Here is a 288,358-nt window from a genome sequence, read left to right on the forward strand (position 1 = left end):
CTCAGATTGGGTCGGGCTCGGGGCGAAATTGGAGGGACTCTGGCCGGGTCGGGCTCAGGTCCACTGTGGATCCGTCGAGTTCGGGTCGGGTTCTTTTTCCCGACCTAAGCAGGCCTTTAATAGGAAGTATGATCAGTAAGTTCGCAGATGACACAAAAATTGGTGGTGTCATAAATAGGGAGGAGGAAAACCTTAGATGACAGGCCAATAGAGATGGGCTGGTAAATTGTGCAGAGCAGCGGCAAATGGAATTTAATCCTGAGAAGTGTGAGCTGATGCATTTTGGGAGGACTAACAAGGCAAGGGAATTTACAATGGGTGGTAGGACCCTAGGAAGTACAGAGGGTCAGAGGGACCTTTGTGTACTTGTCCATAGATCACTGAAGGCAGCAGCACAGGTAGATAAGGTGGTTAGGAAAGCATATGGGATACTTGCCTTTATTAGCCGAGGCATAGAATATAAGAGCAGGGAGGTTATGATAGAGCTGTATAAAATGCTAGTTAGGCCACAGCTGGAGTACGGTTTTGGTCGCCACACTATAGGAAGGATGTGATTGCACTGGAGAGGGTGCAGAGGAGATTCACCTCCAGCCTGGGCTGGAGCATTTCAGCTATGAAGAGAGACTGGATAGGCTAGGGTTGTTTTCCTTAGAGCAGAGAAGGCTGAGGGGAGACCTGATTGAGGTATTAAAAATTATGAGGGGCATAGATAGGGTAGATAGGAAGAAACTTTTTCCCTTAGCGGAGGTGTCAATAAACAGGGGGCATAGATTTAAGGTAAGGGGCAGGAGGTTTAGAGAGGATTTGAGGGAAAAAAAATTTCACCCAGAGAGTGGTTCGAATCTGGAACACTCTGCCTGAAGGGGTGGTAGAGGCAGAAACCCTCAACATTTAAGATATATGTAGATGAGCACTTGAAACGCCATAGCATATAAGGCCAAGGGCCAAGTGCTGGAAAATGGGATTAGAATAGATAGATGCTTGTGGCCAGCATGGACACAAGGACCTATTTCTGTGCTGTCTAACTCTATGACTCTAACAAATGCTGGCCGTGCCAGCGACACTCACATAAAATCATAGAAAGTTTAAGGCACAGAAAGAGACCACGGCCCAACGTGTCTGTGCCGGCTGATAAACGATCCACCTGTTCTAATCCCACCTTCCAGCATTTGGTCCGTAGCCCTGCAGTGGACAGCACTTGAGGTGCATATCCAGACTCCTTTTGAATGAGTTGAGGGTCTCTGCCTCAACTACCCTTTCAGGCAGTGAGTTCCAGACCATCATCTTCTGGGTGAAAAAGTTTTTCCTCATCTCCCCTCTAACTTTTCTACCAATCACTTTAAATCTATGCCCCCTAGTCACTGACCTCTCTGCTGAGGTGAATAGACCCTTCACCTCCACTCTATCCAGGCCCCTCAAAATTTTGTACATTTCAATCAGATCTCCCTTCAGTCTTCTCTGTTCCAAGAAGAACAACCCCAGCCGATCCAATCTTTCCTGATAACTACATTTTTCCTGTCCTGGCAACATCCTCATAAATCTCCTCTGTACCCTCTCTAGTGCAATTACATCCTTTCTGTAATGAGGTGACCAGAACTGCACACAGATCTCAAGTTGTGGCCCAACCAATGAGGTGTACAATTCCAGCATAACTTCCCTGCTGTTGTATTCTATACCTCGGCTAATAAAGGAAAGGATTCCATATGCCGCCTTAAGCACCTTATCGACCTGTCCTGCTACCTTCAGGGATCTGTGGACATTCACTCCAAGGTCCCTTACTTCCTCTACACTTCTCAGTATTTTCCCATTAATCGTGTATTCTTTTGCCTTGTTTGACCTCCCCAAATGCATCACATCACACTTCTCCAGGTTGAATTCCATTTGCCACTTTTCTGCCCATCTGACCAGACCACCAATACATCCAAATCGTTAATATAAACCACAAAAAGTAGGTGACCCAGTACTGAACCCTGCAGAACGCCACTGGAAACAGCCCTCCAGTCGCTAAAATAGCCGTCAACAATTATCCTTTGTTTCCTGCCACTGAGCCAATTTTGTATCCATCTTGCTGCATTTCCCTGGATCCCATGGGATTTTATTTTTTTAACCAGTCTGCCATGTGGGACTTTGTCAAAAGCCTTGCTAAAATCCATGTAGACCACATCAGCTGCACTACCCTCATCTATCTTCCTTGTTACTTCTTCAAAAAATTCGATCACGTTAGTCAAACAATTTACCTTAACAAATCCATGCTGACTATCCTTAATTAACCTTTGCCTTTTTAAGTGACAATTTATCCTATCTCTCAGAATAGATTCCAATAATTTACCCACTACTGAGGTTAAACTGACTGCCCTGTAATTATTCGGTCTATCCTTTGCTCCCTTTTTAAACCGAGGTACAACATCAGCACTTCTCCAATCCTCCGGCATCACACCTGTATCCGGTGAGGACTGGAAAATGATAGTCAGACCCTCGGCTATTTTCTCTCTTGCTTCTTTTAACAGCCTAGGATACATTTCATCTGGCCCTGGTGATTTATTAACTTTCAAGGATGCTAATCCGATTAACACTTCCTCTCTCCCTATGTTTATCACATCCAATACTTCACACTCCTCCTCCTTCACTACAATATCTGCATCATCCCCTCTTTTGTGAAGACAGACACAAAGTATTCATTAAGAACCAACCAATATCTTCCACTGCTACACATAGATTACCTTTTTGGTCTTTTGATGTTGAGAATATGTTTCCACTGGTCGGGGAATCTCGAACTAGGGGACAGAGTTACAGAATAAGGGGTCACACATTTAAAACTGAGATGCGAAGGAATTTCTTCTCTCAGAGGGTGGTGAATCTCTGGAATTCTCTGCCTCAGAGAGTTGTGGAGGCTAGGTCACTAAATGTATTTAAGGAGGAGGTAGATAGATTTTTGAAATCTCGGGGAGTCGAGGGTTAGCGGAGCAGACCCGAAAGAGGAATTGAGGCCTTGGACAGATCAGCCATGATCTTACTGAATGGCGGAGCAGGCTTGAGGGGCTTAATGGCCTACTCCTGCTCCTATTCCTTATGTTCTTATGTTCTTTTCTGGACCCTACTCTCTCCTTAGTTATCCTCTTACTCTTCATGTATTGTTAAAACATTTTTGGGTTCACCTTGATTTTGCTTGGAAATATTCTTTCATGCCCTCTCTTTGCTTTCCTAATTTCCTCTTTGATTTCACCCCTCCACTTCCTCTTTTCCGTAGTATTGAGTTCTCGTCACATCCCATAAAAGAATGAAATAAAGAACAACTAGGAATGGGCAATAGTTGCTGGCCTTGCTAGCGACATCCATATTCTGAAAACAAATTAAAAGGAGGCAGGGAGGTGAGGAGTTCCACAATTTTCATGTCCTAATAAAGGATGAATTAGGACAGGAGAGTGGGGTAAATTCTGATAACAAAGTTAGGAGGCAGGGAATTACCCTTTTATATATTGGGAGGAACTTGTAAAGAAAGACAGCAGGATGGCCAAATCACACGTTTAATGATGTCATCACACAACATAGGAATACATTACATTGCTTCCCCCTTTTAAAAAGCATTAATAAACTACAGGTACATTAACTATCAAAGCAAACAAATTTTTGAGAATATGCACACTTGGCAAAAAAACAACTGGCACTTCTTCTTTAAACAATATCTATAAATCAAGTCTAACAACTGGTTTACAAAGTCTTTCAGATCTTTTCACAGGTTTTGTTGTAGCATCAGGTTTTGGACTGTCTGGTGTCAGTTCAGCACTTTCTGAAACTGGTACTTCAGACACCGAAGACTGAACTGGTTCACGCTCTGGCAAAAGCTCCCTATCAAGTAGGTCAAGCTCAGGTTTTGGGTCACCCCTCACTGGGATCATGTGACCTACATGACCACTTCTTACTTTTTCACCAATTTCAAACTTCTACCACATTTCCCATGTCCCACTTGTGTGAGGTGTGAGGAGGCTCAGAACGCGAACATGTTCATTCCTCCTGAACCACACTCTCTTTTGTTTGTGTCGTACTGACATTTCTGGCTTAACTGCTTTCGTTCAACTTTAGCAGTCAAATTTGGTAGAAGTAAATTCAAAATGTATTCTTAATCTTCACTTCATTAAGAGCTCAGCAGGTGTATGCCCTGTAGTTGAGTGTAGAGTTGTTCTGCACTTCAGCAGAAAATTAGCTAATCTCTGTTTCATGCTGAAAGTTGAACATCCATGAAGCACTTGCTTCTTGAGTGCTTCCTTTACTATTCTCACTGATCTTTCTGCTGCTCTATGTTATGCTGGATGATCAGGAGGAATGAAGATATGTTTGAAACATTTTGCTTTATGAAATTCTGAAACAAAGCAGAACAAAACTGAGGGTTGTTATTGGAGACAAGCTGCTCCAGTAAACCATGACAAGCAAAAATGGACCGTAACTTGTCTATTGTCCTTTCAGCATTGGTGTTTTGACCCATATGCTTCACTTTGATACACATAGAGTGACTGTCAGTAAGCACCAAGAAATTGTCACTTTCCTTTTTGCAAACGTCGACATGGACAAGTCGCCTGTGACCATGGTTGTAGAGGAGTTTTTGGCAGCTTATTCCTGCAGTTTTGACAAATGGTACATTTGCTAACCAATGATTCTAGATCACCATCTAGTCCAGGTCAATAAACAAAATTTATGGCTGTGGATTTCATGCTAACTATACCAGTGTGTTCAGTATGAAATTCTGCCAGAATCTGGTTTCTTAAAGAACTCGGTACTATTATTCTGTGCCCCAACTTAATGCATCCCAGTTCACATGACAACTTGTTGCGTCGATTGTGAAACAGTTTCAGTTCCTCATCTGTACACAGGTCAAACTCTGTCCAACCATTCAGTCTGTTTATAGACTCTTTTTAAAACTAGGTCTTTCTGAGTTTCAGCTGCAATTTCAGTCACAATGGTTGGAAAGTTCTCATCCACAACTCCTATTCACAGCCTACGTTTGAGTCTTCATGCAGCAAACATGACAGTGCATTAGCTACAGAATTCTCCTTTGAACTAGGATATTCAATGTTGTAGTCGTACTGTGAGAGGACTGCAGTCCACCACTGCATCCTTGACACTGCCATTGTCGGTATTGCAGACCCAGAATAGCTACTATGATCTGTAACTAACGTAAAGTTTCTACCCAGTGAAAACTGGTGGAACGTTTTGATTCCAAAGATGATTCCAAGTGCTTCCTTTTCTATCTGTGTGTAGTTACGCTAACTCTTGGTCAGGGTACATGACGCAAGTGCTATGGGCTTCTCTTGACCATCATCCGTGACATGACTGATCACTGCTCCAACTCCATAGTTTGAAATACCACACGCTAGCTTCAGGTCACAATTTCTGACGTAATGAACGAGTAGTGCATCACTGATCAAGCTTCTCTTACATGCATCTTGTCTTCCTTTAGCCCATTCCCATTTCACATCTTTCATCGACAACTCATGTAGTGGAGCTAACACCATTGCAAGCTCAGGCAGAAATTGCAAGTAGTATTGGACCATGCTCAGACAAAAGACCTAAGCTCAGACACATCTTTTGGCTTTGGGGCATTGACTATTGCCTCTACTCTTTCACTGCCTGTTGTCCTTTCCCATTGAATTTCAAGCCAAGATACACATACTCCTTTTCAACTTTATGTTGTGAACATTGCGGCTTTTTAATATTTCATCCAACACTTGAAGATTCTCTTCCTCTGTTGCGGTTGTTATCAACACATCATTCTGATTACACATGCAATGCAGCACTCCCTGCAAAACCTTATCCATTGTAGCTTGGAAGAGGGCAGGAGTAGTAGGAGTATAACCTCATGTATGTGTTTGTCATGAGATACTGTTGACTCGATCTACATTAAGCTGTGCATAAGCATGGGACAAATGTAACTTCATGAATAGCTTGGATCCCGCTATCTCCACATACAAATCGTGAGAAGTCGGTAGTGGATACAGATCATCAACCACTGCCTGGTTGATTGGACTTTGTAGTCTCCACATAGTTTCATGGGTTTGTCTGACTTGGGCACTACTACAATTGGGGTTTCCCAATCAATGTGATCAGTTTTCACTAGCACACATGGGCGGCGCAGTGGTTAGCACCGCAGCCTCACAGCTCCAGGGACCCGGGTTCAATTCTGGGTACTGCCTGTGCAGAGTTTGCAAGTTCTCCCTGTGTGCGTTTCCTCCGGGTGCTCCGATTTCCTCCCACAGCCACAGACTTACAGGTTGATAGGTAAATTGGCCATTGTAAATTGCCCCTAGTGTAGATAGGTGATAGGGAATATGGGATTACTGCAGGGTTAGTATAAATGGGTGGTTGTTGGTCGGCACAGACTCGGTGGGCCGAAGGGCCTGTTTCAGTGCTGTATCTCTAAATAAAATAAAAATAAAAAACACTGTTCCTTTTTAGCTTTTTTATTTCCTCTTCACCCTGGGTTTTGAGAGCATAAGGAATCAGCCTAGCCTTACAAAATACTGGTTTTGCATCAGGCCTAATTCAGATGTGTGCTTTCACACTAATTATACCTTCATGGCTATCCTTAAAAATGTTCCTGTAACTATTCAATAGCTGATCAAGATCCGTGATCGTCTCAACTTGGAAAACATGCTTCCAGCCTAACTTCAGCTTACGAAGCCAGTCTTTGTCCATTAACATTGGTTTGTTGACATATCTCGTGACAAAAATGGGTAACTTGAGGAACTTACGTTATATTGGACATTGCACTCCTTTTGTCCACATTTCTAACACCTCACCAGAGTAGGTTTTCAATTGAACTGTACTCTCAGTTAGAGGCACATCACTGAATTTGCGCTCATACATTTCTATACTCATAATTGAGCAATCTGCAGCCATGTCGATGTGTATTTGATGCACTGTTGATTTACCAACACCTTTGTACAAAAGTCTCTGTCATTTGAGTGATTGCTAGTGGCAAAAATGCTGTACAACCCTGTCTCTTCTTTGTTTAAGCACTCTGAATTCACTTCAAGATTGTGAACTCCACCCTTGCGATGCCTCTGCTTTCCATTACGACTAAAAAGAGTTCACTTTCCTGCTTTAGCCTTCGCTCTGCAAGCAGTTGCAATATGGCCTTTGTTTTGGCAATTACAACATTTGTCATTTCAGTACTGACATGCCTGTACCATGTAGTTGCCATTACAGTAATAACAAGTCACTAAAATGTTATCAACCACAGTCTTCTGATCAGGTCTCCCCACTTTAGACTTGGCAGAAGCCTTCTGACAGTGGGCAAAAGCTGTACTAGTCACATGCATAGGATGAAATTCCCAAGCATTCTTTGAGTCTTAGAGTTATACAGCACAGAAACAGGCCCTTCGGCCTATCGTGCCCGTACCGGCCATCCAGCACCCAGCTATTCTAATCCCATTTTCCTGCACTTGGCCCGTAGCCTTGTATGCTATGGTGTTTCAAGTGTTCATCTAAATACTTCTTAAATGTTGTGAGGGTTCCTGCATCTACCACTCCTTCAGGCAGTGCATTCCAGATTCCAACCACCCTCTGGGTGAAAAATGTTTTCCTCAAATCCCCGCTAAACCTCCTGCCCCTTAGCTTAAATCTATGCCCCCTGGTTATTGGCCTCTCTGCTAAGGGAAAAGGTTTCTTCCTATCTAACCTATCTATGCCCCTCATAATTTTGTATACCTCAATCATGTCCCCCTCAGCCTTCTCTGCTCCAAGGAAAACAACCCTAGCCTTTTCAGTCTCTCTTCATAGCTGAAATGCTCCAGCCCAGGCAACATCCTGGTGAATCTCCTCTGCACCCTCTCCTGTGCAATCACATCCTTCCTATAGTGTGGCGACCAGAACTGTACACAGTACTCCCGCTGTGGCCTAACTAGTGTTTTATACAGCTCCATCATAACCTCCCTGCTCTTACATTCTATACCTCGGCTAATAAAGGCAAGGATCCCTTATGCCTTTCTAACGACCTTATCTACCTGTACTGCTGCCTTCAGTGATCTATGGCCAAGTACACCAAGGTCCTTCTGTACTTCCTAGGGTCCTACCATCCATTGTATATTCCCTTGCCTTGTTAGTCCTCCCAAAATGCATTACCTCACACTTTTCAGGATTAAATTCCATTTGCCACTGCTCCGCCCATCTTTCCAGCCCATCTATATCTCCCTGTAATCTAAGGATTTCCTCCTCGCTATTTACAGCACCACCAATTTTCATGTCATCTGCAAACTTACTGATCATACCTCCTATATTCACGTCTAAATCATTAATGTACAGTACAAACAGCAAGGGTCCCAGCACCGATCCCTGTGGTACACCACTGGTCACAGCCTTCCAATCGCAAAAACTGCCCTTGACCATCACCCTCTGCCTCCTGCCACTAAGCCAATTTTGGATCCAATTTGCCAAATTGCCCTGAATCCCATGGGCTCTTACCTTCTTAACCAATCTCCCATGTGGGACCTTATCCAAAGCCTTATTGAAGTCCATGTATACTACATCAACTGCTTTACCCTCATCTACACATCTAGTACCTCCTCGGAAAATTCAAACAAGTTAGACACGATCTCCCCCTGACAAAGCTATGCTGACTATCCCTGATTAATCCCTGCCTCTCCAAGTGGAGATTAATTCTGTCCCTCAGAATTTTTTCCAATATTTTCCCAACCACTGATGTTAGACTCACTCGCCTGTAATTACCTGGTTTATCCCTACTATCCTTCTTGAATAATGGTACCACATTCGCTGTCCCCCAGTCCTCTGGTACCTCTCCTGTGGCCAGAGAGGATTTGAAAATTTGTGTCAAAGCCCCTCCTATCTCCTCCTTTGCCTCACACAACATCCTGGGATACATCTCATCTGGGCCTGAGGATTTATCCACTTTTAAGCCCGCTAAAACAGCTAATATGTTCAAGTATATCACAATCCCCTTCCCTGATCTCTACACCTACATCGTCCTTCTCCATAGTGAACACCGATGAAAAGTAATCATTGAAAACCTCACCTATGTCCTCCGGCTCCACGCGAAGATTGCCACGTTGGTCCCTAATGGGCCCTAGTCTTTCCCTGGTTTTCCTTTTACCCTTAATATACTTATAAAACGCCTTGAGATTTTCCTTTATCTTGCCCGCCAGTGTTTTTTCATTCCCCTCTTCGCTCTCCTATCTACATTTTTAAGTGCCACCCTACACTTTCTATACTCCTCTAGTGCCTTCACTGTTTTCAGCGCTTGGGATCTGCCGTAAGCCTCCTTTTTTTTCCTGATCCAATCCTCTATAATCCCTTGATTTCCAGGGTTCCCTGGGCCTGTTAGTCCTACCCTTCACCTTAATGGGTACATGTTGGCTCTGAACTTTCACAATTTCCTCTTGAGTGACTCTCACTGATGTGATGTAGACTTTCCTGCAAGTAGCTGCTCCCAGTCCGCTTTGGCCAGATTCTATTTTATCATATCGGCCTTCCCCCAATTCAGTACTTTTATTTCTGGTCCATCTTTGTCCTTTTCCATAACTACCTTAAATCTTAAAGAGTTATGGTCACTATCCCTGAAATGCTCTCCTGCTGACACTTCTACCACTTGACCGGCTTCCTTCCCTAGGATTAGGTTCAGTACTGCCCGTTCTCTTGTAGGGCTTTCTACATACTGGCTCAAAAAGCTTTGCTGCCATCTCCATGATAGAAGCAATCTTACACGTTAGCTCAAACGCATTATTTTATGTATTTAGTAACTTAGACTGGATTCTTTTACCCACCAATCCACACACGAACCTGTCTCGATGCACAGTCTAAGAAAGTTGCAATGTAGTAATAAATTCTTCAGTGCCGCAATGTACTCACCAACTGTTTCACTACTTCTCTGGTTTCTAGTTCCAAATTTGTAACTTTCCACTATCTCGTGGCTTAGGATTAAAATGTTGTTCCAACTGAGTGATAGTTATTTTGAATCGCACATCTTTTGCCTTGTGGGGAGCAAGAAGGTTTGTTAGCGTGCCATACACATTCAGGCCAAACTCCTTGTGCTCAATTATTGCCTTATTTAGAGTCTGGGCTGCCTCACTTTCATCTTTGCGTTCTAATATATTATTAGCTCTGAAGAACATGTCCATTCTTTCAATGTATGAACTGAATGGTTTTCAAGATCTGTCATACATTTCTAGCCTTCTGATACATCCCCTGGGCGCAGCCATTTTCAAATGTAACAGTGACTCAGTAAACACTTTACTGTGGCTCTCTAACTGTGATACAGAAGCTATGTCAGCCTAATCAGAATAAACTCATCAAAGCCAGTGTAGTCAGTCATTGAATCAGATGGACACTAGGACCCTGTAGAATCCATTCAACTGAGTGCCGCCACACATTTTCAGAACAAAGTAATTCATGACAACGCTACGTAATCGCCGACGTCATCAGGATGCGCCGTGGTGCGCACATGCGCACACGGTCTCCTGATCTCTGCGCATGTGCTGCGGTCCGGCTTGCCAGGACCGTTTTGCGCGTGCGCAGATAACGTCATCGCGTTACGTCGTCTTCCTCGGGCAACGCGCCAGGTTGGCCTCAGCGCATGCGTCAAAGCTTCGGCACGGCTTTTTGAAAGTGGAAGGAAGAGAGATTTCGTCGGGCATTTTCTCGCATTTTATCTGAATTATTTATTCGTTTTGGAGACTTGCTTCATTTTTATTTGACACAGGAGATTGTTCCAAGCTAAGTTGCTCTGCCTTTGTAAGTCGCTTTGAAAACAATTCCATTGTCTTGGCCACCGCATGTTCTCCAGTCCCTGTTGTGAGTTGCTGTGTGCAGGCAGTACATGTGCTGCAACCTACCGTCTTAACGGTCACTTTCGTTTTTGTAACGTTTTAATGGAGTGCATTCTGTATTTCTTACCTCATCTCATGTTTCCCGTGAGGAGACTGGACTGGCTGCGGCAACAGACTCTCCGCCCGCAGCAAGGACTGGCTGATGAGATGGAGCCATTTACTATGCCCAACAATTGCCCGGAAGCACCTTCGGATGGAGGTGGCCACGCGCTGGACATCAGTCACGTGTCACAAACCCTGGATCCTGAGCGTCTCACACCCTGGCCTAATGATCTGATGGACCATACATATGCCTGCCTGTTCAAAGCTCCACTTCCCCTACCTGCGGTACCCTCTCCTTGCTGCTCAGTTACACAGTCACCTGTTCCTGCACCCATCAGGGCAGTGCACATGGACACACAGTTACCTGCTCCTACACCCATCAGAGCAGTGCACATGGGCACACAGTTACCTGCTTCTACACCCATCAGAGCAGTGCACATGGGCACACAGCCACCTGTTCCTACACCCATCAGAGCAGTGCACATGGACACACAGCCACCTGTTTCCCCATCCGCCTTTGAAACAACCATGCAGAGCCTTGTGAGACTCCACAATTGCCAGCTGCTGCCTGTCAAGCAGAGAGGGCCTCCAAAGGGGTCAAGCACTTGGGGAACATTCAGCAAGAAGAGACTGAGCACTAAAAGAAACAAGCATGCCGTGTCCAGTGGTAGCAGAAATGTGAATGCTCTTGCTGTGAGCACAACTGGTGATAGTAGTAGGCAGGATTAAATGGGAATGGATGGGAAGACGCACGAGTAACATAACCACGAGCAGGGAACTGCTGGGCTAAATGGCCAGCTTTAAGTTCATAGCCCAAAAGAAATGTGCTTCTTTTCCAGCACCCTCACATCATTCATGTTTTCCCTGAGAGCAGCATTGAACCATCATGAGATAGGGGCAGTATCATCCTGCCTCCTACAGCTGAGGTGGGTACTAAGTGATTCATTGGCGGTGTTATTAGTACATGCCTTTACCGCAGAACACAAAGCATGCTCAACAGTAATTTCATTGGAGGGAGGGAAGCTCTGACACTGATGTTCTTTCCTTATTTCCTTTCATGTAAAACGTGCCCTTGAGAAAACAATCCTTGACACTTAAGGACGGCATTCCAGCAAAGGAGGCAGTGCAGGAGAGGACGCAAGGATGTGCTGATTCCTGCATCTGAGGTGGGTAATAAGTGCTTCATTGGCGACGTTATCAATTGGTGCCTTCACTGCAGAACTTAAAAAGGTGTGCACAACAGTAATTTCAGTGGATGGAGGGAGGCAAGCTCTGACTCTGATTTGCTTTATTTCTTTTCATGTAAAACATGCCGTCGAGAAAACAATCCTTGAGACTTAAGGTCAGCATTCAAGCAACGAAGGCAACTGGATCATGCTGCGGAGCTGGTCACGATGTGGAAAGGAACATTGCATTTATGGATGAATTGGGAATGCACATTGGGATGCGTTTGGGGAACATTCAACAAGAATAGACTGAGCTCAGACTCTTGTGACTTTGCCTTCTTCACATGGACAATACAGTAGTGGAATACAGAGCCACGCGTTCATTCACCACAAGGCTCTCCAGGAACAATCTCTTTAGCTGTGCATAGCAGAGACTCGGCCTGTCTGTCTAACGGGAATGCTGGAAACACAACACTCATGTATCCATGCACAGCAGTTCCTCGGATGCTTAATGAACTTAATAAAACTTCTCAATAATTAAACCCAGAATTGTTGAGGCTTTGTTTTGCATGCTATTTCCCCGACTTTGCAACTGCACTTCAGATATTCAACTGTGGTGGAGGGGTGGAGGTAGTGGGGTAGAGGGAGGGGTGGAGGTAGGGGGGTAGAGGGAGGGGTGGAGGTAGGGGGGTAGAGGGAGGGGTGGAGGTAGGGGGTAGAGGGAGAGGGGGGAGGAGGGGGGGGGGGGGGACAGCAGGGAGGGGTGGGGAGAGGGAGTATGCAAAATGCAGGGACCAGACAGTTGCAATGCCTGAGGTACTGTGGAGAAGTAGGGGAGAAGCAACTGGATTGGGCATCCGCAGCTGGAGGGAACGGCTGAATGGAGAGGGCCGGATGCGAGAGGCCGTAGAGAGCTGCGGGGAGCGAGTGTGCGAAGACCTCGGTGTTGCCGGATCCAGGGACTGGCCGGTAAGTCTTTTGCTGTTGTGTTTCTGGCGCATGCACAGAAAAAGGCACTCCTCTTCCGCTCCGCTGCTCCCCCCCCACTCCCGCCCTTCACCCCCACCCCTCCCTCTCTCCCCCCCCTCCCTCCTCTTTTCCCCCCTCCCTCCTCTCTTTCCCCCCTCCTCTCTTTCCACCCCTCCTCTCTTCCCCCTCCTCTCTTTCCCCCCTCCTCTCTTTTCCCCCCCCCTCTTGTCTTTTCCCCCCCCCCTCTCTTTCCCACCCCCCCTCCCTCCTCTCTTTCCCCCACTCCTCTCTTTTCCCTCCTCTCTTTCCCCCCCTCCCTCCTCTCTTTCCCCCTCCCTCCTCTCTTTCCCCCTCCCTCCTCTCTTTCCCCCCTCCCTCCTCTCTTTCCCCCCTCCCTCCTCTCTTTCCCCCTCCCTCCTCTCTTTCCCCCCTCCTCTCTTTTCCCCCCTCCTCTCTTTTCCCCCCCTCCCTCCTCTCTTCCCCCCTCCTCTCTTTTCCCTCCCCCCTCCCTCCTCTCTTTTCCCCCTCCCTCCTCCCTCCTCTCTTTTCCCCCTCCCTCCTCCCTCCTCTCTTTTCCCCCTCCCTCCTCCCTCCTCTCTTTTCCCCCTCCCTCCTCCCTCCTCTCTTTTCCCCCTCCCTCCTCTTTTCCCCCCTCCCTCCTCTCTTTCCCCCCCTCCCTCCTCTCTTTCCCCCCTCCCTCCTCTCTTTTCCCCCCCTCCCTCCTCTCTTTCCCCCCCCTCCCTCCTCTCTTTTCCCCCCCTCCCTCCTCTCTTTTTCCTCCCTCCCTCCTCTCTTTTCACCCCCCCCCCCCTCCCCCGCGCTGCTCTCCCCGGCCCCCGCGCTGCTCTCTCACTCCGGCCATTGTATACTGCCACGTGTTCGTTAGGTTGCCTCTGTGTGATTCTTTGAGCAGCGCCATCTTTAGTCCTGGCAGCTGCTACAGTCACAATCTGTGACGTTTTCGTGGCACATGCTGTATTTGCGCATGTGCCAAAACAGCGCCACCTACCGTTCGCGTTGTCAACAAATGCGGTCTTTTCAGAAAGAATGAGGCTCAACACAATACAGTTGAAAATCTTTACCATCCTAGCAGGTAGGTCACTGGGAGCTAGCTTATTTTGTTCATCGCCATCTCTACTGCCAGTTGCTGCAAAAACTTTTGCACTTTAATCTGATTTTGTTGCCAAAATCTGTTATATATTGGGAGGAACTTGTAAAGAAAGACAGACACTAAGATGGCCAGATCACATGTTTAATGATGTCATCACACACTGGGCATGCTCAAAACATAGCAATGTATTGCACCTTTCAGCAAGAATGTGAGTGACATCACCTTCAGACTGACCAATCAAATTCCTGTATAGTTTCAAACCCCAGTTTTTAAGTGGACTTCAATCAACCCAACGAGAACACAGGGAAGCAATGTAAACTAAAGTCTGTTATGTTATCAAAGAATCATACCGTGCTGAAAGAGGCTATTCAGCCCATTGTGGCTACATTGGCTCTTTGAAAGAGCTATCCAATTAGTCCCAATCCCCTTGCTCTTTCCCCATAGCCCTGCAAATTTTCTCCCCTTCCAGTACTTATCCAATTCCCTTTGGAATGTTATCGAACCTGCTTCCACCACACTTTCAGGCAATGCATTATGCATTCCAGATCACAACAACTCACTGCACAGATCATCTTATATAGTTTCATTGGTTCATGTTGTAGTATAAGGACGTAAAGGGTTAATACTGAAGACACTGAGAGCGACCCCTCCCACTGTAAGAGTGATGATGTAACAGCTACATGGTATGGGCTTGAGGAGAAGAAGAGATAGCAGCACAGAGGATGCTAGCTTAGGAGGCTTGGGGAAAGTGTATATAGCAAATGTAAATAATAAAGAATTGTTTGTTGGCTTTATCAGGAGACTAACAAGTTCTCCAGAACGCCTTAGCAATGCTACAAATACAACAACACACATTTCCATGTGTACTCAAAAGTTGAAATGATTTAATGTAGACACTTCATTCTTTTATTTAACAACTTTTAAATAACATTTACATGGTGTAGACTTTTCTACATCTGATCCAGTGTTTTTTGTTTGCCAGAAATGAGCACATGAACAGGACAAAGGATGAATCGATTTGGTTTATTCTTCACTTGCTCTACAAGCAGCACCTGCCTCATGACCTCATTTTACACATTAATGTAAACATGATTGTAAGCAAAATATCAGCTCTGTCAAGCAGCACAATTTTAAATAGGAAATGGAGTTGGTGATAAAGGTGAATAAAGAGGCAGGGGTAAAAAAAGGGCTACACTACAAAGGAGGGAAATCTGAAATAAAAACTGCAGATTCTGTAAATACACAGCAAGCCAAGCAATGTCTGTACATATTAATTACAGGTTATCAAGACTGACTGGTTGTAAAGTATTTTAGGACGTCCTGAATTGACGAAAGATGCTATACAAATGCAAATTAGTTCAGGTAGAGATGCTTCAAAAGAACGGGCCTCTTCAAGGAAGGGTACACACCTAAAAAGGCCGCCCATGTTTTCTCTCCTCAGGTGCCAACAGGCCCACTGTGTTTCCAGAAGGTTCTGTATTGATACGGACAGGTGGCAAATTTGGGTCTGCTCTCCAGAGCGGCACCAATTCTCAGTTTGAAGTCTGCTTACAGGCATTATGACCACGAGATGTAGAATCCCTTATCGAGGGCAAGATGGAGATTATCGACAGTCAGAACCTGCAAGGAGACAGAGGCAACAATATATTTGTTCAAAACAGGGGATTTATACACACATCATTCAAATGATAACCTTTTCAGAAAAGACAGCTAGGTGTGATGAATACATGATCCGTGAATGCACAGGGCCTGGTATGTGGGCATCAGTGAACATACAGTGCCTGGTATATGAGTAAAATGTCCAAAAGTGCTTCATAGGACAAAAATTGACACTGAGCCAAAGGAGACCACATTAAGACAGGGGACCAAAAGCTTGGTCAAATAGGTAGGTTTTAAAAGGAGCACCTTAAAGGGGGACAAAAAGGGATAAAGAGGCAGAGAGGTTCAGGGAGGGAATTCCAGAGCTTGGGGCCTGGAGACTAAAGGCACGGTCACCAATGGTGGGGTGAAGAGAAGGGGACAGACACAAGAGGCTAGAGTTGAAGGAATGCAGAATTGTTGAAGGGTTGTAGGGCTGGAAAAAGTTAGACAGGGGGAGGCGTCAGAGAAGCAGAGGCGACAGACCTTTGAAAAATGAGGAGAGTTAAAAGAATGATTGGTGGTGAAATCCTGGCATATCCAGCCTCACCTGGTTTGAAGAGTAGGAAAAGGGAACAGCCCTCTGATTAACGATAACCTTTGACGGTTGGAACTTGATCCCGAATATGCTTAAGGTGTCCACCTTGATGTAGGTAGCTTCTATGTTGACATGTACCACCTTGGAAATCAATTGGTTCTACAGAGTGGACACACAACACAGCAAGAGGAAGAATTTAATCTGAGGCACAGCATTCAAGAGATGACCGGGGCAATGGCAAGACCGTGCGATCCTCGGCAGTCAGGGGTCATCTTGATGATCCAGTAAAAGGGACACCTGCACAATTGTACTGTTCTCTAGTAAAATGCAGGGGACCCAAACTGAACCCACAAGACAACATTGAGTGAGCGACTCTCATTTCACTTGTGTGTCTTTAAAAACTCCCTCCTGAAGGTGTTCCTGCTTGCTGGGTTAGCTTAGGATTGCCCTATTGCAGGTATTGAAGACGAATCTCCAGGACATTGCAGTGAGCAAAAACCCAAGAGAAAAAGCACAGGGGCATTAAAAAAAATGTTTTATTCTCATTGAAAACTTCTGTTTATTAGTTATAAAAATATCAGAGATGGAGAAAGAAGGCTGTTGACTGACAGCCATGAATCATCCAATTGGGTCATGGAAGAGTCTATTTGCTTTCCATTTGACCGTGGGAAGGCCGGGCGCCATGGGGATTGACGTGTCAGGTGGCCAATTGCAGGGGAGCAGGAGATGAGGGTGGGAAAAGTTGGAGGTCATGTGATGACATCTCATGGAATATGTCCAACCAGAGTTGACAACTTTAGTACACAGGCAAACATGATGTAGATCTCACCCACAGCATAGACATGTAATGAGGTTTTTGAATGGTGCTCAGGAGCGGGGAGTCTGCCTGGGCCAGGCTCAAATCCTGGGACTTTCCTGAACTGTTTGGTTTGGCTACTCACACATCCGACTGCTATTCATCGTGGACAGATGAGTGGATTGGACGCTGATGCGAAGCCAGGTGACCAACTCACCGCTACTCGCGGTCTTGAATCACAGGTGAAGAAACACCACTCGGTGCTGGGGGTACAGGTTGGGGGTGGGAAACAGTCACTAGTAGAACTGGCCCTCAGCACCAGAGGGGGCACAAGTCTAAAATTAGAGCCGGGCCATTGAGGAGGGAAATCAGGAAGCACTTTTCACACAAAGGGTAGTGGAAATCTGTAATTCTTTCTCCTGAAAGACTGGATGTTGGCGGTCAATTGGAACTTCAAGACTGAGTTCAATAGATTTTTTTGTTGCGTAAGGGTATCAAGGGATATGGTGCAAAAACGGATAATTACATAGAATCTACAGCACAGATATAGGCCAATTGACCCATCTGATGTTTGTTGGTGTTTATGCTTCACATGGACCTTACTTTATCTAATCCTATAAGCATATTCTTCGATTTCTTTCTCCCTCATTTTTATGTAGCTTCTCCTTAAATGCATATATGCAGGTAAATGGAGATGAGGTGTTAATCAGCCATGATCCAATTGAATGGTGGAGGAGATTTGAGGGGGCTGAATGGCCTCCTCCATTCCCTTTGTTGCAACACCTTCAACACAGAAAGGAAAACAATTTGCACAAGTGGCAATTGGGGAGGGGGAAGCAAAGAAACCTGACTTAAATAGGTATGAAATATCAACAGTTAACATTCTACCAGTAGTTGCCTGGAACCTGAATGAAAGGCTGTCCTGGGTTAGGGAGTTTTGAGTTCAGGATTGTACCTTGTCCACAGAAAATTCAACGTAAGTGTAGTCGTTCCTCTCGTAAGTATCCAGGCTCTCCCCATCATCCCAAAAGAGGCAGCCCTTCGCCGATACGTTCTGGGACAGAGCCACAAGCAGGTGAAGAGGGTTCCCACTACTCACCCAGATGGTTGTGGCAGGTTCCTGTTCAGAAAGAGAGGCAAATCATCATCCTGGAGATGGAGAGAATGTTGTTGGGTGAGGATATCCAGGGATATGGAGCTATGGCAGGTAAATGGAGTTGAGGTGCAAATCAAGCATGACCTAATGGAATAGTGGAGCAGGCTCAAGGGGCTGAATGGCCCCCTCGTGTTCTTAGGTGGAGAACTATAAGACTTCCAGCGCTATGAATTCACATCTTTGGGAAAGGAAAGGAAATAAAGAAAGAAAGAAAGATCTTGCATTTCTATAGCACCTTTCACAACCACAGGACATCTCTAAGCACTTTGCAGACAGTGGAGTACTTTTTGAAGTGCAGTCACTGTTGTGATATAGAAATTGTGTGCGGCAGCCAGTACGCGCACAGCAAAGTCTCACAAACAGCAATGTGATAATGACTGGATAATCTGTTGTTTTCAGTGATGTTGGCTGAGGAATTGGTCGGAACACCAGGGAGAACTCCACTGCTCTTCTTCAAAATAGTGTCATGGGATCTTGTACGTGCACTTGAGAGGGCAGGTGAGCCCCAGTTTGACATTACTTCCGAACGATGGCACCTCTGACAGTGCAGCGCTTCCTCAGTACCACACTAGATTGTCGGCTTCGATTTTAGGATAAAACTGATAGAAACCTTCTGAAAGATGAAAAAATAAAGAAATCTATGTATGAAAGAGAAAGTGCTGTGGTGTGTTGCTGTGAGGTACCTGTGTGGGGATGATCGCTCCCTCTCGAAGGTGCAGATTGATGGTGTCCAGAGGAGCGGGCAGTTTGATGTATTCTCCCGTGCTACTGAGAGCTGAGCCCTGTTGGTAAAAAACAAGTAATTGGGAAGGTGATTGAGCCAGAGATTAACCCAGGGCCCACCCAGACAACATCTGTACAATTTTGTACACAGGCACAAGACGGCAGTGCCCATAATTCAGAGGGGTTTGAATGGCAAGTGGGAAAATGAAGATTTCTGGCTGGTGCAGTTGAGAAGACAGTGCCTGGAATGAGAATCAGCCGCCTATTGTGTCAGCCATGGTTCAGTGGGTAGAGCTCTCACCTCTACGACAGTAGGTCATGGGTTCAAGTTCCACTCCAGAGACTTGAGCACAAAATCCATGCTGACTCTGCTGACGGAGTGTTGCACTGTCGGAGATGCTGTCTTTTAGATGAGATGTTTAACTGAGGTCCTGTCTGCCCTTCAGGTAAATGTAATAGATTCCATGGCTGCTATTTCAAAAAAGAGCACAGCAGTTCTCACCAGTGCCCTGTCCAACACTTATCCCTTAACCAACTTGTAAAAACAGATCATCACATTGCTGTATGTTGGAGCCTGCTGTGTGCCATTTGGCTGCTGTTTCCTATATTGCAAGAGTGACTATTCATGACCTCAATAATGTCCCAAAGCACTTTACAGCCAATGAAGTTCTTTTGATGGATAGTCACTGTTGTAAGGTAGGAAACACGGAAGTCAATTTGCATACAGCAAGGCCCCACACACAGCAATTTGATAATGGCCAGATAATCTGTTTTAGTAGTAATGTTGGTTGAGGGACAAATATTGGTCCCAACCCAGTGGGGAGAACTCCCCTGCTCTTCTTTGAATAGCACCGTGTGAACTTTTACATCCACCTGAGAGGGCAGACAAGGGGCCGGTAAAGAATCCCTAGTTAAATTGAGTCAACTGAGCTCAGTCACATTTGCCATTGAGTGACAAAACTGGTCTTAGCATTACCCAGGATCCCTGATCACGATCATCAGCCAGTGACCCTGATGGAAAGTTCATGCAGGTGGCTATGGTGTAGAGTTACCAACCCTCCAGGATTGTCCTGGAGTCTCCAGGAATTACACAGAATATACAGCACAGCAATAGGCCATTCAGCCCAACTAGTTTGTGCTGGTGTTTATACTCCACATGAGCCTCCTCCCATTCTATCAACCTCATCTCAGCCTTTCAGCATATCTTACTATTCTTCTTTTCTCTCATGTACTCATCTAGTTTCCTTTTGAAAGCAGCTAAGTTGTTTGCCTCAACCACTTCCTGTGGAGTGAGTTCCATATTTTAGCTACTCACTTAGTGAAGACATTTCTCATTTCCTTATTGGATTTAACTGTTTTGCATTTACAGCCCTTAGTTTTGGATTCCCCCACAAGTGAAAACATTCCCTCCACATTTACCCTGTCCAACCTATTCATAATTTTAAAGACCTCTAACAGGTCACCTCTGAAGTCTGAATCTCCAGAACACTGCTGTGAGCAATGCCCAAAAGTAATAAAATCATGGAACGTTTAAAAAAATCCACTCTCCATAGATACAGCACTGAAACAGGCCCTTCGGCCCACCAGGTCTGTGCCGACCATCAACCACCTACTTATACTAATCCTACACTAATCCCATACTCCTACCACATCCTCACCTTCCCTATATTCCCCTACCACCTACCTATACTAGGGGCAATTTATAATGGCCAATTTACCTATCAACCTGCAAGTCTTTGGCTGTGGGAGGAAACTGGAGCACCCGGCGAAAACCTACGCAGTCACAGGGAGAACTTGCAAACTCCACACAGGCAGTACCCAGAATTGAACCCGGATCGCTGGAGTTGTGAGGCTGCGGTGCTAACGACTGCACCACTGTGCTGTCGTGTGATAAAGCCTCCAGGAATAGGTCCAAGCAGAGTTAGGGACAAGGACAGGACAAGGGTCTGCAATTATACCACAATCCACTCCATGGCCAGTGATCAAAAGGTGTTTCTTTGCCAGCAGACTGTCCCTTCCAATATACTCGCTGATTGACTGGGAACCCATACTCACTGTGTAAAAGTCGTACCAAATCCCTTTGGGGAAGTATGCGGTCACAGAGACTGCTCCTGGCTCTAACACTGGGGTAATGAGAAGGCTGCGTCCCCACAGAAACTGTCTGTCTATGGAGTAAGTGTTTGCATCTTCAGGAAATCTGAATTGAAAAAAAAAACAGCTTCAGAAAAGCACCTGCCAAAAAAAAGAGAGTTCTCCACAAGCAAATTCCACCTCAGCCATCTGACCTGGGAAGCACTGCCTCACTCTGGGAACCAATTAAAGCCAAATCCTGCAGCTATTGGATACAACCAGTGAGGCGCAGTGTTCAGGGATGATTAGACAGGGAATTTTATCCACTATCACTGGACAAACAAGTAGAAACACACTTAACGCCTCTTGAACTGGGAGGCTAAGATCCTGGTTTGTGATTCCAGTCCCATTAACTACCCAGTCTAGGAGTAACAAGCCCACCTCCTGCCCAGTCCAAACCTGCAGAGGGCAGTGGAATAGACTAAATGGGGGAAGGATCGAGGCAAAGCAAACCAAAACTCAAGCCAATAATGGGAATTCCTTGAGAAGCATAATAACTTTAATAAATGTTGTCATACTTTAGGTAGAAAATGTGGACTGTTATTGGACTAACCAGACGGAGTCTGTGGAAGCCACTGAAAACTGGAATGTCTGATTCAATAGCATCAGGTGAGATCCCCATCTGGGAATGAGCTGATGCTGCCTTACGTCTGATGATTCTGGGAATGGGATAATGGGACTAATTTCAGGGAACGAAAAGTAGCAACTTACTCAAAGAGAATGGCTCTGGCAACCGTTTCTCCGAGGACATGCGATCGATGGAAGAGCGTGTAGAGGTATGGGAACAGAGAGTAGCGGGTAAGGAGAGCGCGCCTCATTGCCGCCTGAGCAGATTCACTGAAAGCCATTGGGTCCTGAGCCTTGAGAAGCAGAGATAGCATTTCAGAAAAAAAATTAACTTAGGAAACGTGAGACTAGATTAATTAAAGTTTCAAACGCTAAGTCATCTCTAATCCAAAAAATGACAGGTGGCAGGGCAGCCAGGTAGAGTACCATCGAGTTCAAGGTCATGGGGTTACTGCCTCCTTTCATGAGGTCCTGACCTCCGACCAATTGCTTAGGTAAGCTGGACATCATCCTGCAGAAGGGAGTTAGAATTGGAGAGCAAAATGTCACCTGGAACTCTTCTCCTGCCCATGCTCCCTGTTGGATGGTACCTCCAATAAACACTCAAGTTGTTGTGGTGATGGAAGGGCTGCTTTTACTCTAGTCTCTCCGGAATATTCCCTCTGCCTATTACTTTCAATAGAAGAGGAAATCCTGGATTATGATCGCTAATGGATGCCAATTCCCATCAGAAGGGGCCCCTCCAGTGTTTAAAGTGAGTGGGGAAAGCTCCTGCCCAGACTGTAACAGTATGAGGAAGTGCCTGGCCTTCAGAGGGCAAAATGCCTATAGTGGCTCCATTGAATCAAGAGCACACTGCATGGGTAAATCCCATCATTCCACATTTGAGGAAGCCCAGAAGTGGTCCCCTCAACAAAGACATCAGTTGAGTTCTTGACCCTTGGAGCAAATGCTGGGACAGAGTAACCAGTATGATACTCCCAATGCAGTACTGAGGGAGCACCGCACCATCAGCAGTGCCATTTTTCAGATGAAACATTAAACTGAGGTCCCATCTGCAATCTCAGCTGGATGTGAAAAAAAAGAGTTCTCCCCTGTATTCTGGCCAATATTTTTCCCTCAACCAACCTCACTAAAAACAAATTATCTGGTAATTTAGCTCATTGCTGTGTGTGGGTTCTGGCAGCGCACAAATTTCTGGTATGTTTCTGACATTACAGTGGGGAGGTCAGTTACCAGGGGATACAGATTTAAGATGTCACGCAGCAAGTGGTTAGGATCTTAAATGCACTGCCTGAGAGTGTGATGGAGGCAGGTTCAATCGAGGCATTCAAGAGGTGTTACGACCAGGTGAGGAAAGGGGTCTGGGGGTTCCCTCTGAGCCTTTGCCTGATTTAACCGTAACAGGGTTTAGTTTTAACACTGTATTTTTAGCTTCCCCACCCCCCCCAGTGAATCCTTGTTCACTGCTTGCCAATTGTTAGGCAAAGAAATCAATCCGACAGGTTTTCTTAGATTTAAACAAGAAAGGTGGAAGTTTATTAATCTTAAACTCTAATTCGGTTAACGGCTATGAATACGTGACGCGACCACACTAGCATGCATACGCGATAAACACACACGCAGATAGAGACAGAAAAAGTTTGAGGCAATAGCTGGGTGTATTTACAGTCCTTTGTGTTCAATGTGGAGCCTTTGGTTGCCAGTAAGTCTTGCTGTTTGTTGGGGCCCAGTGCACACTTTAACTTGTTTCGATGTAGGAGTCTTCTCTCTCTTGAGGTTTAAGCAACTTCAGTGGATCCGGAGGTTTGTGAGAAAGCAAGAGAGAGCCAGCCAGGAGAGAGGCTCGCTTGTTCCAGGTTCAGTTGCAATCTGCAGCCTGTCTTCAAACTGTCCTGTGAGCACAATTCAAAACTCCAAGTTGGCCAGCAGGTTAGTCATGTGACTAACCCCTTATTTGAGAACAACTGCTCCTGCGGTTTGTGGATTTTCCACCTTGGCAGACATCCTGGAATGCTGTACTCTTACACATTCAATGTCTGGTGATCAAAATCCATTCGGGTTAATTGGACCAGGGAGTTGTTGCTTTGTCTCCACAAGCATCATCTCTAAGTATGCAAATGTCCTCCAGCCAAATGTCTGGTGATCTCTTTAAACAAGTCATTTCTTCACTCCAGTGACAGTTTCACATTAATGTTCATATGACAAAATTAATATACCTCATTCTTGGCACATGGGGGTCTTCATGACAGAGGGAATTGGATTGTTATCTGAAAAGGAAGAATGTGCAGGGCTACAGGGAGAAGGCGGGAGAGTGGCACTCATATATATACACACACATTCGATTTTTCTAAACCACGCAAACTCCTCATTACCTTCTCCTTCTCAGTGTTGTGGTTTCGGGAGAATGGATAGAAGGCACCAAGCTGCATCCATCGGATACACAATTCCTCTGTGGTACTCCCACTAAATCCACATATATCTGCTCCCACAAGAGGAATTCCAAACATATTGAAGTTCAGGATGCCTGCAGAATACAAAGTGGTAGAGGTTCAGGGGTGATAATATTGTGGCGCATAGCAACCTGTCTCACATGCAGAAATTTCCCACTACACTGCTTAATTACTCTCAGCTGCTTAAAAGGTCCTTTAATTTAGGTGTCATCCATGGCTCAATGGGTAGCTGTCTTATCTCTGTGTCAGAAGGTTGTGGGTTTGAGTCCCATTCCAGAGACTTGAGCACACAATCCAAGCTGACACTCCCTGTGCCAGTGCTGAGGGAGTGTTGTACTGTCAGAATGGCCAGCTTTCAAATCAGATGTTAAAATGAGGCCTGTCTGTCCTCACAGATGGAAATAAAAGATTCCATGGCACTATTTTCAAGAAGAGCAGAGGAGGCCTTCTCCAGTGTCAATTTATCCTTCAACTAACATCACTAAAACAGATTATTTGGTCATTACCACATTATTGTTCATGGGACCTTGCTGCGCGCAAATTGGCTGCACTGTTTCCTATAATACAACATTGACTACACTTTAAAAAGTATTTCATTGGCTGTGAAGCGCTTTGAGATGTCTGGAGGCCATGAAGGCACTATATAAATGCCAACTCTGTCTTTGCTTATTGATTTGGTGCAAGTGTGTTCAAGCTTTTTGTCTTTGTGGGTTGCTTCATTGTGATACATACAAAGTTAAAACCCTGGTTTCCAGGTTAAATCGTTACTTGAAAAAAATAGATCCATTAAATGGATACAGAGTGGTCAGGAGACTGGGATTAGGCTCATCGGCTCTTGTGGAGAAAACAACTGAAAGCACTTTTAACAAACTCAGGAGGTCCCTAAGCACAGTGGTGATGGCGAAGGGCCTGCTCCTGTGCAATATTACTCTACAGCTTACTGAACTTTAATGCAGTAACATGACATCTCCAAATCCCACAGAGGCCATTCTTGCATCTTCACCATTAGGGACAGTTTTGCAACCCGGCTTCAGATTCATGTAAGACACTTGCAACTGACAGAACAGGAGCTTTTCCCCTGGTGCTGTATTATGGCCAGACTGGTCCAAAGATTAAATTACATTATTTTAGCCAATGCACCATTCAGCCCCTAACACCCAGTTAAACTTGTAGAAAATGATATTAATATAAAAGCCAAGTATTGCGGATGCTAGAAATCTGAAATGAAAACAGAAAATGCTGGAAATCCTCATCAGGTCAGGCAGCATCTGTGGAGAAACAGAGTTCACGTTTCAGGTCTGTGACCTTTCATCAGAACCCTGAAACTCTGATGAAAGGTCACAGACCTGAAACGTTAACTCTGCTTTTCTCTCCACAGATGCTGCCTGACCTGCTGAAAATGATGATATTGTTTTGACTAAGTTCCTGGAAAAATAGTAGAAGCATCTTTTAGAAAGTTAAATATATCATGCATTCAGAGACTTAATTCTTTCTGTGTTAGCATTAATCTCCTGTGTTTTATTGTGTTACAACCAGGTGAGATACGGGTCTAGGCCTCTCAGCCCTTGACTGGTCTAACCGTAACAAGGTTTAATTTTAAAAACACCGTGTTTTTAGCTCCCCCTCAGTGAATCCTCGTTCACTGCTTTCCAATTGTAAGGCAAATAAATCAGACAGGTTTTCTTAGATTTAAACAAGAAAGGTGAAAGTTTATTAATGTTAAACTCTTATTTGGGTAACGGCCATGAATATGCTACGCGACCATGCTGGAATGCACACACGATAAAACTCACACGCAGACGGGGACAGAAAAAGTAGAAGGAATAAAAAGGAAAGGTTTCAGGCAATATCCAATAGTTATTTACGGTCCTTTGAGTTCAATGTGGAGTCCTTGGTTTCCAGTAAGTCTCGCTGTTCGTTGGGGCCCAGTGCATGCTTTAACTTGTTTCGATGTAGGAGTCTTTTCTCTCTCGAGGTTTAAGCAAGTTCAGTGGGTCTGAAGGTTTGTGAGAAAGCGAGAGAGAGCCAGCCAGGAGAAAGGCTCTCTTGTTCCAGGTTCAGTTACACTCTGCAGTCTGCGTTCAAAACTGTCCTGTGAGCACAATTCAAACCTCCAAGTTGGCCAGCAGGTTAGTCATGTGACTAAGTTTTTTCAACAAAATCTTGCGTTTGTGGATTCCAAAGCTCTCGGTGGGGGTGGGGTGGGGGGGGTGTAGAGCTGTCTCTTACGCCGTCTAGATGTGGATCACCATTGCCCAGACCAATCTCTGTTAAATGAATCAGTGAGCAATTCTTTTGTCTCTCCAATCACTGTCTCTTTGTGTGCAAATGTCCTCCAGCCAAGTGTCTGGTGATCTCTTGTAAGACCAGTCATTTCTTCACTCCAGCAACAGTTTAAAATTAATGTTCATATGATGAAATTAATATGCTCATTCTTGGTAGGTGGGGGGTCTTCATGACAATTGTTTTATCAAACCATTTCAACTTAACCAGTGTACTCAGAGACTGGAAGTTAATACAAATGGGATAAAGAGAGGATACAGAGAGGACTGAATCCCATTGTGTCACAATCATTTACAAACAGCAACAGCTTTCATTTAAATGCCTTTACTGTAGTCAAGGCGCATCAAAGGAGCAATCAAACAAACTGACACCAAGCCACCTAAGGAGATATTAGGACTGATTGGTCAAAGTGATAGGTTTTTAAAGGAGCATCTTAAAAGGATGAAAGAGAGGTGGAGAGGTTTATGGAAAGAATTCCAGAGCTTAGAGGCCAGGCACCCGCGGGCACGGTCAGCAATCGTGGTGCGATTAAAATCGGGAATGCTCAATAGGCCAGAATTGGAGGAGTGCAGAGGGGGGTTACAGAGGTGGGGAGGGAGGTCATGGAGGGATTTGAAAACAAGGATGAAAATTTTAAAATTACGGCGTTGACAGTCTGGGAGCCAATAATCAGTGAGTACAGGAGTGATGGGTGAATGGGACTTGGTGACATGAACACTAATGTAATAACACTCATCGACAGACACAAAATATGTGGACACACACACACAAACACTTACATACAATACCCACACATATGCACACTCAAACATGCACACATGTGTATGTGCATAATCAATCTTTTTTTTATTCATTCATGGGTGAGGGTCGCTGGCAAGAGAAGGTGGTGGTGAACCGCTTTCTTGAACTGCTGCAGTCCATGTGGTGTAGGTACACCCGCAGTACTGTTAGAGAGGGAGGCCTATTCATATATGCACAACATATATGCACTGTATACACGCATGCTCATACACAGGAGCTACTCTGTACCTGGAATAGAAAAGTACATGTCCTTCCATTGACTCTTGTTGTCTCCCAGCCAGTGTCCAGAGTACTTTCCTTGACTCGGGAATGTCGATCGGGAAATTACAAATGGACGCTTCTTACGGATTTTAACCAAAGCACTAGGGCAAAGAGAAAGTAACATTTCAGCCAATCAACAAATTAGAGGCAGCATTTGGTTATCCTTTTACAAGCACCAGGGGTCAGCTCTGACCCAGGCCCCACACAGACCACAGGCCCGCACTGAATGGCGGCCCCATACGACTGCAGGCCTCACACTGACCGCAGGATCCATACAGACCACAGGTGCCACACTGGTTGCAGGCCCCATATAGACCGCAGGCCCCGCACTGGCCACAGGCCCATCAGTCTCAAATTGATTCAACACTGGATCCCAGAGGTGAAAAAACCCTGTCCACCCAACTGCACGATCCTTGCCCCTATTAGTTTCACTTTACTTCATAGATTTCTGATGGATTAATACTGATCTCTGTCAGTTGTGTGAAAGTTTACGACAGACTAACCTTGCAGAGGCCTTAGCCTCCATAAGCCCGTACAGACTGTGCACATTATAGTGTATCGCTGCGCTCTGCTTTGCTGAGGCACAAATGGTTCGACTGCGTAAAATGCCACCCAGCACACCTGACAGAGAAAGACCCAACACAAGGGACAGGTTACAAAGCACAGACAAGAAACACCCCTCATGATGACACTCCCCCTCACTATTGACCTACCCTCTCATCACAGATCCTCCCCCTCATGACTGACAATTCCCACCATTCACATGGATCAAATGTGGAAATACAAATTATTGGCATTAATCCACATTAAAGTTAAGAAATTGAATCAGAAATAGGTGTTATCCCACTTGCTGGTTTAGTGTGAACGGTGTGATATCCCGCTTTCCGGTTTAGTGTGAACGGTGTGATATCCCGCTTTCCGGTTTAGAGTGAACGGAGTGATATCCGGCTTTCCGGTTTAGTGTGAACGGAGTGATATCCGGCTTTCCGGTTTAGTGTGAACGGTGTGATATCCCGCTTTCCGGTTTAGTGTGAACGATGTGATATTTGGCTTTCCGGTTTAGTGTGAATGGTGTGATATCCCGCTTTCCGGTTTATTGTGAACGATGTGATATTTGGCTTTCTGGTTTTTGTGAATGGTGTGATATTCTGCTCCCATTGCTCTCTCTATACCCACCAGTAAATCTCAAAGATGTGATTCAGTTTTCACCTGGGACAAATGGTGGGTTTTCAAGTTCATTCGAAGGGCAACCACTCTGTGATCCATCCACAAAGTTCGAGGGCTCATTCATGTCCTAGAATATTCCGGAGAGATGGATTTAGAAAATAATTCAAATGAGGTTCACTTCTAAATTGAATAAAATTGAAAAGCTCAGAAGTTATGCTAAACTTGGTGAGACCACACTTGGATTAGTGTGCACAGTTCAAGTCTCCATATCGTAAAAAGAACATACAGGCACTGGAGATGTTGCAAAAAAGATTTACAAGAACGATACCAGAACTGAGAGGTTATACCTATTCAGAAGGATTGAGCGGTCTGGGACTTTTTACTCCAGAAGAGAGAAGGCTGAGAGGTGGCCTGAGAGAGGTCTTTAAAATTATGACTAGGTTCAATGGGGTAGACTTGGAGAAGACATAGAGCTGGATTCTATGTTGCCGCCACTGAGTGCGGTGGCGGCTGTAAAAGATGGCGGCCTGCATGCACAGGTTTCCCTCCGCGGAGCCGCCACGATCTTATATGCGGAGGCTCATTAACATGGCTGGGGCGGACTGCCTGCGCCCCCCTAAAAACAACCCTGGCGCCATTTTTAAAAGGCTTACTGACAGTTTAGATTATTAAAGGCACAATGCATGTGAACTTATTAAAAATAATTGTATAAATATTCCCAGCCCCTCTCCCACCACCCTCAATGGCATTACATGTCATTCCTGCCTTTTCCCCCCCCACCGAAATACTTACCTTGATTATATGACCTCCCCCCCACCCCAGCAAAGTTCAGAACCTTTTACCTTTATCCCTTCCCATCACCCCCGAGACCAATCAAGTAAGTTTGACTCCGCTCCCCCCGTCCCGCACTGATAAACATCCCCCCACCCCACAGGTAGTGCACCTTGTTTCTCTGGACGGGGATCCAAAGGCGCATCAGTGCCGGCCGCCAGGATGAAGATCGTGGTGGCACATCAGGAAGAGACGGGGAATTCATTAATGCAGGTAAGTTAATTATTTTACATATTTAAAATTGAGGTCCCGTTGTCGAGCGGCGGGGGCTGCCATGAGGCCTCACACCGCTGGCAAGATCGGGACGGGCCCTGCCGGCGTCGAGGTCCGTGGCGGGCCTTATCTGGGGCAATCTTCATGCCCCCCCTCCCCCTGCCATGGATCCCAACGTCAAGACCCCTATAAAATCCAGCCCACAGTTTCTACTTGTGCCCGAGTCCAAATCTAGGGGCCTTAATTATAAGATAGTCACTTCTAAAGCCAGTAGAAACTCCTTTACCCACAGAGTGGTTAGAATGAATGGCAGCTGTTTATCAGTCTGCCATTCACACCTCCTCTATGTACATCTTTTGTTTCTTTACTTTTCTCCATTACCACTCCCTTTGGCCTTGTACCATGAAACCTTTTCTCATTTAATCTCTCTTACTCTCCGCCCTGTCACAGACCTTCCCTTTTGTTCTCTTTCCACCCTCCCCCCTTTCACTTGCTCAAATCTAATACATTTCTTACTTTTCCCAGTTCTCATGAAAGGCCACAAACCTGAAACGTTAACTCTGTTTCTCTCTCCACAGATTCTGCCACATGTGTTGAGTATTTCCAGTATTTTGTTTTTATCTCTACCATATGGAGTGGTTGAGGTGAATAGCACAATGTGTTTAAGGGGAAGCTGGATAAATAAATGAGTGAGAAAGGGATAGAAGGATATGCTGATTGGGTGAGATGAAGTAGGGTCGGAGGAGGCTCATGTGGAGCTCAAACACTGCGTAGACCAGATGGGTCAAATGACCTTATTCTGTGCTGCAAGTTCTATGTAAAAATTGATGATTATATGTTGCGGTTAGAGGATAAGAAATGCTGAGAGGGTGATATTGGGGTCATTACGTGACAGCGATGAACTGCCTTATATTTGACCCTAAGTAAATGCCTCACAAAGCAATTAAGACACACAGAGAAGAGTATGGCAAAAGACTAAATAGCTGTGACCCATGTCCTGTTTAAATTAGAAAAGATAGCAGGGTCCCAGTCTGGGTTTGGGATCTTTTTCAGTTTTGTTTGCTATCTGACTCCTGGTGATGCCCTGCAATCCTCCAGGATCTCTACACTTCTCCAATTTTGGCCTCTTGCAGATCTGATTTTCACTGCCCCACCATTGGCGGCCATGACTTCAAACTATCCAGACCCTAAGCTCTGGAATTCCTTTCCTTAACTTCTCCGCCTCTCTTTCCTCCTCTAAAGCACTCCTTAAAATCTACCTCTTTGACCAAACTTTCAGTCACCTGCCCTAATATCTCCTTCTGTGCCTCAGTGTCAATATTTTGTTTGCTAACACTTCCATGAAGCACCTTGAGATGTTTTACCATACTAAAGGCACGATATAAATGCAAGTTATTATTGTCCTTCACATGTGAGAAACAGTTGTATGTCAGCAGACCATTCGCTTTTTGGGCCTATCAGAGTCATGGCCCATCACCCAAAGCTCACATGCAACTTGATTTTCTATCAATGAATATCACTCGGGAGTAGGAACCCCTGCTTCCTGAAACTCCAGTGACAGAGTGTAAATTCTGCACAGCTCATTATCACTGAGTCAGTCCTGGTGCAAAAAGAAAAGAAAGACTTGCATTGATGTAACGTCTTGCATAACCTCAGTCACTACTTAAATGACCACGAAAGCTGCTGGATTGTGGTTAAAAACCCCAACTGGTTCACGAATATCCTTCAGGGAAGGGAACCTTCCACCCCGTCACTCAGTCCCACACTACATGAATGGCTCTTCATGCACTTGGGAGCTAATAGAGATGGGCAATAAACGCAACCTTGTCAGAAGTATCTCCTCTGGTAATGGCATCAAGAAATAAAGGGACAATCTTAAACTGAGAGCTAAGCCATTGAGCAGCAAAGTCAGGAAGCAATTTTTCACAAAAAGAGTGGCCTCCGGTGGTTGATTGGAGTGTCCAAGACTGAGGTTGATCAATTTTTGTTGAGTAAGGTTATCAAGGGATACGTAGCGAAGACAGGTAAACAGTGGCTAAGACACAGATCAGCCATGACCTAATTGAATGGAAGAACAGGCCCAAGGGGCTGAATGGTCTGCACTTGTTCCTATAAATAGCACTTACTATCCAGAGTCCATCAAAGGGCACGACTTTGTGGAACTGCAGCAAGTTCTCGAACCACCATTGGTGCGTGTCGGGATTTGTGAAATCAGGGAATACCGTCAATCCAGGCCAAACCTGCATCCCATAATATAACAGAGAAAATCTTATTAAATCTGAGCAGGAATATGGCAGGAAAAGATGCATTCACTACAACTCCAAGATCTTCATTCCTCCTCTTCCTCCTTCCCCTCCCTCCAAGAGGAAGGAACCTAATGAGCATTTACCTCATTGAAATACTGGCCTCAACATTACCTTCAACCAGTGGGGGAAATCAGGGACCAGTCATCACCCCTGCACCCCACCCCCACCCCCACCCCACCTAATCGTTTTGAGGTCAGCCAATGGGGCGTTGGAAGAACACCTTCATTCTGATCCCAGGAACCTCTATCATCTGCCTTGGGACTCCAAGTGCAGCCAGAGGGTTTGACTCCCCCTCACCAACACTGCACGCTGCACACCGCCCCCCACCCCCCAACCCCCCACACCACCCTGTCGGGTCTGCCAAACCTACCTCTGGCAGTGTGAAGTGAACAGATAGGCCACCATCATTCCTGGCTGCTGACCTGCCCCTCCTTCCCCTCTCTCATACTACCTACCGAGATCAACTAACTCTGCATTGAATACAGATCGAATCTGGGACCCACCCTTTGTCTGAACCACAACCTAAGATGCATTTACACATGAGGTATTAGGGGAGCTCTTAACCTCAGCAACTTGTTGCCATCCTTGGCACATCTTTGGCACCATCCTTGACCCCACCCTCCTGCCTCCAAGTACTTTGGTAAACATCAAACCCAAGAACAGACCCAATACACTGACTGTGGTGTCAGCACTACTTTGATAGTAATATAAACAGAAAATGCTGGAAATACTCAGCAGGTCTGGCAGCATCTGTGGAGAGGGAGACAGTTAACGTTTCAGGTCGATGACTGTTCATCAGAACTGTTCTGATGATAGGTCACAGATGATGAAAGGTCATCGACCAGCAACGTTAACTTTGTTTCTCTCTCCACTGATGCTGCCAGACCTACTGAGTATTTCCAGCATTTTTATTTCAGATTTCCAGAACATGCAGTATTTTGCTTTTGTTTTATACTTTGACTGTATCTGTATGGAAATAAGTCTAAGGCAGCTGCTGAATAAAACTTTCAGAGTAGTTTGCCTAGATAACCACTGCCTTACAATGCAACAACTATTCCAATATTTAGTAACCAGCACAGCCTCTTTGAGTCTGCTATGAGGGCCCATACCTCCCCGATCAGAGGACTTCCAGACATATTGGTAATGAAAACTCCACGTTTCAGGCCTTCGTCATACGGCCAGTAGGAGCCTGGTGGTTGAACACTGCTGATCCCTGGGTCCTGCAAACAGTACAGATATTTTCAACTTTTTTTGCACCTTTTGCCCCTCTTCCTGCCTCTCCACACCGTGCATGACTTCAGCAAAGGAGATCTACTTTCAGACCCCACTGATGTAGGAAGGTTTACGAAAGAAAAAGCTTGCATTTACATAGCATCCTACACGGCTTCAGGACATCCAAAGCCAGTGAAGTACTTTTTGAAGCGTAGCCACTGTCATAATGTAGGAAATGCGGGAGTCAATTTGTGCACAAGATCCCACAAACAGCAATGTGATAGTGACCAGATCATCAGTATTCTTAATGTCAGCTGAGGGATAAATATTGGCAGGACGCCAGGGAAAACTCCCCTACTCATGCAAAATGTGGCAAGGGATTTTTTTTAATGTCAACTGAGAGGGCAGACAGAGCCTTGATTTAATGTCTCATCCGAAACACAGCACCTCTGACAGTGCTGCACTCCCTCAGTCCCTGGTGTGTCAGCCTGGATTCTGTGCTCAAACCCCTGAAGTTGGACCTCCCTGCTCTGGACTGCTTTATAAAGGCAAGATAGGTTTGTAACCACACACATTAGCAGTGCAGCCAAGATCAATAACCCGACTGGATCATCTTCATAGCAACAGTCAGCATTCAATCCCTTACAAACCTAGGGGTGTGACTGGCCTTTAAAATGCTTGGTGCAATGGATAGTTTCTTGTTTCCCAGTGCACAGAACAGCTCTATCAAATTATTTCTTGGGACATGGGCGTTGCTGGCAAGGTGGGAAATTATTGCCCATCCCTAGTTACCTCGAGAGCCGCCTTCATGAACCACTGCATTCTGTGTGGTGTAAGCACACCCTCAGTGCTCTCAGGTCAGGTGCTCCAGCATTTTAGCCCTGTGTTGATGAAGGAATGATGATATATGTCCAAGGTGGAATGGTGTGTGACTTGGAGGGAACTTGCAGGTGGTGGTGTTCCCATGCACCGCCTGCCCTTGTTGACCTGCTCATGAACCATAAGCCCCATTGTGCTGCAGCAATATCATCTGGGTCATGTTGGCTGCCAGTAATTACCATAATCATGACGTATTGCTGTCCGTGAGAGTGCAGGTCTGTCACCAGCTGTGGAAGGCTGGCAAAGTTATGGGGATCAAAGGTGAAATCCCGATAGTCGATCATGTAATCAATATCGTTCCATTGAGCATCCTGGGAGAAGAAGGGGAAAGTTTTTTTTTAAAAAGTCATTGTCAACCAGTTCAGACCGAGAGCAGCCTAAACCTCCCCGCGACTGTTTACTCCAGTGAGACTCCAACCGCACACTCTGACTACAGCCAATCATCCTCAGCTCAGTACTCAGGTCCAAAGACAGACATGCCTCCCGCCATTCCTCCTGCCCCTCCTGTCATGTGGCCAGCCCATTTCTGACATGTGAAAACTAAAGAAATTCATTTCACAAACCTGGGGCATGCCAGCTTTTCTCATCTGCTGAACGACCTCCCAGGTGGCGTTACTTGTTCCGTATCCCCAGCGGCAGAGATGGAATCCGAGGCCCCAAGCGGGCACCATCGCAGGCAAACCTGGCGCATACAAAACACTGAATGTCTCATAGCAGCAGTAAGGTAACCAAGGAAAACAAGGAGAGGACAATACAAATGCTTGTAAAGAATAAACTGCAGCATTGCCTTGGGTTAAACCATGACGATAGGACATAGTTACAAGCCAGAGGATCAGGGCTGATGTCAGGAAACAGTTCACCCAATGGATCACCAATACTTGGGATGGTCTCAAGGGAAGATAATGGAAGCAAAACCTCTGGAATCATTTACAAGGCAGGTCGACACAGATGGGCAGAAGAGAAAGAAAGAACTTGTAATTCTTTACTGCCTCCAGGACATCCTAAAGCACTTTACAGATAAAGAAGTACTTTTGAAGTATAGTCACTGTTGTTATGTAGGGAATGGAAAGAGGAAGGGCATAATCATTGGTTTTTATAAAAGGATGATTTAGGTCCAAATTGCTGTCTTCATCTGTACTTAGCTTTATGATCTTTTGTGTGGAGTTCAGCTGAAAATGTGACAACATGAGCACAAAATATCTGCTAACATGTTAGCAGTCTGCTTACAGCATGCGCTGTTATACGCTTCCTGTAAACTTAGTATAACGCTTTTCTGCAACACTTCTCAATCATACTTAATTATAGTCCAATTTATTGTAACCTCAGCAAATTTATTGTTGATTAAATGATTCTTAACACATGATTCACCGCCAGCCCTATCTTCCCCTGTCTCAGGAGCTGTAGGAGACCATGGTCACATAAGAATATAAGAAATAGGAATGGGAGTAGGCCATTTGGACTTTTCAGCCTACTCCACCATTGAACAAGATAATGGCTGATCTACTACCTCAACTCCAACTCCTTTATCCCTTCAGTCCATTCATTCCCAAAAATCTATCAACCTCTGTCTTGAATGTTCTCAATGACTGAGCATCCACAGCTCTCTGGGTAGAGAATTCCCAAAATTCACATCCGTTTGAGTGAAGAAATTTCTCCTCATCTCAGTCCTAAATGGCTGACCCTTTATTTTAAGACTGTGACCCCGTGTTCTAGAGTCTCCAGCCAAGGGAAATATTTCCTCAGTGTCTACCCTGTCAAGCCCCTTAAGAATTTTATATATTTCAATTAGATCACCTCTTAATCGCTTAAACTCCAGGGAATATAGACCTAGTCTACGCAGTTCCTCTTCACAGGATAATCCTCTCATTCTGGGAACCAATCCAGTGAACCTTTGTTGCACTCCCTCCAGTGCAAGTATGTCCTTCCTAAGATAAAGAAACCAAAACTGCACACAATATTCTAGGTGTGGCCCTGTATAACTGTAATAAGACTTCTTTACTCTTGCATTTCAATCCCTTTGTAACAAACGTTAACATACCATTTCCCTTCCTAATTGTTTGCTGTACCTGCATGTTAACTTTTTGTGATTCATGTATGACACCCAGGTCCCTCCGAATACAAACCTTTCCCAGTCTCCCACCATTCAAAAAAAATTCTGTTTTTTTATTTTTCCTACCAAAGTGGATAATTTCACACTTTGCCATATTGTATTCCATCTGCTATGTTCTTGTCCACTCACCCAGCCTCTTTGTGTCCTCCTCACCGCTTAGGTTCACACCTAACTTTATATTGTCAGCAATCTTGGATATGCTACACTCATTTAAGTCATTAATATGGATTGTTAATAGCTTCGGCCCAAGTACTGATCCTTGCGATACCCTGCTAGTTACAGCCTGCTAACCCAAAAATGTCCTGTTTTTTCTGACTCTCTATTTTCTGTCCATTAAGCAATCCTCAACCCATGCTGATATATTATCCCCAATCCCATGAGTCCTAACTTTGTGCAATAACCTCTTATGGCACCTTATCAAATGCATTTTTGAAAATCCTATATCTACTGGTTTCCCCTTTATCCATCTTACTAGTTACATCCTCAAAAAACTTGTAACAGATTTGTCAAACACAGTTTCTCATTCATAAATCCGTGTTGACTCTATTTAATCATATTACATATGTTAAAAACAAGTCAACAGCTCCAAGCTAGGTGTAAGAGTGGGAACATTTAAACTTTTTAAACAGTGATGCTTATAATTAGGACCATTTACCCTTCCTACCTCCAGAATTTGTGCCTCTTTCTTAACAGCACATTCTTAAAAGGTTGTGTCTTTCAGCTCCAAGAACATAATGAAATCCAACAACTTTAACCCCATCAATCAAACAAATCCAGGGTTATAGAATCATAGAATTTCACCGAAGGAGGCCATTTTGCCCATCGTGCTTGTGCAATCCCTTTGAACTAGCTATCCAATTAGTCCCATGCATATAATTACATTTTATGTGGGATAATGTTCTTGTCCATTAATTGGAGCATCCTCTGGCTTACAATCAGCAGCACCAATAAAAGTTGACTATAGCAGTCAATTCATTCTGGGTTCCTCTGACCTGGAGCGGGATATTTACGAACAGTTGCCTTTCTGCAAACTTCCCTTGCCGACAGCAATTAACCTCAGACTATTCGATAACAATTGGGCTTTGTCATCTTCAAGGGATAGGGCAGGTTAGCACAGCTGAACTTGAGCAGTGGTATAATACATTGTGTTACAAGGTATAAAGCCCCTGTCATTATATAACATATCTTAACTATTCGGCAATGGTACAGGTCTGCTACTGTAATAAAAGATAGACATCTGACCATTAGCTCATTATTCCTCTAACCTTCTCTAACTTACCAATGACCTCTAGGTACTGTTGGATGACTGAGTTGGGGTCAGGGCCCATGAATATGTAGAAGTCAAGAATCCCTCCAATAGTTCTCCAGGTCAGGGCAGGAGCAGGCTGGAGAACCACATCTGCATCAGGAAGAAAGATTTTTAATGACCTTCTTGTTAATTAATTGCTTTTGAAGCTTGCTTCTTGTCTCCTTCATTTCTCAGTCCAGTCGCTTGTTTAACATCCTAAAGCCATGTAGGAACGGCACTCTGCCTCCTTTTTTATGACAGTTAGGTTTTCCATTTCCTGATCTAGGCACACATTAATCATAGTCCAGTTTTTCCCATGTCTCTCTGAACTGACCAAAGTGGGTATAAGAGAGCTGCCTGAGGTAATGGTCCCTCTAATCATTCCCTTCTCTCTCCCTATGAGTGAATACTGGCTTCTGCTCTTCTCTATAGTGAAGTGCTTAGGACCTTCAGGCACTTCAGCTTCACAATCAAACCCTGAAGCCCACTGAAATTGGTCTATTTGTAAACCCTAGCCATGAGGCACCCATAATGCAAACCAAGTACAAAACACCTCAACACCAAAACCCAAACCATTACCCAACACCTCAACACCAAAACATTACCCAAAGGTTGTGGGTTCAATTCCAACTCCAGGGATAAAATTTAGGCTGATGCTCCAGCACAGTACTGAGAGAATGTGATGCAACACAAAAAAAGGCTGTGAAGGTAAGAGTTTGCCTATTGTAAACAATAATAACCTGCAGTATCTGGTAAAAGGTGTGAAAAGTAATAAGATGATGAACTGTAGATTCTCATCAAACACCTCATCATAAACATCTCACTCAACTGGATGAGAAATCGGCCTGGTTATAGATGGAGTCAATTGGCTTTCCCAGGATGCTTTGCTTCTTCCCAGGAGCCTTTCTGCTTACCCATTGCATTGCTGTTGAGGAGGAAAACACCATGTGATGTCCCATCTGGCTCCAGCGACAGGTAAAATGGGTGGACTCCATAGAGGTTAACAAACTCCTACAGCACAAGAAGCAGTATTCAGAACAAAGATTCACATCAAACACCAGAAGCAGTTCTGGCTCATGGGGCTCATGTTTTTATGTCGTGGAGTTGGTCAACGTAGGCCAGGGTGTTCATTAGGGGTAACTCAGTATCTATATAACAACAACTTGCATTTATATAGCACTTTTAACCTAGTCCCAAGCCAGATTGCAGAAGTGATCATCAAACAAAATTAAACAGCGAGCCACATAAAGATTTAACAAGGCAGAACAACATAAGCTTGGTCAAATATGTAGGTTTTAAGGAGAATCCTAAAGAAGGAGTGAGAGGCAGAGAAGTTTAGGGAGGGAATACCAGAACCTCAGTGTATTCACACCTAATCTGTACTAATGCTTTGTCTTTCAACACACCATTAACATATTGTTTGCCTTTTCTCCGTGACCTTTTGGTCAGCTATGTGGCCTGGTCCAATCTGCACCTTCTCCTTTGTTATCTCTTGCCCCACCCCCACCTCACTTGTTTATAATCTGTGACTTTTCTAATATTTGTCAGTTCCGAAGAAGGGTCACTGACCCGAAACGTTAACTCTGCTTCTCTTTCCACAGATGCTGCCAGACCTACTGAGTGATTCCAGCATTTCTTGTTTTTGTACCAGAACCTATGACCTTGGCAGCTGAAGGCCAGAGATCGCAGAGGGTTGTACGGCCTGGAAGAGGTTACAGTGGCATTCTGTGTCAATCATTATTTGGGCTCCCCCACCAACTCAGTGAAGCTTCTGCCCTGGGCACTCATGGGACATCCAGTCCTCGAAGGTCCCACCTTTGATCTCTGGCCAGGTTTGAACTAGCTGATCTCAACCAGGATATTAGGGAGGACACCAGGATTAGTCTCAGTTCCATTGACCCAAGTACAAAAAGAAGCCCATCAGGTTTCCTGCTCGTAATCATTGTCTTACAAAACCTGGCTAAAAGTGAACATGTGCAGACATTCAGGGGAAGAAACAAGATGAAGCTTTGCTGTGAAACCTTCCAGAGTGGACTAGCCTCCCAGCATTTGCTGTCTAAACTCACACACGAAGAGTGACCACTTGGATGAAGTACCAAGTGCCTGTGGAACTGTATCCTGGGAATCCAGTTGGAATGTTCATGTGTGTGGACAGAGTCAGAACAGAACTCAGCTCAGCAGCAATGTCCCCATTGTCAAATAGCAGCGGAAACTCACTGATAGCGTGCCCAGCCGGAGTCAGGAGAACGTTACAGATGAGACTTTCCAACTGGGATCAGTGGGCAACAGGAGGAACCCGAGCCAATTACCCTCCTCCTTAACTCACTAGCACTGAAGCCGATTTTGGACCCCCTCCCCCAGCCCCTGCATATCAGGAAACTCACCACAGGCCTGAGATAAAGCCTGAGAAATACCAGCTACTCACTGAGTAACCTCACAGAGCCACACCAGACCGTGCTGAGCCATCTGATCTCAGCTGGGGTGACGGGGGTGACAATCAGAACATTACAATAAGGCTCAGCTGAAAATTTCAACACATAGGGCGGCACAGTGGCGCAGTGGTTAGCACCGCAGCCTCACAGCTCCAGGGACCCGGGTTCGATTCTGGGTGCTGCCTGTGCGGAGTTTGCAAGTTCTCCCTGTGTCTGCGTGGGTTTCCTCCGGGTGCTCCGGTTTCCTCCCACATGCCAAAGACTTGCAGGTTGATAGGTTAATTGGCCATTATAAATCGCCCCTAGTATAGGTAGGTGGTAGGGAAATATATAGGGACAGGTGGGGATGCGGTAGGAATGTAGGATTAGTATAAATGGGTGGTTGATGGTCGGCACAGACTCGGTGGGCCGAAGGGCCTGTTTCAGTGCTGTATCTCTAAAACAAAAAACAAAACAAAACATAAATTGATAGATCTTTGTTCGGGTACAGAACCAAGACGGGGAGATAGAGTTGAGGTACAGATCAGCCATGATCTAATTGAATAGCAGATCAGGCTCGAAGGGGCTGAATACTGAATAGCCTCCTCCTGTTCCTATGTTCCCAGCAGCGATGCTGCCACTGTTGAATAACCAACTGACACTCATACCTCAGCGATGAAGAATGGCACTTGGCTGGAGTATGGGAGAAAGCTGGCACCTACGGAACTGTATCGCAGCACGAGTCTTCAGGGGAAATAAAATGTGTTATAGTGTGGCTTATACAGTCGTTTTAACACATCCCATTAATTATCCAGTAATGGTGCAGAAATCCAGTTAATGCTTCAACATCCATAAGCAGAGTAACTTACTTGGGAGGGTTAATTGATATCTTCAAAGTGATTAGATCTCAGATGGTCTAAATTAATGTTTATTTTTAAGTTAACACTAATTAACAGCAACTGGCTGAGAGCCATGTGAATGAAAGGCTCTGGTGATAGTGCAGATCTGCCTTTACTTAATAAAACTGCAAGTGTTACCAAACTGAAACCCGAACAAAAATGCTCCTTTGTTAGAGAGACACAGCTAAGAGAACTGTGCTCACACAAGATTGATGGTGTGCAGCCCTTCAAAGATTAGGTAGGTCTCTGACTGCGGAGCTTCCTCCACCCTGAACCCCTCCCTCATGTCACGTGGAATGTTCTGTACAAATGTATAGGGTTGCCAACTCTAGTTGAATTATTCCTGGAGATTTCAGCTCACGACTTCCTGCCTCAAACCACACTGTCCCCACACTCCAACCATTGGTTCCCCGACATGTCCATCCTCAAATCCCACCCCCCCACCCCCCCTTCCTACGCCTATTGGAAAGTGAACAGTCTTTATCTCATTCGATGATTATAAACTGTCAGTCAAACAAGCTATTTCACATCATCTCCAATATCTTTTGAAACAATATGAAAATAAACACAATGGCATTTCTCCTGAATGTTGCTTGCAGTAGGGTTCAGAGGATTAACTGTTAATTCCTGGAGACTTCCTAGGTTTCAATAATACTCCAGGGTAATGCTGGAGCGTTGGCAACCCAATCCCCACCTGTGTAGTCTGGCTGAGCTGTAGCTGAGGGGAAAAAAATGGCTGCCTGTGTTGCCAATGGCAACCAGGACAGAGTCACCAGGAGAAAAATATGGTGGAGCGTGTTGCCAATGGCAACTAGGACAGAATTCTCCCTCAACTAACACTAACACAAAATTGTTTCTGGATACCGTACCCTAGGTATGCTGTCACGAGCCCAGAAGGTCAGAGTGTTCCACTGGACACTGTGCAGGAAACCGGCCCGGTGTTCCCCAAGGCCATAGAGATGGGCTGAAGGCAGTAAGGTTGACACCTGCAGGAACTGGTCTGCAAAGAAGAGAGGAGCCACAGTCGTGTTCAACCTGTTAAAAAACAGAGGTGAGAGGGTTCAGCAGCCCCTGCAGTTCATAATTAACGTATATTGGAACCTACCGCCTCCAATCGATGGAGGTGGCACAATGCAGCAGGCATGTAACGGCTCCACATGCTGAGACAGTGCACGTCCAGGAGCACTGGGCCACAGTAACTGCTCACGTGCCGCATTTCTCGTCCTACGTTGGGGGTGAAAACAGAGAGGCAGACGGGACAAGTGGGGGCAACGGGTACATGGAATTAAGATGCAGAATAACGGTGGTCTGATTGAATAGTAGAGCAGGCTCGAGGGGCTGAATAACCTCCTCCTGTTCCTACATTCCAATATTGCTGAAACGCAAGGGGTCACTGTTGGGGGTACCTGATCATCAAATCACTTAGCAGTAGAGGGCTGCCAATCCGTAACCAGCATTCCCTCCCTGGCCTGCAGGAACCTAAAGTGACAAAATAAACTTAAATTGGAGGAGAAGTTATGCTAAAACTTTTAAATCACATGTTGGGCAACAGCTGGAGTATTGTGTCGAATTCTGGGCAACACACTTCAGGAAGAATGTCAAGGCCTTGGAGAGGTTACAGATATTTACTAGAATGGTCCCAGGGATGAGACACATCAGTTATGTGGAGAGACTGGAAAAGCTGGGACTGTTCTCCTTAGAGCAGAGAAGGTTAAGGGGAGATGTTCAAAAATATGAGTGTTTTTGATAAGAGTCGATAGGGAGAAACTGTTTCCACTGGCAGGACAGAGGCAATTGGCAAAAGAACTGTGGGGGGGGGGTGGGGGGGGGCGAGATTGGGAGGAATTTTTTTTGCGCAGTGAGTTGTGGTGATCTGGAATGTACTTTCTGAAAGGGCAGTGGAAGCAGATTTAATATTAACTTTCAAGGGGAATTCGATAAATATCTGAAGAGGTAAAAATGGCAGGGCTGTGGGGAAAAAGCTGTAGTGAGTGGGACTATTTGGATAGTTCTTTCAAAGAGCCAGCACAGACACGATGGACTGAATGGCCTCCTTCTGTTCTCTATGATTCTATGAATTTCCAGAATATTCCAGAAGCCATTTCCAATTCAAAGTAATTTAAGGTATTTACGCTCCCCCTTGGTTCCTCTCCAATCTCAAACACCACTTATATGACTGCCTCACCAAGGGTTCTCTGTCAATGTTGCAGTGATTGGAGCTACTGGACATTCGCCTCACACACACAGCGAGATCGAAAAACAAAGAAAAGATTTCTTTATATGTCCTCCCATCCCCAAGCCCATTTAGAAAGATCTGGGGGATAGAAATCTTTGAAAAACATACAACACTGTCCCTGTGGATCTCCTCTTCACAATCATGCCGAATGGATCCTCGGAATATTCCACGGTGTACAAGGGACTCTTGGCTTTCTGCGTTGCCTTGGGAACCTCAATCGGGACCTCATACCGCAGATTTGAGGAATCGTTTATCTAAATCATGTCACAGAAAGAGAAGAGTCGATATAAAGTATCTGACTGCGTTACGCTAGTTTTGAGAGACCAGCGATGTAACAAAAAGTGTGCCAAAGCTCTCCATGAGAGACTGGCTGAGAACATTCACCCGATTTCTGTGCAGTGCAATGAAGTCATTACTCATTCTCTGTTTCAGTCCGTGCATTTTATTAGCCAGCTATCACACTATTGGCACCAGGCAAACTACACACAACTTGATATGTTTATTAGTGGGTCAAAATTGGAGATAATAGGAGGAGCTACTCGACAAAACCCACCCCAAAAAACTTATTTTTCAGAGTCAACATGTAAATTTAAATTTGAAGAAAGGTTGGTCTGGTCGTTATTGCTGTTTGTGGGAGCTTGCTGTGCATAAATTGGCTGCCACGTTTCCTGCAACAATGACAAGACTTCAAAAAGTAGTGCATTAGACGTAAAGCTTCGGTATGTCCTGAAGCCATGAAGGGCGCTATATAAATGCAAGTCTTTTTTTTTTACTACACTAATAATCCAGAGAACGTGGGTTCAAATCCTGCCATGGTAGTTTAAGAATTTGCATTCAATTTTTAAAAATCTGGAACTAATAAAGCTAGTGTCAGTAGTAGTGACCATGAAGCTGTTGAATTGTTGTAAAAACCCAACTGGTTCATTAATGTCCTTTAAGGAAAGGAAACCTGCTGTCCTTACCCAGTCTGGGCCTATCTGTGACTCCAGTCTCACACCAACGTGGCTGACTCTTAACTGCCCTCTGAACTGGCCCAGCAATGGCACTCAGTCGTATCAAACCCTTGCAAAAAGAAAGAATGAACTTGCATTTCTATAGCACCTTTCCCGAGCTCAGGATGTCCCAAACGGCTTTACAGCCAATGAGGTACTTTTGAAGTGTAGTCACTGTTGCAATGAGTAACAAATGTGGTGTAACAGTTTAAGAGGAAGGTTCACTACCACCTTCTTCCACCACCAGGAGGGGTAATAAATGTTGGCCTTGCCAGGTCACGAGAATTAAAATTTAAACCTAGACAAAAGGAACCCTTTTCAGCTTAGATGGAAATTCCTTACCTTGACGTGAAGTCTGTGGTCAGCCTCAAACATTACATTCAGTTGGAGCTTCCAAACATCCCACGGGTAGTAGGTTTTATTCTTTCGTATCAGCTCTCCCACCTCGCCCAGCTCTGTAGGTGTCCGGTTTCTCAAGATGTAACTTGGAAAGGTTGGTGGGTAGAAGCACCATGGCACCCCAGCCGGATCCGGGGATAACTGGATAAAACAGCAGGCGCGCTGTTCGCACAACTCCCGGGTGACCACTCGGTCCCTTTCAGGGTAACAGTCAAACCTGTGCCATTCCAGGATTGAGGAGCAGATGTCTGGACCTGTTAGTCCATCCCCTTGGCCATTCTGTGATAGCGCATTGCGCAACCCCATCTCTGGAACCTCTGCCCGCCTGCTGGCCAATTGCTGGACTGTCTGCCCTCTGTGCCAGGAGCCTGTTAGGCCGAGAAGAATCATGGTGGGTATCAGCATCCACAGGTACCAGCAAGGACGGGTGCTGCACTGGTTAATCCTCATATTTCCTTTGGCCAATTGCCGAGATTCCACCCGCTCTTCATCCTCTGAGGGATCCAGCAGGAATTCCTTCCAGCAAGGCATCTCAATGACACTGAAATAATTAGAAAGAATATAACTTACTTTGTTTTCTTTGCAATTTCTCCCCCAACTCACTGACTCCTGCCTGAGGGAGAGGTCTGTGAGCATGAACTCTCCAATACTGTGCCCATGTGTCCATTCACCACAGAGATGTTAACGTAGGTCAAAACCCAGGTCAGCCAATGACTACACGCGTGCATGCACACGTGAATACACACAAACACACGCACACACAAAATGCATGCACACATGTACACATATATACACACCCATACATGTGAATACATGTGCACACATATGCACGTGCTCACACACAAACACACACACCAATGAACTCATATGTGCATACACATTTTACGCGCATGCATACATTCACACCTTGCAGCAGGAGTTACTACAGAGGGGTCAGGAGCAGGAACCCTGGCTGATTTCCCTCTCACCCTGCTCTAGTGACCCATCCACCGACCTGCCGAAGATCTGATTGCTCAAAGAGGGCGGATCCTAGGACCCTGTAGACACTGCCATACCCCGCCCCTGCTGCCTGAGGGGAGGGCAGGTACTGGTGAGTGCATCTGACTGAGCCGAGCAAACACTCAAAGACTCTAATGTGACTCAACGATCACCAATCCAGCACTTCCTTTGTAACCACTGTCTCTTCACAACAAGGGGCTTAGGAGGAAACCATGCCTTTTGTGAGAATGATTCCTCTGATGAGTAACTCTGAGTTGTTCATTATCAGTTTTGCCCATGAGATTGGGTAACACTGTTGCCTCTGAGTCAGAACATCATGGGGTCAAGTCCCACTCTAGAGACTTCAGCACAAAATCTAGGTTGACATTCTTAACTAGGCAGTTTCAGGTATTGTCTCTCAGATGAGGTGTTAAACCAAGGCCCCATCTGCCCTCAGGTGGATGTCAAAGTTCCCATGGCCCTATTTCAAAGGAGAGCAGGGTTGTTTTCTCTGGTGGCCTGGTTAATATTTATCTCATATTTAATATTTATCCGAACTGGAAAACTGTATCAACTTTGCTTCCAATTTCCACCCTTCTCTCACCTTTACATGGTCCATCTCTGACACTTCCCTTCCCTTCCTCGACTTCTCTGTCTCCATCTCTGGGGATAGGTTGTCTACTAATATCCATTATAAGCCCACCGACTCCCACAGCTACCTCGACTACACTTCTTCACACCCTACCTCCTGTAAGGACTCCATTCCATTCTCCCAGTTTCTCCGTCTTCGACACATCTGCTCTGATGATGCTACCTTCCATGACGGTGCTTCTGGTATGATCTCCTTTTTCCTCAACCGAGGATTCCCTCCCAGTGTTGTTGACAGGGCCCTCAACCGTGTCCGGCCCATTTCCCGTACCTCTGCCCTCAACCCTTCCCCTCCCTCCCAGAACCGTGACAGGGTTCCCCTTGTCCTCACTTTCCACCCCATCAGCCTCCATATCCAAAGGATCATCCTCCGCCATTTCCGCCACCTCCAGCGTGATGCCACTACCAAATGCATCTTCCCCACCCTTCCCCTGTCAGCATTCCGAAGGGATCGTTCCCTCCGCGACACCCTGGTCCACTCCTCCATTACCCCCACTACCTCGTCCCCATCCCAGGGCACCTTCCCCTGCAATCGCAGGAGGTGTAATACCTGCCCATTTACCTCCTCTCTCCTCACTATCCCAGGCCCCAAACACTCCTTTCAGGTAAAGCAGCGATTTACTTGTACTTCTTTCAATGTAGTGTACTGTATTCGCTGCTCACAGTGTGGTCTCCTCTACATTGGAGAGACCAAGCGCAGACTGGGTGACCGCTTTGCGGAACATCTCCGCTCAGTCCGCAAGCAGGACCCTGAGCTTCCGGTTGCTTCCCATTTCAACACTCCCCCCTGCTCTCATGCTCACATCTCTGTCCTGGGATTGCTGCAGTGTTCCAGTGAACATCAACGCAAGCTCGAGGAACAGCATCTCATCTACCGATTAGGCACACTACAGCCTGCCGGACTGAACATTGAGTTCAATAATTTCAGAGCATGACAGCCCCCCATTTTACTTTCATTTTTGTTGTTTTTTCTCTTTTCTTCTTTTTTTCTTTTTTACATATTTTACAACCTTTTTTTTGCATTTATTTCATTTCATCTTAGTTTGTTCAGTTTGCTTACCCACTGTTTTTTTTTCATGTTTGCACTTGCTGCTGTTCAATATTCAGTCCGTTAACACCTATTCTGTACTAATGCTTTGTCTTTCAACACACCATTAACATATTGTTTGCCTTTGCTCCATGACCTTTTGGTCAGCTATGTGGCCTTGTCCAATCTGCACCTTCTCCTTTGTTATCTCTTGCCCCACCCCCATCTCACTTGCTTATAACCTGTGACATTTTTAATATTTGTCAGTTCCGAAGAAGGGTCCCTGACCCGAAACGTTAACTCTGCTTCTCTTTCCACAGGTGCTGCCAGACCTGCTGAGTGATTCCAGCATTTCTTGTTTTTATTTCAGATTTCCAGCATCCGCAGTATTTTGCTTTTATTTTAATATTTATCTCATTGCTGTTTGTGGGATCTTGCTGTTTGCAAATTGGCTGCTGTGTTTCTTACAACAATGGCAACACTTTAATAAAAAGTATTTCATTGGCTGTAAAACACTTTGGATTCCTGAAGTTGTGAAAGGTACTATATTAATGCAAGTTCTTCCTGTCTGAGATGTCATATTTCTGCTCTTATTGCCACAATGATCAAACTGTCTGGTCTCCCTCATGGTGCAGTGTCTGGTTTGTTTGTTTGTTTGTTCCGCTGGGTGTGTGATTAAAGTAAATCAGTCATAAGTAAATAAAGTAAATTGTCAGGAGGTGTTTCTTGTCCTGGACAAAAGCGGACCTCTGGAACAGGCTTCCAGCTCATGTGGCAGATGCTAATTCACTGAATTCCTTCAAGTGAGAGTAGGACCTGTTTCTGGTTGTAGTGGAGACCACCAGATAGGTTGCTGGTAACATTAATCGGGGCCAGAGTGATCTTGTGGACTAGTTTCCATCACCTAAGGGTATCGGAGAGGAATCTGCCTGATTTTACTTCACCTGCACCGCCCCCCCCCCACCCCCCACACAATTGCCCTGGATTTCTCACCTTGTCCAGGAGATTGCATGGCTTTGGGTGGGTAATGTGTTTATGTATCATGATGCATCACAAAATGTATGGGTCAGTTTATACGTACAAATATCCTGTATCAATGTCAGAATGACAGAGACACAAACCAGTAATAACGGAACAAGACCTTACGCTATTTTAATGATGCTCAATCCTCCTCTGAAATTTCCCCTCTCAACCAGAGCTGCATTAAGTGGGGCCCTGGGCACCAAGAATATTCTGGACCCTCCTCTCCCACGCGCAACATCTCCCCTCCTCCCTTCCCCCATTAATTCTTTAAAGCACAAACATGTAGTTAAACGCATGAAAGAAAGACAGACTTGCATTTATATGGCGCCTTTCTCGACCTCAGGGCATCCCAAAATACTTTACAGCCAATGAAATACTTTCGAAGTGTAGGCATTGTTGGAATGTATGAAATGTGGCAGGCAATTTGCACACAGCAATCTCCCATAAGCAGCAATGCGATGATGAGCAGAGAGTCTGTTTTATGGTGATGCTGACTGAGGGATATAAACATTGTCCCAGGACACCAGGGAGAACGTCCCTGCTCTTCCTCCAAATACTGCAGTGGGATCTTCCACATCACCAACCAATGAATTCAAGAGGAAGTTGGATGACTACCTGAGAGAAATAGACTTGTAGGGCTATGGGGATTGAGCCAGGGAGTGGGACTGACTGCACAGCTCTGTGGAGAGCTAGCGTCGACTCGATGGGCCAAACGGCCTCCTTCTGTGCTGTAAATGACTTTAGAACCTGGGAGGGCAGACAGGGCCTTGGTTTAACTTCTCATTTGAAAATCAGGCATGTTGAAAGAATCAGGTAGGTTTTTTACATTAATAAGGAGAATTATGTAGCAATGTATGAGGCTTAAATGAAAATGTTTAAGTTGCACAGAGCCCTTCACGATATTTGATGGGGATGCCTAGGATGAAGGCCAACAGACCTGTGTATTAATCCACCCTTTCCTCTTAAACTTGTGCCCTACCTTCTTCCCACTGCGTAGGAATCATATCTCGTCTCTCCATCTTCTTCTCTAGTTTGTTTTCCCCCAACACTGAGGAACTCTTCACTGCCCTCGGTCATTCTACAATCTGGAGATTTTTCAAAGACCCAAATTTGCTGTCTCCCCCACCTCAATCATCCAGTTCCATCAACTCCTTCCTCTCTGACAGTTTTTCCCCTCAAAACATAGTGTTGTCAAATTTTAAAAAAATTAGTCGATGAGTCAGAGATGAGTCACATGTTCGACAGAATGAACAGGTCATTAACAGCTGCTCACAGACTTGGCTGATTGGAGAGAAAGTGGGAAGTGACCTGAAACTGAAGATAGGCATGGGACAGTGATACTCTCACAAACGAGAACTGAAACGATGTCATTAATGTGCAGTGAACTGGAAAATGGGAGAACATCTCACAAAGGTTATATACAAAGCGTACAGTATGTCAAGGATATGGAGACAGACTCCGATACTGGGTGTCGCCGGATCATAGAATAGCATAGGTATGCAGTCAGTAGACCCTAGCTGTCACCCTCACAGACCCCAGCTATACTGCAGCCTGATCGTCCTCACACAGACCCCAGCTATACTGCAGCCTGATCACTGTCAGACAGACCCCAGCTATACTGCAGCATGATCACTGTCAGACAGACCCCAGCTATACTGCAGCATGATCACTGTCAGACAGACCCCAGCTATACTGCAGCCTGAATTGGAAGCTCAGGAGTTTACAATTAATTTTGAAATGGAAAGTTACACCTCACCAATTGATTTTGATATGCAGGAGAGTTTTTCACACATTAGGGGTCATACTATTGGACATATAGGTTTGTGTTATCAAGGGTTATGAAGCTAAGGCAGGTAAATGGAATTGAGGTGCAGATCAACCATCATCTAGCTGAATGGCAGAGCAGGCTTGAGAGGCTGAATGGCCTGCTCCTGCTTCTATACTGATCAGCCGTCTCACAGATTTGACTCTAGTAGTTGTGTCAAACAAAGAAAGTAGGGGAGATATTGAAGGAGTTAATAGTTTAGATAGAGAGAAATTATTTCCTCTGGTGACAGAGTCCAGAACAAAGGGGCAGAACCTTCAAATTAGAGCTCGGCCATTCAGGAGTGATGTTGGGAAACACTTGTTCACACAAAGGGCAGCGTAAAAAAAAACTTTTGTTTCATGGGATGTGGGTGTCCCAAATTGCCCTTGAGAAAGGTGGTGGTGAGCTGCCTTCTTGAACCTCTACAGTCCATTGGGTGCAGGTACACCCACAGTGCTGTTAGGAAGGGAGTTCCAGGATTTTGACCCAGTGACAGTGAAGGAATGGCGATATATTTCCAAGACAGGATGGTGTGTGGCTTGGAGGGGAACTTGCAGGTTGCTGTGTTCCCATGCATCTGCTGCCCTTGTCCTTCTAGGTTTTAGAGGTCACGGGTTTGGAAAGTGTGAAGGAGCCTTGGTGATTTGCTGCAATGCATCTTGTGTATGGTACACATTACTGTCACTGTGCATCTGTGGTGGAGGGAGTGAATGTTTAAGGTGGGGTGCCAATCAAGTGGGCTGCTTTGTCCTGGATGCTGTTGAGCTTCTTGAGTGTTGTTGGAGCTGCACCTATCCAGGTAAGTGAAGAGTATTCCATCACACTCCTGACTTGTGCCTTGTAGATGGTGGACAGGCTTTGGGGGGACAGGAGGTGAGTTACTTGCTGCAGAATTCCCAACCTCTGACCTGCTCTTGTAGCCAGTATTTATGTGGCTGGTCCAGTTCAGTTCTGGTCAATGGTAACCCCCAGGATGTTGATAGTGGGGAATTCAGCGATGGTAATGCCATTGAATGTCAAGGGGAGATGGTTAGATTCTCTCTGGAAGGAGATGGTTATTGTGTGGCGCGGACGTTACTTGCCATTTATCAGCCCAAGCCTTGCTGCATATGGACACGGACTAGAAGTCTCTACCCAGAAAAGCTGTTGGAGGCTGGGGTCAATTGAAAATTTCAAAATTGTGATTGATAGATTTTTATCAGGTAAGGTTGTTAAGAGGAATCAAGGCAGATACTATAGTTAAGATACTGATCAACTATGATCTAACTGAATGGCAGAACAAGCTCGAGGGGTTGAATGACCCACTCCTGTGAAACATTTTGGTGGGTATTGATAATACTTTGGCAAGGAAGCTTTGGTTCATTTCTACTTGTGTTGTCTGACCTTGGACAGTCTGCTCAGCCTACCTCAGTCAGAGGAAAGAGACATCAGTTCAGATTCTGCAAAAGAAAAAAAGAAACAAAAAATCTTCATTAGTTTGGATTTTCTCTCCTCAAAGTTCCAGCTTCTTCTGGGAATTGACTATCCTCCGGCACTTCCACTGACTCTTCCCAGACTCTGAGCACGACTAGAGCGAATCATCCAGGTTCATCTCCTTCTACAATTCTGGTACTTGTGTGATCAACAAAGGAGTTGTTGACAATTCATAGCAAGCAATCTCTATCACTTAGTCTAAAACAGACCCAGACATGAGGCGAGGAAAACCCCAGCGATGGAGAGCTTCAGAAACCATCTTTCCAAAGTCACCTGTTCTCCTTACGTCTGTAACCTCCTCCAGCCCTACAACTCTCAAAGATATCTCCAATCCACCAATTATGGCATCTTGCCCATCCTCTGTTTTAATCGCTGCATTTGCAGCTATGCCTTCAGCTGTCTAAACCCTAAACTCTGGAACTCCCTCCCTAAAGCTCTCCACCTCTCTCTCCTCCTTTAAAATGCTGCTTAAAACTGACCTCTTTATCCAAACTTTTGGTCACAAGTCCTAATATCTCCTTATGTGGTTCGGTGACAATTTTTGATTGATAAAGATTCTGTGAGCCTTGGAACATTTTACTACGTTAAAGGCACTATCGTGGCACTTAACCCATGTTGACGGTGGGAGGGCAATGCAGAGTTCCAAGCAGGAATCACTGCCTGATGAGGAGGAGCAGGGTCCCTGCTGATTTTCCCTGCCTAGCCTATAGTCCGGTGCCGAGTTACAGCAGCTTCATTATCAGCTGTGACTCAGTGGTTTGTACTCTTGCTGTTGAGTCAGAGGATTATGGGTTCAAGACCCACTCCAGCGACCTGAGCACATAATCTAGGTTCAGACTCCAGTGCCTGACTCCCAGTCTTTGCTTTACCGTGTTCTGATCAAAGGCCAGGGATATAACTAGATTCTCATCACACTGGATGCCAGCAAATCCCAAATGTTTGAACTAATAAAGTTAATGGTATTTTATTGTAGAAATGTTAAGCTCCTCTGATGACTCAGTTGCTTACTACACTGCCTCGTGTGGTACTGACCCTCTCCCCACCCTCCAATACAGTCACTGTCAGCTGTAGCTCAGAGGGTAGCATTTATACTTCTGAATCAGGAAAGTCATGAGTTCAAGTCTCGCTGCAGGCACTTGAGTATGTAATCTAGACTGCTATTGCAATGTAGTAATGAGGGAGTGCTGCATTGTTGGAGGTGCTGCCTTTCAGGTGACACAATAAACCAAGGCCCTGTCTGCCTTCTCAGGTGGATATAAAAGAGCTTATGGCACTATTTTGAGGAAGAACAAGGGTGTTCTCCCTGATATCCTGGCCAATATTTATCTCTCACTAAAAAACAGATTAGTTTATTATCTCATTTCTGTTGGTTGGACCTTGTTGTGAACAAATTGGCTGCCAACATAGGAGCTGTAGTTGGCCATTCGGCCCCTTGAGCGTGTTCCGCCATTCAATGAGATCATGGCTGATCTGTGACCCAACTCCATATGACCGCCTTTGCCCCATATTCCTTAATACCAGGGGCGGCACAGTGGCGCAGTGGTTAGCACCGTAGCCTCACAGCTCCAGCGACCAGAGTTCGGTTCTGGGTACTGCCTGTGTGGAGTTTGCAAGTTCTCCATGTGACCGTGTGGGTTTCCTCCCACAGCCAAAGACTTGCAGGTTGATAGGTAAATTGGCCATTGTAAATTGCCCCTCGTGTAGGTAGGTGGTAGGAGATTTGAGGGAAGGTGGGAATATGGGATTAATGTAGGATTAGTATAAATGGGTGGTTGATGGTCGGCACAGACTCAGTGGGCCGAAGGGCCTGTTTCAGTGCTGTATCTCTCTATGGCGCTATGACCTTTGGTTAACAAAAAATCTAATTTAAAATTGGCAATCGATCTAGCATCAATTGTTTTTTGCGGAAGAGTTTTCCAAACTTCTACCATCCTTTCCATGAAGAAGTGCTGCCTAATTTCACTCCTGATAGGTCTGGCTTGGATGTTTAGACTCTGCCTCCTAGAACGAGACTCCCCAACTAGCAGAAATCGTTTCTCCCAATCTACCCTACCTATTCCCCTTAATTTCTTTAAAACTTTGATCAAATCACCCTTTAACCATCTACATTCCAGGCAATACAACCCTTGTTGGTGTAATCTCTCCTCATAACTTAACCCTTTATCATTCTGGTAAATCTATGCTGCTACACTCCCTCCAAGGCCAATTATAGCCTAAGGTGGGGTGCCGGAATGCTCACAGTACTCAGGTGCTTTGTATAGCTGTCGCATAACTTCTCACCCCTTGCATTTCCTACATTACAACAGGGCCTACACTTTAAAACTAGTTAATTGGATTTAAAGCACTTCGGGAAGTCCTGGGTTTGTGCAGAAATGCAGGTTCTTTCTTTTGACTGAGTCATTCTGGACTGGTTATTTGGACTGCGGGCAAAGGGTTTGACCAAGCAATGCACTTACTTCCTTAACACACCAGGCAAAAATAAACCAACTGTTTTGACAGAGGAACACTGTGGCAAGCCGAACTTTAACAATAAATACATTTAAAGAGCAACATGGGCATAGCCTGTCATACCTGCATTGATTTATATGAACAGCAGTGCTGACATGCTGTTAGCAGTAGATAGCTTATCCTACCCGGTCACAGGGCCCCTTGTAGGTTATCCTCATACAGATTGCCCAATGCATGTCATTTCCATAACCCTGCACAGCCCTCTTTTATAAACCTGAAGTACTGTACTGACGTTCTTACTTTGCTCTTTGTTGCTGTGTGAACAGTTCCTTTGGATCTTGCAGACAGATAACTAGCAGTTGGTGTGTCTTCGGCACTGCCTCTTGCTGTGTTTCACCCTTCACCCTCACCAAGGTTTTTGATTGCTGCATTGAGGTCCTTTGTCATGTACATGTCACACTGCTGCCCTCTGCTGGAACTATTGCAAGGTACAGCCTCAGATCTTCCTGCAAAGGAAACCAATACAGGCGTCTGGACACAAATATAGTCAGTGGGGTTTAATTCTTAGTGGAGTTTAATTACTTCCTGTTAACTCATTGCTTCCCACTAAGTGTGCTATCTTAACGCAGTTGGTCACCATATCAAATAAACATGTGAAAAATTTTTAATAAAAGGAATTTATATAAAGGCATCAAGCAGTGCACTACCAGAGTGGGGAAATCCAGGGAGCATATTCTTAAAATTAGAGCTAGGCCATTTAGGAGTAAATTTAGAAAGCATTTTTTCATGCAAAAGGTAGTGGAAATCTGGAACTATCTCCCCAAATAAAGGCTGTGAATGCTGGTTCAATTACATAGAATTAACAGCACAGAAACAGGCCATTCGGCCCAACTATTCTATGCTGGTGTTTATGATCCACAGGAGCCTCCTCCCACCCCTCTTCATCTCACCCTATCAGCATTATCCTTCTATTCTTTCCTCCTTCATGAGCTTATCTGGCTTCCCCTTAAATGCATCTGTTATTTGCCTCAACTACTCAAGTTCAACATTCTTGCCACTCTCTGGGGAAGGAAGTTTCTCCTTAACTCCTTATTGAGTTTATTAGTGACTATCGTATAACACCCTAGTTTTGGATTTGGAAAAATCTCTATTAGGTCACTCCTCAGCCTTCTATTTTCCAGAAAAATAATGCCCCCCCCCCCCAACCAATTTGTTCAATCTTTCCTTGTCATTATAACTGCTCAGTTCTGGCATCAACTTTATAAATCAGTTACATCTTCTCCAGTGCATCCGTATCATTTTTGTAATACAGAGACCAGAAACTGTTGAAACTTTCAAGAGTGAGATCAATAGATTTTTGTTGAGTGAGAGGATCAAGGGATATGGAGCAAATATAGGTAAATGGTGTTGAGGTGCAGATCAGCCATAATCTGATTGAATGTCAGAGCAGGCTCAAGGGGCTGAATGGCCTCCTCCTGAACGAAGTTGAGGAGGGATAATGCACCACAGCCACAGCAGATGCCATTTCTGACTTTGGTTAGGGCTGTTTCAGTGCTGTGGCATGGGCAGAAATCTGACTTTAGAGACTCAAACAGGAATTAACAGGAAAGATGGGCACAGATTTGTGAAGCTACAACATAAGGACCTTGGAAAGAAAGGGGAGGTTGGAGATGAGGTGGGTAGTAACTTGCAAAGACAAAGTGGGTAGGTGGTGGGGGGAGGGGGGGGGGTGTTGAGGAGTAGTCTAAGGATGTTGGTTTTGAAAAGGCAGCCAGTAACTGAGGAGAGGGAACCATTTACAATGTCAACTAACCTGGGGGCCAGGAAGGGGCGTTGAGTGGCCAGACATTTAGCGGGAATAGGGTTGACGGAGCAGGAAGTGTGTCTCATTGATGAAATGAGCTTGGAGAGGGTATGGGGGAGATGGGAGTGAAAGTAGAGGGGGATGTGTCCGCTTAAGTTATCTGCTAACTCAGAGGCATGAGTGATTATTATCCTGTAGGGGGGGGTTATTCAACCCCTGGTGCAGTGTGCAAAAACACTGCCCAGGGTCTCGCTCACAGGTGCTGCCCATTCATTAACCTGATGTAATAATAATAAATTGAGACCCATACAATCTGGTGGATTTTAATTAGTGACTTTATTCTCTGGCTGCTGTAAAAATCCAATACAGTACCGTCAGCAGTAATAGAAGTCTTCACCTGCATTTAGGACATTCAAACTTGTAAGAAATCCATTTGTCCTAGTTCACAAGGCTTTACTGCCAACTGAAAGTGCAGCTTTTAGCAATGCATCCGTCTCCTGTTGTAGCATCTGGATTTTTATTTGCTATTTTTGCTTGTTCAGACAAGGCGGCTCCTCGACATCTGTCTGCTGATTGGAACGCTAATGATTTCAAAATATTCTGCAAGCAGCTTTCTCACGAGAAGGCAGTGAATCTAAGCTAAAAGCAAAATACTGCGGATGCTGGAAATCTGAAACAAAAACAAGAAATGCTGGAATCACTCAGCAGGTCTGGCAGCATCTGTGGAAAGAGAAGCAGAGTTAACGTTTCGGGTCAGTGACCCGAAGAAGGGTCACTGACCCGAAACGTTAACTCTGCTTCTCTTTCCACAGATGCTGCCAGACCTGCTGAGTGATTCCAGTGAATCTAAGCTTGTGAAATGCTTTGGGTTGTCACTTTACTCCCTCTCTCGGGTGCTGTAGGATTGACAAATGTCACACAATTCAATGTTATTCGTTATCCCCCATTGTGCTCATTGACCTATGTGCCTCCCATTCCATTTTAAAATTTACATCCTTTTTTTCAAATCACTCCATGGCCTCGCCCATCTCTGTAACCTCCTCCAGCTCTGCAACCCTCTGAGCTCTCTGCACTCCTCCAATTCTGGCCTCTTGTGCATGCCTGATTTTCATCGCTACATTGGGAAGCATGCCTTCAGCTGCGTAGGCCCAAAGATCTGGAATTTGCTCTTTAAATCTCTCTACCGCTCTCTCCCCCTTTAAGACGCTGCTAAAAACCCACCCCTTTGATCAAGGATTTGGTTACCTGTCCTACTATCTCCTTCTGTGGCTGGTGTCAAATTTTGTTTGATACCACTCAGTTCTGCTCTCATCTCCCCTTTACACACAAAAAAACCCCACCTAAAGTATCCATGTGATATTATTTCATAGTTCCCCCCTCCCTCTGCCCTGAACCCAACCTCCACCTTTTAAACTGGAAATGTCCCAGTTTAGCAAATCAGAACCCAGGTGGATTTAACTTAATAGGGTGTGAGGATTCTGAAATTAAAATGGACTTAGTTATTAGGAAATATGAATTTTCTTCTCCCCACGTCCCAGTTTGCTGGGGAGAGGAAATAGAGCCATTTTTGGGCCATGGTGTGCTTTAAATGTTCCATACTCTTTGGAAAAAGGACTAGGCTTTATATGCAGTCAGTATTTCAGTGTGATTCTGTAAGCTATTTCTCAACCCTGGTGGCTACACCACTGTGTGGTGCTGTAGAGTAGCTTAGTGTGCTGGTTTTAGTCCCTAATTTTGGTGGAACAAGAGACATTCACGATGGAATTACAGTAAAACTAAGGTACTTCTGTCAATTTACCTCATAAAAAATGTCAGCATTAATGTAATAACATTGATCTGTGAGGTTTATGTAAATCACTGCTGTATTTTATATATAAGTTCCACTATGGGCCTCAAAATGTCTCCCCAGCCTCAATTTGAACACTGCTCCAGTCCTAGTGTATGGTGATGGGGTAGTATTCAACTTGAGGCTGGTGGGAAATTTCAGGCCTAAGATTATAATTTTCAAACAACATGCTGGGTAAAAACTCTCACTTGTGTTATGATTCCTGGAGACAGACACAGAACAGGAGATACAGTGGCATCTGCTGAAAATTTGTGTGTTGACATTAAGTAAGATCAAGGAGAACATATTAAAGGCGGTCTCGGGTCTGCAAACGAAACCCGACCCGAGCCCCACAGAACCACATCCAATCCCGAGCCTGACCCGGCCTGAGTCCTTCCATTTTTCCCGTGCCCGACCCAACCTTCAGTTAATCTACCTTCTGTTTTTCACTTTGTTGCTGATCTGCACAAGCTTAAAATAACTAACAAAATCACCTTTCTAGTCCAAAAATTAAATTATCAGTGGAGCCACTTACCTGAGGTTGATAGAGGGTGTCCGACCCGACCCGAGCCTGAATGCCAGACCCGGAAGTGCGACCCGACCTGAACCAGACACATGTCGTCAGGTTCGGGTCGGGTAGTCGGCCTTTAGAACATATTCAACTAAAGATCCAAAACAACAGAGGTTAAATGGAACTGTACTGTGCTCTACTCAGTCCACACCATACTATTTCCAGTCCTACATGACAAGATACAAGGGGCCGTGTGAAGAAGAGCCAATCCTTCGTCTAAAGGGTTTGATTTATGAGAAAGACCTGCACTTATATAGCTCCTTTCACCACCTCGGGATGCGCCAAAGTGCTTTACAGCCAATGAAATGCTTTTGACAGGTAGTCACTGTTGTAATGTAGGAAAAGCATCAGTCAATTTGTGTACAGCAAGCTCCCACAAAGATAATGAATAGATCATTTTTTTAGCAATGTAAATTGAAATGAAATATTGACCAGGGCGCCGCGGGCAGAACTCCCTTTCTCTACTTCCAAATAGAGTTGAGGGATCTTTTATATCCACTAAGAGGCAGACAGGGCCTTGGTTTTAACATTTCATCTGAAAGACGGCACCTCTGAGTGTACTACTCCCTCACTATTGCAATGGCATTATCAACCTAGATTATGAACTCAATGTCTCAACAGTGGGTCTTAAACACGTGCCCTTCTGACTCAGGTGACAAGAGTGGAGACACATAAAATGGAGAAACTTGGACTTTTTAACCGGAAAAGGTGACCAAGAGATAAGATAGAAATTAATCTCTAAGCCTCGGTTTTGGGAAAGGAATGGAACAAATCAGTGGCACATTCTTGCGAAGATGCTTTATTTGTAATGTATAAAACTGAGCAGATGTATTTACAGCAATAAATTACCACAGAAACGGACTTCAGAATGTAATATACACAAGGGAGGATCTGTAATGACGTTAATCAGTTACTGAAAAAAATTAAATTATTTACTTCCTTTTAAAGCAAAAATTAAAATAAATATTTGAATGAGACTTGAATCATCAGAACAGGAAAGGCATTCTGAATCATGAAAAGCAAATGAGATGCTCACTGACTATTCACCCATCATCCCCAGTGCTCACTGACCATTCACTCATTATCCCTCCTGTGCCTATTGACCGTTCAACGATCACCCCCCCCCCCCCCCCCCCCCAATGCTCACTGACCATTCACCCATCAACCCTCAGTGCTCAGTGACCATTCACCCATCACCTCCCCCATGCTCACTGACTCCTGAAAGGTCTGGCTCTAATTTTTAGACTACGCCCCCCTTTGTCCTAGTCTCCCCAACCAGCAGAAATATTTTCTCTCTATCTAAACTATCTGATCCCCTTAATATCTTGAAATCTTAATATTCAGGAAAAGAAGTTCAATAATTACCATCTTCGCTGTCTATGGTGCATTATGGGTATATCTTGGTAGGACAAAATCACAAATGTGGTAATCCTCTCAAAGGCAGAGCTCCCAAGTGTGTTGGCACTAATCAAACAGAGGCGGCGTCAGTGGATTGGACACATCCGCAGGATGGAAGATGGTCGCATACCCAAGGACCTTCTGTATGGCGAGCTAGTTGGGGCCTCTGCATCAAGGATGCTTACAAGCGTGACATGCAGGCCCTAAAACGTCGACTATTGCACTTGAGAGTCATGAGCTGGCGAAAGAGGGAAATGGCGACACATCCTGTGGACTAGTGTGCACTACCGCAACGACCAGTTGCTACAGCAGCTTGGCAACAGGCGCCAACGTCAAAAACAACTCACAGCATCACTTGGCAGCTTCACGTACAGCACTTATGGCAGAACCTGCCTCTCAAGGGCTGGCCTTCACAGCCATCAGCAAAGGGGCGCCATGAGAAGACACCCCATATAAATGGATTGTTTGCTGCGTGCCCATCATCTTTCGTAGATGGAAGGATACCAACCAATCTTGAAAACTTAGATCAAATCACCAATTAACCTTCTAAATTCCAGGGAATCCAACCCTAGTTTGTGTAATCTCTCCTTGTGATTTAACTCTTGGAGTCCAGGTATCATTCTGGTAAATTTACACCGCATTCCCTCTCAGGCCAATATATCCTTCCTGAGGTATGGTGCCAAGAACTGCTCACAGTTCCCCAGGTGTGGGCAAACCAAGGATTTGTATGGCTGAAGCATGACTTCTTGTCCTTTGGATATAAAGGCCAGTATTCCATTAGCCTTTATGATTATTTTCTGTACCTGGTCGTGACATTTTAGTATCAATGTACCTGGATATCCAAGTGTCTTTGGCCCTTCACTGTTTCTAGCTTTTCACTATTTAGAAAGTACCCTGTTCTGCCCTTTTTAGGTCCAAAGTGGATGACCTCACATTTCTCTACATTGAAATCCATTTGCCAGTTTTGCCCATTCACTTAATCCAGCAATATCTCTTTGTAATTTTATGCTTCCATTACACTGCTTACCATGCTACCTTTGTGTCATCAGCAAATTTGGACATGTGGCTTTATATCCCATCACCAGATTGTTAATAAATTTGGTGAATTGTTGAGGCTTCAAGGCAGATCCTTGCAGAACACCACTAGTCACCTCCTGCTAATTACAGTACCTGTCCATTATCCCGACTCTATGTCTCCTGCCATTCAGCCAATTTCCTGTCCAGGTCAATAATTTGCCTTTAATTCCATGAGCTTCACCTTTAGCTAACAGTCTCTTATGAAAGACTTTATCACATGCCTTCTGGAAGTCCATGTAAATAACATGCCTAGACATTGCCCTGTTCACTAGTTTAGTTACCTCTGAAAAATTCAACCAATTCATCAGGTTTGTTCTACCTTTTACAAATCCATAACAAAAACAGAAAATGCTGGAAATATTCAGTAGGTCAGGCAGCATCTGTGGACCAAAAAACAATCAACATTTGTCAGGTCTGTCAGACAGACCTGAAACGTTAACTCTGTTTTTCTCTCCACAGATGCTGCCTGAACTGCTGAGTATTTCCAGCATTTTCTGTTTTTGTGTCAAATTTCCAACATTCGCAGTATTTTTGTTTTTGCTTTACAAATCCATGCCATCTCTCTCTGATCAGCTGAAAATTTTCAAGGTGTTCAGTAACCCTATCCTCAATTATAGATTCTAGCAATTTCCTGACAACAGATGTAAGGCTTCTTCTTCTTTGGCTTCCTCGTCTCGAGAGACAATGGGTAAGCGCCTGGAGGTGGTCAGTGGTTTGTGAAGCAGCGCCTGGAGTGGCTAAAAAGGCCAATTCTAGAGTGACTCTTCCACAAGTGCTGCAGATAAAATTGGTTGTCGGGGCTGTTACACAGTTGGCTCTCTCCTTGCGCTTCTGTCTTTTTTCCTGTCAACTATGTCTCTTCGACTCGCCACGTTTTAGCCCCGCCTTTATGCTTGCCCGCCAGCTCTGGCGACCACTGGCAACTGACTCCCATGACTTGTGATCAATGTCACAGGACTTCATGTCACGTTTGCAGACATCTTTAAAGCGGAGACATGGACGGCCGGTGGGTCTGGTACCAGTGACGAGCTCGCTGTACAATGTGTCCTTGGGGATCCTGCCACCTTCCATGCGGCTCACATGGCCAAGCCATCTCAGGCGCCGTTGGCTTAGTAGGGTGTATATGCTGGGGATGTTGGCCGCCTCGAGGACTTCTGTGTTGGAGATACAGTCCTGCCACCTGATGGCAAGGATTCTCTGGAGGCAGCGAAGCTGGAATGAATTGAGACATCGCTCTTGGCTGACGTACGTTGTCCAGGCCTCGATGCCGTAGAGCAAGGTACGGAGGACACAGGCTTGATACACTTGGACTTTTGTGTTCTGTGTCAGTGCGCCATTTTCCCACACTCTCTTGGCCAGTCTGGACATAGCAGAGGAAGCCTTTCCCATGCGCTTGTTTAATTCTGCATCGAGAGACAGGTTACTGGTGATAGTTGAGCCTAGGTAGGTGAACTCTTGAACCACTTCCAGAGTGTGGTCGCCGATATTGATGGATGGGGCATTTCTGACGTCCTGTCCCATGATGTTCATTTTCTTGAGACTGATGGTTAGGCCAAATTCATTGCAGGCAGCCGCAAACCTGTCGATGAGTCTCTGCAGACACTCTACAGTGTGAGATGTTAATGCAGCATCATCAGCAAAGAGGAGTTCCCTGATGAGGACTTTCCGTACTTTGGTCTTCGCTTTTAGACGGGCAAGGTTGAACAACCTGCCACCTGATCTTGTAGAGGAAAATTCCTTCTTCTGAAGACTTGAACGCATGTGAGAGCAGCAGGGAGAAGAAGATCCCAAACAGTGTAGGTGCTAGAACACAGCCCTGTTTCACGCCACTCAGGATTGGAAAGGGGTCTGATGAGGTGCCGCTATGCTGAATTATGCCTTTCATATTGTCATGGAATGAGGTGATGATACTTAGTAGCTTTGGTGGGCATCCAATCTTTTCTAGTAGTCTGAAGAGACCACATCTGCTGACGAGGTCAAAGCTAACTGGTCTATAATTCCACAATTTCCCTCTCACACCTTTCTTAAATAGCGGAGTAACATGCGCAATTTTACAATCTAAAGGAACGGTTCCCAAGTCGAGAGAAGTTTGGAAGATTATGGTTCGGGCATCTACAATGTTCTCACCTACTGCTTTTAAAACCCTGGGATAAAAACCATCTGGTCTGGGGATTTGTTACTCTTTGGTGCCATTATTTTCTTCATTATCGTTATTTTGTTTACGTTAATTTTGCTGAGTCTCTGACCCTGATTCAGTATTAGTTTTCTTGGGATTTCTAGCATGCTGACCCCTTCCTCGACTGGAAATACCCATCTGATTATTCAGCATATCCACCATTTCCTTATTTTCATTGACAATATCACTGATTTCAGTTTACAAGGGGACCCGCATTGCTTTTGACCAACCTCTTTTCCCTAATATAATGCTAAAAAGTTTTTTTTGTTGATTTTGATATCCTTTGCAAGTTTCTTTTCATATTTCCCTTTTGTAGCTCTTAGCTGTTTTATCACCCTTTGCTGTCCTTTGTACCTTTCCCATTTGCCAGGATCTGTGCTATTTTTTGCATTTTTGTATGCTTTTACTTCTCGTGTGATGTTCTCAGTTGCCTCTTTAGTCATCCATGGCTGTCTTTTTTGGCAAGTAGAGCTCATTTACTTCCCCCCCCCCCCCCCCCCCCCCCCCAAGTCATATTGCTCAGTTCTCATGGAAGTTAACAAAAAAAATGGGAGGCTCATGTGAGTAACTGAAGAGGAAACTGCAGGACTGGGGAGCATTGAGAAATAAGCAGAGGGCCTGCCTTGGGGAGACTGCCACTACTAAAGCTCTTGCCCCTTAGGGTATAAACTGGTTCTGTAACACAGTAGTTCTTTTTTGAACACCTCCTACTGATCTTGGGGATTTTCCCAGTTTACTGTGGACAGTCTCCGTTACATCAGCCTTACTTAAATCTAGAATCTAGCCAAGACCCCAAGCTCTGGGATTCCCTCCCTAAATGTTCCCGCCTCTCTACCTATCGCTCCTCCTTTAAGGTGCTCCTTAAAACCGACCTCCTTGATTAAATTTTTGGTTACTTGTCCTAGTAGCTCATATGGCTCAGTTTCCGTTTGAGAGCCCTCCTGGAATGTCTTGGAATATTGTACGACATTAGAGGTACTATATAAATGCAAGTTGATGTTGAAATATGTAAGTGCCTCAGTTTGTCCTAGGGATGACCAGTGGAACTGAATGTTGGGGCATAGGCAACGCGAGGCAGAGCCAGCAATGCTCAAACCTCAGCCAATTGTCTAAAGGCAACGCAACTATCCAGAGATGGTTACATCAGCAGTACCCTCTCCAATTGGAAGGGGTACAAAGTTAAGAACTGGCTGGACCTAGGATTTTTAAAAAGTTTATTCTCACTGACAAGGCTGGCATTTATTGCCCATTCCCAGACATCTTGAAAAGGTATTGGTGGGCCTTCCATTTGAACTACTGCAGTCCACGTGCTATTTGTTTCCTACAACAGTGACTACACTTCAAAAGTATGTCATTGGTTGCAAAGCACTTTGGGAGGTCTGACGGTCATGAAAGGTGCTATAGAAATGCAACTTCTTTCTTTCTTTGTAGCAGTTTTGAAGTTGGCCCACTTCAGGAGGCAGGTGGTGTGGGACTGGAGTCACATGTAGGCCAGACCACATAAAGATGGCAGGTTTCCATCCCTAAAGGACATTAGTGAACCAGTTGGGGTTTTTATGACAATCTAACAGTCTTACTGACACCAGCTTTAAATGTAGATTTTTTAAACTCCAATTCTGAAACTGCCATGTTGAAATTTGAACTGATGTTCTGTGAATTATTAGTCCAGTCCATTAGCGTACTCTGTCAGATGACTAATAGGCACTTGCATGAGGTGCTCAAGGTCAATGGCTTCAGGACAGGAGGGGAGAAAACACACAACCTAAGTCAATAGCCACTTAACGCCAGAATGACTGTTCTCTCTCTCTCCCCCCTCTCACTCCAGTATTTCTTCTTACAATTCATCCAACCATATGACACACAGTGAAACTCAGGTCCAGAGGAGGGGGGATACAAATGGTCTCCCCATGCAACCCCTCCCCTCCTACAGTATGTAAAGTGGAGGCAGTGGGGTTGGGAGGAGCCATATCACTCCTCCATGTATCTAGCACGGCACTGCACCGCTCCCCCAGTGATTGAAGTGGTTTCCAGTGACAGGTTTGTTGCTCTGTGTAGAACGTCACTCTAAAGGCCTGCTACCCGACCCGAACCTGATGGGACCCGACGACATGTGTCGGGTGCGGGTTGGGGTCAGACACACACTGGAAGTCTTGCATTTTGCTCTGCTGGAGTAGAGAGTGTAAAACTTAAGAACTTACTTGAGCTGGAGGGAATGTCAAGGAGGGAAACTCTTGAGTCTGCGCAGTGAGCATCTCAATGACATCATCACACTCATGCTGCAGCTTCCTTAATCCAAAAGTGGTACAGCGAGTGAGTGCACTACGGAATCAAGGTAGATAACCATTCCGGTGGTCGGGTCAGGTCAGGCGCGGGAAAAAGTGGAGGGACTTGGGCTCAAGTCCGATGTGGTTCTATCGGATTTTTATTTCCTGACCTGAGCAGGCCTTTCCATCTCTCAGGAGATGCTTCAACAAGTGGTAGCTTCAGGGTCTGGAAAAGGCCACTGTTCACAAGAGTTAAGTGGAAACCATTTGCTGCATAGAAGGCCTTCCATAAATCGAACCAGAAGTTTACAGATACAAAAAGTGGCACATGGGAGTCAGTTACAGGCTGGAATCTAATTGAGGGGTTCAGGGGATTTATATATAGCATAATAGATACCCGAGAATGAGTTACAGGCTGGAATCTAATCGGAGCAGCAAAGCTGGGAGTGCAATTGGTGCGTACTTCACATGCTCTCCTTGGAGTCCCTGAGATGTAATTGTTCCTGTGTCTCTTATAGATGAACGGTTTCTGTGTCATGGAATTCTGTACAGAACAGTGACAATTGCTGCAAACTATTGTTGCACTGAGGCTTACACCTCTCACCCGAGGTGTGGTTACAGCCTCACAATCTGTAGTGGTTATTTTGTTGAAGTGTGTAGAATTTCATTACAGAAACAGGCCATTCAGACCAAATGGTCTATGCCAGTGCTTATGTTGCACATGAGCCTCCTCCCACCTTATCAGAATATCCTTCCTTTCTCTCTCATCTGCTGTTCTCGCTTTCCCATAAAGGCATCAACTTCCCCTTAAATACTGTGCGGTTGGAAATTTTTCGTGACAGCTGGTATGAGGAAAGGTGATTTACATGCTGAAGCACTAACTACTGCAGTCACTGAAAACTCACCCAGTCACAATCCCTCAACACAATATCCTTAAACAGCTAGGCCACTGGGTGTCACACCTGAGTGCATCGTGTGAGTCACAGTAACCAAGCCAAGCCCATGGGTTCTGTTCTAAAAACGGAACAGCAGACATTCCCCCTTCACCGAGGCTGCTGTATATAGAGAACAAATCACTTCTATCAACCTACACACCCAGTTTCTGTTCCATTAATGGAATAAGAACCCTTTGCAAGTTGCCCCCACATCTTTCAGGCTGATCTTTAGACATACACACAAGGTGGCCATCTTTATGCCTAATTTACAAGCACCCCTACCTTCCCCCAACCCAGCCCAAAAAAGCCCGAAGTGTCACCTGTGGCTCACTAGGTAGCTCTCTCATCTCTGAGTGAAAAAGTTGTGAGTTCAGGTCCCACTCTGGAGAATGAGCACACAATCTAGGCTGACACTCCAGTCCTGCACTGTCAGAGACAATGTTTCCTCCAACTTTTGTTTGCTGTGTGCAGCCGGATAGTTGTGCTATGCATTCTCTTTAAGATTAAGATGTACACATGTGCAACCGTGTCTCAAAGGGACCATTACTTGTGCACGGCCTGTTTGTTACCTGTGCGGCACATTCTCTATTGCTGCATGACCAAGTACCAGAGCAGCTTAAAGGGAACATTGGTCAGAGATGCTGTCTTTCAGATGAGATGTTAAAACCAAGGCCCCATCTGCCCTCACAGATAGGCACTATTTCAAAGAACAGCATGGGAGTTCTCCCAGTGCCTCAGCCCAATATTTATCTCTCAACCAACATCACTCCAAAAGAATTATCTGGTGACTATAACATTGCTGTTTGTGGAAGCTTGCTGGGCACAAATTTGCTGCTGCCTTTCCTACATTACAACAGTGACTACACTGGAAAATAGTACTTCATTGGTTAAGTGCCTTGGGTCGTTCTGATTTTGTGAAAGGCACTACAGGAATGCAAGTTTCACATGGGATATATTCACCCTGAGCGTAACCGAACCATCCCGTGCCAGAGAAAAAAAAAATTGGCATTAAAAATAAACTCTAAGCCCTCCCACTAGTCTAGTGATAATGGCTGCGTCCAAGTTAGTGTGAGACCAAATGATGTGTCGATAGTACACATACATTGCAGACCATACTTTCCGAGACTTGAGGGTTTAGATTGCCATTTTGATGAAGTGTGCTGATTGGCTAAAATCAGCACCACTCAGTTTCTGTTCATCTTACACTTTTGGGGGGAGGGAGTGTCAGAAGAAAGATTAATTTTGCACAACCATCCCGAGTTTGCAGATCGTTTGCAACTCACACAGGCTGCAGCAAACAGAAGGACTTTAAATGGAATTCTTTCCTCATAAAACTCGTTCAAAACGAGTCTGTTGTCAACTCAAATGGCCACACCAGCAGCGCTAAATAATTTGGCTGATTTCCCAAATGTCCCTATGTTCCCCTTCCCTCCCTCCAATACTTCCAAAGCCACTGGATATATTAAACCTGTCATCCAGACCAATCAGAGTCAGGAAAAGCCTTCCATGGCCTGCAATTCTCTCACAGCCTTTGGCCTCAATTCTGGGGGGGCAACATTCATAAGGCGCACTCATTCAAAATGGCTACTCCATCTCCAAATTTAATCTGCATGGAAATTTGCAAAGGATTGTACAAACTGATTACTGAAGGAGAACTTCAAGACTAAATAAAAATATATATCTTTTGTTTTGTACAGCTTGCAAGGGACATAGTATTTTACAATTTTATGCACTGCTCTGTTTGGACGTTTTGTTTGAGAGTCACAGGATGGAAACCACAGATGCTTGAAAACCATAAGCGTTCAGTGCTCAAAAGGTTTTAATAAGCTGCTAGTCTTTGTTGGGTGTGGATTACCTTCCAGGACATTCCAAACAGGTATTTGGACGGTAACTTGAACAGTTGGCGAGACCGTGAGAATCAGCTATGATGAGTTACGGCAGCATGAGAGAAGGGAGCCTGTCCATTGTACGTCCAGGCTCTTAAGAATGCTCGGATTCCAGATATGGAGATCTTTCTCTCCAGTCAACTCCAAAACAGTGCTTCTTATAATGTGGATCTTTGAATAAGGCTTCAGGCTTTAACTCCGGGAATTTTGACACCCACTGCATGACAGCGAGTTCTTTTAAATTGCAACTGCAGTTCTTCATGAACTTGATGGCTTCATCTTGCAGTCTCAACTTCATCATGTTCAGGGAAGGCTCCTGTTGAGCAAAGAGCATCTTGCTGGTTGATATATTTCAAGAAGGTGTGCCGAAACAAGAAAGGAGCAGATCATTCAGCCCCTCAAGCCTGTTCTGCCATTCAATTAGCTCAAGCCTGTTGTCTATCTTAGCTTCATCTACCTGTCTTGGTTCCATAATCCTGCAATACTTCTACCGACAGTTCCCATGCAACCCCAGGAAGAGGAAACTGAGAAGGGCCTAGGAGTCAGACGACTTGACGATGGTGATGACACTGGTGGCTGGCAGAGTGGGGCCCTTAGACATGGCGCGGGCATAGCTCTGGAGGGCCTCATACTTGGAGCGGAGACCATCTAGTTCAACTCTCATGTTGGCATTCTCTCTGGCCAGTTTGGCTACCTCCTGTTGGAGGTCGGTCCTCTGTCGCTGCAACTCCTCCTTTTGTGTCACACGCTTGACCCGGCAGCTAGCCGCATAACCCCGATTCTTCAGCGTTCGCCGACGCTGCTTCAGCTGAACGATCTCCTCTTTGCTCAGGCCTCGCAGGTGCTGGTTCAGCTCTCGGACTGTCATGGAGACTAATTCCTGGTCGCTGAGCGTCAGGGCATTCTCACCGGCCTCTTTCTTGACCTGTAATCAGAAAATACTTTCAAGTTATTGTCTTTCTTTCCCTCGGCCTCTCTGCCAACTTCACACACAAGCACTCCAACAGTTTTCCATTTAAGTCTCGGCACTGTATCCTTTAAGAAGCTCAACACCATCCAGGATAAAGTAGTCTGCTTGATCAGCAGCCCATCCACCACCTTAAATATCCCCATCAACACCAGTGGTGCATGTAGCTGCAGAGTGTACTATCCACAAAGTACACTGCAGCAACTCATCGAGGCTTCTTCGACAGCATCTCCCAAACCTGTGGCCTCCATCACCTAGAGGGACAAGGGCAGCAGATGCATAAGAACACCATCACCTCCAAGTTTCCCTCCAAGTTCCACACCATCCTAATTTGTAAATATATTGGCCGTTCCTTCATTGTCCTAGGTCGAAGTCCTGGAACTCTCTCACTAACAGCACTGTGGGTGTACCTTCACCATACGGACTGCAGCAATGCAAATTGTTAAAGCTTTCCATTTTACTGCTCTTCTAGACAGTAATCTTGAGATGGGACAAAAACTATTGGGGTAAACCATTAAAGAACAGCAAAATGAGACAAATATAAAAAGAATCCTCACCTTTATTGCTTTGCTTCCTTTGAGATTAGTCGTCATTACCCCGTCAACATCAGAGAGCACAGAGACAGAAAATACACTGCAAACACAATAAAGCACAAACCATTAACTATTATTTAAACAGTTTATTAAAAAATCAGGTTCTTCCTTTATAGAGAAATGAAGCAATAAATCTTTGATCACTGCGATAGTCCATAGAGTACAACCATCTCAGTATCATGTGATTAGAAATATTTAGAATTTTCTTTCAATAAACAGCCAAGGGTTCCCACTGCAATTGCTATTCAGTGATTGCACAAGATTCCCCACTGTGGAACTATGGCACATAAACAGAGCAGGGAAGTCCCAGGTTCAATGTCCTATTCAGGTAGCTGATCAAAGTTGGGTCACCAGTACTTCAATTGGCTTTGATCCCTTGGGCCAAGTCACCATCCAGGACAAAGCAGTTCCCTAAATTGGCACCCCGTCCACCACCTTAAACATTCACTCCCTCCAACACTGGTGCACAGTAGCTGGAGTATGTACCATCAACAAGATGCACTACAACTCATTAAGGCTTCTGCAACAACAACTCCCAAACCCGTGACCTCCAGCACCTAAAAGAACAAGAGCAGCAGGGGCATGGAAACACCATTACCTCCAAGTTCCCCCCCAAGTCACACAGCACCCTACTTAAATATATAATCGACCATTCCTTTATTGCCAGAGTCAAAATCCTGTAACTCCTTACTTAATAGCACTGTGGGAACATCTTCACCATAAGGACTACAGTGGTTCAAGAAACAGGCTCACCACCATCTTCTCAATGACAACTAGGGATTGCCAGAGATGCCCACATCCTGAAAATGAATTATTTTGAAATTGAGGGTTGATGCTCCTTATCACTACCCATTGAAGCTTGGCATTTAGGGTGGCTGTTGGGTGAGGAGAGGTTTGGGGTTGGCTGGGACAATTATCAGAGGACAGTAAGCCCCTGTGTAACTATACCCTGGCTGAGTCAACGACCCTGGGGAGTTGTGAGGGAGGAGGGGTGGGGGGGGGGGGGGGGGGGAAAACACCCTCCACCTCAAGAGGAACATCTCTCCAACTCCCCACTACATCCTGATTCACAAATTCACAGACTATATCACAGTCGTAAGAAAGCGAGAATTTGCATTTATATAGTACCTTTCACGACATCAGGACGTGCCAAAGCGCTTTACACACAGTGAAGTGCTTTTGAAGTGTGGTCACTGTTGTAGGAAACATGGCAGCTATTTGCATACAGCAAACTCCCACAGATAAACGACAAGATAATCTGTTTTAGTGATATTGTTTGAAGGGTAAATATTGCATAGGAGACTGGAGAGAACTCTGTTCTTTTTTTGAAATAGTGCCATGAGATCTATTACACCCACCTGAGTGGGCACACAGGGCCTCAGTTTAACATCTCATCTGAAAGACAGCACCTTCGACAGTGCAGCACTTCCTCAGTACTGCATTGGGAGTGTTAGCCTAAATTTTTTGTTCAAGTCTCTGATTGGGACTTGAATAAAGGCTCTCTCTTATTTATTTTTCCCTCTTCCTTGGGTGAAGTGCATGACCTTCACTGTACAATATCTGGAGGCATATACACATCCGGATCCAATCTCTCCTTGTCAAGACCCAGCACTCCCACCCAAGTCCCATCACTCCCAACCGAGTGCCAACCAAGTCCCGTCACCTCCCGACTGAGTGCCATCACCCTGATGCTGCCTTTCGGGGATTGGTCCTCCAGTTGGACATTAGCTAGGTTGGTAACCCTTTGCAAGAGGTTAATGCTGAACTCAGCCATGCCACCATAACCCTAACTCCTAATGCTTGACAGCCCAAAATAGTGAAATGGTTTTCACTCCTCAACACAGAGCCAGAAAATTTATACCTCCCCCAAAAAATGTAACAATTATTAAAAAAACATTGCTCAGATCTAGCACCTACCTGCTGGTAGTCAGGAAGGGGGTGTTTATGCTCTGTTTTTCTGTCATATTCTACTTAAACTCAAACCATGAAAACCTTGTCTGGGAGACGGTTAGATTAAAGAATCAGTACCAACAAAAGCGAGAGAGACTTAAGAAGAGACTCCCACCCCACACCCCCACCCTCTGACAAAGAGTGGAAAGAATGAAGCAGCAAATAATGAGAAATCCATCTGAAATGGAGGCAGTGGGGGATGGGTGGGTGGCATTTTAAGCCCCCAACTCACTTACGTACAAACTTTGCAGCAAACGACCACATCCTGGATATCTGTGATTGGTGGGTTGTGTTGGGTGTGCACAAACATTTCCACACAGACTGCAATGTGCCTTCCATCCTACAACCACGTCAGTCTTTGCTGCTTCACACCTCTTGGCTGTGGAGATGTCACTCAGGCAGACCGTAAGCTCCCTTCCCTCCCTGCACCGCCCAACCCGCACGTACCATCATGCACTGAGAATTTTGCAAACACCGAGTGCATCCTGAGGTCTCAGTCAATTCAGACCCAGCGCATAGTCAAAATCAAACACTCCCTCTCTGCTTGACTCCAAAATGTCGGGAGGTAAGTTCACGACCTCAAGTGCAGACAAGCTGATCAGGAAGATCCAGCTTCAATTCCCAAAGCGAACAATAACAGCTTGCATTTATCTAGCACCTATAATGTAGTAAAACATCCAAAAGTGCTTCACAGGAGCATTATCAAACAGGGAAGGGCACGGTCGAAATGTGGAACTTTTTCAAGGAGCAGATAGTAGGGGCCATTGATAAGTATGTCCCTGTCAGACAGGGAAGGGATGGTCATGTGAGGGAACCGTGGTTGACAAGAGAGGTTGAGAGTCTTGTTAGGAAGAAGAAGGATGCGTATATAAGGTTGAGGAAAAAGGGCACAGGCATAGCTCTGGAGGGATACAAGATGGCCAGGAAGGATCTGAAGAAAGGGATTAGGAGAGCTAAGAGAGGGCATGAAAAATGCTTGGCGGGTAGGATAAAAGAAAACCCCAAGGCCTTTTACGCGTATGTCAGAAATATGAGGATGACTAGGGGGACCGTAGGTCCGGTCAAGGACAATAGCGGGAGACTGTGTGTTGAGCCGGAAGAGATAAGTGAGGTTTTGAATGAGTACTTCTCTTCGGTATTTACGAATGAGAAGGGGTGTATTACTGAAGAGGACGGTGTGAAACAGACTGGTAAGCTCGAGGAAGTGCTCGTTAGGAGGGAAGATGTGTTGGGGTTTTTGAATAACTTGAAGATAGACAAGTCTCCCGGGCCTGACGGGGTATATCCAAGGATGTTATGGGAAGCAAGGGATGAAATTGCAGAGCCGCTGGCAATGATCTTTTCATCTTCTCTGTTGACGGGGGTGGTACCAGGTGATTGGAGGGTGGCAAATGTTGTGCCCCTGTTCAAGAAAGGGAATAGGAACAACCCTGGGAATTACAGGCCAGTTAGTCTTACTTCGGTGGTAGGCAAGTTGATGGAAAAGGTGCTGAGGGATAGGATTTCTGAGCATCTGGAAAGACACTGCTTGATTCGGGACAGTCAGCACGGTTTTGTGAGGGGTAGGTCTTGCCTCACAAGCCTGATTGAATTCTTTGAGCAGGTGACCAAGCAAGTGGATGAGGGTAAACCAGTGGATGTGGTGTACATGGATTTTAGTAAGGCATTTGATAAGGTCCCCCATGGTAGACTTATGGAGAAAGTCAGGAGGCATGGGATAGTGGGGAATGTGGCCAGTTGGATTAAGAATTGGCTAACTGATAGAAGGCAGAGAGTGGTCTTAGATGGTAAATACTCAGCCTGGAGCCCAGTTACCAGTGGCGTGCCACAGGGATCAGTTCTGGGTCCTCTCCTGTTTGTGATTTTTATTAACGACTTGGATGAGGAAGTCGAAGGGTGGGTCAGTAAATTTGCAGATGATACAAAGATTGGTGGAGTTGTGGATACCGAGGAGGGCTATTGTCGTCTGCAAAGGGACTTGGATAGGTTGCAGTGCTGGGCTGAAAAGTGGCAGATGGAGTTTAACCCTGAAAAGTGTGAGGTCGTCCATTTTGGAAGGACAAACACGAATGCAAAATACTGGGTTAACGGTAGGGTTCTTGGGCATGTGGAGGAGCAGAGAGACCTTGGGGTCTATGTGCATAGATCGTTGAAAGTTGCAACTCAAGTGGATAGGGCTGTGAAGAAGGCATATGGGGTGTTAGCGTTCATTGGCAGAGGGATTGAATTTAAGAGCCGTGAGGTGATGATGCAGCTGTACAGGACCTTGGTAAGGCCTCATTTGGAGTACTGTGTGCAGTTCTGGTCGCCTCATTTTAGGAAGGATGTGGAAGCCTTGGAGAGGGTGCAGAGGAGATTTACCAGGATGTTGCCTGGAATGGAGAATAAGTCTTACGAGGAAAGGCTGAACATTCTAGGCCTCTTCTCGTTAGAACGGAGAAGGATGAGGGGTGACATGATAGAGGTTTATAAGATGATCAGGGGAATAGATAGGGTAGACAGTCAGAAACTTTTTCCCCGGGTGGAGCAAAGCGTTACAAGGGGTCATAAATTTAAGGTGAAGGGTGGGAGATATAGGGGGGATGTCAGGGGAAGGTTCTTTACCCAGAGAGTGGTCGGGGCATGGAATGCCTTGCCTGGGGAAGTTGTTGAGTCAGAAACTTTAGGGACTTTCAAACGGCTTTTAGATAGGTATATGGATAAAGGAGAATGATGGGGTATAGATTAAATTGTCCTTGACAGAGGACAAAGGATCGGCACAACATCGTGGGCCGAAGGGCCTGTTCTGTGCTGTATTTTCTATGTTCTATGTTCTAAAATTTGACACTGAACCACAATTTAGGGCAGCTAACCAAATGCTTGGTCAAAAACCCTCTACTTTTTTTTATCATATTTCCCATGCCGAAGTCCAAGTCATCTTACCTATAGTTGACCTATCACTAACCCTTGAAGTACACCAGTGTCAACAATGGTACACCGGGTAGCATGCTTGCCTCTGATTGTGGGTTCAAACCTCACTCGAAACTTCAGCCTAAAATCTAGGCTGATGCTCCAGTGCAGTAATGAGGGACTGCTGCACTGTCAGAGGTGCTGCTTTTCAGCTGAAACTTTAAACCAAGGCCCTGTCTGCCCCCTCTGGTGGATGTAAAAGATCCCATTGGCTGTCATGTTTACTACATTACAACAGTAATTACACAACTGGAAAGTGCTTTGGGACACTGTGAAGTTGTGAAAGTTGTTTTATAAATGCAAGTTTTTCTTTCAATTCCAACCGTTGAAATTCCACACCTATTTTACCAGAACCAATAAACTTCCAATCTGTCCTTCTGTCTGTGTTGCTGCATTTGCTCTTTTACTATGCGCCTAAATTTCTCCAACAGGCCTCTTGTGAGACACCTTCTGAAGATCCATGTACACTTGCCTCTAATGCAATCCCCTTACCTGAACAACTAATCACTTCTTCAAAAAACAATTCTATTAATTTCGTCAAATACAATTTCACAGAACTGTTACAGCACAAAAGGAGGCCATTCAGCCCATCGCATCTGCACTGGCTCTCCTAACGAGCAATTCACCTCATGCCATTTCCCCCTGCCTTCTCACCGTAACCCTGCACATTCTTCCTTTTCAGTCTAATTCCCTTTTGAATGCCTTGATTGAACCTGCCTCCACCACACTCTCAGGCACTGCATTCCAGACCTTAACCATTCGCTGCGTGAAAAAGTTGACCTCATGTTGCTATTGTTTCTTTTACCAATCACTTTAAATCTGTGCCCTCTCATTCTTGATCCTTTCACAAGTGGGAACAGTTTCTCCCTATCCACTCTGTCCAGACCCCTCATGATTTTAAATATCTCTATCAAATCTCCTCTCAGCCTTCTCTTCTCCAAGAAAAACAGTCCCAACTTCTCCAATCTATCTTCATAACTGAAGTTCCTCTGGCCATTGAATTGTCTCTTATCTCTCCAAATGCCAGTTTGATCTTGAATTATGGATTCTAAGAGTTTGCCCACGGTGAAGATTAGACTAACTAGCTCTTACCTTCCGGGAGTGGAGCGGAGAGGAGTCGAACCTCTTCCAGCGCGCCGCAGTTTTGAAAAAAAAAGCCAACAGTGACGTCAAAGGAGAGCTGCAAGATGATTGCTCGAGTGAGTAGCAGCTGTTAGTGCATTTAAAGTTCTTTAAAAAAATAACCTCTGGTGATAAGGTGAGTACTACTAAAGTGTTTTTTTTTTTAAGGACTTTAGATTGGAGTGGGTGGAACAAGGCCCCTAGTGTAATTAGTATTTTTTAATTCAGGGAGTAACTAATTAATCTAAGGGTAAATTATGGCAGGAGAGCTCAGCCCCGTGATATGCCCCTCCTGTGCTGTGTGGGAAATCAGGGATGCTTCCAGTGTCCCTGATGACCACGTGTGCAGGAAGTGTATCCATCTGCAGCTACTGGCTACCCACATTACGGAGCTGGAGCTGCAGGTGGATTCACTGTGGAGCATCCGCGATGCTGAGGACGCCGTGGATAGCAAGTTTAGTGAGGTGGTCACACCGCAGGTAATGGCTGCACAGGCAGAAAAGGGATGGGTGACCAGCAGATGGAGTAGTAGGCATAGGCAGGTAGTGTAGGAGTCCCCTGTGGCCATCCCCCTCTCAAACAGATATACCACTTTGGATACTGTTGGGGGGGGATGACCTCCCAGGGAAAGCAGCAACAGTCAAGTTCGTGGCACCACGGAGGGCTCTGCTGCACAGCAGGGGAGGAAAAAGGGTGGAAGAGCTATAGTGATAGGGGATTCTATCATAAGGGGTGCAGATAGGCATTTCTGTGGCCGCAAATGAGACTCCAGGATGGTATGTTGCCTCCCTGGTGCTAGGGTCAAGGATGTCTCGGAGCGGCTGCAGGATATTCTGAAAAGGGAGGGTGAGCAGCCAGAGGTCGTGGTCCATATTGGTACTCACGACATAGGCAGGAAGAGAGGAGGTCCTGCAAAGTGAATATAGGGAGTCAGGCAGAAGGTTAAAAAGCTGGACCTCTAGGGTTGTAATCTCAGGATTACTCCCTGTGCCACATGCCAGTGAGGGTAGGAATAGGAGGATAAGGCAAATGAATGCATGGCTGAAGAGCTGGTGTAGGCGGGAGGGCTTCAGCTACTTGGATCATTGGGTTCTCTTCTGGTGCAAAGGTGACCTGTACAAGAAGGACGAGTTGCATCTAAACTGGAGGGGGACCAATATCCTTGCGGGGAGGTTTGCTGGTACTACTCGGGAGGGTTTAAACTAGTCTTGCGGGGGGAAGTAGGACGCAAAGTAGTAGTCTCTCCGATGAGATAGTTGAGGCACATGTAAAGGTTAAAGCAAGCAAGTCCAGTAGGCAGGCCGGGCAGGGGCAGGACAGGGAGCGTGAAAGGTCTGGTAGGCTAAACTGCATTTACTTTAATGCAAGAAGCCTTACAGGTAAGGCAGATGAACTCAGAGCATGGATCGGTACATGGGATTGTGATATTATAGCTATTAAGGAAACGTGGTTGAAGGATGGACAGGACTGGCAGCTCAATGTTCTGGGGCACCGATGCTTCTGGCGTGATGGAGGTGAAGGTAAGCGAGGAGGGGGAGTTGCACTATTGATTAGGGAGGACATCACGGCAGTACTTAGAGCGAATATCCCAGGGGGGGGAACGTCCAGCGAGGCCATATGGTTAGAACTTAGGAATAAAAAAGGGGTGATCACTTTGATGTGATTATACTATAGGCCCCCAAATAGTCAGAGGGAATTGGAGGAGCATATATGTAGGGAAATCACAGATAGGTGTAGGAATTATAGGGTTGTAATAGTAGGTGTTTTTAACTTCCCTAATATTGACTGGGACTGCCTTAGTGCTAAGGGATCAGATGGGGAAGAATTTGTTAAGTATGTCCAGGATAGTTTTCTGAAGCAGTATGTGGATGGCCCTACTAGAGAAGGGGCTACACTCGACCTCCTCTTAGGAAATGAGGATGGACAGGTGGTTGATGTGTCAGTGGGGGAGCACTTTGGGACCAGTGACCATAACTCTATTAGCTTCAAGACAGTTATGGAAAAGGATAGGACTGGTCCTCAGGTTGAAGTCCTAAATTGGGGGAAGGCTAATTTCGATGGCATCAGACAGGAACTCTCAAACGTTGAATGGGAGAGGATGTTTACAGGTCAAGGGACGTCTGGCAAGTGAGAGGCTTTTAAAAGTGAGATAGGAAGAGTTCAGGGCCGGCATGTTCCTGTTAGGTGGAAGGGCAAGGCTGGCAAGTTTAGGGAATCTTGGTTGACGAGGGATATTGAGGGTCTGGTCAGGACAAAGAAGGAGGCATATGTCAGGTATAAGCAGCTGGGATCAGGCGAGTCCCTCGAGGAGTATAGGGGATGTAGGACTACACTTAAGAAGGAAATTAGGAGGGCGAAAAGGGGCCATGAGATTTCCCTGGCAGATAGGATAAAGGAGAATCCTAAAAGATTCTATAAGTATATTAAAAGTAAAAGGGTAGCTAGGGAGAGAGTAAGTCCCCTTAAGGATCAGTGTGGTAATCTATGTGTGGAGCCACGGGAAATGTGCGAGGTCTTAAATGAATACTTCTCATCCGTATTTACCATGGAGAAGGTCATGGAAGCTAGTGAGTTCAAGGGAGGGAACAGCAATATCCTGGAGCATATCAACATTACAAAGGAGGAGGTATTGGAGGTTTTGAAGCGCATTAAGGTGGATAAGTCCCCAGGGCCTGACCAGGTGTATCCTAGGATGCTATAGGAAGCAAGGGAGGAGATTGCTGGGGCCCTGGCAGAGATTTTTGTATCATTAGCCACGGGTGAGGTACCGGAAGACTGCAGGATAGCTAATGTTGTGCCTTTATTTAAGGGCAGCAGGGATAAGCCAGGGAACTACAGGCCGGTGATCCTTACATCAGTGGTCGGAAGGTTATTGGAAGCGATTCTGAGAGACAGGATTTATATGCATTTGGAAAGACATGGTCTGATTAGGGATAGTCAGCATGGCTTTGTGCATGGGAAATCATGTGTCATGAATTTGAATGAGTTTTTCGAGGAGGTGACCAAGAGGATTGACGAGGGCAGGGCGATGGACGTTGTCTACATGGACTTTAGCAAGGCCTTTGACAAGGTCCCGCATGGTAGGCTGGTCCAGAAGGTTCGAACACATGGGATCCAGGGTGAGCTAGCCAATTGGATACAAAATTGGCTTGGTGATAGGAGGCAGAGGGTGGTAGTGGAGGGTTGTTTTTCAGATTGGAGACCAGTGTTGTGCGGCAGGGATTGGTGCTGGGCCCACTGTTATTTGTCATATATATTAATGACTTGGATGTGAATGTAGGGGACATGATTAGTAAGTTTGCAGATGACACTAAAATTGGTGGTATAGTGGACAGTGAAGAAGGTTGTCTAAGGTTACAACAGGACATAGATCAACTGGGAAAGTGGGCAAGGGATTGGCAAATGGAATTTAACGCAGACAAGTGCGAAGTGATGCATTTTGGGAAGTTAAACCAGGGCAGGACATATACAGTGAATGGCAGGGCCCTGGGGAGTGTTGTTGAGCAGAGAGACCTTGGGGTGCAAGTACATAGTTCCCTGAAAGTGACAACACAGGTAGACAGGGTGGTGAAGATGGTGTATAGCATGCTTGCCTTCATCGGCCGAAGCATTGAGTACAAGAGTTGGGACATCATGTTACAGTTGTACATAACGTTGGTTAGGCCGCATTTGGAGTAGTGTGTGCAGTTCTGGTCACTGCACTACAGAAAAGATGTGATTAAGCTAGAGAGGGTGCAGAAAGATTCACAAGGATATTGCCTGGTTTGGAGGGCTTGAGTTATAACGAGAGATTGGATAGGCTGTGTCTGTTTTCCCTGGAGCGAAGGAGTCTGAGAGGGGCCATGATAGAGGTATATAAAGTTATGAGAGGCATAGATAGGGTAGATAGCCAAAGTCTGTTTCCCATGGTAGGGGTGAGTAAAACTAGAGGGCATAGATTTAAGGTGAGAGGGAGGAGGTTTAAAGGGAATCAAAGGGGTAAATTTTTCACACAAAGAATAGTGGGTATCTGGAATGAGCTGCCTGAGGAGGTGGTGGATGCAGGAACAGTTGTGACATTTAAGAGGCATCTGGACAGGTACTTGAATGAACAAGGCATAGAGGGATATGGAATTAATGCAGGCAGGTGGGATTAGTATAGATGGGCATTATGGTCAGCATGGACACAGTGGGCCGAAGGGCCTGTTTCTATGCTGTACGACTCTATGACTCTAGTCTACAGTGGTCAGGTTTCTGCCCCTGTCCCTTCCTTGATAAGACAAATAACTTCTTGATCGAGAGAAATGTTACCTCTGATGAGGGAATCCAGAACAAGGGGACATAACATTAAAATTAGAGATAGGTCTTTTGGGGACAGGAAGCACTTTTTTCCACACAAAGGACAGTGGAAATCTGGAACTCTCCAAAAAAAAAAAGCTGTTCAGGCTGGGGGGGTGTCAATTGAAAATTGTCAAAACTGAAATTAATAGATTTTTGTTTGTTAAGGGCATCAAGGCAGGTAGATAGAGTTAAGATACCGATCAGCCACAATCTAACTGAATGGCAGAACAGGCATGAGGGGCTGAATGGCCTTCTTCTGTTCCTACATTCCCTGATAAGCAATGTTGCATTTACTACCCTGCCTTCGATTTGCATTTCTGACAAGGACTGAAAAACCTGTGGTCAGAGCTAGTAAGAACAAAGAAAATTGAAGTTTTTTTTAAGGTTTCTCTTTAAAATTCGTAATTTGATTCAAAAACAAAACCTCATTTCTCACTATATAAACAAATGCTGCTTTATCACAGACCTCTATGCTTATGCAATGTTACAAAGGTCCAACTAAATTCCTGAACACCCAGATATTTAGGGTGACTTTCTATACGTAAACAAGAACCATTTCAGGTACCGGCATCACGTTCCTCATCAAAATCCTCCCTCCGTTCCCCCACTTACTTCCCTTGTCCCCACTGCCTGATGCACCTGATTTATTCTGTTCCCCAACTGTTCCAAACAACAAAAATATACATAGAAAAGAAACTCACATTTCTACACAGCCTTTCACCACCTCAGTACATCCCAAAGCACTTTACAGCCAATGAAGTACTTTTTGGTTGGTTTTGATTTTGGTTGAGGGATAAATATTGGTCATGATACCCAGGAGAATTCCGCTGTTATTCAAAATTGTGCCCTGGGATACTTTACATTGACCTGAGAAGGCAGAAGGGACCTCTGTCTAACATCTCATCCAAAAGGCACCTTTCACAGTACAACATTCACTCAGTTATGCATTAGGAATGTCAGCCTTGATTATGTGGTCAAGTCTCTGCAATGGGGCTTGAACCAATGACTTTCTGACTCAGATATGAATGCTATGAACTATGGCTAACACAATCAGACAGCTTCAATAGTTCGGCAGGTACAGGCAACCTAACAAGTGCGGCACTAAACCACGAGTTAGGAATGTCCACTATATGATTGCCAATCTGTGCTAAGTTGGTTGATCCCTGTCCACAGAACTTGGTGAGGAAGGAGACATCCTGCCCTCATTCGACATCTACACACATACTGGAAAGGGGTTGTCAGGCAGGCACAGGATCTGGCCAGGCTATGAAGACCCTTGCCAAAGCAACCACCGAATAAGCAGCCTGACGTTTCCCCTCTAGTTCACACATGAATGATAACCACTCGGATGAGATACCAAAGAAGCGCGAGCATCTGTGAAACCATAGCACAACCAGACATCATGCTTCTCACATCTTGTGAGAAGTGAAACCACAAGTCAGTCATAACCAGAGGTTCACTCTTACTAACATATGACTGAAATTTCACTTTGCAAAAGAACGGAAGGGTTCAGCAACAAGTTGGCAGAATTGAGGCAAATCTGTGGTACAGGAGGAAAAGTTTTGGTTGGGAGAAAGGAACATCCACTAGGTCATGAGGAGAACTCCAAATCTCCAACAATAACCTGAGACACCTGAAGAGATACAAGCAACTTTCCTCACCAGAGTCAGTCTAGAATACATGCCTGAGTAGGGGTTCAAACCCGTCATGTTCAAAGGCAAGAGTACCATCAACTGAGCCAAGCAGATATAGGGTTGCTGACTGATTGATGAGGTCCATCGGACTGTAGACCACCATCTTCTCCCATCTCCTGCATGCCTGCCTGTGTATATGGTTCCAGCAGCACACCCAATCCAGCACTGTTAATCAGCTGCAGATTCCAATGCTAACTCATAAGACACATGTCGATCTCTAATTGCATGGACTTACATAATATTTACAGCAGAAACAAGCCATTCGGCCCCGTGGTCTATGTCGGTAACTTTCTATTTCGCTTCTTATACGTGTATTTATCTAGTTTCCTCTTAAAGGCGTTTATGGTCATCTATTTCCAGGTAAATTATGTTTAAAATGCATGTCGGACATAAAGTGGGGAGACAAGCAGCACACGAGCTGCAAAGAGTTGCATGGAGGAAAGAAGGAAACCAATGAAACCACACACAGGTTTAGCCTGTGCAAGCAGCTTGCTCACCTGCAGTTTTAAGCAATGCATTTAAAACATAAACCGACTCCCTTTAAATGCATAAAGTTTATGCAGGGGTCTTGCCTGCCGCTCCGGGCTGGCCAGCTCCTGAACCCCCGCCCCCCCCCGCAGCAGCTTTTCCCTCCGCTCTCCATTCCAAACACGCATGAAATCCTTGCCCCGGGAGATGGTTGCCATGGAAACCGGGGGGGGCAGGGAATCGAATCAAAACCGGCCGGGGTCACCATGGAAACCTCAATTGTTGCGTCACGGCAAAGCCGGCCTGATTGACAGGGCATTGGGAGAATAACCTGATCCCTGATGCAGCAATGCACAAATAAACCAAGGGACTGCTTCAGGAAGTTAGCCCGTCCACAGCCATCAAGCTAAACTACTAATGAAATGGAAAAAGGTTAAGGCTCATTTCAAGCCAAAAGGTTCACAAACTGGTACAAAAATAAGTTCAAAGCTGGTGTCAGGATGCACTTCTTCGCACAAAGAGTGAACCTTGTCCTTCTGCAAAGGGGCAGTGGAGCAAAATCTTCGCAATAACTCAATGAGTGAGGGGCTTAGGTTTCTATGGAAAAATTAGCTCAATGGCCTCCCTCATCTTTAATTTTCTGAGTTCAAGACAAGTGACTAAAAGCTTGATCAAGAGGTGGGTTTTAAGGAGTGCCTTAAAGGTCAAAAGATTTATGGAGGGATTGCCAGAGTTTAGGGCCAATAGGTGAGGTAAAGAAAGTCAGGGCCATAGTTGTAGGAGAGCAGAGATCTCAGGGGGTTGTCGGGCTGGAAGAGGTTACAAAGATAGAGAGGGGGCAAGGCCATGGAGGGATCTGAATATGATGCGAATTTTAGAATTGAGGTGTTGCTGGACCGGGAGCCAATGTACATCAGCGACCACAGGAGTGATACAATAGAACTCAAAATCAAACAAAAGTGTCCCAATCCACAGCAATCTAATCATTCCACATAAAGGTAGAAATACAGGCACACCTACACATGAACCCCAACATAGCAGAACCATGAGTCACCCTGTGCAGCAGTCTCCAGGAGAAGCGAACATGCTGCTAATTCTGGGCATAGTATGGCTGCTGGCTCCTGCCTCTCCAAAGCTGTACATTCAAAGCAGACATGTGCTGCAAGTGTTTAGCATCCATCTTCTCATGACATACTGACAGAATACGTTCTTATAAACCTACACCTCGACTCCTTTTTGCTTCACTATGGATCAGGACTAGGGCCCTTGCTTTTTGTGGTTCATAGCAATGATTTGGACTTACATGTAGGGAGCATGATAAAGAAGTTTGCAGATGATATGAAAATTGGCTGTGTGGTTGATAGTGAGGAAAAAAACAAGACTGCAGGAAGATATTAATGGACTGGTCAGGTGGGCAGAAAAGTGGCAAATGAAATTCAATTCCAATAAATGTCAGGTAATGCATACAAGGCAAGGGATAGAAAATATATGGTAGGCTACTGAGAAGTGTAGAGGAACAAAGGGACCTTGGAGTGCATGTCCACAGATCACTGAAGGCATACGGGATACTTTATTGGCTGAGGCATAGAATATAACAGCAAGGAAGTGATGCTAGAACTGTATAAAACATTAGTTAGACCACAGCTGGAGTACTGCATTCTGTCTGGTCGCCGCATTACAGGAAGGATGTGATCACATTAGAGAGGGTACAGAGAAGATTTCCGAAGACAATGCCTTGAATGGAGAATATTAGCTATGAGGAAAAATTGGATAGGTTGGGGTTGTTTTCTTTGGAATAGAAGAGGATGAAGGAAGATTTAATGGAGGTGAATAAAATTACGAAGGGCCTAGATAGAATGGATAGAAAGGACCTATCTCCTTTAGCCGAGAGTTCAATAACCAGGAGGAATAGATTTAAAGTAACTAGTAGAAGGATGAGAGGGGAATTGAGTATTTTTTTCACCCAAAGGGTGGTGGGGTTCTGGAATTCACTGCCTAACAGGGCGGCAAAAGCAGAAACCCTCACTGCATTTAAAAAATACTCGGATATAAAAAAACTTGTATTTACGTAGCACCTTTCATGGCCTCCGGATATCCCAAAGCGATTTACGGCCAATGAAGTACTTTTGAAGAGTAGTCACTGTTGTAATGCAAGAAACGTGGCAGCCAATTGTGCACAGCAAACTCCCACAAACACCAATGCACTTGAGGTGCTGTAATCTACAGAGCTACAGACCAGAAGCTGGAAAGGGGGATTATGCCAGAGAACTCTTTTTCAGCCAGCACAGACACGATGGGCCGAATAGCCTCCTTCTTTTTCGTAAACTTTCAATGTTTCTGATTGAAGTCTGGTGGTACGAGATTCTCATCATGCTCAATGCCAGAAATTCTCAAATGTTTGAACTAATAAAGTTAGTGGTCTTTTATCGCAGAAATGTTAAGCTCCTTTGATGGCTCAGTTACTTATTATACTGCCTTGTGTGCTACTAACCCTTATAGTCAGTATCAGCTGTACCTCCTCAGTGGGTAGCACTCTTGTCTGAGTCAGAAAAACATGGGTTCAAGTCCTACCACAGGGACTTGAGCATATCTAGGTTCACACTCCAGAGCAGTATTGAAGAAATGCTGCACTGTCAAAGGTGCCATTTTTCAGATAAGCTGTTAAACTGAGGACCCATCTACCCTCTCAGGTGGATGTAAAAGATCCCATGGCACTTTTCAAAGAAGTGCAGAGGTGTTCTCCCTGGTGTCCTGGCCAAATTCCTCAGGAGGTCCTAAGTGCTTTACAGCTAATGAACTACATTTTCTGAAGTGTAGTTACTGTTGTACTATAGGAAACGCAGCAGCCAATTTGTACAGTCTGGTCCTACAAACAGCAATGAGATAATGCCCAAATAATTTGTTTTAATCTTGATTGAGGGATAAATTTGGCCAATGTTGTCACTAAGATTTCAGAAAGTGTATTGAATCTTTATGTCCACTTGCGTCCTTCCAAACTCCAAAATGTCCAGAAAGACCATTCTGAGATACATTGGAACCTCCATAGCAGAGGGAATGTCCTAGGAAATATTGGAACACGGATGAAGACAAGAACAGTTCAAATAACAGAAACTCAATCTAATCCTTCTTGACTGTTGATATTGACTTATATAGCAGCTTTAACAGTGGCGCAGTGGTTAGCACTGCAGCCTCACAGATCCAGCGACCCGGGTTCAATTCCGGGTACTGCCTGTGTGGAGTTTGCAAGTTCTCCCTGTGTCTGCGTGGGTTTCCTCCGGGTGCTCCGGTTTCCTCCCACAGCCAAAAAGACTTGCAGGTTAATAGGTAAATTGGCCATTATAAATTGCCCCTAGTATAGGTAGGTGGTAGGGGAATATAGGGACAGGTGAGGATGTGGTAGGAATATGGGATTAGTGTAGGATTAGTATAAATGGGTGGTTAATGGTCGGTACAGACTCGGTGGGCCGAAGGGCCTGTTTCAGTGCTGTATTTCTAAATCTAAATCTAAAACATCCCAAGGCATGGAAGGGAGGGGAATGAGAAAAAATTATCAAAGAGATAAAGGAACAGACATGGTTGGTGATATGACCAAAAGTTCAGCTGCAAAGATAGGTTTCGAGAAGGTTTTCAGAGAGGCAGAGGCAGAGGCAGTTCCAAAGAATAGGGCTAAGGCAGTGAAGGTTAGTCCACCAATCATGGGGTGAAGGGATGGTGGGGATGCCTAGCATGCCACAGTCAGAGGACTAAGGATTTCAGGAGCGGATGTAGAGCTGGAAGAGGTAATTATAGAGATAAGATACAGTGAGGTCTTGGAGGGATTTGAAGACTTGGCAGAGGATTATAAATTCAGGTCTCTAGGGAACAGGAAACCAATGTTGGTCCGGGGGGGTGGGGTGTTGAACAAATATGATTTAGTGTGGGACAAGACATCGGTAGCCAGTTTGGACAACTTGGAGTTTATAGAGGATGGAAAACATTGAGCAAAGTGATAACAAGCATGGGTAAAGATTTCACCAGCTATTATGGAAGTTAGAAGAATATTGTTGGGTGGGGCAGGGATGCCTAGCAAGCCACAGTTGGAGAACTAAGGATTGCAGGAGCAGATATAGAGCTGGAAGAGGTTATATAAAGGTAGGATGTGGTGAAGTCATGGAGAGATTTGAAGACAAGGCAGAGGATGTGCAATGAGATAACACTTCCTGCAAGACTTTGCCCCACCAAATTCCATCAGATAATTGGGAAGACAGATAATAAATACAGATGAGGAAAGCTCATGTGGCAAATGGTGCAATTGGAGGTGATAAATTAAGATTTATGCACAGTATTGAACTCTATTGGCACAGGAGAAATATTTCCTAAAGCGTATTGAAAGTAAGTTGCTTCCCGCTTCATCTTGTACTGAGTTTCAGAGGAACAACAATGGGTGTTAACCTGCAAACAAATAAAAACAAAAAGAAAGGGCTGAACTATGACCCCAGTCATTATGCAAGGTCCATACCCGAGAGATACTAATACAGAATTATCATTTAACTTCTTACTGGCAAAAATGCCCACATGTGTGAGGAACAGCCATCATTTTAGAGGCTAGTTGTTCTCATTAAACAGCTCTCTCGTTTAATAAAATTTGAAAAGAGATACACAGAAATCCTTCTGGCAGATTCGCAATACTGTTGCAATTAGACACCAAACCACATAATTCATCAACCCACACACCCACAGCCTTCTCCTAAAGTGACATAGTTGAACAATGAGTCACTGTGTTTACAGCCTAGTAACTGTACAAAGTCAGCAGAGGTCTAACTGTCGGCACAGAATATACACTCAAATATATGTTCTACACATACACATAAGAGGCTATGCATTGGCACTATCATGTATATAGTAAAACACAGACACTTCTACATTTTACCAGCTACATTGACAGGTTTGAGAGAATGGTAGAAAGTCCCAGAGCAGATTGATGAGTCACCATGTTTACCAAGGATTCAAGCTCACTCAGATACTGCAAGTATGCTGGGCTAGACCACAAATATCCATTACCAAAAGCAGGGAACAAGAGATCAAAAGTTTACCACACTTAACACACACACTCAGAAAGCATGACACATTGCATTTTATTAAACCTTTCACCTTTGTGGGCTGTATAAGTACGAACTGCGGAGCACAGGTTCTATAGATAAAATATAAATCTACATGCATCTCAGACTATTTAATTAACAGCTTTGGGTGTATGTCCTTGAATTTGCTTCCTTACAGTTCTGGGATGTGATTGGTTCCTGCTAAGTGACTAGCACTTGAACAACATAGACCAATCAGAAAGCCAGGACTTATTCTGCATTCATTGGTTCATGAATATAGGGCATAACCAGAGGACAGAGATGTAAACGAATTGGCAAAAGAACCAGATGGGAAATGAGGACAATTTTTGTGTGCAGTACGTTTCCTAGTGTCCATACTCTCATCCAATACCGAATCCTTTTCCCAGTGCCCACTCTCACTTCCAATGTCCAGTCTCTCTGTCCCGGTACCTGCTGCCTCTCCCCCAGTGCCCTGTTTCCCAGTTCTCTCTCCAGTGCCTGCTCTCTCCCCCGCAGTGCCCAGCCTCCCAGTGTCCTCTCTATCTCCCAGTGCCCAGTTTTCCAGTGCATGTGCTCTCCCTGTGCCTAATCTCTCTCTCTCAGTACGTGCTCGCTCTCCCAGTACCTGTTCTCTCTTGGGGCTTGCTGTCTCCCCAGTGCCCGTTCACTCTCCCAGTGACCACTCTCTCTCTTCTATTGACCACTCTCTCTTTCTCCCAGTGCCTGCTCTCTCCCCCCCAGTACCCACTCACTCTCTCCCAATGCCTGCACTCTGTCCCCCAATGCTCATTCTCTTGCCCAGTGCCCACTCTCTCTCTCCCCCCTCACAGTACCTGTTCTCTCTTGGGGCCTACTCTCTTCCCAGTGCTCTCTCTCTCTCAGTCCCCACTCTCTCCCCTGATGCCTGCTCTCTCCCCCAAAGTCCACTCTCCCTCCCAGTAACCTCACTCCCCAGTGCCCACTCTCACTTCCAGTACCCACTCTTCCCCAGTTCCTGCTCTCCCCAGTACCGACCCTCTCTCTCCCAGTGCCCAGTCTCACCATCCAAGTGTCTGCTCTCCCAATGCCCTCTCTCTTAGTGCCCACCTTCTCTCTCTGTGCCCTCTCTCTCCCAATGCCCACTCCCTCCCAGTACCCTCTCTCCCAATACCCACTCTTTCCCAGTAGCCACTCTCACACTCCCCAGCGCACACTCTCTCTCACCCAGTGCCCTGTGTCCACTCTCTCTCCCACCCAGTACCCTCTGTGTGCCCATTCACTCTCAGTGCTCACTCTCTCCCAGTGCCCATTCATTCTCCCAGTGCCCATCCTCTCTGTGCCCACTCTCTCTCCCAGTGCCCACTCATTCCTTCCCAGTCCGCACTCTCTCCCGATGCCTGCTCTCTCCCCCAAAGCCCGCTCTCCCTCCCTGTAACCTCGCTCCCCAGTGTCCACTCTCCCTTTCAGTACCTACTCTTTCCCAGTCTCACCATCCAATTGCCCGCTCTCCCAGTGCCCTCTCTCCTAATGCCCACCTTCTCTCTCCCAGTACCCACCCTCTCTCCCAATGCCCACTCTCCCTTCCAGTACCCTCTCTCCCAATACCCACTCTTTCCCAGTGCCTGCTGTCCCCAGCACTCACCCTCACTCTCCCCGGCACCCACTCTCTCACCCAGTGCCCTGTGTGCCCATTCACTCTCCCAGTGCCCACATTTAGATTTTAGATTTAGAGATACAGCACTGAAACAGGCCCTTCGGCCCACCGAGTCTGTGCCGACCATTAACCACCCATTTATACTAATCCTACACTAATCCCATATTCCTACCACATCCTCACCTGTCCCTATATTACCCTACCACCTACCTATACTAGGGGCAATTTATAATGGCCAATTTACCTATTAACCTGCAAGATTTTAGATGTTCTCCCAGTGCCCATCCTCTCTCAGTCCCCACTCACTCTCCCAGTGCCCACTCATTCACTCTCAGTCCCCACTCTCTCCCAGTGCTCACTCATTCTCTCCCCCAGTGCCCACTCTCTCTTCCAGTGCCCGTTCACTTGCTCCCAGTGCCCACTCACTCTCTCAATCAACAATAGCAGCATAAATAAATAACCATCACTTTTCTTCCCGCCCCCCAGAGGCGCGCACCTACCAGTCGGGAGCGCGGTCGGGAACGCGCACACGGTCTCCTGATCTCGGGCTGATAGTGTCCGCACTCGCTCACACACGGAGCCAGTTCCGGGATCGCTTACGTCACCCGCTGTTTGCCCATGTGACTTCATTCATGAAAATTCCGCGAACGTCACAGGGCCCCTGGAGGTGGCGGGAAAAGCAGAATAATCTCTAAAAACTTGAATTAAAGAAAATAAATTATATATATAGTACTGAATATAAATTATATATAAAATACTTAATCTAAATTACATATATAATACTTAATCTAAATAATATATAAAGTACTACTTGTAAATTATGTATAAAGTATTGAATATAAATTATATATAAAATAATCTAAATTATATATAATACTGAATGTAAATTATATAAAATCCAACTATAAATTATATATAGAACGCTATCTGTAAATTATGTATAAAGTACTGAATATAAATTGTGTTTCATGTAAAATTAGAATAATTGCAAAAAAGATGTCAAAATAGATTTGCACAGAAGATAGAAGGTCGAAATCTCTGCCACAGTGTAGACCTGAAGCAAATTTCATAACTTATTGGAAAAAAGAAATACTAAAGGGTACAAGGAATGAGTAGGGAAAGTGGGATGAAACTAAATGGTTCATGTGGAGATGAACACCACTGAAGACCTAATGGACCAATCTTTCTGAATCTGTGCTGTAACATTCTATCATTCTATAAAGCATTTACCATGGTAACTGCATCTTTCAATGAATGAAAGTCAACTTCAGCTTCCCTGGCTGCCAGATTGACACTTGATTCAAATCAAACCCGAAATCAGAATTCAGCAGGAGTTTGGTCAACCCTCCCAAAAGAGTGATTCTACTCATAGCAACATGATGTAGAGAAAGATACATGATATAGAGAGACATGCATAAAGGGAGATGTGATATAGAGAGATATGAAGCAGGCAGATTGTCAAACAAACTCAACTGGTTCACTAATGTCCTTCAGAAGAAACCTGCCATCTTCATTTGGTCCGGGCCTATATGTTACTCCAGCCCCACACCAACATGGTTGACTTTTAAACGGCCATGAACCTACAACCTCCTGCCACAGAGGTGAGAGTCCTACTACTGAACCACAATGATGATAATAAAGTGCTGCAGATCCCCCACAGGCCCTGACTGAGAAGAAGTGTGAAACCAGGACTTCAGTTGTTTTTTTTTAATAAACTGTATATAAATGGGGGGTGTGAGAGGGGTGTGGACTTTTTTCCAGACTGTATGAAGAGCTGCTTTAAACTCTCATTGGTTCAACTTGATTTTTGTTTTTTCCCTGACCATCAGATTGATTCGGGGGGACAGTACAAAATAAAATTCCCAATGATAGAAAAGGGTAAACCACAGCCTGGGTCAGTGTGACTGTATGTGCTGATGGTCAAAACTATCACTATGCTGCTAGTTTGTGTTGCTAAATGATGTCAGTGCTCAAAAATATCTGGCACCAATTCATCAGTCCGAAAAAATCACTGAGGGAACAGGTGGAGTTCTCCAACTTCTTCGAAGGAGGTCTTTTCCTCCTGTTTTTCTCCTCTAGTCCTCATGGCATTGACTTCTTGATGGCCTGGCTACCCCTCCACAGAACACAGATGACCTTGCCCCAAGTGTCCAGTCTTTGTGCATGAGGCTGGGGTGCTGTGCACCGGCAGGCTGTTCAATTTTGAGAGTTGTTGTCACAGCCCAGCCCAATCCTGCCCTCATACAACGTCCATACAGGCGCACTTTGCATTCCGGGATTAGTAAGACAGCGACAAGAAGAGGTAACCCTCTCTGATTTGTCTCTTTCCTACCTCAGGGACAGAGGCCAGTTATTAGACTGGTTGATTCTGGCTACCAGAGCATGACCCAGGGATCAAACCCTTCCTAGTCTGCGTGGCTCAGAGCCAAACTGGAAGTGAAATTACCCAATAAGGCATGAGGAGAATTCCTGAAACTGTTAGTCTTCATGAGATTACTTTTACCCTCCATCTGATAATCTAACTTACCCTGCTAGTTGTGGCCCAATTGGTAGTACTCTCATCTCTACATCAGAAGATTGTGGGTTCTAGTCCCACTCGAGACTTCAGCACAAAATCTAGACTGATACTCCCAATGCAACACTGAGGGAGTGCTGCACTGTTGGAGATACTGTCTTTCCCTTCAGATGAGATGTTAAATTAAGCCCAGTTGCCCTCTCAGATGGATATAAAAGATTCCATGGCACATATTTCAAAGAAATCCCACAATCAACATCACCTAAAAAACAGATTATCTGGTCATTGTCTCATTGCAGTTTTTGGGACCTTTCAAATTTTGCAAACCACAACAACTTGTATTTATAGAGTGCCTTCAATGTATTAAAACGTCTCAAAGTTCTTCAGAGGGCATTATCAACCAAAATTTGACACCGAGCCATGTAAGGAGTTATTAAGACAGATGACTAAAATGTTGGTTAAATAAGTGAGTTTTAAGGAGCATCGAAGCTTGGTTTGTAGGGTTCTGCAGCTTCCCTATAAGCAGCTTTTGCAGAATGTCCACCTGGGCTTGCATGAAGTTTCATGTAGCAGGAGCATTTCTTTTCGAGCAATCTTGGATTCTGGAGTTGTTTTCGTCAAACCAGTCCATTTTCCTTGTTACTGAGTAAATCAAGCTTCGAGTCATTCAAAATGACTGGTGGCAAGCACTGGCAGAGAAGACAAGAGTTATGCAGACAGCAGCGACATGAGATCTTTTTACAGGTCCTTGAAGACGCAGGCACTACTGTGATCTTCTGATGGCACGACCCTGCTTACTGGCAAAGAGGCCATCATGATTTAATGGTCAGAGCACTTTGAGAGCCTCTTTGGGGATAAAGGGACGGCGCAGGAAGCTTTGATAGTAAGGATACCACGAAGAGATAAAAAGTTCGAATTGGATGAACCCTGACCCGCGAAGAGATCGCAAGTGTTACAGCATTATTGAAATCCTGCAAGGCCGCGGAAATCGACGGTATTTCAGCAGAGGTCGACAACAAGGAACAAGGGCACTTCTCAACAAGCTCACCGAGCTGTTTACGGCTTGCTGGACGAAAGGGACAGTGCCACTGCACCTTCGCGATGCAGTGATTGCCGCCCTCTACAAAAACAAAGGGGAAAAGTCAGACTGATTAAATTACAGAGGGATTACCTTGCTCTCTCCATTGCAAGCAAAATCTTGGCAAGAGTACTTTGAACAATCACCATGGAAACACTCCGAGAGTCAATGTGGATTTAGGCCAAGCTGAGGAATCATGGATATGGCCTGAGACAGATCCAAGAAAAATGTGGGGAACAGAACATGGGCCTAAATGTTTACTTCACAAAGGCCTTTGATTGTATTAGTCAGGATGGGCTGTGGGAAATGCTGTCTAGACTGGGCTGCCCGCCTAAGCTCCTGGAGATACTCCGACTGCTGCATCTAAGATAGAAAGCTCAGGTGAAACTGAATGGAGCACTCTCTGACAGCTTCCCTATCTCCAATGGTGTAAAACAAGGTTGTGTTCCTGCACCGACCCTTTTTTCCATCTTCTTCAGCATGATGCTTCGGGAGGCCAAGAGAGATTTGACAGAGGGTATTTACATCCACTTCTGAACAGATGACAGTCTTTTCAATCTACGGCAACTCTTGGCACTTACAAAGACCACAAAAGTGCACATCTTAGAACTTTTTGCTGATAACTGTGCCCTTGTGGCCCACACACAGGAAGCACTACAGCTCATCGTGAACCATTTCTCAGAAGCAGTAAAGGCACTTGGCCTTACCATCAGTCTGAAGAAAACAGAAGTGCTGTTCCAACTCCTATACCGTGAAAATCACAACCCGCCACAGCGCAATATCAATGACAAAAGTCTCAATACTGTTGATCAATTTACATATCAGTGTTATTTCAAACAATGCCTCCATCAGCAAAGACATTGGCAATCGCTTGTCCAAAGCCAACAGCTCTTTTGGTCGCCATTCTAAATGAGTCTATAAAAATCACTCCTTGCGCATGTCCATGAAAATCCATTTGTACAAAGCTGTTGTTATCACTACCCTCTTGTATGGCTCAGAATCCTGGGTCCCATACAATAAACAAATTAAGCAACTTGAATGCTTCCATCAATGCTGCTTGTGCTCCATCATGAATATCAAATGGCAGCTTTACTTTACAAACAGTGAAGTCCTTAGAAGAATGATTTTACCCAGCATTGATAGCATGCTCCTACAGTGACAGCTGCGCTGGATGGGGCATGTGTCACACATGGAGGACACCAGAAAGCCAAAAGCAGTGCTGCGTGGAGAACTGTGCCTGAGGAAGCGGAATCGAGGTGCTCCGCTTAAACGTTTCAAGGACCAGCTGAGGAAACAACTCTCCTTGGCTGACATCGAACAATGGACATGGGAGCAGGAAGCTGCTGACAGGAACAACTGGTGCTCAAAAATCAGGAATGCGCAGGTTTGACTCCTTAAGATGCGAAGCTGTAGCAGAGAAATGTTGAAAACTGAAGGAAGCTGCTGCTGCCTGGGCTTCCCCAGGTCAAGAATTCCTGTTCCCCAAATGCTCAAGAGCCTGCAGATCTAGAATTGGACTGTTTAGCCACCAGCAAGCGTGCCAGCACCCATAGAGCTGAGCTTTCCCTTGATCTTCATCTGCGAAGAATTAGCCATCATCATCATCGAGAATCTTAAAGGAGGAAAGAGAGGTAGAGAGGTGGAGAGGCTTAGGGATGGAATTCCAGAGCTTAGGGTCTAGGCTGTTGAAGGCACAGCCACCAATGGAAGAGCGATTCAACTCGAGGTTGCACAAGATACCAGAATTGGAGGAGCACAGATATCTTAGGAACATAGGAGCAGGAGTAGGCCATTCAGCCCATCAAGCCTGGTTGTAGAGCTGGAGTAGCTGACAAGAGATAGTGAGAGGTGAAGCCCCAGAGGGATTTGAAGACGAGGATAAGAATTTTAAAATCGAGGCGTTGCCAGACTGGGAACCAACAACCCGTCCTCAAAGAGAGAATTAGAGGGAATTCTGAGCTCATCTACATTGGTTTGACCTTGTCAGCTCGAACCCTCCTCATTGTGGCCCTGCAACATTCCAGTCTGACACACCCAGTGGCCTCTCCTATTGCTGGATTAGTACCAGCTGCTGATTCATAGGGCTGAGACTGTCCTGGATCTCTACATTTTGGACTCTTAGCAGGGCCTGTTAAGAAAAGCACCAACTTTTTGCCTTTCCTGAGTAGATTCAAAAGGCTGGTTTCCCACAATAAGAAGCAGTATACTGCTGTGCTGGTTTCCTCTTCATCACATTTTTATCTGATACAAGGAGCATTGCAAATGTCACAGAGCACAATGCAAGAATAAAGCCATAGGCTATATTGGACCTATGTTACAAATAAATAAGGTGGAATGAAAAGGCAAGACACAATGCAACTTTTTCACTGAAAATACAACCAGGGTTGTGAAATAAGTTAAGAGGGGAAGCTAAAGAAATAAAGAAAAGAAAAAGCTTGCACTTACAGAGCACCATTCACAATCTCAGGATTTTCCAAAGCACTTAGTGAAGTACTTTTTAAGTGTAGTCACTGTTGTAATGTAGGAAACGTGGCAGCCAATTTTCGCAGAGCAAGCTCCCACACACAGCAATGGCTTAATGACCAGATCATCAGTTTTAGGTGTTGGTTCAGGGATAAATATTGGCCAGGACCCCATGGAGAACTCCCTTGTTGTTCTTTGTCATGGGATCTTTTACATCCACCTGAGAGGGCAGACGCAGCCTTGAGTGTCAGCCTTGATTTTGTGCTCACGTCTCTGGAGTGGAACGGACAGTATAACTGGGTTCAAGAGACAATCGGATGTGTTTCTGGGGACAGGAGTTGATGGAGGGATATGGTGGAAAGGTCTTTGAGATCTATCAGTAAGTTGCAGGCTTGTTAAGCCTAGTTACTATTTATGGAAATTCCCATGTCATTGTGCATTATTTGACTTCACTGATCAGAGACTCGTCAGGCTAAGTGGCACTATATTTATGGGACCAAGGCACTGTATCTATAATAAACAAATGTAAGGAAGCAGCAAGTTTGAAAGTGATGACACACAGCTTGCCTGAATAGTTGAGACATACAGAGCAAGAAGATGCCAGGTTCGAGCCTCGCTCTGTGCTCGGTTAGTCAGTCTCATCAGAATGCTGGCGGTAGTGGGTGGTTGGTGGGCCTGCTTTGGGGAAGGGTGAAAGTCAGACTGGTTTCTCACTCCTGATTGCTTTCCACAAATCTCTTCTGGAAGTATGTGTGTGTGGAGATTGGGTGAAAACATGGTGAGATTTGGCTGCAGTTCCTCCCGCTTTCCCTCCCTCGCGACAGTTAGATGATTTGCTCACACTCCATATCAAGTGTTCCAACCAGGTGAGGAAGGGGTCTCGGGCTCCCCTTTCACACCTTCTCTGGTTTGGCCGCAACAGGGTTTATCTTTTTAAACACAGTGATTTTAGCTTACCACCTCAGTGAGCCCTTGCTCACTGCACTCTAATTACAATTGCAAATGAATCAATCAAACAGGTTTTCTTGGGTTTAAACAAGAAAGATGTAAGTTTATTAACCTTATCACTCTAAACCAGTTAAAATTAGATTAGATTAGAGATACAGCACTGAAACAGGCCCTTCGGCCCACCGAGTCTGTGCCGACCATCAACCACCCATTTATACTAATCCTACACTAATCTCATATTCCTACCAAACATCCCCACCTGTCCCTATATTTCCCTACCACCTACCTATACTAGTGACAATTTATAATGGCCAATTTACCTACCAACCTGCAAGTCTTTTGGCTTGTGGGAGGAAACCGGAGCACCCGGAGAAAACCCACGCAGACACAGGGAGAACTTGCAAACTCCACACAGGCAGTACCCAGAATCGAACCGGGGTCCCTGCAGCTGTGAGGCTGCAGTGCTAACCACTGCGCCACTAAAATATGCGATGCATCCAACCTTCACATGCATACGAGAGGCACACACGCATACGAGAGGCACACACGCATACAAATAGATACAGAGGGGAAAAAAGAATTGGGAGGTTGAAGTAGAGTTGGTAATAAATGGAGTACAAATACTGTCCTTAATTGAAGTTAAAGTCTTGGAGTCCTCGCTGGGGGGCCACATGCACAATTTCAGGCTTGCTTCTCTGCTACCAAAGGGCCGAAGAGAGGTTTCAATTAATTTCTTGGTGGTCGTCTGTACAGTCCTGCAGTCTTGAAATTTGGAAGATGCCACCGTGGTTTCCCTGGGACTTTGCTGGAGAGAGAGAGAGAGAGAGAGAGACTTTTCTCTGCCAGTCTAGTTATAGTCTCTTGTTCACTGTGAGGCACAATTCAATAAACCTCAGCCTTACCCCAGCAGGTAGGTCATGTGACCATCTCTTTGTTTGAAACCACAGTCCCTGGAGGGGTGTTGGAATTTCAGAGTCTTTCAGACATACTCGGTGGAGGTTGGAGTTTGGCTCATACAAAGTCAAAAGGGTGTCGATGTCTTTTGATTACCCCTATTGGCAAAACCAATCTTGCTAACTGAATCAGGGAGCACACTCATTGTTCCAGCTAGACGGGTACTTTACTTCTGTCTCTCTGCCAGCCTTTGTCTTCTCAAAATGCAAATGTGCTTGGCCATTTTTTTAACTGTTCAGTTCTGCTTTTTAAAAAGTTATTTGCAATATCCAGTAAAAGTTTCAAGCATTGTTCCATGACAAAATTAATATTTTAATTTGGGCAGGTGTGAGTTCTGTCACACAAGACTCACATGTGATATGAATGAAAAGCTCTCAACTGAATCAGAATTATGCAACATAGAAGGGGGCCATTCACCCATTTTACCAGTCTCACTCTCCCCTGCTCTTTCCCCATAGCCCTGCAAATTTTGCATCTTGAGGTATATGTCAAATTTCCGTTTAAAAGTTGCTATTGAATCTGCTTCCCTTTCAGGCAGTGCATTCCAGATCATCACAACTTGCTGGGTAAAAAAGAATTCCTCACCTGACCTATGGCTCTTACCAATTATCTTAAATCGATGACCTCTGTTTACCAACGCTCCCGCCAATGGAAACAGTTTCTCCTTACTCTATCAAAATCTGTCAGGAGGTACTGTGCACAGCTAAAAGTTTTCACAACCTCAGGATGTCACAAAGTACTTTTGAAGTGTAGTCACTGTTGTAATGTAGGAAACGTGGCAGCCAACTTGCACACAAGTTTCCACAAACAGAAATCCAATAATAATCAGAAAATCTGTTTTAGTATTGTTGGTCAAAACACCAGGGAGAGCTCCCCTGCTCTTGTTCAAAATAGCACCATGGGATCTTTTATGTCCATCTGAGAGGGCAGACTTGGTTTATCAGCTCATCCAAACAATAGCACCTCCAACAGTGCAGCATTTTCTCAGTACTGCGTCGGAAAGTCAGTGTAGATTTTTGTACTTAAGTTTCTTGAGTGGGACTTAAACCCATACTTTTCTGACTAAAAGGCAACAGTGTTACCAACTCAGCCACAGTCAACAAGGGGAATAGGAGAAATGTCAGCAATAATTAAAATAGAATCAATAATTTTATACTATAAAGACACACGTGTGTTACAATTTCTCTGACAGCTGAGAACTTCCAATGGCTCAGTAGCACCACTAGCAGGAGTGTAGTAAGACTACATCTCTGTGCCAAATACTCATAATAAAGGTCTGGCAGCATCTGTGGAGAGAGAATTAATGTTTCAGGTCTGTGAACTTTCATCAGAACTGGGAAATGTTAGAAATGTAATAGGTTTTAAGCAAGTGAAAGTGGGGAGGGTAGGAAGAACAAAAGGGAAGATCTGTGACAGGGTGGAGGGCAGGAGAGATTAAATAACAAAAGGTTTCATGGCGCAAAGCCAAAAGGGGTGGTAATGGGACAAGTAAAGAAACAAAGGATGTATCTAGACGAGGTGTGAATGCCAGGATCATCAATAGCTGCCATCTGAAAGCAAGGAAAAAGAAATGAGAGAAAAAAACAAGCTGCAAAAGAAAACAAAACAAAATGGGGCCAGAGGTTACAATCTAGAATTGTTTGAACTCAATGTTGAGTACAGAAATCTGGAATGTTGGCTTTCATTTCATCCGCAGTATTTTGCTTTTGTACTCCTAATAAATCCTTTGTGTGCTATCTTATTCCCTTTTGTTGACTCCTCTTTGCAGTACATTTTCACACCCTGCACAAGCGGCTGTAACTGAGGTGTGAGCCTCAATAGCAAGTGTCAGTGTGCTACTTTACCATGGCAGGCATCAAAAGCAGGCCTGAGCCTATCATGTGCATTTCTATTTGTATTAATTCTTGGGATGTGAGCATCATTGGCCAGCATTTATTGCCCGCCTACAACTGAATGTCTAGTTAGGCCAATTCAAAGGGCAGTTAAGAGTCAACCACAGTGGTGTGGGTCTGGAGTCACATGTAGGCCAGACCAGGTAAGCATGGCAGATTTCCTTCCCTGAAGGGCATTTAGTGAACCAGATGGGTTTTTATTACAATCTAAAGTTTGCCAGAGCTGGCGGGCAGCCATAAAGACAGGGCTAAAATGTGGCGAGTCGAAGAGACTTAGTAGTTGGCAGGAAAAAAGACAGAGGCGCAAGGGGAGAGCCAACTGTGCAACAGTCCCGACAAACAAATTTCTCTGCAGCACCTGTGGAAGAGCCTGTCACTCTAGAATTGGCCTTATAGCCACTCCAGGCGCTGCTTCACAAACCACTGAACACCTCCAGGTGCGTATCCATTGTCTCTCGAGATAAGGAGGCCCAAAAGAAAGAAAAGAAAAATAGTTTCATAATCATTATTAATGAGACTATCATTTTATTCCAGATTTATTAATTAAAATTCCTCCAACCACCATGGTGGGATTTGAACTCATGTCCCCAGAGCAATAGTCCAGGCTTCTGGATTACCAGTCCAGTAACATTACCACTGTACTACCATTCCCCTATTATCCAAAACTTAACCTGGATACAGAAATTAAACAGAATGAGTTTGCAGGTTTGGTCAGGGTGCTGACGTCCCGACATGTCGGCTATGTTTACAGTAAACATGCTTTTTAATAGGTTTTCCTCCTCTTCTCCAGTAGGGGGGTAACTTGCCAAATAAAAGACTTGCATTTTTATAGTGCCTTTCATAATCCCAGGATATCACACAGCACTTTACAGCCAATGAAGTGTATTCACTTTTGTAATGTAGGAAACGCAGCAGGCAATTTGTACACAGCAAGATCCCACAAACAGCAATGCAATAATGACCAGAAATCTGTTTTTGTAGTGGTATTGGTTGAGGGATAAATATTGGGCAGAACACCAGGAAGAACTCCCTGTTCTTCAAAATAGTGCCACGGGATCTTTTACATCCACTTGAGAGAAGATGGGGTCTTGGCTTAACATCTCTTCCAAAAGACAGCAGCACCAAAAGTACAGCACTCCAATGGCAGTATCATGCAGGATTTTGTGCTCAAATCTCTGGAGTGAGATGTGAATCCACCATATTCTGACTCAATAGCAGCAGTGTTGCCCACTGAGCCACATTACCACCTTTACAAGCATTTTGGTAGCACTCCCAAGAGGCCAGGCTGGCTATTTGACCACGGTGTGCTGTCACACCTGACTTTGGCCTCACCCGACACCCATTATCCAGCACAGGGCCTATGGATTGTGATCAGGGCAGCCAAGTCTGGCCAACTGTTCCTCTCTGTAGCACCATCCCAGCGGCAGAGGACAGTTACTCAATACCAGACCATGTGTTGAATCTATATTAAAGGTGGTACATTAATGAAAGTTGGCAGGAGAGTAGGTAAGCAGAGGACTAAGTTTTAAGAACTAATTGTCCAAAGAACTAGGAAGGGAAATGAGAAGACTTTATTTTATGCAGTGAGTTGTGATCTGTAATGCAATGCCTGAAAGTGTGGTGGAAGCAGATTGAATAGTAATTTTCAGGAGGGAGTTGGATAAATACTTGAAGGGGAGAAAGTTGTAGGGCTGTGGGGAAAAAGCAGAGGGAAGACAGGTCTTTCAAAGAGCTAGCAATGGCACAACAGGCTGAATGGCCTCCTTATGTGCTGTAAGAATCTATGGAGTTACTGTCATTGTTCCTAACCTGCAGGAATCAGGCACTGTGCAGGTTTTGAATGAACGAACATCACAAGACAATTTTATAGCGTAAAGTTCAAACCTTCGACATATCTCTGCCTGTCTGAGTATGATTGAGCTTTTTACCCTCAGCTATTGTAGATGCAATCTGGATCAGTTCATGATGCAACTTCCTCCTCCTGATGTAACTTCCTGCCATGAGCTGTGCTGTTTGTAACTCTTCAGGGCTGAATGAGGAACCAATTTTACCGAGTCAGAGTGTTTGTTCGTTTTAATGGCTGAGATTCGTGACCAGTTAATTTCTTAGTTTCTCAGCAGAGAACCAAGAGGAGGAGCTCTAGAAGATTTGGGCACAGAATCATTCTATGGAGACTGCTGTAGTGAAGTGAGTGTCACGTTCCTTTAACACTACACTTCAGAAATGAACAGTTACATTTTGACAAATTCGCTAGAAGGATTATCAAAGGCTAATTTTCCATTCTGTGGATGAGGTATCAACCAAGGTGTGTCGGCAATGCTGGAAGACCCGTAACAGGAGTAGGCCTTTCAGCCTCTCGAGCCTGATCCACCAGTTAGATCATGGCTGATGTGTATCTTCACGCAGTCTAGCCACTTTGGTTCTGTAGCTCTGAATACCCTTACCTAACAAGGAGGTCTGACCATATCACAGCTCTTGGCACATCTACAAATGCCTCACATTTGACTCAGTTGCTAGCACTCTCACCTTTGAGTCAGAAGGTTATGGGTTCAAATTACACTCCAGAAAATTTGAGCACAAAGTCCATGCTAACACCTGAATGGAGTGTTTCACATGCCAGCTTTTGGATGAGGCATATAAACCAAGACCTCATCTGCCCTCTCCGGTGGGAATAAAAAAAAACACATCGCACTATTTCAAAGAGCAGATCTCCGTCAACCAACATCACCTGAATCCGATGATCTGTCAATACTACGTTGCTGTTTGTTGGAGCTTGCTGTGCGCAAATTGGCTGCCATGTTTCATACATTATAATAATGACTATACTTAAAGTACTTAAATAAGTAGCTGCAATCAGATCCAATTATTTAACTTTTTAATTCAAATTAGCATTGTTTCATGGCAAGAATTCAACACAAATTAGAAAGCAAGGTCTTACACATATTCCAAAAATATATTTCCATTTATTTGTAAAACTATTTCCACTACTACATTGAGACACAGTAAATTTGTAATTTGAAGCCTTTCATTGGTCAAGTGCCCCATGTCAGATTTGACAGCTTGTTTACAATTATTGTTTAAAAAATGCACAAAAGTGGGTTAGACACTGAACAGGAAAAAGTTTGTTGTTACACGGGCATGTGTTCACCATGGGCTGATTCCCACTCCCCAGTGTTAGAACTGCACTAATAACTTAGCTTCGCCCGGGGTCAGCTGCTTAATGCAAGCTTTTTTTTCAGCATAAACAAGGTAGCGACAGAGTCGAGCCAGACTCCAGAATCTCAATCTGCAGAACCACCAACGGCCAGAGCCACAATTACATTATGACAGGTGGCATAGCAAAATTGAATGGGAAATGTTGACAACATTGCATACCCAAAAATTGAAACAATAGGAAGCAAATTTTGAAATTGTAGATTGTCTTTGCCTGCCCCCACCGCCCCCCCAAAACAAGCTCTGGGACCCATGGGAGATATTCCCCCATCAGTAATGTCACCAGAGCTCCAGGACATCACTGCAGGAGTTCCTTAGGGTAGTGTCCTAGGCCCATCCATCTTCAGCTGGTTCATCAATGACCTTCCTTCAATCATAAGGTCAGAAGTGGGGATGTTCGCTGATGATTGCACAATGTTCAGCACCATTTGCGACTCCTCAGATACTGAAGCAGTCCGTGTAGAAATGCAGCAAGACTTGGACAACATCCAGGCTTGGGTTGATAAGTGGCAAGTAACATTCGCGCCACACAAGTGCCGGGCAATGACCATCTCCAACAAGAGAGAATCTAACCATCTCCCCTTGACATTCAATGGCATTACCATCACTGAATCCCCCACTAACATCCGAGGGGCTACCATTGACCAGAAACTGCACTGGAGTAGCCACATAAATACCGTGGCTACAAGAGCAGGTCAGAGGCTAGGAATCCTGAGGCGAGTAACTCAACTGCTGACTCCCCAAAGCCTGTCCACCATCTACAAGGCACAAGTCAGGAGTGTGATGGAATACTCTCCACTTGCCTGGATGGGTGCAGCTCCAACAACACTCAAGAAGCTCAACAGCATCCAGGACAAAGCAGCCTGTTTGATTGGCACCCCATCTACAAACATTCACTCCCTCCACCACCGACGCACAGTGGCAGCAGTGTGTACCATCTACAAGATGCACTGCAGCAACGCACCAAGGCTCCTTAGACAGCACCTTCCAAACCCGCGACCTCTACTAACTAGAAGGACAAGGGCAGCAAATGCATGGGAACACCACCACCTGCAAGTTCCCCTCCAAGTCACACACCATCCTGACTTGGAACTATATTGCCGTTCCTTCATTTTCGCTGGGTCAAAATCCTGGAACTCCCTAACAGCACTGTGGGTGTACCTACCCCACACGGACTGCAGTGGTTCAAGAGGACAGCTCACCACCACCTTCTCAAGGGCAATTAGGGATGGGCAATAAATGCTGGCCTAGCCAGCGATGTCCACATCCCATGAATGAATAAGAAAATAGACCAGTCCAGCAGGGAGGGAGGCAACTTCATTACTGGTAAGAACATTTACATTTTTATTAAACTAAAACCCAAAGTCTGTCAAGTTTCATTTTTCTTATAAAATAGGGGAGTATTTCAGGAGGGAAAATAGACTGCTCTGTTGGCTTTCTAGCATCTTTAAGTGACTTAGGAAACATTTATTTCAGGTTTTTCGAAAATCATGTCAAGCCTGTAACTGCACAGTTATGAGACTATAATGTATTTTTCAGGTAACCTAAATCAACCTCTCAAATCAAGAACTTTTTCAGTGAGTCACTGTTAGCCAGCGTTCAAACAAGTAATGCTGGACAAGGTCCAGGAGGTCCCCAGAGCCCAGCAGTGCAGTCCCTTTCTGACATGGTGATTATAAGAAACATAATCTAGAACAGCGTGTCACAGTCTTAGAATAAGGGGTCAGCCTGATATGAGGAAAGTTTTTCACAAAGGGATTTGCAATTGTCTACCCCAGAGAGCTGTGGATATCGTCATTGAGTATATTCAAGACAAAGGTTGATAGATTTTTGGTATTAAGGGATATGGGAGTTGAGGTAGATGACCAGCCATGATCTTGTTGAATAGCAAAGTCGACTCAAAAGGGACAAAAGGCCTACTCCAGCTTCTACTTCTTATGTTCTTATAATAGGAGTAGGTTGTATGTTCCCTTGACTCTGCTCAGCCATTTAATAAGATCATGACTGTACTTCTACCTCAATTCCACTTTCCAGCTCTATCCCCATAACCTTGATTTCCTTAGAGTCCAAAAATATACCAATCTCATTCTTGAATATATTCAACGATTGAAATTCTGTACCCTGGAGGAATGTGGATGCACAAAGATTCACAGCCCTCGGTGATTATTGTTTCCTCCATTACAACATTGCTATTTCAAAAGTACGTAAGTGACTTAAAGAAAAGATTTGCATTTATAGAACACCTTTCACAGCCTCAGGACAGCCCAAAGCACTTTACAGCCAATGAAGTACTTTTGAAGTGTAGTCGCTATTGTAATGTAGGAAACACAGCAGCCAATTTGCATGCAACAAGCACCCACAAACAGCAATATGATAATGATCAATGTTTTTTTAATGATGTTGTTTGAGGGATAAATATTGGCCAGGACACCAGGATAACTCCCTTGCTCTTAGAAAGTATCATGGGATCTTTTACAACCATCTGAGGCAGCAGATGTGACCTCAGTTTAACATCTGATCTGAAAAATGGTACATCTGACAGTGTAGCACTCCTTCAGTACTGCACTGGTGTAAAGCGCATTGGAAGCGCCTGAGGTTGTGAAAGACTCTGTATAAATGTAAGCTCATTCATTGGAACAAGGTCCTGTGTGGTAGACTGAGGGAGGTACTGGGCTCATGTCAAACCCTGTGACACAATACATTGAGATTTTACTACTTGATACTTTTCAATTTAATACTTCAGTCCCATGATTTTGCCTTCTTGCATCCAACCCAAAGTGAAGTCAATTCCACTCCATGACACATTGGCAGAGTAGCCAGCCAAAAATGGAAGAACCTGACTGAACTGTGAACTCTGCAAGTAGATTAAAAGGTACAGGGAAACACCACCAGCACCTTCTCCACCCTCCCCCCCAAGGCATAAACGTTCAACTGGGCTACCATTCTTTGGTCTAATGCACCGTCTGTTCCCAGCTGCTTGTAGGTTCATGAATGTTTATGTAATGATGAGCAGGACAGACAGACACAATGGAGAACAGTCTGAAAATATATCTCTCAGTAACAATGTTAGATTCATGATACTGGTCTTCTGTGGGGAAGGAGCAGGTGAGGATGCCCAATGCTGGAAGAACTGTACTCCCACAAGGAGCTGAAGCATGAAGGGCAAATAATGTTAAGGAACAAAGACATTGAGTGGAAGGAGGATGCTGGGTTTGAGTGAATCACTGAGATATCATCAGTGACAAAGGGCAGGTGTAGCACAGAATGGAGAATACATCTCCCAGTGACAATGACATATAATAATAAATGGAATAGTGTAGGTCAAATGGTTTCACAGGTCGGCGCAACATCGAGGGCCGAAGGGCCTGTACTGCGCTGTAATGTTCTAAAATATATCCATGGCACTAGCCCAGTCTGGGTTATGGAATATTTATGGCACTTTTTTAAATCAACTGTACATCCATTGCTCATCATAGTATTAATGTAAAAAAAAGTTTAATTTTTTTTTGGTTTAAATCTACAGATTTCCCTCACTTCCATCCTGGCTTCCTGAAGATTCAAGTTCACTTACCACCGCTGCTGTCGCAGTTAATGGTGTGCTGAAAAATATTTATTTGTATACCTTTTAAATGAGAGAGAGCGCAGAGGGTGGATAAGTTAAAAGGAGGGGGGAGGGTAGTAAAGTTAGCAGGGGATGGGAAGAGGGCAAGTAAATGGGGGCGGAAAAGAGCGAGGAAAGTTGAGTTAGCAGAAGTTAAGGGGCAGGAAAAGACTCAGACCAACTCAATACCTGCTCAGTTTTGGGAGCGATGTCTGTGGTCAGGAGTGACTCTGTGGGATGGCTACTGGATCATCCATCCTATATCAACCAATCGTACAGATGCTGTCACCACATTTCACCTGACACTCGGTGCTGCAGGTATATTTTCAGGGCAGAATATTTCGACATCGAGAAGCCCCACATTGCTGACTCAGAGACATCGGGAGGTCAGGAGCCAGGGGGTGGAAACTCAAGACTGAAGGTTAGGAACTGCAAGAGGAAGAGTCGTGAACCAAACCAGGGAGAGGTGGAGGCACAGGAGTACCATAAGAAGGTCAGCCTGACCATTCAGAATGGCACCAGAAAGCTGATAGAGCGAAGCATGGAGGCGGGGGAGCAAGGCACCAACACAAGAGCACCAGCTGGAGGAGTCTGTGCTCCGAGAAGAATCACTTCGGTGATTGTTGACTCTGCGTTGGTGGAGCTCTGCTCCATGGCAAAGCAGATGGCACAGGACCAGCACCAGCCTGTGCAGGTGATAAGCAACAAAGAGTCCGCAGCAGACCTAGACCTGCTTGCCCGCCTGACCGAGAACAGTACAGACTGCGCTTGGATCGTGACGTTGATGGGGCAGAGGTACCTGCTCCCACCGCGATCCAGCTTTCTCCTGTCAGACATCTCCTGCATGGAGCCCCTCTTGAGCTACAAAAAGTATGACGTGATTGCATTGGACCCACCCTGGGAGAACAAGTCAGTCAAGAGGAGCAAAGGCTACAGCCACCTCTTCCCTTGGCAGATCCAACAGATTCCCATGTCTGCATTATCTGCACCGGGTTGCCTCGTGGTGAGCTGGGTCACCAATCGGCAAAGGCACCTGCGCTTTGTCAAGGAGGAGCTGTACCCCAGCTGGTCCGTTGAGGTGGTTGCTGAGTGGTATTGGGTGAAGGTAACCCGCCGTGGAGAGTTCGTGGTCCCCTTGGACTCCACCCACAAGAAGCCTTATGAGATCCTAGTACTGGGCAGGTATAAAGGAAGCTCAGAAAGGCAGGATGGAGAACCAGTCACGGTACCTGACTGCAAGCTGATAGTTAGCGTTCCCTGTGCCCTTCACTCTCACAAACCGCCACTGGGTGAGGTGCTGAAGGGATTGATTAAACCCCACGCTGAGTGTCTGGAGTTGTTTGCCCGCAACTTGCAGCCAGGCTGGACCAGCTGGGGGAATGAGGTACTCCGATTCCAGCAGTTGGACTATTTCCAGGAGCTCGACATAGAGGAAGGAGATAGCGGCTGCTGCTCACAGACATTGACTGTCTGATCCAGTCGTTCCTCTTGTGTGCTGTATCTGCGGATCAACTGTGGGTTTTCGCAAGGAATTAATTGGGCTGGCACTGCACGCTTTGGGGAAAAATAATTTTATATTTACATCTTGAGGGCCAATTAATTGTGCAGAGAAAAAAAAATAAAAATAAGTTTTTTAAGCCAGTGTGTTTTTTCCTCTCTCTTTGGAGGGAGGGAAATTTCTGTTTGAATTTTAAACTTGTGCCAGCAGGACTTAAATTTATACACTACCATTTAGCATATCAGGATGTCCCCAAGCACTTTACAGCCAATGAAGTACTTTTGAAGTAAAAAGAAGAAATGCTGGAACCACTCGGCAGGTCTGGCAGCATCTGTGAAAAGAGAAGCAGAGTTAACGTTTCGGGTCAGTGACCCTTCTTCACTGATCCGAAACGTTAACTCTGCTTCTCTTTTCACAGATGCTGCCAGACCTGCTGAGTGGTTCCAGCATTTCTTGTTTTTATTTCAGATTTCCAGCATCCGCAGTATTTTGCTTTTATTTAAGTACTTTTGAAGGGTGTTTGCTGTTGTAATGTAGGAAACGCGGCAGCTATTTAAACACAAGATCCCGCAAACAGCAGTACAATGACCAGATAATCTGTTTTAGTGATGCTGGATGGGGATAAATATTGGTCAGGATGCCAGGGAGAACTGCCCTGCTCTTGGAAATAGTGCTATGGGATTTTTACATCCAGCTGAGGGGGCAGATGAGGCTTCTATTTAACATATCTCCAAAAGACAACACCTTAAGAGAGTACAGTACTCCGCTAAATTAGCTTATATTATGTGTTCAAGTCTCTTGAGTGTGGCTTGAACCCATAACCTTGTGACTCAGGGCAGCAAGCTACCCAATGAGCTACAACTGACACTCATACCACACCAGTTGGTTGGAATGAGAGAGTATTTCTGTGGGCAGTGTGGAGCTGATTGCACTCCTAAGATGCAGCGCATTGCTTCAATTCAGCAATCCCTGACCACGGGTTTGGGACAAAGTCTGAAGTGCCTCCCCTCCCTCTGAACACAAACCAGCAATTTAGCAATTGGGAGGAAAGTAGGAAGTTGCTTGATAACTGAATTCAGTGTCGTGTGTGTTAAGTAACAAACTATATTTTTGTAAATAGCTACCCCGGATAAGCAATCACATGGTAAAATTAGTGATTAGTGTTAGTATTTATTAATGAACTACAGTAGGGTAATCATAACTTCACTGCACTCTTACAATAACCCCACAGTCCTTTGGAATGGCGCAAGTATCAAAACAGCAACAAATAGTCCTAGAACAGGGTAAGAAACAGGAAAAAACATTGAGCTAGAGTCCAGTTGCTTCATAAGAAAGATAGTCTTACAATTCATAGCTTTACAGTAAGAGGTAGGGCTCAGCACATTCATTGTTCTTCCATTCCCTCCCAAACATTTAGTGCATTTGTGGTCATCTAAATTTTAACTACAATCATTTAACCAACTTAAGCCATGATGCTCTACTTCCTCATTGCAACGGGTGATGTAAATGCAATTTAAACTGCTTAGGCATGCTGAATCTGGTTCTATAGCTATGTATCTATTGGCTATTTCCTATAACAGTCACTTCTTGAAATGAAATTGTTGGCACAGTCAGATATTTTACTACACGAGAGGGGTGTAATTTGTGACTAGGAGTCATCTGGTTTTCAGCATTTGCTTTTGTTTAACTTTTTGAATTTTAAGTTTAGTATGGCAGAAGCTTTTTCCATTCTGGACCACCCCAGTGTCAACATCAAGCACTCCCAGTGTCAGTTGTACAGCACAGCAAGAGCCCGCAACCACTGAAGAGCGTTCTTCGACTGCACTAGTGAGACATCTCCTACGCCTGTGGATCTGAGGTGGTCAAAATTTGGGTACTTTTTGATGGGATCATTGTCCATTTTTGAGAGAGTGCACAGTGGAGTGTTCCATTTCTTTAGGCTGGATTTGAATGTAGATCCTCAGAGATGCCTAACCCACTGCATTATCCAGTACCATACAACCTCCTCCCCATTTTTTTTTTAAGGCATTTCAGTTTCTTGCCCTTCTGTACCCCCATCATGCAGCAGAAGGAGGGAGTCACAGGTGCACTGAGCCCATAATGCTAGTCTGAGGGCACAGAGAGACGGGAATGCCGTCACTATAAATGGTATTTCTCCCTCTCAGCCAAAACAACTTTTTATTCATTCATGGGCTGTGGGTGCCACAGGCAAGTCCAGCATTTATTTCCCATCCCTAATTATCCTTGAGGGATGGTGGTGAGCCTTCTTGATTGCTGCAGTCCGTGAGATGAAGGTACATGCACAGTGCTGCTGGGTTGGGAGTTCCACTGCTGCCATTGTGCACTGGTGGTGGAGGGAGTGAATGTTTAAAGTGGTGGATGGACCCAATCAAGCAAGCTGCTTTGTCCCAGATGGTGTCGAGCTTCTCGAGTTCTGTTGCAGCTGCACATGTCCAGGAAAGTGGAGAGTAGTCCATCACACTGCTGTCTTGTAGATGATGGAAAGGCTTTGAGGAGTCAGGATGGGAGTCACTTGCCGCAGACCTGCTCTTGTACCCGCAGTGCATATGTGGCTGATCCAGTTAAGTTTCTGGTCAACGGTGATTCCCCAGGATGTTGATGGTTTGCGATTTGACAGTGGGAGATACTGAGAGAGAAGAGCCAATTCTGAAAGGAGGTTGCAACAACCAACAGTTGGTGTAACAAAGTTGACAGGCAGTGCATAGATCCTGCATTAAAAACACCAGGTATTTACAAGTTTCAATCATGGGAAGTATGTCTATCCATCGCAGTGACTTTACACAGAGTCTGGAATAATCTCAGAGAAACAAACAGTAGCTGACATTTTCAGTGAATGTGGAACATTCTTTGGAAGAAAGATACAGTGAGCAATCCACAGAACTGACCTATCCGTCTGTATCAGTGTATATATGTGGGTGTATGTAGGAATGAATGTGTTTTTGCACACATGCAAGAGGGCGCAAAGGAGAGAGCACATTTATGTATTGTGTGCATGTATATGTATTCAACAGCATATGCCTGCAGCTGCTTTAGGTTTACTCAGTAAAATTTCAAGGCTTTGCTCCGATCTGCCTCCACACTCAGTTCTGCTTTCATAAATAGGAATCCATTTCAAGTCAAAGCTGGTTGTGAAGATAAAAAAAATGATCACAGCCTGATTCCCAGGAAAGGGAAACTGATGTGATTCCTGATCCCTGAAAGGATGCATGAGAACGACTGGCCACTACCTCTCTCAGCATCTCACTTTTTAAAATAAAAACAATTGCTCAAAGTCTACAGCTCGTCCTCGGAGCTGATGAGGATAATCTTCTCACCAGTCTTTCGACGACTTGGAACGTGGGTGCGTGTGTGGGGCAAGGTGTGCCCATTGTGCCTGGGTGCCACCTCATCTTTGGTTGATTGCTGTGCATACTGCTGATAGGCTGGGGAGAAGTTGTGGATCGCATCCTGCACAATGTCATTGGGGTTCATGGTTTCCTTCAGGCCGCTGGATATGCTTTGCATGGGAGCCATGTTACCTGTGTACAAGAGTTAGTCAAGTGAGTTTTAAAAAAATTTACAGATTGACCAGTTAGTCTCCCTCAGGCTTTTTCTCCTTCCCATCCTCCTCAACACACCCCCACCCCCAATTCTTCTGGCGGCAGATACCAGCACATGATGTCACAGCAACCCAAAAAGACCCAGGGTCTCCAACACAATCAAAAGATGTTCCAATTACATAGTATCTAAAGCACATAAATGGACTGATCAGCCCAGCTGGTCCATCCCAGTATTTATACTGCACACAAGCCTCCTCTAACTCTACTTCCCCTAACCCCCGTCAATATATCCTATTCTTTTCTCCCTTATGTAGTTATCTAGCTTCCCCTTAAATGTACCTCAACCACTCCATATGGTAGTGAGTTCCACATTCTCACCACTCTTTGGGTAAAGAAGTTTCTCCCAAATTCCTGATTGGATTTATTAGTGACTGTTGTATCTATGACCACCCCACCCCCAGTTTTGGTCTCCTTTACAAGTGGAAACATCTTGAATTTGCTGAATTCAGCTGCGATTGGTGGGTGGGTGGATGGGGTGGGGGGGGGGCTACAAGCAGGCAATTGCATCAGTGTCTCTGCTCAGAACTGGGTGTGGAGGGCAGAATAGTTAGACTCTCAACCACCAACTCGGATACCAGTCTCCACCAAGTGCCAGTCTATTAGCCGCGGATAGGGTCAGCCAGGGTGCACTGCACCAGAGAATAGCCTGCCATAGTTAATAAATCCAATTGGGAATTCAGGAAAAACTTCTTTACCCAGAGAGTGGTGAGAATGTGGAAGTTGCTACCACAGGATTTAGTTTAGATGAACTGTATAGATGCATTTAAGAGGAATCCAGATAAACACATGAGGGAGAAAGGAATAGAATGATACGCTGATAGGGTTAGATGAAGTAAAGTTGGAGGAGGCTCATGTGCAGCATAAATACTTGCATAGTCCAATTCTGTAGGATGGCCTGTTTGTGCTGTAAACGCTTATGTATCACTCACTGTCAATGTGCATAGTTGGTGAATGGTCAGTCAGGTGAGGCACCAGAAGCTTCAGTCACCCAGGGAGTCATTGCCTTCAGATTAGAAAGGCAATTGGAGAAGAAAATTGTTTATTCTTCAGACAGTGATGCCTTTTTTCTAACAAAAAAATTTGCTTTGTTGCTACTTGATCAGAACCTAAACCTACAGTCATCACACATCAACAGCATGAAAATCATTGGCCTCAGTGATACACACAGTAAGACCATGGAAGGATAAGAGGGTGGAGAGCTAGTTTGGTCCAGAGATGCTGCCAGTTCATTGATTCTCAACTCATGTGTTCCCAATGTGAAATTTCCAAAATTAAAGACAACAAATATGAAAGGTCAGCAGAGTCTTGAAAAATTCTCAGCATTTGGAAATGTGAGAACTGCTCTCTGAGCAGGGCTTAAATCCAGACAGTGTACAAGACTCCTGGAAGTATGGTGTCCTCGTGACTTTTCCAGCTAGTCCTAACATACCGACGATAAAAGAATGAATGACAAACCCAACCTTATCTTGATGTCGTGAAAGGCGATATATAAATGCCATTTCTTTTTCTACCATGTAAGCAACAATTTGAGTTCCTGTTTTAATTTTCCCCTCTTTCTAAAGGCACAGGACATGGTTCCTTGGGCACTTCTTCAGTATTTTCATAAATAGGAGTAGGCCATTCGGCCCCTTGAGCCTGCTCGGCCATTCAATAAGATCATGGCTGATCTGATTGTAGCCTTAACTCCACTTTCCTGCCTGTCCCCACCCCGCAAACCCTGGACTCCCTTGCAGATCAAAAATCTTGTCTAACTCAACCTTGAATATATTCAATGATGCAGGCTTCACTGCTCTCTGGGGTAGAAAATTCCAAAGATTAACAACCCTCAGAGAATAAATTCCTCCTCATCTCCATCTTAAATGGGATACCCCTTATTTTTAAACTGTGCCCCCTAGTTCTAGATTCCCCTATGAGGGGGAACATCCTCTTATCATCTACACTGTCACGCCTCCTTAGAATCTTATGTTTCAATAAAATCACCTCTCATTCTAAGCTCCAATGAGTGTAGTCCCAACCTGCTCAACCTTTCCTCAAGACAACCCTTTCATCCTCAGAATCAGCCTAGTGAACCTTCTCTTGTTGTGATACCACTTTAACAATGAGTACTTCACACATCACAGGAAGTGACAATCAACACGTGATAGTTAAGTTGGAGTTGTGTTAGTCATCTAGTCACATGCGTATTATAGAGCTCCCGTGTAAACCTAATACTTAATAAAGAACCCACTCCTCGACTACCTTTCAACTCAAGATTGTTTGGTATCTTATTGCTGAAGATGGCAATAACACTCAACTGCTTCCAATCCAAGTATATCCCTCCTTAAGTAAGGAGACCAAAACTATAATACCCTAGGTGTGGTCTCACCAATGCCCTGTACAGTTGCAGCAAGACTTCCCTACTTTTATACTCCACGCCCACCCCCACTTGCAATAAAGGCCAACATTCCATTTGCTTTAATTACTTGCTCAACCTGCATGCTAACCTTTTGTGATTCCTGTACAAGGGACACCCTGATCCCTCTGTACCACAGTCTCTTTCCTTTTAAATAATATTTTCTATTCTTCCTGCCAAAGTGGACAACCTCACATTTTCCCACATTATACTCCATCTGCCAAATTTTTGACTACTCACTTCATCTATCTATATCCCTTTGCAGATACTTTGTGTCCTCCTTACAACTAATTTTCCTACCTATCTTTGTATTGTCAGCAAATTCGGCGACAATACACTCAGTCCCTTCATCCCAGTCATTAATATAGATCGTAAATAGTTGAGGCTCCAGCACTGATCCCTATGGAACTCCACTAGTTACAGTTTGCCAACCTGAAAATGCCCCAATTTATCCCAACTCTCCATTTTCTGTGAGTTAGTCAATCTCTATCCATGCTAATATATTACCCCAAACACCATGAGCTCTTGTGTAGTAACCTTTTATGTGGCACCTTATCAAATGCCTGTTGGAAATCCAAATGCACATCTAATGCTTCCCCTATATCCATCCTGCTTGTTACGTCCTCAAAGAACTCTAATAAATTTGTCAAACACTATTTCCCTTTCATAAAAGCATGTTGACTCTGCCTGATTGCATTATGATTTTCTAAATATCCTGCTTCTACTACCTTAATAATGGATTGTAGCATTTTCCCAATGACAGATGTTAGGCCAACTGACCTATAATTTCCTGCTATCACTGCACCCACCCCCCCCCCCCCCCCACCCCACCCCACTTTCTTGAAAATTTGCAGTTTTCCAATCCACTGGGGCCTTTCTAGAATCTAGGGAATTTTGGAAGATTGCAACCAATGCATCCACTATCTCTGTAGCATTTCTCTTAAGAACCGAGGTTGCAGACAATTAGGTCCAGGGGACTGGTAAGCCTTTAGTCCCATTAGTTTTCCTAGTACTTTTTCACTAGTGATTGTTTTAAGTTCCTCCATCCCTTTTGCTTTTCTGCTATTCTTGGGATGCTTTTTATGTCTTCTACTGTGAAAACAGATACAAAATATTTGTTCAAAGTCTCTGCCATTTCCTTGTTTCTCATTATTAATTCCCCAGTCTCATCCTCTAAGGGACCAACGCTTAGTTTAGCTACATTTTTCCTTTTTATATACTCGAAGCTTTTACTCTCGTTTTTATGTTTCTTGCTAGTTTACTCTCATTCTCTAATTTCTCCCTCTATTTTTAGTTATCCTTTGCCAGTTTCTAAAATTTTCCCAATTTTCTGCTCTGCCACTAATCTTCGCCAATTGTTCTCATTCTGTGAGGGGGAGGCTGGGCCCTGAATGCTGGCAGGCTATACAACCATGATGGGCATATAAGCCAAGCTCAATACCGTTCCCATCCAACGATCATTCCTTTTTCTCTCTCAAGAAAGGCAGCAAGCAGAAGTGATTGATTTTTCCTGTGCCTTGGGTAAGGGGAACAAAGGCTAATGATGGCAGCTAACTGCTGCCCCAATTTGGGATCAGTGAACAAAGTCTTGTGCCTTGAACTGAACCAGGTACCTTTTGCTCTCAATCCTTTACTTAGTTACCGAGGAGCCAAACAGGTAACTTTAGCACTACATATTCCTTCAGCCAGTTGCTGGAGCTTGGAGTAGTGGGTGTTCCTACCTTGTGTGGTCTCGCGCTTTTCTCTGTACACCTGGGAAGGATAGGCATAGCGAAGGGCAATGGCAGCGAAGAACATCTCTATGCAGATGATGAAATTCTGGTAGCCTGCTGCTACTGTTCCCGCCCTGACTTCATGGCCATCGATAATCTGGATTTCTGGGATTACTCCACATTTCTCCAAGATAGCCAGCAGCATTCCTGAGGAAACAGATCCAATCCACAATAGCAGATACAACAACCCGTGCCACATTAACAGAATTAAAATATTCATCAAACTCTAAATTTACTTCAAAACAATAGAATTTAAATATATTTTCTCATCACGTCTCAAGTCTCAAAGTGTTTCACTTACAATTTGCTTTGAAGTGCAGGAACCATTGTATCGGCCAACAGCTGCAATTTTGTGCACAGCAATGCAAGACCAATTAATCTGCAATTGGTTGAGAGAACATTGACCAAGACACTGAGGAATGTTCTGTCTTCAAATCGTGATAATATCCCTTTTGTATGGTTGTCTTATGTGGAACCTTAACAAATGCCTTCTAGAAATCCATTTAGACGACATACCCCATTCCATCATACTAATAACCTTACAACTCAACTAGATTAGTCAGACATGATCACCCTTCACAAATCCACATTGACTCACTGATCAGCTAACATTTGTCCATGTGCACATTTAATTATCCCTCTAATGATGGTTTCAGTAACTTCCCCAAAATTGATGTTAAATTAAGAGATCAGTAGTTACCTCAAGTTTGAATAACTTGAAGATAGACAAGTCTCCCGGGCCTGACGGGGTATATCCAAGGATGTTATGGGAAGCAAGGGATGAAATTGCAGAGCCGCTGGCAATGATCTTTTCATCTTCTCTGCTGACGGGGGTGGTACCAGGTGATTGGAGGGTGGCAAATGTTGTGCCCCTGTTCAAGAAAGGGAATAGGAACAACCCTGGGAATTACAGGCCAGTTAGTCTTACTTCGGTGGTAGGCAAGTTGATGGAAAAGGTGCTGAGGGATAGGATTTCTGAGCATCTGGAAAGACACTGCTTGATTCGGGACAGTCAGCACGGTTTTGTGAGGGGTAGGTCTTGCCTCACAAGCCTGATTGAATTCTTTGAGCAGGTGACCAAGCAAGTGGATGAGGGTAAACCAGTGGATGTGGTGTACATGGATTTTAGTAAGGCATTTGATAAGGTCCCCCATGGTAGACTTATGGAGAAAGTCAGGAGGCATGGGATAGTGGGGAATGTGGCCAGTTGGATTAAGAATTGGCTAACTGATAGAAGGCAGAGAGTGGTCTTAGATGGTAAATACTCAGCCTGGAGCCCAGTTACCAGTGGCGTGCCGCAGGGATCAGTTCTGGGTCCTCTCCTGTTTGTGATTTTTATTAACGACTTGGATGAGGAAGTCGAAGGGTGGGTCAGTAAATTTGCAGATGATACAAAGGTTGGTGGAGTTGTGGATACCGAGGAGGGCTATTGTCGTCTGCAAAGGGACTTGGATAGGTTGCAGTGCTGGGCTGAAAAGTGGCAGATGGAGTTTAACCCTGAAAAGTGTGAGGTCGTCCATTTTGGAAGGACAAACATGAATGCAAAATACTGGGTTAACGGTAGGGTTCTTGGGCATGTGGAGGAGCAGAGAGACCTTGGGGTCTATGTGCATAGATCATTGAAAGTTGCAACTCAAGTGGATAGGGCTGTGAAGAAGGCATATGGGGTGTTAGCGTTCATTAGCAGAGGGATTGAATTTAAGAGCCGTGAGGTGATGATGCAGCTGTACAGGACCTTGGTAAGGCCTCATTTGGAGTACTGTGTGCAGTTCTGGTCGCCTCATTTTAGGAAGGATGTGGAAGCCTTGGAGAGGGTGCAGAGGAGATTTACCAGGATGTTGCCTGGAATGGAGAATAAGTCTTACGAGGAAAGGCTGAACATTCTAGGCCTCTTCTCATTAGAAAGGAGAAGGATGAGGGGTGACATGATAGAGGTTTATAAGATGATCAGGGGAATAGATAGGGTAGACAGTCAGAAACTTTTTCCCCGGGTGGAGCAAAGCGTTACAAGGGGTCATAAATTTAAGGTGAAGGGTGGGAGATATAAGGGGGATGTCAGGGGAAGGTTCTTTACCCAGAGAGTGGTCGAGGCATGGAATGCCTTGCCCGGGGAAGTTGTTGAGTCAGAAACTTTAGGGACTTTCAAAAGGCTTTTGGATAGGTATATGGATAAAGGAGAATGATGGGGTATAGATTAAATTGTCCTTGACAGAGGACAAAGGATCGGCACAACATTGTGGGCCGAAGGGCCTGTTCTGTGCTGTATGTTCTATGTTCTATGTACCTGGATTCCTCCTCCCTCCTTCTTTAGGAGGGACATTTGCAATTTTCCTATCTAAAAAGGCACAATTCCTGAATCTAGAGAACTTTGGAAAATTATGGCATCTGCAATTTTCTCTTTCTTTTCTTTAGTACCCAAATGTGGAAGCCATCATCAGGTTCTGGAGATTTGTCTATTTTATGTCCCAGTCCTTTTTCCATTACCATTTTCTTTTTAAACCATCATCAAGTTCCTTCCCTTCATTTTTTTTTTAGGTTCCCTTGCACTTTGTTACCCTTCTTTACTCAGTCATTTAGTAAAGATATTGCTGATTTAAGAGATATTTTGGATACCCACCTTGCCAAAAGGAGAGGAAAATAACGGATTTTACAGTCAGGAATTTCAGAACAGGATCAAACGCACTGAGGAGTTCACTGGTGGCGAAGTAGAAGAGGAACAATGCGTAGAGTGCGAGACTCACAGAAATGTTATAAATAATGGTGATATATAGGTATCCACTTCTCACACTGTGGAAATGAAATGTGCTCAATTAGCTTGCAACAAGAGGATTTACTGCATCTCCAAGCATTTGTTTCAAGAATGAATTTTCAACCTAGTCCACTTTTTTATGCCCCCCTCAAAGAAGTGCTTCATTCCACAGGGTCCATCTTTCAGACCCATTGCTTATGTCACTTTGATATATGGAGATACAAATTGGATTTCCCTAGACAGACTCGTTTAGATTTTCCCAACTCCAATCTCTGCTCGACAACAGAATGGCACCTATTGGGAAACTGCAATTCAAGGATTTCAGACTTTTCAATATGGATGTTTAATACTAATTTTAAGGGAAACTGAAAAGGATAATCAAGAAATCCAGGATTACTACATAGTTCAAAAGGTATTACTGCTTCAGGCTGTTAAAGGCTAACGGAGACTTGATGCACTTCTGCAGAAATTACGGATGAGATTAAAGATAAGGCAGCTGCCCAGCTAGGCCTGAAAGACTATGAGAAAATGTCACACAACTGCAACTGTTTTTGCAGCAATATAAAAACAACAATTTTAGCAAGTTTGAGGAGCTAGATCAGAAGCAGGGACAAAAGAATGTCAAGGGAGAATTAACAGCTCAATCTCTTGAAGCAGGTGGTTTTGGCTATTTCAAGTTGCATTACTGATCAAGGTTATAAGATCTCTGTCTGTAAAACTGCTGTTTGAATGCCAATAGAACCAACTATGTTGAAAAGTTTTCAGCCTCAGCTGATCCTTACCTCTCGACATCCTAAAGCAGTGGAGAATGTACTTAGAAATCCGATAAACTCAGGGAGCTATAGTGCTGAACATGTGCCCAGGACCATCGGAAAAATCAGCAATGATGCTGGTCTACTAAACCCCTACACCTCTAATTTCCTTCTAATAAGTACTGCCCCATAAAGGAAATTTCATTCTACTCAGCACCTGCCCGGAATCAACTTGAAGTTCCTCAAACTCTCCTTCAAATTGATCCATGGCTTTACCCTGCCCTACCTCAGTGACTGTTCTCCAGCCCAATCCTCCTCTACTGTAGTGTCTATTCTGTGTGGCTTCACCCCCCCCCATGCTCCAGCATTGGTGATGCTTCTTAGGACAATATGTTCTGGCTGCTGAAGCACCTTTCTGCACCATTTCTGTCTCTCTCCCTTTCTCTACCTTATTATTGCAAGCCAGAATTGAGAAAGTTAGATTCAGAGTTTCAGAAAATGTAAGCCTGCTGCAATATGGATTTTATTTAAATTTGTTCATGGGATGTGGACATCACTGGTTGGCCAGCATTTATTGCCCAGCCCTAATTGCCCTCGAGAAGGTGGAGGTGAGCTGCCTTCTTGAACTGCTGCAGTCAATGTGGGTAGGTACACTCACAGTGCTGTTAGGGAGTTCCAGGATTTTGACCCAGCGACAGCAAAGGAACAGCGATATACAAGATGGTCTGTGACTTGGAGGTGCTATTCCCATGCATCTGCTGCCCTCACCCTTCCAGGTGGTAGAGGTCACAGATTTGAAAGGTGCTTTCTAAGGAGCCTTGGTGCATTGCATCGTGTAGATGGTACACATTGCTGCCACTGTGCGTCAGTGGTGGAGGGAGTGAATATTTGTGGATGGGGTGCCAGTCAAGCGAGCTGCTTTATCCTGGATGGTGACGAGCTTGAGTGTTGTTGGAGCTGCACTCATCCAGGCAGGTGGAGAGTATTCCATCACACTCCTGACTCGTGCCTTGTAGATGGTGGACAGGCTTTAGGTAGTCAGGTGGTGAGTTACTCACCGCAGGATTCCTAGCCTCTGAGCTGCTCTTGTAGCCACTTATCAGCCCATTTATCATTTATATGGCTACTCCAGTTCAGTTTCTGGTCAATGGTAATGCCCAGGATGTTGATAGTGGGGGATTCAGTGATCGTAATGACATTGAATGTCGAGGGAGATGGTCATTACTTGGCACTTGTGTGGCACGAATGTTACTTGCCACTTATCAACCCAAGCCTGGATATTGTCCAGATCTTGCTGCATTTCTACACTGACTGCTTCAGTATCTGAGTCGTTGCAAATGGTGAACATTGTGCAATCATCAGCGAACATCCCCATTTCTGACCTTATGATTGAAGGAAGGTCATTGATGAAGCAGCTGAAGATGGTTGGGCCTAGGACACTACCATGAGGACTCCTGCAGTGATGTCATGGAGCTGAGATGATTGACCTCCAACAACCACAGCCATCTTCCTTTGCACTAGGTATGACTCCAACTTTGCTAGGGCTCCTTGATGCCATACTCAATCAAATGCTGCCTTGATGTCAAGGGCAGTCACTCTCACCTCGAGTTCAGCTCTTTTGTCCATGTTTGAATCAAGGCTGTAATGAGGTCAGGAACTGTGCGATCCTGGCGGAACCCAAACTGACTGTCACTGAGCAGGTTATTGATAAGCAAGTGCCGCTTGATAGCACTGTTGACAACCCATCACTTTGATGATGAGGAATAGACTGATGGGGTGGTAATTGGCCTGATTGGATTTGTCCTGCTTTTTGTGTACAGGACATACCTGGGCAATTTTCGACATTGCCAAGTAGATGCCAGTGTTGTAGCTTGGCTAGGGGTGTGGCAAGTTCTGGAGCACAGGTCTTCAGTACTATTGCCAGAATGTTGTCAGGACCCATAGCCTTTGCAGTATCCAATGCCTTCAGTTGTTTCTTGATATCACCCAGAGTGAATCAAGTTGGCTGAAGTCTGGCATCTGTGATGCTGGGGACTTCAGGAGGAGGCCAAGATGGATCATCAACTCGGCACATCTGGCTGAAGATTGTTGCAAATGATGTGCTGGGCTCTCCCTTCATTAAGGATGGGGATATTTGTGGAGGTACCTTCTCCAGTTAGTTTAATTGTCCACCACCATTCACGACTGGATGTGGAAGGACTGCAGAGCTTAGATCCAATCCCTTGGTTATGGAATCCCTTAGTTCTATTGCATGCTGCTATGCTATTTGGCATGCATGTAGTCCTGGGTTGTAGCTTCACCATATTGAAACCCCATTTTGAGGTATGCCTGGGTACTACTCCTGGCATGCTGTCCTGCACTCTTCATTGAACCAAGGTTGGTCCCCCACTTGCTGGTAATGGTAGAGTGGGCGATATGCCGGGCCGTGAGGTTACAGATTGTGGTTGAGTACAATTCTGCTGCTGCTGATGGCCCACAGCACCTCATGGATGCTCAGTTTTACATTGCTAGATCTATTCAAAATCTATCCCATTTAGCACACACAACACAGGACTGTGCAGTAGTCACTCCTTCCATTACTGTCATGGACAGATGCATCTGCAGCAGGCAGTCTGGTGAGGACGAGTTCAAGTATATTTTTCCCTCGTTGGTTCCCTCACCACATGCCGCAGAGCCAGTCTAGCAGCCAAGTCCTTGGACGCGGCCAGCTCAGTCAGTGGTGGTGTTATTGAGCCACTCTTGGTGATAGACATTGAACTCCCGCACCCAAAGTACATTCTGCACCCTTGCCACCCTCAGTGCTTCCTCCAAGTGCTGTTCAACATGGAGGAGTACTGATTCATCAGTTGAGCAGGGTGGGGGGATGGCAGTGGCGGTAGGTGGTAATCAGCAGGATGTTTCCTTGCCCATGTTTGACCTGATACGATGAGATTTCTTAGGGTCTGGAGTCAATGTTGAGGACTCCCAGGGCAACTCCCTCCCAACTGTATCCCACTGTGCTGCCACCTCCGGTGGGCCTGTCCTGCCCGTGGGACAGGACATACCCAGGCATGGTGATGGCAGTGTCTGGGAGATTGTAAGGTTCGGTGAGTATGACTGTCAGGCTGTTGCTTGCCTAGTCTGTGGAACAGCTCTCCCAACTTTGGCACAAGCCCCCAGATGTTAGTAAGGAGGACTCTGCAGGGTCAACAGGGCTGGGTTTGCCGTTGTCATTTCTGGTGCCTAGGTTGATGTCGGATGGTCCATCCGGTTTCATTCCTTATTGACTTCATAGTGCTTAGATACAACTGCGTGGTTTGCTAGGCCATTTCAGAGGGCTTTTAAGAGTCAACCACATTGCTGTGGGTCTGGAGTCACTTGTAGGCCAGACCAGGTAAGGATAGCAGATTTCCTTCCCTTGCTCTTTGTGGTATATAATTAATGATTTGGACTTAAATGTGGGAAGCACGATTGGGAAATTTGCTGATGACAAAAAATTGGCCGTTCAGTCGTTAGTGAAGAGGATAGCTGTAGACTCCAGAATGATATCAGTAGTTTGGTTGAGTGGGCGGAAAAGTGGCATATGGAATTCAATGCAGAGAAGTGTGAGGTACTGCATTTGGGAAGGGCAAATAGAGCGAGGGAGTACACAATAAACAGGAGGATATTGAGAGGGGTAGAAGAAGTGAGAGACCTTGGAGTGCATGTCCACAGGTCCCTGAAGGTGGCAGGATAAGTAGATAGAGCGAAGGGGGCATATGGAATGCTTTCCTTTATTGGCCAAGGTATAGAATACAAAAGCAGGGATCTAATGCTGGAACTGTATAAAATGCTAGTAAGGCCACAGCTGGAGTATTGTGTACAGTTCTGGTCACCACATTACAGAAAGGACATAATTGCTCTGGAGAGAGTACTGAGGAGATTTACAAGAATGGTGCCAGGGTTTGAAAGTTGCAGCTATGAGGAAAGATTGGATAGGCTAGGGTTGTTTTCCCTAGAACAGAGGAGGCGACTTAATTGAGGTGTGCAAAATTATGAGGGGCCTGGATAGAGTAGACAGGAAGGACCGGTTTCCCCTAGCGGAGAAGTCAAATCACCAGGGGGCACAGATTTAAGGTGATTATTAGAAGGATTTGAGGGGGCATGTGGAAAAACATTTTCACCCAGAGGGTGGTGGCTGTCTGGAATTCACTGCCAGGAATGGTGGTGGAGGCAGAAACCCTCAATTCTTTTAAAAGGTACCTGGACATGCACCTGTAGTGCTGTAACCTGCAAGGCTATGAACCAGGTGCTGGAAGGTGGGATTAGATTAGGCAGCTAGTTTTTTTGGCCAGCAGGACACAATGGGCTGAATGACCTCCTTCTGTGCTGTAAATCTTTCTATGGTTCTAGGACATTAGTGAAACAGATGGGTTTTTAGAACAATCGACAATAGTTTCATGGCCATCAATTCCAGATTTGTATTAATTGAATTCAAATTCCACCTTCTGCCGTGGTGGGATTCAGACCCATGTCTCCAGAGCAATACCCTGGGTCTCTGGGTTACTCGTCCAGTGACAATACCACTACGCCACCTACTATAGGTTATGCAATTGAGTTGTTTAAGATGATCAAAGGAGTGAATAGGATAGAGAAGGAGAAACTATTTTCTCTTGTGGGACAGTTCAGAAAAAGGAGGCATAACTTTTAATATTAGAGCTATTCAGGAGGTGATGTCAGGAAGCACAAAGGGTCTTGGATATCTGGAACTCTCCCCACCCCCAAAAGCTGTTGAGGCTAGGGGTCAATTGGAAATTTCAAAACCGAGATCGCTAAGATTTTGGTTAGGCGAGGGTATTAAGCATTATGGAACGACGACAGGAAACTAGAGTTGAGACCAGCCATGATCTAATTGAATGTCGGAACAGGCTCAAGCGACTGAATAGCCTACTCCTGTTCCTGTCCAGTATTCTATCCTATATTAGAGGCTGGTAAAAATATGTCAAACACAGCTCAGCTTAAAGCCTATTAGCACAACATTCTTGCTCAACAGCCTGATTTGTTAAATAGTGTCCAATAGTAGTTCTTACTTGGCTGATTAACGGCACCTGGATTTAGTTTATTCTACCTGGACTCATTGTTTCCAGCCAGAATGGCAAGAACAATTGGTGAAAGTTGTACTATTAAATATATATGTATTTAAATATATTTAAAAAACTCCACCCACTCTAAGCTTATATATTTATGTACTATTTTTGCATTATGCGGTCATGAAAACCACACCGGCCAAAATGAGACATTAACTTTGTCATATGGAACATTAATTTTAAACTGTCACTGGACTGAAAAAATAGCTTGGTTCAAAAGACCACTGAAACATGACTACTTGTTTTGCATTCTAAAAGACAGTTGATAAAGAAAAAGACAATGGGAACTGCTCACTGATTCAATTAACAGAGACTGATCTGGGCAACAGTAATCCACATCTTGTCTGTGTAGGAGATAGCACTACACCTCCTCACCAAGACTTTTGAAATCCACAAACTGCAGGAGCGGTTGTTCCAAATAAGGAGTTAATCACATGACTAACCTGCTGTCCAATTTGGAGTTTTGAATTGTGCTCACAGAACAGTTGGAAAAGAGACTGCAATTTGAAGACAACAGAGAAGGAAGGTCTCTCTTTTTCTCATGAAGTTCCAAGGGGATCCATTGAAGCCACTCAAACCTCAAGACAGAAGACTCCTACAGCTAAGCAAGTTTGAAAGTGTGCACTGGGCCCCAACGAGAACTGCAATCAAAAACTCTACATCTAATCCACAAACAGTAAATGAACACCAGCTATTGCTTCAAACATTTCCCCTTTATTCTTTCTCCTTTTACTGTCTCTATTTAAGTGTGTGTTTATAGCGTATGCATGCTTCCGTCGCGTATTTCTAGTAGTTTTAACAATTAGAGTTTTAAGGTTAATAAACTTGCACCTTTCTTGTTTAAATCCAAGAAAACCTGTCTGGTTGATTTCTTTGCCATTACAATTAGAGAACTGTGAACAAGGATTCAGAGGGGAAGATTAAAACACGGTGTTTTAAAAGTTAAACCCTATTACGGCCAAACCAGGCAAAGGCTAAGAGCGAACCCCTGGACCCCTTTCTCACCTGGTCGTAACAATGCTTTTTATTCCTCTCCCACCTTTCCAGGTCACGCACTAACTGTGGCCAAGTGGGTTGCTTGGCCATTGTCACTCTCAATCAGACACCAATAGATGTAGACCTTCTCGGTTCACAATGTCCAGTGCTCTTGGATCAGTTGGCTTCACTACAACAACCCCACCCAAGTGGCCAGAGAAGTTCTTGTTCTTCCATTTGTGTGGATGTGTGAGTCACTGTTACAACTAGGTGAGAAAGAGGTGTAGGGGTCCCTTTCAGCCTTCACCTGGTCTTACTGTAACAGGGTTTAATTTTTAAACACACTGTTTTTAGCTCCCCCTTGGTGAATCCTTTTTCACTGCTTTTCAATTATAAGGCAAAGAAACCAGCACAAACAGATTTTCTTTGGTTTAAAGAAAACTTAAAATTTATTAAACTTGAAATTAAACTCCAATTCAGGTGACATCTGCGGATATACGACGTGCCCATGCTAGCATGCATACGCGATACACACATGCAAATAGAGACAAAAAAGAGCAGAGGAAAGATAAAGTGGAAAGGTTTGAGGCAATATCTGAAGAGTGTGTTTTTCGAGTTCACTGTAGAGTCCTTGATTGTAGGTAGATCTTACTTTTTGTTGGGGCCCAGTATTCTTCTTAAACCTTGTTCGCTGTGGGAGACTTTTCTCTCTTAGGGTTCATGTGACTTCAGTGCATTCAGAGGCTTGTGAGAAAGAGATGGGAGCAGACAGGAGAGAGATCTCAGTCCAGGAGCAAACAGACATTCTCTCTGAGTTCAAACTGTTTGTACAATTCAGAAAAACCCAGGCTGCCAAACATGTTAGTCAAGTGTCTAACTGCTCTGACCATGTCTTGGATTGTGTCAACTTAGCAGCCTCTGGAATGCTCCTGTTACACAATACCTTATCAAGATCCATTGTGGGTTGAATGTGTCAGGGAATGGTCCTTTGTCCTTCCAAGCACTGTCTGTTAATATGCAAATGTCTTTTCCAGTCACAGCTGATCTGTTAACGAGTCCTTTATTCACTCTAGTAACAGTTTAAAATCAATGTTCATGACAAAATTAATGTGCCTCATTCTTGGCAGGTGGGGGCCTAGCATGACAGTCACCTAGTTTACATTATACGCACAAACAAGACAGAACTGTGTAGCCCCAAATAGGTGTAGATGCTACATTTTACCCAGTCTGTAGTATAGGAAACGTTTTCAGTTACACTCTTCCAAGGATATCGCTTCAATGAGTAGAGGACGATGTCTCTATAGCTCTGCAGTACTGGCTCAACCTTCTGTACAGCAGAGAACTAATCCACTTGGTATATATGTAACTTAACTAGGGAATCTGAATTCAACAGAGACAGAGACAGTCACTAACCCAAGAATGCTTTGATTCCCTCACTCCAGTTGCCCTCAAAGTACCCAAGCCAGCTCCTTGTATCATACCCGAGGAAGCCCCATTTAAAACAATTTAAAAAAAAACAGAACAGCGCAAAGATTTTAAAGTTCCTACAAATCAATGCCACAGCTTACATTTGGAGAGTGAGATTTAAAAAAATAGCGCCAAACTTACTCAAAGTCTCCATCATGATATTTGCCATACACTTGCAGGATAATGGTGATGGCTGCCATTAGGGGTTTAATCACACAGAATTGCAGGGTAGCCTGAGGGAGAGACAGCAAATTTATGGTAAGTAACATGAATCAAGCAGAAAAAAAAAGCAAAGCCATTTAAAATCCGTAACGCAAAATGGTCATCAATCTCCCATGCAAAAAAACCCACAAATTCACTGCAATGCAACCAACGTGGGAGGGTCAAGTTCCTCCCCTTTTCCTTAAAGGCAGCAAGTTCTCAATCTCATAAGTATCAAAAGGAAGGTAACACCATATAGATGAAGTGCACATCCCTACAAGGAAAGAACATGTGAGCAGGTAACACAAGGGCTCTCTCCCTGGGAAATGGTGCATCACTAGAAAGAGGAACATAAAGACAAACTTGCATTTATATTGTGCCTTTTGGGAAGACCCAAAGTGTTTTGTAGCCAATAAACTACTTTTTAAAGCGATGTCTCTATGTAATGTAGGAAACGCAGCAGCCAATTTGCAAACAGCAAGGTCCAACAAACAAATGTATTAATGACCCGATCATCTGGTTTAGGGATAAATATTGGCCAGGACACTGGGGAGAACTTCACTGCTGTTATGCAGAGTAGTGCCATGAAGTGTTTTACATCCATGCAAGAGGGCAGATGCGGCCTTATTTTATTGTCTCATCCAAAAGATGGCACCTCTGACTGTGCAGCACTCCCTCAGTACTGCACTGGGAGTGTCACTTATGTGCTGAGTCTCTGAAGGTGGAATGAACCCACAACCTTCTGACTCAGAGGTGAGAGTGCTATGCACAATGATCAATTTAAATAATAAAGTTCAATTTTGCATGAGAACATCTCTTCCCCCTTCTCTCGAAGGCAGCTCCAGTCACCACCTAGTGCCACCTGTCATGTGCAAGTCTAACCAGCGAGTATTGGTCGGCTATTCCACAGTGGAGGTTAGTCTCTCATAGCTGAACTTAATCCTAATTCTCATCCAATGCCCACACCTGGATCTTTTCAGCAGGAGTCAGTGGAAAGCCATCGGGGTGGGGGTAGTATCCTGGTTGAATCTTCTCTTCATCTGCCAAGGGACACTTTGATCAATTGTAGCACCTCACCTGGGTGGAGATCAGCCAGGTCTGGCCTGTGTTTGTTCACACACAATGCACTCACTGAGCTAAAAGTTGAAGTCAGCTCTTCAGATGTTTTTTTTTTAATTTCTTCACAGAATGTGGGTGTCGCTGGCAAGGCTTGCATTTCTTGCCCAACCCAATTCCCTGTGAGAACATGGTGGTGAGCCTCCTTCTTGAATACAATTGAGTGGCTTGCTAGGCCATTTCAGAGGGTAGTTAAGAGTCACTCACATTGCTGTGGGTCTGGAGTCACGTATAGGCCAGGCGGGTAAGGATGCAGTTTTCCTTCCCAAAAGTGAAGCAGATGGGATTTTACAACAATCCAGTCGTTTCATGGGCACCATTACTGATACTAGCTTTTTATTCCATATTTATTTAATTAAATTTAAATTCCCCAGCTGCCATGGTAGGATTTGAACTCCTGTTTGAGTCTTTAATCCAGACCTCTGGATTACTAGTCCATCAACATGACCATTATGCTACCATAAACATGGTTACAAAAATGCACTAAAAACTAGGTATCAACTACTATCCATTCAGCAAAAGGCATGATTGACATTGACTGCATCGTGCAATAACAAGCAACTTTGTAAATCAGAATACATTCAAAATCAAGGCAATACAATTAAAACATAAACAAGGATATTCTGAAGGGCACATCCACACTAATTGGGTGCCTTAGCAAAACAAAGCAGGATCCCACAGGTTTTGTTCCACTGGGATCCATACTAGGGCCTCTGCTTTTCACCATTATATCAATGACTTGAATGAAGGAAGAGAGAGTTATATAACCAAGTTTGCAAATGGCACTAAGTTAGGAGGCTTACTAAGTTGCACAGCAGAATGCTACAAAGGGCCAGACAAATTAAGCAAATGGCTGAAACTGGAAGGTGGAGTTCAAAATGAGCAAGTGCAAGGTCATTCATTTCCAAACAGAAAAAGAAAATGGGAATTTTTTTTAAAAATAGAGAAATGAGAAATTGTGGAGGAGCATAATTTGTCCAAGTACACAAATCACTAGAAGCTAGTGCACAGGTACAAAAATGTAATTAAAAAGGGTACTAGAATGCTAGCCTTTATCTCAAGGTGTTTGGAATACAAAGGACAGGAAGTGATGCTTCAGTCATACAGAGCCTTGGTCAGACCCCATCAGGAGAGCTTTGTTCAGTTCTGGGCACCACAAAACAAAAAAAGATATATTGGTCTTGGAGTGTGTGCAGTACAGATGTCAGTGATACGGAGGCATAGAGGTTACATTTTGAGGACAGGTTGCATGAACTTGGCTTGTGTTTAGAAGGTTGAATGGTGATCCAGTTGAGGTGTTTAAAATGATTAAGGGATTCAATCAAGCAGACAGAGAAACTGTTTCCTTTCGTGGGGAATCCAAAGGGTCACAATCATAAAATTAAAGTTTGGCCATTCTGGAGTGAAATAAAGAAGCACTTTTTCCACACAAAGGGTGGTGGAAATCTGGAACCCCATGCCCTGTGGATGCTGGGGGTCAATTCAAATTTTCAAGACAGAGATCAATAGATTTTAGTTCGGCAAGGGTATCAAGGGATATGGAACAAAGGCAGATAAGTGAAGTTGGGGCACAGATTCACCACGATCAAACTGAATGGCGGAACAGATTTGAGGGGCCGAATAGCCTACTCCTGTTCCTATGTTCCAAAGGCAGTGGATGGAGAGGTGATTGGACAATTGTGCTATTCAAAAACAACTGAGGTTTAGTCAATTAACCTCTTCAAAAAGGAACTGGATAAGCCTTTAGTTGAGATTGGGTTTTGTGGTTATGAAAGGTCATTGACATGAAACCTGAACTTTTGTTTCTCACTCTGCAGATGTTGCCTAATCTGTTGAGTGTTTCCAGCATTTTTTGTTTTTTATAAGTATTTATAATAGGTAGGAGATGGAAATAATCAGATAGTTCATGGAAACCAATGGCTCCTGTGCTTATGAAGCACATATTCTCTGTGCAGGGCAGCAGACTGGGGGATGAATAGTAACAATGGATTAATATATTTCAGTGTTTGATAATATTTTAGAATTATGGATTAATGTAGAACATCTGCTCAATATTAAAGGGGCAGGAATAAGTTAATGATAAGGTTGTCAATACAATATGATGGGCACTAGCCATGTGGGAAATGCAAATAGTCAATAAAAAATTATTTTAATATAATAGACACAGTCGTTGAACGTGTGATCACAATACACACACGCTGATGCGTGCATGTGAACCTCAACTCTTTTTGCATCTGTTGGTTAAAAAACGCTGAGCATACGAATTATTTTGATCAGTGAGTGCTTGATTTCTTTGGTTACTAAATAGGTATAGATGTACATACGAAGTATGTTTAGCCGTATTATGTGTAAGGTGTTTACTACTAAAATTAGTGCTAATCAATGTGGCTAAAATGGATACCACTATAGCCACATTGCTGGCTAGTGAGCAATTTCAACTGGACAATATTGAGCTAGCTCCCCGTCCTGCAAAGCCTCTATTTTAAAATTCTCATCCTTGCATTTAAATCCCTCCAAGGCCTCGCTCCTCCCCATCTGTTACCTCTTCCAGTCCTACATCCATCCAAGATCTCTGTGCTCCTCTAATTCCAGCCTATTGTGCAGTCCTGATTTTTATCACTCCACTATTGGCAGCCATGCCTTCAGCTGCTGCCTCCCTTATCCTCTCCATCTCTCTCTCCTCCTTTAATACGCTGCATAAAACCTACTTCAATTAAACTTTTGATCACGGGTCCGAATATCTCCTTAAATGGCTGTCAAATTTTGTTTAATTACGCTCCTGTAAAGTGCCTTGCAACATTTATACTATGTTAAAGGCAAAATATAAATGCAAGTATTATTACTGTAGACTATACATAGCCTATGGATAGATTGGGATTAATGGACTGAACAGCCTTTTACCATTCTAGTACAGTTTTGGTGCGATTTCACATGCTCTTCAATGGGTGAAGACTGGCTGGGCGAGAGACACAAGTGAAAATAGAACTTGTTACCCAACCATCACCAGCACCAAAGATGCAAATCCGAAGCTCAGACTTCTCAAACAATCTCACCTGTTTACAAAACCGTAAAAATCCAATAGAATAGGTCATACCCATCAGACAGCACGTTCCATACATACAACTAGACCTGGGGATGAGAAGGAAATGTAAACAAATAGAGAACTGCATCTACAAATACATTCTAAATCTATAGTTTTATTAGGATTATAATTATGTAGCTGTTTGTGCAAATAAGACTGTCATTTCACAGTGACAAAAATACAAATGGTAGCAATTAGATTATGACACAGGAAAAAAAGGACATAAAACATGACAAAATAGTTATTCAGTGGAATCCCCTCTAATGATCACACAGTGTTCGGATAATACTCAACCAAAACCAATTTCTATTAACCCCATGCATTTCCTGTCAGTTGAGCTGCAATCCCCACCTTCAGATATAGTTTCCAACCCATTGGGCAGTACTCTTGAATGGAGTTCACAGGCATTTTAAACAGCGGATCAGTAATCTGCAAAAATGCCCCTAATGAACTGCTCATCTCCCCTCTGATGTGTTGGTTTAGATGTTTCAGAAGAATGCCAGTGGTTTTATTAAAAAAAAACACATTTTGTTTTGGTCTTTGGCTTTCAATTTGTTCTGTGCATTGTAAAGTCCAGTTAATGCTCATTTCAGATTCGTAGTGTTTGGACAACAGCATTCTGTTGTAATTAGTGCAGAGTGTAGGTGGACAAGCATAGAGACACAAACAACTCACTTGATGGGTTTCCCCCTGATTTCCGACATTATTGCACTTTCTCCGCCCAGGTACTCGTAGCAGAGGCTGAGGAAGTTGTAAATCACAAAGGCTGCAAAGAAGATCACACAGATCAGTACAAGTACACAACTATCTTTTTTAACTGCTTTTATTTGTTTCCACCTGCTTCAAGCCTCTGGCACGGACCTTCTTGCCACATAGTAGAGGCCCCAGAGCAGTAGGTGTATGAGTGTGTAATGGGTTTACATACTACCATTGCTCCTGCCTATAACAAGGGAGGAACCTTACCTCTACTGAGCATGTCTTTATTGCCCAACAACACAGGGAATGGAATACCTCCAAAAAAAATTCAAGTACCCATGTCAGAACCAAGCACAACTGCCTGATATGTAACGTTATTGTGCATCCCTGATCTTCATTGCTCCACCATCGGAAGCCTAGGCACTAAGCTTTTGAATTTCATTCCCATTTCTCTCTGCCACTCTCTTCTCCTTTAAGGCGTTCCTTAAAACATAGCTCTTTGACCAAGCTTTTTGGTAATCCCAGTATCTCCTTATGTGGTTCAGTGTCAAATGTTGACTGATAACATTCCTGTGAAGCACCTTGGGACTATGTTTAAGGAGCTATACAAATGCAAGTTGTTGTTCCCTCTGCTCAGTCCCAACATCATACGGAGTCCCAGCTGTAGCTGCGTAGATGCTGCACCTCCGACACCAGCTGTCCTGAACAGCCCCGTTTCACAATTTAGTACAGCTTGTGGCAAATTATAGGTAGTTGTGCGCTCTGGACCCATGCCCACAAAGAATTAGATTGGAAGTGTTGCAAGCTGATTTGTTGCAAGAGCTTTATGGCTGCATATAGCGGCACCATTATTCCTGCCCTGAATGGAGATAATTTCCCCAGTTAATCACACCTGGTGGCCACACTGCTGTAAGTGACTGGGACTGCAACTATCCTCTGATCACTGCATTTTGCTGGAGAAATCACCTTCCTTTTATCAGAAGACATAGCTGTAGTTTTGGTCACGGGTTCTATCTGCTGTAGTTCATAGGGACTCTTTAAATAGACTTTGTGGATTGTTTTCTGTAATGTGATTATATTGACTTTGTTTGCTGTAAAATTGACTCTCGTGTTCTGCTGCAAATTCCTCCCACCTCCATCCCACTGGGTCATGCAATGGGGTCAATCGAGCTTTATCGCCATCAGAGACACATCAATAGTCTGAGCTTTGTTCAGGCGCAGATGAAATAAGAACAGTACACTCAACCACACCCCCAGTAAATCTTCTCAAAGATTTGGCTCACTACTACACAATGGTCAAATCTTAATCGCAAGTAATTAAACTGCAATAAGAGTAACTGGTAAGAAGACAACTTTGGTAAGACTTCCAGGACTACAGCAGGCAATTATGTATCCAAAATAAAATGTCCTATAGCATTTCTCAATTTCATACAGAAAACAAACAAAAAAAGTTGGAGGCAGTACAGAGAAGGTTTACGAGACTAATACCTGGAATGGGTGGGCTGTCTTACGAGGAAAGATTGGACAGGCTAGGCTTGTATCCGCTGGAATTTAGAAGAGTAAGAGGATCATATATGTTTCAGTCAAGTCGCCTAAGCAGTCTTGACAGGGTGATTGTGGAAAGGATGTTTCCCCTTGTGGGAGAATCTAGGACTAGGGGGTCATGGTTTTAAAAATAAGGGGTTGCCTATTTAGGACAGAAATGAGGAGAAATTTTCTCTGAGGGTCGTGAGTCTTTGGAATTCTCTTCCTCAAAAGGCAAAATCAGAGTCTTTGAATATTTTTAAGGCAGCGGTAGATAGATTATTGACGAGCAAGGGGCTGAAAGGTTATCGGGGGTAGGTGGAAATGTGGAGTAATCAGTTCAGCCATGAACTTATTGAATGGCAGAGCAGGCTTGAGGGACTGAGTGGCCTACTGCTTTTAATTCGTATGTTCGTATACGACTTCCAAAGTCTCAAAGTAGTGAAAGATAAACTTAACTGACCATTTAAACCCATTTATCTTGAGGGACAGTAAAGCACACATGCGATAGGCAGATATAATCTTGTTACTCTGCTATATTTCCCCCCCCCCCCACCCTCCCATCTCCCCGTGGTATTTAATCCAGACTAAAGGATCTGTGATACGAACAGGCAAAGCTCAACTTGAGGAAGTTCCAAATAAAACACCATCCAGATTGAAATCAAGTTGCGAATTAGCAATAAAAAGTTGGCCAAAAACATCTTGCATTGGTTGATAAAACTGTTTCTAGATTGGAAGGCAAATAGGATTACTTGAACATCTCAGATGATTTTTTAAATTCCTATTTATATTATTCAAGCACATTATTTCCAGGAACTCTTACTGCATCTAGAGTTCTGATCATTAGGATTCAGTTGTTGTTTTCTACATCAGGCAGTGGCTTGGGTGGGGGGTGGTTGGAGGATGGAACGGGAGGGAGGCTGGGGCAGAGGGGGGGGGGCAAGATGGAGCCAGAAAAGAGGCTGGGTGGGGAGGGGAAAACATGATAGTGAGGCTGGGGGAGGAACGGAAAGGCGGCAGGGGGTGGGGGGGGGGGGGGGGCGCGGGAGAAGGAGGGAACGGAAGACAGGCAGATTTTCTAATTGTACTGAAGCTGTAATTATTTTCTGTCTCACTTAATAAAATGATCACTGTCAGATCATGTGCATTTGATCCTAGCAACAAGCCTTCGATTATTGTTCCCTCACAAAAAAAAAGTGTGCTAATTCATTAAGTTTGCATACAGTATAGGGACCTCATGAGCTAACTATTGACGTACAAAAATATTTTAGATTAAATATAATAAACTCAGCTTTCAATTTATGACCATCTCCATCTCACAAAATGCAACTGTCCAACTATATGTTGCAGATTATTTGTTGTTTGACAGACCAAGAAAAAGCACAAGTATACATTCATACATAATGCAGACACAAACCCAGCATTAGAAACCCAATCTGACTTGGTGTGTGAAAGCTGGCTCTAGCTCATTAAGTTTCCAATTACATTTGATGATTCATGCAAAATAAATAGTAACTGGAGGCACCGGACAACATCATTTTACCCTTCTGGTGGTGTGTGAAGATTTCCCAGAGCCCCAGCATGCAACTTGGGCAGATATTGGTGCAGTGGGAGGTGGCACATGGGACAGTGGTGTGTAGGAAGATTTGTAGGATATTAGTGTAAACTAAACCTCATCCAAAACTCTGCTGATTTTATCCTAACTCACACTAAGTCCTGTTTACCCATTACCCCTGTGCTTTTTGACTTACGTTTTTTCTCGTTCTGGCAATGCAACAAATTTAACATTCTCATTCCTGTGTTCAAATCCCTCCATGGCCTCACTCCTCCCCATCTCTGTAATCTCCTCCAATCCTCCAAGATCTCTGTGCTCTAATTCTGGTCTCTTGCATCACTCTTTCCATCACTCCACCATTGGCGGCTATGCCTTCAGCTGCCTGGGCTCTAAACTCTGGAATTCCCTCCCTAAACCTCTCTGTTCCCTTCTCTTCCCTCAAGACTCTACTTAAAGACCTACTTCTTTGACCAAACTCTGGTCACTTGTCCTTGCGTGGCTTGATGTCAGTTTTTGTTTGAGAACACTCCAGTGAAGCACCTTGGATGATTTACTATGTTAAAGGATCGATATAAATGCACATTACTGTTGCTGCTGTTGTTAGGCATACACCAATCCCAACTCAGCTTGCAGGTGGTGGGGTGGGGTAGAGGGCGGTGAAAAACCACAATTGGCCTCACATCGCATGGTAATTGATGAACAAAAATCTCACCAAGTTGGGCAAGGGAGATGAACTATATCTCAAGAATGCTAATACTTCACTGCACAACTTCAAGAAAATTTAAATACCAGATTCAACTCTCTCCACTTCCCTCCGTGCTCCCCCCCCCCCCCCCAATTAAACAAACAGATCGCTGCTTCAATAATCTGTAATCTGCTCCAGCTGCTATTTACAGTCATTTTGTTTTAATCTCCACTGTTGTAAGCACCTAGACAACTAAGCCCCTGCTAAAGTGACCTTATAAAGAGAACACTGCTGCAGTAAACAGCAAAACAGTGTGAGATCGCCATGGGAGCATTGAGCAGCATCTGCCCTAGATCCTAGCATCTGGCTGCTTTTGGATTAATATATCAAACCAAGAGAATCTTAGTCTCGATTATTGTTCAAACTCAATTGCCCTCGATGGACAGTGGGGGTGGGGCGTCAAGTTGGACTACACTTTATACAAAGTGCTTCATCTTGAAGAAACACTGCCTTACAGGAGTCATGCATTCTGTTGTTAATCGCAATGTCTATAAATGGAATTTTCCAAAACATCTCTGCTCTAGAGAGGGGGAGGGAGGGAAGTACACTGCCCGATGGAATAATTTTGTTGTCTTCAACATGCAGACGCTGTACCATTCCCCAGTCAAATAGAATAAATCTGATAACTATTGATTGTCAAGTCATTTGGTAAAATATTGCTGCTTGATGAATCACTGTTTACTTTAGGAGTTTGCAATTCATCACTGAGGCTCAATGGTTTGAAATCACTAAGTGTGCACGTAGCATCTGGAGACCCCCACTCACTGAGCATTTTATATGGCAGTAAGCTTGGGGTTGAGATAACACATAGACTATGCTCTTGCAAATTCTGGCTGTACCTTAGCCCCTTAATCTGACACTGTAGGCAACACACTACGCAGACTGTTGGCCCACAGGCTGGGACACATAACATACTGTTATGGACAGATCGGAGGTGGCGTAGGTGACTTCCACATTTCACCTCTAAACTGACCGCAGATAGTGCTTTAAAACACTGGGACTAAATCAATTTTTACGGGTCAAATAAATAGACCAACAGGTTTTCTCATAGGTTAAAAAGATAAATATTTATTTTTTTACACAATAACCGAAAAATGTTCACAACCACACACAAAAAGGAAGTAGAGTGGTAGCATGCAGTTAGAGTCCAATTGTGGTGAGAGAGATTGTTGTTTTAAGAAAACCTTTAGAAGCTTTTCGGGAGGAAATATTTCAACAGTGCAGGACTAAAAGTTCTTTGTCTTGAAAAAGATGAAGTGTTGCAGGCTCCTTGTGGTTAAGCCTTAATCTGAAGTTGATGGTGGAAATCCTGGTTCACTTTCACAGTTGGGGGAGTTACAAAAGTCTTGCAATTTCTCTGCTGTAGCAGTAAAACAATATCAGCAGGGCTCCTGCTTTGCTGGAACTATCTCACAGCTGTTTTGGCTGGAAAATACCTTCTCTGGCTGTTGTGTTTCATCTCTCTGGAGACAGAGAGACACCTTTTAAAGGTAGAAACTTGTCAGGTTGGGGAGTCAGTCAGGTGACTAAGGGCTCTCTCCCCTAGGGTTATTCGTACAATGTTTCAGGATATGGGAACCATTGTTACATGATGGCGTCTGAATGTAGTCCATTCGGATGAATAGGTGCTCTTCACACCCATTGTGGTGACCTTGGCCACAGAGAGACAGGCTGTCTGTAAAAGGTCGTTGTTAGTTCATTCCTGTAGATAAGAGTCGTCAATATGCAATGGGCTTTTTTCAATTTCAATGGGTTCTCCCCAAAGCTAATTCAGACAAGGTTAACGAGTTTCATCTTCAGCAGATAAACATGTATATTTCCAGTGCAGGGGTGGCGGGGGGTGGGGGGGGGGGGAGAAATGTATTGCCTGACCGCTTTCATTGTCTTGGACAGTCAAGTGCCACAGTTTTTTTTCAATAAACTTTTTCATTTCAATTTCTTCAGTTCATTGTTTATTTCATCACGGCTGAGCATGACAAGACACACATTCATACATAATTCAGAAACAAACCTAGCAAAATGAATCCAATCTTGCATGTCAGAAAGCAAATCCTAGATTGTGCAGGTTCCAATTGATTCAGTAATTAAAATTTATAAAGCAGTTATGCACCCAATTATTTTGAATGGTTAATCAACAGTGCTAGTAGAGATACATTTTCTGTTTGGAGGAAAGGATGGGTCCCAGGAGCTGGGTCTCAATAGAAATTGTGTTTCTCTCCATATCCAAGGCCTTTTCCAAGCATAGAGTGCCATTTTGCCATTTCACATTGTTGTGGCCAGCACTTATATACAGAGACCCAAGCCCCCTGCTTTCCTCCCATGTTAGTGGCACTCTTATCAACCTTGAAGGAACAAAAGATGGACTGAATTGCCTTGAGATTCTAGCCTTAATGTCAAGTTAGCCACCTGCCCTTATATACCTAAGACATGCATTCATTGCATTGTCAAAGAATCATCAGTGAAATCATGATGACATAGGCCTCGTGAGGATCCCAGACTTCCTTTGCTCCATCATTGGTGACCAAGTCTTCAACTGCCTTGGACCCAAGCTCTGGAATTCCCTCCCCAAACCTCTCCACCTCGCAAACTATCTCTCCTCTTTTAAGATGCTCCTTAAAAGCTACCTCTTTGCTTAAGCTTTTGGTCACCTCTCCTAATATCTCATGTGGCTCAGCAACAAATTTTATTTGATAACACTCTTGTGAAGTGCCTTGGGGTGTTTTACTACATTAAAGGTGCCATATAAATGCAAGTTGTTGTTGTGGCAGTAAGTAAAGTTATTGCCCAGTTTATTAATAAAGGATACAAGGTTTAACTCCTGTCTTGAGTCAGCTGATCTCAGTTGGGCTGCCACAATTAGCTTCAATACTATTGGATTAAGTGGTAGGTGATGAGTAGTGCTGAGGACAGGATTAGGATTAAGAAAACTACCTACAAAAAAAATAAAGCACCTTAGCTGTCTCTCCATAGCTCTGGTGCCTGGAGACTAATTTATAGCATCCCCATTGGAAACCAAGCAGGTCAATCAGCAGCTCTGGAAGAAATGGGTTTGGGTGTGACCTTCCATTCGAACACTGGAAGACTCATGCCTTAAACATAGTGTAGGTTGACTGACCAACCCTATGATTCCACACTATCAGAGGGGTTTTTTTTTGTTTCAGATTTCCAGTATGTAGGTTTGTATTTTGCTTTGCATATATGGCAGTGCACCTACTGTCCTGGTAAAATCAGCTAACAGTACCAGACCAGTGACGTTTTTGAAAAGGAAATAATTTGCAGTAATACAGTGCCTTTCACCACCTCAGGCAGTTCCAAAATGCTTTACAGCCAAGGAAGTACCTTTTGAAGTATCGTCAAACTTTTTGATATGAGAAAGATAATATCCAGGAGACAAGAGACTTTGTTTTTATTCATGAGACCATGCAGGCAAGCCAAAGTAGATAGACTTAGGACATAATTTGTAATTGCTAGCAATTCTGTGGTCACTGGAATATAGAATCATTAAACCTTAGAGCACAAAAGGAAGCTATTCAGTCCATTGTGCTTATGCCAGGTCCTAGGAAATATTGGAACACGGATGAAGACAAGAACAGTTCAAATAACAGAAACTCAATCTAATCCTTCTTGACTGTTGATATTGACTTATATAGCAGTTGTAACAGTGGCGCAGTGGTTAGCACCGCAGCCTTACAGATCCAGCGACCCGGGTTCAATTCTGGGTACTGCCTGTGTGGAGTTTGCAAGTTCTCCCTGTGTCTGCGTGGGTTTCCTCCGGTTTCCTCCCACATACCAAAGACTTGCAGGTTGATAGGTAAATTGGCCATTAGCAATTGCCCCTAGGATAGGTGGGTGGTAGGGAAATATAGGGACAGGTGGGGATGTGGTAGGAATATGGAATTAGTGCAGGATTAGTATAAATGGGTGGTTGATGGTCAGCACAGACTCGGTGGGCCGAAGGGCCTGTTTCAGTGCTGTATCTCTAAACTAAAACTAAACTAAGACAGCATGTCTTGGTAACTGCCCTTATGCATTTCAATTAAGACAGACTCAGTCACAATAAGTGATAGACTTGTAAGCCTCATGATGATGGAAATGCACATAAAGGTATTCAGAGATCATTCATGACTGGAATGCTGATGGGATAGCAAACATTCCCCATGGTATGACAATGACTTGGACCATCAAGCTATTGGCAGAGACAATGTATGGAAGGTGGGGTCATATCTAGCCAAAAGGATTAAGGTGGAATGTAACCCAATATGGAATGAAGGAACCCTCAGAGGGAGAGATAAATGACAGGTGCTGACAGCGACTGCAATTTTAAAAAATGCTTAATTGGCTGTAAAGCACTTCTGGATGTCCTGAAGTTGTGAAAAGGTATAAAAATACCAGTCTTTATTAATACACAAAAAGCCTCATCGCTGTAGACTGATGAGTACAGATTTCCTCTGCTCATGTAGGACACACCCAGAAAACAAACCTGCTCTTCCAGAATAACAACTTTGAGTGTTGAAAAAATTATGGGATGTGAACCTGTGGTCCTTGACTGACTATCACAAAGTTCATTCTTTGTTTACCATTGAGCAAATAGCAGCAGCAAGGAGAGCACACCGATTCCAAGAAGAGACCACCCAACAGTCAACAGAACACCTCAAGAGAACAATGTGCCCCAGCAGCTCAGGAAGCAAGAACTGAGAACACCCTACCCTCTGCTGTATAACTACTGCTGTTGGTTTATTGCTTGTATATTCTTGCTGTGCCTAATAAACTATCTTGATTTAGGATACCAGAGTCTGTATCTTGTGGGTCAAAGGCTAGTCATCTTGCTCAAACACAAAAATATTAAAGGGTATTCAATAGAGCTGTGAGGAGGCTTGTGTGGAGCATAAACATTAGCATGGATCTGTTGGGCTGCATGGCTTGTTTCTGTGCTGCAGCTTCTATGTAATATTGGTGGAAATATTATTGGAAGAGCAAAACACAATGTAGTTTGTGTTTTACACATAGATATTCTTTGAAAATGTTTGATTTCGCCTCAGTGTCCTTATCCCCTCAACATGCATTTTTCTCTTCCTGAAAATTATAGGATGGATATGGGTGAGGAAGGTAATTCAACCCAGTTATGATTGATTTTTTTTTTTTTGCTAGATATTCTCTTTGGATTCAGCAACAGTGCCCCACCTCCCCCCCACCTTAAGGAGACTACATGTTAGAGGATGCCTTCACCTGTCCATTATCTAGATAAATGCAGCAACACCTAGAAATCAGATGAAATAGGCTGCTATATTCTCCCTGCCAGGAAAGCAATTGAATATATACTTGAAAAGGAAACAATTTGCAGCATGATGGGAAAAAGTAGAGATTGGGACTAATAGGATAGCTCTTTGAGCTGGCACAGGCTTGATGGGCCAAATGGCCTCCCCCTCTGCTGTAAGATTCTCTCTCATGCCACTACGTGACCTCCAACTTCAGAAAATGGAGGGATCATCTAAACTGAAGCTCAGGCTATACATGAACACCGTTGGTTCATTAGCATAATGTTTATGTTACTGGACTAGTAATCTAGCAACCTGAACTAATGAGCCCAAGACACAAATTTAACTCCCAACAGTAGCTGGGGAATTTAAATTCAGCTAATTAAATAAAATCGAATTAAAAGGTTAGTCTTAGTAATGGTGACCATGAAACTACTGAATTCTCAAAAACCCATCTTGTTCCTTTACCTCTGAGACTCTGAGACTCCAGACTGCAGGCAATGTTGGTGACTCAACTTCCCTCTGAAATGGCCTAGCAAGCCACTCAGTTGAATCTAACTGCCACGAAAAAGTCTAAGAATAAAACCAGATGGACTACTGGCAGACCCAGCCCAGTCAACCCTACAATGCCCTCCTCTCTACTATCTGGGGACTTGTGTCAAACATTGAGGGCGCTGTCCCATAGACTAGTCAAGCAACATCCTGAGTCATACTCACTGAACCATGCCTTTCAGGCAACGTCCCAGACTCCATCACTACCGGCAGGACAGACTCACCAGAGGTGGCAGCACAATGATAGTCATGAGGGAGTGGTGCTGGGAGTACTCATTGACTCTGGGCCCCATGAAGTCTCATAGCATCAGGTCAAACATGGGCAAGGAAAACTCCTGCTGATTACCACCCACTGCCCTCTTTCAGCTGAAAAAAATCAGTACTCCTCCATGTTGAACATTAACAGGAGGAGGCGGCTCCATGCAGGCAGAGCCCAGCATGAGAGCAAGAGAAGGCTGAAGTGTTTGTAACCATCTTCAGCCAGAAATGCAGAGTGGATGATTCATCTTGGGCTCCTCCTGAGATCCCAAGCATAACAAATGCCAGATCTAAAGTCAATTTGATTCACTCCATGTGATAAACGGCTGAGCACACTGGATACAGCGAAGCCTACGGGCCCCAACAACATCCTAGCTATAGTACTCCAGAACTATCCACACCTCTAGCCAGTTCCAGTCCAGCTACAACACTGGCATCTGCCTGTCAAAGTGGAAAATGGCCCAGGTACCTCCTGTCCACAAAGAGCAGTCAATTACCACCCCATCTATCTACTTGATCTCAAGTAATGCAAGGTGTCAAGACAGTGCTCTCAAGTTACTCACCAATAACCTGCTCACTAATGCCCAGTTTGGGCTCTGCCAGGATCACTTGGCTTATTACAGCCCTGGTCCAAACATGGAAAAGCAAGCTAAATTCTAGAGGTGAAGTGAGAGACATCAAGGCAGAATTTATTTATTCGTTCATAGGATGCAAACGTCACTGGCAAGGCCAGCATTTATTGCCTATACCTAATTTCCCTCGAGAAGGTGGTGAGCTGACTTCTTGAATTGCTGTAATACCTGTGGCTTAGGTACACCCACACTGCTGTTAGGATTTTGACCCAGTGACAGTGAAGGAACACTGATATAGTTCCAAATCAGGTTGGTGACCTACTTGGAGGGAAACCTGCAGGTGGTGGTGTCCTCATGCGACTACTGCCCTTGTCCTAAGTGGTAGAGGTTGTAGGTTCAGAAGATGCTGTCAAAGGAGTCTTAGTGAGTTGCTGCAGTGCATCTTGCAGTTGGTACACACTGGTGCATCAGTGGTGGATGGGGTGTCGATCAAGTGAGTGTTGTCTTGGATGGTGTCAAGCTTCGAGTGTTGTTGGAGCTGCACTCAACTATGCAAGTGGAAATTATTCCATCACACTCCTGACTTGTGCCTTGTAGATGGTAGACAGGCTTTGGAGTCCGGGAGAGAGTTAATCACAGAATTCCCAGCCTCATCTGATCTTGTAGCCACAGTATTTATATAGCTGGTCCAGTTCAGTTTCTGGTCAATGGTAACCCCCCAGGATGTTGATGGTGGGAGATTCAGCGAGGTAATGCCTTTGAACATCAAGTGGAGATGGTTGGACTATCTTTTTTTTTTATTATTCATTCATGGGATGTGGGAGACGCTGGCCAGGCCAGCATTTATTGCCCATCCCTAATTGCCCTTGAGAAAGTGGTGGTGAGCTGCCTTCTTGAACCGCTGCAGTCCATTTGGGGTAGGTATACCCACAGTGCTGTTAGGGAGTTCCAGGATTTTGACCCAGTGACAGTGAAGGAACAGTGATATAGTTCCAAGTCAGGATGGTGTGTGACTTGGAGGGGAAATTGCAGGTGGTGGTGTTCCCATGTATTTGCTGCCCTTGTCCTTCTAGTTGGTAGAGGTCGCAGGTTTGGAAGGTGCTGTCTGAGTAGCCTTGGTGCAGTGCATCTTGTAGATGGTACACACTGCTGCCACTGTGCATCGGTGGTGGAGGGAGTGAATGTTTGTAGATGGGGTGCCAATCAAGCAGGCTGCTTTGTCTTGGATGGTGTCGAGCTTCTTGAGTATTGTTGGAGCTGCACCCATCCAGGCAAGTGGAGAGTATTCCGTCACACTCCTGACTTGTGCCTTGTAGATGGTGGACAGGCTTTAGGGAGTCAGGTGGTGAGTTACTCGCTGCAGGATTCCTAGCCTCTGACCTGCTCTTGTAGCCACAGTATTTATATGGCTACTCCAGTGAAGTTTCTGGTCAATGGTAGCCCCTAGGATGTTGATAGTGGGGGATTCAGTGATGGTAATGCTGTTGAATGTCAAGGGGAGATGGTTAGATTCTCTCTTGTTGGAGATGGTCATTGCCTCGCACTTGTGTGGCATGAATGTTACTTGCCACTTATCAGCCCAAGTCTGGATATTGTCCAGGTCTTGCTGCATTTCTACACTGATCGCTTCAGTATCTGAGGAGTCACGAATGGTGCTGAACATTGTGCAATCAGCGAACATCCCCACTTCTGAATTTATGATTGAAAGAAGGTCATTGATGAAGCAGCTGAACATGGTTGGGCCCAGGACACTACGCTGAAGAACTCCTGCAGTGATGTCCTGAAGCTCAGATGATTAACCTCCAACAACCACAACCATCTTCCTTTGTGCTAGGTATGACACCAGCCAGCGGAGGGTTTTCCCCCTGATTCCCATTGACCTCAGTTTTGCTAGGGCTCCTGGATGCCATACTCGGTCAAATGCTGCCTTGATGTCAAGGGCAGTCACTCTTACCTCACCTCTTAAGTTCAGTTCTTTTGTCCATGTTTGAACCAAGGCTGTGATGAGGTCAGGAGCTGAGTGGCCCTGGCGGAACCCAAACTGAGCGTCACGGAGCAGGTTATTGCTAAGCAAGTGCCACTTGATGGCACTGTTGATGACACCTTCCATCACTTTACTGATGATTGAGAGTAGGCTGATGGGGCGATAATTGGCCAGGTTGGACTTGTCCTGCTTTTTGTGCACAGGACATACCTGGGCAATTTTCCACATTGCAGGGTAGATGCCAGTGTTGTAGCTGTACTGGAACAGCTTGGCTAGGGGCGCAGCAAGTTCTGGAACACAGGTCTTCAGTACTATTGCCAGAATATTGTCAGGGCCCATAGCTTTTGCAGTATCCAGTGCCTTCAGTCGTTTCTTGATATCACGCGGAGTGAATCGAATTGGCTGAAGTCTGGCATCTGTGATGCTGGGGACTTCAGGAGGAGGCCGAGATGGATCATCAACTCGGCACTTCTGGCTGAAGATCGTTGCAAATGCTCCAGCCTTATCTTTTGCAGTGATGTGCTGGGCTCCCCCATCATTGAGGATGGGGATATTTGTGGAGCCACCTCCTCCAGTTAGTTGTCTATTCACGGCTGGATGTGGCAGGACTGCAGAGCTTAGCTCGGTCAATCGCATGCTGCTTACGCAGTTTGGCACGCAGATAGTCCAGTGTTGTAGCTTCACCAGGTTGACACCTCATTTTGAGGTATGCCTGGTGCTGATCCTGGCATGCCCTCCTGCACTCTTCATTGAACCAGGGTTGGTATTCTGGCTTGATGGTAATGGTAGAGTGGGGGATATGCTGGGCCATGAGGTCATAGATTGTGGTTGGATACAGTTCTGCTGCTGATGGCCCACAGCGCCTCATGGATGCCCAGTTTTGCATTGCTAGATCTGTTCAAAATCTATCCCATTTAGCACGGTGATAGTGCCACACAACACGACGGACGGCATCCTCAATGTGAAGGCGGAACATAGTCTCCACAAGGACTGTGCGGTGCTCACTCCTACCAATACAGTCATGGACAGAAGCAATCGGCAGCAGGCAGATTGGTGAGGACGAGGTAAAGTATGTTTGTCCCTCGTGTTGGTTCCCCCACCACCTGCCGCAGACCCAGTCTAGCAGCTATGTCCTGTGGACTCGGCCAGCTCGGTCAGTAGTGGTGCAACCGAGCCACTCAGTGATGGACATTGAAGTCCCCCACCCAGAGTACATTTTGTGCCCTTGCCACCCTCAGTGCTTCCTCCAAGTGGTGTTCAACATGGTGGAGTACTGAGTCATCAGCTGAGGGAGGGCAGTAGGTGGTAATCAGTAGGAGGTTACCTTGCCCATGTTTGACTTGATGCCATGAGACTTCATGGGGTCCGAAGTCGATGTTGAGGACTCCCAGGGCAACTCCCTCCCTACTGTATACCACTGTGCTGCCACCTCTGGTGGGTCTGTCCTGCTGGTGGGACAGGACATACCCGGGGATGGTGATGGCAATGTCTGGGACATTGTCTGTGAGGTATGATTCCGTGAGTATGACTATGTCAGGCTGTTGCTTGACTAGTCTGTGGAACAGCTCTCCCAACTTTGGCACAAGCCCCCAGAGGTTAGTAAAGAGGACTTTGCAGGGTCAACAGGGCTGGGTTTGCCATTGTCTTTTCCGGTGCCAAGGTCGATGCCAGGTGGTCTGTATGGTTTCATTTCTTTTTATTGACTTCGTAGCGGTTAGGTACAACTGAGTGGCTTGCTAGGTCATTTCAGAGGGCATGTAAGGGTCAGCCACATTGCTGTGGGTCTGGAGTCACATGTAGGCCAGACCAGTTAAGGACAGCAGATTTCCTTCCCTAAAAAGGACATTAGTGAACCAGATGCATTTTTACAACAATTTATGGCCATCGTTGGACCAGATTTATTAAATTCAAATTCCACCTTCTGCTGTGGTGGGATTCGAACCCATATCCCCAGAGAAATACCCTGGGTCTCTGGGTTACTAGTCCAGTGATAATGCCACTACGCCACCACCTACCCTAGATAGTCATTGCTTAGCACTTAGGTGGCAAGTGACATTCATACCATGCATCAGCCCAGGCCTGAATGTTGTCCAGGTCTTGCTGCATGTGGTCAAGGACTGCTTCAGTATCAGAGGTGTTGCGAACAGGACTGAACACCATGCAGTGAACATCCCCACTTTTGACCTTATGTTGGAAGAAAGGGCATTTTTGAAGCAGCTGTAGACACTACCTTAGATACGAACAAACAAATTAGAAGCTGTAGGCCACTCGGCCCCTCGAGCCTGCCACTCATGGCTGATCTGATTGTAACCGTTAATCCACATTCCTGCCTATCCCTAATAACCTTTCAGCCCCTTGCTATCAAGAATCTATCTACCTCTGCCTTAAAAATATTCAAAGACTCTGTTTCCACTGCCTTTTGGGGTAGAGTGTTCCAAAGTCTCTCATCCCAGAGAGAAAAAAAAAAGTCTCATCTATCTTAAAACAGTGACCCCTAGTTCTAGATTCTGCCACAAGAGGAAACATTCTTTCCACATCCACTCAGTCAAGAACCTTCAGAATCTTATATGGTTCAATCATGTCACCTCTTACTCGAAATTCCAAGGGATACAAGCCTAGCCTGTCCAACCTTTCCTCAAGTCAACCTGCCCATTCCAGATATTAGTCTTGTAAACCTTCTCGGAAATCCTCCTAATGCATTTACATCCTTCTTTAAATAAGGAGACCAGTACCGTACACAGTACTCTAGATGTGGTCTCACCAATGCCCTGTATAGCTGAAGCATAACCTCCCTACTTTTGTATTCAAATCCCCTCACAATAAATGATAACATTCCATTAGCTTTCCGAAGTACTTGCTGTACCTGCATACTAACCTTTTGCGATTCATGCACTAGGACACTGTTACGACCTGGTGAGAAAGGTATCTAGGGGTCCCTCTCAGTCTTCCCTGGTCTCATCATAACGGTTTTATTTTTAAACACACTGTTTTTAGCTCTCCTTGGTGAATCCTTTTTCACTGCTTTTCAATTATAAGGTAAAGAAACCAGCACAAAGACGTTTTCTTAGGTTTAAAGAAAAGTTGAAATTTATTAAACTTCAACTCTAATTCGGTTGACACCCAGAGATACATGATGTAGCCACGTTAGCATGCATATGCGATACACATATGCAAATAGAGACAGAAAAGAGAAGAAATAAAGTGAAAAAAGTTTGAGACAATATCTGAAGAGTTTTTGTAACAGTTCTTCGAGCTCACTGTAGAGTCCTTGATTGTAGGTATATTTTGCTTTCCATTGGAGCCTAGTATTCTCCTTAAACCTTGTTCGCTGTAGGAGACTTCACTCTTGGGGTTCATGTGTCTTCAGTGAATTCAGAGGCTTGTGAGAAAGATGGGAGCAGACAGGAGAGAAATCTTCAGTCCAGGAGCAAACAGTCTTTGAGGGGCTAGTTCAAAAGACCCTGGAGCAGCCAGTTAGTCATGTGACCAGCTGATCTGACCAGTCCTGAACCACCTTAGCAGTCTCTGGAATGCTGCTCTTTCACACAATGTCTGATCAAGGTCCATTGTAGGTTGAATGGGTCAGGAAGTGGTCCTTTGTCCTTCCAGGCACTGTTAGCATGCAAGTGTCTTTTTTCAGCCACGACTGATCTGTTTAACAAGTCATTTTCATGCTCCAGCAACAGTTTAAATTCAATGTTCGTGACAAAATTAATGTGCCTCATTCTTGGCAGGTGGGGGCCTAGCATGACAACACCCAGATCCCTCTGCATCTCAGAGCTCTGCAATCTCTCATTTAGATAATATGCTTATTTTTGATTCTTCCTGCCAAAGTGGACAATTTCCCACATTATATGTGATTTACCAGATTTTTGCCCACTTAACCTATCTATATCCCTTTGTAGTCTCAAGTGCTCTTCACAGCTTACTTTCCTATCTATCTTTGTGTCATCAGCAAATTTAGCAACCATGCCTTTGTCCCTTCACCCAAGTCATTTATATAAATTGTAAAAATTTGAGGCCCCAGCACTGATCCCTGCAGCACACCACTCGTTACATCTTGCCAACTAGAAAATGACCCATTTATGCCTGCTTGGTTTCCTGTTAGCTAGCCAATCGTCTATCCATGCCAAAATGTTACCCCCTTCACCATGAGCTTTTATTTTCCACAATAAGCTTTGATGTGGCACCTTATCAAATGCCTTTTGGAAATTAAGTACAGTATATCCACGGTTCCCCTTTATCCACAGCACATGTTACTTCTTCAAATAACTCCAATAAATTGGTTAAGCATGATTTCCCTTTCACAAAACCATGTTGACTGTCTGATTACCTTGAATTTTTCTAAGTGTCCTGCTATAACATCTTTAATAGCTTAACATTTTCCCTAGGACAAATCTTAAGCTAACTGGCCTGTAGTTTCCTGATTTGTCTCCCTCCCTTTTTGAATAAAGGAGTTACTTTCACTATTTTCCAATCTACTGAAACCTTCCCCCAATCTAGGGAATTTTGGAAAATTAAAGCCAACACATCAACTAGCTCAACTATCTACCTCGAACTTCTGTAGTGATAGAAACATAGAAAAATAGTAGGCCATTCGGCCCTTCGAGCCTGCTCCACCATTCAATACGATCATGGCTGATCATCCAAACTCAGTACCCTGTTCCCACTTTCTCCCCCTAACCCTTGATCCCATTAGCCCTAAGAACTATATCTAACTCTTTCTTGCATATATTTAATGATTTGGCCTCAACTGCTTTCCGTGGTAGAGATGATTGGCCTCCAACAATCATTTTCCTCTGTGCTAGATATAACTCCAGCCTGTGGAGGAGTTCCTCTCCCCAGATTCCCATTGACTTCAATTTTGCTGGGGCCCCTTGATGCCACACTCTGTAAAATGCTGCCTTGATGTCAAGGGCAGTCACTCTCAACTCACCTCTGGAATTCAGCTGTTTTGTCCATCTTCAGATCAAGGCTATAATGAAGTCAGGAGTTGAATGACCCTGGCAGAATCCAAACTGAGCATCAGCGAGCAGGTTGTTGCTGGCTAAGTGCTGCTTGATTGCACTATCATCCATCATTTAGCTGATGATTGAGAATATACTAATGGGTTGGTAATTGGCCAGATTGGATGTGTCCTGCTTTTTGTGGACTGGCCAATTTTCCACATTGTCGGGCAGATGCCAACACTGTAGCTCTACAGGAACAGCTTGGTTAAGGGTGTGGCTAGTTCTGGAGCATACATCTTCAGTATTACAGCTGGGATGTTGTCAGGACCCATAGCCTTTGCTGTATCCAGTGCCTTCAACCATTTCTTGATATAATGTGGAGTGAATCGAACTGGCTGAAGACTGGCATCTATGATGGTGGGGACCTCAAGAGGAGGCCAAAATGGATGATCCACTCGGCACTTCTGGCTGAAGATGGTTGTGAATGCTTCAGCCTCATCTTTTGCACTGACGTACTGGGCTCTCCCATCATTGAGGACGGGTAGTTTTTGGTGCCTCCTCTTCCAGTTAATTATTTAATTATCCACGCCATGCAGAATGGATAGGTCAGGACTGCAGAGCTTTGTTCTGATCCATTGGTTGTGGAATCACTTAGCTCTATCTATAGCATGCTGTTTCTGCTGTTTAGCATGCATGTAGTCCTGTGTTTGACAGAGTGTGGCACCCCATCCACTCCCTCCATCACCAGCACACAATGGCAGAAGGGTGTACCATCTACAAGGTGCACTGCAGCAACTTGCCAAGGCTTCTTTGACTGCACTTTCCAAACCCGAGGCCTCTACTGCCTAGAAGAACAAGGGCAGCAGGTGCATACGAACACCACCACCTGCAAGTTCTCCAAGTTACACACCATCCTGACTTGGAAATATTTCATCATTGCTTGGTCAAAATCCAGGAACTTCCTACCCAACAGCACTACTGCAGCGGTTTAAGAGACGGCTGATCACTTTTCTCAAGGGCATTAGGGCTGTCCTTGCCAGCAGCTTCTATATCATGTGAATGAATAAAAAAAACCTTTAGTTAAACATGTAAATGAAGAATTCTTAGTACAAACAGTAATTATGTAATTTACTATTCTCAAATTGTCAAAGCAAAATTGGACACTCTTGTGCCAACTCTCAGCATCAACTGACCCTTAAATAAACCACTTTTCATGGAAAAACATCACCATGGAGTTTCTAATTAGCCCAGTATCTCTGCCACTTGCAAACTGAAAGAAAGCCTGCCTCAGATGTAGCAATGAACATTTTTGGAATATCTATGGAAACACAGGGTATGAAAAGGTCCATTTCTCTGTTACATAGAATGATTGTTGCAAGCACTTGAACTGATTGGCAATTGCTGGAGATTAACACTCTGTTCATCCAGGTAAGTGACAACGACTACGATTTCAACAATTAGCCAGTGAATCTATTTATAACAACCTTCTGGAGGGAAGAGAAAGGAAGCAAGAGAATTCTTCACCCTTTTGAAGGTGGCAATCATAGATATTCTCCAAAGAAATCCCAACATAAATTCAGTGACTGTACATTTACCTCACCTTGCATGTCATCAGAATATAAATTACCATTTATCCAACACTTTTACCATAGCAAACATGCCAAAAAGTTTGGCACAGCAAAAACAGAATCCAGGAAATAATGCATGTTACTGGACTCTTAATCCACCACCTCCAGGCGCGTATCCATTGTCTCTCGAGATAAGGAGGCCCAAAAGAAAAAGAAAGAAATAAATCCAAGAGCCTATGAATTCAAATCCAATCACCGCAAGTTTTGAAACGGAATAAAGCTGCTCATTTGAAAGCTGGTACCAGAAAAAAAAAATCATGAAAGGCACCAGCTTTCTGTATGAACCCAACTCATTTGTCAATATCCTTCAACTGACTAGTTCACAATGTGGTTGACTCTTCACACTCTCTGAAGTGAGCTAGAGTGCAGTTCAGTTGTCACATTAATCGAGGGTTACCACCTCGGACTAGACATATTTCTGGAGATTCCACCACATGATGTCCCGCCTCTAACTTCCCCAGCGCAACACTCCAACCACTGGTCAACCAACATGTCCATCTTCATGGCCCACCCCCTTCCTATATTTACTAGAAAGTGAACAAGTGCTCTGTCACCAAACTGGGGGGAGGCAATGCTCCGAAAGCTTGGTCAAAGATTAATATTGATGAGGCTTTTATTGTATTATTAGATGCTTCCTTCTCAACTGGTTAAAACTCAACATATCAAGAAAACCAATTTCCACTATCACAATGGTTGCTCACCTTCGTAACAATCTCGCACAGAGTCAAAGTAAACGTAGTACTGATTATTACTGATCAAGAGCAGGCTGAGCCATGAGTCGAAGGCGTAGATGGGAACGATGAAAAGGATTCGGAGAATGTAGCGCTGTTCATTGGGTGAACTGTAGTGTCGGAGATGCTGGTAAATCTGTTGAGGGGGGAATTAAAGAAACTATGGAAATGAAAAGATCATGCACTCCATATTTTAAATCAAAGTGATTCCAACCTTAATGGTACATGTACAACTCACAGGACACAGTAATAAACCTTTCAGCTGCCCATGAAAGCTGATATTTTTGACAGTACAGAAACAAACATTCATGTTTCTCAATCACCAATGGGCAAAATTTATGTTCTCTCCTTTCTGAAGATCACCTGACAGCCCCTCGTCCAAAACGGCATTCCAGCCATATGCACCAGCTTAAGACAGATAAACAGAGCAACCCATACAGCCATGGGGTGCGCCATTTCAGATCCTGTGCTCACACAAACACCTAACAACTTGCATTTACATAGAGCCTTAACATGGAAAAACATCCCATGGCCAAGGAATTACTTTTGAATGTTGTCATGGTTATTAGAGAAAATTAAGCAGTTGGTTTCCTCATAGCAAGATCCCACAAAATAGTAATTAAAATGTAACCTGGATTTTTTTTGGTAATGTTGGCTCAGGGAAGAATGCTAACCAGGAAATCAGAAGAACTCCCTCTCTCCACTTCAAAACAATGCCAAGGAATTTAAGATAAAAGAACCAGAGGGGAGATGAGGAGAATGTTTTTTTTAAATTGCAACAATGATTTGTAATGTACTGCCTGAAAGGGTAGTGGAAGCAGATTCAATAGTAACTAGAGATGGAAAATGGATACAGAACTGGCTTGGTCATAGAAGACAGGGTAGCAGTAGAAGGGTGCTTTTCTGAACGGAGGGATGTGACTAGTGGTGTTCCGCAGGGATCAGTGCTGGGACCTTTGCTCTTTGTAGTATATATAAATGATTTGGAGGAAAATGTAGCTGGTCTGATTGGTAAGTTTGCGGACAACACAAAGGTTGGTGGAGTTGCGGATAGTGATGAGGATTGTCAGGATACAGCAGGATATAGATCGGTTGGAGACTTGGACGGAGAAATGGCAGATGGAGTTTAATCCGGACAAATGTGAGGTAATGCATTTTGGAAGGTCTAATACAGGTGGGAAGTATACAGTAAATGGCAGAACCCTTAGGAGTATTGACAGGCAGAGAGATCTGGGCGTACAGGTCCACAGATCACTGAAAGTAGCGACGCAGGTGGATAAGGTAGTCAAGAAGGCATACGGCATGCTTGCCTTCATCGGTCAGGGCATAGAGTATAAAAATTGGCAAGTCATGCTGCAGCTGTACAGAACTTTTAGTTAGGCCACACTTGCAATATTGCATACAATTCTGGTCGCCACACTACCAGAAGGATGTGGATGCTTTGGAGAGGGTGCAGAAGAGGTTTACCAGGATGTTGCCTGGTCTGGAGGGTATTAGCTATGAGGAGAGGTTGGATAAACTCGGATTGTTTTCACTGGAACGACAGAGGTGGAGGGGCAATATGATAGAGGTTTACAAAGTTATGAGCGGCATGGACAGAGTGGATAGTCAGAAGCTTTTTCCCAGGCTGTAAGAGTCAGTTACTAGGGGACATAGGTTTAAGGTGCGAGGGGCAAAATTTAGAGGGGATGTGCGAGGCAAGTTTTTTTTTTTTTTAAACACAGAGGGTGGTGAGTGCCTGGAACTTGCTGCCGGGGGAGGTGGTGGAAGCAAGTATGATAGCGACGTTTAAGAGGCATCTTGACAAATACATGAATAGGATGGGAAGAGGGGGATACGGACTCCGGAAGTGCAGAAGGTTTTAGTTTAGACAGGCATCAAGATCGGTGCAGGCTTGGAGGGCCGAATGGCCTGTTCCTGTGCTGTACTGTTCTTTGTCCTTTATCAAAAGAGAATTAGATATAAACACTTAGGAAAAAAAAGAAAAATTCCAGACTCATTGCATCACTGTCTTCTCCTTTAAATTCTGTTTAAGCAAAATATATAATTGCACTAACATGTAAAATAGTGTAAAAGACTGATGAGAGCCATGCTTAGTCCTGTACATGTTTAAAGGCAAAACATTGTGAAATTAGAGTAGCCAAATGGGTTTTTAAAAAAGTAATTCAATGCACTACAGCCGATATTCCGAATGGCCCTCTAGTCCCCAGGATGTGCAGCAGTCACATCCTTCCTGTACCAGGCAGTAGCTGCCTCCACAGACAGATTACACATCCTGATCTGAACTACAAACCTCATCAAGGCACAATAAACTATGCAGCACATACAACCTTGGAAAGCAGAGTCCCACAAGTTACTGATTAATGAAAGAAACAGAATGTTGAAGCCACAGGAGATTACACCACCACACAGGAGCTACAGGTCAATAAAAATTAAAATCTGTTCAATTTCAAGTGATTGTAGAAGTGTGGAAGAGAAAGTACAAAAAATGAATTTGGCAGCTTGCCCTTAATTTCAAATCCCACCATAGCCTCACCCCTCCCGATTTCAAATCTCTTTCAGCCTTACAATTCGAAATATCTGTTTTCCTCCAAATCAGACTTCTTGCACATCCCAGATATCGCTCCATTGACAACCCTGCCTTCAGCTATCTATACCCTAAGCTCAGGAATTCCCTCCCAAAACCCTTCTACATTGCTCTCCTCCTTTAAGATGCTTAAAACCTACGCCTTTGGCCAAGCTATTGGTCACCTGTCAATATCTCCTTGTGGTATCAAATTTTGTTTGATAACACTGTGAAGTGCCTTGGGACATTTTTGAGATGTTGAAGGTACTAGATAAATAACATTTTTGTTCTTGATGGCTCAACTAGTCCAAAAAGTAGCCAAGTGACCCAGACTGTAATGGTCCCAGGTTTCAGTCAGAGTCTGTGCTCAAGTTAGCTGATTTCAAGTGCAGCAGTGATTGGAGTATCGCAGTTGGCCTCAGCACCTCCAAGCTGGGGAGGGAGAACAATGATGTTTACTCAGCACCCCGCAATTGGGATTGTGCATGCGAGCGTTGAGTAAGGGCTTCTATGTAATGCCCTTTGAAAGCTAGAAGAGCCCAACATTCACTTTTCACATGAGGTATTAGAGGGTGCCATGGAATACAATGTAGCAATACAATACAAAAATCAACAGAAAGGTTGGGTTGGGGGATAGGGTGGTGGCAGGAGAAACTTGGCCAAAATAGGAAGGCGAGGTGAGGAAAACAGAAGGAAATAGTTACAAATGCAGCATTTTGGATTTTAGAAAGGAAGATGAGAAAGGAGGGAGAAAGAGGTGTTGCCCAATTAAGAGCAAAAGAAAGTAACATTAAAAAATAAAATCTTCATAAAAGTTAGGTGTGATTAGACTGAGCCACATAACAAATCAGGCAGGTTGGGAGAACAAACATAGTGCAACTAAAACTGGAACATAAAAGTCCAGAGTAAAGAACAGCTATCTAGCAACCAGGATCTATTTGCATGTACTTCTTGATTTGTCCTCTTTGAATTGAATTGTGAAAATGGCTGTCCCTTGCACTTCTTGATGCATAGATCATAATCATTGCTCCCATTTCTCTAGACAGCAGGTACTGGTAATGGTTCTGCAGTTGGCATTTATACCTCCTTTACCCATCTTTTGTTCTGTGACCCATTATCACCTATTTTTGCCTTGCACCATCATCCCATTTGACATTTAATCACTCCTGCCCTTCACCATAACAAACCTTCCAGTTTGTTCCTCCTCCCTTTTCTCTGGCTCAGTACTTTTAAACTGTTACATCTCTAACTTCAAGTTCTGACAAAAGGTCACCGAACTGAAACGTTGACAGTTTCTCACTCCATAGATGCTGCCTGACCTACAGAGTGTTTTCCAGCACTTTAATATATTTCTAGCATCTACAGTATCTTGCTTACATAAGAAAATAAAACTGAACAGTAGGCCATTCTGCCCCCGAGCTTGCTCTGCCATTTAATAAGAATATGGCTGATCTGATTGTGGCCTTAACTCCACTTTCCTGCCTGCCTCCCATTACCTTCGACTTTCTTGTAGATCAAAAATCTGTAACTCAGCCTTGAATAGATTCATTGACCCAGCCTCCACTGCTCTCTGGGGAAGAGAATTCCAAACATTAACAACCCTCGGGAGAAGAAATTCCTCCTCATCAGTCTTAAAAGGGAAACCCCTTATTTTGAAAGTGTGCCCCCTAGTTCTAGACTCCCCCACAAGGGGTAACATCCTCTCAGCAGCTACCCTGTCAAGCCCCCTCAAAATCATATGTTTCAATAAGATCACCTCATTCTTCTAAACTCTGAGTATAGGCCCAACCTACTCAACCTTTCCTCATAAGACATCCCCTTCATCCTAGAATCAACTAGTGAACCTTCTCTGAACTGCTTCCAATGCAAGTATATCCCTCCCCAAGTAATGGAGAGCAAATTTGTATGCAGTACTCTAGATGTGGTCTCACCAATGCCCTGAACAGTTATAGCAAGATTTCCCTACTTTTATACTCCATCCCCCTTGCAATAAATGCCAACATTCCATTTGCCTTCCTAATTACTTGCTGTACCTACCTGCTAACCTGTGATTCAAGTACAAGGACACCCAAATCTCTGTACTGCAGCATTCTGCAGAGTCTGTTATAAAAACCCCACCTGCCAAATGGGAAATATTAATTTTATCGATTGGAACTTTGAAACTTTTACTGGAAATTCTTACAAATAACTTCCTTTAAAAAGAGTAATCTGTCAGCCAAGATGGCCATGGCAACTTGCATATGATACAGCAACAGAGTAGACTGGAGACAACGTGACTGAGGCCACCAGGCCAGAACAATGGGGTGCTCTCTGATTAAATTACCCGAGATGGCTTTCTCAACATGGTCATCAACAGCCATTGACACCCATCGACTTTGAAAGAGCCAACCTCCACCAAGTGTGACTGAACTGGGGTGGGGGGGGTGTAAAGCCTTGAATCTGAGAAAATTCCAGAAATATAGATAGAGAAGGCCCGGTTGCAGCTGGCAAAGCGAAGTCTACAGACCACCACAATCAACAACTAGGATACAAGGGTCAAAACCCCCTCTTTTGCCTTCCAGACTACCATTTCAACTAAGGACTCTGGGACTGCTGAACTGTATTTAAATTCCATTTATTTCAGACTATACTCCAACCACCCAAATCTGTTTTCCCTCTGTAATCTATTTGTGTGTATGCGTGCGCACCTCTCGTGTGAATGTGTACCATATTTTAATATTAAATGGTTTACAGTGTTAAGGATAATAAACTTGCATCTTTTTTGTTTATACCCAAGAAAACCTGTCTGATTGGTTCTTTGGCAATTATATTAGAGGTACAGGAGCAAGTGCTCACTGAGGTGGTAAATTCAATCCCTGTGTTAAAAAATAATAAATCCTGTTGCAGTCAAACCCAGAGAAGGGGGTAAAAGGGGAGCCCAAGACCCCCTTCCTCACCTGGTCGTAACAATGTAACTTATATACTGCTTTTCTATTCGTCGTGCCAAAGTGGACAACCTCACATTTTCCCACATTATACTCCATCTGCCAAATTTTTACCCACTCACTTTAAACTATCTATATCTGTCTGCAGACACTTTGTCCTCTTCACAACTTGCTTTCCTATGCATCTTTGTATCATGCTCAAATTTGGCAACAATACACTTGGTCCCTTCATCCAAGTTATTAATATAGATCATAAATAGTTGAGGCCCCAGCACTGATCCTTGTGGCACTCTAGTTACTGTTTGCCAACCTAAAAATGCCCCATTTATCCTGACCATTTCCTGGTAGTTAGCCAATCCTCTATCCATGCTAATATTACCTCCAGCACCATGAGTTCTTATCTTGTGTAGTAACCTTTTATGTGACAACTTATCGAATGCCTTTTGGAAATCCAAATACACTGCTTCCCCTTTATCCATCCTGCTTGTTACATCCTCAAAAGAACTCCAATAAATTTGTCAAACACGATTTCCCTTTCATAAAACCACATCGACTCTGCCTGACTGCATTATGATTTTCTAAATGTACTGCTACTATTTGCTTAATAATGGATTCTGGCATTTTCCTAATGAGAGATGTTAGGCTAACTGGCCTATAGCTTCCTGCTTGTTGTTGCTCCTCCTTTTTGAATAGAGGTGTTACATTTATGGTTTTCCAACCTGCTGGGACCTTTCCAGAATCTAGGGAATTTTGGAAGATTACAAACAATGCATCCACTATTTCTGCTGCCACTTTTTTTAAAGATGCTAGGATACAGGCCATCAGGTCTAGGGGACTTGTCGGTCTTTAGTTCTATTAGTTTTCCTAGTACTTTTTGTCGAGTGATTGTTTTAAGTTCCTCCCTCCCTTTCGCCTCTTGATTTTCTGTTATTCTTAGGATATTTTCATGTCCTCTACAGTGAGGAGACACAAAATATCTGTTCAACGCTTTCACCATTTCCTTGTTTCCCATTAATTCCCAGTCTCATCCTCTAAGGGGTCACTTACTTTAGCTCTCTTCCTTTTTATATATTTGTAGAAGCTTTTATTGTCTGTTTTTAATATTTCTTACTACTTTACTCTTATTCTCTAATTTCTCCCTTTTTTTTTTGAAAGTCATCCTCTGCTGGTTTCAGAAGTTTCCCCAATCTTCTGGCCTACCACTAAACTTTGCAACATTGTACACCTTTTCTTTCAATTTGATACCATCCTAACTTCCTTCATTAGCCATGGATGGAGCATCCTTCTCAGTCTTTCTCAATGGAATATATCTTTGTTGAGGGTTATGAAATACCTCCTTAAATGTCTGCCACTACTTCTATAGTCTTACCTTTTAACTTATCTTCCCAGTCCAGTTTAGCCAACCCTGTCTTCATACACTTATAATTGCCTTTATTTAAGTTTAAGAAACTAGTTTCAGACCCAAACCTCTCACCCTCAAACTGAATGTGAAATTCTATCATGTTATGATCACTCTTGCCTGGAAGATCCTTTATTATGAAGTCATTTATTAATCCTGTCTCATTACACATTGCCAGGTCTAAAATAACCTGCTCCCAGGTTGGTTCCAGAATGTATTGTTTTATGAAGCTGTCCCAAATACACTATGAACTCATCCACCAGGCCACCTTTGCCGATTTGATTAGTCCAATCTATAAGATGATTAAAATCGTCCATGATTATGGCAGTACCTTTCTACAATCCCTCATTATTTCTGGATTTATATTCTGTCCTATAGCATAGGCTGTTAGGGGGCCTATAAATTACTCCATGATTTCTTTCCTTTGCTATTTCTTACCTCTACCCAAACCTATTCTACATCTTAATCTTCCGAGCCAAGATCATTTCTTACTACTGTACTGATCTCATCTTTTATTAACAGAGCTATCCCCCCTCCTTTTCCTTTCTTCCTATCCTTCCAAAATGTTAAATACCCTTGAATATTTAGTTCCCAGCCTTAATCACCTTGCAACCACGTCTCTGTAATTGCTATCATACCCATTTATTTCTATTTAGCTATCAATTCATACATCTTTATCTGAATGCACGCAACATTCATAACAAGAGTCTTAATTCTGTCTTCTTACCATTTTTCCCTACTCTGACCTCATTTTCTGGTGCACTCTTGTTTGTATGCTCTGTCCCTTCCTGTCACACTCTGGTTTTCATTACCCATATCATTACTCTGCAAGATTGCCTGTTCCTTTCGCGTTAACTTTCTAAATTTTCCCTCAACTGAACCCTCCCCCCACTATTTCGTTTAAAGCCCTCTCTACAGCCCTAGTTATACAATTCGCCAGGACACTGGTCCCAGCGCGGTTCAGTTGAAGGCCATACCAATGGTATATCCCCCTCCTTCCCAAATACTGGTGCCAGTGCCCCATAAATCAAAACTCATCTCTCCCACAATCTCAGTCACATATTTACCTCTCTGATCTTATTTACCTACGCCAATTTGCTCATGGCTCAGGTAGTAATCCAGAGATTAGCTTTTGGTTCTGCCTATTAATTTAGCCCCTAGCTGCTCATACTCCCTCAGCATGACCTCTTTCTTAGTCCTACTTATGCCGTTGGTACCTACATGGACCACAACTGGATCCTTCCCCTCCCACTCCAAGTTCCTCTCCAGCCCTGAGGGGACGTCCTTAATACTGGCACCGGGTAGGCAACACAGCCTTCAGGATTCATGCTCTCGGCTAGAGAAGAGTATCTATCCCTCTAACTGTACCTACTACTGCTACTACTTTCCTATTTACTCCCACCCCCACTATGAAGCTATGGTCAGTTTGCTCCTTTGCCCTGCAGTTCCTACTCTCGTACCAAGCTGAAAGAACCTCAAACCTTGGACAAGAGCAAGGACTGAAGTTCCTCCATTGCTACCATACCTGCCTCAGTCACAGCAACACCCTCCTGTCCCTGAGAATGGACCAAATCTGAAGTACCTAGCCTAAGGGGTGTGACTGCCTCCTGGAACAAAGTATCCAGGTAACTTTCCCCCTCCCTGATGCATCGCAGTGTCTGAATATCAGACTCCAGCTCATCAACTCTGAGCCGAAGCTTCGAGCTGCAGCCGCTTACTGCGGATTTGGTTGCTGTGGATTACACTGGTGTTCACCAGCTCCCTTGCTACAGCTGCAACACATCACCTGCCCGCCATCTCTATTGCATTTTATTTAACAAATAAGGTTTCAAGTTTTAAAATATCTGCTAATTTGTAGTTATATTAAATAATTTAACTAGTTAATCTTTTGTTCTTAGCTCAAGTGGATTGTATCAATGGGAATGTGGATTTAAACTTCCCATGTGGCCTCTAATAGTCCGTAGTATACACCCTTGGACTTTGTGAAGACGAGAAATTTGGGCAGCCCTGCCCTCTTACATAAGCATTCCACACCCGAACAGCAACATAACCTGTCGAGTCTTTGAGGAAGTCAGGAAAAATGATATGCCAAATAAGGAATATTAATTCATCGGTTGGAAACTTGCACTAAACTTTTAATGGGAAAAAAAAAATCCTGCAGTTAAATTTGCATCTGAAACACCTTTTCACATTCCAAGGCCTCCAAGAGACAGGGGTCTGAGGAGCATGGACCCAGAACAATGGCTTGCTCTAAATGACTGAATTACCCAAGGTTGCTTCATTAGCACAGCATTAGAGGCAATACCAACACCTTGACTTTGAAATATTGACATATAGGGGCCTGGGGAGCCAATTCCAAACCTCGAATCTCATTATAAGGTTCAAGAGAAGACCCTGAGGCAGTCATGTGACCTTCAGTCTGTGAAAGCTGGGAGTTTCCTGAAACAAAAAAAGGAGTCAAGCCAGTAACTCAGACTTGTGCAGCAGCAGAAAGGCTGTGTGCCTCTCTCACTCTCTCCAGATAACACAAGTTTGAAAACCATCTGCGACAAGTCTCCCAAGAAAGCCCTGAGCCAAGTGGGCCAGCCACAAAGTGCACTTTGACTAGCCAAAGATTTCAAGAATACAACTTCAGCCAAAAGACCGAATCACCCAACCTCTCAGACTGTATTTAATTTCCATTTATTCTAGACTCTAATCGAACCACAAAACCTACTTTTCACTCTATTTGTATGAGAGTGATGCGTGAGAATGTTTGTGTGAATGTGTAGCTTTCTTTAGTTTTTAAGATTGGGTTTAGATTAAATATAATAAACTCACCTCTTTCCTGTTTAAACTCAAGAAATCCTGTCTGATTGGTTCTTTCATGATCATTTTAAAGGTAAAAGGTAAATCACTGAGGTGGTAAGCACAACCACTGTTTAAAAAGGAATAAATCCTGTTGCGGTCAAATAAGAGTAAGGGAAAGAGGGGAGCTTCTGACCCCCCTCTACACCTGGCTGTAACAGGTGCAACACAGTTACAGGTTTAGAGTGCAGAAGAGGGAAGCAAAACCCATGGAGAAAGAAATCTGGACATATCCTCCCGCAGTGGTTATAGTTGGCCAGCCTGCCTCAGTCATGTATCAGCCAATTAGCATGGAACTGAATTGCAGGGGTAAATTTATTCTTTGGAGTCGTAACTGTAGATAACTACATTAGAGTGCAAAGTCGAGGGTTGGGATGCCTTGCTAAACAGCAGGGCTGTACCCAACCAATGCCAATGGCCCTGGTTTAACAAATGCTTAAATGTATTTCTGCATACTAAACAGGAAAGAAAGGCTTGCATTTATACAGCACTTTTCACTATCTCAATGTCCCAAAGCACCTTACAGCCAATGAAGTACTTTTTGAAGTGCTGTCACTGTATTAATATAGGGAATGTAGCAGCCAGATTGTACACAGCAAGGCTGCACAAACATTGAGGTAAATACCAGAGAATCTGTAATGTTGGTCAGGACAACCCCACTCTTCAAAATGGTTTCATGCAATCTTCTCTGCCTGAGAGGGGAGATGGGGGCTCAATAAAAACCTCATCCAAAATGACAGCACTGCTAACACTGCAGCACTCCATCAGTATTGCTGGGAGACACGGAGTGTCATCCTGGATTTTGTCCTCAAGTAACTGGAGTGGGACTCACGATCTTGAGGCAACAGTGCTACCTCTGAAACAATGTAGTCACCACTAAGGCCAGAATTCCAGGTGACAGCATTCTAGAAGATAGCACTGCAAACAAAAGATATATTGTAAAGTTTTGCCTCTTTCCTCCTTATTACAGTCTTCAGGCCTTTAAAACACACATACCATTTGATCACTAATTTTCTATGAAGCTTTGTTGCTCTCCTGCACTATGGGCTTTGACTCTTTATCGTGCACTTTTTAAAACCATGCTGTGAATATGGAAGTAAAGCTTGTAAACCAGATTTACAGCAAGAAGTGACAGCTATCGTTCTGGTATGATTATCTGGTTTATGACTTCGGTTCTGACCAGATGGTCAGTTTAGAGCCATTTTGTGGCAGTGTTCATTGGTGCCCTGTGAATGATTAACCACACTGCTGTAGAGAACTGCAAATAAAGATAAAGTTCTTGGCACTTTGGATCCACTATTATTTATCAATGCAACAGTGAGATCACTCAATATTTAAAAAAAATTAAATGTGATCTCCCAGGTCTTTTCCCCTGATGTTCTTCCTCCTAAGGGTGGCACAGTGGCGCAGTGGTTAGCACCGCAGCCTCACAGCTCCAGGGACCCGGGTTCGATTCCGGGTACTGCCTGTGTGGAGTTTGCAAGTTCTCCCTGTGTCTGCGTGGGTTTTCTCTGGGTGCTCCGGTTTCCTCCCACAAGCCAAAAGACTTGCAGGTTGATAGGTAAATTGGCCATTATAAATTGTCACTAGTATAGGTAGGTGGTAGGGAAATATAGGGACAGGTGGGGATGTTTGGTAGGAATATGGGATTAGTGTAGGATTAGTATAAATGGGTGGTTGATGTTCGGCACAGACTCGGTGGGCCGAAGGGCCTGTTTCAGTGCTGTATCTCTAAACTAATCTAAAGGTGGTGATTGTATCAGGATTCTCAGTTCCACCAGCATCACCTGCCACTTTTTCAAGTGGCCTATTTTTCTGCTCTGTCTGAAAAAATGTTGCCAGTCAATCTGGTTGGAAAGATGCAATGAGTGGTCTGCCACAGGGATCAGTGCTGGGGTCTCAACTTTTTACAATTTATATAAATGACTTGGATGAGGGGACCAAAGGTATGGTTGCTGATGAGACAAAGATAGGTAGGAAAATAAGTTGTGAAGAGGACATAAAGAGGCTACAAAAGAATATGGAAAGATTGAGTAGACAAAGATCTGGCAAATGGAGTACAAGGTGGGAAAGTGCAAAATTGTCATTTTGACAGGAAGAATAAAAAAAAAAATTATCTAAATGGTGAGAGATTGCAGAGCTCAGATGCAGAGGGATTTGGGTGTCCTAGTGCATGAATTGCAAAAGGCTAGTATGCAGGTACAAGTAATTAGGAAAGCTAATAGACTTATCATTTATTGCGTGGGGAATTGAATACAAAAGTAGGTTATGCTTCAGTTATACAGGGCATTGGTGAGACCACATCTGGAGTACTGTGTACAGTATTGGTCTCCTTATTTAAGGAAGGATATAAATGCTGGTGCTTATGCTCCACGCAAGCCTCTTCCCACTCCTCTTCATCTAACCCCATCAGTATTTAACCCCATCAGTATTTAACCTTGGAAGAAGTTCAGAGAAGGTGTACATGAATAATACCTGGAATGGGCAGGTTGTCTCATGAGGAAAGGTTGGACAGGCTAGGCTTGTATCTGCTAGAGTTTAGCAGAGGCGACTTGACTGAAACATAGGATTCTGAGGGATCTTGACTGGGTGGATGAGGAAAGCATGTTTCCTCTTGTGGGAGAATCTAGAAATGGAGGTCACTGTTTAAAAATAAGGGGCTGCCCGTTTTAAGACAGAAATGGGGAGAAATTTTTTTTCTCAGGAGGGCTCAGTGTCTTTGGAACTTTCTTCCTCAAAAGGCAGTGAAAGCAGAGACTTTAAATATTTTTAAGGCAAACGTCGATAGATTCTTGATAAGCAAGGGGTGGGGGGTGAAAGGTTATTGGGGTAGGCAGGAATATGGAGTTGAGGTTACAACCAGATTAACCATAATCTTTGTGAATGGTGGAGCAGGCTCGAGGGGCCTACTCCTGCTCTTAATTCTATGTTCTTATGTTTATAAGACTTGGAGGACAATCCTGTACTCCTCAGATACACACACCTCCCCCTAGGAGTTAATGATTGATTGTGATCTGGATTGGGAATGGAGGCCTTCTACCCCCTTCACAGCTACACCTTCTACAATGTGGGGGAAGACCAAAACTAGGGGTCATAAATGCAAGACAGTCACCAATAAATCCAATAAGGAATTTAGCAGAAATTACTTTACCCAGAGAATGTTAAACTTACTATCACATGGACAGTTGAGGCGAGTAGAATAGATGCATTTAAGGGGAAGCTAGGTAAGTACATGAGAGAGAAAGGAACCAAAGTTAAATGCTGATGGGGTTAGATGAAGAGGGGTGGTAAGAGGCTTGTGTGGAGCATAAACACCAACACAGACCAGCTGGGCCAAATGGTCTGTTTCAATACCATAAATCCAATGTTACATATAAGCAGTGCCGTCCATGGATTAAACTACAGGCCATTCAATGGTCTGTAAGGCTCAGAGCCACATCAGGTGGTTTATTTATTCACTGACCCATGCCAGGAGAACCGCAATATATTGCTAGTATAATCATTCATTTCAATTAGTATCTTGTTGGACTGCATCAAAAGAGCAACAGGTTTAATCCTCTAGGACCATTGCTCCCTGTAAAGGTCAGTTCACGATCTTGGACGAGGCCAAGGAGATGCTGATTGGACCCAACGGATCCCTCCTAAGAATAGAACGGGAACCAGAGACCAAAGAACCCATGATTCCTCTGTGCACACTATGTTGATTGGTTCCAAAGAAACATGAGACAATATCATAGACTTCCAGTACAATTGTTGCCTGGGATCCATGTCAACATTCTCCAGTACAGGGCACACCTTAAAGATGTCCTTTTTATTGTCCTCTAATTGCGTGGGAGTGACTCATTGAATTGGTAGAATTAACAGGGATTTTTTAAAAACCAAAATGGCAACCATAAAAACAACAGAGTAATTTACACGCCAGATTATTAAGCACTTTCCACATGACCCAAGGTGTTTATGTCAGCTAAGTAAACAACCAATGAACAAATAGAAATGTTCAAAAGACTCTATCCAGAGTTTCTTACACAATAGAAGTTTTTAAAGCATCCCTAGCAAGTGGATACCTGGAATGAGCGGGTTGTCTTATGAGGAAAGGTTGGACAGACTGGGCTTGTTTTCACTGGAGTTTAGAAGAGTGAGGGGATACGTGATTGAAGTTTATAACATCCTGAATGGTCTTGGCAAGGTGGATGAGGAAAGGATGCTTCCTCTTGTGGGTGAGTCCAGAACTAGGGGGCACTGTTTTAAACTTAGCGGTCGCTCTTTTGGGACAGAGATGAGGAGAAATTTTTTTCTCATAGCGTTGTGCGACTTTGGAACACTGCCTCAGAAGGTGATGGAGGCGGGGTCATTGAATATTTTTAAGGTGGAGGTAAATAGATTCTCGTTAGGCAAGGGAATCAAAAGTTATTAGAGGTAGATGGGAGCATGGAATTGGAAACAAACAGATCAACCATGATCTTATTGAATCGTGAGGCAGGCTCGAGGGGCCGAATGGCCTACTTCTACTAATTCGTATGTTTGTATGTACCTATGTGACTAAATAATTACCAATTATTTAATCACTTACAAATGATTTATTGTGTCAGCTATGGCTCAGTGGTTGCAGTCTTGCTTCTGAAAGAGGTTTATAAGGTAGTTAGAGATTGTGTTTCCGATTGTGAAGAAGTCCAAAATTAGGGACTATAAATGTAAGGCAGACACTAATAAATCCAGTAGGAAATTCAGGAGAAATTTCTTTACCCAGAGTGTGGTTAGGAATTGGAACTTGCTATCACATGGAGTAGTTGCGGCAAATAGTACATATACATTTATGGGAAGCTAGATAAATACATCAGGCAGAAAAGGAGTAGAGGAATATGCTGATAGGGTTAGAAGGCGGTGGCTCGTGTGGAGTATAAACACGAACATGGATCAATTGGCCGAACGAAATTAGAGCACAGAAACTGGGCGATGTAATTTTACGTGGGACTAGGTGAGTTGCTCTTGCAGAGAGTCAGCACAGACATGATAGATTGGTTACAGCACAGAATGAGACTATGTAAAAGCAACCTCAATCTCACCTGGTGAAATGTCACAATCAGTGCCGCCCAAACAAATATCCCAGAGATCACCTGTGCCGCTGGAGTCTCCAAAAAAATCCTCTGCTCCTCTGTACTTGAATTTTTGACAGACAGTTCCAGGGACATAGTCACATTTCTGGATTTGCTTGTATTTTCCAAAGCCAAAGCAACAAATGTTGAGTTTAACGTGCCTGGAGTCACCCCTGTAAGTATCAGGCCTCCACTGTTGTTCATCTGTGTGCACATGAAAAAAGAAAAAAAAAAAAATCAGTCCTGCACTGAACATCTAAAAGCCCTTTTCAATCAGGTACATTACAACAACTTGCATTTATATTGTGCCTTTAACATACCTTGGGACATTTTATATCAAAACAAGTACTCAGACAAAATTTGACAGAGCCATATAAAGACAGGTTACCAAAAGCTTGGTCAAAGAGGTAAGTTTAAAGGAGCATATAAAACAGAGGTAGACAGGCAGAATGATTTAGGGAGGAAACTGTAGTGCTTAGGGCCTGGGTAGCAGATGGCATAGTTGCTAGTGGTGGAGTAATTAAAATCTGGGATGCGCAAGAGGCCAAAATTGGAGGACAGAGATGAGTGTTGTGGGGCTGGAGGAAGTTAGAGATAGAGAAGGGGCAAGGCCATGGAGGGATTTGAAAACAAGGAAGAGAATTGTAAAATTTGAGGCATTACCAGACCAGGAGCCAATGTAGATCAGAGAGCGCAAGGGTGATGGGTGAACGAGGTTTAATGTGGGTTAGTACACTGGCAGCAGAGCTCTGAATGAGCTCGAATTTATGAAGGGTGCAAGATTACTTCCAGGCAACTGGCATTGAGTGTAAAATTTCAATAGATGCCATCATGATTTATTTTTAGAATTTACCTCAAAACTCAAGTAAATTTTTAATTTTTATTGTTTACTTAAAAATAGACTTGGGGCATCCCGACAGCTCCATGTGGTAGTGGCTCATACAAACCAGAAAAAGTAAAAAGGCACAACCTGGCTTGTGTTGAACTTGAGCCAGCTTCAATATACTTAAGAGGTGCACATGTGGACACTAGGTGAGAATAGGATTGAACAGGGCTGTGATGCTTCCCATTATTGAATGAGAAACAGAAGGCATTTCACAAGTATTATCAAACAGAATTTGACACTGAGTTACCTAAAGAGATATCAGGACAGGTGATCAAAAGTTTGGTCCATGAGGTAGGTTTTAAAGGAGCATCTTAAAGCAAGAGAGGTGGAGGGGTTTAGGGAGGGAATTACAGAGCTTGGGGCCCAGGTAGCTCAAGGCACAGCCGCTAATGGCGGAGCAATGAAAATCGGGGATGCACAAGAGGCCAGAATTGCAGGAATGCAGATATTTCAAATACTTGTGGGACTATAGGAGGTTACAGCCATAGTGAGTGGCTCACACAATGAATAGCATCATCCTTTTGGTGGGTTTTAATGGCAGTGCTCAGTGTGAGTTATGAAAAGAGAGCCATCACGGAGTAAAGCTGGCACTAGAACAGCTCAGAGGTTTAAAGTGTTTATCAAGTCATTCCAAAACCTAGATAGATTTACCTTCAACGCATGCTCCATGTGGTTACTCCATATAATATATAAAGAATATGTGCCAGCATATTTAGTCCATTATTATTTGTGCAGGGGCAGGAAACAGAGCATAGCGTGGCTTCCCATCATTCCATTGACTTAAACTGAAGCCAAATATTCGGTTAAAACCATGCACAATGTGTTTATTTTTCCCACTTCAAGATATACATGAATTCAAAACTGCAAGTGGCTTGAAACACAAAATGAGATTGCAATATTTATGTTGCTTAAATATTTTCCAAAGCTTGGCCATAAACCAGGCATGTTTGCTCAGTTTGGTTATTAACATGCAAAGACAATCAAGCTGGAGGATTAGTAATTTATGCAATCACTACAAATTTATTGAGCAATAACCTATAGTTAATTACCAGGAAATGGAGGGTCAGTTAATATGGAAATATTGTATCAGCCATGGCTCAGTGGGTAGCACTCTTGGCTTGGAATCAGAAAGCTGTGGGTTCAAGTTCCACTCCAGAGACCCAAGCACGGAATGAAGGCCGAGATTCCAATGCAGAACTGTCGGAACTGCCATCCTTCAGATGAGACATTAAACCAAGGCCCTGTCTGCCCTCTCAATTGGACATAAAAGATCCTGTGGCACTATTTGAAGTCCTTCCTCTGCTATTCAATGATGCGTGCTTTCCACAAAGGGTTATTGGATATTGATTAGGACAATACACTAGTCTGGCTGTACTTTTCCCTTTCATACCTTAGTGGGTGAGGCCAGCTAGTTTGGCACATGACAGGTATTGAACCTGAGACTACCTAGACTTGAATATTCCAATGCTCCCCTGCCCAACCTCCAATCTTCCACCCTCCATAAACTTGAACTCATCAAAAACTTTGCTGCCAAATCCCTTTCACCCCCGCCCTTATTGACCGACATTGGCTTCCGGTCCAGCAACACATTAATTTTAAAATTCTCATTTTTGTTTTAAAATTCCATGACCTTGCATCTCCCAATCTCTATAACCTTCTTCTGCCAAACAACCCTCAGATCTCCTTTTGCACATCCCCAATTTTAATTACTCCACCATTGTTGGACGTGCCTCCAGCTGCCTTGGTCATAAGCTCTGGAATTTCCTCCCTAAACTTTTTTGCCTCTTTAGCTCTCTTTCCTCCTTCAAGATGCTCCTTAAAACCTCCCTCTTTGACCAGGATTTGTCAGCAGAATCAGTATCACATGTGGCTCGGTAACAATTTATGTTTGCAATTGCATTTATTACATTTAAGGTATTACATAAATGCAAGTTGCTGTTGTTGTGTAGCTGTATTCTGTTCTTGGCAGGTCCTCTATCTGCAGAGACACAAGGAGAGCTCTATTCAGTATTTTTATATTATTTGGATATTTTTGATTGCTGCAATTGGATGATGAATTATAAAGGAATTTGTCTTCCATTTGATAGATATTTATTCTAATAAACTTATCTCTAAAGTTTTACTTCTAGCACTAACTTAGTGTTTGTATAAGCAGCAAGGCTTCTGGTGCATTGTTTCTCTCTAGGCTGAAAGGATTGGGAAGGATGATATGGTTAAAACTTGTTAAGGGAAGTTGTTTGTACAAAGCTAATTCACAAGCACTATGAAATGGGGCCAGGTATATGGAGTTAGGTCACAGATGAAAAACAATCTCACTGAACAGCAGACAGGCTTAAGGGGCCAAATGGCTCACTGCTATTCCTATGTTTGCAGGAGAAACCTCATTACCCAGAGAATGGTTAGAATGTGAACTCACTACCACATGGTATAGATGAGGCAAATATATGAAGGAGAAAGGAATAGAAGATTATGCTGATAGGATGGGATGAAATAGGGTAGGAGGAGGCTCATGTGGAGCATAAATGCCATAGATCTGTAAGAAAAAAATAAAAACTTGCATTTATATAGCAGTTTACACAACCACAGATGTCTCAAAGCACTTTACAGCCAATGAAGTACTTTTTTTTTGAAGTATGGTCATTGTAGTAATGTAGGAAAGGCAGCAGCCAATTTGCACACAGCAAACATCCACAAATAGCAATGCGATAATGACCACAATCTGTTTTTGCAACGTTGATTGAGCGATAAATATTGGCCAGGACACCAGGGATAACTCCCCTGCTCTTCTTTGAAATAGTGCCACAGGATCTATTACATCCTGGGGCCTCTGTTTAACATCTCATTCAAAGACAGTGCAGTACTCCCTCATGTAATTCTATATATTGCAGTGAAGCTATTTGGTGGGTCAATGGAGTGTGTATATGCAGGTTTACATCTGTGACTGAAGACTTAGTCATTTTAATCCAATGATACAAGTAGTGGGGTGGGAGTCTTACGTGGAGGTGCCTCTTCTTCCCCAAGTAGAGAGAAAGAACAATGGTCCTCCTTGCACATTTTTACAGGGGTGCTCTATCAGATTTGGCAAAAGTGCCTGACAAGAAGATTGAAGATAGGAACAAGTACAGAGAATGGGACCTAAAGAATTTTTTTTTTTTTTTTAAGAAAAGGGAGCAGTGAATATGGAAATATCTTCAACTGATAGTCCAACAGAAAACCCAATAGATAGAGGTTGTTTCATCTTGCGTGTGTGTGCTTATATATATTTTAGACATTGGACTATAACTGGCGGTCATAGATTTAAAATTATCAGCAAAAGATCTGAAAGAAAAATAAGGATACATTTTTCACTCAGTTGTTGGGATTTGGAACACTACTTGAAAAGGTGATTTAAGCTGATTCCATAAATAATTTTAATGGGGAGTTTGACAGATCCTTCAGGACGAGGAACTTAGAGGGTTACGGACAAAATGCTGGGATGTGGGACTAAGCAAAACTGCTTTTTAAAAGAGCCAACACAGGTATGATGGGCTGAATGGACTCCTTCTGTGCTGTAGGTTTCTATGGTTCCATGCTGTGTTGATCACTGCTCCTAACAATGTTTTGGGGAAATTAGTCATTAGGGATCATTACTTTCAGTGGCGCAGTGGTTAGCACCGCAGCCTCACAGCTCCAGCGACCCGGGTTAAATTCTGGGTACTGCCTGTGTGGAGCTTGCAAATTCTCCCTGTGACCACGTGGGTTTTCGCCAGGCGCTCCGGTTTCCTCCCACAACCAAAGACTTTCAGGTTGATAGGTAAATTGGCCATTATAAATTGCCCCTAGTATAGGTAGGTGGTAGGGGAATTGAGGGAAGGTGAGGGCGTGGTAGGAATATGGGATTAATGTAGGATTAGTATAAATGGGTGGTTGATGGTCAGCACAGACTCGGTGGGCCGAAGGGCCTGTTTCAGTGCTGTATCTCTTAATAAATAAATGAGGAAAAGCTGGAAACACTCGAGATCAGGCATCTGTGCAGCAAGAAACATGGGGTTAATGTTTCCTGACCTGCTGCCAGAAATGAAAGATGATTTAACAGAGGCATTCAAAATTCTGAGCTGATGATAAAGTAGATAGGGAGAAACAGTTTCCACTGACAGGACAACACGGATTTAAAATAATTATCAAAAAATATCAGGGTAAAGCAGAGGTCTTTTTAAAAACTCAGTTATGATAACCTGGAAGGCACTACCCAAAGGAAGCATATTTAACAGTAACTTTTGTTATGACCGAGGTAGGAAGAGTGCACTGTTAATTCAGTCCCACTTCTCCACAGGTCACAGCATATCAATAAATTTTCCCACTTACCGAAACAGCCAATATTCGCAGCTGTTTCAAAGGAATAAAAAGAATTTTTTTTAAAAAACTTAGACTGCAATGATCTGGAAGGAAGTTCTTTGGTTTGACAAGGTGCTCCCAAAGTCAAATTGTTGGATGCCACTCGAAGTCTTTCCAGGTGAGGTTGATAAAGTCTGTTTTGGGTAGGTGTTCAAAGTCAGTCAACTGCAGAAACTTAACATAGGTCTTTCATCAGGTATGCAGCAACAAGTGTCAGTTCTTACACATTCAGTTCAAATCTTTTGAAGATGCAAAGTTTCTGCAAACATTCAGGATTTCTTAAAACACAGACAACAGTACAGCTTGATGAAGGGATTCTTCAGAGACAGGAGGAAATAGGAATCTGCCACAATTGAAAGACAGGGTTTCTGCTCAAGAGATGCAGGATTCCTTTTGAAAGAGAAAGGTAGGCAGTTTTGCTCCTCTCGAGGCAGAAATAACAGACTGTTTCAACAGTTCAAATTGAAACTGAACTTCTCCAGAAACAAATCACAGCCACCATAAATCTCCTTTGTCAATTGCTTGTAAACATCTGTCCCATCAGGTCAGAAAACAACCCCTCTGTTGGGTTCTTTGTAAACAGGTGTTTTCTAGCAACTCTCAGGTCAACTCAGTCCCAAACCTTTTTAGCTTTTAACAAAACCACAAAGTTCAGCCATCTCCAGATGATTCAATGTCCATGAAATCCTTTTCAATTTTTTTTTTTAATATAGATGCTCACGTTAACAAAAAGTATGGACTCAACACTTTAAAAAGGGAACTGGATTTTTACTTATAAAAAGGAAAAAAATGCAAGGCTACAGGGAAATAACAGGGGAGTGGGATTAATTGATAGTCAGACAGCTGGTACAGGCACAGTGGGCTGAATGGCCTCCTTCTGTGCTGTATGATTCTGTGTTACAAAAGAATAACTACTTTGCATTCGTATTTGCTGGAGGATGAGGTCAACATGCCAGACATCCCAAGGAAACTTATTCAGTCAGGGAAAGGGACTTACCATAATTAATGTAAGCTAGGTAACATTAATGAAGGAATTAATGGCACGAAAGAGCAAAAAATCCCCAGGACCAGATGGTTTCCAGGATTTTAAAAGAAGTAGGTGAGAACATTGCAGGTGCTCAAACTATCATCTGAAGTTCCCTCGAGTCAGGAACCATCCCTCTAGATTGTAAAATTGCACGTTACTTCGCTATGTAAGAAAGGTGACAGAGGGGAAACCAGGAATTTATAGGCCAGTTAGGCTAAAATCTGTTATCAGGAAATTGCTAGAATCTAATTGAGTGAATAAACACCTTGAAAATTTTCGGCTGAGCAGAGAGCGCCAGCATGGATTTGTAAAGGGTAGGTCATGTCGGACAAATTTGATTGAATTTTTTGAAAAGGTGACTAAAGTAGTAGACAGGGGAATGTCTATGGTTGTTACTTATATGGACTTCCAGAAGGCATTTGATAAAGTCCCTCATAAGAGACTGTTACCTAAAGGTGAAGCTCATGGAATTGAAGACAAATTATTGACTTGGTTATGAAATTGGCTGAGTAGAAGGAATCAGAGTAGGGAAAATGGGCAGGTACTCAAATTGCCAAGATGTGATTAGTGGCATCCCACAGGATCCGTGTTGGGGCCTGAACTATTCACTATATTTATTAAAAGAACTTTGTTGGGATAGAAAGCTACATATCCAAATTTTCCAATGACAAAAAAAAAATAGGCAGCATTGTAAGCAGTGTAGCTGGAAGCAGAAAATTAAAGATATTGATATATTAAATGAACAGGCAAGTGCATTTCAATGGAGGCACGTGTGAAGTCATCCACTTTGGACCTAAAAATGATAGAACAGGGTACTTCATAAATAGTGAAAAGCTAGAAACAGTGGAAGTCCAAAAAGACATGGACATCCAGAGATTAAAATGTCATGAACAGGAACAAAAAACAAAAAGCAGCAATGAAATGCTGGCCTTTATATCTAGAAGACTAGAATACATGGGGGTAGAAGTCATGCTCCAGCCAAAGCTCTGGTTAGACCACACCTGGAGTACTGTGAGCAATTCTGAGCACCACACGTTAGGAAGGATATACTGGCCTTGGAGGGAGTGCAGCACAGATTTACTAGAAAGATACTATGTCACAGAATAATACAGTGCAGAAGAGGCCCTTCGTCCCATCGAGTCTGCACCGATGCATTAAAAAAACACCTGACCTGTCTACCTAATCCCATTTGCCAGCACTTGGCTCATAGCCTTGAATGTTAGGACGTGCCAAATGTTCATCCAGGTACTTTTCAAAGTATGTGAGGCAACCTGCCTCTACCACCCTCCCAGGCTGTGCATTCCAGACCGTCACCACCCTTTGGGTAAAAAAGTTCTTCCTCAAATCCCCCGCCCCTCACCTTAAACTTGTGACCCCTCATAACTGACCCTTCAACTAAGGGGAACAGCTGCTCCCTATCCACCCTGTCCATGCCCCTTATAATCTTGTACACCTCAATCAGGTCACCCCTCAGTCTTCTCTGCTCCAGAAAAAACAACCCAAGCCTATCCAACCTCTCTTCATAGCTTAAATGTTCCATCCCAGGGAACATCCTGGTGAATCGCCTCTGCACCCCCTCCAATGCAATCACAACCTTCCTATAATGTGGCGACCAGAATTGCACACGGTACTCCAGCTGTGGCCTTACCAAAGTTCTGTACAACTCCAACATGACCTCCCTGTTTTTGTAATCTATGCCTCAATTGATAAAGGCAAGTGTCCCATATGCCTTTTGCACCACCCTGTTAACCTGCCCATCTGCCTTCAGAGATCTATGCACAAACACGCCAAGGTCCCTTTGTTCCTCGGAACTTCCCAGTGTCAGGCTATTCATTGAATACTTCCATATCACATTACTCCTTCCAAAGTGTATCACCTCACACTTTTCAAGGTTAAAATCCAACTGTCACTTTTCTGCCCATTTGACCATCCCGTCTACATCTTCCTGTAACCTAAGACACTCCACCTCACTGTTAACCGCTCGGCCAATCTTTGTGTCATCCGCGAACTTACTGATCCTACCCCCCACATAGTCATCTATGTGGTTTATATAAATGACAAACAATAGGGGATCCAGCACAGATCCCTGTAGTACGCCACTGGATACTGGCTTCCAGTCACTAAAACAGCCGTCTGTCATCACTCTGTCTCCTACAGCTAAGCCAATTTTGAATCCACATTATCAAGTTACCTTGTATCCCATGTGCATTTGCTTTCTTGATAAGTCTCCCATGTGGGACCTTGTCAAAGGCTTTGCTGAAATCCATGTAAACTACATCAACTGCACTACCCTCATCTACACACCTGGTCACATGCTCAAAAAATGCAATCAAATTTGTTCGGCATGATCTCCCTCTGACAAAGCCATGCTGACTATTCCTAATCAAATTTTGCCTCTCCAAGTGAAGATAGATTCGCTCCTTCAGAATTTTCTCCAGTAGTTTCCCTACCACTGACGTGAGACTCACTGGTCTGTAGTTTCCTGGCTTATCGCTACAACCTCTCAAATAGTGAGACCACATTAGCTGTTCTCCAGTCCTCTAGCACCTCCCCCGTGGCCAGAGAGGAATTAAAAATAAGGGTCAGAGCCCCTGCAATCTCCACCCTCGCCTCCCACAGCATCCTGGGACACAAATAGTCTGGATCTTGAGATTTGTCCACTTTTAAGCCTTCTAAAACCTCCAATACCTTGTCACTCCCCATGACAATTTTCTCAAGAACCTCACAGTCTCTGAGTTCCATATCTACATCCTCATTCTCTTGGGTGAAGGCAGATGTGAAGTATTCATTCAACACCCTACCAATGTCCTCTGGCTCCACCCACAAATTTCCCCCTTGGTCCTTAATGGGTCCTACTCTTTCCCTGGTTATCCTCTTCCCATTCATATACTTATTAGAATTTCTTGGGATTTTCCCTACTTTTACCAGCGAGAGCTTTCTTATATTCCCTCTTTGCTCTCCTAATTGCTTTCTTATGCTCCATCCTACACTTTCTGTACTCCACTAATGCTTCCATTGATTTGCTCTCCTTGTATTTGCTAAAAGCCTCTCTTTTCCTTCTCATCGTACTCTGAATGTTTCTGGTCATCCATGGTTCTCTGGGCTTGTTGCTCCTACCTATTACCCTAGAGGGAACATGTTGGGCCTGTACCCTCCCCATTTCCTTTTTGAATGCCCCCACTGCTTTTCTGTAGATTTCCCAACAAGTAACTCTTTCCAGTCTACCTTGGCCAGATCCTGCCTTACTTTACTAAAATTCGCTCTCCCCCAATCCAAAACCTTTTTTTGCAACTTGTCTATTTCTTTCTCCATAACAAGCTTAAATTGTACCATGTTGTGGTCGCTATCACCAAAATGTTCCCCCACCAACACATCAACCACCTGTCCGGCTTCATTCCCCAGAATTAGGTCCAGCACTGCACCCTCCCTTGTTGGATCCTCTACATATATGCTGGTCTTCCAGCGCAAAGAGTTGTCCACCACTGAATGTTGCAGACTGGCACATTCCAAGGTCCAGGACTACGTGCTGAGGGACGCACTAAAGCTTGAGGCAGCCGCAGCAAAGGCTCAATGGGGAAAGACCACAGTGTAAGGTCCCCCCACCAAGCTGAACTGAGGGGCTGGATCCATGGGAAACCCCTCGAACTGTATCATTAATATTTTCATTTGCTGTAAATGTAAAACTGTAATTGGCATGACAATTGTGAAATGGAAGGGTTGTGAAGAAACTCATGATAGTATTGAAGGAAACTGATCTCCCTTGCAATGTTTGTATTTTTTGGTGCTGTTTGAAACTGTTTGGCAATGTAATTTTCACAGAATTTTATGAATAAAGTATATTTTGGAAATAAAAAAATCCTCTACATATTGAGCTAAAAAGTTCTCCTGTATACATTTTAAGAACTCCACTCCATCTAAGCTCTTAACACGATGATTATCCCAATTAATGTTGGGAAAGTTGAAATCACCTAATATAATTACCCTATTATTTTTACACACCTTTGCAATTTGCGCACATATTTGCTCCTCAGTTTCCCACTGACTATCTGGGGGTCTATAATAAACACCTAGCAATGTGGCTGTCCCTTTTTTATTCCTAAACTCTACCCATAAAGCTTCATTTGATGCCCCCTCCAAGATATCTCTACTTACTGCAGTAACTGACTCCTTAACTAATATTGCAATGCCTCCTCCTCTTTTACCTCCTCCTCTGTCTCGCCTGAAGATTCTATATGCCAGGATATTGAGCTGCCAATCCTGCCCCAACCATGTCTCCGTGATGGCTACTATATCACAATTCCATGTGTCAATCCTTGCCCTTAACTCATCCGTTTTACCTGCAATACCCCTGGCATTAGAAGCCTTCCATCCTGATCTTACTCCCTTGAAACTTACTTCCGCTATATTCCCTCTGACTTGTTCGCTTTCCTGTGTTTAGCTGTGTCCCTATTCTGCTAGGAGTCTGCATCCCCTCCCCCTGCCAAATTAGTTTAAACTCTTCCCAACAGCACTAGCAAACCTGCCAGCAAGGATGTTAGTCCCCCTCTGGTTCAGATGTAGACCGTCCCACTTGTACAGGTCCCACCTTCCCCAGAAACAGTCCCAGTGGTCCAGGAATCTAAAACCCTCCCTCCTGCACCAACTCTTAAGCCACGCGTTCATCTGTGCTATTCTCCTATTTCTATACTCGCTAGCATGTGGCACTGGGAGTAATCCAGAGATTACAACCAGAGGTCCTGCTTTTTAGTCTACTGCCTAACTCCCTGAATTCTTGATGCAAGACCTCATCCCTCTTTCTACCTAGGTCATTGGCACCAACATGTACCATGACCTCTGCCTCATCACCCTCCCCATTCAGGATGCCCTGCAGCCGTTCAGTGACATCCCGGACCTTGGCACCAGGGAGGCAACACACCATCCTGGAGTCACGTTGACGGCCACAGTAGCGGCTATCTGTTCCCCTGACTACAGAATCCCCTATTACTATTGCTTTCCTCTTTCCCCCTTCCTGTACAGACAGGCTGCTTGCAGTGCCAGAAGCTTGGCTCTGTCCGCACTCCCCGGAGGAACCAGCCTCATCAGCCTCCAAAATGGAAGACCGATTTGCAAGCAGGACCCCAGGGGACTCCTGAACTACCTACCTGTTTCTCTTGGACAGCCTGGTGGTCACTCATTCCCTTCCTTCAAGTCCCTTCAGCTGCGGTGTGACCACCTCTCTATACATGCTATCCACAATGCTCTCAGACTCGTGGATGCTCCACAGTGTTTCCAGCTGCCATTCCAGCTCTGAAACCCAAGCTTCCAGGAGCTGCAGCTGGACACACTTCCTGCGCACATGCTGGTCCCGGGGACTGGAAATGTTCCCAGATTCCCACATACAGCAAGAGGAGCAAACCACAGCTTTAAGCTCTCCTGCCATGACTAAACCCTTCAAATTTAAAACTTATTATAATTTAAAAAAAAACAAGTCTTGCTAAAACAATGACTTACAATTCAATCCAGTTTGAAAATTACCCACCAGGACTTACTCACCAGTCAGCTGTGCTCTTTGGAAACTCTCAGCTCCCCTCACTGAGGACAGGTAGGAAATGAAAGGAGCTCCTCACTCCCTCTGTCACAAAACTTCCACTTTAGCACTCCAGTGCAAACAAGGTCAGCACTGTAAGATGGCCCACTTTTATACTGACTGACTCTAGCCCCTGAAAACTGGTTTAAGCCAATTCTCTAATTAACAAGGTGCAGCTGCAAGCAGAGCCTGAGTGAACTCTGTTTAAAGCTGGTCTAAAACTCACCTTCTCCAACCCAAACAGCAACTGTTAAGTTAATCTGCTAAATAAAGGACAGACTCGACTCAAGATAAAATTAACCCTTAATTACCCTCTGTCACAAAACTTCCACTTTAGCACTCTAATGCAACCCAACTCAGCACTCCAGTGTCACCAAGTGTCAAGCAATGAGGAGAGATTAAACAAACCAGGGTTGTATTCCCTAGAATTTAGAAGGTTAAGGAGTGATTTCATTGAAGTTTTCAAGATATCAAGATGGACAAATAAGGCAGATTGGGAAAAACTGGTTTCACTAGTTCGGGAGTCTAGGACTAGGGGGCGCAGTCAAAGGATCAGGTCATATCTTTCAGGACTGAATTTAGGAAACACTTCACGCAAAGGGTGATATAAACTTGTAACATACTTCCGCAAATGGCAATTGATGCTATGTTAATTGTATATCAATTGAGTTTAATTATATGCATGTGGAGGGCATTAATTAGGGCTTCCCTTGACCACATAACGAGACACTTACTGAAACTGGGCTGTGGTTGAGTTAGGAAGTGTATATTTATAATATTTCACTCAAAATAAATGTATAACTGAGTAAAGATTGGTTCCAGTATCATCCTTCACTAACTGGCTTTCTGGAATATAACATGCTAGATAAATTGTTAATTTTAAAATTGAGATGGATAAATTTTTGTTAGCCAAAGGAATGAAGGAATATGGGGCAAAGGTGAGTATATAGAGTTAGGTCACAGATCAGCCACGATCTCATTGAATGGTGGAACGGGCTTGAGGGACTAAATTGCCTACTCCTGTTCCTAATCACTGTTCTTCTGCAACATTGTGCAGTACTGGCGAAAGGTCATTGAACTGAAACATTAACTCAACCTTCCCCCCTCTATTTCAGATTTCCAGTATCTGCAACATTTTGCTTTGTGTTAGTTTTAGAGCCAACAGGTTACTTTTCAAAATGATGATTCCCCAGGGAAAGAAATGTCGCAGAGCTAAAAAAAAAATTGCACCACTTCTCTCCAGTGAAGAGAATCAAGCTTTACAGACCTAGAAGATTCTTTTAAATAACTATTTAAACAACTTGCATGAATATACTGCCTTTAACGTAAACATCCGATGTCTTTTCACAGGAGTAATCAAACAAAACTAACACCGAGCCACATAAGGAGATATTAGGACAGGTGACCAAAAGACTGGTCAAAGAGGTAGGTTTTAGGAGTGCCTTAAAAAGGAAAGAGGGGCAGACAGGTTTTGGGAGGGAACTCAAGGGCTTAGGGCCTAGACATCTGAAGGTATGCCGCCAATGATGTGGCAATAAAAACTGGGGATGCACAAGAGGCCACAATTGGAGGGTTGTAGTGCTGAAGGAGGATACAGACAAAGAACGAACTTGTATTTATAAAGTGCATTATCACATCCTCGAGAGGTCCCAATGCATATCAGAACCAATGAATTGCTTTACATGTTCAGTATTGATGGTAAAACATTGACTCCCATAACATTGTTTTTTATTTTAGGGTTTTGGGGAAGAATCTAAATTCTGGAGAATGGAACAATTCAACATTTTATGGTACTTAATGCACGCCATGGAAAAAAGTAGCATGGCTGGGTGCTAAGTAAAATGCTCTTTTCATTGCCCTAAGAATGTACTTAAGAATACTCTTGCATGGATGTCATATTCCTATTCTACCACCTCAACTATCCTTATTGCTGGCATGTGCTGGACTGGCAAACATGTGGACTTTGGTGCTGCCAATGGGACATCTTACAGCAGGAGAGAATGAACTTTCCATTCATCTAGGCTTAGTCAAAAATGGGCTCTCGAGGAGAAATGCCCAGGATTTCCCAAAGCACTTTACAGCCAATGAAGTACTTCTGAAGTGGAGTCACTGTTGTGGTGTAGGAAACTCAGCAGCCAATTTGCACACAGCAAGTTCTTACAAACATTAATGCAATAGTGACCTGTTCTAGTAATACTGGCCGCAGGATAAATATTGGCCAGGACATCAGCCTAATAGCACCATGCGATCTTTTACATCTACTTGAGGGAGCAAATTAAACATTGGTTTAAAATCTCATTCGAAAGATGGCACCTCCAACAGTGCAGTACTCCCTCAATACCTCATTATAGTGTCAGCTTCCATTTATGTGCCTTGGATTGGGTCTTGAACCCACAACTTCCTGACTCAGAGGCAAGAGTGCTACCACTGACACCAAAATAAGGAAAGCAAACTTTATCTTGATTTACAACAGGAAATGGGGGCAATTAATTACTCATGTAAAACAAAACCTGCTGAGTGTCTTCAGATCTTTCCCCTGTACTCTAGAACTAAGTATTCTAAACAGTTTAACATCTAATCAGTCCTCAAAAGAAAAGCTACAAATGTAACCCATGGCAACAAAGCATTCAACCGAGTACAATTAGATTATTTTCAAGGCAATGCATAAAGATGTACTAGCTCTAGCTGGTACCACAATGCAATTTCCTATCCCACTGCTCTGTTACACAAAGAATTACCTTCCCTAATAAATGGTTGTCCTAAAGTAAAGACAGACTTGGATTTATATAACACCTTTCACAACCGCAGGACATCACAAAATACTTTACAGCCAATTCAGCACTTTTTTGAAGTGCTGTAATATAGGAAACAATAGCCAATTTGTCAACAGCAAGATCCAAAATTTGATAATGACCAAATAATCAGTTTTAGTGATGTTGATAAAGATTTCAGCCTATATTAAATGACTGACTGTTTACTGGGTACTGCCCAGAATAGTTAAGCTTCAACAGAGGCAGCAAAGTGGAAGAGGGCGAATTTAAAAAAAAAATAGAAAATCAATGATGCAGGATTTTCTTGTTTGCATTATATCCAAGAATGGTTTCACTTTATTTGAATCTCCAAACATTTAAATTCTTACTACAGCAGATTAGTGCCAGTGCGTGACAATTCTCAATTACACAGGGAGGCGCTCACCCCTGTAAATGAGCTCTGGCGTTTTGCCATATAAAATCAGTGTTGCAATAGTGGTCACCCTGCCCGCTTTTCTTGAGTTTCTGTATTTGAACACTGGGAATAAAAGTTACAATAAGTAAACATAAGAAATACTGGAAATCAACCAACCTACCTTCCAGGCGTTTAAACCTACTCTCAACCCAAGTTCAATGCGTGAAGTAACAAAGGTGCTGCTGTCGATTATTGTCAGATTTAAGGTGGGACTTCCAGAACATCCTCCACAGATGGCAATAAAGGCGGCGGCTTCCTCGTCCTGGTATATGACTGACCAGTCACTCAGGTGACAGGTGAGCACCGAAACCCCAGGAAAACTCACGCAGAGCCACACTTAGGTAAAGAAAAGTGTAACTTAGCTTTTTTATTTTAAAGTAAACTTTCACATGGAAAACAATTTCGAGTTTCCTTTCTCCCACTTTCATTAATGAAAGCTTAATCTCAGATGCGCTGCGCCAGGCCACTCTGACTCACTCACCTGAGCCGTCCTCGCACAGGCATATGGGGAGCTGCGCGCATGCGCTCCCGCTGGTCCAGGTGGTGAGGTCATCAAGGCTGAATGCGCATGTTCTGTTGACGTTATCTTCTGAACTTGCTCTTTCTGTTTACAGGTGGTAGAAATAACCTTGAGTGAAATATTTGTTTCGCTACTCAGTGGCTTTTTGTTAAAACCTGCTCCCCTGTTTTTTCCAGTTAAACCAGTTTATTAATCACAACTCTCCACTTCATTACATAGGAGTAGGAGTAGACCATTCAATCTCATGAGCTTCTTTCACCATTCAACTGGACCACGACTGATTTGTATCTTAACTCCATTTACACACCTTGATTCCATAACTGTTCATACCTTGCCTGATAAACATTTATCAATCTTAACTTTTGAAATTTTCACCAACCCCCAGCCTCAACAGCTTTTTGGGGGAAGAGAGTACCAAATTTCCACAACCTTTGTGTGAAGAAGTGCTTCCTGCCATCATCCCTGAACAGTCCAGCAACATTTCATGGTTATGCATCTTGTTCTGGACTTGCACACCAGAGGAAATAGTTTCCTTCTATCTACCCTATCAAATCCTTTAATTATCTTAATCACCTCAATCGGATATTCAACAATAACAACTTGTGTTTAGATAGAGCATTTAACCTCCCAAGGTGCTTCACAAGCGCTTTACTAGGTAAAATTTGACATCAAGCCACATGATGTGTTAGGACAGGTGACCAAAAGTTTGGTCAATGAGGTAGGTTTTAAGCAGCATCTTAAAGGAGAAAGAGTGAGAGGTGCAGTGAGGTTTCAGAGAGGGAAATCCAGAGTTTAGGGCCCAGGTTAGTGGAGGCACATTTGCCAATGATGGCCTGATTAAAATTGGGGATGTGCAAGAGGCCAGAATTGGAGGACTGCAGAGATCTCTTAGGGTTGTAGGAAGTTAGAGAGACAGGGCAGGCTAAACCATGGAGGCATTTGTAAACAAGGATGATAATTTTAAATTCAAGGGAAAACAAGAGTCTATGCAACCCATCCTGATAACTTAATCCTCTTATCCCCGGCATTATTCTGCTGATTCTGTGTTGCACCCCCTCAAGGCCAATGTATAATGAAGAAAGATTTGATAAGCCAGGGTTATTTTCTTTGGAACAGAGGAAGTTGAGGGGAGATTTAATTGAGGTCCGTAGATTTTGAGGAGCCTAGATAGAGTGAATAGGAATGACCTATTTCGCTTAGCAGAGAGGTCAATAACCAAGGGGCATAGATTTAAAGTAATTGGTAGAAGGACTAGAGGGGAGTTGTGAACTTTTTTCACCGAGAGGGTCATAGAGTTATACAGCACAGAAACAGGCCCATCGTGACTGTGCTGGCCATCAAGCACCTATCTATTCTAATGGGGGTTTGGAACTCACTGTCTGAAAGGATGGCAGAGGCAGAAACCTTCATCGCTTGTAAAAAGCACTCGGATATGCACTTCAGGTGTTGTAACCTACAAGACTACGGACCAAGAGCTGGAAACACAAGAAATAGGAGCAGAAGTAGACCATTTGGCCCATCGAGCCTCTTCCGCCACTCAATACGATCATGGCTGCTCTTGGGTTTCAATTCCACTTTCCTGCCTGCTCCCCATATCCCTTGATTCTCTGCAAGACCAAAAATATATCTATCCCAGCCTGAAATGTATTCAATGATGGAGCATCCACAACCGTCTGGGTTAGAGCATTCCAAAGATTCACAACCCTTTGAGTGAAGAAATTTCTCCTCACCTCAGTCCTGAATGATTGACCCCTTATCCTGAGACTGTGTCCCCATGTTCTAGATTCCCTGACCAGTGGGAACAATCTCTCAACTTCTACCCTATCAAGCCCTTTCAGAATCCTGTATGTCTCAATTTGATTGCCTCTCATTCTTCTAAACTGCAGAGAATACAAGCTCAATTTACTCAGCCCCCAATTTACTCAGCCTCTGATCATAGGACAAACCCCTCATCCCAAGGACCAATCTAGTAAATCTTCGCTGCACTGCCTCCAATGCAAGTATATCCTTTCTTAAATGTGGAGACCAAAACTGCACACAGTATTCCAGGTGCGGTCTCACCAAAGCCCCATACAATTTTAGTAAGACTTCTTTATTCTTGTACTCCAATCCCCTTGCAACAAAGGCCAACATGCCATTTGCCTTCCTAATAGCCTGCTGCACCTGCATGTTAACTTTGTGCGTTCCTTGTATGGGTACCCCCAAGTCTCTCCGAGCATCAACCCTTACCAGTTACACATCTTTTAAAAAAATATTCTGCTTTTCTATTTTTACGACCAAAGTGAACAACTTCACACTTCCCTACATTATACTCCATTTGCCATCTTGTTGCTCACTCACTTAATCTTTGCAGCCTCTCTACATCCTCCCCGCAGCTTACCTTTCCACCGAGTTTTGTCTCGTCATCAAACTTAGATACATTACTCCCTGTCTCTTCATCCAAGTCATTAATATAGAGTGTAAATATCTGAGGCCCCACCACTGATCCAGCACCCCACTATTCAATTCCTACCAACTTGAAAATGCCCCATTTTTGCTCGCTCTCTGCTTCCTGTCTGTTAACCAATACTCGCTAATATATTACCCCAACACCATGAGCTTTTATCTTGCCTATTAATCTTTTATATGGCATCTTATCGAATGCCTTTTGAAAATCCAGGTATACTACATCTACTGGTTCCCCTTTATCTATCCTACTAGTTACATCCTCAAAAAACTCTAATAAATTTGTCAAACAGAATCTTCCTTTAGTAAAACCATGCTGACTTGCTCTAATCATACTATGCTTTTTCAAATGCAATGTTAAGACTTCCTTAATAATAGTTTCCAGCATCTTCCCAATGACTGATGTTAGGTTAACTGGCCTGTAGTTCCCTGTTTTCTCGCTACCTCCTTTCTTGAAAAGCAGTGTAACATTTTCCAACTTCCAATCTGACGGGACCATTCCTGAATCTAAGGAATTCTGGAAAATCATAACCAGTGCATCCACTATCTCTGCAGCTATCTCTTTTAGAACCCTAGGATGTAGGCCATGTGGTCCCAGGGACTTGTCAGATTTTAGTCCCTCAAGTTTCTCCAATATTTTTTCCTCGACTGATATCAACCATTAATATTAATCATTGATATTAATTTCCTCACTTTTTAGCCCCTAGGTTACTGCCTATTTTTGATATGGGACTTGTGTCCTCTACTGTGAAGACAGACACAAAATATTTGTACAATGCGTCTGCCATTTCCTCATGATGATTTCTCCTGTCTCTGCCTCTAAGGGAACAACGTCTACATTAGCTACTCTCTTCCTCTTTATGTACTTATAAAAGCTCTTACAATCTGTTTTTATATTGCTGGCTAGTTTACTCTCATGTTCTATTTTTTCCCTTTTTATCAACTTTTTGGCCCTTTGCTGGTTTCTAAAACACTTCCAATCCTCAGACTTGCTACTATTTTTTGCAACATTGTAAGCCTCTTCTTTTAGTGTATTACTCTCAACTTCCTGAGTGAGCCACGGATGGGTCTTTCTAGACGAGTTTTTGTTTTTGAACGGAATATACTTTTGTTGAATCCTTTGAATTGTTTCTTCAAATATTTTCCACTGTTCATTTACCACCATACCTTCCGGTCTATTTACCCAATTAACCTTAGCCAGTCCTCCCCTCATACCTTCGTAATTGGCTTTGTTTAAGTTTAAGATTCTTGTTTGTGATTGAAATGTGTCACTTTCAAACTTAACATGAAATTCAATGGTATTATGATCACTATTTCCCAGTGGTTCTTTTACTACAACTTTGCTTATTAACTCTGCTTCATTACACAATACAAGATCTAAGATAGCTTTATCCCTAGTTGGTTCTACAACGTATTGTTCCAAGAAACTGTCATGAAAACATTCTACAAATTCATCTTCTAGACCACTGTTGCCAATTTGATTGTCCCAGTCGATATGCAGATTAAAGTCCTCCACAATTAATACATTACCTTTATTACATGCACCAGTAATTTCCCATTTAATGTTCTGTCCTATAATATAACGACTGTTGGGGGCCTATAAATTACTCCCACCAGTGTTTTCTGACTCCTTCTATTCCTAATTTCCACCTAAACCGATTCTACTTCATGATCTTCTGAGACCAGATTTCTTCTTATTAATGTCCTTATGCCATCCTTTACTATCAGGGCTACCCCTCCTCCTTTGCCATTCTGTCTGTCTGTCCAAAATATTATGTACCCGGGAATATTTATTTCCCAACCTTGGTCTCCTTGTAACCATGTCTCGGTAATAGCAATTAGGTCTAGATCATTTACCTCTATTCGTGCCACTAGTTCATCTATCTTATTACAGATGCTTCATGCATTCAGATAAGGGAACTTCAATTTCATTTTTTTACCTCTATTCCCTGCAATGACCTTATTTGCCAAGGTACAATTTTTGTTAAACTCTCTGTCCCTTCCTGTCCCATTCTGTTGGGAGTTACCCACATCACTATCCTGCTCCGATGCCCTGACCTCTCTTTGGATTTCTGAATTTCCCTTTATCCAAACCCTTCCCCCCGCCCCCACTCTGTTAGTTTAAAGCCCTGTCCACAGCCTTAGTTATGTGATTGGCCAGGACACTGGTTCCAGCCTGGTTCAAGTGAAGCCCATCCCAACGGAATAGCTCCCTCTTCACTGAGTACTGATGCTAGTGTCCCAAGAATCAAAACCCCTTCTTCCCACACCACTCTTTGAGCCACGCATTTAGTTCTCTAATCTGCTTGACCCTGTGCCAAGTTGCGCGTGGCTCAGGTAACAATCGGAGATGATTACCTTTGATGTTCTGCATTTTAGTTTGGACCCTAACTCCTCAAATTCTCTAAGCAGAACATCATTTCTGGTTCTACCTATGTCATTGGTTCCCACATGGGCCACGAAAACTGGATCCTCCCCCTCCCACTCCATGTTCCTCTCCAGCCAGGAGGAGATGTCCTTAACCCTGGCACCGGGCAGGCAACACAGCCGTCGGAGCTCCCAGTCGTGGCTGTAGAGAACAGTATATATCCCCCTGACTATACTGTCTCCTATCACTACCACATTCCTCTTCTCCCCCCCCCTCTGGAATGGCATCTTTTACCATGATGCCATGGTCAGTCCTTATCCACCTTGCGGTCCTTGTCTTCATCCACACAGGTAGCAAGGACCTCGTATCTGTTGGACAAGGTCAGGAGCTGAGGCTCCTCCATCACTACATGCTGATTCCCCCTACCTGCCTCACCCACAGTCACACCCTCCTGTCCCTGACCATTGGCCATTTCTAATGGCCTACCTGCTCTAAGGGGGGGTGACTGCCTCCTGGAACAAAGTGTCCAGGTAACTCTCCCCCCTCCCTGATGCTCTGCAATGTCTGCAACTCTGTCTCCAGCTCAGTAATTCTGAGCTGAAGTCTTGCAAGCTGCAGACACTTACTTCAGAACAGTTTGTCCGGGATTGTAGTGCATTTCACAGATTCCCATATGCTGCAATAAAAGCAAAATACTGCGGATGCTGGAAATCTGAAACAAAAACAAGAAATGCTGGAATCACTCAGCAGGTCTGGCAGCATCTGTGGAAAGAGAAGCAGAGTTAACGTTTCGGGTCAGTGACCCTTCTTCGGAACCATATGCTGCAGTTGCAGCACACCACCGGCCCTGCCATCTCTGTACAATCTCTTTTTAGTCAATTAGTTAATAATTCAAGCTGAAGGAATGGAAAGTTGCACTCACCTACCTTGTAGTCAGAGGAAGAAGACTCACCAACTGCTGGAGCCTGAAAAAGATAGGAAAAGGAGCCCCTCTGCCCAGAACTTACCACATGCACCAAATTTCCAAATTCACTCTGGCAAATGTCTCACTCAGGCAACTGTCTCTTACCCAACTGCATCCCTCACTGAGTTCGGCTAAGAAACTGGTCTACTTTATATAAGGATTCTGATGACTCACTAGCTAGCTCAGCTTTCTGCTACAATAGTTAACACCTATTGCACCAAACTACTTCCAACTGATTGACAGATAACTGCCACTGCTGGCTGCTTCTTGTTTAACAAGAAAAGTGGGATTAGGCTGGAGAGCTCTTTTTCAGTCAGCATGGACACAATAGGCCGAATAGCCTCTTTCTGTGCAGTAAATTTCTATGATTCTATGATATGCAGTGCCCAGAACTAAATACAATACTCCAGCTGGGGTCTCAGCAGAGCTCTCTACAGTGGTAACATAACTTCTATCCCTATGTATTCCAGCCCTCTTGATAAAGGCCGACATTCGATCTGCATTTGAAATTATTTTTTGTACCTAGGTGATGATAACCTAGTAAACAGCAGCCACCACAGATTCAGAAGAGGAAGTCCCCACCTGACCTATCTCCTTGACTGTTTTGAGGAAGAGCTACTCAGAGTGGACAATGGAAAATTCTAAAGGAAAGTGGTTTTGACATCCAAAAGGCATTTAATGAAGTTAAGAGAAAAAGGACTTGCATTTACATAACACCTTCCGCGACCTTGGGCTGTCTGAAAATGCTTTTCAGTCAGTTAAGTTCTTTTTGAATCGCGCTCACTGTTGTAATGTAGGGAAAGCGGCAACCAATTTGCACGTTGTAAGCTCCCATAAACAGGAATGGAACATCATCCTAGATTATGTGCTGAAGCCTCTGGCGTGGAACTGCTGGGAATTCCATGTGAATACTGCCATACTCCAAGGAACCCATTGTAAATTCTGACACTCTCCTGGGAATCCGATGTGAATAGAAACATACTGCAAAAACTGGCACACTCGAGTACAGATGCATATATTGGCACATTTCCTGACGCCATTCAAATGTTGGCACACTTCTGATCCTATGCAAATATGAAACACTCCTGAGGACCCCATGACACACTCCTACTGACCTATGATCAAAAGACACTTCCCCCTACCCAAAAGAAAACAGTGCCATCTTTGCAGAAAACATTTTGATTAGTATGCCACAATAAGAGTCATGTACCAGTAACAACAGATAGAGAAAAAAAATCAAAATTGTAAAAAACATTGTGCTTGGAGGACACAGTATGTCCTGGCAGACATCGGATGAACCTGAGGATTTCCTTGGCGAATAAAAGATGTCTGAGGACTGTATCTTTACACCTATGATTTAAAATACAAGAAGGTAGATTCATTATTAATTTTGCCTTTTAAAAAATTGTCAATTTTTCTTTGGCAGTATATCTTGTCATACACATTGGTTTTGAGACTTCCCAAATCTATTTCACTCAGGACCTTTAAAGGCAGAAAGAACTTTTATCCCATTACATGGATTCAAACCTACTTCCCAGTGGTGCAAGAATACTGTACTAACCAACCATGCCACCTAATCCACTAAAATATGCTTTTTTAATTGTCTGTGGTAATTAATTAAATGACATGATATCAGAGAGATAATCAGTGATGGGGATCCTGTTCAGCTTTAATTACTGAGGATTGGCTTTGTGATGAATAAAGTGAGATGTATGATGAACAATCTCTTTGTCAACTGGTGTTTATATAATGGTAATAAAATGCAAGGGCTTTGATGGAAGTACTTGACTTTAATTAATCAACTGCAAACAGAGCAGGTTGTTCTAAATGAGAAACAATATATGAGCATTCCCTTGTGTTCTTATCATCCTGAACATAGATGTCAGGTGCATTCGCATGAGCGAGCTGTTAGGTTCCAGAAATTAGTTATCAAGTTTATTAATCTTGGGAACTGGGTAGTGCAATGTGTTGGACTCTGGCCTTTTACCATTTTAAAATTAATTCTCGAGATATGGATGTCACTGGCAAAGTCAGCATTTATTGACCATTCCTCATTGCCTTATAGAAGGCGGTGGGTCTTCTTGAACTGCTGGTAGCAGTTTTGATATGACTGAGTGGTTCACTAGGCCACTTCAATGGGCAGTTAAGAGTCAACCACGTTGGTGTGACACTGGAGTCACATATAGGACAGACAGGATAAGGACAGCAGATTTCTTTCCCTAAAGGACATTAATGCATCTGTTGGGTTTTTTTTTTACAACAATCTTGACAACTTCATGGAGAGTCTTATGCATGGTGAATTAATGTAGCCTAAAACAGTTCCTATTGTACAAGGACCACTGCACAAAACTAGCACTGTGGCACTAATATGACAATCTCGGCTCAAAGCAGAAGGGTAGTTGGTGCAGGAAGTTGGAACATCCATACTACTGCATACAGACTGTGAGGGCCCCATATTGTATCCTTGGGCTGTACTGAGTTTACTGGGAAGGTGGTCTCAGAAAACTGCTCTAGATCTACCAGCTTCAGTTAAAAAATGCATTTGTGTGAACACTGGATTGGGGGAGGGTTCAGCTACAATGCCCTACAATGTGAAATAGCTGAACACTCAGAATTAAAGCATTAAGAATCCCTATTTGGGTGAAGTATCAGATCGCACCTGAAGGCAGTGAATCCAGAAAAGATTCAGTGTCATCAGGAGAGGGAGGGAGAAAAATGGCAAGAAATTAAGACACATAAAGTAACAGCTGATTTCAGTTCATCAATCACAAAAAAAGTCATAGTGTACAGCATGAATTTTGATGACTTCCATTAGAGAACAGCACTATTTAGAAAATGTTCTGTACCATTTTAATCACAGAATTGATACAGTGCAGAAGGAGGCCATTTGGCCCATTGTGTCTGCATCGGCCCTCCTAACGAGCATTTCACCTAGTGTCCCTCCCCCACCTTCACCTCGTAACCCTGCACGTTCTTTCTTTTCATATAACTGTCTAATTCCCTTTTGAATGCCTCGATTGAACCTGCCTCCACTACACTCTCAGGCAGTGCATTCCAGACCTTAACCACTTGCTGCGTGAAAAAGCTTTTCCTGGTGTTGCTTTTGCTTCTTTTACCAATTACTTTAATCTGTGCCCTCGCATTCTCGATCCTTTCACGAGTGGGAACAGTTTCTCCCTATTTACTCTGTCCAGACCCCTCGTGATTTGAATACCTCTATCCAATCTCCTCTCAGCCTGCTCTTCTCCAAGGAAAACAGTCCCAACTTCCCCATAACTGAAGTTCCTCATCCCTGGAATCATTCTCGTGAATCTTTTCTGCACCCTCTCTAATGCCTTCAAATCCTAAAGTGCGGCGCCCAGAAGTGGATGCAAAACAATACTCTTTCATAAGTGGGCATCTATATATAAGTCATTACAGTACAAACATGATTCTTTTGCTTCTGACTCTCCCCAAAAATGTACTGTCTTTAAAAAACTGTTTCGTTGTTCCTATAACCAAGTAAATGCTCCCTGATGACAGATTTCATGACATGAATGGCAATTTTTTTGAAAAAACCCTGAAAATCCTTTACTTTGCCAAGACAGTTAAACAATAAAACATAGAAACATAAAAAGATTTTCAGCACAGCAGGAGGCTATTTGGTCCATCATGTCCGTGCCAACGGAATAAGAGCGATAGTCTAATCCTACCTTCCAGCTTGGTCCATAGCTCTATAGGTTTCAGCATCTCAAGTGCATATCCAAGTGTTTTTTTAAATGCGATGTGGGTTTCTGCCTCTGCCACTCTTTCATTGAGTTCCAGGCCCCCACCACCATCTGGGTGAAAAAAAATACTTACCTGCCCTCTAATCCTTCTACCAATTATCTTAAACCTATGCACCCAAGTTATTGACCTCCCTGCTAATGGAAAGCTTCTTCTTCTTTGGCATCCTTGTCTCGAGACACAATGGGTAAGCACCTGGAGGTGGTCAGTGGTTTGTGAAGCAGCGCCTGGAGTGGCTATAAAGGCCAATTCTAGAATGACAGACTCTTCCACAGGTGCTGCAGATAAAATTGGTTGTCAGGGCTGTTACACAGTTGGCTCTCCCCTTGCGCTTCTGTCTTTTTTCCTGCCAACTGCTAAGTCTCTTCGACTCGCCACACTTTAGCCCCGTCTTTATGGCTGCCCGCCAGCTCTGGCGATCACTGGAAACTGACTCCCAGGACTTGTGATCAATGTCACAGGACTTCATGTCGCGTTTGCAGACATCTTTGAAGCGGAGACATGGACGGCCAGTGGGTCTGATACCAGTGGCAAGCTCGCTATACAATATGTCCTTGGGGATCCTGCCATCTTCCATGCGGCTCACGTGGCCAAGCCATCTCAAGTGCCGCTGGCTCAATAGGGTGTATAAGCTGGGGATGTTGGCCGCCTCGAGGACTTCTGTGTTGGTGATACGGTCCTGCCACTTGATGCCCAGGATTCTCCGGAGGCAGTGAAGATGGAATGAATTGAAATGTCGCTCTTGGCTGACATATGTTGTCCAGGCCTCGCTGCTGTAGAGCAAGGTACTGAGGACACAGGCTTGATACACTTGGACTTTTGTGCTCCGTGTCAGTGCGCCATTTTCCCACACTCTCTTGGCCAGTCTGGACATAGCAGTGGAAGCCTTTCCCATGCGCTTGTTGATTTCTGCATCGAGAGACAGGTTACTGGTGATAGTTGAGCCGAGGTAGGCGAACTCTTGAACCACTTCCAGAGCGTGGTTGCTGATATTGATGGATGAAGCATTTCTGACGTCCTGTCCCATGATGTTCGTTTTCATGAGGCTGATGGTTAGGCCAAATTCGTTGCAGGCAGCCGTAATCCTGTCGATGAGTCTCTGCAGACACTCTTCAGTGTGCGATGTTAATGCAGCATCATCAGCAAAGAGTAGTTCCCTGATGAGGACTTTCCGTACTTTGGTCTTCGCTCTTATGACGGGCAAGGTTGAACAACCTGCTACCTGATCTTGAGTGGAGGAAAATTCCTTCTTCTGAAGACTTGAGCACATGTGAGAGCAGCAGGGAGAAGATCCCAAACAGTGTAGGTGCAAGAACACAGCCCTGTTTCACGCCACTCAGGATAGGAAAGGGGTCTGATGAGGTGCCGCTATGCTGAATTGTGCCTTTCATATTGTCATGGAATGAGGTGATGATACTTAGTAGCTTTGGTGGACATCCGATCTTTTCTAGTAGTCTGAAGAGACCACGTCTGCTGACGAGGTCAAAGGCTTTGGTGAAATCAATGAAAGCCACGTAGAGGGGCATCTGTTGTTCGTGGCATTTCTCCTGTTGCTGGCAAAGGGAGAACAGCATGTCAGTGGTGGATCTCTCTGCTCGAAAGCCACACTGTGCCTCAGGGTAGACATGCTCAGCCAGCTTCTGGAGCCTATTTAAAGCGACACGAGCGAAGACTTTCCCCACTATGCTGAGCAGGGAGATTCCACAGTAGTTGTTGCAGTCACCGCGGTCACCCTTGTTCTTATAGAGGGTGATGATTTTAGCATCGCGCATGTCCTGTGGTACTGCTCCCTCGTCCCAGCACAGGCAAAGCAGTTCGTAGTGTGCTGAAAGTATAGCAGGCTTGTCACTCTTGATTATTTCAGGGGTAATGCTATCCTTCCCAGGGGCTTTTCCGCTGGCTAGAGAATCAATGGCATCACTGAGTTCTGATTCTGTTGACTGTACGTCCAGCTCATCCATGACTGGCAGAGACTGGGCTGCATTGAGGGCGGTCTCAGTGACAACATTTTCCCTGGAGTACAGTTCACTGGAGTAATGGAAATAGGTCCTTCCTATTCACTCTATCTAGGTCCTCCATAATTTTATACATTTCAATTAAATCTTCCCTCAACATCCTCTGTTCTAAAGAAAACAACACCGGCCTATTCGATGTTTCCACATAACTAAAATTTTCCGTATTTGTCAACATCCTTGTAAATCTCCTTCATACCCTCTCTAGTGCAGTGGCCAGAACTGTACACAGTACTCTAGCTGTGGTCTAACTAGTGTTTTATACAGTTCTAGCATAACCTCTCTGCTCTTATAAACTAGGCCTCAGCCAATAAATTATCCCGTATGTCTTCTTGACCAACTTATCTACCTATCCTGCTACCTTCAGGTATCTGTGGACATACAGAATCACAGAATTGTTACAGCACAGGAGGCCATTCAGCCCAACGTGTCTGCATCAGCTCACCAAGTGAGCAATTCACGTAGTGCCATTCCCCCACCTCATCATAACCCTGTATATTCTTCCTTTTCAGGTAACTAATTCCCTCTTGAATACCTCGATTGAACCTGCCTTCACTTCACTCTCTGGCACTGTATTCCTAATCCTAACCACTCGCTGCATGAAAAGTTTTTCATGTCGCCATTGCTTCTTTTGCCAATTACATTTAATCTGTGTCCCCTTGTTCTTGATCCTTTCACGAGTGGCAACAGTTTCTCCCTATCTACTCACACTCCAAGTTCCCTCTGTTCCTCTGCACTTCTCAGAATCCTACCATTTATTGTATATTCCTTTGCTTTGTCCTCCCCAAATGCATTACCTCACACTTCTCCGGATTAAAATCCATTTGCCACTTTTCTGCTCACCTGACCACTGATATCTTCCTGCAGTCTACAGCTTTTTTCTGTACAATCAACCTCAGAGCCAATTTTTGTATTATCTGCAAAATTCTTAATCATGCCCCCTTCATTGATTATATACCACGAACAGCAAGGGACCTAGTCCTGGGCCCTGCAGAACCCCACTGGAAACAGCCTTTCAGTCACAAAAACACCATCGAAGATAATCCTTTGCTTTCTGCCACGGAGTCAATTTTGGATCCAACTTGCAACTTTTCCTTGGATCCCATGAGCTCTTAATTTTCTGACCAATCTGTCATGGAGAACCTTGTCAAAAGCCTTGCTAAAATCCACGTAGACTACATCAAACACTGTATCCTAATCAACCGTCCTCAAAAAATTCAATCAAGTCAGTCAGACGTGAATTTCCTTTAACAAATCTATGCTATCCTTGATTAATCATGCTTCTCTCAATGGCAATTTATACTGTCTCAATTTTTTCAAATAATTTGCCCACCACCAGGGTTAGGCTGGCTTGCTTCATCCCTCTTCTTTAAAAACAGACACAAAGTATTCATTAAGAATGCCTTCTGCCTCCACACACATATTACCTTTTTGGTTTCTAATTGGCCCTACTCTTTCCTTAGTGAACCTCTTGTTGTTTATATATTTATATAACATCCTTGGATTTTCCTTGCCAATATTTTTGCCTTTCTTTACCTTAATTTGTGTTAACTTTACCCCTGCATTTCTTATACTCTGGGATTTCTGCAGTATTGAGTTTTGACATCTGACATAAGCATTTTTTCCTCTTATCTACTCTGTATGCTCTTTGACAACCAGGGGTCGAGATTTAGCAGCCCCACCCTTTTTCTTTGTGGGAACATTATTTATTCTGAGCTCTTGATCTCCTCCTTGAAAGCCGCCCACTATGATCACTACCAGTAAAATGCTCTCCCGCTGATACCCCTTCCACCTGCCCAGATTCATCCGCTAAGCCTAGAACTGTCCCTTCTCTCGTTAGGCTTGCTACATCCTGGCTAATAAAGTTTTCAAAATGCATTTTAAGAATTCATAACCCTCTGTACCTTTTACACTGAATTTATCCCAGTTAATATACTATATATTTGTAATGTATAATGACTCAAGTGTTTGTGCAGGATTTCCATTCTTTAATAGATATGCCAAGCTAGTGGTTAATCACAATGAGAAAAGTTCCAGGGAGGAGGGTGCAGGTAAGTAGACATTTTAGGAGTTGGGTTGCGTGCAATGTGTAGAGCCAGCCACTACAGCAAGGAAAGCAAACAGGATTAGGGTGGCCAAAGCCTGCACTCAAGTAACCAATCAGTACACCATCAGGGAAAGCAAGTAAAGGCCTCAACTCAAGGCCTGTAATTGGGTCAGTCAGGCCTGGATGAAAACCCACAGAAAATAAATTAACCATTAAAATAGTTCTAATAGTTCCCTATTTTTCAGTCAATGATTCAATTAAAAAAAACTCTTTTGCTAAAAGCCCACTTAAAATTTTCTATTACTTTATCATTAGGTATCGGATGCAGAGATGACATCTGTGACATCAGCAGGTATGCAGCATGTAGTATAGGGCGTGCTGACACCACAGGTATTGTGCATGTGTTTCTTTTTTTTTAAAGTAGCAGCAACAGCAGTGGCAGAAGCAAGATGAAACTTAACACCATTGGCAACCTTGTAGAAGCTGACTCCATGCCTACATTGGACATCAAAGGTCAGCCATCTGAGATATAAAGACCAAGGATGGAGGCCTAGGGAATGTCAGAACTGACCATTCAAGCAATGAATGCTCAGATTAATTCCTGCAGAGTTAAATTTATTCACTGAATTTTAGATTTGTTAAATATTGTGTCCAGATAATATCTTTAAGTTATAGACAAAATTATCCATTTTTATTTACATCTCATTCAAAATACTTCTGTCATTGCAGCACTCCCTCAGTGCTGCATTGTGGCGTCAACTGAGATTGTGCACGCAAACCTTGGTTTGGGGCTTGATTCCACAACCATTTTAAGCAATAAAGGGAGTGCTGCACCTGATCCAGGCTAAACAGAGCTTCAGGCTGGGAAGTCTTGCAGCCTTTTTCTTCAAATGACAGTCAGGAGACAACTAAGCAAGAGCTCAAGGTGGGGCCACTGATGACACATTGCAAAAAGAATGAAACCAGCTTGGACATTAGCAGAAAGCATTACTTGTTTAATAAAAACAAAATACTGCGGATGCTGGAAATCTGAAATAAAAACAAGAAATGCTGGAACCACTCAGCAGGTCTGGCAGCATCTGTGGAAAGAGAAGCAGAGTTAACGTTTCGGGTCAGTGACCCTTCATCGGAACCCTTGTTTAATAGCAGTTAAGTGATGCAGATTGTAAAACACTACAAACGCCAAGCAAAAACCACGGGCACTACTGACCCCAATGAAGAATCTTTGTCTTATACTTCTATTCCAATGCATTTTTGCAATTTACGTTCCCCCTGCAAATCTCTCTCTTTCAATTCTCTTCCTCTATTCAGCCTGAACACTGAAGAATAGAATGAAAAATCTAATTAGTCTCCTCCTGACCAGGTGTCCCATCTTTACTTTTGATAGCCAGTTACAGCTTTAATTAACATCAGGAGCGTACCTATTGCCTTGGGAGTATGCATAGTCTTAAAATATGCTGCAACAATGTTCCTCACCTCAGTACAAAGACAAGCACAGTTACTGAACTGGAAAGCATCAAAAATACACAAAGTAAAGCTGCTCTGCTATTTCCGTTCTGTGATATCCCTGCTAGAGTTAAAAAGTTTGATTTACATTGGCAAAATGCATTGTTGTGATATCCTTGCCCATGTGGAATGAAGCAAAGTCACATTGTTCTTTTACTAGCATTAGTCAGTCAGTCTCAGCCCAAATGTCTAGTTAGCAGATTTCACCAGATTCGGCAACTCTGAATCAACTGTTTGATAGAATTAATACTGTTCACATTTGCGTCTTTTAGGGCCAACGCAAGTAACACTGGTTTGTTCCCACACTCCTCAGATACGAAGGTTACAAGGTGCTTTGCGTAGACATGGATGACAGGCTGTAAAAAAAAAAAAGCACAGACATTAAAAGCATTGCAAGTACTTGCAGTACAATAATTTGAACGCTAAGCAAGATACAAAGCATGAGACACAATTCTACATTCGATTGGGGAAATGGGTGCGACCGACGTGAGAAAACAGCCAAGAGCACAGATTATAAAATACATAATGGTAATACTCAATAAAGGTCACAGTATATGAGCAAGGCTCCTGAATTGTTGAGTGGATGCCATCAAAACTGAAAAATGGCAAACAAGTGAACTATGTCACAGAACTGAACAAAATGATGTGGGAGTACAAGGGAAAGGGAGAGATATAACAGACGGAAAGCCCATTCAGGTTTCATTGGAAAGCTAGAAAGACAAAAACTACACGAGGACATTTGAAGATCATCTACAACATAAAAGGTTACTTTAGTGCCTTTCCATTGTCTTACTGAGATGATCAATTTTTCAATCAAATGCTTGGACTTTTAATCAATTATCTCCCTGGGGTTTTATCCAGTTTCATTAATTAACTCAGTTGTCTTCCAATTTTGACAAAGGGTTAGAACACCCAAAAAGTTAAACTTCTCTTTTCCCTTTACACATTTCTGGCATTTTCACAGAGGTTTGTTACTGCAATGCCACTTCACACTAGGACATAGATTCAAATACAGCTCAGATTGATCAAATGTCAGAGATATAGACGACCAAAAAAAGGCTACTTTAGTCCATCAGGCTGCTTCCAGAGTTCAAATTCTGAAATCCTACTGGATTTATTGGTGACTTCTTAAAAATATTTTTGGCCAATGACCCCTCTAAATTTCCTTCAATGTCCACAGCCTGTTTACGTCAATGCACAGTACCTTTAATTTTTTTTTTAAATGCAGCTGCACACACTATCTTAAAAGGGCACAGCTTGCGAGCAGCCTGCGCAACACTTTCACGATTGTTGCGCAGCTGTGCACATGCACAACATAGAGGAAACATTGTTTAGGGTCCCTGTTTTTGGTCTACCCTGCAAGTGTTTAAAAATCTTCTCGATGTTTAGCCTATTAAACCCATTTATAATCTTGAATATTTCTGTAGGATCACTCTTTCTCTTTCTTCTAAAAGAGCCTCAGCCTGTTCAGTCTTTCCTGATAGACATAAATTCTCAGTTCTTGTATCATCCTTGCAAAATGTTTGCTGCACCTTCTTCTATGCCTCTATATCTTTTCTTTAATATTGATAACAGAGCTGTGCAGAGTCCTCTATGACAGCTATAGGAATGTTTGAATTGATCCAAAGTCCCTATTCGTAAGTGCAGTCTCACTGATCACATCTAAAGGCTGATGTTAATCCAGAACTCATCTTGCAACATCTGTCTCCAACAGTTTTCTTACCTCATCCTTTCCCATTAGGATCTTTGTAGTAAATGTGGGTTTGCTGATTTCATTTGCCACATTATGTGGCATCACAGAAATCAATGTTCCCATTTTGCCATACTGCGTGACCAGCACAAAGACATAATCACTGAATACCGTGCACACGACCTCCGTCAGGATTCCTCCAACAACTTCTGCAACCTGCTTGGACTGGATAATGCTTTCTGCTGCCATAAGAGTCCTTTCAGATTGACACGATTGCTGATTAATCCAGGTACACAGACTCAAGAGCCACCAAATTCAAACAGTCTTTATCTAAATTGAAAAGAAAAAGCATTCAAATAAATGCATTTCCAAGATGTCAAATAGCTCCTAATTCAGTCATATTTCACCCCTTTATTCATACTAAGCAACACAGTTTGCACATTTTAAGTCTGAAGTAATCACAGAAATAAGCAGAAAAAAGAACATACTTTGGTTCTGCAAGTCAGGCTTATTATCTTACAAATACAACAAGCTATCTGCCCTCAAAGCCAGAGGATTGTGGGGTTAAGATCCTTTCCAAAGAGTTGAGTACAAAATATAAACCGACGCTCCAATGCAGTACTAAGCGAGAGCTGCACTGTCAAAGGTACCACCTTTCAGACAAGACATTAAACCAAGGCACCATCTGCCATCTTAGGTGGGCATAAATAATTCAATGGTATTCAAAAAACAGGGTGTTAGTTCCCCAGTGTCTTTGCCACTGTTTATCCCTCAGCCAATATCGGTAAAACAGCTTATCTAATCATTATCACATTATCATCTGTGCTAGTTTGCAGTACACAAATTGGGTGCTGCATTTCCTACATTACAACAGTGACTCCACTTCAAAAAATGTTTTAAGTTTTCTTTCTAAAAGCAGAAAATGTTGGAGCTCTGAAGTACCCTACTTGAAAGGTGAACTAATTTTTCTTAACCTCTTTCAGACATTAATAGGCCTGCTGTGCGCTTCCATCATGTTCTGTTTAAACTCCTTTGACCTATCTGCTCACTTGGCGAGCGACCTACCACCATGAGTGCTGCAGCTAGCGGGCCAACTCCCCTGCCCATTCCCGAGCTGTTTAAAACCTCCTCCTGTTCACCTACCGATCGACAGCGCCTAAGCTCAACCATTCCCGGCTGAAGCACAAGCGCCCACACTCCTCTCTACTTAACAAAGACTCCGCAAAGTCAATCATTCGCCAAGCGACTTACGCATACTCACTATTAAACCAGCATTTCGCCCATTCTGCGCATGCGTGGCGAATCAAACGGCCGCCAACCTGCGCTTTGCGCATGCTCAGGAAATCAAGCCGACTCCAACGTGCACTAGGCGCATGCTCGGCAAAGCAAGTTGGTTCCATTCCGTGATCAACGTATGTTCAAAAAATAAATCCGGCTCCAACTGCTTTTTGCGCATGCTCAACTGACAACATGACACCGCGTGCACTTCTGAGCATGCTCTGTTCCCATTTATTGCCTTCTGCGCATGGTCATTATCAACAACAACGCCTTAATATAGCACCTTTAACATAGTAAAATATACAAAGTAATTTAACAGAAGAGTTATAGACCAGTATTAAGGAGATGTTAGAGCGTGACCAAAAATGTGGTCAAATATATACACTTTAAGGGGCATCTTAAAGGAAGAATGAGAGTTGGAGAGGTTTATGGAGGGAATTCCAGAAGTAGGACCTTGGCAGTTGAAGGCACGGCCACCAATGGTGGAGCGATTAAAATTGAGGTTGCTCAAGAGGCCAGAATAGAAGGAATACAGGTATCTCAAGGCTTATATGACTGGAGAAGACTCCAGAGATAAGGAGTAGTGAGGCCATGGAGGGATTTGAAAACAAGGATGTGAATTTTAAAATTGCTGGACCGGGGAACCAAATAGGTGAACGGGTCTTGGTGCAAAGTAGAATACAGGCAAGAGGTTTGGATGAGCTGAAATCTACGGAGGACGGAGATTGGGAAGCTAGCCAGGAGAGCATTAAATAGTTGAGGCCAAGGGTCAGCAATGTGTCAGTACATGGACACCAGTGTGTGGTAAAAGATTTTAAGGTCCGTGATAATTTTAAATGTCTTGCTCCAAGCCTTTAAGTTTATGTGGCTAGGTTATATTAACATTGGGTTATCCAACATACTACCCGCCAAAGGTTTCCATCCAGTCTGCCAATCCTCTGTGACCGACAGCGGGCTGCCTGGGTTGGGTGAGTGCTGATTGGCAGTCCGTGGTGCAGGTGCACTGGGATCAGCCGCCCCTGCTGTTTTCGCGTGGTTCATGGAGTGAGTGGGCATGGCTGCTGTGGGGAAGAGGGAGAGAGCGTTTGAAGGAAGAGCAGGAAGTGGGCCAGCCCACAGCCAGAGGCACAGTGCAGTATGGCACAGCGCTGAGGGAGCACACTGAGAGTTAGGCAGCCCTTTAAACAAGCACCGGCCCGGAGAGCAGAGTGTGTGGGAGAGAGATAAGCACAGGAGAGAGAGAGGGGAGAGAGATAGCAGGAAGAGAGGGAGAGGAGAGAGAGAGGGACATAGGAGGAGGGAGAGAGATCAAAACAGAGAGGGGAGAGAGATGGACACAGAGGGGAGAGGGACGGACACGGAGAGAGAGAACGCGGAGTGAAGGAGATCAAGCTTACTCCTGATAGATGGACATCTATCTGAATTCTCTGCATCGCTACATCATGTGTACAGGCAGACATTGACTACTTGCCAAAAACAATGCCAGATATCTCACTAAATAGGGAGAAATGTGTTTTAAATCAGACTGTGTTTTAATGGCTTTAGTTTGGCTGTACACTTTATATACAGATTAATTGCCCCCATGCCCGTGGCTGAGCCAATATTTTTGTCGAAAACTGTGGTGCAACATGTTGGCGCCTATCCCTGGTTGAGTGTAGAGGTAACTGTGGCATATTGCCCTCTATCTTGATTCTGCTACTTCATTTTTTGTTTTTTCTCCTATCTGTTTACTTTGTCAGCTTTCCAGATCTTTGTAGCTCAGGTGGCATGACCCATTCTGCAGACAAATCCATCTATATTTGCCTGGACAGTGCAGGGCCAGATGCCAAGACTTGAGGTTTCCATCCATTCCCAGAGGGGAATGGAAGCTTGAGAGCAACAGTGGGACAACTAACAGAAGTCAAAACACTGCTTGTACCAGTCAAGTGAGCAACATTGAAGTAACTAAGTGGAGGTGAAACTGTTGCTTATGCAATAACAGAACTCAAATGAAAGTTCCTTAAAACAAGCAAAAAATATTGGTGTTTATAAGCATTCGGAGGTGCTCCCAGGATCTAGGAGAAGGGGGATCTTGGGGAGGAGGAGGGGGACGGTTCTAGTGTCTTGGAGGACTGTGGAGAGAGCTCTGGGAGTGGAATTGCGATCAGGATCTGACAATATTGAGGGTCTTCCAGGGGCTTGACAATATTGGGGGAGACAGGGTGTAGCAGCCTAGCGATGGAACTGGGCCCAGTAATATGGAATTATTTTGCAGCATTGTTAGTTAAATGTTTTTGGCTGTTTGCTTCTTTTTTTTAAATTTAGGACTCATTTGGTGCACATCTCAACCATAGCACTGCTGTTGCCTCTAGTTACTCAACTTGAGCAATAAGTACTGCCAATGGCTGTACTGGATTTGCTGTAGGAAGAGGAATTCAAGGCATCAGGCCCTCATACAGAGTGAAGGCAAGCATTAGTGGACCAGACACAGCTACATGGATGTAGCTTTTTAACTTTAAAAAAAAATTATTGTTGCATTATTCCTGAGAGTGGCCTTTGATATAACAGTGGTTGGGATTGTGACTGGATAGAAGCCAGTGAGGAACATTAATTTAGGGTAACCATAGCTATTATCTGTGAATATCGTTTACTAATCCAGATATATCAGCTGGAGGCTCAGACAACAGTCAGTATTAATCAGGCATATTGATGAAATGCGATCATCCAGAGGTCACAGTACACTGATCCAGCCAGGTTTTGAGTATAAATCTCCCAGCATTCTCTGAAAATGCAGTTATAATCTGCCAATAGAACATTTTTAGGCAGGTTTGGTAGCAGCTTGACCCTGTATGTTTTATAAAACAGAATTCACTGGGCTACTAACTATAAAGGAACCAATGACTCTGTTATTTTTATATTGTTGCTAATCCTGATCTGAACATTGTTACTTTAGTGAGGGGAAAAAAGCAAATAATTTGTTGCTTGGGAGGAATGGACTCATCCTAGTTGATGGCAGTACAAACATTTTGCCAGAAGAGGGCAGTTTTACACAGTATTTTAAAGGAGTGTTTGATATCGAACTGTTTAGTTCAGTTTTTTCCCCCAAAGTACACACTCCAATTTACGCTTCAAGCAAATAGCTTAGTATGCTCAAAGCCCAGTTTGATTTCTGGGAAAGCCAACATTTTTTTGTTTTTTGTCTGCAGGGTCCTTGAATACATGTTTTCACTGATAAATACCCAGCTATGTTTTGTAAGGGTGAATTGTTTTAACTGATTTCCTTCCAAATTTGTTTTAAAAAAAGACCTGAAATATCCTTTTGCTTGCTTATCAAAAGTCAGGTCTGGAGACGTGTGCACATTACATCCATAACGTCAGGATACACATTGGAGAGCCTTGATGCTGATTCCAGCAATGTTATTCACAAAATGTTTAACAGGTATAGTGGTCACAAAATGGATGCAGTTATGACAGTGCCTCAGTTTTGTTAAATATATTTTTTGAGGATTTATTTTTGAAAAATTGAAGAAATGTTAAACTTTGGGGTTTTCAAAGGGGGTCCTGTAAAGGCCACTTGACTTTGGAAACAGGCCCTGGAAATGTTTTTAAAAGGGGCACTGAGAGGTCTTGTGAGGAAAACAAGCCTTTCCAGGAAACCACCTGACTTCCAGCTCAATAAACAACAGAGAACTTTGGACACCTGGAGAGGTTGTTTACAAAGAATTGACAGGTGAAGATTGATGGAGGTCAAAGGGTTAACCTCCTGTTGTCGGTTTTGCTTTTGAATTGTTTTGACTTGGGGTTGAACTGTATAAAAAAGGAGAGAACTTCCATGGAGACAGAGAACTTCCAAGGAGAGAAGAGAATTCCCAAGGAAGGAGAGAAGACCACAACCCAGCTCAGCTTTCCAGACCACTCTAAAAGACCCTGAGAAGTCCACTATGTCAACACATCTTGTCTCCTGTTTTTGAAGAAAAGCCTGCTAAATTAATTCTCAACGCCACCTGAAAAGAACTGTTCTGCAAGATCCCAGTGACCCATCTACGTGTACTCGGAAGCCAGACTGTATGCCAGTTTTGGAACACAACATATCTCATCTGCTGTTTCTTTAAGAATGAGCAAGTATTCAGCCCAAGAGTTTTTTTTTTCTGTAATTGAGCTCTAAAAACAAAAATCCCTTTATTTTTCTGGTTAACTGGTGTTTGTGTGTATGAGTGTGAGGGGCTAAGGTAAAAAGGAAACTTTAATATTTCAGTCTGTGTGTTTATGCTTTATTTCATGACTGTTTAAGACTTGTTTTATAATAAATTGATAATTTTGATGTTTATTGAAGAAAACTGGTTAGTGTATTTTATTCTGGGAAAATAGAGTCTATGATTGACCGTATCGGTAAGTGGAAAAATTTAAATATACATTGTGACCTGTGGGGAAGTGGGACTAGAATGAACAATGCACTCCTCCCGCCTTGGTCGTAACAATACACTGGTAACAATGCAAAAATATATTTTAAAGCACCTACTGAAAAATTTAAATTTTAGGATCAACTATTTCATATTTCAGTCAGATCCGAAAAATATTTGGATGTCACAATACTATAATTGTGAGGCAGTAATTTTAATATTAATTTGTGTACAGTTCATGCATAAATATTAATATATTTTGCTACAGTTACAGGATATTGTTGTGATCAGGGAAACTTACATAATTTTTGGAAGATTCATTGAGACCTGTAAAAATGATCTATGAACTGTGTGAATTGCCTGTTGTGTGAACCATAGGTTTAGATTAGCAATGGAGAAGAGCAAGGAACAATCTAAAGTTGAACTTCTATATTGGAAGAGGGCTGTCTTCAGTGGGATGAGAGGAGATCTAGCCAGCGTAAAATGGAACCAAAGATTGACAGGAAAAACTGTAATGGAACAATGGGCTATCTTTAAAGAGGAGATATTACAGGTACAGGCTAGGTACATTCCAATTAGGGTGAAAGTTAAGGGAACCAAAGCCTGGGCTCCTTGGGTGACGAAGGAGATAGCAAATATGATAAAACAAAAAAAAAGATGTATGATACATATCAGGTGAACTCTTCAAGTGAGAATGAGGCCAAATACAGTAAGTTGAGAGGGGAAGTGAAGAGAAAAATACGATTGGCAAAGAGAGAATATGAGAATAGAATGGCAATTAACATAAAAGGGAACTCAAAAATCTTCTACCGATATGTACATTGTAAACGGGTGGGGCAGGGCCGAGTAGGGACAAAGAGGATAATACATACTCAGAGGTGCAGGGCAAGGCTAAAATACTTAATGTGCACTTTGTATTGGTGTTTACTAAGGACGAGAATGCTGACAAAATATCGGAGACGTTTGAGGTAATGGATGAGGTGAAAATTGATAGGAAGGATGTATTGGAAAGGCTGGCTATGCTTAGAGTGGATATATTGCCTGGTCTGGATGGCTTATGTCCCAGGCTGTGAAAGGAAGTGGGAGTGGAGATAGTGGAAGGGCTTGCCATAATCTTATAATTTTCTGTACATGCAGGGGAGGTGCCAGAGAATTGAAGAGTGGCAAATTTGATGTTCTTATTCAAGAAAGGATATTCCTAGTAACTACAGGCTGGTCAGTTTAACATCTGTGGTGGGTAAGGTTTTAAAAACAATAATTAGGGAAAAAAATTAACAGGCTCTTGGAGAGGTTTGAGTTAATTAGGGAGAGCCAGCACAGATTTGTAAAAGGCAGATCGTGCTTGACTAATCTCATTGATTTTTTTGATGAAGTAACAGTGAAGCTTGATGAAGGGAAAGCAATGTATGTTGCCTATATGGATTTTAAGAAAGCCTTAACAAATTTTTACTTTTTAACAAAGTCTCACATAAAAGGCTGGTTAACAAAATTGAGGCTCCTGGAATAGGAGGCTCACTGCCAGCTGGATAAAAAACTGGATTGAGGACAGAAAACAGCGAATCGTGGTAAATGGTTATTTTTCAGACTAGAGTGGTGTTCCCAAAGTTTCAGTGCTAGGACCACTGTTTTTTGTGATATAATAAATAACTTGGATATTGAATTACAGCGTTAAATTTCAAAATTAGCAAATGATACCAAACTTGGAGGTGTGGCAGAGAGTGAGGATGATACCAATCAACTGCAACAGGATATAGATCGGCTAGCAGAATGGGCAGTCAAATGGTTGATGGTATTTAATACAGAGAAATGTGAGGTGATGCATTTTGGAAAAAGGGATAGGTAGAGGTAATATATAGACTATATATAGCTCTACATTCTCTGGGAAAAGAACCACCTAACATCCTGTCTATTCCTACGCGTACGTGGTTTGATATACTTTTTTTTAGTTAAGCTCATAGATGGTTTTCTCTCTGCAATGTTACTTGTCTGCTACTGTGAAACAATCAGTTGGCAAGTAATGGGGAAAAGGCTTGCTTTTGAAAATCAATCAACATTACTTCTACAGCCATTATAGCTTGTTTGTAATTATCTACATTTGATGGAAAAATATTGCATTAATAATGCTACACTGTTTAATGTCTTCAAAATGGTTTTGACATGAACCGAAGTTTCTAGATATAGACAACTCTCTATTCACTCCCATGGAACAGAACACCAGCCCTTTGGGATCAAAGGAATACTTCATTCAAGGAACACAAGCTATTAGGTTGACTTATATAGACTGTAACGGCAGATTAATATGCCAGGGTGTTTTAATTCATTACTGTGGAAGGTTTAGAATTTATACTTGGATGGTCAGTGGTGATTATTCAACCCCACCCCCCCCCCCCAACCGACATATACGAAAAAAAGTGTGCACAATGCCAATTAACGTCTTGACTAGATACAATAAATCTGTGCATTTTCATTTTTAATATTTGCATTTGAAACACTGGATTACCAAAACTAAGATAACTTGAGTATAAGTTAGTCTCTCACTCACTCAGTAATGAGAATTAAGTAAATTGGATTCTGTGTTTTAGCTTATCTCATAATTCCTAGTGGATTTTGTCCAGAAGATCTATTGATTTGGTCAATGGCACTCGCTTTCAGTCATAATGTGGCAGCTTTCCAGATGTATATCACACAACAGCTACAACATGACTTTCTACATAAACAATCCCATCATGGAATTCCATGGTAGACTAATTTTTTTTGTCCTATTTCAATAACCAGGTAGATCTAATTCTTGAAATTTTTTTTTAAAGTTAAGACAAATCACCAACATGCCTACAACCAGGGTGGTCTGGGCAGGGCACTACAGCTATTTTTCCAAGTCTGTACTTGCAATGTTCAAACAAACAATTTCATAAATTATATTTTAAGCATGTGTTATATATAAAATGAGACATTAGTATTCCTTTAGAGGCTAATTTTAACTCACATGACTGTTACTCAAATTAACCAATACATTTCATACCATTTTGGCAGCCACTATAACTAAAATATGAATGGACCTTACAATCTACTGCTGGGTTTCCTTTGGGCAGAGAAGGCAGCCTCTAATTTGTGTTATTGAATTTCATACTCTAAAGTCATTTTAAATACAATTGCCTTAGAAATTCAATTCATGAAAATTTCCAGACTTAAAATCAGTCTGGAAAAATAAAACATGTGTTCCCACATTTTAAAATGTTTTAAAATCATAAGAGTGAAAAGTTTGGTTTAAAAATGTCACACTTAAGTTTTAATACATAATATGTATTCATATTGGGGTTTTCACATAAGTGGACATGACAAGTGATACCAAGACCGCCACAAAGCTGACCAGTACAGTCCAGCCTGACCTGACCCAAGCCCGGATGCTGAACACAGAATATAGACCTGGGCCGACCCGAACCCGACACATGTAGACGGGTTTGGTCGGGTTCGGATCGGGTAGCCAGGCTTTAATGCAGTGCTCCCCCACTCCCAAGGTTCAACATTCCCCTTTCAGCAGTGTAACCTTTTAGTTATCATGAGGAATGCCATGGAAGATCTGCTGATGAAGGTGTAAAGGCAGAGACCCAACCTGGGTGATATGTCATGCTTTTAGCAGCTGGTGAACTATAGATGATAGTAAAGCATTAAAAGCTTCATATCTGTGACTTAATAGGGCCAATATTTCAAGTATATGCTGCCAGTGAGAAATCATGCCCAGCGGACATCAATATGAAGAAATTTTGGGCAATACATTTGCATATTTTCCAATATTACAAGATGATGTATTTGATAAGAGTGATATCATTGCAGTAATAAACATCAAAAGCAGTCTCAAAACATTGGGCAATTTTGGGGAAGGTTCACCTCCAGTGACAGGCTGTTCTGTTGCCATGTTCAAAGTCACATTGAGCTTGAACAACACAAACTATTTTAATGCTTATTTTCTTAATAGTAACATAAGACCTTAAGAAATAGGAGCAGTAGTAAACCATATGACCCCTCGAGCCTACTCTGCCATTCAATACAATCATGGCTGATCCTCAGCCTCAACTCCACTTTCCTGCCCACTTCCCATATCCCTTGATTCCCTGAGAGATCAAAAATCTGTCTATCTCAGCCTTAAATTTATTCAGCGATGGAGCATCCATATCCCTCTGGGGTAGAGAATTCCAAAAATTCACAACCGTCAGAGTGAAGAAATTTCTCCTCTTCTCAGTCCTAAATGATCATTCCCTTATCCTGAGACTGTGTTGTTGTGTTCTAGATTCCCCAGCCAGGGAAACAACCTCTCAATGTCTTCTACCCTGTCAAGTCCCTTCAGAATCTCGTCTGTTTCAATGAGATCACCCTCTCATTCTTTTAAACTTCAGAGCGTATAGACCCAGTTTACTTAACATAGGACAACCTTCTCATTCCAGGAACTGATGAACCTTCACTGCATTGCCTCCGATGCAAGTATATCCTTCCTTAAATAGGGAGACCAAAACTGTGCACAAGACACCAGGTGTGGCCTCACCAAAGCCCTGTACAATTGTAGCAAGGCTGCCTTATTCTTGTACTCCAATTCCCCTGCAATAAAGGCCAACATTCCATTTGCCTTCCTAATTGCTTGCTGTACTTGTATGCTAACATATGCATACAAGTACAGCTAACTTTGCCTTCCTCCAACTCCATGAGCCCTTATCTTGTGTATTAAAAAACTCAACACTTCATTAAACTATAGGTAATATATTTATAGCTACCAGCTCTTAGCTAAATTGTACCTACATAGCTTTAAGTATCGAGGATGGACATCTATCTCCTTGACACATTTCAGCTCTCCCATTTCAGCATTAACTTCAACTTTGTTCAAATAAATGGTGTAAAGACAAGCCCAAGAACGACAGTCCAGTCAGTTTAACCTTGGTGGTGGGAATGCTTTAAAAAATAATAATTTAGGACAAAATTAACAGTCACTTGGACAAATGTGGATTAATTAAGGGAAATCAGCATGGGTTTGGTAAGGGCAAATCGTGTTTAACAAACTTGCTTGAGCTTTATCATGAGGTAACAGTGTGGGTTGATGAGAGTAATGCAGTTGATGTGGTGTACATGGACTTCCAAAGGCATTTGAAAAAGTGCCACATAACAGGCTTGTCAGCAAAGTTAGAGTCCATGGAATAAGCGGGACAGTAGCAGCATGGATACAAAATTGGCTGAGTGACAGGAAACAGAGTAGTTGTGAAACGGTTGTTTTTCGGACTGGAGGATAGTATATAGTGGGGTCCCCAGGGGTCAGTGTTGAAACCCCTGCTTTTCTTGATAAATGTTAATGACCTAGACTTGGGTGTACAGAGCACCATTTCAAAATTTGCAGATGACACAAAACTTGGAAGTATTGTGAACTGTGGACTATGAACAGTGGTAAACTTGCAAGAGAACATAGACAGGCTGGTGGAATGGGCAGGCAAGTGGCAGATGAGATTTAATGCAGTAAAGTGTAAAGTGATGCATTTTTGTAGGAAGAATGAGGAAAGGCAATATAAATTAAAGGGTACAATTCTAAAGGGGGTGCAGGAGGAGAGGGACCCAGGACAATATGTGCACAAGTTGAGAAAGCAGTTAATAAAGCATATCGGATCCTAGGCTTTACTAATAAGGGCATAGAGTAGAAAAACAAGGAAGTTATGATAAACCTGTATAAAACACTGGTTTGGCCTCAACTGGAGTGTTATGGCCAGTTTTGGGCACCTTACTTTTGGAAGGATGTTAAGGCATTAGAGATGATGCAGAAAAGATTCATGAGAATGGTTCCAGGGATGAGAAGCTGGAGCCGTTGTCCTTGGAGCAGAGAAGATTAAGAGGAGATTTGATAGGGGTGTTAAAAATCATGAGGGGTCTGAATAGAGTAGATAGAGAGAAACTGTTCCCATTGGCGGAAGGATCCAGAACCAGATGACAGCAATTTAAGAAGCAACAATGACATGAGGAAAAGCTTTTTTACGCAGCGAATGGTTAGGATCTGGAATACACTGCCTGAGAGTGTGGTGGAGGCAGATCCAATTGAGGCCTTCAAAAGAGAACTGGATAATTATCTGAAGAGAAAAAATTTGCAGGGCTACAGGGAAAAGGCAGGGGATTGGGACTATGTGAGTTGCTTTTGCAGAGAGCTGGCACGGACATGGCTGGTCGAATGGCCTCCTTCTGTGCTGTAACCGTTCTATGATTTAGACCTTAGCTGTCACTCCAGTTTTTCTTACTGAATTTCCCTAATCACATCCAGTTGGTTTTCTTTCTATTCTGGGTTAGAGCGAGTGACTCGTTCCTTTGTCTTTTAAGTGCATACAAGGCTGCTGTTTGAGAAGACCTTTGCATTTTCAAATCTATTTAATTAACAGGAACATTAAAGCCTTTAGTTGGCCTTGCAGGGGTACAGTGCACATTCACGAGAATGATACTGGAGCTAAAAGGGTTAAATTATGACTACAGGTTGCATAGATTAAGCTTGAATTCCCTTGAGTACAGAAGACTCACGGCGATCCAATTGAGGTGTTTAAGATAATTAAAGGATTTGATAGGGTTAATAAAGAAAAACATTTTCCTCTGGTGGGGGAAATCCAGAACAAGGGGGCATAACCTTAAAATTAGGTCATTCAGGGGTGATGGCAGGAAACACTTCTTCAAACAAAGGTTAGTGGGAATCTGGAACTTTCCCCCCCAAAAGCTGTTGAGGCTGGGCATCAATTGAAAATTTCAAAACTGAGATTGATGGATTGTTTTTTACTCAAGGGTGTTAAGGGATACAGAACCAAGATGATTAGGTGGAGTTAAGATACAGATCAGCTCTGATCTAATTGAGTGTTGGAGCAGGCTCGAGGGACTAAACGGCCTGTTCCTGTTCCTACGTACCTAAATTCTTTATCTGTTGCTTTGTGAATTTTGCTGGTCTATCTTTTGGCCATTCCTGCCAGCAACTTGTCCAATATGACTGTGCCAGGACAGATGAAGTCACCCACCTGCAATAATAACCCACCTTCATCTTTCAGATGCTGAGCAGCTCCAGCATTTTAGCTCGAATCAAAAACTAAATACAGCCTGAACGAGCCTGAAAGTGGTGTGTAGTGGTGCCATTTTGCTAACTAATAGCCTGAGCTCAGTTGGTGGCACTCTCACCTCTGACTCAGAGGGGCGTGGGTTCAAGCCCTATTCCAGAGGTTTGTGTACCATATCTAAGCTGATTCTCTCGTGCAGTACCTAGGGAGCACTGCATTTTCAGAGCTGCCATCATTGAGTTGAGAGATTAAACTGAGGCCAGTCTGCCCTCTTAGGTGCTTGTGAAAGATTCAATGTCACAATGTCTCGAGTAACCTTCAGAGAGCTCCTGCCTATATATATATATACATGCACAGTAACCTGATCAAATCTCAGGTCTCAGGGATACATTTGCAGTGAGCCTAGGCTGAAAGCTTATGGTGTTGACCATTGAAGTAAGCTTGTGCTGCAGGCTAATAAAGAAAGAGTTGTATTTATATTGCGACTTTCACAACCTCAGGACATCCCAAAGCACTTTTGAAGTGTATTCATTATTGTAATCTAGGGAACCGTGGCAATGAATTCCCATGCAGCCTGGTCCCACAAATAACAATGTGATAATGACCAGATAATCTGTTCTAGTGATGTTAGTTTCACTGATTATTATTGACTAGGACACCTGTGAGAACCCCACTGCTCTTGGAATAGTGCTATAGTATCTTTCATGCCCACCTGAGAGGAAAAACAGTGTTAATTGCATGTTAATTGTATTTAATTGTATGCAGGTGGTCGGCATTAACTGGCGATTCACTTGTGCTCCTATACATAGGAACAGACTAAAACTGTGGTTAAATAAAAGCAAAATACTGCAGATGCTGGAAATCTGAAATAAAAACAAGAAATGCTGGGAATACTCAGCAGGTCTGGCAGCATCTGTGGAGGGCGAAACAGAGTTAACGTTTCAGGTCAGTGACCCTTCATCAGAACTGGGAAACCCAGTTAAGAACCAGTTCTGATGAATTGTCATTGACCTGAAACGTTAACTCTGCTTCACTCTCCATAGATGCTGCCAGACCTGCTGAGTATTCCCAGCATTTCTTGTTTTTATTTAAAACTGTGTTGTTGGGTTAGGAGATGCATGTTTGTAATGTGTATCTCTGTAAATTAATGCTGATAAAAATGTGTAAAGATTGGCTACAGTGCTATCTTTCAACATCTGGCTTTCTGGATTATAACGGACAGGAACTCGGTATAATGTCTCTTCCAAAATATGGCACCTCTGACAACACAGTGCCCCATAAGTACCGCACTAGGAGTGTTAGCCTTGATTTTGTGCTCAGGTCTCTGGAGTGGGGCTTGAACCCATAGCTGTCTAACCAAGAGGCAAAATTGCTACCTATTGAACAATAGTTGACACCACATATGCTATAGGTACAATATGAACTTTGATTGTATTTTTTTTTTTAAATCACCCTCGTTGCTGGGCTAGTAATTAGAGGGCATAAGATCACCACAAAAAGAACAAAGCGAGAGTTTAGGGATTATTTTATGCAGGGTTTGTTAGTTATGCTGAAGAGGGAGACTTTAGTAACACCAGGTCAGGCAAGAAGGGTTCTGAGATCTTGAGGCACTCAGGATGGGAACAATGGGGGTAGTTAATGGTTAAGAGAGCACTGGGAGTGCATTTATGGGATTTGGATACACTGAGAGGGAGTCACTGGTTCTAGCAGTGGAGGGAGGTGGAGAAAAACTGAGGAGGGAGATTCTTGAGGTCCTGGAGGACACAAGGGGAGGTTGGGGGGGGGGGGGGGGGGGGGGGGTTGGGTAGCTGAGATCTGGCAGTATTGAATGGAGTAGGATTTAATCTAACACCCATGTGGAGGAGGACCCAGAAAGATGGGACCCAAAACTGCCATTGGCCCCTTGTGGACCCTTCGCATCTCAACTCCCCTATGCTTCCACGTATCAGCTAATTCCACTTCAACACCCTCCTCATTAGTTAGATCTATTTTTTCACAGAATTTACACATAAATTTTCTGCTTGTTAAAATTAATGAATGGAAGAACAAGTGTTGGGGTGCAGTATTCCCTGATATACACTGCAAATAGGCGTGTTCTAGTAGAAAATGTGCTGAAAACAGAAAATAAGCTTTGTGAGCAGGAAACTGTAAACTGAGAGATTTTTAATACATAAATAGCTTAGAATTTAAAAAAATGTTTTCACTGACCAATTCTTTGACAAGTGATTGTTTTTATTTGCAGAGGAAGAACAGCCATGTGTTATTTTGGTCTCGATGAGGAGCAACGGCAATGCATTTTGACATGATGCAAGTGGCTATGAGGTATCTCTGTAAACAAACAGAAACAAGGTTAGCCAAAACATTTTTTACATGAAGGTAGTGCCCCTTTAAGACAGAACACAAGTCTCTTTTATGAGAAGTTGTGAAAAAAATTCCATTTTCTTTGGTTAGAGGGTTGATTCACTTGCATATGATTTTGTAATGATATATAATTAATTAAAATAAAGTGTCCTGATAAAGTTTTGCAATTCCATGCGTGATCAGGTTCTCTCCACATGACCTGCTGGTACAGATGATTATTTTATTCTGCCTACAGCATTTTGAAATTGACAAGACTCTGCTTTCCCATTCTCTTTAATTATTCTTGATTTTCTCTGCTGTCCCCCCACCACCTCTGCTACTGCTCTGCACAAGACATTTGAATGCATTACTGGGAAAGGATCTCATAAGTACATTGTGTGGGCGACTTTAACAATATGATGGACACCATAAAAGCTTTAAGAGGAACACTATGCATCTTTGTGTTATGGTTCTGGGGAATAGAATGCTCGTCTGCTCTTTTTCAGCCTCACATGGCACTGTATGACTTTGGCATTTTTCTTTCCAGTCGAACATCTTTAACTTTTCACCTCAGAGTACTGTGCATAGTTCTGCTCTTATAAAAAGAACTTGCCAAGCCTCCTTAGACAGCACCTTCCAAACCCGCGACCTCTACCGCCTAGAAAGACAAAAGCAGAAGTTGGATGGGAACACCACCAAGTCACACACCATCCTGACTTGGAACTATATCGCCATTCCTTCACTGTCACTGTTCAAAATCCTGGAACTCCCTCCCCAACAGCATTATGTGTGTACCTACACCACTTGGATTGCAGCGGTTCAAGAAGGCAGCTCACCACCACCTTCTCAAGGGCAATTAGGGATTTGAAAGAATAAAAAAAAATACAGGCACTAGAGAAGGTGAAAAATGGATTTACAAGGATGATAGCAGAAGTGAGAGGATATAACTATCAGGAAAGACTGAACAGGTTGTGGCTTTTTTCCTCTGTGACTGTGGCTGTGGTGCACAATCTCTCCTTATCCTCATCAAAGAGGAGGCTATTCAGTCCCTTGAGCCTGCACTGGCATTCGGTCAGATCATGGCTGATCTGCACCTCAACACCATTTACCCATGTTTGCTCCATATCCCTTGATCCCCTTACCCACCAACAATCTAGTGACCTCAGTCTTAAAAGTTTCAACAGTTCTGGTCTTCATATTTAAAAAAATGATATGGAGGTACTGGTGAAGGTGCGTAAAAGATTTACAAAGTTGATAGCAGAACTGAGAGGTTAACCCTATCAGGAAAGATTGAACACTTGGGCTGGGGCTTTTTTCTCTACAAAAGAGTAGGCTCAGGAGTGGTCTAATAGAAGTCTTTAAAATTATGAAAGGGTTTGATAAGGTAGACATAGACAATCTGTTTCAACTTGTTCTGGAGTCCAAAACTAGGGGTCTTAAATATAAGATAGTTACTAATAAAGTTAATAGGGAATTCAGGAGAAACATCTTTACCCAGAGTGTGGTTAAAATTTGGAATTCTCTACCACAAGGAGTAGTTGAGGTGGATAACATAGATATATTTAAGGGGAAGTTCAATAAGCACATGAGAGATAAAGGAATAGAAGAATCTGCTGATAGAATTAGTTGAAGAGGGAGGAAGGAGGCTGGTATCAGGTATAAACACTGGCACAGACCAGTTGGGGTAAATGGCCTGTTTTTGTTCTGTCCTGTAAATCACCTTGTTTCCTACCAACTTGATCCTCTCACTTCATTGCAGAGGAACTTTATTGTTCCTGCTTGATCTGGGGCTTCCTTGTAAATATCAGTTTTCTCACAAATAGAGCACGTTCGTTATCATTCTGCTCAGAAGTTTGAACGCTTTGGTTGCAGAATGGGTTCTGTTTAATTCCTGTCAACTAGGCTTTCTAATTTATTCTCATTCACTGATCTGTTTTCTTTCCGGAGAAAAGTGAGATTTAGAGTACCTTCAGCTGCCCTAAGTCCAAAGCTCTGGAGCTCCCTCCCTAAGCCTCTTCACCTCTCTCACTCTCTTCCTTTAAGACACTCCTTAAAACCTACCTCTTTGACCAAGATTTTGGATCCCTTTCCTAATATCTCCTTATGTCGCTCGGTGTCAAATATTGTCTGATAATTGCTCCTGTGAAGCACCTTGGCATGTTTTACTACATTAAAAGTGGTACATAAATGCAAGTTGTTGTAAGTAGTAAATTAGGGCCTAGGGACAAAGAATTCCCGCAGGCCCACAAAACACAGGCAACCCCTTTGCTCAGTAAACAAGAGTGCTCACCAGGAGAAAGATATGGAACTCTGTAACACTCTGGCCAGGCCTAGTGCTGGCCACTTATTTATAGGTGCTGAGGCTAGTTACAGCACCACTACTGTTACCTAACCTTGGATCAGCTGATTCAGCACAGATTGGAGGTGGGATCCTTCTGGGTCTGTAAGTTTCAATACCACCCTGGCTGATGTGTTTGCCCACTGGGGCATTGGGAAAGCTCTTCCTGGCTGTTTTTTATTGTTGCCTTTGCAGTGAGAACGAGAAGAAGACTGGATTGTACTGCTGTCCTTAATCATTCTATCAAAAATAGCATTAGATATGGCTCAAGAGGTAGCAATCTGAATTAGCAGGTTGTGGGTTCAAGTCCTACTCCAGAGACTTGAGCACATAATCCAGGCTGACAGTCCACTAGAGTAATGAGGGAGCACTGCACTGTTGGAGGTGCTATCTTTCGGTTGAGACTTTAAACCGGCACTTTGTCTGTCCTCTCAACATGTATATAATAGATCCCACAGCCACTATTCAAAGCACAGCAGGGGAGTTCTTTCTGGGGTCCTGTCGTATATTTATCCTATAGCATTCATTACTAAAGCATTATCACAATACTGTTTGTGAGAACTTGCTGTGTGCAAATTGGTTGCCTTATTTCCTGCATTACAACAGCGACTACACTACAAAAGTACTTCATTGGCTGTAATGTGCTTTGTAATATCCTGAGGATGTGAAAGATGCTACAGAAATAGAAGTCTTTCTTTCTGAGATAAATATCCTATTTCTAACAATGAAAATAAAAATGTGAAAAGGACACAGCAAAGTAAGTGCTGATCTCAGTGAGTGGAGACTGTCACAGTGTAGGTTTTTCACCACTACACTTAGTCATTGTTAGTGGCTCTATAATTTTGCTGTCAGTTAAAGCGACCATGGAGCTGTTAAATTATCATTATTACCCAACTCATTTACTAATGTCCCTTTAGGGAAGAAAACCTGACGTCTGGGTTTATATGTTACTCCAGTCCCACACCAGCGTGGTTGACTCTTAACTGCCCTTCTGAAATGGCCTAGCCAGCCACTAAAAACAGCACTCAGTTTTAGTAAAACTATTAGGAAGACTGCAGCGGTTCAAGAAGGCAGCCCAAAATGGCCTCTTCGGCAACTAAGGATGGGAAATAATTACCGGTCTGCCAGTGTCTGCTTCTAGAAATCAGTTGAGATTCAAACGTACCACTTTGTGCTGAGTATGTAAGGTTGCACTGGTGGATCTTCTTTTTACATAGAATTGCATAGTATTTATATCTGGCTTATGTCGGCATTTATGGTCCACATGAGCCTCCTCCCACCCTACTTCATCTAACCCTATCAGCATAATCTTCTATTCCTTTATCCTGATGTGTTTATCTAGCACTACAGAATTAACTGTACCATGCAACACTATATCTATCCTGGCAGTGTTGAAATGAAAAATTGTTCTGTTCTGTTTAGTGACATTGTATACTCAATGAGAACAAACAGCCCACTCATAGTGAGTTATCTCAGTATGCTTAAATATCCAATCAAAACCCTATATCAGGCTGGACCATTGGCGAGGTTGTTTGGACCGTGAAATGTATTGTTTTAATAAATGATTGTTAGAATAACTTTCTAATTTGTTAGTGTTTAATGGTGTGTGAAGTGGAGAATAATTTACTGGTGAGGTTGCCAAAGATTAGTACTAATACCATAGACTAATGAGGGATAGTGTTCCAGCAGCCTGAGACAATGCAGTGACTTGGTGTAAAATTAACTCCACTCATCATGTATTATATCTGGAGCTATTTGAAAAAGGGCAATTTTCAGGGCTGTGGAAAAAGAGTGGGGGTGTGTAACAATTGGATGGCTCTTTCAAAGAGCTGGTATAGGCATGATGGGCCAAATAGCCTCATTCCTAGGTTGCTGAGGGAAGTAAGGGTAGAAATTGTGGAAGTGTTGGCCACAATCTTCCAATCCTCCTTAGATTCAGGGATGGTGCCAAAGGAGTGGAGGATTGCAAACGTTACAGCCTTGATCAAAAAGGGGAGAAGGATAATCCTGGTAATTACAGGCCTGTCAGTTTAACACGGATGGGGAAGCTTTTAGAGACAATAATCCAGGAGAAAATTAACTGTACTTCGACAAGCATGGACAAATAAAGGACAGCCAGCACCAATTCGTTAAGGGCAAATCTTGTTTGACTAACTTGATTGAGTTTTTTGATGAGGTGTGAGAGGGTTGGTAAGGGCAGCGTAGTTGATGATGTGTATATGGACTTTCAAAGGCATTTGATAAAGTACCATGTATTAGGCTTGTTAGCGAAACTGAAGCTCATGGGATAAAAGGAGCAGTAGCTACATGGATACAAAATTGGTAAAGGGATAGAAAACAGTGAGTTGTGGTGAATGGCCTTTTCGGAATGGAGGCAGGTATACAGTGGCATTTCCCAAGGTTCGGTATGAAGAACACTACTGTTTTTAATATACAGTAAAGACTTGGACTTGGGTGTATAGGGCACAATTTTGAAATTTGCAGATGACATGAAACTTGGAAGTGTAGTAAACAGTGAGGAAGATAGAATAGATTTCAAGTGGACATAGACAGACTGGCGGAATGGGCGGATATATGGCAGATGAAATTTAATGTAGTAAAGTGTGAGGTGATACATTTTGGTAGGAAGAATGAGAAGAGACAACACAGGCTAAACAGTACAATTTTAAAGGGGATGCATAAAGAGAGAGACTTAAAGGTGTGTGCCAACATTCCCTCTCATTTTTTTTGGAGTGCTCGGGTGATTTATTAAAATTTTTTTGTGCAGCTGCGCACATGCTGTAACTTAAAGAGTGGGAGACAGTGGCCTCATGGCAATGTTACTGAACAAGTAATCCAGAGGCCCAGGCTAATTCCCTGGGGACACAAGTTCAAATCCCACCACAGCAGCTAGTGGAATTTAACTTCGATTAATTAATAAAAATCCGGAATTGAAAGCTCGTCTCAGTAATGGCGCCAGGAAACTATCATCGATTGTTTTAAAAGCCCATCTGATTCACTAATGCCCTCTAGGGAAGGAAATCTGCTGTCCTTGTCTGGTCTGGCCTACATGTGACACCAGACTACACAGTAATGTGGTTGACTCTTAACTGCCCTCTGAAATGGCCTAGCAAGCCACTCAGTTGTCAAGGGCAATTAGGGATGGGTAATAAATGCTGGCCTTGCCAGCGATGCCAACATCCAATGAAAGAATATAAAAAGAGGCCGACTTATGTGTGGCCTGCATAGGGAATTTTGACTGTGCAGCTTACAGGGAACATTGGTGTGTGTGTAGAAATCTTTGAAGGTAGCAGGACAAATTAATAAAGCATATGGGATCCTGAGCTTTATAAAAAGAGGCATAGAGTACAAAAGCCAGGAAGTTTTGCTAAACCTATATAAATCACTAGTTTGGCCCAGTTGGAGTATTGTGTCCATTTCTTGGCACCACACTTTAGGAAGGACATGAAGGCTTTGGAAAGGGTACAGAAGAGATTTATTGGAATGATTCTAGGGATGAGGGATTACAGTTTATGTGGCTAGACTAGAGAAGCTGAGGTTGTTCTCCTTGGAGCAGAGAAAGCTAGGAGAAGATTTGGTAAAAGTGTTTAAGATCATGAATGGTTTAGATAGTGTAAATAAAGAAAACTGTTTTCAATGTTTTGAAGGGTCGATAATGAGAGGGCAAAGATTTAAGGTGATTGGCAAAAAACCTGAGGTGACAGGAGGCAATTTTTTTTTTACACGCATGGTTAAGATTTGGAATGCAATCCCTGATAGAATGGTGGGTGCTGATTCAATAGTGGCCTTCCGAAGGGAATTTGATAAATACTTGTAGAAGAAAGAAAATGGCAGGGATACAGAGATAGAGTGGGGGAGTGAGACTAACTGGATTGCTCTTCAAACATGCTGGTGCAGACTCGATGTGCCGAATGGCCTCCTTCTGTGCTGTGCTAGTCTATGATTCTATGATTCTCTGATATTGTCTCCCTCCTCTCCTTCCATGGTATCTCTGCACTATACGTGGGGTCAATATTGGGCAAGTTCTGGGTGTGAGATTTTCATGAGACATATACCACATTGAAGACATGGGCTGTGCCCTTCACATGGGCTGCAGAGGATAGCCACTAGCATTATTGAATTCTTCTCTTTCCTATCCACTTTTCCCATCTTTCTCTTTTTCTTACTTTCATTGGCTACCTTCTTCTAGTTTGCTCTTTTGAAGTGTAGTTACTGTTATAACGTAGGGAAACGAGGCAGCCAATTTGCACCCTGCAAGGTCCCACAAACAGCATGTGATAATGATCAGATGAAATGTAGTTAGTGATGTTGGTTGAGGGATAAATATTGGCCAGGACACTGGGGAGAACTCCTCTATTCTCCTTTGAGTAGTGTCATGGGATCTTTTACATCCACCCAAGAGAACAGACAGGGCCTCGATTTAGTGCCTCATCCAAGAAACAGCACCTTCAACAGTGGATCATGTCCTCAGTAATGCACTGGAGTAGTGTCAGCATGGATTATGTGCTCTTAAAGAAAACAGAAGCAGAGTATAGACCCTATAGTTTTAATAGAGCACTTTCCTTACCAGTATGAATTCTGGGAAAGCTAGTTGCATGATACAACAACAACAGAGTTTTGGACTAATCATAGCAATCTATCTCTAGCAATTTGTCATAGAGTCGTAGAATCATTTACAGCATAGAAGGAGGCCACTCGGCCTACCGAGTCCATGCTGGCTCTCCACAGAGCAATCCAGACAGTCCCACTCTCCCGCTTGATCCCCATAGCCCTGCAAGTTTATTTCCTTCAAGTGCCATCCAGCTTCCTTTTGAAATCATTGATTGCCACATTTCCACCGCCCTTGTGGGCAGTGAATTCCAGGTCATTACCACTCACTGCATAAAAAAGTTCTTCCTCCCATTCCCCTGCATCACTAGCACAAAACCTTCAATCTGTGTCCCCTAGTTCTTGTACCATCAGTTAATGGGAACAGTTTTTCCTTGTCTAACTTATCCAAGCCTATCAAAGTCTTGTATACCTCTATCAAATCTCCCCTCAATCTCCTTTGCTCCAGGGAGACATGTCCCAGAAATAAGGAAAACCCCAGTGGTGGAAAGCTTTGGGAACTATAGGTTCAAAGTCACCTACTCCTTCCAAGTATACTACACTTGCCACATGTCAGCTGTTGCATCTGAGTCAAAAGTTGTTGTGGCTTCAAGTCTCACTCCAGAGACTTGCATACAAGGATCGAGGCTGATACTCCCACTCCATTACTGAGGGAGTAATGCAGCTGCAATGTTGAAAGTGTATTCTTTCAGATGAGACATTGAACTAAGGGCCTATCTGCCCTATCAGGTGCACATAAAAGATCCCATAGCACTATTTTCAAGAAGGGAAGGGAATAATCCTTGGTGTCCTGGCCAGTATTCATCCCTCAATCAAAGTCACTGAAAAACAGATTATCTGGTCATGATCGCATGCTGTTTGTGGGAACTTGTATGCAAATTGACTGCTGCTTTTCCTACATTGCAACAATAACTACGCTTCAAAAGTACTTCATTAACTCTAAAGTGCTTTGGAATGTTATGGAAGGCGTTCTAAAATTAAAAATATTTCTTTATGTTACGTCTCAAATTATTCATTATACCGTATCCCAAAATGAGGTTCAATGAGGAGAGCAGGAGGGCATGCCAGGAGCAGCACCAGACATACCTAAAAATGAGGTGTCAACCTGGTGAAGCTACAACACAGGGCTACTTGCATGCGGAAGTTGCATGCAATAGACAGAGCTAAGCCATCTCACAACCAACAGATCAGATCAAAGCTCTGCAGTCCTGCCACATCCAGTCGTGAATGGTGGTGGACAATTAAACAACTAACAGGAGGAGGAGGCTCTACAAACACCCCCATCCTCAATGATGGGGAACCCAGCACATCAGTGCAAAAGACAAGGCTGCAGCATTCACAGCCATCTTCAACCAGAAGTGCCAAATGAATGATCTATCTCAGCCTCCTCCTGAGGTCCCCAGCATCACAGATGCCAACCTTCAGCCAATTTCATTTACTCCACGTGATATCAAGTAACAGTTGAAGGCATTGGATACTGCAAAGGCTATGGGTGCTGACAACATCCTGGCTGTAGTATTTAATACTTGTGCTGCAGAACTAGCCATGCCCCTAGCCAAGCTGTTCCAGTCCAGCTACAACACTGGCATCCACCCGACAATGTGGAAAATTGACCAGGTATATCCTATCCACAAAAAAGTCGGACAAATCAAATCCGGCCAATTGCAACCCATCAGTCTACTCTCGATCATCAGCGAAGTGATAGAAGGTGTCGTTGACGTGCTATCAGGTAGCACTTAAACAGCAATAACCTGCTCACCGATGCGCAGCTGGGTTCCGCCAGGACCACTCAGCTCCTGACCTGATGACAGTCTTGGTCCAAACATGGACAAAAGAGCTGAACTCAAGAGGTGAGGTGAGAGTGACTGCCCTTGACATCAAGGCAGCATTTGACTGAGTGTGGCATCAAGGATCCCTAGCAAAACTGGAGTCAATGGGAATCAGGGGGAAAACTGTCCACTGGTTGGAGTCATACCTAGCACAAAGGAAGATGGTTGTGGTTGTTGGAGGTCAATCATCTCAGCCCCAGCACATTGTTGCAGGAGTTCCTCAGGGTAGTGTCCTAGCCCCAACCATCTTCAGTTGCTTCATCAATCACTGCCCTCCATCATAAAGTCAGAAGTGGGGATGTTCGCTGATGATTGTATGATGTTCAGTACTATTCACAACTCCTCAGATATTGAAGCAGTCTGTGTCCATATGCAGCAAGACCTGGACAACAATCAGGTTTGGGCTGATAGGTGGCAAGTAACATTTGCGCCACACAAATGCCCGACAATGACCATCTCCACAAAAGAGAATCTAACCATCTCCCCTTGACATTCAATGGCATTGCCATCACTGGGTTCCCCACTATTAACATCCTGGGGGTCATGATTGACCAGAATCTGAACTGGAGCAGCCACATAAATACTGTGGCTACAAGAGCAGGCCAGAGGCTGGGAATTCTGCGGCGAGTAACTCACTTCCTGACTCCCCAAAGCCTGTCCACCATCTACAAGGCACAAGTCAGGAGTGTGATGGAATACTCTCCACTTGCCTGGATGAGTGCGGCTCCAACAACACAAAGGAAACTCGACACTATCCAAGACAAAGCAGCCCGCTTGATTGGCCCCCATCCACAAACATTCACTCCATCCATGACCAACGCACAGTGGCAGCAGTGTGTACCATCTACAAGATGCACTGCAGCAACTCACCAAGCCTCCTTCGACAGCATCTTCAAAACCCGTGACCTCTTCCACCTAGAAGGACAAGGGCAGCAGATGCGTGGGAACACCACCATCTGCAAGTTCCCCTCCAAGCCACACACCATCTTGACTTGGAAATATATCGCCGTTCCTTCACTGTTGCTGGATCAAAATCCTGGAACTTCCTCCCTAACAGCACTGTGTGTACCCGTACCAGATGGACTGCAGGGATTCAAGAAGGCAGCTCACCACCACCTTCTCAAGGGCAATTAGGGATGGGCAACAAATGCTGGCCTTGCCAGTGACATCCACAACCCATGAAACAAATTTTAAAAAATGCTATTTCCAATTCGCACACCTACCTGTATTGCCTGTCAGTGAGGGTGTTATTTTAGGGCAGCTTTGTTGCATTGATGCTATCACAAATTGAAGAGACTGCAATTTAAACTAAAAGTTTTGCCTGGTTGTGAACCGAACTCCTGGAGTTGAATGGAGTGTATAATCATTGCAACAGCCAGTTTCCTTTTGCATTTAGTTTTTAACAAACCAGGAGAGTCACAGTATGAATTATTCACCACTACCAACTTTGCCTGAGGCGGACTACTGCGTTAGAAACATTTATAGTGTAGCGTAGAGGCAGTTTTAATCTGAATCTGACTTGTGCTGTGTATGACCTGGAAGAACTTGAGGGGTGCAGAGAAGTTTTAATAGCATTCTTGATGAGTACAAACTCAAAACATTTTAACTAAAGTGTTTGATAGAGGCCATTAAAGCTCATCCCTGTGTATTTGAGCCAAAGGCTTGCCTCACTTAAACAGCAGTGCAATTTACCAGGCGTTAGTAGCAATTAGGAAACCAACTGGAGGCATAACTGCAGGAGCAGTAAGGAAATATGCAACAAGAGAAAGCTCTTTGCTTCATTCAGCTCTTACTAATGGCTACTAGTCACAAGCTGTGCTTTGGTATCAAAACCAATTTAACACCAATTGTCCTGGATTTATTCCCTGTTTTCTCCTCTCCTCTCTTGAAGGCTCTGAATGTGGTCTGTGGGTCCACAGATTTTGGCTGCCCTCCATTGCCTCACCCAGATGACCATTCTTCATTTGCACAACTAGACAGTGAGTGTCAACAGCCTGTTTGACTGTGAGATAGGTATCATAGCTGAGCTTGAGCCTGTTGTCATCCCAATGTCCAGTCACTTGCATTTTCCACCAGGCATCACTGAAGAGAGATCAGGAGTGGGAACCTTCCCTGATTTTATCTGTTTCTTGCCCAAGGACCCTGGCTGCGATTACATCTCATAATAAGTGGGAAATTATCCATCCCACAAAATTAAAGAAATACTTCCATTTAGAGAGGGCCGGAATGTCCCAAGATGCTTCACAGTCAACAAGCTCATTTTGAAATGTAGTCACTGCTGTAATGTAGGCAAACGCAGCGGCCAATTTGGACATATCAAGGTCCCACAATGAGATAAATGACCAGTTAATCTATTTTATTGATGTTAGCAGATGAAGCCTATTGGGCAGGACTATGGGAGCACTCCCTGCTCTTCTGCGAAATAGTGCCATTGGATCTTTTATATCCAGCTGAGGTGGCAGACAAAGCCTCAGTTTAATGTCTCATCTGAAAGACAGCACCTCCGACATTGCATCTCTCCCTCAGTACTGCTCGAAAGCATCAGTGCTGAAGGCCTGGAGTAGGTCTTGAGTCCACAAATTTCTGACTTAGAAATGAAGATGCCACCATTGAGCCAAACTTACAGTTAATAATTTCCTTCCTCTTATGGTGTCAGCTCAATAGGTAGCAATCTCACCTCTGAGTTAGAGGTCGTGGGATCAAATCTAGGAACCTTGAGTATTAAATCCAGGCATACAGTCCCAGAGCAGTACACGAGGAGTGCTGCATTATCAGAGGTTCTATCTTCTGATTGTGACATTAAACTGATGCCACATTTGCCCTCATGCAAACACAAAAACAAAATACTGTGATCTAGAAATCTGAAATTAACACAGAAAATGCTGGAAATACTCTGCAAGTCTGGCAGCATCTGTGGAGAAAGAAAAAGAGTTAATGTATCTGGTCTGTGACCTATCATCAGAATGGAGGAATGTTAGAAATGTACTTAAGCAAGTGAAAGGAAGGAGGGGGGAAGAAGAACAAAAGGGAAGGCCTGTTATAAGGTTGGGGGCAGGAGAGATTAAATGACAAAAGGTTCCATGGTGCAAGGCCAAAGGAAATGGTAGTGGGGAAAATAAAGAAACAAAAGATATGTCTAGAGGAGGTGTGAATGGCAGGATAGTTGCCATCTGAACACAAAGTAAAGAGAGAAATGAGAGAAAAAAAGACAAACCAGTAAAGGAACACAAAACAAAATCGGGGGAGAGGTTATGATTTAAAATTGTTGAACTCACTGTTGAGTCCAAAAGGCTCTAAAGTGCCCAGTTGAAAGATGAGGTACTGTTCCTCAAGCTTGCGTTGAGCTTGATTGGAACAGGGCAGCACAGTGGCGCAGTGGCTAGCACTGCGGCCTCACAGCTCCAGCGACCCGGGTTCGGTTCTGGGTACTGACTGTGTGGAGTTTGCAAGTTCTCCCTGTGACCGCATGGCTTTCCTCTGGCTGCTCCGGTTTCCTCCTATGTGCCAAAGACTTGCGGGTTGATAGGTAAATTGGCCATTGTAAAAATTGCTCCTAGTGTAGGTAGGTGGTAGGAGAATTGAGGGAAGGTGGGAATGTGAGAGGGGAAAAATGGGATTAATGTGGGATTCGTATAAATGGGTGGTTGATGGTTGGCACAGACTTGGTGGGCCGAAGGGCCTGTTTTGGTGTTGTATGACTCGAATGTCTCCCCTCTCAGCTGGACATAAGAGATACCATGGTACTATTTCAAAGAAGAGCAGGAGAGTTATCCAAGGTGTCCTAGCAAATATTTATCCCTCAACCAACATGACTAGAACAGATTATCTGGTCATTATCACATTTCTGTGTGTGGGATCTTGCTGTGTACCACATTTACCACTGTACATTACAACAGTGCAAACAGCCCTTCAAAAGTGCATTGGCTGTTAAGTATTTTTGGATATCCTGAGGTTGTGAAAGGCAGTATATAAATGGAAGCTTTTTTTCATACATTGTTAGACTTCACAGTTGGCCAATGGAGTGAGTTGAGTAAACAATATGTTCTCTGGCTCTGTCGATGCCACTTCACGGCCAACCACCAGTTCATGCACACCAGTGCTGCCTGAAGTTGAGTGTTGTTCTGTGCAAATTCTGAGAGGCTGACTTTTTGCTTCCATTGGACTAATGTTATTAAGATTTGCAGTGAAGTTTCATCCATGGCAATACACAATTTACAATCCCACTCCCTGCTTTGCCTTTTTTTCAGATGTGCCAGGAGCTGCCAGCCCTGTAATCTGCCCTTTCTTGACTCAGTGCTGGCACACTTGTCTCTGAGTCAGAAGTCTGTGGGTCCAAGTCCAAGAGACTTAAACGCAAAATCTAGGCTGCCATTTCTCTTGCAGTACTGAGGGAGTGCTGCATTGTCAAAGATGTTAAACTGAGGCCCTGTCTGCCCTCTCAGGAGTAGGTCATTCAGCCCCTCAAGCCTGTTCCGCCGCCATTCAGTTAGACCATGACTGTTCTGTACCTCAACTCCATTAACTCATCTTAGCTCTATATCCCTTAATACCCTTATCAAACAAAAAATCTAGCAATCTCAGTTTTGAAATTTTTAGTTGACCTCCATCTTTTGTAAGGAGAGTGTTCCTGATTTCCACTACCCTTTGCATGAAGGTGTGGTTCCTATCATTACCCCTGAATGGCCTAGCTCTAATTTTAAGGTCATGCCCCCTTGTTCTCGACTTCTCCACCAGAGGAAATAGTTGCTGGGAGCTGGTGGGGGGATGTTCTGTGATCTCCATAGTGCCATTCATATATATCAGTGTTATACCTGCAGAGGAACCAAGAGGAAATGGGTCTGAGGATCTTTGTCCTGCCCTATTCCAATCAGAAGATAGCCATCAAAGAGCGGAAGACCCAAAGCAATCCCTTTCATCTCAGGCACAGAGGCTTGCATTGGAGATATTAACTTTTGTTTCTGTGTTAGAAGATCCCAGTACTGGTGGGCATTCCTACTGCTCTAGTTGTTGCTTACACCGCTCAGTCCTACAACAATGACTGTATTTCCAGGCAAAAGACACCACCAAGGTCAGGACACATTGCGGTTGTTTGTTGGGAAATGACCTGAGCCTGGAAATACATGTGGGTTCAAGTCATGGCAGGTAGTGCACAACTCAGGAGTGTTGTTTCTCTGTGTGGCCCCCAAGTCCCCATGATACACTATTATTATTATTGGCTATGGCTTGCAGGCGAGGATAATTGTCTTCCATGAGTCCGAAGATGGCTGATGAGGCCGATTCGGGATTTTCCTCTTCATTGTGTCATCATTGGGACTCTGCCCACAGACTCTGCCTCCATCTGGTTCGGTCCAGGACGATGGACTCCCAGGAGTTGAGCCAACATTGCATTTCTTCATGTTGTCTTTCAGCACATCCTTGATGTGCTTCTTTTGTCCTCCTCTGGCATGTCTGCCATACTGAGCTGGAAGAAGAAGACCTGCTTTGGGAGCCTGATATCTGACATCTGAACTATATGCCCAACCCAATGAAGCTAATGGCGGATAATCATAGCCTCGATGCTTGTGGTGCCTGCTTGTGAGAGGTCACTGATGTTGGTGCACCTGTCCTCCCACTTGATATGTAGGATCTTCCGCAGGCAGCGTTGATGATATTACTCCAGTCCTTTGAGGTGCCTCCTGTACATTGTCCATGTTTCAGCCCTGTACTGTAAGGTAGGGATCACGACCGCATGGTAGACCATGAGCTTAGTTTCAGTTTTGACGTTGCAATCATCAAACACTCACTTCCTCAGGTGGCCAAAGACTGCGCCAGCAGATTTCAGGTGATGCTGGATTTCTATGTCAATGTCAGCCTTCTGTGAAAGGTAACTTCCAAGATACTGGAAGTGTTCCATATTTTCCAGGCCCTCATCATGAATCCTAATCAATGGTGCTGGGGCTTGTACATTTGAAGTTTGCTGATGGAGGACTTTGGTCTTCTGAATGTTCAGTGTAAGTCCCATCTTCTCATATGCCTTAGTAAATACGTCGATGATTTTCTGAAGATCCGTTTCCGACACAGCACTTGCTGCAGCATCATCAGCGTATTGGAGCTCAATGACTGAAGTCGGGGTGGTCTACATTTTGTTTGGAGTTGTCTGAGATTAAGCAGTTTACCGTCCATTCGATAAATAAGCTGCACTCCAGCAGGGAGCTTGGCTCTAGTCAGATGGAACATGGCAGCTAGGAAGATTAATAAAAGAGTTGGGGCGATGACACAACCTTGTTTGACTCCTGCCTTAACCTCAAAGGGGTCTTAATGGATCCGTTGCTAAGGATGACTGCTCGCATATCATCATGAAGCAGGCGAAGGATGGTGACAAATTTTGGACGACATCCATACTTCGACAGAATCTTCCAGAGTGTCTCACAATTTACAGAGTCGAAGGCCTTTATCAAGTCATAAAATGTTATGTGGAGAGATTGATGTTGTTCGCCACATTTTTCTTGTAGTTGGCGAGCTGTGAAAATCATGTCAGCAGTGCCACCTGATGGCCTAAACCCACATTGAGATTCGAGGAGTAGCTCTTCAGCAAGTATCATGAGTCGGTTCAGAAGGGTTCTTGCAATGATCTTTCCTGCAATGGAGAGCAGGGAGATGCCTCTGTAATTTCCACAGTTGGATTTGTCCCCTTTCTTGAAGATTGTCACAATCATGGTGTCCTTGAGATCATTTGGGACTTCCTCTTCATTCCAGATCTGTAGGATGAGGGCGTGGATCTGTGATGTTAGTTCCTCTCCTCCGTGCTTAAAGATTTCAGCGGGGATTCCATCACCTCCTGCCGCTTTGTTGTTCTTCATCTGTGTGATGGCTTTCAACACCTCCATAGGTGTTGGTGGAGTTCCGAGCTCATCTCTAACTGGATGTTGTGGGATCGAGTTGAAAACACTCTCACCAACAATGGATTCTTGATTGAGAAGGTCTTCAAAATGCTCCCTCCAACAAGTGTTGACAGCTTTCCTTTCCTTGATCAGATCTCTCCCATCCTTAGGCCTCAAAGGAGCTGGTCCTTGAGTACTAGGACCATAAATAGTCTTTGTGGCAGTGAAGAAGACATGGCTATCATTCACGTCAGCAAGATGTTGAATTTCCTTTGCCTTGTTTGCCCACCACCTGTTCTTCGTGCTGAGTGCTCCTTTGTACCTCTGCCTTTGCTTGTTGGTAAGCCAGTTTCTTTTGCTTTGATAAAAGCAAAATACTGCAGATGCTGGAAATCTGAAATAAAAACAAAAAGTGCTGGAAATATTCAGCAGGTCTGGCAGCATCTGTGGAGACAGAAGCAGAGTGAATGTTTCAGGTTGGTGACCTTTCATCAGAACTCTTTCTTTTGCTTTGAGTTTGGGCCATTCTGCCAGGCACAGAAAGTGATCACAAGTGCAAAAATCAGTTCATTGATATCCTGATCATTTTGATCAAACCAGTTCTGATGTTTCCTGACAGAAAATCCAAGTGTATCTTTGCAGGCATTTATGATATTGGACTTAAGGACATCCCAAACGCTGTGGACACTCTTCTTCTGTTCTTCTGTTTGAAAGTTTTTCCCTAAGCATTGTTGGAAGATATTGGTATTCTTAATGAATACTTGGCGCCTGTCTTCACAAAAGAGGGGGACGATGCAGATACTGTAGTTAAGGAAGAGGGGTGTGAAGTATTGGATGTGATAAACATAGGGAGAGAGGAAGTATTAATGGGATTAGCATCCTTGAAATTTAATAAATCATCAAGGCTGGATGAAATGTACTCCAGGCTGTTAAAAGAAGCAAGACAGGAAATAGTGGAGGGTCTGACCATCTTTTTCCAGTCCTCACTTGGTGCAGGTGTGGTGCCGGAGGATTGAAGGACTGCCAACATTGTACCTCTGTTTAAAAAGGAAGCGAGCGATAGACCGAAGAATTACAGGTCAGTCAGTCTAACCTCAGTAGTGGGCAAATTATTGGAATCAATTCTGAGACACAGGATAAGCTGTCACTTAGAAGGGCACAGATTGATCAAGGATAGTCAGCATGGATTTGTTAAAGGAAGATCTTGTCTGACCAACTTGATCAAATTTTTTGAAGAAGTAACAAGGAAGATTGATGAGGGGAGTGCATTCGATGTGGTCTACATGGATTTTAGCAAGACTTTTGACAAGGTCCCACATGGCAGACTGGTTAAAAAAATAAAATCCCATGGGATCCAGGGAAATGTAGCAAGGTGGATACAAAATTGGCTCAGTGGCAGGAAGCAAAGGTTAATTGTTGATGGGTGTTTTAGCGACTGGAGGGCTGTTTCTAGTGGCATTCCGCAGGGCTCAGTACTGGGTCCCCTGCTTTTTGTGGTATATATTTATGATTTGGACATATATGTAGGGGGCATGATCAAGAAGTTCGCAGACAACACAAAAGATTGGCCGTGTGGTAGATAGCGAGGAGGATAGACTGCAAGAAGATATTGATGGACTGGTCAGGTGGGCAGAAAAGTGGCAAATGGAATTCAACTTGGAGAAATGAAATCTGATGCATTTGGGGAGGTCAAACAAGGCAAAGGAATATGTGATTAATGGGAGAATACTGAAAGGTGTAGAGGAAGTAAGGAACCTTGGAGTGAATGTCCACAGATCCCAGAAGGTAGCAGGACAGGTCGATAAGGTGGTTAAGAAGGCTTTTGGAATCCTTTCCTTTATTAGCTGAGGTATAAAATATAAGAGCACGGAGGTTATGCTGGAACTGTATAAATCAATGGTAAGGCCACAACTCGAGTATTGTGTGCAGTTCTGGTCACCTCATCACAGAAAGGATGTAATTGCGCAAGAGAGGATACAGAGAAGATTTACGAGGCTTGGACAGGAAAAATGCAGCTATAAGGAAAGAATGGATAGGCTGGGGTTGTTCTCCTTGGAACAGAGAAGGCTGAGGGGAGATTTGATTGAAACATACTCAATTGTGAGGGGCCTGGATAAACTGGATGTGAAGGGCCCATTTACCTTAGCAGAGAGGTCAGTGACTAAGGGGCATAGATTTAAAATGATTGGTAGAAAGATTAGAGGGAAGATGAGGAAAGGTCTTTTCATCCAGAGGGTGGTGGGGGGCTGGAACTCACTGCCTGAAAGTGTAACAGAGGCAGAAACCCTCAACTCATTTAAAAGGTGTCTGGAAATGCACCTCAAGTGCCGCAACCTGCAGGACTACAGACCAAATGCTGGAAGGTGGGATTAGACTGGATGGCTCTCTTTTCGGCCGGCACAAACATGATGGACCAAGTGGCCTCTTTCTGTGTTGTAAACTTTCTATGATTCTACGAATCGGTCTCTTTTGATTGGACCATTCAGAGCTCCAATGTTGATCTTTCGTGGACATCCCTTCTGTTTGGGAGTCAATTTGATGGACATGATTGAACGAGTAAGTCGACAATCGGTCCAGCCGTCAGTAGCTCCTGTCTTTGCTCTGGTGGTGCGGACATCTTTGCGATTCTGGGCACAGACGATGACAAAGAACAAAGAACAGTACAGCACAGGAACAGGCCATTCGGCCCTCCAAGCCTGCACCGATCTTGATGCCTGCCTAAACTAACACCTTCTGCACTTCCGGGGCCCATATCCCTCTATTCCCTTCCTATTCATGTATTTGTCAAGATGTCTCTTAAAAGTCGCAATCGTATCTGCTTCCACCACCTCCCCTGGCAGCAAGTTCCAGGCACTCACCACCCTCTGTGTAAAAAACTTGCCTCGCACATCCCCTCTAAACTTTGCCCCTCACACCTTAAACCTATGTCCCCTAGTAACTGACTCTTCCACCCTGGGAAAAAGCTTCTGACTATCCACTCTGTCCATGCCGCTCATAACTTTGTAAACCTCTATCATGTTGCCCCTCCACCTCCTTCGTTCCAGTGAAAACAATCCGAGTTTTTCCAACCTCTCCTCATAGCTAATGCCCTCCAGACCAGGCAACATCCTGGTAAACCTCCTCTGTACCCTCTCCAAAGCCTCCACATCCTTCTGGTAGTGTGGCGACCAGAATTGCACGCAATATTCTAAGTGTGGCCTAACTCAGGTTCTGTACAGCTGCAACATGACTTGCCAATTTTTATACTCTATGTCCCGACCGATGAAGGCAAGCATGCCGTATGCCTTCTTGACTACCTTATCCACCTGCATTGCCACTTTCAGTGACCTGTGGACCATTTCGCCCAGATCTCTCTGCCTGTCAATACTCCTAAGGGTTCTGCCATTTACTGTATACCTCCCACCTGCATTAGACCTTCCAAAATGCATTACCTCACATTTGTCCGGATTAAACTCCATCTGCCATTTCTCCGCCCAAGTCTCCAACCGATCTGTATCCTGTATCCTCTGACAATCCTTATCATTATCCGCAACTCCACCAACCTTATTGTCATCCGCAAACTTACTAATCAGACCAGCTACATTTTCCTCCAAATCATTTATATATACTACAAACAGCAAAGGTCCCAGCACTGATCCCTGCAGAACACCACTAGTCACATCCCTCCATTCAGAAAAACACCCATCCACTGATACCCTCTGTCTTCTATGACCGAGCCAGTTCTGTATCCATCTTGCCAGCTCACCTCTGATCCCGTGTGACTTCACCTTTTGTACCAGTCTGCCATGAGGGACCTTGTCAAAGGCTTTACTAAAGTCCATATAGATAACATCCACTGCCCTTTCTTCATCAGTCATCTTCGTCACTTCCTCAAAAAACTCAATCAAATTTGTAAGACACGACCTCCCCTTCACAAAACCATGCTGTCTCTCGCTAATAAGTTCGTTTGTTTCCAAATGGGAGTAAATCCTGTCCCGAATAATCCTCTCTAATAATTTCCCTACCACTGACATAAGGCTCACCGGCCTATAATTTCCTGGATTATCCTTGCCACCCTTCTTAAACAAAGGAACAACATTGGCTATTCTCCAGTCCTCTGGGACCTCATCTGTAACCAATGAGGATGCAAAGATTTCTGTCAAGGTCCCAGCAATTTCTTCCCTCAGTATTCTAGGCTAGATCCCATCAGGCCCTGGGGACTTATCTACCTTAATGTTTTGCAAGACACCCAACACCTCCTCCTTTTTGATAATGAGATGACTGAGACTATCTGCACTCCCTTTCCTAGGCTCATCATCCACCAAGTCCTTCTCTTTGGTGAATACTGATGCAAAGTACTCATTTAGCACCTCGCCCATTTCCTCTGGCTCCACACATAGATTCCCATCTCTGTCCTTGAGTGGGCCAACCCTTTCCCAGGTTACCCTCTTGCTCTTTATATATGTTTCAAAAGCCTTGGGATTTTCCTTAATCCTGTTTGCCAATGACTTTTCATGACCCCTTTTAGCCCTCTTAACTCCTTGCTTAAGTTCCTTCCTACTGTCTTTATATTCCTCAAGTGCTTCGTCTGTTCCTAGCCTTCCAGCCCTTACAAATGCTTCCTTTTTCTTTTTGACTAGGCTCACAATATCCCATGTTATCCAAGCTTCCCGAAACTTGCCAAACTTGTCTTTCTTCCCCAAAGGAACATGCTGGTCCTGGATTCTAATCAGCTGACGTTTGAAAGACTCCCACATGTCAGATGTTGATTTACCCTGAAACAGCCGCCCCCAATCTAAATTCTTCAGTTCCTGCCTAATATTGTTATAATTAGCCTTCCCCCAATTTAGCACCTTCACCCGAGGACTACTCTTATCCTTATCCACAAGTACCTTAAAACTTATGGAATTATGGTCACTGCTCCTGAAATGCTCCCCCACTGAAACTTCGACCACCTGGCCCGGCTCATTCCCCAATACCAGGTCCAGAATGGCCCCATCCCTAGTTGGACTATCGACATACTGTTTCAAGAAGCCCTCCTGGATGCTCCTCACAAATTCTGCCCCATCCAAGCCCCTAGCACTAAGTGAGTCCCAGTCAATATAGGGGAAGTTAAAATCACCCACCACCACAACCCTGTTACCTTTACATCTTTCCAAAATCTGTCTACATATCTGCTCCTCTACCTCCCGCTGGCTGTTGGGAGGCCTGTAGTAAACCCCCAACATCGTGACTGCACCCTACCTATTCCTGAGCTCCACCCATATTGCCTCGCTGCATGACCCCTCTGAGGTGTCCTCCCGCAGTACAGCTGTGATATTCTCCTTAACCAATAATGCAACTCCCCCACCACTTTTACATCCCCCTCTATCCCGCCTGAAGGTGGGATCGATCAGGTGCCGTGGGTGTTGCCATGAAGTTTTGTATTTTCTTCGACTCTTTCTTACTCATTGCCCAGGTTCCGCGGCGAGGATGAGGGGGTGGACTTTGGAACCCCCATGATATACAACGTAAAGACAAAAATCTTGGGCAGATTGCTTGACTGCATCCCAGTTTCAGGATTGACATTTCCATTCCCTGCACCAGTCAAAACAACTGGCTTTTTTTTTGAACAAGAAGCTGATAAGTGGCAATTTAGTGCCAAGTTGTACGCAGTTTTGTACAAGGAATTACCAGCACCACCTGATCCACCATCGTCTGAGTTGTTATATTCCAGAAGGCTGGGTGGTAAAGGATAGAATTAGAACCAATGTTTTCACACTTTTATAAGCATTTATTTACAGAATTACACATTACAAACGTACCCCTCCTAACCCAAGAACCGCAGTTTCAGTTTGTGTCTGTCTATAGGGGCACAATGAATCCCCAGTTAATGCCCACCACCTGCATACAGTTGAACACAATTAATATCCCCCACCATCAACACCCTGGGGATCACCATTGACCAGAAGGTTAACTGCACCTGTCATAGAAGTACTGTGGCTACAAAAGTAGGTCAGAGGCTGGGAATTCTGCGGAGGATAATTCCCCTCCTGACTCCCAGAGCCTGTCCACCATCTACAAGGCACAAGTCAGGAGTTTGATGGAACATTCTCCACTTGCCTGGATGAGTTCAGCTCCAAAAACACTCAGGAAGCTCGACACCATTCAGGACAAAGCAGCCTGCTTGATTGACACCCCATCCACCACCTTCAACATTCACTCCCTTCACCACCGGCGCCAGGAACAGCAGTGTCCCAGCCTCCTTCAACAGCACCTTCCAAACCCGTGACTTCTACCACCTAGAAAGACCAGGGCAGCAGACGCATGGGAACAGTACCATCTACAATTTCCCCTCCAAATCACACATCATCCTGACTTGGAACAATATGGCCTTTTCTTAACTGTCACTGGGTCAAAATCCTGGAATTACCTTCCTAACAGGAGTGTGGGTGAACCTGCACCACATGAACTGCAGGGGTTCAAGTAGGTGGCTCACCACCACCTACTCAAGGACAATTAGGAATGGGAAATAACTGCTGATCTTGCCAGCAACCCTCACATCCCATGAAAGATTGAAAAAATTAATGAATAAGAAACGAGTTCACATCATCCCAGACACCGCGATCCACCACAGCTTGAGTTGATACTAACCCCAGGCTCCGACACACTGCAGCCTGAGATAACACTGCCCCAGACTTCAACCCACTGCAGCCTGAGTTAACACTGCCCCAGACTTCAACCCACTGCAGCCTGAGTTAATACTGCCCCAGACTCCAACCCACTGCAGCCTGAGTTGAAGCTGCTCCCAGACTCTGAGGCACTGCAGCCTGAGTTAATACTGTCCCAGGCTCTGACCCATTGCAGCCTGTTAATACTGTCCCAGACTCCGACACACCGCAGCCTGAGTTAATACTGTCCCAGACTCCGACCCACTGCAGCCTGAGTTAATACTGTCCCAAACTCTGACCCACTGCAGCCTGAGTTGACACTGCCCCAGACTTCAACCCACTGCAGCCTGAGTTAATACTGCCCCAGACTCCGACCCACTGCAGCCTGAGTTGAAGCTGCTCCCAGACACTGAGGCACTGCAGCCTGAGTTAATACTGTCCCAGGCTGCGGCCCATTGCAGATTGAGTTAATACTGTCCCAGACACCGACCCACTGCAGCCTGAGTTAATACTGCCCCAGACTCCGAACCACTGCAGCCTGAGTTGATACTGTCCCAGACTCCAAGCCACTGCAGGCTGAGTTAATACTGTCCCAGGCTCCAACCCACTGCAGCCTGAGTTGAAGCTGCGCCCAGACTCCGACCCACTGCAGCCTCAGTTAATACAGACCCTGCCTCTGACCCACTGTAGCCTGAGTTAATACTGTCCCAGACTCTGACCCACTGCAACCTGAGTTAATACTGTCCCAGACGCTGACCTACTGCAGCCTGAGTTAAGACTGTCCCAGACGCTGACCCACTGCAGCCTGTGTTAATACTGTCCCAGGCTCCGATACACTGCAGCCTCAGTTAATACTGTCCCAGACGCTGACCCACTGCAGCCTGTTAATACTGTCCCAGACACTGACCCACTGCAACCTGAGTTAATACTGTCCCAGATGCTGACCCACTGCAGCCTGAGTTAATACTGTCCCAGACGCTGACCCACTGCAGCCAGAGTTAATACTGTCCCAGGCTCCGATACACTGCAGCCTGAGTTAATACTGTCCCAGACGCTGACCCACTGCAGCCTGAGTTAATACTGTCCCAGACTCTGACCCACTGCAGCCTGAGTTAATACTGTCCCAGACGCTGACCCACTGCAGCCTGAGTTAATACTGTCCCAGACTCTGATCTACTGCAGCCTGAGTTGATACTGGCCCAGACGCTGACCCACTGCAGCCTGAGTAAATACTGTCCCAGACACCGACCCACTGCAGCCTGGGTTAATACTGTCCCAGAGGCTGACCCACTGCAGCCTGAGTTATTACTGTCCCAGACTATGACCCACTGCAGCCTGAGTTAATACTGTCCCAGACTCCGACCCACTGCAGCTTGTGTTAATACTGTCCCAGGCTCTGACACACTGCAGCCTCAGTTAATACTATCCCAGATTCTGACCCACTGCTGCCTGAGTTGGTACTGTCCCAGACTCTGACCCACTGCAGCCTGAGTTAATACTGTCCCAGAGTCTGATCTACTGCAGCCTGAGTTACGATTGTCCCAGACGCTGACCCACTGCAGCCTGAGTTAATACTGTCCCAGACGCTGACCCTCTGCAGCCTGAGTTAATACTGCACCAGGCTCCGATACACTGCAGCCTCAGTTAATACTGTCCCAGACGCTGACCCACTGCAGCCTGAGTTGCTACTGTCCCAGATTCCGAACCACTACAGCCTGAGTTGATACTGTCCCAGACTCCGAACCACTGCAGCCTGAGTTGATACTGTCCCAGACGCTGACCCACTGCAGCCTGAGTTAATACTGTCCCAGACGCTGACACTCTGCAGCCTGAGGTGAAGCTGCCCCCCAGACTCCAACCCACTGCAGCCTGACTTAATACTGTCCCAGACTCTGACCCACTGCAGCCTAAGTTAATACTGTCCCAGACGCTGACCCACTGCAGCCAAAGTTAATACTGTCCCAGACTATGACCCACTGCAGCCTGAGTTAATACTGTCCCAGACAATAACACACTGCAGCCTGAGTTAATACTGTCACAGACGCTGACCCACTGCAGCCTGGGTTAATACTGTCCCAGAGGCTGACCCACTGCAGCCTGAGTTAATACTGTCCCAGACTATGACCCACTGCAGCCTGAGTTAATACTGTCCCAGACTCCGACCCACTGCAGCCTGAGTTAATACTGTCACAGACGCTGACCCACTGCAGCCTGGGTTAATACTGTCCCAGAGGCTGACCCACTGCAGCCTGAGTTATTACTGTCCCATACTATGACCCACTGCAGCTTGTGTTAATACTGTCCCAGGCTCTGACACACTGCAGCCTCAGTTAATACTATCCCAGATTCTGACCCACTGCTGCCTGAGTTGGTACTGTCCCAGACTCTGACCCACTGCAGCCTGAGTTAATACTGCCCCAGACTCCGAACCACTGCAGCCTGAGTTGAAGCTGCTCCCAGACTCTCAGGCACTGCAGCCTGAGTTAACACTGTCCCAGACTCCGACGCACTGCAGCCTGAGTTAACACTGTCCCAGACTCCGACCCACTGTAGCCTGAGTTAATACTGTCCCAAACTCTGGCCCTCTGCAGCCTGAGTTAGTACTGTCCCAGACTCCGACCCACTGTAGCCTGAGTTAATACTGTCCCAAACTTTGAACCACTGCAGCCTCAGTTAATACTGCCCCAGACTCCGAACCACTGCAGCCTGAGTTAACACTGCCCCAGACTCCGACCCACTGCAGCCTGAATTAACACTGTCCCAGACTCCGACGCACTAAAGCCTGAGTTAACACTGTCCCAAACTTTGAACCACTGCAGCCTCAGTTAATACTGCCCCAGACTCCGAACCACTGCAGCCTGAGTTAATACTGTCCCAAACTCTGGCCCTCTGCAGCCTGAGTTAGTACTGTCCCAGACTCCGACCCACTGTAGCCTGAGTTAATACTGTCCCAAACTCTGAACCACTGCAGCCTCAGTTAATACTGCCCCAGACTCCGACCCACTGCAGCCTGAGTTAACACTGCCCCAGACTCCGAACCACTTGCTGCCTGTGTTGATACTGTCCCAGACTCCAAGCCACTGCAGCCTGAGTTGCTACTGTCCCAGACTCAGAACCACTGCAGCCTGAGTTAATACTGCACCACTCTGACACACTGCAGCCTGAGTTAATACTGTCCCAGGCTCCAACACACTGCAGCCTGAGTTAATACTGACCCTGCCTCTGACCCACTGTAGCCTGAGTTAATATTGTCCCAGGCTCCAACCCACTGCAGCCTGAGTTGAAGCTGCCCCCCAGACTCCAACCCACTGTAGCCTGACTTAATACTGTCCCAGACGCTGACCCACTGCAGCCTGAGTTAAAACTGTCCCAGGCTCCGACACACTGCAGCCTGAGTTAATACTGTCCCAGGCTATGACCCACTGTCGCCTGAGTTAATACTGCCCCAGACTCCGACCCACTGCAGCCTGAGTTAATACTTCCCCAGACTCCGAACCACTTGCTGCCTGTGTTGATACTGTCCCAGACTCCAAGCCACTGCAGCCTGAGTTGCTACTGTCCCAGACTCAGAACCACTGCAGCCTGAGCTAATACTGCACCAGACTCTGACCCACTGCAGCCTGAGTTAATACTGTCCCAGGCTCCAACACACGGCAGCCTGAGTTAATACTGACCCTGCCTCTGACCCACAGTAGCCTGTTAATATTGTCCCAGGCTCCAACCCACTGCAGCCTGAATTGAAGCTGCCCCCCAGACTCCAACCCACTGCAGCCTGAGTTAATACTGTCCCAGACTCTGATCTACTGCAGCCTGAGTTGATACTGGCCCAGACGCTGACCCACTGCAGCCTGAGTAAATACTGTCCCAGACACCGACCCACTGCAGCCTGGGTTAATACTGTCCCAGAGGCTGACCCACTGCAGCCTGAGTTATTACTGTCCCAGACTATGACCCACTGCAGCCTGAGTTAATACTGTCCCAGACTCCGACCCACTGCAGCTTGTGTTAATACTGTCCCAGGCTCTGACACACTGCAGCCTCAGTTAATACTATCCCAGATTCTGACCCACTGCTGCCTGAGTTGGTACTGTCCCAGACTCTGACCCACTGCAGCCTGAGTTAATACTGTCCCAGAGTCTGATCTACTGCAGCCTGAGTTACGATTGTCCCAGACGCTGACCCACTGCAGCCTGAGTTAATACTGTCCCAGACGCTGACCCTCTGCAGCCTGAGTTAATACTGCACCAGGCTCCGATACACTGCAGCCTCAGTTAATACTGTCCCAGACGCTGACCCACTGCAGCCTGAGTTGCTACTGTCCCAGATTCCGAACCACTACAGCCTGAGTTGATACTGTCCCAGACTCCGAACCACTGCAGCCTGAGTTGATACTGTCCCAGACGCTGACCCACTGCAGCCTGAGTTAATACTGTCCCAGACGCTGACACTCTGCAGCCTGAGGTGAAGCTGCCCCCCAGACTCCAACCCACTGCAGCCTGACTTAATACTGTCCCAGACTCTGACCCACTGCAGCCTAAGTTAATACTGTCCCAGACGCTGACCCACTGCAGCCAAAGTTAATACTGTCCCAGACTATGACCCACTGCAGCCTGAGTTAATACTGTCCCAGACAATAACACACTGCAGCCTGAGTTAATACTGTCACAGACGCTGACCCACTGCAGCCTGGGTTAATACTGTCCCAGAGGCTGACCCACTGCAGCCTGAGTTAATACTGTCCCAGACTATGACCCACTGCAGCCTGAGTTAATACTGTCCCAGACTCCGACCCACTGCAGCCTGAGTTAATACTGTCACAGACGCTGACCCACTGCAGCCTGGGTTAATACTGTCCCAGAGGCTGACCCACTGCAGCCTGAGTTATTACTGTCCCATACTATGACCCACTGCAGCTTGTGTTAATACTGTCCCAGGCTCTGACACACTGCAGCCTCAGTTAATACTATCCCAGATTCTGACCCACTGCTGCCTGAGTTGGTACTGTCCCAGACTCTGACCCACTGCAGCCTGAGTTAATACTGCCCCAGACTCCGAACCACTGCAGCCTGAGTTGAAGCTGCTCCCAGACTCTCAGGCACTGCAGCCTGAGTTAACACTGTCCCAGACTCCGACGCACTGCAGCCTGAGTTAACACTGTCCCAGACTCCGACCCACTGTAGCCTGAGTTAATACTGTCCCAAACTCTGGCCCTCTGCAGCCTGAGTTAGTACTGTCCCAGACTCCGACCCACTGTAGCCTGAGTTAATACTGTCCCAAACTTTGAACCACTGCAGCCTCAGTTAATACTGCCCCAGACTCCGAACCACTGCAGCCTGAGTTAACACTGCCCCAGACTCCGACCCACTGCAGCCTGAATTAACACTGTCCCAGACTCCGACGCACTAAAGCCTGAGTTAACACTGTCCCAAACTTTGAACCACTGCAGCCTCAGTTAATACTGCCCCAGACTCCGAACCACTGCAGCCTGAGTTAATACTGTCCCAAACTCTGGCCCTCTGCAGCCTGAGTTAGTACTGTCCCAGACTCCGACCCACTGTAGCCTGAGTTAATACTGTCCCAAACTCTGAACCACTGCAGCCTCAGTTAATACTGCCCCAGACTCCGACCCACTGCAGCCTGAGTTAACACTGCCCCAGACTCCGAACCACTTGCTGCCTGTGTTGATACTGTCCCAGACTCCAAGCCACTGCAGCCTGAGTTGCTACTGTCCCAGACTCAGAACCACTGCAGCCTGAGTTAATACTGCACCACTCTGACACACTGCAGCCTGAGTTAATACTGTCCCAGGCTCCAACACACTGCAGCCTGAGTTAATACTGACCCTGCCTCTGACCCACTGTAGCCTGAGTTAATATTGTCCCAGGCTCCAACCCACTGCAGCCTGAGTTGAAGCTGCCCCCCAGACTCCAACCCACTGTAGCCTGACTTAATACTGTCCCAGACGCTGACCCACTGCAGCCTGAGTTAAAACTGTCCCAGGCTCCGACACACTGCAGCCTGAGTTAATACTGTCCCAGGCTATGACCCACTGTCGCCTGAGTTAATACTGCCCCAGACTCCGACCCACTGCAGCCTGAGTTAATACTTCCCCAGACTCCGAACCACTTGCTGCCTGTGTTGATACTGTCCCAGACTCCAAGCCACTGCAGCCTGAGTTGCTACTGTCCCAGACTCAGAACCACTGCAGCCTGAGCTAATACTGCACCAGACTCTGACCCACTGCAGCCTGAGTTAATACTGTCCCAGGCTCCAACACACGGCAGCCTGAGTTAATACTGACCCTGCCTCTGACCCACAGTAGCCTGTTAATATTGTCCCAGGCTCCAACCCACTGCAGCCTGAATTGAAGCTGCCCCCCAGACTCCAACCCACTGCAGCCTGAGTTAATACTGTCCCAGACAATGACCCACTGCAGCCTGAGTTAATACTGTCCCAGACTCCGACCCACTGCAGCCTGAGTTAATACTGTCACAGACGCTGACCCACTGCAGCCTGGGTTAATACTGTCCCAGAGGCAGACCCACTGCAGCCTGAGTTAATACTATCCCAGACTCCGACGCACTGCAGCCTGAGTTAATACTGTCCCAGACTGTGACCCACTGCAGCCTGAGTTAATACTGTCCCAGAATGTGACCCAATGCAGCCTGAGTTAATACTGTCCCAGACTATGACCCACTGCAGCCTGAGTTAATACTGTCCCAGACTATGACCCACTGCAGCCTGAGTTAATACTGTCCCAGACTCCGACCCACTGCAGCCTGAGTTAATACTGTCACAGACGCTGAGCCACTGCAGCCTGGGTTAATACTGTCCCAGAGGCTGACCCACTGCAGCCTGAGGTAATACTGTCCCAGACCATGACGCACTGCAGCCTGAGTTAATACTGTCCCAGACTATGACCCACTGCAGCCTGAGTTCGTACTGTCCCAGACTCCGACCCACTGCAGCCTGAGTTAATACTGTCACAGACGCTGACCCACTGCAGCCTGGGTTAATATTGTCCCAGACGCTGACCCACTGCAGCCTGAGTTAATACTGTCCCAGAGACTGACCCACTGCAGCCTGAGTTAATACTGTCCCAGACTCCGACCCACTGCAGCCTGAGTTAATACTGTCCCAGAATGTGACCCAATGCAGCCTGAGTTAATACTGTCCCAGCCTCTGACCCACTGCAGCCTGAGTTAATACTGTCCCAGACTCTGACCCACTGTAGCCTGAGTTAATACTGCCCCAGACTCCGACCCACTGCAGCCTGAGTTGAAGCTTCTCCCAGACTCTGAGGCACTGCAGCCTGAGTTAACACTGTCCCAGACTCCGACCCACTGTAGCCTGAGTTAACACTGTCCCAGGCTCCGATACACTGTAGCCTGAGTTAATACTGTCCCAGACGCTGACCCACTGCAGCCTGAGTTAATACTGTCCCAGACTCTGATCTACTGCAGCCTGAGTTGATACTGTCCCGGACTCTGATCTGCTGCAGCCTGAGTTAATACTGTCCGAGACGCTGACCCACTGCAGCCTGAGTTAATACTGTCCCAGACTATGACCCACTGCAGCCTGAGTTAATACTGTCCCAGACTATGACCCACTGCAGCCTGAGTTAATACTGTCCCTGACTCCGACGCACTTCAGCCTGAGTTAATATTGTCCCAGACTATGACCCACTGCAGCCTGAGTTAGTACTGTCCCAGACTCCGACCCACTGCAGCCTGAGTTAATACTGTCACAGACGCTGACCCACTGCAGCCTGGGTTCATATTGTCCCAGACGCTGACCCACTGCAGCCTGAGTTAATACTGTCCCAGAGACTGACCCACTGCAGCCTGAGTTAATACTGTCCCAGACTCCGACCCACTGCAGCCTGAGTTAATGCTGTCCCAGAATCTGACCCACTGCAGCCTGAGTTAATACTGTCCCAGACTCTGACCCACTGCAGCCTGAGTTAATACTGTCCCAGACTCTGACCCACTGCAGCCTGAGTTAATACTGCCCCAGACTCCGACCCACTGCAGCCTTAGTTGAAGCTTCTCCCAGACTCAGAGGCACTGCAGCCTGAGTTAACACTGTCCCAGACTCCGACCCACTGCAGCCTGAGTTAACACTGTCCCAGGCTCCGATACACTGCAGCCTGAGTTAATACTTTCCCAGACGCTGACCCACTGCAGCCTGAGTTAATACTGTCCCAGACTCTGATCTACTGCAGCCTGAGTTGATACTGTCCCAGACTCTGATCTACTGCAGCCTGAGTTAATACTGTCCGAGACGCTGACCCACTGCAGCCTGAGTTAATACTGTCCCAGACGCTGACCAACTGCAGCCTGAGTTACTACTGTCCGAGACGCTGACCCACTGCAGCCTGAGTTAATACTGTCCCAGACGCTGATCCACTGCAGCCTCAGTTAATACTGTCCCAGACGGTGACCCACTGCAGCCTGAGTTAATACTGTCCGAGACGCTGACCCGCTGCAGCCTGAGTTAATACTGTCCCAGACTCTGATCTACTGCAGCCTGAGTTACGATTGTCCCAGACGCTGGCCCACTGCAGCCTGAGTTAATACTGTCCCAGACGCTGACACTCTGCAGCCTGAGTTAATACTGTCCCAGGCTCCGATACACTGCAGCCTCAGTTAATACTGTCCCAGACGCTGACCCACTGCAGCCTGAGTTAATGCTGTCCCAGACGCTGAGACTCTGCAGCCTGAGGTGAAGCTGCCCTCCAGACTCCAACCCACTGTAGCCTGACTTAATACTGTCCCAGACTCTGACCCACTGCAGCCTAAGTTAATACTGTCCCAGACACTGACCCACTGCAGCCTAAGTTAATACTGTCCCAGACTATGACCCACTGCAGCCTGAGTTAATACTGTCCCAGACTATGACCCACTGCAGCCTGAGTTAATACTGTCATAGACGCTGACCCACTGCAGCCTGGGTTAATACTGTCCCAGAGGCTGACCCACTGCAGCCTGAGTTAATACTGTCCCAGACTATGACCCACTGCAGCCTGAGTTAATACTGTCCCAGACTCCGACCCACTGCAGCCTGAGTTAATACTGTCACAGACGCTGACCCACTGCAAGCTGGGTTAATACTGTCCCAGACGGTGACCCACTGCAGCCTGAGTTAATACTGTCCCAGAGGCTGACCCGCTGCAGCCTGAGTTAATACTGTCCCAGACTCCGACCCACTGCAGCTTGTGTTAATACTGTCCCAGGCTCTGACACACTGCAGCCTCAGTTAATACTGTCCCAGATTCTGACCCACTGCTGGCTGAGTTGGTACTGTCCCAGACTCTGACCCACTGCAGCCTGAGTTAATACTGCCCCAGACTCAGAACCACTGCAGCCTGAGTTGAAGCTGCTCCCAGACTCTCAGGCACTGCAGCCTGAGTTAACACTGTCCCAGACTCCGACCCACTGCAGCCTGAGTTAGCACTTTCCCAGACTCCGACCCACTGTAGCCTGAGTTAATACTGTCCCAAACTCTGGCCCTCTGCAGCCTGAGTTAGTACTGTCCCAGACTCCGACCCACTGTAGCCTGAGTTAATACTGTCCCAAACTCTGAACCACTGCAGCCTCAGTTAATACTGCCCCAGACTCCGACCCACTGCAGCCTGAGTTAATACTGCCCCAGACTCCGAACCACGTGCTGCCTGTGTTGATACTGTCCCAGACTCCAAGCCACTGCAGCCTGAGTTGCTACTGTCCCAGACTCAGAACCACTGCAGCCTGAGTTAATACTGCACCAGACTCTGACCCACTGCAGCCTGAGTTAATACTGACCCTGCCTCTGACCCACTGTAGCCTGAGTTAATATTGTCCCAGGCTCCAACCCACTGCAGCCTGAGTTGAAGCTGCCCCCCAGACTCCAACCCACTGTAGCTTGACTTAATACTGTCCCAGACGCTGACCCACTGCAGCCTGAGTTAAAACTGTCCCAGGCTCCGACACACTGCAGCCTGAGTTAATACTGTCCCAGGCTATGACCCACTGCAGCCTGAGTTAATACAGTCCCAGACTCCGACCCACTGCCGCCTGAGTTAATACTGTCACAGACGCTGACCCACTGCAGCCTGATTTAATACTGTCCTAGACTCTGACCCACTGCAGCCTGAGTTAATACTGTCCCAGCCTCTGACCCACTGCAGCCTGAGTTAATACTGTCCCAGGCTCCGATACACTGCAGCCTGAGTTAATACTGTCCCAGCCTCTGACCCACTGTAGCCTGAGTTAACACTGTCCCAGGCTCCGATACACTGCAGCCTGAGTTAATACTGTCCCAGACGCTGACCCACTGCAGCCTGAGTTAATACTGTCCCAGACTCTGATCTACTGCAGCCTGAGTTGATACTGTCCCAGACTCTGATCTGCTGCAGCCTGAGTTAATACTGTCCGAGACGCTGACCCACTGCAGCCTGAGTTAATACTGTCCCAGACGCTGACCAACTGCAGCCTGAGTTAATACTGTCCCAGACGCTGACCCACTGCAGCCTCAGTTAAAACTGTCCCAGATGCTGACCCACTGCAGCCTGAGTTAATACTGTCCGAGACGCTGACCCGCTGCAGCCTGAGTTAATACTGTCCCAGAGTCTGATCTACTGCAGCCTGAGTTACGATTGTCCCAGACGCTGACCCACTGCAGCCTGAGTTAATACTGTCCCAGACGCTGACCCTCTGCAGCCTGAGTTAATACTGTACCAGGCTCCGATACACTGCAGCCTCAGTTAATACTGTCCCAGACGCTGACCCACTGCAGCCTGAGTTGCTACTGTCCCAGATTCCGAACCACTACAGCCTGAGTTGATACTGTCCCAGACTCCGAACCACTGCAGCCTGAGTTGATACTGTCCCAGACGCTGACCCACTGCAGCCTGAGTTAATACTGTCCCAGACGCTGACACTCTGCAGCCTGAGGTGAAGCTGCCCCCCAGACTCCAACCCACTGCAGCCTGACTTAATACTGTCCCAGACTCTGACCCACTGCAGCCGAAGTTAATACTGTCCCAGACGCTGACCCACTGCAGCCAAAGTTAATACTGTCCCAGACTATGACCCACTGCAGCCTGAGTTAATACTGTCCCAGACTATGACACACTGCAGCCTGAGTTAATACTGTCACAGACGCTGACCCACTGCAGCCTGAGTTAATACTGTCCCAGACTATGACCCACTGCAGCCTGAGTTAATACTGTCCCAGACTCCGACCCACTGCAGCCTGAGTTAATACTGTCACAGACGCTGACCCACTGCAGCCTGGGTTAATACTGTCCCAGAGGCTGACCCACTGCAGCCTGAGTTATTACTGTCCCAGACTATGACCCACTGCAGCCTGAGTTAACACTGTCCCAGACTCCGACCCACTGTAGCCTGAGTTAATACTGTCCCAAACTCTGGCCCTCTGCAGCCTGAGTTAGTACTGTCCCAGACTCCGACCCACTGTAGCCTGAGTTAATACTGTCCCAAACTCTGAACCACTGCAGCCTCAGTTAATACTGCCCCAGACTCCGACCCACTGCAGCCTGAGTTAACACTGCCCCAGACTCCGAACCACTTTCTGCCTGTGTTGATACTGTCCCAGACTCCAAGCCACTGCAGCCTGAGTTGCTACTGTCCCAGACTCAGAACCACTGCAGCCTGAGATAATACTGCACCAGACTCTGACACACTGCAGCCTGAGTTAATACTGTCCCAGGGTCCAACACACTGCAGCCTGAGTTAATACTGACCCTGCCTCTGACCCACTGTAGCCTGAGTTAATATTGTCCCAGGCTCCAACCCACTGCAGCCTGAGTTGAAGCTGCCCCCCAGACTCCAACCCACTGTAGCCTGACTTAATACTGTCCCAGACGCTGACCCACTGCAGCCTGAGTTAAAACTGTCCCAGGCTCCGACACACTGCAGCCTGAGTTAATACGGTCCCAGGCTATGACCCACTGTCGCCTGAGTTAATACTGTCCCAAACTCTGGCCCTCTGCAGCCTGAGTTAGTACTGTCCCAGACTCCGACCCACTGTAGCCTGAGTTAATACTGTCCCAAACTCTGAACCACTGCAGCCTCAGTTAATACTGCCCCAGACTCCGACCCACAGCAGCCTGAGTTAATACTGCCCCAGACTCCGAACCACTTGCTGCCTGTGTTGATACTGTCCCAGACTCCAAGCCACTGCAGCCTGAGTTGCTACTGTCCCAGACTCAGAACCACTGCAGCCTGAGCTAATACTGCACCAGACTCTGACCCACTGCAGCCTGAGTTAATACTGTCCCAGGCTCCAACACACTGCAGCCTGAGTTAATACTGACCCTGCCTCTGACCCACTGTAGCCTGTTAATATTGTCCCAGGCTCCAACCCACTGCAGCCTGAATTGAAGCTGCCCCCCAGACTCCAACCCACTGCAGCCTGAGTTAATACTGTCCCAGACAATGACCCACTGCAGCCTGAGTTAATACTGTCCCAGACTCTGACCGACTGCAGCCTGAGTTAATACTGTCCCAGACTCTGACCTTCTGCAGCCTGAGTTAATACTGTCCCAGACACCGACCCACTGCAGCCTGAGTTAATACTGTCCCAGACGCTGACACTCTGCAGCCTGAGTTAATACTGTCCCAGACGGTGACACTCTGCAGCCTGAGTTAATCCTGTCCCAGACGCTGACCTTCTGCAGCCTGAGTTAATACTGTCCCAGACTCTGACCTTCTGCAGCCTGAGTTAATACTGTCCCAGACACCGACTCACTGCAGCCTGAGTTAATACTGTCCCAGACGCTGACACTCTGCAGCCTGAGTTAATACTGTCCCAGGCTCTGCCACACTGCAGCCTGAGGTAATACTGTCCCAGGCTCCGACCACCTCCAGCCCGAGTTAATACTGCCCCTGCCTCTGACCCACTGTAGCTTGAGTTGAAGCTGCCCCCCAGACTCCATCCCACTGCAGCCTGAGTTAAGACTGTCCCAGGCTCCGACACACTGCAGCCTGAGTTAATACTGACCCTGCCTCTGACCCACTGTAGCCTGAGTTAATATTGTCCCAGGCTCCAATCCACTGCAGCCTGAGTTGAAGCTTCCCCCAAGACTCCAACCCACTGTAGCCTGACCGAATACTGCCCCAGACTCTGACCCACTGTAGCTTGAGTTGAAGCTGCCCCCCAGACTCCAACCCACTGCAGCCTGAGTTAAGACTGTCCCAGGCTCCGACACACTGCAGCCTGAGTTAATACTGTCCCAGACTCTGACCTTCTGCAGCCTGATTTAATACTGTCCCAGACACCGACTCACTGCAGCCTGAGTTAATACTGTCCCAGACGCTGACACTCTGCAGCCTGAGTTAATACTGTCCCAGGCTCTGCCACACTGCAGCCTGAGGTAATACTGTCCCAGGCTCCGACTACCTCCAGCCCGAGTTAATACTGCCCCTGCCTCTGACCCACTGTAGCTTGAGTTGAAGCTGCCCCCCAGACTCCAACCCACTACAGCCTGAGTTAAGACTGTCCCAGGCTCCGACACACTGCAGCCTGAGTTAATACTGACCCTGCCTCTGACACACTGTAGCCTGAGTTAATATTGTCCCAGGCTCCAACCCACTGCAGCCTGAGTTGAAGCTTCCCCCAAGACTCCAACCCACTGTAGCCTGACCTAATACTGCCCCAGACTCTGACCCACTGTAGCTTGAGTTGAAGCTGCCCCCCCAGACTCCAACCCACTGCAGCCTGAGTTAAGACTGTCCCAGGCTCCGACACACTGCAGCCTGAGTTAATACTGTCCCAGACTCTGACCAACTGCAGCCTGATGTAATACTGCCCCAGACTCTGACCCACTGCAGCCTGAGTTAATACTGACCCTGCCTCTGACCCACTGCAGCCTGAGGTAATACTGCCCCAGACTCCGACCCACTGCAGCCTGAGTTAATACTGTCCCAGACTCTGACCAACTGCAGCCTGATGTAATACTGCCCCAGACTCTGACCCACTGCAGCCTGAGTTAATACTCTCCCAGACTCTGACCCACTGCAGCCTGAGTTGCTACTGTCCCAGACTCCAAGCCACTGCAGCCTGAGTTAATACTGTCCCAGACTCTGACCCACTGCAGCCTGAGTTAATACTGTCCCAGACGCTCACCCACTGCAGCCTGAGTTGATACTGCCCCAGACTCTGACGCACTGCAGCCTGAGTTAATACTGCACCAGACTCTGACCCACTGCAGCCTGAGTTAATACTGTCCCAGACTCTGACCCACTGCAGCCTGAGTTAATACTGTCCCAGACGCTCACCCACTGCAGCCTGAGTTAATACTGCACCAGACTCTGACCCACTGCAGCCTGATTTAATACTGTCACAGACGCTGACACACTGCAGCCTGGGTTAATACTGTCCCAGACGCTGACCCACTGCAGCCTGAGTTAATACTGTCCCAGAGGCTGACCCACTGCAACCTGAGTTAATACTGTCCCAGACTCCGACCCACTGCAGCTTGTGTTAATACTGTCCCAGGCTCTGACACACTGCAGCCTCAGTTAATACTGTCCCAGATTCTGACTCACTGCTGCCTGAGTTGGTACTGTCCCAGACTCTGACCCACTGCAGCCTGAGTTAATACTGCCCCAGACTCCGAACCACTGCAGCCTGAGTTGAAGCTGCTCCCAGACTCTCAGGCAATGCAGCCTGAGTTAACACTGTCCCAGACTCCGACCCACTGCAGCCTGAGTTAACACTGTCCCAGACTCCGACCCACTGTAGCCTGAGTTAATACTGTCCCAATCTCTGAACCACTGCAGCCTCAGTTAATACTGCCCAGACTCCGACCCACTGCAGCCTGAGTTAATACTGCCCCAGACTCCGAACCACTTGCTGCCTGTGTTGATACTGTCCCAGACTCCAAGCCACTGCAGCCTGAGTTGCTACTGTCCCAGACTCAGAACCACTGCAGCCTGAGTTAATACTGCACCAGACTCTGACCCACTGCAGCCTGAGTTAATACTGTCCCAGGCTCCAACACACTGCAGCCTGAGTTAATACTGACCCTGCCTCTGACCCACTGTAGCCTGAGTTAATATTGTCCCAGGCTCCAACCCACTGCAACCTGAGTTGAAGCTGCCCCCCAGACTCCAACCCACTGCAGCCTGAGTTAATACTGTCCCAATGACCCACTGCAGCCTGAGTTAATACTGTCCCAGACTCTACCCACTGCAGCCTGAGTTAATACTGTCCCAGACTCTGACCTTCTGCAGCCTGAGTTAATACTGTCCCAGACACCGACCCACTGCAGCCTGAGTTAATACTGTCCCAGACGCTGACACTCTGCAGCCTGAGTTAATACTGTCCCAGACGGTGACACTCTGCAGCCTGAGTTAATCCTGTCCCAGACGCTGACCTTCTGCAGCCTGAGTTAATACTGTCCCAGACTCTGACCTTCTGCAGCCTGAGTTAAGACTGTCCCAGACACCGACTCACTGCAGCCTGAGTTAATACTGTCCCAGACGCTGACACTCTGCAGCCTGAGTTAATACTGTCCCAGGCTCTGCCACACTGCAGCCTGAGGTAATACTGTCCCGGGCTCCGACCACCTCCAGCCCGAGTTAATACTGCCCCTGCCTCAGACCCACTGTAGCTTGAGTTGAAGCTGCCCCCCAGACTCCAACCCACTGCAGCCTGAGTTAAGACTGTCCCAGGCTCCGACACACTGCAGCCTGAGTTAATACTGACCCTGCCTCTGACCCACTGTAGCCTGAGTTAATATTGTCCCAGGCTCCAACCCACTGCAGCTTGAGTTGAAGCTTCCCCCCAGACTCCAACCCACTGCAGCCTGAGTTAAGACTGTCCCAGACTCTGACCAACTGCAGCCTGATGTAATACTGCCCCAGACTCTGACCCACTGCAGCCTGAGTTAATACTGACCCTGCCTCTGACCCACTGCAGCCTGAGATAATACTGCCCCAGACTCCGACCCACTGCAGCATGAGTTAATACTGTCCCAGACTCTGACCCACTGCAGCCTGAGTTAATACTGTCCCAGACTCTGACCTTCTGCAGCCTGAGTTAATACTGTCCCAGACACCGACCCACTGCAGCCTGAGTTAATACTGTCCCAGACGCTGACACTCTGCAGCCTGAGTTAATACTGTCCCAGACGGTGACACTCTGCAGCCTGAGTTAATCCTGTCCCAGACGCTGACCTTCTGCAGCCTGAGTTAATACTGTCCCAGACTCTGACCTTCTGCAGCCTGAGTTAATACTGTCCCAGACACCGACTCACTGCAGCCTGAGTTAATACTGTCCCAGACGCTGACACTCTGCAGCCTGAGTTAATACTGTCCCAGGCTCTGCCACACTGCAGCCTGAGGTAATACTGTCCCAGGCTCCGACCACCTCCAGCCCGAGTTAATACTGCCCCTGCCTCTGACCCACTGTAGCTTGAGTTGAAGCTGCCCCCCAGACTCCAACCCACTGCAGCCTGAGTTAAGACTGTCCCAGGCTCCGACACACTGCAGCCTGAGTTAATACTGACCCTGCCTCTGACCCACTGTAGCCTGAGTTAATATTGTCCCAGGCTCCAACCCACCGCAGCCTGAGTTGAAGCTTCCCCCAAGACTCCAACTCACTGTAGCCTGACCTAATACTGCCCCAGACTCTGACCCACTGTAGCTTGAGTTGAAGCTGCCCCCCAGACTCCAACCCACTGCAGCCTGAGTTAAGACTGTCCCAGGCTCCGACACACTGCAGCCTGAGTTAATACTGTCCCAGACTCTGACCAACTGTAGCCTGATGTAATACTGCCCCAGACTCTGACCCACTGCAGCCTGAGTTAATAGTGACCCTGCCTCTGACCCACTGCAGCCTGAGGTAATACTGCCCCAGACTCTGACCCACTGCAGCCTGAGTTAATACTGTCCCAGACTCTGACCAACTGCAGCCTGATGTAATACTGCCCCAGACTCTGACCCACTGCAGCCTGAGTTAATACTGTCCCAGACTCTGACCCACTGCAGCCTGAGTTGCTACTGTCCCAGACTCCAAGCCACTGCAGCCTGAGGTGATACTGCCCCAGACTCTGACGCACTGCAGCCTGAGTTAATACTGCACCAGACTCTGACCCACTGCAGCCTGAGTTAATACTGTCCCAGACTCTGACCCACTGCAGCCTGAGTTAATACTGTCCCAGACGCTGACCCACTGCAGCCTGAGTTAATACTGCACCAGACTCTGACCTACTGCAGCCTGAGTTAATACTATCACAGACGCTGACCCACTGCAGCCTGGGTTAATACTGTCCCAGACGCTGACCCACTGCAGCCTGAGTTAATACTGTCCCAGAGGCTGACCCACTGCAGCCTGAGTTAATACTGTCCCAGACTCCGACCCACTGCAGCTTGTGTTAATACTGTCCCAGGCTCTGACACACTGCAGCCTCAGTTAATACTGTCCCAGATTCTGACCAACTGCTGCCTGAGTTAATACTGTCCCAGAGGCTGACCCACTGCAGCCTGAGTTAATACTGTCCCAGACTCCGACCCACTGCAGCTTGTGTTAATACTGTCCCAGGCTCTGACACACTGCAGCCTGAGTTAATACTGCCCCAGACTCCGAACCACTGCAGCCTGAGTTGAAGCTGCTCCCAGACTCTCAGGCACTGCAGCCTGAGTTAACACTGTCCCAGACTCCGACCCACTGCAGCCTGAGTTAACACTGTCCCAGACTCCGACCCACTGCAGCCTGAGATAATACTGTCCCAGGCTCTGCCACACTGCAGCCTGAGGTAATACTGTCCCAGGCTCCGACCACCTCCAGCCCGAGTTAATACTGCCCCTGCCTCTGACCCACTGTAGCTTGAGTTGAAGCTGACCCCCAGACTCCAACCCACTGCAGCCTGAGTTAAGACTGTCCCAGGCTCCGACACACTGCAGCCTGAGTTAATACTGACCCTGCCTCTGACCCACTGCAGCCTGAGGTAATACTGCCCCAGACTCCGACCCACTGCAGCCTGAGTTAATACTGTCCCAGACTCTGACCCACTGTAGCCTGAGTTAACACTGTCCCAGGCTCCGATACACTGCAGCCTGAGTTAATACTGTCCCAGACGCTGACCCACTGCAGCCTGAGTTAATACTGTCCCAGACTCTGATCTACTGCAGCCTGAGTTGATACTGTCCCAGACTCTGATCTGCTGCAGCCTGAGTTAATACTGTCCGAGACGCTGACCCACTGCAGCCTGAGTTAATACTGTCCCAGACGCTGACCAACTGCAGCCTGAGTTAATACTGTCCCAGACGCTGACCCACTGCAGCCTCAGTTAAAACTGTCCTAGATGCTGACCCACTGCAGCCTGAGTTAATACTGTCCGAGACGCTGACCCGCTGCAGCCTGAGTTAATACTGTCCCAGAGTCTGATCTACTGCAGCCTGAGTTACGATTGTCCCAGACGCTGACCCACTGCAGCCTGAGTTAATACTGTCCCAGACGCTGACCCTCTGCAGCCTGAGTTAATACTGTACCAGGCTCCGATACACTGCAGCCTCAGTTAATACTGTCCCAGACGCTGACCCACTGCAGCCTGAGTTGCTACTGTCCCAGATTCCGAACCACTACAGCCTGAGTTGATACTGTCCCAGACTCCGAACCACTGCAGCCTGAGTTGATACTGTCCCAGACGCTGACCCACTGCAGCCTGAGTTAATACTGTCCCAGACGCTGACACTCTGCAGCCTGAGGTGAAGCTGCCCCCCAGACTCCAACCCACTGCAGCCTGACTTAATACTGTCCCAGACTCTGACCCACTGCAGCCGAAGTTAATACTGTCCCAGACGCTGACCCACTGCAGCCAAAGTTAATACTGTCCCAGACTATGACCCACTGCAGCCTGAGTTAATACTGTCCCAAACTCTGAACCACTGCAGCCTCAGTTAATACTGCCCCAGACTCCGACCCACTGCAGCCTGAGTTAATACTGCCCCAGACTCCGAACCACTTGCTGCCTGTGTTGATACTGTCCCAGACTCCAAGCCACTGCAGCCTGAGTTGCTACTGTCCCAGACTCAGAACCACTGCAGCCTGAGTTAATACTGCACCAGACTCTGACCCACTGCAGCCTGAGTTAATACTGACCCTGCCTCTGACCCACTGTAGCCTGAGTTAATATTGTCCCAGGCTCCAACCCACTGCAGCCTGAGTTGAAGCTGCCCCCCAGACTCCAACCCACTGTAGCCTGACTTAATACTGTCCCAGACGCTGACCCACTGCAGCCTGAGTTAAAACTGTCCCAGGCTCCGACACACTGCAGCCTGAGTTAATACTGTCCCAGGCTATGACCCACTGCAGCCTGAGTTAATACAGTCCCAGACTCCGACCCACTGCCGCCTGAGTTAATACTGTCACAGACGCTGACCCACTGCAGCCTGATTTAATACTGTCCTAGACTCTGACCCACTGCAGCCTGAGTTAATACTGTCCCAGCCTCTGACCCACTGCAGCCTGAGTTAATACTGTCCCAGGCTCCGATACACTGCAGCCTGAGTTAATACTGTCCCAGCCTCTGACCCACTGTAGCCTGAGTTAACACTGTCCCAGGCTCCGATACACTGCAGCCTGAGTTAATACTGTCCCAGACGCTGACCCACTGCAGCCTGAGTTAATACTGTCCCAGACTCTGATCTACTGCAGCCTGAGTTGATACTGTCCCAGACTCTGATCTGCTGCAGCCTGAGTTAATACTGTCCGAGACGCTGACCCACTGCAGCCTGAGTTAATACTGTCCCAGACGCTGACCAACTGCAGCCTGAGTTAATACTGTCCCAGACGCTGACCCACTGCAGCCTCAGTTAAAACTGTCCCAGATGCTGACCCACTGCAGCCTGAGTTAATACTGTCCGAGACGCTGACCCGCTGCAGCCTGAGTTAATACTGTCCCAGAGTCTGATCTACTGCAGCCTGAGTTACGATTGTCCCAGACGCTGACCCACTGCAGCCTGAGTTAATACTGTCCCAGACGCTGACCCTCTGCAGCCTGAGTTAATACTGTACCAGGCTCCGATACACTGCAGCCTCAGTTAATACTGTCCCAGACGCTGACCCACTGCAGCCTGAGTTGCTACTGTCCCAGATTCCGAACCACTACAGCCTGAGTTGATACTGTCCCAGACTCCGAACCACTGCAGCCTGAGTTGATACTGTCCCAGACGCTGACCCACTGCAGCCTGAGTTAATACTGTCCCAGACGCTGACACTCTGCAGCCTGAGGTGAAGCTGCCCCCCAGACTCCAACCCACTGCAGCCTGACTTAATACTGTCCCAGACTCTGACCCACTGCAGCCAAAGTTAATACTGTCCCAGACTATGACCCACTGCAGCCTGAGTTAATACTGTCCCAGACTATGACACACTGCAGCCTGAGTTAATACTGTCACAGACGCTGACCCACTGCAGCCTGGGTTAATACTGTCCCAGAGGCTGACCCACTGCAGCCTGAGTTAATACTGTCCCAGACTATGACCCACTGCAGCCTGAGTTAATACTGTCCCAGACTCCGACCCACTGCAGCCTGAGTTAATACTGTCACAGACGCTGACCCACTGCAGCCTGGGTTAATACTGTCCCAGAGGCTGACCCACTGCAGCCTGAGTTATTACTGTCCCAGACTATGACCCACTGCAGCCTGAGTTAACACTGTCCCAGACTCCGACCCACTGTAGCCTGAGTTAATACTGTCCCAAACTCTGGCCCTCTGCAGCCTGAGTTAGTACTGTCCCAGACTCCGACCCACTGTAGCCTGAGTTAATACTGTCCCAAACTCTGAACCACTGCAGCCTCAGTTAATACTGCCCCAGACTCCGACCCACTGCAGCCTGAGTTAACACTGCCCCAGACTCCGAACCACTTTCTGCCTGTGTTGATACTGTCCCAGACTCCAAGCCACTGCAGCCTGAGTTGCTACTGTCCCAGACTCAGAACCACTGCAGCCTGAGATAATACTGCACCAGACTCTGACACACTGCAGCCTGAGTTAATACTGTCCCAGGGTCCAACACACTGCAGCCTGAGTTAATACTGACCCTGCCTCTGACCCACTGTAGCCTGAGTTAATATTGTCCCAGGCTCCAACCCACTGCAGCCTGAGTTGAAGCTGCCCCCCAGACTCCAACCCACTGTAGCCTGAATTAATACTGTCCCAGACGCTGACCCACTGCAGCCTGAGTTAAAACTGTCCCAGGCTCCGACACACTGCAGCCTGAGTTAATACTGTCCCAGGCTATGACCCACTGTCGCCTGAGTTAATACTGTCCCAAACTCTGGCCCTCTGCAGCCTGAGTTAGTACTGTCCCAGACTCCGACCCACTGTAGCCTGAGTTAATACTGTCCCAAACTCTGAACCACTGCAGCCTCAGTTAATACTGCCCCAGACTCCGACCCACAGCAGCCTGAGTTAATACTGCCCCAGACTCCGAACCACTTGCTGCCTGTGTTGATACTGTCCCAGACTCCAAGCCACTGCAGCCTGAGTTGCTACTGTCCCAGACTCAGAACCACTGCAGCCTGAGCTAATACTGCACCAGACTCTGACCCACTGCAGCCTGAGTTAATACTGTCCCAGGCTCCAACACACTGCAGCCTGAGTTAATACTGACCCTGCCTCTGACCCACTGTAGCCTGTTAATATTGTCCCAGGCTCCAACCCACTGCAGCCTGAATTGAAGCTGCCCCCCAGACTCCAACCCACTGCAGCCTGAGTTAATACTGTCCCAGACAATGACCCACTGCAGCCTGAGTTAATACTGTCCCAGACTCTGACCGACTGCAGCCTGAGTTAATACTGTCCCAGACTCTGACCTTCTGCAGCCTGAGTTAATACTGTCCCAGACACCGACCCACTGCAGCCTGAGTTAATACTGTCCCAGACGCTGACACTCTGCAGCCTGAGTTAATACTGTCCCAGACGGTGACACTCTGCAGCCTGAGTTAATCCTGTCCCAGACGCTGACCTTCTGCAGCCTGAGTTAATACTGTCCCAGACTCTGACCTTCTGCAGCCTGAGTTAATACTGTCCCAGACACCGACTCACTGCAGCCTGAGTTAATACTGTCCCAGACGCTGACACTCTGCAGCCTGAGTTAATACTGTCCCAGGCTCTGCCACACTGCAGCCTGAGGTAATACTGTCCCAGGCTCCGACCACCTCCAGCCCGAGTTAATACTGCCCCTGCCTCTGACCCACTGTAGCTTGAGTTGAAGCTGCCCCCCAGACTCCATCCCACTGCAGCCTGAGTTAAGACTGTCCCAGGCTACGGCACACTGCAGCCTGAGTTAATACTGACCCTGCCTCTGACCCACTGTAGCCTGAGTTAATATTGTCCCAGGCTCCAATCCACTGCAGCCTGAGTTGAAGCTTCCCCCAAGACTCCAACCCACTGTAGCCTGACCGAATACTGCCCCAGACTCTGACCCACTGTAGCTTGAGTTGAAGCTGCCCCCCAGACTCCAACCCACTGCAGCCTGAGTTAAGACTGTCCCAGGCTCCGACACACTGCAGCCTGAGTTAATACTGTCCCAGACTCTGACCTTCTGCAGCCTGATTTAATACTGTCCCAGACACCGACTCACTGCAGCCTGAGTTAATACTGTCCCAGACGCTGACACTCTGCAGCCTGAGTTAATACTGTCCCAGGCTCTGCCACACTGCAGCCTGAGGTAATACTGTCCCAGGCTCCGACTACCTCCAGCCCGAGTTAATACTGCCCCTGCCTCTGACCCACTGTAGCTTGAGTTGAAGCTGCCCCCCAGACTCCAACCCACTACAGCCTGAGTTAAGACTGTCCCAGGCTCCGACACACTGCAGCCTGAGTTAATACTGACCCTGCCTCTGACACACTGTAGCCTGAGTTAATATTGTCCCAGGCTCCAACCCACTGCAGCCTGAGTTGAAGCTTCCCCCAAGACTCCAACCCACTGTAGCCTGACCTAATACTGCCCCAGACTCTGACCCACTGTAGCTTGAGTTGAAGCTGCCCCCCCAGACTCCAACCCACTGCAGCCTGAGTTAAGACTGTCCCAGGCTCCGACACACTGCAGCCTGAGTTAATACTGTCCCAGACTCTGACCAACTGCAGCCTGATGTAATACTGCCCCAGACTCTGACCCACTGCAGCCTGAGTTAATACTGACCCTGCCTCTGACCCACTGCAGCCTGAGGTAATACTGCCCCAGACTCCGACCCACTGCAGCCTGAGTTAATACTGTCCCAGACTCTGACCAACTGCAGCCTGATGTAATACTGCCCCAGACTCTGACCCACTGCAGCCTGAGTTAATACTCTCCCAGACTCTGACCCACTGCAGCCTGAGTTGCTACTGTCCCAGACTCCAAGCCACTGCAGCCTGAGGTGATACTGCCCCAGACTCTGACGCACTGCAGCCTGAGTTAATACTGCACCAGACTCTGACCCACTGCAGCCTGAGTTAATACTGTCCCAGACTCTGACCCACTGCAGCCTGAGTTAATACTGTCCCAGACGCTCACCCACTGCAGCCTGAGTTAATACTGCACCAGACTCTGACCCACTGCAGCCTGATTTAATACTGTCACAGACGCTGACACACTGCAGCCTGGGTTAATACTGTCCCAGACGCTGACCCACTGCAGCCTGAGTTAATACTGTCCCAGAGGCTGACCCACTGCAACCTGAGTTAATACTGTCCCAGACTCCGACCCACTGCAGCTTGTGTTAATACTGTCCCAGGCTCTGACACACTGCAGCCTCAGTTAATACTGTCCCAGATTCTGACTCACTGCTGCCTGAGTTGGTACTGTCCCAGACTCTGACCCACTGCAGCCTGAGTTAATACTGCCCCAGACTCCGAACCACTGCAGCCTGAGTTGAAGCTGCTCCCAGACTCTCAGGCAATGCAGCCTGAGTTAACACTGTCCCAGACTCCGACCCACTGCAGCCTGAGTTAACACTGTCCCAGACTCCGACCCACTGTAGCCTGAGTTAATACTGTCCCAATCTCTGAACCACTGCAGCCTCAGTTAATACTGCCCAGACTCCGACCCACTGCAGCCTGAGTTAATACTGCCCCAGACTCCGAACCACTTGCTGCCTGTGTTGATACTGTCCCAGACTCCAAGCCACTGCAGCCTGAGTTGCTACTGTCCCAGACTCAGAACCACTGCAGCCTGAGTTAATACTGCACCAGACTCTGACCCACTGCAGCCTGAGTTAATACTGTCCCAGGCTCCAACACACTGCAGCCTGAGTTAATACTGACCCTGCCTCTGACCCACTGTAGCCTGAGTTAATATTGTCCCAGGCTCCAACCCACTGCAACCTGAGTTGAAGCTGCCCCCCAGACTCCAACCCACTGCAGCCTGAGTTAATACTGTCCCAATGACCCACTGCAGCCTGAGTTAATACTGTCCCAGACTCTACCCACTGCAGCCTGAGTTAATACTGTCCCAGACTCTGACCTTCTGCAGCCTGAGTTAATACTGTCCCAGACACCGACCCACTGCAGCCTGAGTTAATACTGTCCCAGACGCTGACACTCTGCAGCCTGAGTTAATACTGTCCCAGACGGTGACACTCTGCAGCCTGAGTTAATCCTGTCCCAGACGCTGACCTTCTGCAGCCTGAGTTAATACTGTCCCAGACTCTGACCTTCTGCAGCCTGAGTTAAGACTGTCCCAGACACCGACTCACTGCAGCCTGAGTTAATACTGTCCCAGACGCTGACACTCTGCAGCCTGAGTTAATACTGTCCCAGGCTCTGCCACACTGCAGCCTGAGGTAATACTGTCCCGGGCTCCGACCACCTCCAGCCCGAGTTAATACTGCCCCTGCCTCAGACCCACTGTAGCTTGAGTTGAAGCTGCCCCCCAGACTCCAACCCACTGCAGCCTGAGTTAAGACTGTCCCAGGCTCCGACACACTGCAGCCTGAGTTAATACTGACCCTGCCTCTGACCCACTGTAGCCTGAGTTAATATTGTCCCAGGCTCCAACCCACTGCAGCTTGAGTTGAAGCTTCCCCCCAGACTCCAACCCACTGCAGCCTGAGTTAAGACTGTCCCAGACTCTGACCAACTGCAGCCTGATGTAATACTGCCCCAGACTCTGACCCACTGCAGCCTGAGTTAATACTGACCCTGCCTCTGACCCACTGCAGCCTGAGATAATACTGCCCCAGACTCCGACCCACTGCAGCATGAGTTAATACTGTCCCAGACTCTGACCCACTGCAGCCTGAGTTAATACTGTCCCAGACTCTGACCTTCTGCAGCCTGAGTTAATACTGTCCCAGACACCGACCCACTGCAGCCTGAGTTAATACTGTCCCAGACGCTGACACTCTGCAGCCTGAGTTAATACTGTCCCAGACGGTGACACTCTGCAGCCTGAGTTAATCCTGTCCCAGACGCTGACCTTCTGCAGCCTGAGTTAATACTGTCCCAGACTGACCTTCTGCAGCCTGAGTTAATACTGTCCCAGACACCGACTCACTGCAGCCTGAGTTAATACTGTCCCAGACGCTGACACTCTGCAGCCTGAGTTAATACTGTCCCAGGCTCTGCCACACTGCAGCCTGAGGTAATACTGTCCCAGGCTCCGACCACCTCCAGCCCGAGTTAATACTGCCCCTGCCTCTGACCCACTGTAGCTTGAGTTGAAGCTGCCCCCCAGACTCCAACCCACTGCAGCCTGAGTTAAGACTGTCCCAGGCTCCGACACACTGCAGCCTGAGTTAATACTGACCCTGCCTCTGACCCACTGTAGCCTGAGTTAATATTGTCCCAGGCTCCAACCCACCGCAGCCTGAGTTGAAGCTTCCCCCAAGACTCCAACCCACTGTAGCCTGACCTAATACTGCCCCAGACTCTGACCCACTGTAGCTTGAGTTGAAGCTGCCCCCCAGACTCCAACCCACTGCAGCCTGAGTTAAGACTGTCCCAGGCTCCGACACACTGCAGCCTGAGTTAATACTGTCCCAGACTCTGACCAACTGTAGCCTGATGTAATACTGCCCCAGACTCTGACCCACTGCAGCCTGAGTTAATAGTGACCCTGCCTCTGACCCACTGCAGCCTGAGGTAATACTGCCCCAGACTCTGACCCACTGCAGCCTGAGTTAATACTGTCCCAGACTCTGACCAACTGCAGCCTGATGTAATACTGCCCCAGACTCTGACCCACTGCAGCCTGAGTTAATACTGTCCCAGACTCTGACCCACTGCAGCCTGAGTTGCTACTGTCCCAGACTCCAAGCCACTGCAGCCTGAGGTGATACTGCCCCAGACTCTGACGCACTGCAGCCTGAGTTAATACTGCACCAGACTCTGACCCACTGCAGCCTGAGTTAATACTGTCCCAGACTCTGACCCACTGCAGCCTGAGTTAATACTGTCCCAGACGCTGACCCACTGCAGCCTGAGTTAATACTGCACCAGACTCTGACCTACTGCAGCCTGAGTTAATACTATCACAGACGCTGACCCACTGCAGCCTGGGTTAATACTGTCCCAGACGCTGACCCACTGCAGCCTGAGTTAATACTGTCCCAGAGGCTGACCCACTGCAGCCTGAGTTAATACTGTCCCAGACTCCGACCCACTGCAGCTTGTGTTAATACTGTCCCAGGCTCTGACACACTGCAGCCTCAGTTAATACTGTCCCAGATTCTGACCAACTGCTGCCTGAGTTAATACTGTCCCAGAGGCTGACCCACTGCAGCCTGAGTTAATACTGTCCCAGACTCCGACCCACTGCAGCTTGTGTTAATACTGTCCCAGGCTCTGACACACTGCAGCCTGAGTTAATACTGCCCCAGACTCCGAACCACTGCAGCCTGAGTTGAAGCTGCTCCCAGACTCTCAGGCACTGCAGCCTGAGTTAACACTGTCCCAGACTCCGACCCACTGCAGCCTGAGTTAACACTGTCCCAGACTCCGACCCACTGCAGCCTGAGATAATACTGTCCCAGGCTCTGCCACACTGCAGCCTGAGGTAATACTGTCCCAGGCTCCGACCACCTCCAGCCCGAGTTAATACTGCCCCTGCCTCTGACCCACTGTAGCTTGAGTTGAAGCTGACCCCCAGACTCCAACCCACTGCAGCCTGAGTTAAGACTGTCCCAGGCTCCGACACACTGCAGCCTGAGTTAATACTGACCCTGCCTCTGACCCACTGCAGCCTGAGGTAATACTGCCCCAGACTCCGACCCACTGCAGCCTGAGTTAATACTGTCCCAGACTCTGACCAACTGCAGCCTGATGTAATACTGCCCCAGACTCTGACCCACTGCAGCCTGAGTTAATACTCTCCCAGACTCTGACCCACTGCAGCCTGAGTTGCTACTGTCCCAGACTCCAAGCCACTGCAGCCTGAGGTGATACTGCCCCAGACTCTGACGCACTGCAGCCTGAGTTAATACTGCACCAGACTCTGACCCACTGCAGCCTGTGTTAATACTGTCCCAGACTCTGACCCACTGCAGCCTGAGTTAATACTGTCCCAGACGCTGACCCACTGCAGCCTGAGTTAATACTGCAACAGACTCTGACCCACTGCAGCCTGAGTTAATACTGTCACAGACGCTGACACACTGCAGCCTGGGTTAATACTGTCCCAGACGCTGACTCACTGCAGCCTGAGTTAATACTGTCCCAGACTCCGACCCACTGCAGCTTGTGTTAATACTGTCCCAGGCTCTGACACACTGCAGCCTCAGTTAATACTGTCCCAGATTCTGACTCACTGCTGCCTGAGTTGGTACTGTCCCAGACTCTGACCCACTGCAGCCTGAGTTAATACTGCCCCAGACTCCGAACCACTGCAGCCTGAGTTGAAGCTGCTCCCAGACTCTCAGGCACTGCAGCCTGAGTTAACACTGTCCCAGACTCCGACCCACTGCAGCCTGAGTTAACACTGTCCCAGACTCCGACCCACTGTAGCCTGAGTTAATACTGTCCCAAACTCGAACCACTGCAGCCTCAGTTAATACTGCCCCAGACTCCGACCCACTGCAGCCTGAGTTAATACTGCCCCAGACTCCGAACCACTTGCTGCCTGTGTTGATACTGTCCCAGACTCCAAGCCACTGCAGCCTGAGTTGCTACTGTCCCAGACTCAGAACCACTGCAGCCTGAGTTAATACTGCACCAGACTCTGACCCACTGCAGCCTGAGTTAATACTGTCCCAGGCTCCAACACACTGCAGCCTGAGTTAATACTGACCCTGCCTCTGACCCACTGTAGCCTGAGTTAATATTGTCCCAGGCTCCAACCCACTGCAGCCTGAGTTGAAGCTGCCCCCCAGACTCCAACCCACTGTAGCCTGACTTAATACTGTCCCAGACGCTGACCCACTGCAGCCTGAGTGAAAACTGTCCCAGGCTCCGACACACTGCAGCCTGAGTTAATACTGTCCCAGGCTATGACCCACTGCAGCCTGAGTTAATACAGTCCCAGACTCCGACCCAATGCAGCCTGAGTTAATACTGTCCCAGACGCTGACCCACTGCAGCCTGAGTTAATACTGTCCCAGAGGCTGACCCACTGCAGCCTGAGTTAATACTGTCCCAGACTCCGACCCACTGCAGCTTGTGTTAATACTGTCCCAGGCTCTGACACACTGCAGCCTCAGTTAATACTGTCCCAGATTCTGACCAACTGCTGCCTGAGTTAATACTGTCCCAGAGGCTGACCCACTGCAGCCTGAGTTAATACTGTCCCAGACTCCGACCCACTGCAGCTTGTGTTAATACTGTCCCAGGCTCTGACACACTGCAGCCTGAGTTAATACTGCCCCAGACTCCGAACCACTGCAGCCTGAGTTGAAGCTGCTCCCAGACTCTCAGGCACTGCAGCCTGAGTTAACACTGTCCCAGACTCCGACCCACTGCAGCCTGAGTTAACACTGTCCCAGACTCCGACCCACTGTAGCCTGAGATAATACTGTCCCAGGCTCTGCCACACTGCAGCCTGAGGTAATACTGTCCCAGGCTCCGACCACCTCCAGCCCGAGTTAATACTGCCCCTGCCTCTGAGCCACTGTAGCTTGAGTTGAAGCTGACCCCCAGACTCCAACCCACTGCAGCCTGAGTTAAGACTGTCCCAGGCTCCGACACACTGCAGCCTGAGTTAATACTGACCCTGCCTCTGACCCACTGCAGCCTGAGGTAATACTGCCCCAGACTCCGACCCACTGCAGCCTGAGTTAATACTGTCCCAGACTCTGACCAACTGCAGCCTGATGTAATACTGCCCCAGACTCTGACCCACTGCAGCCTGAGTTAATACTCTCCCAGACTCTGACCCACTGCAGCCTGAGTTGCTACTGTCCCAGACTCCAAGCCACTGCAGCCTGAGTTAATACTGCACCAGACTCTGACCCACTGCAGCCTGAGTTAATACTGTCCCAGAATCTGACCCACTGCAGCCTGAGTTAATACTGTCCCAGACGCTGACCCACTGCAGCCTGAGTTAATACTGCACCAGACTCTGACCCACTGCAGCCTGAGTTAATACTGTCACAGACGCTGACACACTGCAGCCTGGGTTAATACTGTCCCAGACGCTGACCCACTGCAGCCTGAGTTAATACTGTCCCAGACTCCGACCCACTGCAGCTTGTGTTAATACTGTCCCAGGCTCTGACACACTGCAGCCTCAGTTAATACTGTCCCAGATTCTGACTCACTGCTGCCTGAGTTGGTACTGTCCCAGACTCTGACCCACTGCAGCCTGAGTTAATACTGCCCCAGACTCCGAACCACTGCAGCCTGAGTTGAAGCTGCTCCCAGACTCTCAGGCACTGCAGCCTGAGTTAACACTGTCCCAGACTCCGACCCACTGCAGCCTGAGTTAACACTGTCCCAGACTCCGACCCACTGTAGCCTGAGTTAATACTGTCCCAAACTCTGAACCACTGCAGCCTCAGTTAATACTGCCCCAGACTCCGACCCACTGCAGCCTGAGTTAATACTGCCCCAGACTCCGAACCACTTGCTGCCTGTGTTGATACTGTCCCAGACTCCAAGCCACTGCAGCCTGAGTTGCTACTGTCCCAGACTCAGAACCACTGCAGCCTGAGTTAATACTGCACCAGACTCTGACCCACTGCAGCCTGAGTTAATACTGTCCCAGGCTCCAACACACTGCAGCCTGAGTTAATACTGACCCTGCCTCTGACCCACTGTAGCCTGAGTTAATATTGTCCCAGGCTCCAACCCACTGCAGCCTGAGTTGAAGCTGCCCCCCCGGACTCCAACCCACTGTAGCCTGACTTAATACTGTCCCAGACGCTGACCCACTGCAGCCTGAGTTAAAACTGTCCCAGGCTCCGACACACTGCAGCCTGAGTTAATACTGTCCCAGGCTATGACCCACTGCAGCCTGAGTTAATACAGTCCCAGACTCCGACCCAATGCAGCCTGAGTTAATACTGTCACAGACGCTGACCCACTGCAGCCTGATTTAATACTGTCCCAGACGCTGACCCACTGCAGCCTGAGTTAATACTGTCCCAGCCTCTGACCCACTGCAGCCTGAGTTAATACTGTTGCAGACTCTGACCCACTGCAGCCTGAGTTAATACTGCCCCAGACTCCGAACCACTTGCTGCCTGTGTTGATACTGTCCCAGACTCCAAGCCACTGCAGCCTGAGTTGCTACTGTCCCAGACTCAGAACCACTGCAGCCTGAGTTAATACTGCACCAGACTCTGACCCACTGCAGCCTGAGTTAATACTGTCCCAGACTCTGACCCACTGCAGCCTGAGTTAATACTGTCCCAGACGCTGACCCACTGCAGCCTGAGTTAATACTGCACCAGACTCTGACCTACTGCAGCCTGAGTTAATACTATCACAGACGCTGACCCACTGCAGCCTGGGTTAATACTGTCCCAGACGCTGACCCACTGCAGCCTGAGTTAATACTGTCCCAGAGGCTGACCCACTGCAGCCTGAGTTAATACTGTCCCAGACTCCGACCCACTGCAGCTTGTGTTAATACTGTCCCAGGCTCTGACACACTGCAGCCTCAGTTAATACTGTCCCAGATTCTGACCAACTGCTGCCTGAGTTAATACTGTCCCAGAGGCTGACCCACTGCAGCCTGAGTTAATACTGTCCCAGACTCTGACCCACTGCAGCTTGTGTTAATACTGTCCCAGGCTCCGACACACTGCAGCCTGAGTTGAAGCTGCCCCCCAGACTCCAACCCACTGTAGCCTGACTTAATACTGTCCCAGACGCTGACCCACTGCAGCCTGAGTGAAAACTGTCCCAGGCTCCGACACACTGCAGCCTGAGTTAATACTGTCCCAGGCTATGACCCACTGCAGCCTGAGTTAATACAGTCCCAGACTCCGACCCAATGCAGCCTGAGTTAATACTGTCCCAGACGCTGACCCACTGCAGCCTGAGTTAATACTGTCCCAGAGGCTGACCCACTGCAGCCTGAGTTAATACTGTCCCAGACTCCGACCCACTGCAGCTTGTGTTAATACTGTCCCAGGCTCTGACACACTGCAGCCTCAGTTAATACTGTCCCAGATTCTGACCAACTGCTGCCTGAGTTAATACTGTCCCAGAGGCTGACCCACTGCAGCCTGAGTTAATACTGTCCCAGACTCCGACCCACTGCAGCTTGTGTTAATACTGTCCCAGGCTCTGACACACTGCAGCCTGAGTTAATACTGCCCCAGACTCCGAACCACTGCAGCCTGAGTTGAAGCTGCTCCCAGACTCTCAGGCACTGCAGCCTGAGTTAACACTGTCCCAGACTCCGACCCACTGCAGCCTGAGTTAACACTGTCCCAGACTCCGACCCACTGTAGCCTGAGATAATACTGTCCCAGGCTCTGCCACACTGCAGCCTGAGGTAATACTGTCCCAGGCTCCGACCACCTCCAGCCCGAGTTAATACTGCCCCTGCCTCTGAGCCACTGTAGCTTGAGTTGAAGCTGACCCCCAGACTCCAACCCACTGCAGCCTGAGTTAAGACTGTCCCAGGCTCCGACACACTGCAGCCTGAGTTAATACTGACCCTGCCTCTGACCCACTGCAGCCTGAGGTAATACTGCCCCAGACTCCGACCCACTGCAGCCTGAGTTAATACTGTCCCAGACTCTGACCAACTGCAGCCTGATGTAATACTGCCCCAGACTCTGACCCACTGCAGCCTGAGTTAATACTCTCCCAGACTCTGACCCACTGCAGCCTGAGTTGCTACTGTCCCAGACTCCAAGCCACTGCAGCCTGAGTTAATACTGCACCAGACTCTGACCCACTGCAGCCTGAGTTAATACTGTCCCAGAATCTGACCCACTGCAGCCTGAGTTAATACTGTCCCAGACGCTGACCCACTGCAGCCTGAGTTAATACTGCACCAGACTCTGACCCACTGCAGCCTGAGTTAATACTGTCACAGACGCTGACACACTGCAGCCTGGGTTAATACTGTCCCAGACGCTGACCCACTGCAGCCTGAGTTAATACTGTCCCAGACTCCGACCCACTGCAGCTTGTGTTAATACTGTCCCAGGCTCTGACACACTGCAGCCTCAGTTAATACTGTCCCAGATTCTGACTCACTGCTGCCTGAGTTGGTACTGTCCCAGACTCTGACCCACTGCAGCCTGAGTTAATACTGCCCCAGACTCCGAACCACTGCAGCCTGAGTTGAAGCTGCTCCCAGACTCTCAGGCACTGCAGCCTGAGTTAACACTGTCCCAGACTCCGACCCACTGCAGCCTGAGTTAACACTGTCCCAGACTCCGACCCACTGTAGCCTGAGTTAATACTGTCCCAAACTCTGAACCACTGCAGCCTCAGTTAATACTGCCCCAGACTCCGACCCACTGCAGCCTGAGTTAATACTGCCCCAGACTCCGAACCACTTGCTGCCTGTGTTGATACTGTCCCAGACTCCAAGCCACTGCAGCCTGAGTTGCTACTGTCCCAGACTCAGAACCACTGCAGCCTGAGTTAATACTGCACCAGACTCTGACCCACTGCAGCCTGAGTTAATACTGTCCCAGGCTCCAACACACTGCAGCCTGAGTTAATACTGACCCTGCCTCTGACCCACTGTAGCCTGAGTTAATATTGTCCCAGGCTCCAACCCACTGCAGCCTGAGTTGAAGCTGCCCCCCCGGACTCCAACCCACTGTAGCCTGACTTAATACTGTCCCAGACGCTGACCCACTGCAGCCTGAGTTAAAACTGTCCCAGGCTCCGACACACTGCAGCCTGAGTTAATACTGTCCCAGGCTATGACCCACTGCAGCCTGAGTTAATACAGTCCCAGACTCCGACCCAATGCAGCCTGAGTTAATACTGTCACAGACGCTGACCCACTGCAGCCTGATTTAATACTGTCCCAGACGCTGACCCACTGCAGCCTGAGTTAATACTGTCCCAGCCTCTGACCCACTGCAGCCTGAGTTAATACTGTTGCAGACTCTGACCCACTGCAGCCTGAGTTAATACTGCCCCAGACTCCGAACCACTTGCTGCCTGTGTTGATACTGTCCCAGACTCCAAGCCACTGCAGCCTGAGTTGCTACTGTCCCAGACTCAGAACCACTGCAGCCTGAGTTAATACTGCACCAGACTCTGACCCACTGCAGCCTGAGTTAATACTGTCCCAGACTCTGACCCACTGCAGCCTGAGTTAATACTGTCCCAGACGCTGACCCACTGCAGCCTGAGTTAATACTGCACCAGACTCTGACCTACTGCAGCCTGAGTTAATACTATCACAGACGCTGACCCACTGCAGCCTGGGTTAATACTGTCCCAGACGCTGACCCACTGCAGCCTGAGTTAATACTGTCCCAGAGGCTGACCCACTGCAGCCTGAGTTAATACTGTCCCAGACTCCGACCCACTGCAGCTTGTGTTAATACTGTCCCAGGCTCTGACACACTGCAGCCTCAGTTAATACTGTCCCAGATTCTGACCAACTGCTGCCTGAGTTAATACTGTCCCAGAGGCTGACCCACTGCAGCCTGAGTTAATACTGTCCCAGACTCTGACCCACTGCAGCTTGTGTTAATACTGTCCCAGGCTCTGACACACTGCAGCCTGAGTTAATACTGCCCCAGACTCCGAACCACTGCAGCCTGAGTTGAAGCTGCTCCCAGACTCTCAGGCACTGCAGCCTGAGTTAACACTGTCCCAGACTCCGACCCACTGCAGCCTGAGTTAACACTGTCCCAGACTCCGACCCACTGCAGCCTGAGATAATACTGTCCCAGGCTCTGCCACACTGCAGCCTGAGGTAATACTGTCCCAGGCTCCGACCACCTCCAGCCCGAGTTAATACTGCCCCTGCCTCTGACCCACTGTAGCTTGAGTTGAAGCTGACCCCCAGACTCCAACCCACTGCAGCCTGAGTTAAGACTGTCCCAGGCTCCGACACACTGCAGCCTGAGTTAATACTGACCCTGCCTCTGACCCACTGCAGCCTGAGGTAATACTGCCCCAGACTCCGACCCACTGCAGCCTGAGTTAATACTGTCCCAGACTCTGACCAACTGCAGCCTGATGTAATACTGCCCCAGACTCTGACCCACTGCAGCCTGAGTTAATACTCTCCCAGACTCTGACCCACTGCAGCCTGAGTTGCTACTGTCCCAGACTCCAAGCCACTGCAGCCTGAGGTGATACTGCCCCAGACTCTGACGCACAGCAGCCTGAGTTAATACTGCACCAGACTCTGACCCACTGCAGCCTGAGTTAATACTGTCCCAGAATCTGACCCACTGCAGCCTGAGTTAATACTGTCCCAGACGCTGACCCACTGCAGCCTGAGTTAATACTGCACCAGACTCTGACCCACTGCAGCCTGAGTTAATACTGTCACAGACGCTGACACACTGCAGCCTGGGTTAATACTGTCCCAGACGCTGACCCACTGCAGCCTGAGTTAATACTGCCCCAGACTCCGAACCACTGCAGCCTGAGTTGAAGCTGCTCCCAGACTCTCAGGCACTGCAGCCTGAGTTAACACTGTCCCAGACTCCGACCCACTGCAGCCTGAGTTAACACTGTCCCAGACTCCGACCCACTGTAGCCTGAGTTAATACTGTCCCAAACTCTGAACCACTGCAGCCTCAGTTAATACTGCCCCAGACTCCGACCCACTGCAGCCTGAGTTAATACTGCCCCAGACTCCGAACCACTTGCTGCCTGTGTTGATACTGTCCCAGACTCCAAGCCACTGCAGCCTGAGTTGCTACTGTCCCAGACTCAGAACCACTGCAGCCTGAGTTAATACTGCCCCAGACTCTGACCCACTGCAGCCTGAGTTAATACTGTCCCAGACTCTGACCCACTGCAGCCTGAGTTGCTACTGTCCCAGACTCCAAGCCACTGCAGCCTGAGGTGATACTGCCCCAGACTCTGACGCACTGCAGCCTGAGTTAATACTGCACCAGACTCTGACCCACTGCAGCCTGAGTTAATACTGTCCCAGACTCTGACCCACTGCAGCCTGAGTTAATACTGTCCCAGACGCTGACCCACTGCAGCCTGAGTTAATACTGCACCAGACTCTGACCTACTGCAGCCTGAGTTAATACTATCACAGACGCTGACCCACTGCAGCCTGGGTTAATACTGTCCCAGACGCTGACCCACTGCAGCCTGAGTTAATACTGTCCCAGAGGCTGACCCACTGCAGCCTGAGTTAATACTGTCCCAGACTCCGACCCACTGCAGCTTGTGTTAATACTGTCCCAGGCGCTGACACACTGCAGCCTCAGTTAATACTGTCCCAGATTCTGACCAACTGCTGCCTGAGTTAATACTGTCCCAGAGGCTGACCCACTGCAGCCTGAGTTAATACTGTCCCAGACTCTGACCCACTGCAGCTTGAGTTAATACTGCCCCAGACTCCGAACCACTGCAGCCTGAGTTGAAGCTGCTCCCAGACTCTCAGGCACTGCAGCCTGAGTTAACACTGTCCCAGACTCCGACCCACTGCAGCCTGAGTTAACACTGTCCCAGACTCCGACCCACTGTAGCCTGAGATAATACTGTCCCAGGCTCTGCCACACTGCAGCCTGAGGTAATACTGTCCCAGGCTCCGACCACCTCCAGCCCGAGTTAATACTGCCCCTGCCTCTGAGCCACTGTAGCTTGAGTTGAAGCTGACCCCCAGACTCCAACCCACTGCAGCCTGAGTTAAGACTGTCCCAGGCTCCGACACACTGCAGCCTGAGTTAATACTGACCCTGCCTCTGACCCACTGCAGCCTGAGGTAATACTGCCCCAGACTCCGACCCACTGCAGCCTGAGTTAATACTGTCCCAGACTCTGACCAACTGCAGCCTGATGTAATACTGCCCCAGACTCTGACCCACTGCAGCCTGAGTTAATACTCTCCCAGACTCTGACCCACTGCAGCCTGAGTTGCTACTGTCCCAGACTCCAAGCCACTGCAGCCTGAGTTAATACTGCACCAGACTCTGACCCACTGCAGCCTGAGTTAATACTGTCCCAGAATCTGACCCACTGCAGCCTGAGTTAATACTGTCCCAGACGCTGACCCACTGCAGCCTGAGTTAATACTGCACCAGACTCTGACCCACTGCAGCCTGAGTTAATACTGTCACAGACGCTGACACACTGCAGCCTGGGTTAATACTGTCCCAGACGCTGACCCACTGCAGCCTGAGTTAATACTGTCCCAGACTCCGACCCACTGCAGCTTGTGTTAATACTGTCCCAGGCTCTGACACACTGCAGCCTCAGTTAATACTGTCCCAGATTCTGACTCACTGCTGCCTGAGTTGGTACTGTCCCAGACTCTGACCCACTGCAGCCTGAGTTAATACTGCCCCAGACTCCGAACCACTGCAGCCTGAGTTGAAGCTGCTCCCAGACTCTCAGGCACTGCAGCCTGAGTTAACACTGTCCCAGACTCCGACCCACTGCAGCCTGAGTTAACACTGTCCCAGACTCCGACCCACTGTAGCCTGAGTTAATACTGTCCCAAACTCTGAACCACTGCAGCCTCAGTTAATACTGCCCCAGACTCCGACCCACTGCAGCCTGAGTTAATACTGCCCCAGACTCCGAACCACTTGCTGCCTGTGTTGATACTGTCCCAGACTCCAAGCCACTGCAGCCTGAGTTGCTACTGTCCCAGACTCAGAACCACTGCAGCCTGAGTTAATACTGCACCAGACTCTGACCCACTGCAGCCTGAGTTAATACTGTCCCAGGCTCCAACACACTGCAGCCTGAGTTAATACTGACCCTGCCTCTGACCCACTGTAGCCTGAGTTAATATTGTCCCAGGCTCCAACCCACTGCAGCCTGAGTTGAAGCTGCCCCCCCGGACTCCAACCCACTGTAGCCTGACTTAATACTGTCCCAGACGCTGACCCACTGCAGCCTGAGTTAAAACTGTCCCAGGCTCCGACACACTGCAGCCTGAGTTAATACTGTCCCAGGCTATGACCCACTGCAGCCTGAGTTAATACAGTCCCAGACTCCGACCCAATGCAGCCTGAGTTAATACTGTCACAGACGCTGACCCACTGCAGCCTGATTTAATACTGTCCCAGACGCTGACCCACTGCAGCCTGAGTTAATACTGTCCCAGCCTCTGACCCACTGCAGCCTGAGTTAATACTGTTGCAGACTCTGACCCACTGCAGCCTGAGTTAATACTGCCCCAGACTCCGAACCACTTGCTGCCTGTGTTGATACTGTCCCAGACTCCAAGCCACTGCAGCCTGAGTTGCTACTGTCCCAGACTCAGAACCACTGCAGCCTGAGTTAATACTGCACCAGACTCTGACCCACTGCAGCCTGAATTAATACTGTCCCAGGCTCCAACACACTGCAGCCTGAGTTAATACTTACCCTGCCTCTGACCCACTGTAGCCTGAGTTAATATTGTCCCAGGCTCCAACCCACTGCAGCCTGAGTTGAAGCTGCCCCCCAGTCTCCAACCCACTGCAGCCTGAGTTAATACTGTCCCAGACAATGACCCACTGCAGCTTGAGTTAATACTGTCCCAGACTCTGACCCACTGCAGCCTGAGTTAATACTGTCCCAGACTCTGACCTTCTGCAGCCTGAGTTAATACTGTCCCAGACACCGACCCACTGCAGCCTGAGTTAATACTGTCCCAGACGCTGACACTCTGCAGCCTGAGTTAATACTGTCCCAGGCGCTGACCTTCTGCAGCCTGAGTTAATACTGTCCCAGACTCTGACCTTCTGCAGCCTGAGTTAATACTGTCCCAGACACCGACTCACTGCAGCCTGAGTTCATACTGTCCCAGACGCTGACACTCTGCAGCCTGAGTTAATACTGTCCCAGGCTCTGCCACACTGCAGCCTGAGGTAATACTGTCTCAGGCTCCGACCACCTCCAGCCCGAGTTAATACTGCCCCTGCCTCTGACCCACTGTAGCTTGAGTTGAAGCTGCCACCCCAGACTCCAACCCACTGCAGCCTGAGTTAAGACTGTCCCAGGCTCCGACACACTGCAGCCTGAGTTAATACTGACCCTGCCTCTGACCCACTGTAGCCTGAGTTAATATTGTCCCAGGCTCCAACCCACTGCAGCCTGAGTTGAAGCTTCCCCCAAGACTCCAACCCACTGCAGCCTGAGTTAATACTGTCCCAGGCTATGACCCACTGCAGCCTGAGTTAATACTGTCCCAGACTCTGACCTTCTGCAGCCTGAGTTAATACTGTCCCAGACACCGACTCACTGCAGCCTGAGTTAATACTGTCCCAGACGCTGACACTCTGCAGCCTGAGTTAATACTGTCCCAGGCTCTGCCACACTGCAGCCTGAGGTAATACTGTCCCAGGCTCCGACCACCTCCAGCCCGAGTTAATACTGCCCCTGCCTCTGACCCACTGTAGCCTGAGTTGAAGCTTCCCCCAAGACTCCAACCCACTGTAGCCTGACCTAATACTGCCCCAGACTCTGACCCACTGTAGCTTGAGTTGAAGCTGCCCCCCAGACTCCAACCCACTGCAGCCTGAGTTAAGACTGTCCCAGGCTCCGACACACTGCAGCCTGAGTTAATACTGTCCCAGACTCTGACCAACTGTAGCCTGATGTAATACTGCCCCAGACTCTGACCCACTGCAGCCTGAGTTAATACTGACCCTGCCTCTGACCCACTGCAGCCTGAGGTAATACTGCCCCAGACTCCGACCCACTGCAGCCTGAGTTAATACTGTCCCAGACTCTGACCAACTGCAGCCTGATGTAATACTGCCCCAGACTCTGACCCACTGTAGCCTGAGTTAATACTCTCCCAGACTCTGACCCACTGCAGCCTGAGTTGCTACTGTCCCAGACTCCAAGCCACTGCAGCCTGAGGTGATACTGCCCCAGACTCTGACGCACTGCAGCCTGAGTTAATACTGCACCAGACTCTGACCCACTGCAGCCTGAGTTAATACTGTCCCAGACTCTGACCCACTGCAGCCTGAGTTAATACTGTCCCAGACGCTGACCCACTGCAGCCTGAGTTAATACTGCACCAGACTCTGACCTACTGCAGCCTGAGTTAATACTATCACAGACGCTGACCCACAGCAGCCTGGGTTAATACTGTCCCAGACGCTGACCCACTGCAGCCTGAGTTAATACTGTCCCAGAGGCTGACCCACTGCAGCCTGAGTTAATACTGTCCCAGACTCCGACCCACTGCAGCTTGTGTTAATACTGTCCCAGGCTCTGACACACTGCAGCCTCAGTTAATACTGTCCCAGATTCTGACCAACTGCTGCCTGAGTTAATACTGTCCCAGAGGCTGACCCACTGCAGCCTGAGGTAATACTGTCCCAGACTCCGACCCACTGCAGCTTGTGTTAATACTGTCCCAGGCTCTGACACACTGCAGCCTGAGTTAATACTGCCCCAGACTCCGAACCACTGCAGCCTGAGTTGAAGCTGCTCCCAGACTCTCAGGCACTGCAGCCTGAGTTAACACTGTCCCAGACTCCGACCCACTGCAGCCTGAGTTAACACTGTCCCAGACTCCGACCCACTGCAGCCTGAGTTAATACTGTCCCAGGCTCTGCCACACTGCAGCCTGAGGTAATACTGTCCCAGGCTCCGACCACCTCCAGCCCGAGTTAATACTGCCCCTGCCTCTGACCCACTGTAGCTTGAGTTGAAGCTGCCCCCCAGACTCCAACCCACTGCAGCCTGAGTTAAGACTGTCCCAGGCTCCGACACACTGCAGCCTGAGTTAATACTGACCCTGCCTCTGACCCACTGTAGCCTGAGTTAATATTGTCCCAGGCTCCAACCCACTGCAGCCTGAGTTGAAGCTTCTCCCAAGACTCCAACCCACTGTAGCCTGACCGAATACTGCCCCAGACTCTGACCCACTGTAGCTTGAGTTGAAGCTGCTCCCCAGACTCCAACCCACTGCAGCCTGAGTTAAGACTGTCCCAGGCTCCGACACACTGCAGCCTGAGTTAATACTGTCCCAGACTCTGACCTTCTGCAGCCTGAGTTAATACTGTCCCAGACACCGACTCACTGCAGCCTGTTAATACTGTCCCAGACGCTGACACTCTGCAGCCTGAGTTAATACTGTCCCAGGCTCTGCCACACTGCAGCCTGAGGTAATACTGTCCCAGGCTCCGACCACCTCCAGCCCGAGTTAATACTGCCCCTGCCTCTGACCCACTGTAGCTTGAGTTGAAGCTGCCCCCCAGACTCCAACCCACTGCACCCTGAGTTAAGACTGTCCCAGGCTCCGACACACTGCAGCCTGAGTTAATACTGACCCTGCCTCTGACCCACTGTAGCCTGAGTTAATATTGTCCCAGGCTCCAACCCACTGCAGCCTGAGTTGAAGCTTCCCCCAAGACTCCAACCCACTGTAGCCTGAGTTAATACTGCCCCAGACTCTGACCCACTGTAGCTTGAGTTGAAGCTGCCCCCCAGACTCCAACCCACTGCAGCCTGAGTTAAGACTGTCCCAGGCTCCGACACACTGCAGCCTGAGTTAATACTGTCCCAGACTCTGACCAACTGCAGCCTGATGTAATACTGCCCCAGACTCTGACCCACTGCAGCCTGAGTTAATACTGACCCTGCCTCTGACCCACTGCAGCCTGAGGTAATACTGCCCCAGACTCCGACCCACTGCAGCCTGAGTTAACACTGTCCCAGACTCCGACCCACTGTAGCCTGAGTTAATACTGTCCCAAACTCTGAACCACTGCAGCCTCAGTTAATACTGCCCCAGACTCCGACCCACTGCAGCCTGAGTTAATACTGCCCCAGACTCCGAACCACTTGCTGCCTGTGTTGATACTGTCCCAGACTCCAAGCCACTGCAGCCTGAGTTGCTACTGTCCCAGACTCAGAACCACTGCAGCCTGAGTTAATACTGCACCAGACTCTGACCCACTGCAGCCTGAGTTAATACTGTCCCAGGCTCCAACACACTGCAGCCTGAGTTAATACTGACCCTGCCTCTGACCCACTGTAGCCTGAGTTAATATTGTCCCAGGCTCCAACCCACTGCAGCCTGAGTTGAAGCTGCCCCCCCGGACTCCAACCCACTGTAGCCTGACTTAATACTGTCCCAGACGCTGACCCACTGCAGCCTGAGTTAAAACTGTCCCAGGCTCCGACACACTGCAGCCTGAGTTAATACTGTCCCAGGCTATGACCCACTGCAGCCTGAGTTAATACAGTCCCAGACTCCGACCCAATGCAGCCTGAGTTAATACTGTCACAGACGCTGACCCACTGCAGCCTGATTTAATACTGTCCCAGACGCTGACCCACTGCAGCCTGAGTTAATACTGTCCCAGCCTCTGACCCACTGCAGCCTGAGTTAATACTGTTGCAGACTCTGACCCACTGCAGCCTGAGTTAATACTGCCCCAGACTCCGAACCACTTGCTGCCTGTGTTGATACTGTCCCAGACTCCAAGCCACTGCAGCCTGAGTTGCTACTGTCCCAGACTCAGAACCACTGCAGCCTGAGTTAATACTGCACCAGACTCTGACCCACTGCAGCCTGAATTAATACTGTCCCAGGCTCCAACACACTGCAGCCTGAGTTAATACTTACCCTGCCTCTGACCCACTGTAGCCTGAGTTAATATTGTCCCAGGCTCCAACCCACTGCAGCCTGAGTTGAAGCTGCCCCCCAGTCTCCAACCCACTGCAGCCTGAGTTAATACTGTCCCAGACAATGACCCACTGCAGCTTGAGTTAATACTGTCCCAGACTCTGACCCACTGCAGCCTGAGTTAATACTGTCCCAGACTCTGACCTTCTGCAGCCTGAGTTAATACTGTCCCAGACACCGACCCACTGCAGCCTGAGTTAATACTGTCCCAGACGCTGACACTCTGCAGCCTGAGTTAATACTGTCCCAGGCGCTGACCTTCTGCAGCCTGAGTTAATACTGTCCCAGACTCTGACCTTCTGCAGCCTGAGTTAATACTGTCCCAGACACCGACTCACTGCAGCCTGAGTTCATACTGTCCCAGACGCTGACACTCTGCAGCCTGAGTTAATACTGTCCCAGGCTCTGCCACACTGCAGCCTGAGGTAATACTGTCTCAGGCTCCGACCACCTCCAGCCCGAGTTAATACTGCCCCTGCCTCTGACCCACTGTAGCTTGAGTTGAAGCTGCCACCCCAGACTCCAACCCACTGCAGCCTGAGTTAAGACTGTCCCAGGCTCCGACACACTGCAGCCTGAGTTAATACTGACCCTGCCTCTGACCCACTGTAGCCTGAGTTAATATTGTCCCAGGCTCCAACCCACTGCAGCCTGAGTTGAAGCTTCCCCCAAGACTCCAACCCACTGCAGCCTGAGTTAATACTGTCCCAGGCTATGACCCACTGCAGCCTGAGTTAATACTGTCCCAGACTCTGACCTTCTGCAGCCTGAGTTAATACTGTCCCAGACACCGACTCACTGCAGCCTGAGTTAATACTGTCCCAGACGCTGACACTCTGCAGCCTGAGTTAATACTGTCCCAGGCTCTGCCACACTGCAGCCTGAGGTAATACTGTCCCAGGCTCCGACCACCTCCAGCCCGAGTTAATACTGCCCCTGCCTCTGACCCACTGTAGCCTGAGTTGAAGCTTCCCCCAAGACTCCAACCCACTGTAGCCTGACCTAATACTGCCCCAGACTCTGACCCACTGTAGCTTGAGTTGAAGCTGCCCCCCAGACTCCAACCCACTGCAGCCTGAGTTAAGACTGTCCCAGGCTCCGACACACTGCAGCCTGAGTTAATACTGTCCCAGACTCTGACCAACTGTAGCCTGATGTAATACTGCCCCAGACTCTGACCCACTGCAGCCTGAGTTAATACTGACCCTGCCTCTGACCCACTGCAGCCTGAGGTAATACTGCCCCAGACTCCGACCCACTGCAGCCTGAGTTAATACTGTCCCAGACTCTGACCAACTGCAGCCTGATGTAATACTGCCCCAGACTCTGACCCACTGTAGCCTGAGTTAATACTCTCCCAGACTCTGACCCACTGCAGCCTGAGTTGCTACTGTCCCAGACTCCAAGCCACTGCAGCCTGAGGTGATACTGCCCCAGACTCTGACGCACTGCAGCCTGAGTTAATACTGCACCAGACTCTGACCCACTGCAGCCTGAGTTAATACTGTCCCAGACTCTGACCCACTGCAGCCTGAGTTAATACTGTCCCAGACGCTGACCCACTGCAGCCTGAGTTAATACTGCACCAGACTCTGACCTACTGCAGCCTGAGTTAATACTATCACAGACGCTGACCCACAGCAGCCTGGGTTAATACTGTCCCAGACGCTGACCCACTGCAGCCTGAGTTAATACTGTCCCAGAGGCTGACCCACTGCAGCCTGAGTTAATACTGTCCCAGACTCCGACCCACTGCAGCTTGTGTTAATACTGTCCCAGGCTCTGACACACTGCAGCCTCAGTTAATACTGTCCCAGATTCTGACCAACTGCTGCCTGAGTTAATACTGTCCCAGAGGCTGACCCACTGCAGCCTGAGGTAATACTGTCCCAGACTCCGACCCACTGCAGCTTGTGTTAATAGTGTCCCAGGCTCTGACACACTGCAGCCTGAGTTAATACTGCCCCAGACTCCGAACCACTGCAGCCTGAGTTGAAGCTGCTCCCAGACTCTCAGGCACTGCAGCCTGAGTTAACACTGTCCCAGACTCCGACCCACTGCAGCCTGAGTTAACACTGTCCCAGACTCCGACCCACTGCAGCCTGAGTTAATACTGTCCCAGGCTCTGCCACACTGCAGCCTGAGGTAATACTGTCCCAGGCTCCGACCACCTCCAGCCCGAGTTAATACTGCCCCTGCCTCTGACCCACTGTAGCTTGAGTTGAAGCTGCCCCCCAGACTCCAACCCACTGCAGCCTGAGTTAAGACTGTCCCAGGCTCCGACACACTGCAGCCTGAGTTAATACTGACCCTGCCTCTGACCCACTGTAGCCTGAGTTAATATTGTCCCAGGCTCCAACCCACTGCAGCCTGAGTTGAAGCTTCTCCCAAGACTCCAACCCACTGTAGCCTGACCGAATACTGCCCCAGACTCTGACCCACTGTAGCTTGAGTTGAAGCTGCTCCCCAGACTCCAACCCACTGCAGCCTGAGTTAAGACTGTCCCAGGCTCCGACACACTGCAGCCTGAGTTAATACTGTCCCAGACTCTGACCTTCTGCAGCCTGAGTTAATACTGTCCCAGACACCGACTCACTGCAGCCTGTTAATACTGTCCCAGACGCTGACACTCTGCAGCCTGAGTTAATACTGTCCCAGGCTCTGCCACACTGCAGCCTGAGGTAATACTGTCCCAGGCTCCGACCACCTCCAGCCCGAGTTAATACTGCCCCTGCCTCTGACCCACTGTAGCTTGAGTTGAAGCTGCCCCCCAGACTCCAACCCACTGCACCCTGAGTTAAGACTGTCCCAGGCTCCGACACACTGCAGCCTGAGTTAATACTGACCCTGCCTCTGACCCACTGTAGCCTGAGTTAATATTGTCCCAGGCTCCAACCCACTGCAGCCTGAGTTGAAGCTTCCCCCAAGACTCCAACCCACTGTAGCCTGAGTTAATACTGCCCCAGACTCTGACCCACTGTAGCTTGAGTTGAAGCTGCCCCCCAGACTCCAACCCACTGCAGCCTGAGTTAAGACTGTCCCAGGCTCCGACACACTGCAGCCTGAGTTAATACTGTCCCAGACTCTGACCAACTGCAGCCTGATGTAATACTGCCCCAGACTCTGACCCACTGCAGCCTGAGTTAATACTGACCCTGCCTCTGACCCACTGCAGCCTGAGGTAATACTGCCCCAGACTCCGACCCACTGCAGCCTGAGTTAATACTGTCCCAGACTCTGACCAACTGCAGCCTGATGTAATACTGCCCCAGACTCTGACCCACTGCAGCCTGAGTTAATACTCTCCCAGACTCTGACCCACTGCAGCCTGAGTTGCTACTGTCCCAGACTCCAAGCCACTGCAGCCTGAGGTGATACTGCCCCAGACTCTGACGCACTGCAGCCTGAGTTAATACTGCACCAGACTCTGACCCACTGCAGCCTGAGTTAATACTGTCCCAGACGCTGACCCACTGCAGCCTGAGTTAATACTGCACCAGACTCTGACCTACTTCAGCCTGAGTTAATACTGTCACAGACGCTGACCCACTGCAGCCTGGGTTAATACTGTCCCAGACGCTGACCCACTGCAGCCTGAGTTAATACTGTCCCAGAGGCTGACCCACTGCAGCCTGAGTTAATACTGTCCCAGACTCCGACCCACTGCAGCTTGTGTTAATACTGTCCCAGGCTCTGACACACTGCAGCCTCAGTTAATACTGTCCCAGATTCTGACCCACTGCTGCCTGAGTTAATACTGTCCCAGAGGCTGACCCACTGCAGCCTGAGTTAATACTGTCCCAGACTCCGACCCACTGCAGCTTGTGTTAATACTGTCCCAGGCTCTGACACACTGCAGCCTGAGTTAATACTGCCCCAGACTCCGAACCACTGCAGCCTGAGTTGAAGCTGCTCCCAGACTCTCAGGCACTGCAGCCTGAGTTAACACTGTCCCAGACTCCGACCCACTGCAGCCTGAGTTAACACTGTCCCAGACTCCGACCCACTGTAGCCTGAGTTAATACTGTCCCAAACTCTGAACCACTGCAGCCTCAGTTAATACTGCCCCAGACTCCGACCCACTGCAGCCTGAGTTAGTACTGCCCCAGACTCCGAACCACTTGCTGCCTGTGTTGATACTGTCCCAGACTCCAAGCCACTGCAGCCTGAGTTGCTACTGTCCCAGACTCAGAACCACTGCAGCCTGAGTTAATACTGCACCAGACTCTGACCCACTGCAGCCTGAGTTAATACTGTCCCAGGCTCCAACACACTGCAGCCTGAGTTAATACTGACCCTGCCTCTGACCCACTGTAGCCTGAGTTAATATTGTCCCAGGCTCCAACCCACTGCAGCCTGAGTTGAAGCTGCCCCCCAGACTCCAACCCACTGTAGCCTGACTTAATACTGTCCCAGACGCTGACCCACTGCAGCCTGAGTTAAAACTGTCCCAGGCTCCGACACACTGCAGCCTGAGTTAATACTGTCCCAGGCTATGACCCACTGCAGCCTGAGTTAATACAGTCCCAGACTCCGACCCACTGCAGCCTGAGTTAATACTGTCACAGACGCTGACCCACTGCAGCCTGATTTAATACTGTCCCAGACGCTGACCCACTGCAGCCTGAGTTAATACTGTCCCAGCCTCTGACCCACTGCAGCCTGAGTTAATACTGTCGCAGACTCTGACCCACTGCAGCCTGAGTTAATACTGCCCCAGACTCCGAACCACTTGCTGCCTGTGTTGATACTGTCCCAGACTCCAAGCCACTGCAGCCTGAGTTGCTACTGTCCCAGACTCAGAACCACTGCAGCCTGAGTTAATACTGCACCAGACTCTGACCCACTGCAGCCTGAGTTAATACTGTCCCAGGCTCCAACACACTGCAGCCTGAGTTAATACTGACCCTGCCTCTGACCCACTGTAGCCTGAGTTAATATTGTCCCAAGCTCCAACCCACTGCAGCCTGAGTTGAAGCTGCCCCCCAGACTCCAACCCACTGCAGCCTGAGTTAATACTGTCCCAGACAATGACCCACTGCAGCTTGAGTTAATACTGTCCCAGACTCTGACCCACTGCAGCCTGAGTTAATACTGTCCCAGACTCTGACCTTCTGCAGCCTGAGTTAATACTGTCCCAGACACCGACCCACTGCAGCCTGAGTTAGTACTGTCCCAGACGCTGACACTCTGCAGCCTGAGTTAATACTGTCCCAGGCTCTGCCACACTGCAGCCTGAGGTAATACTGTCCCAGGCTCCGACCACCTCCAGCCCGAGTTAATACTGCCCCTGCCTCTGACCCACTGTAGCTTGAGTTGAAGCTGCCCCCCAGACTCCAACCCACTGCAGCCTGAGTTAAGACTGTCCCAGGCTCCGACACACTGCAGCCTGAGTTAATACTGACCCTGCCTCTGACCCACTGTAGCCTGAGTGAATATTGTCCCAGGCTCCAACCCACTGCAGCCTGAGTTGAAGCTTCCTCCAAGACTTCAACGCACTGTAGCCTGACCTAATACTGCCCCAGACTCTGACCCACTGTAGCTTGAGTTGAAGCTGCCCCCCAGACTCCAACCCACTGCAGCCTGAGTTAAGACTGTCCCAGGCTCCAACCCACTGCAGCCTGAGTTAATATTGTCCCAGGCTCCAACCCACTGCAGCCTGAGTTGAAGCTGCCCCCCAGTCTCCAACCCACTGTAGCCTGACTTAATACTGTCCCAGACGCTGACCCACTGCAGCCTGAGTTAATACTGTCCCAGGCTCCGACACACTGCAGCTTGAGTTAATACTGTCCCAGGCTATGACCCACTGTAGCCTGAGTTAATACTGTCCCAAACTCTGGCCCTCTGCAGCCTGAGTTAATACTGTCCCAGACTCCGACCCACTGTAGCCTGAGTTAATACTGTCCCAAACTCTGAACCACTGCAGCCTCAGTTAATACTGCCCCAGACTCCGACCCACTGCAGCCTGAGTTAATACTGCCCCAGACTCCGAACCACTTGCTGCCTGTGTTGATACTGTCCCAGACTCCAAGCCACTGCAGCCTGAGTTGCTACTGTCCCAGACTCAGAACCACTGCAGCCTGAGTTAATACTGCACCAGACTCTGACCCACTGCAGCCTGAGTTAATACTGTCCCAGGCTCCAACACTGCAGCCTGAGTTAATACTGACCCTGCCTCTGACCCACTGTAGCCTGAGTTAATATTGTCCCAGGCTCCAACCCACTGCAGCCTGAGTTGAAGCTGCCCCCCAGACTCCAACCCACTGTAGCCTGACTTAATACTGTCCCAGACGCTGACCCACTGCAGCCTGAGTTAAAACTGTCCCAGGCTCCGACACACTGCAGCCTGAGTTAATACTGTCCCAGACTATGACCCACTGCAGCCTGAGTTAATACTGTCCCAGACTCTGACCCACTGCAGCCTGAGTTAATACTGTCCCAGACTCTTACCTTCTGCAGCCTGAGTTAATACTGTCCCAGACACCGACCCACTGCAGCCTGAGTTAATACTGTCCCAGACGCTGACACTCTGCAGCCTGAGTTAATACTGTCCCAGGCTCTGCCACAATGCAGCCTGAGGTAATACTGTCCCAGGCTCCGACCACCTCCAGCCCGAGTTAATACTGCCCCTGCCTCTGACCCACTGTAGCTTGAGTTGAAGCTGCCCCCCAGACTCCAACCCACTGCAGCCTGAGTTAAGACTGTCCCAGGCTCCGACACACTGCAGCCTGAGTTAATACTGACCCTGCCTCTGACCCACTGTAGCCTGAGTGAATATTGTCCCAGGCTCCAACCCACTGCAGCCTGAGTTGAAGCTTCCCCCAAGACTCCAACGCACTGTAGCCTGACCTAATACTGCCCCAGACTCTGACCCACTGTAGCTTGAGTTGAAGCTGCCCCCCAGACTCCAACCCACTGCAGCCTGAGTTAAGACTGTCCCAGGCTCCAACCCACTGCAGCCTGAGTTAATATTGTCCCAGGCTCCAACCCACTGCAGCCTGAGTTGAAGCTGCCCCCCAGTCTCCAACCCACTGTAGCCTGACTTAATACTGTACCAGACGCTGACCCACTGCTGCCTGAGTTAATACTGTCCCAGGCTCCGACACACTGCAGCTTGAGTTAATACTGTCCCAGGCTATGACCCACTGTAGCCTGAGTTAATACTGTCCCAAACTCTGGCCCTCTGCAGCCTGAGTTAGTACTGTCCCAGACTCCGACCCACTGTAGCCTGAGTTAATACTGTCCCAAACTCTGAACCACTGCAGCCTCAGTTAATACTGCCCCAGACTCCGACCCACTGCAGCCTGAGTTAATACTGCCCCAGACTCCGAACCACTTGCTGCCTGTGTTGATACTGTCCCAGACTCCAAGCCACTGCAGCCTGAGTTGCTACTGTCCCAGACTCAGAACCACTGCAGCCTGAGTTAATACTGCACCAGACTCTGACCCACTGTAGCCTGAGTTAATATTGTCCCAGGCTCCAACCCACTGCAGCCTGAGTTGAAGCTGCCCCCCAGACTCCAACCCACTGTAGCCTGACTTAATACTGTCCCAGACGCTGACCCACTGCAGCCTGAGTTAAAACTGTCCCAGGCTCCGACACACTGCAGCCTGAGTTAATACTGTCCCAGACTATGACCCACTGCAGCCTGAGTTAATACTGTCCCAGACTCTGACCCACTGCAGCCTGAGTTAATACTGTCCCAGACTCTTACCTTCTGCAGCCTGAGTTAATACTGTCCCAGACACCGACCCACTGCAGCCTGAGTTAATACTGTCCCAGACGCTGACACTCTGCAGCCTGAGTTAATACTGTCCCAGGCTCTGCCACACTGCAGCCTGAGGTAATACTGTCCCAGGCTCCGACCACCTCCAGCCCGAGTTAATACTGCCCCTGCCTCTGACCCACTGCAGCCTGAGTTAATACTGACCCTGCCTCTGACCCACTGTAGCCTGAGTTAATATTGTCCCAGGCTCCAACCCACTGCAGCCTGAGTTGAAGCTTCCCCCAAGACTCCAACCCACTGTAGCCTGACCTAATAGTGCCCCAGACTCTGACCCACTGTAGCTTGAGTTGAAGCTGCCCCCCAGACTCCAACCCACTGCAGCCTGAGTTAAGACTGTCCCAGGCTCCGACACACTGCAGCCTGAATCAATACTGTCCCAGACTCTGACCAACTGCAGCCTGATGTAATACTGCCCCAGATTCTGACCCACTGCAGCCTGAGTTAATACTGACCCTGCCTCTGACCCACTGCAGCCTGAGGTAATACTGCCCCAGACTCCGACCCACTGCAGCCTGAGGTGATACTGCCCCAGACTCTGACGCACTGCAGCCTGAGTTAATACTGCACCAGACTCTGACCCACTGCAGCCTGAGTTAATACTGTCCCAGACTCTGACCCACTGCAGCCTGAGTTAATACTGTCCCAGACGCTGACCCACTGCAGCCTGAGTTAATACTGTCCCAGACTCTGACCCACTGCAGCCTGAGTTAATACTCACAGACGCTGACCCACTGCAGCCTGGGTTAATACTGTCCCAGACGCTGACTCACTGCAGCCTGAGTTAATACTGTCCCAGAGGCTGACCCACTGCAGCCTGAGTTAATACTGTCCCAGACTCCGACCCACTGCAGCTTGTGTTAATACTGTCCCAGGCTCTGACACACTGCAGCCTCAGTTAATACTGTCCCAGATTCTGACCCACTGCTGCCTGAGTTGGTACTGTCCCAGACTCTGACCCACTGCAGCCTGAGTTAATACTGCCCCAGACTCCGAACCACTGCAGCCTGAGTTGAAGCTGCTCCCAGACTCTCAGGCACTGCAGCCTGAGTTAACACTGTCCCAGACTCCGACCCACTGCAGACTGAGTTAACACTGTCCCAGACTCCGACCCACTGTAGCCTGAGTTAATACTGTCCCAGACTCTGACCCACTGTAGCTTGAGTTGAAGCTGCCCCCCAGACTCCAACCCACTGCAGCCTGAGTTAAGACTGTCCCAGGCTCCGACACACTGCAGCCTGAGTTAATACTGACCCTGCCTCTGACCCATTGTAGCCTGAGTGAATATTGTCCCAGGCTCCAACCCACTGCAGCCTGAGTTGAAGCTTCCCCCAAGACTCCAACCCACTGCAGCCTGAGTTAATATTGTCCCAGGCTCCAACCCACTGCAGCCTGAGTTGAAGCTGCCCCCCAGTCTTCAACCCACTGGAGCCTGACTTAATACTGTCCCAGACGCTGACCCACTGCAGCCTGAGTTAATACTGTCCCAGGCTCCGACACACTGCAGCTTGAGTTAATACTGTCCCAGGCTATGACCCACTGTAGCCTGAGTTAATACTGTCCCAAACTCTGGCCCTCTGCAGCCTGAGTTAGTACTGTCCCAGACTCCGACCCACTGTAGCCTGAGTTAATACTGTCCCAAACTCTGAACCACTGCAGCCTCAGTTAATACTGCCCCAGACTCCGACCCACTGCAGCCTGAGTTAATACTGCCCCAGACTCCAAGCCACTGCAGCCTGAGTTGCTACTGTCCCAGACTCAGAACCACTGCAGCCTGAGTTAATACTGCACCAGACTCTGACCCACTGCAGCCTGAGTTAATACTGACCCTGCCTCTGACCCACTGTAGCCTGAGTTAATATTGTCCCAGGCTCCAACCCACTGCAGCCTGAGTTGAAGCTGCCCCCCAGACTCCAACCCACTGCAGCCTGACTTAATACTGTCCCAGACGCTGACCCACTGCAGCCTGAGTTAAAACTGTCCCAGGCTCCGACACACTGCAGCCTGAGTTAATACTGGCCAGACTCTGACCCACTGCAGCCTGAGTTAATACTGTCCCAGACTCTGACCTTCTGCAGCCTGAGTTAATACTGTCCCAGACACCGACCCACTGCAGCCTGAGTTAATACTGTCCCAGACGCTGACACTCTGCAGCCTGAGTTAATACTGTCCCAGGCTCTGCCACACTGCAGCCTGAGGTAATACTGTCCCAGGCTCCGACCACCTCCAGCCCGAGTTAATACTGCCCCTGCCTCTGACCCACTGCAGCCTGAGTTAATACTGACCCTGCCTCTGACCCACTGTAGCCTGAGTTAATATTGTCCCAGGCTCCAACCCACTGCAGCCTGAGTTGAAGCTTCCCCCAAGACTCCAACCCACTGTAGCCTGACCTAATACTGCCCCAGACTCTGACCCACTGTAGCTTGAGTTGAAGCTGCCCCCCAGACTCCAACCCACTGCAGCCTGAGTTAAGACTGTCCCAGGCTCCGACACACTGCAGCCTGAGTTAATACTGTCCCAGACTCTGACCAACTGCAGCCTGATGTAATACTGCCCCAGACTCTGACCCACTGCAGCCTGAGTTAATACTGACCCTGCCTCTGACCCACTGCAGCCTGAGGTAATACTGCCCCAGACTCCGACCCACTGCAGCCTGAGGTGATACTGCCCCAGACTCTGACGCACTGCAGCCTGAGTTAATACTGCACCAGACTCTGACCCACTGCAGCCTGAGTTAATACTGTCCCAGACTCTGACCCACTGCAGCCTGAGTTAATACTGTCCCAGACTCTGACCCACTGCAGCCTGAGTTAATACTCACAGACGCTGACCCACTGCAGCCTGGGTTAATACTGTCCCAGACGCTGACCCACTGCAGCCTGAGTTAATACTGTCCCAGAGGCTGACCCACTGCAGCCTGAGTTAATACTGTCCCAGACTCCGACCCACTGCAGCTTGTGTTAATACTGTCCCAGGCTCTGACACACTGCAGCCTCAGTTAATACTGTCCCAGATTCTGACCCACTGCAGCCTGAGTTAATACTGCCCCAGACTCCGAACCACTTGCTGCCTGTGTTGATACTGTCCCAGACTCCAAGCCACTGCAGCCTGAGTTGCTACTGTCCCAGACTCAGAACCACTGCAGCCTGAGTTAATACTGCACCAGACTCTGACCCACTGCAGCCTGAGTTAATACTGTCCCAGGCTCCAACACACTGCAGCCTGAGTTGAAGCTGCCCCCCAGACTCCAACCCACTGTAGCCTGACTTAATACTGTCCCAGACGCTGACCCACTGCAGCCTGAGTTAAAACTGTCCCAGGCTCCGACACACTGCAGCCTGAGTTAGTACTGTCCCAGACTATGACCCACTGCAGCCTGAGTTAATACTGTCCCAGACTCTGACCCACTGCAGCCTGAGTTAATACTGTCCCAGACTCTGACCTTCTGCAGCCTGAGTTAATACTGTCCCAGACACCAACCCACTGCAGCCTGAGTTAATACTGTCCCAGACACTGACACTCTGCAGCCTGA

At 45.8% G+C, this 288,358-nt stretch overlaps 5 protein-coding genes across 24 annotated transcripts; 1 reads left to right on the forward strand and 4 right to left on the reverse strand.

Annotated features, from left to right (window-relative positions):
- Positions 1–14,993: 14,993 nt before the first annotated feature.
- gaa2 (alpha glucosidase 2) lies at positions 14,994–59,435 on the reverse strand. 5 transcript variants are annotated; one of them, XM_068055885.1, is made up of 23 exons: positions 57,978–59,125; positions 56,015–56,287; positions 54,114–54,319; positions 51,299–51,331; positions 44,353–44,950; positions 43,127–43,272; positions 41,652–41,817; positions 38,387–38,483; positions 37,464–37,583; positions 34,638–34,756; positions 34,254–34,385; positions 33,093–33,203; positions 31,804–31,917; positions 28,676–28,760; positions 27,970–28,087; positions 27,434–27,567; positions 24,044–24,195; positions 21,813–21,961; positions 21,027–21,168; positions 18,932–19,030; positions 18,048–18,212; positions 16,309–16,455; positions 14,994–15,740 (listed from the first exon to the last, which is right to left on the reverse strand). In XM_068055885.1, the coding sequence occupies exons 5-23, from the start codon at positions 44,938–44,940 to the stop codon at positions 15,678–15,680; spliced, it is 2,847 nt and encodes a 948-aa protein (XP_067911986.1). In that variant the 5' UTR covers positions 44,941–44,950; positions 51,299–51,331; positions 54,114–54,319; positions 56,015–56,287; positions 57,978–59,125; the 3' UTR covers positions 14,994–15,677. The 5 variants fall into 5 exon arrangements, with proteins under 5 accessions (XP_067911986.1, XP_067911988.1, XP_067911987.1 ...); XM_068055887.1 differs by lacking the exons at positions 56,015–56,287; positions 57,978–59,125 and adding an exon at positions 59,379–59,435; XM_068055886.1 differs by lacking the exon at positions 56,015–56,287.
- On the forward strand, positions 57,320–139,193 carry mettl4 (methyltransferase 4, N6-adenosine). Of its 7 annotated transcripts, XM_068055895.1 has the most exons (5): positions 57,331–57,397; positions 75,236–75,407; positions 97,016–97,171; positions 100,483–100,560; positions 105,110–106,824. In XM_068055895.1, the coding sequence occupies exon 5, from the start codon at positions 105,396–105,398 to the stop codon at positions 106,659–106,661; it is 1,266 nt and encodes a 421-aa protein (XP_067911996.1). In that variant the 5' UTR covers positions 57,331–57,397; positions 75,236–75,407; positions 97,016–97,171; positions 100,483–100,560; positions 105,110–105,395; the 3' UTR covers positions 106,662–106,824. The 7 variants fall into 7 exon arrangements, 6 of the variants coding, with proteins under 6 accessions (XP_067911995.1, XP_067911998.1, XP_067911996.1 ...); XM_068055894.1 differs by lacking the exon at positions 75,236–75,407 and having other exon boundaries at positions 57,320–57,397; XM_068055897.1 differs by lacking the exons at positions 75,236–75,407; positions 100,483–100,560 and having other exon boundaries at positions 57,320–57,397.
- mafk (v-maf avian musculoaponeurotic fibrosarcoma oncogene homolog K) lies at positions 63,188–100,367 on the reverse strand. Of its 6 annotated transcripts, none has more exons than XM_068055906.1 (3): positions 100,302–100,367; positions 69,274–69,349; positions 63,188–68,674 (listed from the first exon to the last, which is right to left on the reverse strand). In XM_068055906.1, exons 2-3 carry the CDS (start codon positions 69,307–69,309, stop codon positions 68,285–68,287), a joined length of 426 nt encoding a protein of 141 aa, XP_067912007.1. In that variant the 5' UTR covers positions 69,310–69,349; positions 100,302–100,367; the 3' UTR covers positions 63,188–68,284. The 6 variants fall into 6 exon arrangements, with proteins under 6 accessions (XP_067912007.1, XP_067912003.1, XP_067912002.1 ...); XM_068055902.1 differs by lacking the exon at positions 100,302–100,367 and adding an exon at positions 89,024–89,207; XM_068055901.1 differs by lacking the exon at positions 100,302–100,367 and adding an exon at positions 82,829–82,912.
- Positions 107,146–180,921, reverse strand: tmem184a (transmembrane protein 184a). Of its 3 annotated transcripts, XM_068055892.1 has the most exons (10): positions 180,754–180,824; positions 180,394–180,608; positions 165,165–165,398; positions 150,336–150,501; positions 130,592–130,682; positions 129,888–129,963; positions 125,659–125,750; positions 117,087–117,256; positions 114,419–114,616; positions 107,146–110,224 (listed from the first exon to the last, which is right to left on the reverse strand). In XM_068055892.1, the coding sequence occupies exons 3-10, from the start codon at positions 165,396–165,398 to the stop codon at positions 109,980–109,982; spliced, it is 1,272 nt and encodes a 423-aa protein (XP_067911993.1). In that variant the 5' UTR covers positions 180,394–180,608; positions 180,754–180,824; the 3' UTR covers positions 107,146–109,979. The 3 variants fall into 3 exon arrangements, with proteins under 3 accessions (XP_067911993.1, XP_067911991.1, XP_067911992.1); XM_068055890.1 differs by lacking the exon at positions 180,394–180,608 and having other exon boundaries at positions 180,754–180,921; XM_068055891.1 differs by lacking the exons at positions 180,394–180,608; positions 180,754–180,824 and adding an exon at positions 180,243–180,315.
- A 14,382-nt stretch (positions 180,922–195,303) lies between these two features.
- psmg3 (proteasome (prosome, macropain) assembly chaperone 3) lies at positions 195,304–198,936 on the reverse strand. 3 transcript variants are annotated; one of them, XM_068055908.1, is made up of 3 exons: positions 198,851–198,936; positions 197,623–197,919; positions 195,304–196,255 (listed from the first exon to the last, which is right to left on the reverse strand). In XM_068055908.1, the coding sequence occupies exons 2-3, from the start codon at positions 197,836–197,838 to the stop codon at positions 196,103–196,105; spliced, it is 369 nt and encodes a 122-aa protein (XP_067912009.1). In that variant the 5' UTR covers positions 197,839–197,919; positions 198,851–198,936; the 3' UTR covers positions 195,304–196,102. The 3 variants fall into 3 exon arrangements, with proteins under 3 accessions (XP_067912009.1, XP_067912010.1, XP_067912008.1); XM_068055909.1 differs by lacking the exon at positions 198,851–198,936 and adding an exon at positions 198,655–198,737; XM_068055907.1 differs by lacking the exon at positions 198,851–198,936 and adding an exon at positions 198,733–198,836 and having other exon boundaries at positions 195,305–196,255.
- Positions 198,937–288,358: the final 89,422 nt, after the last annotated feature.

This window comes from Heterodontus francisci, chromosome 24 (assembly GCF_036365525.1).
Source record: "Heterodontus francisci isolate sHetFra1 chromosome 24, sHetFra1.hap1, whole genome shotgun sequence".
Lineage (NCBI taxonomy): Eukaryota > Metazoa > Chordata > Chondrichthyes > Heterodontiformes > Heterodontidae > Heterodontus > Heterodontus francisci.

Bases quoted from the DNA above. Each gene is read 5' to 3' on its own strand.
- gaa2 (XM_068055887.1), bottom strand. From the start codon at position 44,940: ATGCCTTGCTGGAAGGAATTCCTGCTGGATCCCTCAGAGGATGAAGAG. The intron at 38,484-41,651 runs GTACGGTATCCA...CTTGTGCTGTAG, and splicing joins CTCGTGACAGCATACCTAGG to GAGTTTGTTAACCTCTATGG. The intron at 16,456-18,047 runs GTACAATCCTGA...TCCACTCTGTAG, and splicing joins TTGAATTTTCTGTGGACAAG to AACCAATTGATTTCCAAGGT.
- mafk (XM_068055900.1), bottom strand. From the start codon at position 71,273: ATGACAGAAAAACAGAGCATAAACACCCCCTTCCTGACTACCAGCAG. The intron at 69,350-71,226 runs GTAGGTGCTAGA...TTGTGTTTGCAG, and splicing joins CCCTTCCTGACTACCAGCAG to TGTATTTTCTGTCTCTGTGC. The intron at 68,675-69,273 runs GTGAGGATTCTT...TTCTGATTACAG, and splicing joins AAGGAAGCAAAGCAATAAAG to GTCAAGAAAGAGGCCGGTGA.
- mettl4 (XM_068055894.1), top strand. From the start codon at position 105,396: ATGTCTGTGGTCAGGAGTGACTCTGTGGGATGGCTACTGGATCATCCA.
- tmem184a (XM_068055890.1), bottom strand. From the start codon at position 180,825: ATGACCTCACCACCTGGACCAGCGGGAGCGCATGCGCGCAGCTCCCCA. The intron at 130,683-150,335 runs GTGAGCAACCAT...TCTTCTTTGCAG, and splicing joins TGTGCGAGATTGTTACGAAG to CCTTTGTGATTTACAACTTC. The intron at 125,751-129,887 runs GTGAGATTGTTT...TCTCTCCCTCAG, and splicing joins TTTTACGGTTTTGTAAACAG to GCTACCCTGCAATTCTGTGT.
- psmg3 (XM_068055908.1), bottom strand. From the start codon at position 197,838: ATGGCAGCAGAAAGCATTATCCAGTCCAAGCAGGTTGCAGAAGTTGTT. The intron at 196,256-197,622 runs GTAAGAAAACTG...TTTTTTTTACAG, and splicing joins TCCTAATGGGAAAGGATGAG to CCTGTCATCCATGTCTACGC.